The sequence below is a fragment of the Labrus bergylta genome, chromosome 4 (genome assembly GCF_963930695.1).
Source record: "Labrus bergylta chromosome 4, fLabBer1.1, whole genome shotgun sequence".
NCBI classification, from domain to species: domain Eukaryota; kingdom Metazoa; phylum Chordata; class Actinopteri; order Labriformes; family Labridae; genus Labrus; species Labrus bergylta.
In genome coordinates, this window is record NC_089198.1 from 23,360,108 (window position 1) to 23,647,721 (window position 287,614).

At 39.3% G+C, this 287,614-nt stretch overlaps 15 protein-coding genes and 1 long non-coding RNA gene across 45 annotated transcripts; 8 read left to right on the plus strand and 8 right to left on the minus strand.

Moving 5' to 3' along the window:
• Window positions 1–16,887: 16,887 nt before the first annotated feature.
• On the plus strand, window positions 16,888–25,540 carry efcab14 (EF-hand calcium binding domain 14). Its single transcript, XM_020652188.3, has 9 exons — window positions 16,888–17,612; window positions 18,895–19,043; window positions 19,198–19,343; window positions 20,309–20,407; window positions 20,511–20,612; window positions 22,739–22,891; window positions 23,222–23,324; window positions 23,417–23,548; window positions 23,956–25,540. The coding sequence occupies exons 1-9, from the start codon at window positions 17,437–17,439 to the stop codon at window positions 24,132–24,134; spliced, it is 1,239 nt and encodes a 412-aa protein (XP_020507844.1). The 5' UTR covers window positions 16,888–17,436; the 3' UTR covers window positions 24,135–25,540.
• On the minus strand, window positions 25,540–26,827 carry znf830 (zinc finger protein 830). Its single transcript, XM_020652189.3, has one exon. The coding sequence runs from the start codon at window positions 26,744–26,746 to the stop codon at window positions 25,742–25,744; it is 1,005 nt and encodes a 334-aa protein (XP_020507845.2). The 5' UTR covers window positions 26,747–26,827; the 3' UTR covers window positions 25,540–25,741.
• Window positions 26,828–26,938: 111 nt separating this feature from the next.
• Window positions 26,939–38,405, plus strand: LOC109997645 (ankyrin repeat domain-containing protein 13C). Its single transcript, XM_020652194.3, has 13 exons — window positions 26,939–27,747; window positions 27,880–27,921; window positions 28,954–29,058; window positions 31,740–31,825; window positions 32,021–32,066; window positions 32,276–32,342; window positions 32,499–32,643; window positions 32,742–32,873; window positions 33,772–33,933; window positions 34,022–34,101; window positions 34,249–34,347; window positions 36,356–36,456; window positions 36,548–38,405. The coding sequence occupies exons 1-13, from the start codon at window positions 27,369–27,371 to the stop codon at window positions 36,676–36,678; spliced, it is 1,575 nt and encodes a 524-aa protein (XP_020507850.2). The 5' UTR covers window positions 26,939–27,368; the 3' UTR covers window positions 36,679–38,405.
• A 1,124-nt stretch (window positions 38,406–39,529) lies between these two features.
• On the minus strand, window positions 39,530–45,968 carry LOC109997644 (serine/arginine-rich splicing factor 11-like). 2 transcript variants are annotated; one of them, XM_065954123.1, is made up of 12 exons: window positions 45,662–45,968; window positions 44,750–44,883; window positions 42,368–42,483; window positions 41,819–41,899; window positions 41,683–41,720; window positions 41,460–41,593; window positions 41,197–41,275; window positions 40,990–41,109; window positions 40,818–40,907; window positions 40,617–40,688; window positions 40,285–40,480; window positions 39,530–40,178 (listed from the first exon to the last, which is right to left on the minus strand). In XM_065954123.1, exons 1-12 carry the CDS (start codon window positions 45,781–45,783, stop codon window positions 39,987–39,989), a joined length of 1,374 nt encoding a protein of 457 aa, XP_065810195.1. In that variant the 5' UTR covers window positions 45,784–45,968; the 3' UTR covers window positions 39,530–39,986. The 2 variants fall into 2 exon arrangements, with proteins under 2 accessions (XP_065810195.1, XP_065810196.1); XM_065954124.1 differs by lacking the exons at window positions 44,750–44,883; window positions 45,662–45,968 and adding an exon at window positions 42,709–44,220.
• Window positions 45,969–48,248: 2,280 nt separating this feature from the next.
• rpe65a (retinoid isomerohydrolase RPE65 a) lies at window positions 48,249–53,334 on the plus strand. Its single transcript, XM_020652183.2, has 14 exons — window positions 48,249–48,398; window positions 48,807–48,889; window positions 49,099–49,249; window positions 49,645–49,752; window positions 49,887–50,028; window positions 50,107–50,254; window positions 50,622–50,703; window positions 51,189–51,321; window positions 51,439–51,578; window positions 51,665–51,794; window positions 51,887–52,001; window positions 52,540–52,634; window positions 52,716–52,827; window positions 52,921–53,334. Exons 1-14 carry the CDS (start codon window positions 48,388–48,390, stop codon window positions 53,064–53,066), a joined length of 1,596 nt encoding a protein of 531 aa, XP_020507839.1. The 5' UTR covers window positions 48,249–48,387; the 3' UTR covers window positions 53,067–53,334.
• A 1,091-nt stretch (window positions 53,335–54,425) lies between these two features.
• On the minus strand, window positions 54,426–58,250 carry LOC109997637 (RING finger protein 11). Its single transcript, XM_020652184.3, has 3 exons — window positions 57,583–58,250; window positions 57,091–57,260; window positions 54,426–56,832 (listed from the first exon to the last, which is right to left on the minus strand). The coding sequence occupies exons 1-3, from the start codon at window positions 57,703–57,705 to the stop codon at window positions 56,661–56,663; spliced, it is 465 nt and encodes a 154-aa protein (XP_020507840.1). The 5' UTR covers window positions 57,706–58,250; the 3' UTR covers window positions 54,426–56,660.
• A 1,158-nt stretch (window positions 58,251–59,408) lies between these two features.
• Window positions 59,409–116,919, minus strand: LOC109997651 (voltage-dependent R-type calcium channel subunit alpha-1E). 8 transcript variants are annotated; one of them, XM_065954129.1, is made up of 48 exons: window positions 116,302–116,919; window positions 115,936–116,200; window positions 109,559–109,663; window positions 108,387–108,526; window positions 97,094–97,197; window positions 96,250–96,408; window positions 93,675–93,865; window positions 93,492–93,595; window positions 93,284–93,399; window positions 91,367–91,420; window positions 89,709–89,789; window positions 89,339–89,548; window positions 89,078–89,190; window positions 87,902–88,014; window positions 87,660–87,791; window positions 87,305–87,374; window positions 86,774–86,891; window positions 85,519–85,586; window positions 85,278–85,345; window positions 82,555–83,307; window positions 80,858–81,138; window positions 80,456–80,609; window positions 80,230–80,359; window positions 77,203–77,262; window positions 76,960–77,066; window positions 75,197–75,293; window positions 74,929–75,089; window positions 73,358–73,495; window positions 72,950–73,151; window positions 72,687–72,851; window positions 70,359–70,469; window positions 70,161–70,241; window positions 69,754–69,873; window positions 69,561–69,626; window positions 68,366–68,457; window positions 68,068–68,242; window positions 67,845–67,972; window positions 67,392–67,488; window positions 67,133–67,238; window positions 66,482–66,589; window positions 66,294–66,394; window positions 65,400–65,506; window positions 65,206–65,305; window positions 64,134–64,181; window positions 63,455–63,559; window positions 62,887–63,019; window positions 61,705–61,868; window positions 59,409–61,249 (listed from the first exon to the last, which is right to left on the minus strand). In XM_065954129.1, the coding sequence occupies exons 2-48, from the start codon at window positions 116,197–116,199 to the stop codon at window positions 60,725–60,727; spliced, it is 6,825 nt and encodes a 2,274-aa protein (XP_065810201.1). In that variant the 5' UTR covers window position 116,200; window positions 116,302–116,919; the 3' UTR covers window positions 59,409–60,724. The 8 variants fall into 8 exon arrangements, with proteins under 8 accessions (XP_065810201.1, XP_065810198.1, XP_065810199.1 ...); XM_065954126.1 differs by having other exon boundaries at window positions 64,119–64,181; XM_065954127.1 differs by having other exon boundaries at window positions 62,887–63,022; window positions 116,302–116,918.
• Window positions 116,920–128,489: 11,570 nt separating this feature from the next.
• On the minus strand, window positions 128,490–144,175 carry klhl14 (kelch-like family member 14). Of its 2 annotated transcripts, XM_020652167.3 has the most exons (9): window positions 142,993–144,175; window positions 141,236–142,136; window positions 139,171–139,292; window positions 133,678–133,767; window positions 132,849–132,927; window positions 132,262–132,452; window positions 131,240–131,398; window positions 130,112–130,269; window positions 128,490–129,499 (listed from the first exon to the last, which is right to left on the minus strand). In XM_020652167.3, the coding sequence occupies exons 2-9, from the start codon at window positions 142,111–142,113 to the stop codon at window positions 129,359–129,361; spliced, it is 1,818 nt and encodes a 605-aa protein (XP_020507823.1). In that variant the 5' UTR covers window positions 142,114–142,136; window positions 142,993–144,175; the 3' UTR covers window positions 128,490–129,358. The 2 variants fall into 2 exon arrangements, with proteins under 2 accessions (XP_020507823.1, XP_065810206.1); XM_065954134.1 differs by lacking the exon at window positions 142,993–144,175 and having other exon boundaries at window positions 141,236–142,944.
• A 6,659-nt stretch (window positions 144,176–150,834) lies between these two features.
• LOC109997656 (coiled-coil domain-containing protein 178) lies at window positions 150,835–167,335 on the minus strand. The gene is made up of 20 exons (XM_020652217.3): window positions 167,204–167,335; window positions 166,831–166,901; window positions 164,969–165,105; window positions 164,820–164,878; window positions 164,657–164,724; window positions 164,082–164,285; window positions 163,733–163,953; window positions 162,811–162,953; window positions 162,214–162,367; window positions 162,024–162,119; window positions 161,658–161,794; window positions 161,350–161,533; window positions 161,167–161,229; window positions 160,676–160,804; window positions 160,442–160,555; window positions 160,104–160,249; window positions 159,649–159,808; window positions 156,876–157,025; window positions 153,823–153,957; window positions 150,835–151,511 (listed from the first exon to the last, which is right to left on the minus strand). The coding sequence occupies exons 2-20, from the start codon at window positions 166,886–166,888 to the stop codon at window positions 151,383–151,385; spliced, it is 2,487 nt and encodes an 828-aa protein (XP_020507873.2). The 5' UTR covers window positions 166,889–166,901; window positions 167,204–167,335; the 3' UTR covers window positions 150,835–151,382.
• Window positions 167,336–168,617: 1,282 nt separating this feature from the next.
• On the plus strand, window positions 168,618–189,758 carry dtna (dystrobrevin, alpha). 18 transcript variants are annotated; one of them, XM_065954138.1, is made up of 24 exons: window positions 168,618–168,859; window positions 173,107–173,174; window positions 173,575–173,601; window positions 173,727–173,807; window positions 173,931–174,144; window positions 174,462–174,547; window positions 175,058–175,212; window positions 175,313–175,418; window positions 175,859–176,025; window positions 176,261–176,385; window positions 177,893–177,976; window positions 178,229–178,309; window positions 180,301–180,396; window positions 182,138–182,219; window positions 182,564–182,658; window positions 183,877–183,990; window positions 184,191–184,287; window positions 185,315–185,338; window positions 185,836–185,995; window positions 186,133–186,222; window positions 186,304–186,403; window positions 187,077–187,191; window positions 187,326–187,364; window positions 188,550–189,758. In XM_065954138.1, the coding sequence occupies exons 2-23, from the start codon at window positions 173,108–173,110 to the stop codon at window positions 187,341–187,343; spliced, it is 2,184 nt and encodes a 727-aa protein (XP_065810210.1). In that variant the 5' UTR covers window positions 168,618–168,859; window position 173,107; the 3' UTR covers window positions 187,344–187,364; window positions 188,550–189,758. The 18 variants fall into 18 exon arrangements, with proteins under 18 accessions (XP_065810210.1, XP_065810213.1, XP_065810208.1 ...); XM_065954136.1 differs by lacking the exon at window positions 168,618–168,859 and adding an exon at window positions 170,252–170,463; XM_065954137.1 differs by lacking the exon at window positions 168,618–168,859 and adding an exon at window positions 170,252–170,463 and having other exon boundaries at window positions 178,241–178,309.
• A 1,233-nt stretch (window positions 189,759–190,991) lies between these two features.
• Window positions 190,992–207,450, plus strand: mapre2 (microtubule-associated protein, RP/EB family, member 2). 3 transcript variants are annotated; one of them, XM_020652214.3, is made up of 7 exons: window positions 190,992–191,093; window positions 200,418–200,545; window positions 201,208–201,353; window positions 201,489–201,705; window positions 201,861–202,003; window positions 205,600–205,758; window positions 206,008–207,450. In XM_020652214.3, exons 2-7 carry the CDS (start codon window positions 200,425–200,427, stop codon window positions 206,104–206,106), a joined length of 885 nt encoding a protein of 294 aa, XP_020507870.1. In that variant the 5' UTR covers window positions 190,992–191,093; window positions 200,418–200,424; the 3' UTR covers window positions 206,107–207,450. The 3 variants fall into 3 exon arrangements, with proteins under 3 accessions (XP_020507870.1, XP_020507869.2, XP_020507868.1); XM_020652213.3 differs by lacking the exon at window positions 190,992–191,093 and adding an exon at window positions 191,133–191,340; XM_020652212.3 differs by lacking the exon at window positions 190,992–191,093 and adding an exon at window positions 197,198–197,485.
• Window positions 207,451–208,445: 995 nt separating this feature from the next.
• On the plus strand, window positions 208,446–240,193 carry spidr (scaffold protein involved in DNA repair). The gene is made up of 20 exons (XM_020652211.3): window positions 208,446–208,654; window positions 208,787–208,948; window positions 209,081–209,144; window positions 210,117–210,290; window positions 210,667–210,815; window positions 214,256–214,491; window positions 215,039–215,139; window positions 216,525–216,744; window positions 222,330–222,534; window positions 223,747–223,982; window positions 230,169–230,327; window positions 232,757–232,844; window positions 234,403–234,543; window positions 234,640–234,702; window positions 235,205–235,403; window positions 236,408–236,605; window positions 237,789–237,882; window positions 237,970–238,081; window positions 239,113–239,169; window positions 239,660–240,193. Exons 1-20 carry the CDS (start codon window positions 208,631–208,633, stop codon window positions 239,777–239,779), a joined length of 2,802 nt encoding a protein of 933 aa, XP_020507867.2. The 5' UTR covers window positions 208,446–208,630; the 3' UTR covers window positions 239,780–240,193.
• LOC136179069 (uncharacterized) lies at window positions 229,381–232,145 on the minus strand. The gene is made up of 3 exons (XR_010666348.1): window positions 232,055–232,145; window positions 230,090–230,286; window positions 229,381–229,603 (listed from the first exon to the last, which is right to left on the minus strand). It is a non-coding gene; the product is annotated as an uncharacterized lncRNA (long non-coding RNA).
• Window positions 240,194–240,296: 103 nt separating the features above from the next.
• cebpd (CCAAT enhancer binding protein delta) lies at window positions 240,297–241,714 on the minus strand. The gene has a single exon (XM_020652216.3). It carries the CDS (start codon window positions 241,529–241,531, stop codon window positions 240,620–240,622), a length of 912 nt encoding a protein of 303 aa, XP_020507872.1. The 5' UTR covers window positions 241,532–241,714; the 3' UTR covers window positions 240,297–240,619.
• Window positions 241,715–244,104: 2,390 nt separating this feature from the next.
• mcm4 (minichromosome maintenance complex component 4) lies at window positions 244,105–253,517 on the plus strand. Of its 2 annotated transcripts, none has more exons than XM_065954154.1 (17): window positions 244,105–244,176; window positions 244,976–245,049; window positions 245,191–245,349; window positions 245,451–245,614; window positions 245,750–245,851; window positions 245,934–246,029; window positions 246,755–246,850; window positions 247,471–247,609; window positions 247,793–248,013; window positions 248,162–248,282; window positions 248,439–248,698; window positions 249,559–249,924; window positions 250,028–250,155; window positions 251,452–251,659; window positions 251,755–251,983; window positions 252,348–252,481; window positions 252,876–253,517. In XM_065954154.1, exons 2-17 carry the CDS (start codon window positions 244,989–244,991, stop codon window positions 252,969–252,971), a joined length of 2,580 nt encoding a protein of 859 aa, XP_065810226.1. In that variant the 5' UTR covers window positions 244,105–244,176; window positions 244,976–244,988; the 3' UTR covers window positions 252,972–253,517. The 2 variants fall into 2 exon arrangements, with proteins under 2 accessions (XP_065810226.1, XP_065810227.1); XM_065954155.1 differs by having other exon boundaries at window positions 244,128–244,171; window positions 244,974–245,049.
• A 1,351-nt stretch (window positions 253,518–254,868) lies between these two features.
• ube2v2 (ubiquitin-conjugating enzyme E2 variant 2) lies at window positions 254,869–261,113 on the plus strand. Its single transcript, XM_020649542.3, has 4 exons — window positions 254,869–255,001; window positions 259,720–259,868; window positions 259,952–260,077; window positions 260,262–261,113. Exons 1-4 carry the CDS (start codon window positions 254,989–254,991, stop codon window positions 260,406–260,408), a joined length of 435 nt encoding a protein of 144 aa, XP_020505198.1. The 5' UTR covers window positions 254,869–254,988; the 3' UTR covers window positions 260,409–261,113.
• Window positions 261,114–287,614: the final 26,501 nt, after the last annotated feature.

Below are 287,614 nucleotides of genomic sequence, written 5' to 3' on the forward strand. Positions count from 1 at the left end.
CAACATGCTGTTTTTTCCCGTGCAACAAAGTCAAGTCCCCTCAAACAAATTGACTTTCTGAATTTGTGCGGTGGAGGATACTTGACTGGCCCTGCAGACAGCCTGACCTCCACCCCATTCACCACCTTTGGGATGAATTGAAACACCAACTGCGAGCGAGCCATGCCTTATTGTCCAACACCAATGCCTGACCTCGCTAATGCTTTTGTGGCTGAATGAAAGCAAATCCCTGCAGCCTGCATTCAAAATGTTGTGGAAAGTCTTCCCAGAAAAGTTGAGACTGATATAGCAACAGATCAATGGAATAAGATACTTTTTACGAGGCATAATATGATTAAATTTTTATTCATCTAAAAAAAACATTATTGTTGAACCATTACAACTGGTCTATTAGCGTTATATATCATAAAAAACAAAGCAGTGCTTCTAAGTGCAACAAAAACACCAGATGAGGTGTGAAAACGAGAGAACTGATCCCATCAAAAAGGCCCTGTTCAAGAGATTGTAGAAAAATGAATGCTGCGTGGTCTAGAACATCACGTTCATTAAACGGAGAGGCTAGTGTTGCATAATTCAAAATTAAACAACAACCTGTTGCATTACTATTTCAAATACAAAATCATGTGAGTACTAGAGGTAGACAGTAGTGGTAAATTTGCCATTGATGCTGTGTAAAGGTTCTCACAGCATACAAAGGGGAAAGTTGTTAGTGTTCATTGGCCCGGCAGCTCTGCAGAAGCCTGAGGATAAGCCTTAAGCCAGAGCACAGTAGATAGCCAGGGGTTAGGTGAAAGCTCAGACAATATGGTTAGGCTCTGAGGCAAGTATCCTGCTGCAAAGGGAGACTACAGCAGATAATGTGTCACACAGTAGTATGTTGGGTGTCGCAAACAACGAGACCCTTATTCCCAGTGTCGGGGGGGGCGGCTTCGTGGAAAGAAAGAGGAAACAACAGAGGGAAGAGCTGGAGGGGGACAAGAAAGCAAAAAAGGGAGGAATGAAAATCTCTTGAGTGGGAACTTAAGAATAGGTTAGTAAAGGTGTGATGCTGCTGCCGTGGAGAATAGATCTAGATTTCTTTCTGTCCCTGCCTCTGTAGGAATTGAAAGGGCTGGCCGGATAATATAATTGGTTCCAGGAGCGGTGAATGATGCTGGGAGGGACTTAAACATACCCCAAGAAACCTGACAGTACATGCCGGAGAGAGAAAAGAAAAAAGGAAAACAAAATAAATGCAAGTTGACAGGCAAAATGGGGGACAGTTAGGCTTAGTGTTATTACCATGACAAAGAGAAAAGAGCACAGTGTCTACTCCCTGCATGGAGGGTGAAGAGGTTTAAGGACAGAGCAGCAGGAGATGAGGAAGTGGCACACTGAGCCGTGTGTGTGTGTGTGTGTGTGTGTGTGTGTGTGTGTGTGTGTGTGTGTGTGTGTGTGTGTGTGTGTGTGTGTGTCTCTGTGTGCTGGTATCAGCCTGCGGGTGTGTGCGTGCTCCCTGTCGCTCTCGTCTCTCTCTGTCATGTGTATATATGTAATCAAACCTCTTGCACTTGGTAGCACTTTGTCTGCTCTGATATTAATACTCTGCAGCTAGAACATAACTAGGAAGGCTCGCGGAGGATTTCCCCGACTTCCAACAACAGCAATGATTAAGTATGTTTGGTATATGCTCACACAGGGCCCAGAGTGGTGTTACAGATTGAATCAGCTGCAATAGAGACAACTATCAAAGACTGATAACTCCTAAGGGGCCCTTTAGGCATGCAGGAGACTGATTACTCCTCTGCAGGGCAAGAAGTGACATCATCTTTGGCTGGAAGCTGTAAGCAAGAAGGCTAGCAGAATGCATGCTTCATGTAACATCTTCACGTGCCTCAAACACAACTCGCAGCATTTGCACGGAGATCGGCTGGTGCATCTCTACGCAGTTGACGCTGCAGCTTTACATCAGCCAACCACATGAAACAGCAGAGGACAGGGTAAATCTCTCCCAATGGTAATGCCCAGAGGTTTCTACAGAGATAAAACTTTTACAGTCTGCAAGCAACTCCTCACAGCCAGATCTAATGACATGAGCAGATGGAGAACATGTTCACATTTGCTTCGTACAATATTGACAAGAGCTTAATTTATAAGTAAACAGGGAAAAAAATAATTGGATAAATCTGTATCAAGTGAAGGGTTTCATTTCAAAATTAGATTTTCATAGAGCACAGAACACAACTGTTGCAGAGATTACTTTTTTTTAAACTGCACAAGGATCAGGCATTTATTGTGTTTATCAGGGTTTGGGGGGTTTGAACTTCTTTGGAAATGAATGCAAAACAAATTCCATTTAATTACAAATTCTGTTCCTGTACAAGATAGGATAATCCTTTATTCAAGGAATTTGACCCAAAAAAAGACTAAATAGTTGTATGCGCACTATAGTAGCTTCATTAAAACGTACAGTATGTTCTGTGACACAAAATGTCATACATGCCAGTTCTTCCAAGTAGCACAAGAGTTCTATTTTTTTATAGCAATTACTTATCAGCTAAAATGCTTCAGCCACTGGAGGAGAGTACACAGTGATGCAAAACATGGAGGTTACTGAACAATTCTGAAACTGGATAAAAATGCTTGATCGTTACACACACACACACACACACACACACACACACACACACAGGATTTATACGTGTGTATGCTGTGGTGAGCAATCGTGGATACACCCTGCTCATTAACATATAAGCTTTAGATAAACTGGAATGTAGCGAGGAGAAAAAGGAAATTCGGCATCTGGTAAAACAGGGAATAGGTCAATTATTAAACGTGAAAAAATACATACTGAAGAAGTGGGAAGGCAAAACAAGCTAGGTGAATATAAACCCCCCCCCAAAAAAATTGGTGGTGTGTAAAAACTGGCTTTTTTATTTGAATGCCGGTTAAAAACAAAAATAATAATTTAAAAATCAGTTCAATTTTATGGCTCTAAATATCTTATTCAATTAAATTCAAATTCATGAATTCTTTCTTCATTCTAAATAATAGCAACAGATTGGCCACTTGTTTACAGATTAACTTCTCCCTCGGTTATCAATTATGTTTCATAACGTGCTGCATTTTTGAGGCTTGCATGCCCCATCTGTTAGGTTTCATCCCACCCTTGTAAAAAATATTGTGATGTTTTTTTTAAAAATCAAAATTGCACGGTTGACACCAGCTGTGACTGAAACAGGAGAAAAGATAATTTGGCCAACTTCTGGACCCAATTATCTGATTAGGCATCATGTTTTCTTGCTCGACTCCATTGACTGCACTATATGGAATTAGACCACCAACGTGTGTCATTTTCTCTCACGGGCACATAGTTATTTTCTCCTTGTTTGTTTTCTTGCACTGGGAATTAAGGAAAGCAGCAGGACCTTCCACAACAAATTGCCCCAGATAGGCAGGTTATGTTTTCTTAACCTTTTGTGTTTTAAGCCCCATATGATGTGACAAAATTCACTCTTCAACTCCAGAAATCCACCGTTAGTGAAAAGCAAACAGTGACAGAGTTCTGCAGCATTGCAGCTTCATACTTTTAAAATACTGCACAGTTGTACTTTTTAGAGACTGAACTATCAGTTTTAATATCATTTTAGACACAAAAGCAGCACCTAGGAGTGTTTCTACATTGATTATACAGTGGATACCAAGAGTAAGCAGACACCTATTATAGAAATTATGTTACTGTGAAGACGACATGTGGTGACAACATGCAGCGATGTGAGTTTTTACATAGGGTCTGCGCTTATAGCAGTTAATAGACCACCACAGTCGTGTTAACAACAGAACCTGACACTAATATCAGTCAATTGGACAGTGTTTTTGTGTTACACCATCATGTTCCAGCTCCTTGTGGCCACCTCTTCGACTTGCTAAACAATCCTAAGTGGCGTTGTGGACATTGCTGTTGAATATCCCTTCACAGTTTACAGTGGGGACAGTTGTGTTTCTAAGTGACCAAATGTTTATCCAAACACAGAATGATGGGAGCGACAAACTAGATGCTGTGAACTGACAAATAAGTTATGTCATTACCAGCATGACACGGAACACAGCAGTGGCAAGGCGCGCTGTGATTTATACAGCAGCGAGACATTTAAAAACATAAGCAGAGCACGGATGGAGGCACTGGAATCCCTAGGTCGCCCCAAAATGTGAGTGTCAAAAATTATTTCAATCACAATTATTGTGTTTTTATAACCGCTGGTAAAAGTCCAAGTTTTTAATAACTCTCTGGGTTTATATCATGTCAATCACCGGGAACTGGTGCACGAAATCCTTCAATTCATCATTAAAAAAACTGCTAATTTCTAGGATATTTGCCTGAAGAAATTAGCAATTATTTTTTTCACACAACTATAAGGACAAAATCTATATTGTAATATTTTTGACATAACACCTTGACATCAATGATGTGACAAACTGTGGATATTTATAACACATGTATTAGTGAACTTTAATATCTAATTCTGAAGTATTGTTATAATGTGTAAGAACAAAAGGAGGAGAATATGTCCAACTGTTGTGTGGTTACATTAATCATATTTAACCCCTCATTATAATTCAACACACACTACAGCAACACAAACTACAGCATTTAATATAATGATTTAGTTTAATCAGCCCATGTTTTTTTATTTTATGTATATATATTTATTTTATTATCTTTTAATTTTTATTTGTTTTCCTCTTCCGGGGGAAGACATGCAGCAAATGGCCCAGTCGGACTCGAACCCACAGAAGCTGAGGACTGAAGCCTCTGTACATCGGGCACGGGACATAACCGCTAGGCTACCATTGGGGCGCCCCAATCAGCCCATGTCTTAAGAGGACTCAGAAAAAGCTGAGCATTCAAATCTTGAAGAAGATCAAATTTATTGAAGTGCTGTTCCATTCAATTGCATCATCTTAATGTAACAAATAGAATTATTTACAGAATGGGGTACATTATTGTCCATTACTATATATAAATGTGTAATTCTGGACTTTTGCTATTTTTGTTATCTTATTTGATTGTATTTCCCCAATTGCTTTTTTTTTGTGCGGAAACACATTATGTCACTGCTCTAATTCAAACATTTGCAGATGACCACATTCATTTCTATTAATATAGCAGCTTTATTTTTAAGAACAGTGTAACACAGTAGGAGCTAAAGTAGGTGTTGAACCTAATGAAGTGTTGGGAAAAAAAAAAGAAGCAACTCCAGACAAAATAAAAGTCAATCATGAGGGCAAGAAAATAAGTTTGTCTTGTCTATTTTTGGGAGTTTGTCTTATATTAGAAATGTTAACGAGGAGGCATGCAGAGAAGTAAAAAAAAGTGTCACATATTTTTTCTCCCATTAAGCAAAGGTTAACCTTCATCTGTGTCTAAAAAGGAGGTTAAAGCAGAAATATGCACCATCACTAATTATCTAAGAACAGACATTTAGATTTAGATGTAAAAAATTATGAAATGTAAAAATGTGACACTGAGGGTGAAAAAAAAAAGGTTTGACATTGTTTTGGCTTTCCTGTCAGTTTGCATTAGCTGCGATCTGTGCTCGGTGTCTAACTTTGAACACAGGCGGGGAAGCAGCTTGTAACCCTGAGTGACAGGGAGCAGTCTCACTGTAGCCCAAATAAAGGAAGAGACAACTCAGATCTCACTTGTGAAAGCGTTCCAAATTTAGGAACCTTCCCCCTGTAATCAATCTAATATAGTCGAGCTTGCTCAATGCTCTGACCACCACCTGCACGGTTAGTGGCTATTGGCGAAGCTTCTACATTTTTCAGCAAGAAAAAAAGTCTTCACTTGCTCTGCCAATTTTTACTTAAGAGCCACATGGCAACCCTATAGACACAGCGACAGCATCAGTAGCAGCAGTGGCCACCACTCTGAAACACAAATTATTACTTAACAGTGCACCCGCCATTCACTGAGTTGTATTTTTTTTACACTCCTGCAGCAGTGTTAAATTGAATCAGCATGACCTGATATTTCTGACCAGAAAGGAATGAACAATATTTTTAATGTCCCCTCTTGAGAAGAAAAGGCACTTTCTCTTTATGCTAGGTTTCTCTGTATTGTTGCCAATGAATGGGATTTCCATGGAGTCCAAGGTTTCTTGTATTTGATTCTTGGGTATTGTGCCAGCATCAGGGATACAGGCGGTGGAAAAAATGGAAGAAATTCAGGCACGTCAGAGCCTTTAGTTCAGGTAACAAAAGAGCGAAGGTGTTTTCACATGTGCAGCTATACTGTACAAATACTTTCTGTAGCTACTGCAGACCATTCAAATCAAATTAACTCACATCATTTATAGATTGTCCTCTTTATAATACAAGGCCCACATGTGAATAGCTGTGCATTTTCCTGAGAATTCTCTTCAATCAGTGCACTCAGATAATATTCTATATAATAAGAGCTTTGTTGGGCGTCAGCTATGCCTACAGCTGCATCTTAGCTTACAAAATAAATCCAGCATTTTACTCTAACTCATCAATGACTCATGACTAAGCTTTCATTCAAGCCTGTACAACCACAGCTCCCTAAACTGTAATACTAGATACTATATGTGTTATAATGCTTACTAATCAAGTCAATAAAAAAAACAACTTTTACCCAGCACGATTGCTTATTAACTGCCAGTTTATGGAATTATAAGTGAAAATTATTTAAAACTATTCCTGCAGATATTTTTTGATCTACATTAAGTCATAATTAAATCATTGTTTAAATAATTTGATTTTATAGATGTGTGATAACCATTCCATTCAGTGCACGGCTTGATTCCGTTTCACCTCTGATTTCATGAAATATCGCCAGACCTGCGGACTTTTGCAATCCCAGTAACAGGATGTTAGAAGTTGGGTTGCCAGCAGGAGAATTGGCAGGAGAATTTCTATTTCTACTTGAAAAATAGACGAATTAGATGCGCCGCAGGCTCCTCTTCCCCCCTATGGAAACGACCCGCATAGTGTAATTTAGGAAACATGCAGAGAACAGCATAAATGCTCCTCCTTCTCTCATAATCCCTCGTGCAGAAGATTTTCAGTGCAAACTGTCTGCAATCAGACATTGGCGATGAGGATTCTATTCAGAACAGCAGAGGCTGTGTTTTTTATTGTTTTAAGGAGATTTGTCCTTTAATCTAATGAAGAAGACACTTTAGCTGGTCAGCTGTTATGAGGCTGGCTTTGTACACTTTTAATTCCAGTTCCAGTGAAATCACTCCAGTCCCCTTATGAGATATATTACCTCTTATATGAGCGACAATTTCACCTGTCAATTCGAATGGAGGGAGTTTTATTTAAAGGAAGGGAAGTTGTGAATAGACAGGGAACAGATATGACACTAAGCATAGCTCATTATTGTGTGGCTCTCTATTCAGCAGGAAGATAAATCCAGCAGGGTGGGTGCTCAGGCTAATAACTATTTCAAGTCCCAATAAAGCCCAAACATCTGATATGACTTAGGAAGGCTGATAGAGGGCTTGGCGAGGGGGAGCTCATACAAAATGTTGGAACCATTTTTGTCGGAGCCTTCCTGCCTCTACATCCTCAGAGACATTTATAATCACCTTCCCTTATTTTATTTATTTATGTCTTATTAATGTTTGCGGATGGGCACAAATGCCAAATCATTCACTCTGCAGGCAGTGATTCAACGGATGTAAATATAGCGAGGGAGCGTTTTTTCACTGCTCTGCCAATGACTTCATCAATCAAACCTTTTATTACCTGAATTTGATAACAGCGCAAATGAGGGAATGGTTTCAGGTTTTTTTTTTGGCATTTTTCCATCACACTTGGCTACTCTGCCTGCTCCTTTTAAGCAAATAAACATGTGTTCCCCTCAGTTTACTAATTACTACAATTGCTGAAAATTTGGACCGGGTTAACCTTGAGCACAACACAGATATTTTTTTGTGTGTTTGGAAAGTATTCCAAACACTAGATTGCAAATAAATCATTTGCATGTGTGGTGCAACACAGGCCAGTGATTTACAACTACACAAAATCCTCTTTGACAGCGCCATTTCTGGGATCATTTTTTACACTTGTAGAATCTCTTGGTCAATAAATTCACTTTTTAAATGTTTTCAAGACACTTTCAAGCCCATCTAGTGCCTAGCTGGTTGGCCACATTCTCTTGTGATTTATAATAAATTACAACAAATTGGGAGGTAACATTAAAAGTTTTTTCCATTCAGATGCAGTGACAGAGGGATTTAAAAAGTCTGTTTTACAAGAATATGTGATTTAGGAAAAGATTAAAGGATTAATTAGTCCTTTCAGCAATGTCTGGCATGCATCTACAAGAAATTTATAACCGCCAGCACCCAAGTATTTCATTCGGTAAAGATTAAGCATCACATTTTCCAAAAACACAACCTCCAGCCAATCCAAACGCTCCGTCTTTGTCCTTTTGAATGTCTATGAATCTGTTGTAAACAGGCCCTTATGTCAGCCACAGGTATTCTGCAACAGGGCACAAATGTCTTAAGGGGAGGTGGCACACACACATTAGCAGCCCTAATCCTCTTATTTCCTTTCTCCTTTCAAAAATGTGTCTTTCCTCTCGACCTCATCAGAGGAGGTAGTATTTCTATACAACATGTCGTCTGGCAGCTGCTGCAAGCTCTCACTTCATTTTGCGTGGGGCTCCTGAACCTCAAGGTCCAGAGAAACACAAATAACACATGCTCCCGAAAATATAGAATATCCTTTTCCATGAATCTCTACTATAGACACACTCAAAAAAAAAAAAGAAAAAAAAAAAAAAAAAAAAACTGGCAGAGGGAGAGAATGCTTTGAAGGTTTTAGTCATACCCAAATGTGCTGGTTTTCTTCTCATGCGCCTCTTCAAGGTTTTTCTCCCCCGTGCGTCTGGATCGTAGATGCTCGGAGAGGATCTGGCACAAAGAGAATTGCAGATCAACTTGACAGTAGATGAATACAGCCAAGCACAGAGAGATTTAACAATGTTGCATTCACCTCAACAGAAGTAAATGAACATTTCATTCAGCATGAGATGTGCAGAGACGAAATCAAACGTAACACCGGTTTGCAAATTTACATTTTGTTTTTTTGACAACATCTTTCAAAACAGTAATATCTTATTTATTTTGATAAATAGGACACATCCTTGTTAGGCACTTAAACATCTATGAGGAATATAACTTGCTATATTACACCACCCATGAAAAGTGAACGTCTTCTACTGCAAGAGCATCAGAGGCACATGGCTGCGGTTTGCAGTACAAAGCAGAGCCGATAAGCTCTGCAGAATTAAGCAACACCGAGAGTGCTGCTGTGATTGTCCTTGCCAGGCATGATGGTTCCAGTATCTCATGAACGGTAACCCCTTCTGCGCTTCTTTCGTGCAATGGAAAACCCACTAGCTACTGAAGCAGCCAGCTGAAGCTCATGGGGCAACAAAAGCAGCCCTTTAAATGGCAGAGGGAGGCTAGCAGAAAATGAGCAAGTGAAAGGGTTGACCACAAACAGGCAAATACCAGCACAGAGCAGCATTCAGATAGAGGGAGCGCGTGATGACGGAGCTTAAAATGTGTGCGTGATTATTTATTTATTCCCCAAACACAGCTGTGTCAGTTTCTACGAATAAGATGACGTTCAAGAAAGAAAAAAGACATCTATTTTTGACACTTCATGTTTGTTTACACGGAAAGAAACGCAGCCTGGACAGCTTTCTCTCTGCTCCAACTATCCTGAAAAATATCTACAATTAGAGATTAAACATTATTTCATACTTTTCTATCTACTTAAAATTCTTCAAAATAAAAAAAAATCTTAATATAATTGGGTTAGATGCTGATATTGGGATTTTTGTTGTTGTTTTAATTGAAGGCTTAACGAACACTAAATGAAAAGTAAATAGTGCATTAGGGCTGAAATTATACCATGACCATGTGTACGGATGTGATTAGACCATTAGCTCGGTGTACTTGTTACACTCGCACTCGATCCAATCAGGTGCAGCCAGCGTTAACACTGAGCAGATGTTCCTGTTAGTCCAAACCCCACATGTGTGAGTCTTTGTGAATGAAACGTGCAATCTAGCAGCCAGCGAACAGGTTTAATGATTAATGAGTGTAATGCTTCATATTCTCACCCTCACACTTTCTGTGTTTCAGATCGCAGAATTACTGAAGTTAGTTTAACATATTAAGACAACACAGTTCACAGTTCAAGGCAAACTATTCAATTCACATAATCATAATTTGTCATTCTTTTGGTAAAGTAACATGAACATATATGCTGAAGTTAATGTTAAACAGTACACAGGAGAGGAAAAAAACATTTACAAATACTATTTTACGGAACAATTTTGATGTACTTTTCTAACTACTTGATCCTATTCAATTCACAGTGTTGGATTATTTTACTTTGTAATCCAATATATTCATTTGACAGATTGAAATACTCTTTTCTACTCATGTCGTTGACATAATCTATACAAAAACGTAGTTTAAAAAATCTATATGTAAGGGCACTGGTTATGTTGAGCCCCCCATGTACAGAGTCTGTAGTCATCAAAGCCCATGGTGCCTTGCTGGTCCCCTCTCTCTCTCTCTCTCTCTCTCTCTCTCTCTCTCTCTCTCTCTCCAAATGTTCTACTCTATCCCGTGTCCTGTCTCAAATAAAGGCATCAAAAATAATCAATATAACTCTATAGATTTTATCATAGGATAAGCAATGCAGCCACATTGAAGTAGCCACAATTACAAGATGCATTATTACAGTAGTGCTTTCTATTTGAATGCATTCATAACTACAACGAAAAAATAATGTATAACAATGTTAACGTGTGAGATTATGCATGTTATGCATTTTTGTTGCTCTAGTTATAGTTGGATGTTAATACACAGCAATTCTACTGAAGTTAGATTTTAAATCCAGGATCTTAACTGAGAGGGGTGGTGGAGAGGGATTCAAATTTTTATTTTATTTTTTTAAATACTGTCGTTCTTTTCTTTTCTAAAATTAATAATACTCTGGGTGTGACAAAGGAAAAAACAACGACAGTCAGGAAGAACTCTGCTACACACACACACACACACACACACACACACACACACACACACACACACACACACACACACACACACAACACACACACCATTTTATGCAACTGCCAATACAACTTACAAATTACAGTGCATGGGATAGGATGTCACATTTCACTCCCTGTCTTCAAGGGAAAAAAATAACTCCTTCTGTATTTGCCTTGGAGATGTTCTTTTTTAAACCTCTCAGTGTGAAACAGACAGGACAGATGTAAGCTGTCAATTGCAGATTTTGAGGAAAGAACTTTAGAAGGAGGTCTTAAATAAGCAAGGAGATACTGGCAGACACATGAAAGGTGATATAACCATCGCATGTCTTAACAATAAAATAAAACCAAAGGAAGCAACTTCCATCTCAGACAAGAAAAAGTATAGAAAACACATCCCTGCAGCACAAAAAACTCATCAGCCCTTGTTACAGACTAGATGCAGTAAAGGGAGTCTGGTCTGCTGCAAGCTGGATGTTCTTAATAAAATAGCTGCTGTGTGGGGGAAATCTAGGCCAAAGCAGTATTTCTGTTTACAACAATTTACCCCCACCATACACTGTGAGGGGCTCCTTGGAAGAGCAGTAACAATATCCTGTTCCACCTTATTAAAACGGTGGTGGAAAATTAGCATTGTTGTTGCCTTCGCTGAGCGTCAGTATGTGGAAATGCTGCCGTCAATGAAATCAATTCCCTCTCTGTCATGCTGTAATCACACATGTAAACATTTTAATGAAATCTACGAGACTTCAATCAATTACTCCCCTTCTGCAGCTCTCCACTCTCTCACCACCACACTCTGGGTTTTGATTCCCTCTCCCTGTCCGCCCTTTTTTCTTCTTCTACCCTCTTCAGGCGGTGCTGCAACTGCGTTAGCTTCCTTGAAACCATTTCCAAAAACAACCGAGAAATGTGGACTTGATTTTCTCCTACCCCCTCCCCCCCCCCCACCTTCTCCTCAGGAAACAAGGAGATACCTAGTGCATTGAAGACATTACCAGGAAAATGAAGGGGTTATTTCACAGACATGGATTAAACTAATCCCGGTCTAATACAGTGAAAAGGAGAACTTTGGCTGTCTGTCTGAGAAACCAATCCCTAAATCTCATTGAATTTTGACATGTCTGATATTTCTGCTCTCTCCTCTGGCGTATGACGCAATGTGGGTGACCTATTAGTGCTTTATTAACGGCATCCGCATTCATTTCACATAACAAGTTTACAAGTCATAAGATTGGGAAATATTTTTTTGTTAAACAATAAACTCAAACTGCTTTTGAATTTAGTGCGCATTCAGTTTGAACTCTCCCAAAATTAAATCAAAGAACTCCTCTCGGCCTGCCTGTTTTCCCCCTCTCTTTCTCTCTCTCTCTCTCTCTCTCTCTGTCTCTCTCCTTTCATTAGCTTAATATATTAATCTATTCCCTTTTATCCATTTTAGATTATATCAGACCTTTTCTGTTCCACTGCAGTAGCGGCCTCTACAGATAAGTGTCGCCACAGTGTGATTTCTTGGCAGAGAATGAATCGGTAAATCATGATGTTGCCGTTTGATACATGTTCTTTTACTTTCCAGGCTTTTAACGGACACTTCTGCACTGAGGGAGTTACAATTTAGGCTGCTAGTAGTCATCAAACTGTCATCTTCCTCACTCTGCCTTTGCTTTCACACTGAAAATACTTCTAGGCAACCCACAATGGCGAAGGTTACAATTGCATTAATTATTCATGATTACATGCTCTCAAATGCATTTTTGCTTCCCAAACATTGTCGACTTTGTACATGTGTGGCTAATGTTGAGTCTGGCAGTGCGTGAAATATTCAGGTGTACAAGCCGGTAACAATGATAAGACCTCTGCACAGGATACAATACAGTCAGTTATCGAAAAAGACTGCTGTGCTGGATATGAAAGATGTTTGCATGGCTGCCATTATGCCGAGCCCGGCCAGTGATTCTGAGCTCATCCGTCCTTGACTCAAGTGTTGCCTTCTTGCTGCATGTCTGGGATTCTTTGATGTGAGAACATTGCCCCCTGCTGATTCCCTGCTGAACACTATCAGAGCCCTCCGCAAGCAGAGCTGACTGACACTAGACATGTGGGATGGGGTCACACAAATGTTACTGAGCCATCACTCTTAGATTTGACAGCTTCTTCTTCTCTATGAGGTTTGCACTTCTGTCATGACACAACGCGTCCATGTGAGTTTCACCTGCAAAACTTAATGTATCATGTTCTGAATATGCTGTTGATATATATGATATGATATACTTCCCGATACTGACGCTTTGGGAGAAACACACAAAGTTGGAGTGGTCTAAATAATTAAATTATAATCCAAATAAATATTTGTTGCATAAGAAGAAATTACTTATTCAGGCAACGCATCCTATTCTCTCTGCAGCCTTTAAGGCGCAGAAACTCCACTTCAAAAACTTTAAAAACATTTCTCCATTACATTAAACTTTAATGACTCAATATACAAAATTATTCAAGTTCAGGTTTAAAAAAGAAAACATACTGAAGCATAAAAACTCATCTAATCTGCTCCATCAGGACAGTGTGGGTGTTGTTTGGTCAAATCTGATAGACAGTAACCACGGCAACTAAACCAAAAAACCTCCAAAACTAACGTCTTGGATCATAGCCTTTCTCAACAGTAGGCACACTGCACATGTTAAGATAAATATGTTTTTTTTTAAAGAATTATCTCATATTATTTAATCATGGTAAATTATGTTTTAAGATGCCTTTATCGAAGATCATTCCCCATCAGCCCTTAATGGGGGTTAAATGTCATGACTCATCAAAAAAAGGCTAGACAATGAGATGCAAGAACCGAAGTAGCAGCTAGGTCACTTTTAGATTGTTAACAGTGTCAGAAATGATAAAGGTTTGAATTCCATTATGGCAACTTTTGTGATGAATGAAGAGTTGCTTCAACGTTCAAAAAGTAACCCCTTGGAGCAGGTTTCATTTCTTTCTTTCTTTTTAGACAACCGATGACATCATGACTTTGGTTCTCTTAAGGACCAATTCAGCTCTCTAAACAAATCAAAGAGCTGCTATCAACAGGTTTGGACCAAGACACCAAACAGAACTGCACAGACAAGAACCTTTTGATTCAAAATGGATAAAAAAAAACAGAACAGTTCCAACATTAAGAAACGTGTTTATGTAGGTTCCCGTTACTTAAAATAAGAAGGGGATTAAAGTTGTGTTCTGATGGCCTCATAACACAAAAAAAGAGATAAAGAGTAAACAATACAAGGCTGAGGAGAAAGAAAAAAATGCTTGTGCTTTCCTGTTTGCTTCCCAGTCAAGCATCAGACAGCAGCTGTCACAGATAAAAGTTCAGAAGTTCAGAAGCATTGTGACACACTTCTAAATACCATGGGGTATTTCTCATTTAATCCGTCAACCAGCACATTTTTATGTAAGAATTGAGTCATCCAACAAAATAGTAGAACGACTCTAAATAAATGGTTTTTAAAAAAAAAAGAAGCCTGGTGAGAGAAATTAGTATTCAAACAGCATCCCTGCTTCCAACTGATGATAATCTGTATTCACACAGTCTGCCATGTCAAGATGAAAGCCTTCAATTAGCAGTCAAATCTATTCACTGTTTCCTATCATGCCACCATTATTTACATTCTCTGTCAGCACCCGAGGCAGCTCCCTGCCCCACGGCTGCAGGAATCACTCCTGGTGAGAATATGAGAAACCCTGCTGTGAACAAAGTGAGAAAACAAGTGTTTTGTAGGTAATCAGAGTCGTGGGCTTCCAGTGCCTGATGCTCCCTACCTGGTGGTTGCAGATGTAAGGAGCCATAAGTTGAAGTGTCATCTTCTCAGTCTTAACCCCAGATGAAATACTGAGACTCCAGCGAAGAGATGAAACACCTCTGATGCTTTGATTTGCAACCTCATGCTAGCGGGGGTCGGCACAGGCCCTCAGCATGATGCTTGTCCCCTCGCCGGGTGTTCCGAGTGGAGTCGAGACACTGATTGAATTTTAGTCTGCTACCTACATAACACTGCTGGATGCACAGGTAGTGCATTCAAAATAATACAGTAGCCTCCGAGTTGAAGGCACTTATGAAATAGCCACAAATTAGTCTAACTAATCTGTAATAATATCAGCTGTGTATATGTGTGGGTGGCATCATACCATTATTGTGGACTGACAAGCACTGCCTTGAGAGAATCTTTCTGAGGACAATAAAGCAACAGCAGTGGGCCTCATCGCTTGCAATTCAATAACCAATCTCATACTGAGATGCTGAGGAACATCTCAGGTCTTTTGTGTGTTTGTAAATTGGTCCAGTGTGTAGAGTCTCATTCAGTTTCATTATTATCTCATTGTACTGTGGTAGTATGGGGGTCCAGGGACATAAAGAAACATATTTTCAAAGCCAGAAGCAGACCAGTGGGAGACTGTATTCAATGAAAAAGAGCTAAAGGCCAGTCTGCAGCGACCCTGCCTCCACACAGTCCATGTGTCTTGCTGGGTCTGCCCAATAGCGCTCCGGGTCAGCTGGATTTTCTGGCAGGACCCCTGCTGGAAGAGTGGTGCATTCCTAATTATATTGTCAACACCGGTGAAAAAAAAAAAAAAAAAGAAGAAGACAAAAACTATAGATATGACAGAATAAAGCTATACAAGTGAAAATTAGAGCAGCAACTATAATTCCATGAGGCTTTGTCAATGACAGACAATGAGTGGAATCAGGGTAAAATGAAACGGGTATTTTGGTATTGACTTCATTGTTGGGGTTGTGCTTTTGACATGCAAGATGAGGATCTCATCATTGACAAAAAGCTCTCCTTTTTTATGCTCAACTGACAATAAACTCACAAGTTGACCATAAATAATTATGAATTGCATTTTCATATTATATGAATCACCAAAACATAATATGAACCTCTATGTAACATGGAGAGTCATATGATATTTCAAATGATTTTTCCCATACTTATCTGCATCAAAATAAGACAAATAACTGCTAAATCCCATATAAAATATATAATAAATGTTCAGCTACATTAACTCTAAACTTCCACAATTAAAAATATTTTTTTTGTTTTGGTGAAAAACCTCAAAGTGAAAGTTTGCAGTATAATAACATGATACAAGCTTGTTATCCAACAGTGTTCCGAAAGCTGTAATAAATACCCCCCCCCCCCCCAAAAAAAAAACAAACAAACAAACAAACAAACATTTTTCCAAACTAAAAACGAAAATGAGGTGTGAAAACTATGACCTTCTTTTTGGATTATTGCTAGACCTCAAAAATGATATTTCCCATGGCTTATTCAAGGAGCAATAAAAAGCTTAATGTAAAAAAAACCCAACTAAACTAACACAGTTAATAGATGCCTAATACAAAAAGTTGCATGTGAATTTCTTAGAAAAAGTGGGGGAAAGGAGACATGTGGCGTGATGTCTTGTCTGGAATTTGTAATTGGGCAACTTGTTAGACTTTTCTATCTTTAGCGCTTTAGAATAGTACCAATACATTTGAGGAGTTTCGCATTGCTTTGTGTTAGTTCCTTTGAGAACTGGTTGTACGACCAGAGCCCTTCTCGTTGTCTTTATCTAGATATGTTTTACATGTTTTAATTCACGTATCTTTCCAATTTTTGCTCATTTTACTTACGTTCATCGCTCTCGGCTTTGCGTTACGGCGTTGTAAACTGGCAAATGAGTGTGCGGGTGGTGTTATGCACAGAATCGCTCCCTGGCAGAACAGAGCACAGGAAGTTGTAGCTGCTTCATTTGCACCAATCAGCTGCGAGATTACCGGGCCGCCCTGCCGGAACAACACAGGCAGCAGGACAGATCGCTGGAAACACAGTATTGCATGTTTTGATTTTATGAAAGGATTATTTAACCGTACATCTATTAAAACCAGTGTTGGAATAGTTTACACACAGAGCGACATTGTTAGTTTAAAACGCGTGTTAGACGATGTGACAGTAATGATTACGAGTCCTTGTTAGCAACAGTTAGCAAGGTGTCAGACGCTAGCTCTTGTAAGCGTTAGCCAAACATAAGAGGAAACCCGGCAGACAATAACAAAACAAGTTTAAGATAAGCTGTTTGGTTGACTACCCTCATAACGATCAACAATTTCAACATATATGTGGGAAAAGTGTTAGTCAACAAGGCGAAGTCCAATGTTTTTTTATCCGTCAGCGACATTGTGTGGTTGAAATTGAAGCGAGCGTCCAGTTAGCTTAGCTGCTCCGTGAAAAACGTCAACATCCTCCAAACTGGACAAAACTTTGGATTTAGTCGGTTATAAATCGGGCTCGGCGGGTTCGCTGACCCCTCAGAAGAAGATGAAGAAGAGGAAGGAGTTGAATGCCTTGATCGGACTCGGGGACAGCAAGAGAAAGAAGACCAAAAAGGGGTCGGGTCACCGGCTCCTGCGAACCGAGCCCCCGGACTCTGAGTCCGACTCGAGCTCGGACGACGACGAGTTCAACAATCTGAGCAGCGGAGCTAACTTTGGGAAGTGAGTAAACACGTTTCACTCAGTGTCAGATATGTTTTATGTGTGTAATTCCTTACCTTTTTTTTATGTTCATTTTCATTTTCATTTTCGGGCATGAGACTCTTGGAAATTATATCAGCAAGGATACAGTTCCCCCCACCCCAAAAAAGCTACTTCTCTTTATTATTTATTCGTGCCTTTCTTGTAATGTTTGTTTTTAATGAATATATCAGTACTGCCATATCAATTCACTTCCGTGCTCAAATGTAAGCAAAGCAAGACACATTGTGCAAGCTGAGAAGATGAAGAGGTTATTATTCTGCCCTGCAAAGGCAAAAGACCTTAACAAGCCTGAGTGTAGAACTGAGATAAATTACTTTAAAGTCTTTTTTGTTGTCCAGCCAAATGAGTTGCAGGCAGAATATTGGAAATGTGGCAATTCTTTGTCTTTTTAATGAGGTTATTAATGTACATAAAAATCTTGAGGTCAAACATGACCTTTGACCCTTAATTGGAAGTTAAGGTACTCTGCCGTTGCATTGCGTGTACAATAATAAGGGGTCATGCCAAGGCAAAAGGCAATAACTTCTATTTGTTAGCTCCCTTGGTTGCTGATCACTGTATTAAATCAGTATATGATAATAATGATAACATATACATGAAATCTAGTGATCATGGCACAATTAAGTGCTTGATGACAGATATTAAAACAAAAGCATAACACCTTAACTCCACTGCAGTAAAACAGTAACTTCACTTTGATCCGCAGCAAAACAAAGGCAGAAGACCTTAACTCAGTTTGAGCGTTCCTGAATGCTGCAGTTCAAAGGCAAAGACCCTGATGAGTGAAGTTACTGGACTCTGCCTTGGTTTCTTGAGGGCTTTTGGAAGTTAAGGCAAATACAACCTACTATTTTCTCAAAAAAAAAAAAAACACAATTGACTCAAGATATTTGTCCTCATAATAAAGCACATCTGTAATGTTCCAAAAATGACAAAAACTCATTTTCTAAAAAATTGGAAGTTACTGCCTTTTGCCTTTGTAGGGCAGTATTCTGAACCGTCATATCAGTCAAATAAGAAATAACCAATACTACTAACAATACAATACAATACAATAATCTTGGGTATAATATGACCATGCAGTATATAGTAGCCCATATGGTGAAGCTCCAGAGTTTGATAGTAATCCTCACAATTCCCATGACACAGCATGTAGTCCTCTGAAAATAACCTCTTCATTAATAATGTAAGACGCTTTGAAGTCGAAATGTCTAACATTACCATGTTTCTTCTCTTACAGGAGAAGTTACACGCAGTGCTGCAATGTGTGCTACCCGTTGTTTCTGTTCATCATCCTAGCTGCCTGTGTTATGGCCTGTGCTGGGCTCATTTGGATGCAGATTGCTCTGAAAGAAGATCTAGATGCACTAAAGGAAAAGCTGCATAGCAGTAAGACTAACTGTCACGCACACAGTTACCTTGTGGTGATCATTTAATAGCCTACTGAAGTTTAAACCTGTTGTAAACCTGTCCTAGTTATTCACTTATCTATTCTTTTGCATCCAGCACTGTAATTAACAGAGTGTTAATGTTGTTGTTACAGTGGAGTCAAGCCAAAAGGTGTCATCAAGTGAAATACCAAAACTAAGTGAAGACCTGAAAAACAAGGAGAGAAAGCTCGATGACATGGAGACTGGGGACAAGGGGTTGAACAAGCTCTGGTCCAACCTAACAGAAATGAACAGAAAGGTGAGTGTTTATCATTGCTTATAGCGGCTAGAGCCACCATAACCTTCTCCCCGTCACACTTTAACTAGATCTTATGACAAAGAGTACAATGAAGAATGATAAGCTGATTGCAGGACTCTGATTTGTGAGACTTTGCAGACAAGTCTCCTTGTTAATTTTATATTACTAAGCAGTAGTAACACAAACACAACAATAATAGTAAATACAGATTTCGACATCAGCTGGAAAGTAGTGTGCACTGCAAGTTTTACTGTTCAGTTTGTTCAAGCTATGATTCAGCAGCAACATTCAAAATGTTTTCCACCTGCTGTAACAACACTGTAATAAAAAGGCAGTAAATCAGTTGACCTAAGCCGCCTAGCTTAGTGCAAGCTCAGAGAGACTATATTTTCAATATGTGTCTGGTGTCTCCTTATCTGTCATTTTCATTTCACTATGTTTACGCAGCCTCGTAAACCATTTTTGTGTTTCTTCAAAAATTGTGACTTGAGTAGAGGGGTTAATGATGGAAATATGTATCACTGTTTTAAAATGTAAGAGCTTGTAAAACATCAACTTTAATATAGTATTTAAGGAAATGTTCAAACAGGTTTTTAGTCTGCCCACACTGGAATAATAAATAACACGTTTTATTGGACTACCTCTTCTGAATTTTAGTTTATAATAGATTTATTTTGGGGGCTTTTGTGCCTTTATTGGAGAGACAGGACAGTGGATAGAGTAGGAAACTGGGGAGAGAGAGTGGGTACAGTAATGACATGCGGGAAAGGAGCCACATGTCGGATTCAAACCTGAGCCGCACGCTTCAATGACTGTAGCCTCAGTACATGGGCTGTGCAAACTAACCACTCATCCACCGGTGCCCTGAATTTTGGGTTTATTAAATCAAATGAAAATAACATAAATACATCATCATCCTGTCTTAGATGTGTATCAAAGGATTTTGTGTCCATTTTATTTTGCAGATCAGTTTGCTGGACTCGGCTGTGAACCACTTAAAGGCCAACTTGAAATCAGCTGCTGATTTAATCAGCCTTCCTAATACAGTGGAAGAGCTTCAAAAGGTAGGGGCAAATCAAATTGGAATCAAAAGAGACATTTTGTTGAAAAGAAAGAATATTTTTTGCAATGATTCTGGTAACTTACTGAAGAGTTCTCTTTTTCCAGAGTGTTGCTACAATTGGCAGCACACTAACAAGTGTACAGCATGATGTGAAGACCATGCAGGCTGCTCTGGAAAAGAAAGACGAAGACTTGAAGAAGACAATGGTAAATTCAAGCAAGTTGTATTTCTTTCTAGTATTGCCTTATTTTGTCATCGAATAACTGAGGCACAAATGGTATGATACCATTCTTAGATAAACAAACATTGATCTCTTTTCCAAAGCTCTAAATATGCAGTTCAATGTTGGATTTCAGATTTCTGTATAGGCTTTCAATGGAGCAAGTATAATCTGTCATTCTGTTTTTTATTGCTTGTATTTTTATTTCTGATGGCTTCATTTTTAAAGTACTTCTTCTCGCCTTGCAGACTCTTTGTGATAACATAGTATTAGTAAGAGAGAAGTAGCTAAGTCTGTGGGGAGTTTGGTAAGAAACCAGAGGGTCACCGGTTCAAGTCCCGGTACCGACCATGGAATTGGGACTTTTTTTCTGCAGAAGTGCCTGAGCACATCAGAAATGCCCTTGAGCAAGGCACTGAACCTCCAACTACTCTGGGCGCCAGTCCTCGTGCAGGGAGCTGCACATGTATCTTTTAAAAAAAATGACATGTCATCCATTTAATCTCAGAATGAATCAAGAGTTCCCACAACTTTAATTAGTATTGACAACAGGAACAGCAACAGGAGGCAGAGTAGTCAACAATAATAGTCTCAACAGTCAAAATGATTATTTTATGACGTCGCAGTGTTATGGCCAGCAGCAGCTGAGAAACATCACAGTGGAATCTGAAGCTGAACCTTTGTAAATATGTAATGTTAATGTATAGGGCTGCAGGCTCTAGGTTTTCACTTGAGCAATGGCGATGTATTTTTCATGAGTCAAGTTAAAATTTGATTTCACTGACTTTGTGTGACAGCATGTCTTTTTTAACAACCTGCCTAAGCTTACTGCAAATACTGCTGAAGGCTGCATTGTTATTAAAATATGGATGAATTGAGTGTTTTTATAAAACCACTAAACAGTGCATTATGCTTAACTGTGTGAGATGGATCACTTGGTGGGTCAGGGTCTAATGTTCTATATATCGCAGTTCCTTGCCACAGTGGGGTTTCTGTGGAATTTTTCTCTCTCAGCTTTGAGGGCAAATCTTCTTGCATACGGCCAAGATGGTTCTGTTGATGAAATGTCAGTTGATCTGCTAAACTGTGGCATGAATCCAAACCAGAAGCTGTGGCAAACTTTGCCTTTGCAAGATTAATTTGGTTTTGTTTTTCTTTGCTCACTCACCCACACACATTTTTTTTTTGCAGCTCTTGTCAGGCCTGCATTGAAAGAGTTGGGGGTTAAGAAGGTCCTGTCATTTTCTTGGATCCATGCATTGGGTTGTCATTCATAATACATGAAACAAGTGCCAATCTATTTCGGGAGCTTAGATGCTTTCGTATTTCTGGGAGAAAGTAGGTCACATATCTGAGACAACTGCAGAACTTTACTTTATTTTTTGAAGCGTAGAGGAATGGAAAAGGAGGATAATCACACTCTTTCCCTTTTTTAAAAAAAAAGGGAAAGGGAATTTTTAACTGGCTAAGATCTCCGTAGTCTTGCACCTTTTAATATTGAGGTACACCTGTTGAAGAAATTATCAAGACTTGACTTCATACAATAAGACTCAGTTGACATCAGATGGCTTACGTTGATGAAAGTTTCTACATAAGATGAATACTCGAGGAGACATGATTCAACGTCACACTTCTGTACTCGTGTCTTGCTCAATCACATCTGCAGAACTTTTCGAAAGGCATCGCATATATCCTAAAAGACATTACCATTATCAGGGTCGTGTCACATTGTCCCACCTAGACTAAACTGTGACGTCAATTACACTGGAACTGACAACAAGTCTACCAAACGTCCTTGCAGATATCAGGAAAAACAGTTGACACTCTCTAAGCTGTACTTGGTGTTCGAATAACAATTGACCTCTGTCAGGTCTGACTGACATTAGAGAACAGTGAATAAACCTAATGACGTCTGTATATTATAATCTAAATAACTACAGAAATTCCACCACACACCCTTAATGTCTCCCTAATACCTCCCAAAGCACTAAACCTGATCACATGTGTAAATCTATCTATAAAAACATGCCTGATCTGCCTTCATGTTCTTTCCTTTGCTCCAAACTGGTTACTAAAGCAGAATGCAAATGGATTTCTTGTTTGTCTTTATAGGACATTTCCAATCTTAAAACTGCAGTAAGTGAGGCAAATAAGACGGAGGAGCTACACCACACACAGACTAATGAGCAGATCCAAACCCTCCTCACTACGGTTGCAGAACTCCGCCAGAGAGTGTCGTCATTAGAGAATGGGTCAAAGCAAAGCGTGAGTAATTTGAACTCTTGCACTTGATTTTTTAAAAAAAAAATTTAATGTTAAGCCCTCACTGCATCATGGTCAGCCATCAGAGTTATTTCAACATTGATCATAGCTGTACGATCTAGCATACGGTGTCAACATCCATTTATGCAATATTCAAGTGTTGCTGGCAATAAATGTGTTATTTGTAAAAGCTATTCCAGGATCTTTCTACATACCACTGTGCAATAGCAGATGAACCCCCTCAAGGAACAAGGACTGAAAAGCATGTCCATGGAAGTAAAAGACAAATTCATGCAGTTTAAATGTCATCTTCCATCTGCTTAACACTCACAGGACCTTAAAGCAGCAGCCAAATTGGCAATCAACAATGGAAGTCCAGGAATCCAGCAGGTGAATGAAGCTACAACAACCAAAGCAACTCCTGGGAACATACAAGGTACAGTGTAGGCTCAAGTGGCTAACTGGTTTAGTAGATTTCTTTTCCTAATTAGACATGATGACATTTATTTTTCTCCTTTATTTTCACAGAGAATTCCACACCACTTGCAGGGCCTCAGACGAGCAGACTTCCACGCTTCTTAACTCCACAGCGGTATAAGATCAATACTGAGACCGCATGCCCGGAGAGAGTGCTCCTGCCTGGTGTCAGTTCTATGAAAGGTGCACTCAGGGATTTCATGTGTTGTTGTTTTTGTTCTCAATTGAAGCCAGTCTCATGGCTGTCCAGTTAATATTAGACATTGATAAACAAGGTTTCCTTTTTAACCTCAATGGGATGGCAAGAATCGACTTACCTAAAACATCCCGTAAAACCTTTACCTGTCATTTGTGCCTTCATTTGTATGAACAAGCATATAATTCTTAATTAGTAAAAAGATAGCTGTTCAGACAACATTGATTTGATGTAAGTGCATTACAATCTGTAATTACTGTTTTCAGTATTACAGAATACAGATTGTGTTTTAATTAATACTAATATTTTCAGTTTTGCCATTTTTAGAGGACAGTGCCCTCACAGACACATCTGTTTTTATTCATGTTTCTGATAAATCTTATTACTTTCACAGAATTGGAAGAAAAACTCCGGCAGGCTGGCGTTGAAGAAAACTCGCCTGGATTGACCCACCAAGACTTGAGGAAAGTATTTGGAACATCGACTCCCAGTGCTCGCACCATGCAGTGTTTTGACAATGACACGGACCAGAGATACTCCCTGAAGGAGCTGAGAGCTGCCGTAGGTTTGTGAGCACATTATCACTGACAGCAGTGAACAGTATTGAAAAACCCAGCCGGGTTTGTGGGCTTGGAGATCCCGACCCTTTTCTGTAATTGCTGCACTTTTGTGAACTGAATATATTTATCATACTGATTGCGGAACAGTGGCGCTGGCATGCCCCCCCATTCACTTCTTCTCCCCAATCCTTTTCAGTTCAACCTTTTATGCTTTAATTGAGAAATTAACCCATATAAGTATCTGTATGCAAAAATCCATCTCTTATTTTAGCAAAGGTTCCATGGTTAGCAACTACTAAAAGCATGCTAATTAGTCTTGTGAGTACTTTGAACCCTGATTTCTGCCTTTATTTCCTGGACTTGTTTTTGTGAACCTTTTTTTGTTTGTGTTTATATTTTCCCAACCAGTTTCTCATCCTCATGTAGCATTTCTGTTCCTCCGCTTTCTTAGGGTTGTTTTCTGTCTGTTCTTCTGCAGATTGCCCTAACCATCAACTCACCTGAACTTAATGTATAGAAACCTAGATTACATTTTATGAATGTTAACAGATGACTTCTAGAAGCAGACATTTTGTGAGTCTTTCATGTTGTTTTTTAGACAGATTCCTACATAACTGAAAAACTATGGAGCCTAAATATGGACTTGTGTGCTCTTTTCTTAGCTAACAATAATTGAGATTTATTTCTGTGTAGTGTTTCTTTATTTTATTTCCGTATCTCTTCAGTTAGTTGCTACTTTTGGATTTGGATTGTGTGTTTGTTCAACTGTACATTTGTCTTGTTTGTTTTTCCTTTTCTTGCAGTTTTACAAGTTTTGAAGGGCTATGAACACTTATCAATCATTCAGAAAGATTTTTGAAGTGGTCACTCATGAGGCATATGTAGCAATAACAACATTTCATTGCTATCGCGTGTTCAAAGTTGCAGTAGATAGAAAGTGCACCCAGCTCACCAAGTGTAACAGGTAGTATAAAACGCACTGACCGTCTCTCCTTACTGGATTCTTTTTATTCTGTTTGTGGGCCTAATAAAGGTGTACTTCCTTTCAATAAAATATTCTCAACCATTGTTGTAATCTGTAAAAAGTTTAAACGTATTCTCAAGACACGATCTTGTGCAGAGCATCAGGTTAGTAAACCTTCCTTTGCGGTCTTAATCTTAACATTGTACTTTTTTTTTGTTTTTTTAAGTGATTATGTTGTGCTTTGCATGTTGCTCATAATGTAACATGAACAAATTATTTATGAACTTAATATAGTCAACTACTCCTTTTTGCAGGACAATGGTTAGTTGAGCTGAAAATGTAACCGCTTTGGCCATCGAGGTGTAGGTCTTTGGATCCATGCTGCTACTAGAACATGGGAGGTTTTATGAATGTGTTATTGTGTGAGCACCAATAAATAAACACAGTTAAAAGGTTTCATTTGTGGTATGTCTGGTGTATTAAATCATCATATAAACAATATTCTTTTTTTACAAGCCTGTTTAACATCACAACACAGAAATGAATCCAGTCTGAAGCATACAAAAAGAGTTCCGCTGAAGTTCTCCTTACAAACATTCACAGTTTTTGCATTGTGGGAGTCATTATTTGCATTCTGGACCAAATTGACAAAACCTTCAGGCCAGTGCTCCTTTAGCCCTCCAGTCTCCGGACAAAAGTCCCAGCAGCTCCTCCTCATCATCCTCCTCATTGCCGGCATCTACTTCCATGTGTTCCTCTTTCCTGTGCAGGGACTTGCTCTTCGCCACATCCCTCTTGTCTCTCAGTATTTCAACTCTCTTGTAACACTGAATTTGCTCATCGATTTCGTCGATCTGACGTTCAAGGCGACCTTCCTCGTCGTCCTCCGCCACGATGGCGTCCGATTTTGTGTTCACCTGCCGAATCTCCTTTTGAAACTCTTCCCACTCCTTGTCCATTTGGTCTTTGGGTGCGTCGACTTTGCGCACTTTGGCGTCTCTCACGGGGTCGTCGAAGAAGCCCTCTGGCAGTGCCTCGGCGGTGTTGTCTTTCTTCTCTGCGCTTTTCTCCTGCTCGTCTGCTTTGAGGATGGATCCTGAATGGGAAACGCTGGGTGTGGATGGGACGGAGCTGTCAAAGAAATCGCTCGGTAATCCCACTGGCGGGGGATCTGCGACTCCCGCCTCTTGTGCATCTTCATCCTCTTCATCATTATAAACTCCGGCTAAAAGGCTCAGACCAGCAGACTTCTTTACAGTGGATGCCTCCTTTTCGCTGGGTTTCTCAAAAAAGTCTCCAGGCAGCTCTGACGACGATTGGCCTGCACTAGACGAAGGTTTCGCCTTTTTCCCCTGAGTGTTTTCACTCTCCTGTGTTTTCCTCTTCAATGGTTGACCCTGTGGTGCCCCGGGCTGAGACTTTGCGCCCTTCAGCTCGGCCACCTTCTCCTTATGTTGCTTTCCCAGCACATGAGCCGGCCACACAAGCTCGGACTTGACCTGCACATTGCACAGGACGCAGCTGAGGTGGTCGAGACTGTTGTATTTAGCGAAAGGAGACTCCACTCGCTTCTTGTCCGTCGTCTGCCTTTGTTTTGCCCTCATGAGGCGCCGAAGCTCCTCTTGATTCACGACTTTCTTCCCCTTCTTAGAGGCTGCCATTCTTAAATGAAAACAACAACAACACAGCTCGCAGGGGGTAGGAAACTATGTGGCCTCTCCGACGGCGCGAACGAAAGAAGCAAGGGGGGGGGCGTCTCGCGAAGATGACGTTCACTTGCATAAATCGCGTTCAAAATAATAATCTCGCGAGATTTGTTTCTCGCAGTAGTTGCTAGCAGTAACGTTAGCTCCGTCTGGCTTCTGTGTACCTTGCGTCCGCCTGAATTTTGCGGCAAAGCAAAAGTGATTCGATAATATTTTTAAAAAAGCAAGTCGAAGGAGCGGTAGAAGATACGATGATGTAGTCGTTTGATTTTCGTTCTTATTTATAGATGTGTGTTGATTTAGTGCGTACACGTTGTGTTATGTTTAGCATTATTTTTGGTTTTCATCGCCGCACCCTCCATAGTCAGTTTTATTGGGGAGCGAGATAGCGAGATAGCTAATGTTTTGCTGGGAGCTAACGTGCTAAAAAGCAGGTGTAAACTACGGGACACAGTGCTGTTCGCTTTAAAGTACTAAGAAGCCCTTTTCTTTTTTTAAAATCTGTTTTCTCGCAGATTTATGCCACATCTTACTGTATAGCCCGGTAATAACACGGTAAGGCATCACCGTTATCATCATGACAGGTGAGAAGATACGCACCATGCGAAAGGATAACAACAAACCCAACAAAAATGACGAGATAATGGACACGTACGAGGAGACTTCAAACGGGACTATTCCGAACGGCACCGGTAACCATTTTAAATCCAACAAGGCTTTTCAGAGATCAGTGAAAACCTCGGCGCTGCAGCAACAACAACAACAGCTTAATGACAATAACATTAATGGCAACTCGTCGTCAATCGGCACCGTCGTCAATGATGACAACAAGAATCCGATAATCCTGACAAGTGAGGACTTGGAGTTCCCTGTTCACGAGTGTGTGTTCAAGGGAGATGTACGTCGGCTCTCCTCCCTCATCAGGACCCACAGCATCCTTCAGAAAGACGTGCATGGTAAACCTCATGCAAAAGAGATATCTCAGCTTTCTCTGCTCACATGTTTTTGTTTATATATATATTCAAATATATATATATATATTTTTTTTGAATGATTAAAGGACAGATAATGAAATGCCTCTCTTTCAGGGAACACACCTCTTCACCTGGCTGTGATGTTGGGTCACAAAGGTAAGGCTGACAGAAGAATAAAATATATACTTTTTTCTCTCAACAGCCCTTTGTAATACACTGAATAAACCAAAAGAAACAAAAGGTTATCTCTCAGACACTTATCTTTGCACCTGTCATTGTGTGGCTTTTTTTTTTTTGTGCCTCTGTTAAAGCACTTCAGGTCTCCCTCCAGTTATTGGGAGCAGCCTCCATACTCCTGCTGCACTCAGCATGTCTTACCTGACCTCAGCAGTGTCCGTATAACACGCTGTTGGTACAGCACAGTTGTTAGATTTATTGCATGCAATGCATCTAATTTGTAAGGACAGGGATTCTTGTTTTAGTCTTTTTTTTTGCGCAGTAGTCAATTCAGTTGTATTTTAAATGTGCCCCTGAAAGCTTAATGATCTGTGACAGATGACACCCACTGTGATTAGACCCTTAGGCAACAGCAAAAAAAAAAAAAAGTATGTAACAGAGTATGTAGCCCTCTTGTAGTAGAGAAGTAGAGTTTGCTCGACTGTTATTGACGTTGATGTAATGGATATGTGCACAGAGGCAGCTGTGGCTCAGTTGGTAGAGTGGTTGCCTTTCAAACAGAAGGTTGAGTGTTCAATCCCCAGCTTGGCAACATGGCCAAGACACTTGATCCAGAATTGCTCCCGCTGTTTCGGTGTATGAATGGGATTAGTTACTAAAGATGGATGATATTACATCACTACTATCAGGGTGTGAATGGGTGGGTGTGACATGTGGTGTAAAAGCACTTTGAGTAGGTGGAAGACTAGAAAAGTGCTATATAAGCTCAAGTCCATTTACCACTTACCATGTAAAGTTCCTTATTTTTCTTCATTTAAAGATTCATTGTTAGTCAAAGCGTTACTATGAAGCGTTATATATTTTATCTAGACTCTGTTGCAACGGTTATGTAAAATAAAATCTAGCTCCTATACTTGGCATGGCCAAGTAACATGGACAACACAAAGTATTGACAATAATAAAGAATTTATCACTATTGTTTCTGTAATCATTTCTTGTGTTTTTCTTCAGAGTGTGCCCTCCTACTATTGGCCCATAATGCTCCTGTAAAGATCAAGAACGCACAGGGATGGAGCCCTCTCGCAGAAGCCATCAGCTACGGTGACAGACAGATGAGTAAGTTATGTCATCAACCCTGCCCTAATAGAGCAGTCTTCTGTCAAAGGGGATTTGTATTTGAATGTGTTCATTATAATCTCAGTATCACTTCTGCAATCATACATTCACTGTAAAAAAAACAAAAAAAAACAGCAGGTTTGAGCCTGTGTGATGGGTCTACAGTTTTATGATTGGCTTTATGATGTCAGTCTAAGTTAGTCACTGTTTGTTGGTAAGATAGCCATGCTGGCATCTGGAGTTGATTTCTGTATGAATGCTAATGTTGTGGCCATTTGGGTAAATGTCACCTTAATTGTCGTCTGTTCAGGAATTATAAGTGGTTGGATTGCTCCTTCTTGTGTTACATGGAAGGATAGAACAAATGCTCTTTGTGTAAAATGAAATTCAGAGATTATTCTTTGTCATTGTTAATATGTTATACAAAATTTCATTCTATATTCAGTCTCCTGTGGTTTGCAAAAATGATTCCTGGGAGGGAAGACAGTAAAGTCTTTTCAGATACGACTGTACAAGCTTGGCATCTCCTGTTAGACAGATTATATTTTTTGCTTTATTCCCAAAGTTTCTGCTTTCATATGGGGCACTAAATCAGTTGTAGAGTTGAAAACAGTGTCACAAAGAACATGTTAAGATAGCAAAAGAAAGAATTCCACCTTGTTAACCCTAAATGTAACCACTTTGTTACAATGTTTTACAACATATACACATTATTATATTATATACAAGTCTAAATTCACTATCTTTTATTTAAATATGGAGGGGAAGTGGAAACAAACACTTTTGGACCTCACAGCATGTATGTGAGTGTTTTACGAGTAGTTAAATTGTTTGAAAACTGCTGTCTGGTCGGTGCAGCTGAAAAGCTGATGTTGGAGATTTTCTCTGAGTGCTGGTTATCCAGATGGGCTGGAACGCAGCCGGAATGTTGGCTTAGTGTGAGGAAGCACTGAGCTTACAGCCTGGTCAATCCACTGCTTAATGATTCCTCTGCTGCTCTCACATCTAACGTCCAGTGCAACAGAGTCAAACAGATAATATGTGTGAAAGGAACCAGCTAATGTCTGTGGGCTGGAATTCTATGATCTTGTCTTTGTTTTTGTTATTTAAGCAAAGATAAAAGAAAGTATAAAGGCCAGGCTAAGTGTCTAGTAAATGGTCTGTTTTTGTGACATAGCTGAGTTAAATTAAATTCCCATGTTGCTATTTGGCTTTATTGATAACCTAACCATGAATTATATGCATCCCTTTCTTATACGTGATGAAGGACATGAGGCCCAGTTTATAGAGAAATGACCCTCAACCTTGTTAGTATGCATCCCAGCTCTCTGTGGCTGCAGTGGCAGACTGGCTGGGGACTGGGACCAGGAGTTTAGCTTGAGAGAAGGTCACATAATTCACAAGGGGGAAGGGGAGGCTGGAGCGGGGCTGGAGCGGGGCTGGAGCGGGGCTGGAGGGGGGCTGGAGGGGGGCTGGGAGCATTCACACATTAGCAAGGGCATGCAATGATAAAGATCTGGCAATAGTTTTTACATAAGGATCTTCGGTTGACTAACATGCAGCAGCAATCACACAGGGATGACTTGTGTGATGTGCTTGTTATCTCAATGGGGGGTTTACAGTTTAATATCTTTTCATAAAACACTGCAGTCTTGTCATCCGCCATCACCTTTCGCTTTAACACGTGTACACGTTGTGTCAGCAGCTCGCTCACTGGTCGTCTCTGTGTGCAATGACGAGCTGCTCGAGTACAGGAAGAGCCTCGTCAGCACTTCTCTACTTAGTCCAGATTTCCCCTCTGGTCAAGAGCACCAGGACACATCTGAGGTGTGCAGCTTTTTAGTGGTCCATCCAGTATTACTAAGTGGAGGGCGCATCGTGTTAGTGTTGTAATGTATCAGCTGATCTAATCTCATATTCTGATGCTTGTAATATGAACAGTGACACCTCTGTATAGGAATAGGTTGAAGTAGAGAAATGATGCTTCCCCATAGCCCCAGCTCTGACTAAACACTAAACCAGAGCTGCAACATTAAATCAGTTCATTTAGAATTCTGTCGCCAAAAATCATAAGCAACTCATTTGTTTGAGTTATTGATTTGGGCATATTTGTCGTGGGGGAGGAGGCCTAATAATCTCTGGTTCCAAGTTTTTCAATGTGAGAATTTTCACACAGATGCCTGTGTGAAATGGTCTTACTATCAGCTAATCTCTGATAAGTGCCAATTTAGTGGAGAGGTTTTTTTTTAAATTTGGATTTAGAAGGGACATATTGCAAACAGGTGTTCTGTGTAACCTGAAGAACAGCAGAAAGACATATGAACTGAGTTAAAGCTAATGTGCACTCTTTATTTTTCTTTATTTATCGTCATTCTTATCATTAGCACAATGTTTTGAATTGCACATATTGCATATTTTTCTCATATCGTGCAGCCGTAGTAAACATTAAACTGTGCTCTCTGACAAATTCTTTGATGCAAAAACTGATTCCAATGAATTTGGGATTTGCCTATAATACCTCTTAGCCATAAGTGTATGTTGTATCCTTTGTTATTCAAAGGTGGTGCATGAAACTTAACTTTTTACTCCAATTCAGCAGCTTTACCAGCTGTTGTCCAGGTTTTCATTTGTAAAAAAAAAATTGAGGTCCTTTTTTTTCTTTCTTCCTCTTCTTTCCTCAGTCACGGCAATACTGCGGAAGCTAAAGCAGCAATCCAGGGAGAGTGTGGAGGATAAGAGGCCAAAGTTACTGAAAGCTCTGAAGGAGGTAAGAGTCACACTGGCTTCATCAAACTTTGACTGTAATCTCTGCAGACTTTGATTTGCATATATAATTAACGCCTGCCCTTGAGGATGTATTTATCTCTTAAGTATATGATGGAAAATCTTCAGTTAACTACACTTAAATGTATAATGAATAAGCTGAATCCTATGGTGAGACATGCTCATGTCTTTTCTGTAGCTTGGTGACTTTTATCTGGAGCTGCATTGGGACTTTCAGAGCTGGGGTGAGTTTCATAGTGTTGACAAAAAGTTGTTGACATTCCGCATTCTCAAACTTTATTCCAGGAAGACACGATTTAGTTTGAAAGTACTTCACTAGTTCTTTAGAGTAGCTGCATGTTTCAACTGTTGCCTAAAGATAAAACAAAGATACTTGTTTATCATCCACAGTTTATAAAGCCAGACTTGATTCAAACTCTCCTGTGCATTTCAGTGCCTTTGCTATCCAGGATGCTGCCATCTGATGCTTGTAAAATCTACAAGCAGGGAATTAATATCAGGTAAAAGTCTTCGTTTGATGAAGCTGTTCTATAAGAGAATCTAATTCACTGAGTTTAAAGCAGCAACCGGTCCATATCCAGGTCAACGACTTCTTTTAGATCCTAAAAGTAGGACATCAAAGCTTCACACACTCCTTCTCCTCCCTCTTGATTTAGACTTGACACAACTCTCATAGACTTCAATGATATGAAGTGTCAGCGCGGAGATCTAAGCTTCATATTCAACGGCGATGCAGCGCCCTCCCAGTCCTTTGTGGTTCTCGACAATGAAGCTAAAGTGTACCAAAGAATACACCACGAGGTGAATGAACCGTGTGACCATGCCTCTGCTTTCACAGTGAGTCATCGGCTGTTTAATATGAATGTGTTCTGCCTAACTATTGTTGTCCTGCCCTCAAGGAGTCTGAGATGGAGACTGAAGAGGAGGTTGATATTCTGATGAGCAGTGACGTCTACTCTGCAACTCTGTCCACCAAGTCCATCAGTTTTTCTCGCAGCCAGATCGGCTGGCTGTTCAGAGAGGATAAAACAGTAAGCTTTATTGGTCCAAACAAATTTACCATACAGGGATAATAAAGTGTGTAACTTATCAAAACTGAGACTTTACAGAGCTGAATGTGAAGTCACACGAGTCGACATTTCAAAGATGTTAAAAGGAGAAAAATCAAAGCATTACAAGACTGCATGTTTAAAAGATGTCCTTGGCCAGCCCATTTTTAGGACATTGGACTATTTTTTGGTATTTTTTATTTTTTTCCCAGAAACAGTTTTAAATGAGTACAGCAACATCCACAGTCTGTTTTATTGTTGAAAATATGTCTATCAATCAAACAAACTAGCTTTTCAGATTTTAGGATTAGATCTACGATGAGTTCCAGAGTGATTTTTACCTCTCAGAATGTTTTCTTTAAATCACTTCAATACTGAAACACAATGTAATTATCCAGTGACGTGTTAGAAATTCAGATAACTAAGACAGAATAGTGGGGCCCATGTGTGGAGGCTTTAGTCCTCCCAAGCGGGCGGCCTGGGCTTGATTCTGACCTATGGCTCTTTCCCTACATGTCATTCCCCACTCTCTCTTTCCCTGATTTCTGACTCTACCCACTGTCCAGCACCCCTGCAAACTCCATATAGTGCTTGGTGGAACTAAAAGAGTGACACAGCTGTCAAACACAATAGAAATTGTCTCGCAAGAAGACATTTTAAACTCTCTGAGAGACCTTCTCATTAGAGTGCATCTTATATACTGGTGTGACTTATAACCGTATTTTACGGTACTTTAGTCCTCTTTTATTTATCTTATCAGAGCTGCTCTTAATATAAGAGAAGATGTTTTGTTTTTGTTTGTCTTCTGAAAAGTTGGTTCAGTCCCACAGGCCTCAGGCTGCAGGTTTGACCAGCTAAGATGTGATTGTTGTCCACACAGGAGCGGGTTGGGAACTTCCTGGCAGACTTCTATTCTGTGAACGGGCTGATGCTAGAGTCCCGGAAACGACGAGAACACCTGAGCGAGGAGGACATCTTGAGGAACAAAGCCATCATGGAGAGCCTGAGTAAAGGAGGCGGCATCAGTGAACAAAATTTTGAAGTAGGAGAGACAACATTGATATACACATGATTGATGGTGTGCTCAGGACTGTGAATGTGCCCCTAACTGACATTTGTCTTCTCCTCAGCCTGTGAGGAGGCAGTCACTCACAGCTCCAGCACCCAACACAATTTCTTGGGAAGAGTACATCACTGCAGAGCAGGGAAAGTACGCATCTTCTCAAAGCTTTCATCAGTCTTTGTCTAGCTTAAGAAAAGTAATCAGGTCAAGATGGGTTTGAAGCACATGTGAACCATCATGGCTAGTAAAAAAAAAAGGAACATCTTTGGTTTTTTTTTCTTTTTCTGCCTTCAGGCCTCCTCATCTTGGTAGAGAGCTCGTGTGTAAGGAGAGCAAGAAGAACTTCAAAGCTACCGTAGCCATGAGCCAGGATTTCCCCCTAGGCATCGAGTCGTAAGTACATCCATTTCTCCTCAGATCTATTTACAAAGCTCTCTGTGCAGATTGATCCCAGGTGAGTACGCCTGGATAGATGTGGGATTTCAGAAAAGAGTAGAGTAGAGATGAAATAATTCAGAGAAGATAATTGGGCTAGGTAAAGGTTTCACTGTCGGTAGGATTAGAGAGTCAACTGCTCCACCATGTGATTACTTTTTTAACTCAACTAGGGCACCTTGTTAGCTGTGCTTGGGGCGTTTGAAGGAATAAGCCTGCATATTTCTCTCTTATTCCTCTATCCTTTTGTGTCTCACATCATGCCTCTGGCAGCTTGTGGCATTTATTTCAGGCTAAATTAGTAAATGTAGACGTTAGAGCATATACAGGGTAATTAAGGCTAATGGAGGAAGCTAAACGTTCGCTTTTATTTTAAAGAAATGAACTACTATTGAATTACCTTGAAATCTGACAAAGAATTAAAGACTGAAGCCATGTTACACTAAGTAGGCAGGAGGAGGCAGGCATAAAGGATGTGGTTTTGTTTTTGCCTGCTATGTTTTAGTAATGTAGTTAATTGCCTTATCTCCTGCACTGAATGGTCCTTAATGGATCCAGCAAGGAAACTCCACCCTTTAATAATAGCTAATATTGTTATTGCCCCTCCCCCCACCCCTCTGTAAATGTTCAGTATGAGTTCATTAATCAGAGAAGGGACGAGTGATTGTAGAGAAATCATTTTGCATAGAAGCATTTGGCTAAAGAAACAAACTGACTGCACTAAAGCCTAGTTGTTTTAAGTGTCTCAATCTGTCTCTCAATCTGTATACACCTCGACACAGTTCAATCATAACAGCGACCAACCTGAAAGTAAGAACCTACAACAGGGTCCCAAGATAAATCTGTGAGGGGACCTCATTTATATTTCTAACACAGTTAAAGGACCAAAGTAATTATGGTCTATACGTCTGTTTATTGTTGTCAAGGCTGAAATTCACACAAACGACTAATTAGATTTCCATTGCATTGTGCTCTTCAAATCATGCTTCACTTAAGAGACATTATGTCTCCAGCAGGTCACAGTTTCCTCTAGAATCATTGATGGATTGGCAGAAATGTCACTAACCGTACATTTGTGATTTCCAGTCAACTGTTTCCACAAATATTCAATTGGTTGATTGATTGCTGTGAAATCAGGTGCAGACTTTCATCTTCTGCTCAGGTTGAACACTAATGAAGGCATTTCAATACCTTGATGAAGTAATGACACCACCAAAGGCCTTTTGTGTCCTTAGAGTGAAATGGGTTGTCAGGGTTTACTGTTTACCATTAGTCGTGTCGACTCATTTCTCTCAAATCATTAAGTTTTTAAATTGTAAAACGCTTAAATCTGTTCAAGCGTCACAATGATATCACAATACAGCGATTATGGGATAATCAATCAATTGCGAGACAATCCTATAATGATGCATCACGATACCTAAGCAATTGAAGAATACAAAATGTTCCTAACAAGGTGAAGTGAAGGGCTAATGTGTTCATGCACTGCAGTTTGGTGTCTGTTTCCCCTCTTTTCATGCTTCAGCCTTTCATATCTTTAGTTCAGTGGTCTGACTTTATCCCGCTGTCTTCTTCTGCTTTGTCCATTCAACTAGTAGTGATGTATGGAGTCAAATTGGCAGGGATATCAGTTTAGAGCGCTGTTGTTGTTTATTCAATTAAAATATCGATATTTTGCAAAAAGCAGTTTGATAATTGTATCACATGAGTCAGGACAGTGATTGGCGTATCTCTGGTTTGTGCCACCCCTTCTCTTTGGTTGAACTGCATGTGACTCTAGGACCTACTCAAAAGGTGGGAGCCGGCTTAAGCCAGTGCAAATATTCCTTATACACTCAGATTGCAGTTTTTTTGTTGTTGTTGTTTCACAAGTTCAGATTTCAGGAGGTGGTCCTCACCTTGCAGGAAATGTTTGCAGGGAAACGATGTGAAAGAAAACAGCACACTCATTTTCTTCTGGCCTCAGGTTACTCAACGTTTTGGAGGTCATAGCCCCGTTCAAGCACTTCAACAAACTCCGGGAGTTTGTACAGATGAAACTTCCTCCGGGATTTCCAGTCAAACTCGGTATGTGTCGATTTACCTCTGTGTTCCTGAGAAGTGAGCGAGCTTGAGGGGAACTATCACAAAAATAATGCTGTTGTTTTCTCCCCTGTAGACATCCCCGTCTTCCCCACCATCACAGCAACCGTCACCTTTCAGGAGTTTCGCTACGACGAATTTGAAGACTCTATGTTCGTGATCCCCGCTGAATACAAAGAAGACCCCAGCCGCTTCCCTGACCTCTGACCTGCTGACACAAACAGGAAATGACCACTGAGCTTAGATGTTTGGGAGGAGGGAAACAAAATGAGGAATCTTCTTATTCGTATATGTATTATCCTATCCATTTCTGGTCAGATCAATCAGTTGTCGCTCATTTCGCTGATGGATCCAAAGCAAATCAATGCAAACAGGTTTTTTTTAGAGCGCTATCTCATTTGTATGCCTCGTTTCCACTGCATGGTAAGGCTCTGTTGGACTTTTTAATGGAAAAGGTGAAACAAGTTGTTGCTAGTACCCGGTACTCCTCTTGGTATCACCTCAGCTGTGGTTCCATGCAATCTGAGCCTATAAAGAACTAAAAGAGTTCACATGACCGATGGGTAAAAGAATAGTCACTTGCATGTACATGACGGCGTCCGCCCTAAGTAGGAGGTTGGAAGGTCAGCGGCAGTGACTTCAGCACGTTCACAGCGTACACATTTTAATACATCACTTAAGTATGTAGCATATTAAACATGCCTATCTAAAGTTCATTGAATAACGTCTGTTGCATTAAATCTGTGCTTGTGTACTTGAAGTGGAGACACGACCACATGCCACACCTGGGTAAGAAAAAAAATGAAGTACTAGAACCAGTTCCATGCAGGTCGAGTCAAAAAGGGCCGATACCTTGCTGGTAGGAAAAGCGGCATTAGATGCATATCTGCATTATTTTTGTGAAATAAGTGATAGTTTTTATTGTTCTTGCTGTTCACCAACTGAGCGGTTAAACTGCTGCTCTGAGCTGCTCTTCTCTCCTGTAAACGCTCTTATAAGAAACCATTCTGAACTCCTCATTTTTACTGCGTTGTTAGGAACTCGTTCTGGTCCTTTCCAAGGACAGAATTCTCGTTCTTTAAAGCACTGACATCATCATCTGTAAATGATTCACATCTCATCTGCAATTCATAACAAAGAGAACTTAAAAGTAAAACTTTATCCTCAAACGGAGCTTAATATTCATTTATAAATGATGTACTATATATATATATATATACTCAAAAGGAGTAACACTGTGTAGCAATACATTTCCAGTCCTTAAGAATGTTTTTAACCAGCTGGGAGAAGATTTAGCATAAGAACACATTGTTAACCGTTCAATACCTGAGCCTTTTCCCCCTATGCAGGACACGGTCTCCTGTGTTTTCAGGTTCACTCATGTTACCTCTCTGCTGTCTCCATGTTTGTCGTGCCAGTATGGACTCTGTGCTCAGTGCGAGTGAGTCATTGTCATGTATAAAGGATTGTTGTATGTACGTCTGTCTGTGGGAGAACCCGGTGGGATATCAGGTAAACTGTGATAAGTTTAACACTGCACTGATATTAAGTATATTTAAGGCATGCTATGGCTGCAATGGCCAACTGGATCACATGCATTGTTAAGATATATTCGCTGAACGTTTGTTATATTACCTGAAGACTTGTTATTTAGATTTAAGGAGAAACTGAAACTTGTAACACTACCACTTTGAAACACCTTTCAGTGCTTATTAAATCTCTCCTTGATGGTAGTCCAAGCATACTTTACTTTTTTTTTATTATTCAAGAAGAGTGAACTAAGCTGTGAAGTTATATTGCTGGAATTTTCCAAAACTGTCCAGAAGGGAAATGATCTGATGGTCCATTGATTTGTCTTTGGCTTCAGCTAATGTGTACTGCAACCATACCTACTTCACATCCCTTTAAATAAAGCACCAGCATCATGTTTCAAATGACTTTCTGTGTGTTTGATTTAAACACTGTGTTCTATATGAGACTCTAAATGCAGGACGGGGATAAGTACATGTCAACAAACAACAGTTGGATGTGCTCTGATATCTGCTGTTTTAATACAGATACTTAAGTACATGTTTCTAGATCCTTATGTTGAGGTACTTTCAGTCAAGAAGGTAAGAGGGGAAACAGACATTTATGTATGGTTTGACTGATGCAGCTGCTGTTTGTCATTTTAAGTTTTTCTGCCGATAACTTTTTTTTGGTCAAAAACTCTTCACTTTCCTGTCGTCTCTTAATTTTTCCAAGTAGTCTGAAAACCCAGAGGTTTAAAATAGAACTTAAATAGAAAGTTGTAAAAAAATAAATAAAAAAAGTTGTTTATTTTAGCCAGGAAGCAGAAACAATCACATTTTTCAAATATATATTTGGATATTAACAGACTGATGTCATTAAAATAAATGGTAAATGGACTTGTGCTTGTAAAGTCCTTTTATACCACAGGTCACAGCTACCCATTCACACTGATGGTAGAGGCTGCTGCTGTGTGTAAAGTGGCCAGAAGTAACTAAACCCATTCATACTTTGAATTTCCCTCTGGGTCATTAAGTATCTTATCTATACATCACTGACGAAGCAGCGGGAGCAACTTGGGGTTACGTGTCTTGCCCAAGGACACATCGGACATGTTGGGGATCGAACCCCCAACCCTCCAGTTAACAGGCAACTAACTCTACCAACTTAGCCACATAGAAAATAATACGCAATTCTATCTTATTTGCTACTCAAATCAAAATCACGTCTGACCTAAAATTAATTTTGTACCTATTTACTTTTTGTTCACCTTGAACATTACTGTGACTGTAAATTAAGTATACTACAATGTTGTCCATCCCCTCCCCTCACTCTAAATGTGGCTTTTCATGTATCCTTTTTCATCTTTGGGTGCATTAGGAACTAGCAGCCATGTTATAGTGTTTTCTTTAGTTAAGTTGTGTTTTGAGGCTTTTGTATTCACCACACAGTAGCTGAACAGAAATTCTCCATACATGTACAATGATGGAGGGCTGCCTGGCCCTCTCTGCAGTGAAGACATCCATCCATGCAAAATAAATAACTCCAATCACAGTTCTCCAAATAGGCTTTATTATAAAAAGAAACCCTTGATAAAACAACATGTCCAAATAAAAAATAAACACATTAACTGTTTCAAAGAGGTGAAGAAGAGGCCTGAGCAACACACCACAAAACTTAACAAATATGTAAAAGCTACAGTATGTGGAAAAAGAAAAACAACAACACAAGTGTGAGAAAGCAAAGCCAGCCTCCTTCCAGTTTTAACTGATTACAACGAATGAGGCAACAAGCATACGGGAGCTTTCAAGCGATGTGACGTCTTTGGGAATCATCGAAGCAAACACAACACTTCTGCATTGAACTTTTGCAACAACAGAAAAAAGAAAAAAAAAGAATTCATGTAACACTCACTTTAGATTTGTAGCATTACCCCGGATTGGAAAAAGTCGAGCATGTTCAAATAGAAATGGAGGGATTAAGAAGGTAAAAGCAGGACAGACAACTTAATCGCTTACATCCATGTCTTCTTCATGGTGATCACTGGCTCCGTTAACTTTGGCCGTCTTCACAAGCCGCGCTGTGCCGTTATCTTCTTCAGACTGAGGAGACAAAGCCGAATCATCCGAATCCTTCCTTTCCTCGCGCTCTTTCTCACTATCGTAGCCTTGTTCTTCTTCATCATAATCCCTGGTAACCTGTATAAAACAATAGAATAGACATCATAAAACACACAAAAACACATCATATCAGAACTGCAAAGGTGAAGTCATTTTGTGAAGATTGTCAGATGTGCACACTAACCTTGACATCTGCTTTATCTCCTTCTGATTTTCTCTCCCTCTCCCTCTCTCTCTCCCTCTCCTTCTCTCTCTCTTTGTCTTTGTCTTTACTTTTCTTTTTCTTGCTGGTGGAGCGTTCACGTTCATCGTTGCTGCGGTCTTTGTCACTCCTGCGGTCCCTGTCCCTTTCCTTATCCCTTTTCTTGTCCTTCTTGTGCCTGGACAGGGAGAGACAGGTGTCAATGTATCATCTTAATGCACCCACAAAAAGATCATTGAGCTTATTAGGTGGAAAAGGAAAATACACCTTGCAGTGTTAACCTATTGGTAAACATTTCACATCAGTGCACTGACCTTCGTGGAGATGGAGACTTGGTGATCTTCTTTTTGGGAGATGGACTGACGCTTCGACTTTTCTTGCGTCTCCTGTGAAGCATGACAGGACAAAAAGGTAAGAAATTCGTACTAGGACTTGAGAAGATATTGTGCCCAAGGGGGGGAAAAAGTTCATTTTCAGTTGCCTTGTGAGAGCATAAAAACCTTTGATGTACTTGCCTGCTCCCGCTGCGTGACCTCCTAGCTGTGCTGTAGCTCTTAGGTGGCGTTTTGGATCTTCTTCTCCCAGAATCATCTTTCTTTCTGTCTCTGTGGATACATTTAATGCAAGATGTTAGATTCAATTCCTTTCATCTTTTTTTGTAATAAAGCAAGCTGGCTGTTAACTGACCTGGATCTGCTTGGAGATCCCCTGCCTCGGTCTCTGGAGTGGGTGCGTTTCCTGCGTGGGCTTTTTGAGCGCCGCCTGCCTTTGGAAATTGACCGTCGTCGTGATCTGCTCCCGGATCGCCTGTAACCAGACATTAAAACCATTTTTATTTTATTCTCAAAATATAAAAAGGCTTGTGCATCTAAGGATTATAGTATAAGGCGTTACCTGTGTCGTGAATGTGAGCTGGATCTCTTTCTTCTGGACCTGGACCTGGAGCGAGAGCGCCTCTTTTTGCTGTCCTTACCTGCAAGAGAAAAAGAAATGGAAAAAAAAAAAAAACACAAATTGCTGAGTATAGTCGATGTCAAATTTTCTGGGAACATTTAAATCAGCAAGAAAAAAGAAGAAACAAACTATTGCAATGCATGCACAACAGTCAGTCCAACAGACAGCAGAGTCAGAGTCCTGCTAAAGGTTGGCGTACTCACTTCCAGGTTCAATAGCAGCAGAAATTAGCGACTGGGCCTCTCGGACTCTCTTCATGGCCTCTTCGATTTCTTTGTTAGATGCATCAGCCTTCAGGCTTGCACTCAGGTTCAAGCCTGCAGCCAGAGGATTCAGTCTAAAGGAAAGAATATTCGTTATTTGACTCATCATTTCTACAATAACACCAACTTCAGGAGACAGCAGAGCAACTTTATAATGACTTACTTTGGATCTGTCATGAGCTTCAATAGCTGATCAGTAGCCTGTAAGAGAAGGGAACAAGTTTGTCTAGTGTGTCAAAATAAAATACACAGCAAATAAAGTTCTTGGGGAAAAAATGCTATTAAAGTAAAGCTCTCACCTGAGGATTCATATTCGGTCCACCAAATCCAAATAGAGCCATCATATCCATGTTTGGAGCACCGAATGGGTTCCCTCCCATCTGTATTGATAGACACACACAAGGAGATTCAGCAACCGTGTTCGAGCACTCAAGCTACTACTGACATCACTAAGTCCACATTTTGACATATGGTCCTGTTTGATTGTTTCCAGTTACAGCTATCGCAAATTACTGATGGCAATTTTCAAATGAGAACTGAAATATACCACTCTTAAGCAGACTCATTTCAACTGCCTACCGGAATAATGCTATAACTGTTTTTAAATGGGAAACTTTAAAAAATGGGTTTTACTGGAGACCATTTTCTTAAATTCAATTCCATGGTTAACAAAAAGTCAACTTCTAAGCCAACATGGTAAAGTCAGAAAAGTTCTCGCATTTTGGAATTCATCTGGAGCAGTATTTGCTTGCAAACATTTGGCAAACCAATCATCATATTTTCCTCAATTATTTTTAAAGTCATGCAGTACATCGTTCCGATCAGAGACAATGAACTTGAAGCCTTACAGTTGGATTGGGCATGGGATTGGGTGTGGGAAGAAGCCCTCCTCCTGGAAGCATTCCAGCAACAGCGTTAGCTGGCGCCATCAGTGACAAAGCTTTGGCCTCATCTGGAATAGATCCTACAGGAAAACAAACACTGCCATTAGAAAGACATCTTCATACACATTCAATACAAAGAAGACATGTTGAAAAGACAAAGAAAATCTTCAAACTTTATTTCTCCAAATAAGGTTACCTTACAGATCAGAGTAGTCTTCCCTTAATTCAACATTATCATTGCAGTGACTTTACAATTGCTTGAATACATCACACTACTCCAATAAACACTGCCAAGAATATATCACCTGCACGTGTTTTTTAAGTCATGAACCAAACGTTAGCAAGCACAGCTGCTTCTCCAGTTGGATGTGACCTCAATTTTCATTTAGATGTTTACTGAAACAAGCGACTCACGTTGGCGGCTTCACTACTAAAAGCACACAGAGAAAAATCGAGATACAAACAACAGAGAGAATTTTAGGGATTTAGCAAGAACACTATACAAGCTATCAGTGTCTGCTTACCAAAAACACACGTTTCAGACATATTTAATGACAATAGCAGATTAAAGGGTGGGTAGTGTTCCTGTTATGTATCATTATTCTGGTGTTCTTACCTGCCACTGCATCAATTGAACACACTAAGGCAGATTAAATTGTTTGATCACTCTGTTAACACAATCCAATTTAAAAATAAGTAATGGCAACATCTGTAATAGCAGTAGGCCACAGACTGTTTCAAAATAATCACCCCACAGTAATGAAAGTCCCAAACAGGTTTTTTTTATAAAAGAACAAGACCTAAATACAGACATACAACAAAGAAAACACTGAAATAAAAGAGCACACAGAAGAGAGAAAATGCAGCAGGAGACAAAACTGTTGATGGTATTTTCAGCAGGGCCTGGTATACAGGACTGGCTGAGCCAGGAAAAAGAACTGTAAAACACAACAACAAAAGAAGACCACTGTTAAAGAGAATTTATTCAACCAACATGTCGAACGGGCATCCTAGATAACTCAAAGATAGGAAAGGATTAGCAAGAACACTAGAGTTCCTTTTGTTGAGTTAGCTTCTTAGACATTGTTAAGAGTAAGTACATGTGCAGTGTCTGCTTCTTGGCCTTTGTATCAGATATTTGTATACCCATTACTTTTTGTAAGTTCACTTACCCATTTCTTTAAACAATGTTGTTCATGTTCATTTTTTGCTACTGGTGTCAAATCCTTTGAAAAGACCAAAACCAGCAATATGGAAGTCCATTTCTCAATTCTTTCTGACTTTGATACCCTCATTTGTGGCTTTCAGAAGCCATGTCATTTATTACTACTTTATTACAGCTTCAAAAAAAATAAAGTCATAAATATCCTTTTTATTTTTGTAAAAAGATCATAAAAAACTGGGAACTGTTGTTCTTTTAGCAACACAACAGTTTTGTTGCAGTACAGTTAGCTATCAAAACATTGAACAAACAAGTCACCAAGTGTAGCATTATTGCTCACTGGTGTGCTTTTAACAGCTTTGAACAGAAGTGCTCTGTCGGTCTTTTCATGGGATTTGATGGCCTCTCTAAATCAGGAAGATTACGAGCTTTCTCCAATAAGGACTAATATTTCAGCCTTAAAAAGAAATCAAACGCAGCATCTGAACGTGTTACAGTGTTTGAAAGTATGTCCCTGAAATCGGACAATTACACTCTCAAATGAACCTCCTAGAAGAAATTAATTAGACACAAAGAGAAAGAGAAAGCAGAGAAAGAGAAGGGGACACAAAAAAGTGGGGTGGGGCTTGAATGCTTGCTGGCCTTTGCAAATGTCTACAATCCCCTGATGGCAGGCAGAGGACCGCTTTCAGCCATCAAGAAGGGGGCTGCTTTAGCCTTCTCCACTACAAAAGTCATACACACACATACACACACACATATACACAGACAAATAACAGAGAGAAGTTTAACAGAGGGTAGTCCAAAATGGGGAAAAATTAAATGTAAATGGTTAAAAGTTGAAATAACTTTACTTTTCAATTTGGAGTTGTGATGCCACAGCTTGGGATTGTTTACCTCCTTGTCTCTGCTGTAGATATTGGTAAACTGCACTTTTTACATACAGAACATATTGTTATTTTAGGCACGATCAAAAATAGACAGTGGGAGTGAATGGCAATGCCTGTATCATTCAAATATCATTCAAATAAGTACATGAAAAAAGCACTGACGTGAGATGACTTGAGCAGTCCACAAATGAGATGGATGATATCCTTTCAATATTTTAACATTTTCACTATTTCATAGTCATGCCATTCAGTCAATAAGGCCCATTCATCCCAGGGAAAAGTAACAGAACAAACCTTCTGCAAACGGCACCACGATCAATGCTCTGTCCACAAACACGGTGTTAGTCAGATGTTGAGACACTCCGACAGACTCCGGCTCATGGAACTTCACAAAGCACACCCGCGACGTCACAGGCATTTGAGAATCACTATTGAGGAAGGACAAAAAAAAAAAAGTCAATAACAAAAAAAAAAAAAATTCTGCACAATTGACTGAACAATTCTGTTTTTGTCCCGTCACAAAATGTGGGTTTTATATATCCTTGTGCTTTAAGAATCAACCTGCAGATGAAGATATCCACAAAAAATACTGCCTGAGTATAACAACTGTATATCTGTGACACTGGGCAGGGTTGTGACATTGCCCCCATGAAAAAAAAAAAAAACAGGTTTTAACTACTTAAGACCTCATTGTGGTCTCTTTTAAATTGTAAGAGTGATCATATTGCATATTATTCTGACGTGTCCCATAATGGTGATATATCATGCGAGTCTTAAACCACATATAAATAATATATATATACTTCATTAGGTTTGATATAGATAACTAGGAGCCTTTCCTGGACTTTCTTAAGAAAGATTTCACAATTGCATAACAAAAACACCTCGTGTTCTTTGCAAATCAAGTCTACTCATGTATTTGGCTTCCATTTAACAAAGTCCATTTGATTTTAATCAAGCCTTCCGTATATTTCTTTAATTAAAAAGATTTTTTTAAACCCTCCCCTGAAACATTACTCGTCTTTGAACGCAGCATGTTGTTGTTGGTCTTGTTAGTAGTGTTCAGTCACTGTTAGCGAGTGAAGGCCTACGTTTCCTTTCCTACTAAAGTCTGCCAGATTAGTTTAAGAAACAATGCAGTGAATCTGCAAAAAAACATAACCATTAAAGTGAATTCGAAAACACCAAACGTAAAAGTCAACTCACTCTGGTGGAAATAACTTTAGCTCCTCGATGGTTCCCAGAAAGCCGAACAGTGTTCTCATCTGCTCTGATGTTGTGCTAGGAGACACATTCGTCACCTGGACCACCTTCGTGGTGTAACTCATTGTCCCGGATTCAAGCTCGTTTACACAGCAACCGTACCGTTAATAAATCAACTTTAAAGTAAAAGTAACGTTTTTCTGCTGGGTTTTAACACGCGTGTTTACGAGTAATTTGCAAACTATAAGTTAGCTTAGGATACATCTACATTGTAACGAGACGCCGCCATATTGTAGTACCCCCTCTACAAGTTGCGCATGCGTAGAGTCGGGCTGTGTTTTGTGCCACTAACGTGAACTTAGTTAAAAATGTTTGCCACGGTTTGGCATCGTTTATATATTCCACACATCGACGCAGTCAGACGTCACATGAAGACAGAATAAAACAAAACTATAGAAGTCTTGTTTAAAGCTGACTTTAGACAAACGTGTCGTCACATGTCAGGGGAACAAAAAGACGGTCAGTTTAATGTTAAATAGACACAAACAAACGGGAACCCGATACTTTTCTAATCGATCGGTATTATATTATTATCAATGGAGTCACACACACACACACACACACACACACACCAGCTCCTGAGAAACATGAGACGCGAAAAGTTCCAAAAAGCGAAAAGTTGAACCACCAGGTGGCTCCCCTCCACTTTGATAGGTGATGTAAAATGCAGCAGAACCTCAGAAAGGCAGAGAAATCAGAATCAGAATCGGGGTTTATTGCCAAGTACATTTACACGTGTGTGTATTGGTGCTAAACAATTAACAAGGAAATAACGCAGAACTAGCAGCAACTTAAATAATACAGTATAAGAAGCTATTACAATATATACAATAGAATTTAAAAAAATAAAATATAAAAAATAAAGATAAATAACACAAAATGTGCAAAAGGTGCAATGTAGGAGCTGTACAGTGGACTAATAGAAAAAAATCTTAATGTGTGTAACTACTCACAGAGTGCATGTAAGGAAGATACATTTATTAATAAAATAAATAAATTCTTATTTTAAAATATTATCTTTGCCTATCTAACATTAGTAGGCTGCACTCACATGATGATCATCATCTGTGGGCATCATTTCTCTCCTCATATTACACTGCTTTATGCATCGTTTGGCTTTCTTTTCAAGTGGGATAAAACAGTCAAAACTCATATCTTTACGTCTAATCTTCCTTTTGATTTTTTTAAGTAGCATGACTATAATTGTCAGCTAGTCGTGTTTAAGACTCGGCTCATACCTGCCAACCTGTTTTTTTTTCCTCTTTGAAGCTTTGATTTCCATCGTTCAGTTGACTGAATATGCACAATTAGTCTATCACTAGCTCCAAAAATCACTTCGAAAAAGTGGTAAAAGTTGTCCACTGGTGATGTGCTTGGGATATTGTCTTGAATCAGCTAGATGACTTGCAGAGATTGAATTGTTTTTGTTATTACATCATTGTAGAAGGACAGGAAGTGATTACAGTTTGTTTAATACATGTGCAAATATTTTTAGGTAAACATTTGACAGTCTGATGCAGAACCAAAATGAAAATCCACCCCCCAATAAATGATATTTTAATTCCTAATTAATAGATATCACATCAACTGTTGTATAATGCTTATTAAAGTTGGTTAGTCCACATGTGTTGGCTGGCTGGTGGCGCCACATCACAACCCTGCCTCTGACAAAACCACGTCTGGTGAAACTCTCCCTTCTAATTGTGTTTTTTCCCATAAGAAACAATGCAGTGGTTGTCTTAAGGCTACGCAGAGCTTAATCCCTCCAGCTAGATTATAGTTGCACTGAGACAAGCAAGTTAAGGCTTTTTGTAATCACACCAAAGAACAGGCCACTTTCCCTCCAATAGCAGTGTGTGCATGTTGTACAAGAATGCTTAAAATAGCAGAGGCAGTGAAGGCTCTCTGATTTGTTTTTCATTTCACAATAGATTTTATACTTATTAGTAAAGACTTGATTTAATAATTGTGTTGGAATACAAACACATTTTGTCTCTGGCCAATTCAGTCATAATCCTCTTTACTAGATAAATGCTCACCTCTAAGAATCTAAAAGCAAAGTATGTAACTGCATAAAAGTTTAGTAATTGTGTTGTTTGAGACATGAATGTATTACAGCTTTTTTTAAACCCTGAGTTGTGGAATAATTCATATTAACCCTGACCCTTGTCATATAAACTGGCTCTACATGTGGAGCCCATATGATTACTGAATTTAAATCCACATTCACCTTTGTAGACTTGCTCAATGCAGATTTGCAGCCCTGCACATTGTATCTATACTGTTGAAAATACTGCACTTAGTATGACTCAGCTTAACTATATCTTTAAGTACAAACCTGAACAATTGACACAATTGAAAAAAAAATCACATGTACTGTTGCCACACATGGGCCAGATCTCTGCAATAAATATTTCCTTCGATAAATCCGGTTTCAGTGGGGTGGCTATGAGTCATCAAACAGAGGATAGAGGCACAAAGGGATTCTTGTTCATGGTGCGACATGATTGGCCAGGCGAAAGGTTTACAGGACAGATTGTTGCGAATTGGAGGGGGACGGGGTTGATAAATACCCCAAATCCTCCAGGAGGCCAGAAGCTTCAGGTTCTGAAGTGACCAGAGGTTTCTTTAAGAGTTGGTTTTGCACAGTGCCACAACTAGACTGCAAAATGGTCAGCCGGTGAGTTTCTGCTGAATTACAACTCTTCTACATTAAACCTTTTTATTTTTTTGATTTTCAAGATAGGTTACAAGTCAGACAGCTTTTTTTCATTTCTTAATCTTACTGAGTGATTGGCTTTGCTTTTATTTGGAAAGTGCTCTTTTTAATGATGTAAGATATATGTAACGTAGCATAGTTTTTCTTTAAGATGATCTTGTGACTTTTACATCCTTTTCAACAGTCAGTCAGTCTGCAGCTTATTGGAGGATTTTAAAGCTCATGATGAACAATGCACTGCATGACCTGGCACAAGTTTAGCTTTAAATGACTTGTACTAACAGAGACATTCGTTAAACTACCTAAGAAAATATATCATAAGGTCTGATTACTTGGCTGCAATTTTGAAGTCATCACTTTTGGCAACAGATTTGAACACCCGGCTGGTAGCTACAAGAAGATCTTTGAGACATGTGAGGAGCTGGCTGAGCCTATTCCTGCTACAGTCACAGGTTTGTTTGCATGTTTCAGACACAAATAGACTCAAGGCAATTAATTATTTGCCAGCCATGTATTGATTTCACTGTTAAACAAATGTACAAGTGGAAGGAGTATGTTATACTGGACACAGAATGAGCACACCATAATGCAGTTTAACAAACCCGTACAATACAATTCATAACTGTGTATAATTCATATTTATTGTGTTCTTGTTATACAGGTAGGATTCCTCCATTTATCAAGGGGAGTCTTCTGCGCTTGGGACCGGGCCTTTTTGAGGTTGGAGATGAACCTTTTTATCATCTCTTTGATGGCCAGGCCCTCATGCACAAATTTGACTTCAAGAACGGCCAAGTCACCTACTTCAGAAAGTAAGACCCGAATGACAACACGGGTGTTGTGTTTTTCATGATATTAGCAAAACTTACATTAACGGCATGCTGAAAAAAATCTATGCGCATACAATATCTTATTGAATATAAGTATTGCTGGGTAAAAAGCAGTGCTGAGAATTTCATAATCAGCATGATCATATTTATAAGTGGTAACAATGAATTGAATTGAATGTTAGAGGAATGACAGTTCTCTGCAAAATGATTTTCTCATGCTGGTGTAGACTCAGGGGTTTTCTGCTGAAACATGTCTGTATTTTATAAAAAAATTTTTTTTTAAGATTTAAGATACAAGTTAATCATTTTGGTTGTTAAATTTGATGAAAAATATTTTTATGTGATACCTTCTTTTTTTTACCTGCTCCTCGATTTAGGTTTGTCAGAACAGACGCCTATGTGAGAGCCATCACTGAGAAGCGTGTGGTGATCACTGAGTTTGGCACCTTTGGGTACCCTGATCCCTGCAAAAACATTTTCTCCAGGTTGGTGGTGCTCTATATGTAAAGACACAAATCTTCTCCAAATCATCCCTACCATCATTTTGATGCTTTTTTACTATCATGTGAAGGTTTGAACAACATCTTAACATCATCTACCGTTGTTTGTTTGTTTGCAGGTTCTTCTCTTACTTCAAGGGTGTTGAAGTGACAGACAACTGCCTGGTGAATGTTTACCCTATTGGTGAGGATTATTATGCAGTAACAGAAACCAACTACATAACTAAGGTTGACACTGACTCCTTGGAGACACTGAAGAAGGTACATCAATAGAAATTGATCATAGAATATGAGATGTAAAACCTGATCTTTTCTCAAGTGTCTTTATTTTATTTTCAGGTTGACCTGTGCAACTATGTCAACATCAATGGAGTGACAGCCCACCCTCACATTGAGAAAGATGGTACTGTGTACAACATTGGCAACTGCATGGGAAAAGGAGCATCATTGGCCTATAACATTGTCAGGACTCCCCCCACACAGAAAGGTTAGATCAGTGTCAGAATCACGACTAATATCAGCAAAACATGCACAAGACATAGAGCAGTGACCACACATAAAAGTTGTATTTTTCAAAACACGTCATTAGTGGTTATTTGGGGTTAAATTAATCACTGTTTAACCCCTTCAAAACCTAACAAAATGTTTAATAACACATATTTCTTGCTCAGGGTTCAGTTATCTTGAGTTAACAATGTTTCAATGACATCGTTAAAATTTGGCACAATGACTTTCTAGATTTTAAGAATTACTGAACCAAACTTCAAGCAATTTTCACCAATGTTGTTTATTATCTGTAGTAATGACAGTATGATACAACTTTAAAACATCATGACCTTTGCCTCTTTTCTAAGACAAGTCGGATCCCATTGAGAAGTCCAAGGTGGTGGTGCAGTTCCCCAGTGCTGAGCGGTTCAAGCCATCCTATGTGCACAGGTGCGAATACACAGGGTCACATTTATATTCACTTACAGTAAGAGATAGAGGATGGCTATCATTGCAGTTTGAATTACAAAAGAACAAAGCAAGACAGATGTTTTTCACATGTATATTGAAAGGTAAAAAGCCATTTAGCCGTTGTGGAGACATTCTGATATCCTAAGTGATGAAAACCTGTATTGCCAGCATATCTGAATATATGAGTTTCAGTGAGTATGACATCAGTAGGCTTAAAGGTGTTTCATCTACACATATTAACCCTATGAAACATGCATTGTGCATTTGATCTAGGACAAAAAGCATTTCAGAGAATATTCAACGCTTTAAAAAGTCTACTAAACGTAGCCTATTAAGAGGATTTTAAGCTGAATAACATAGCATCATTGGACCATTGATATGCTCCAGTTTAGACTCGAGGCCAGTAATCCATTTAAGCTGTCACAGAGAGTCAAATTTTACAATTCGCACTTCTTCATTCTCAGCTTTGGCATGTCAGAAAACTACTTTGTCTTTGTGGAGACCCCTGTGAAAATCAACCTGCTGAAGTTCCTGAGTGCTTGGAGCATCAGAGGCTCCAACTACATGGATTGTTTCGAGTCCAACGAGGCCCAAGGAGTAAGAAGAACTTGGAGTAGATTCATGTCTTCATGATTTGAAGTGTTTTAACTTTAATGCTATCCTATCATCTACTCATTCAATCTTGTGATATCTCCTTCAATGTATTTCTTCAAGACTTTGTTTCACATTGCCAAGAAAGATCCAGGAGAGTACATTGATCTCAAATTCAAAGGAGCAGCCATTGGCATGTTCCACCACATCAACACCTATGAGGACCAGGGCTTCATTGTTGTTGACCTCTGTGGCTGGAAAGGGTAACAGAACAGCTAAATGTTTTAGATTTGAACCTTCCTATAGCTTTCTGCAGATTTGTCTCATATTGCTGTGTTTTTCTGTACAGCTTTGAGTTTGTCTACAACTACCTATGGTTGGCAAACTTGAGAGCCAACTGGGAAGAGGTGAAGAAGGCAGCCATGATGGCGCCACAGCCAGAGGTCCGCAGATATGTTATTCCCTTGGACGTCCACAAGGTCAGTCACCTGTTATACTCATCCAGAGGACACAAATTGCATTGTACAGTTATTAAATCTTGTGTTATTTTCTCTGAACTCATTCGATGTAGGAGGAGCAGGGGAAGAACTTGGTCAGTTTGCCGTACACCACAGCCACAGCTACCATGCACGCTGATGGGACGATCTGGTTGGAGCCTGAGGTGCTATTCTCCGGTCCTCGACAAGGTGCAAACACACGAAGCAAATTCAATGAATTCATGGTGCTATTCTGGAATTAAGACTGGCATGATCAGTCCAAGGCCCTAAATGCAAATAAGCCTGCGACTTCTCATTTTAGACAGCTGATTCCAACATCCCATTCATATGACTTCTCTTTTAAAATAATAGAGTTTTGGTATTAAGACAATTAGCATCCAATCTTAGCAATGTGTATGTAACAGTCGTAGTACCATCCAGTTTGTTTAATTCTAATGCAATAGAAGATTAAGAAAATTACAAATCAGCGGCAGCCATCTTGGTTGTTTAAAGAAAAGCCACAGTGGTTCTTTGTCCGGCCCCAGTCAAGATAAACAGTTGTGACTGGCCTCCCCTTAATTAGGTCTGATGGGAATCTGTCTAAACTGGAGAAGAACTGCACACATATCCTAGAGAAAATCTTATTTTGACTCACAGATTTGTCTGGTTGAGAGGCCATATGGACACATTACTTCTTAGAACATAGCCGATTTATTTTCATGTAACCATTCTGATTTTGTGTTTGTAGCCTTTGAGTTCCCTCAGATCAACTACGCCAGGTACCAGGGGAAGAATTACACATACGCCTATGCCTTGGGTCTCAACCATTTCATTCCAGACAGGGTAATGTGACCTTCTATTATAGTTATAATTATAGAGCATGTAAAATAGTCTGATGTTGAATTTCTTTTGTCTTGGGATTAGATCTGCAAATTGAACGTGAAGACCAAGGAGACCTGGGTGTGGCAAGAACCAGATTCCTACCCCTCAGAGCCCCTCTTTGTTCAGACTCCTGATGCGTTAGATGAGGATGATGGTGTGTAAACAGCGACATAGAGACTATATATATTCACCAGCTCACTATCTGTGTGAGGATTTGTTTTCTGATTATGTGCTGCTGTGCCCTCAGGTGTGCTGCTGACCATCGTTGCAGCTCCTGGATCTCAGAGACCAGCATACCTCCTAATCCTCAACGCCAAGGATCTGTCTGAGGTCGCCCGGGCAGAGGTGGATTGTGGAATCCCTGTCACCTTTCACGGGATGTACAAACCCTAATAATGCTTATTCTCAGAGTGAAAAAGAAGTTGTCCATGTTAGGGCTAATAATTACGACTCAATAAATAAGCTTGATAAATATTGACTTAATGTACCAATATGTCAAGAGAAATAAAGCTTGGTTGTATGTGAAATGAAACAAAGTATGAGAAGTTGAGTAATTCTAACCATGAATTTCTCAGCAATGGTGAAATAAATAATGATGTGTGCACATGCTTTGTTAACAGACTATTTCATGGTTTAACAAATAAAAATGATCAAAATCAAACATGTTGTTGTGTTCTTTACTTCTGTGGTATCTTCATTAACTATTTACGAGAAAGAGGCAGACTGAGCAAAGAGTTAGGTGGGGATAAATGAAACCTGATATATTAAAACAAACAAGATACTCACTAAAGTATCCCATGACCTTTTCCAAAGAGCACCTTAAACTAGCAGCTTTGAGTCCTGCAAGCACACTTTTCTTGGAATATTTTACAAATGATTGGAAACTGGATATCAACTGGCTTACATACATTTTAGATGACCCCTTCCTTGTTGAGTGTGTCCAAACCATGTTTTATGGGTTTCAAATTGTCTATTTCTGATGATTTATTCAAGCTAAATTGACCCTTATAACATACAGACCGAGTGCTGATAATCCATCAGCCTGCATTTTTTTCACATATTTCAAGAGATTTAGCATGTTGCCACACAGAGTCCCATTTGAACTATACCTTTCCATGTGTGTCTTAAGTGTATTACTCAAAGTGTTCTGAACGTGAACATCTTGTAGCACTGCAAAGCTGATTAACAGACTCAGTGCTTTATCTGAAAATAAAGAAAAAGGGCATCTTTCAATCAGTTATTCTTCATACATCCATGTTGAGAGTATTAAACATAGATGTAGAGCCTCCCTATACATAATGCCATAAGCCAACATGAAACATTTTCACTGCACATGACATTTGTATGTATAAAAAGGCATGTGCGTGGTAGAAAGGCATCTTGTGTGGCCATATTCAGATGAGGGTTTACTTCTATTTTAGTAGTAACAATTCAACTGTTTGTGCGTCACGTATAAAACACTTAATGTGATTCACATGTTTCCTCCACAGCTGATGTAAGCAGAGGAAACAAAGCATCACACATTATTAATATGGCTTGGGCTCGATTGTTACGTACTGCTGTCACGTTTCCATTCCAGTGCCAGGTTTTGGGATTGCATTAATGAAAGGTTTTAGAGGAAAATATCGCAATGGTGTGTTCAGTAATCTCTCACACATGCATTTAGACTAATTGCTCTGACGGATTCCAACAGATTTTCTAGATGGGTGTTTAGAGACTGCCTGTTCTTAATTAATCAATTAAAAAAGAGAGTTGTTTTTTTCCTGTTTATTTTTTTTTTATGACAGCTTTCTAGCCTTCCAAAAAGAAAGAGACAAGGTTACACAAAATATTAATTTTCAGAATCAACATAAGCCAAAAAACACAGCAAAGGAAAAGCTCAATGGAAAATCTCAGTGGTAACTATCACACCAGAAAAAAAGAAGTCTCTCACAATGTGAAATTCATCTGGGACAGAGGTTTGCAAAGTAAACCAGTGTAGGAGTTATATAGTTACGGTACTATATACACACATTATTGGATTTGGAATAATGTAAATGAAAAATGAGAAGGTCGACATTAAAGCACATGTAACAGGAAAAAAAAAAGGGCAGACAAACTTTCTCCAAAGAATGCCACAAATTAAAATTAAACCAATTATTGCAACTACTGCTACAGTGAATGTGAATAAAACAAAACAAAAAAATATAGTACAATTAAAAATATGACATATATTAAACAAAGTGACGTTGTACTCGTAGATTTAAAATAAAAAAATGTTTTAAGTTCACCTCAAACGAAGCCTCTCAGGAGGAACGGTTGGATATTGTGAGAAATACGCTCGTTTACTTTCTTGTATATATATGGGAAGATTGATTCTGCTTTCATGCGGGTATGCTTTCATTTAAGCTAAAGTAGGAGGAAGATTAGCTTAGCTTAGCACAAAACTAGAAGCAGGGGAAACATCCAGAGGGCCCTGTCCAGTTTTTTTTTTAATTCACCTACCAGCACCTCTAAGGTTCATTCATGTATATTTTACTTGTTTAACATTTACATAAATTGTTGTCAAATACCATATAAGTCCCTGTAAAACATAAAAATCATTACACTTTAGAGGCAGAGTGCTAGTAGGCAAAGTTAGCTATGCATGCTAGCTATTTCCCCACTGATAACAGTATTTATGCTTAGCTAAGCTAATCACGGGACATAAAAGTGAATGCAATCAAAAATCAATATTTCCATATAAGTCATCACACTAAAGTTGATTTAAATTATCTGTCAATCTGGAGCAAGCCTCTGTCCCTTCACTCACGCACAACAATCCAAAATTAAGCAGAACGAAGCGGAGGCTCACACTACTGAATCACAGAGTTCACGAAGTACATTTTCAGGTTTACCTCGACGTGATAAGTGACTACTGACAGCTTCAAAAATGTCTTTATCAGCTATATAACTTTTAAATCTCAGAAAACAAAGTAGGATGAAGTATTGATAGTGCAAGGTTATAAGGTACATATATTAATATATTGTTTAGATACTGTCCTATAAGTAAAGTGCAAATCTCGGGATCAGATGAAAAGTGTGTGCAAGCGTTTCTAATTTTTGTCTGACTGATCCACCTGCCCATGCGCAAATGAGCCCTTTTACATCGGCTGCCAGCTACTTTACACAGTTGAGACATTCTCGGTACACATCGTTTTCCCTTCAACTCAAAGCGCTTTCTTTAGAGTCTGGCCTTTTTTGAGCAGCCAAATATCATGTAGACCTGATCTCCATCACGTGATATTGTGTACTTTTCAATTTTGGGTGATTTATGTTCAGTTTGTGCATAATTGTCTTTTTTATCTTTACTACCTAGAGAGCAATGTTATGCTTATTGTCTGACACCCATAGTGTAAACATCAACCGCTGAAACTCCAAAGTGTTGGGCCATTTTAAGAAGAGAGCACGTGCAGGTGATCAATATGCCAAAGAGGACTTTGTGAAATGTTGCCACGGGATACCTCTAATTGAAACTTTTTCTCGTAGCAACACTTTGTGAAATTTCGGTCATTAATCTGTTAGCCTGATTATCCAGTTTGATAACAAGGACAAACTGATAATGACGTGAAATGAGGCCCGTTGGGGAGAAAAACCCACTGAGACCGGCTCAAGTGGAAATGCACAGTCATCAAACAGCTCACATACACATCCTTATGCTCACCGTGAGCAGCAACAATGGACGCTGCTCCAGCACAACTAACACACACAAATGCAGTCATGCAGAGTTGTCTGGGTTTGTGTAACTACATTTAAAACTGGCTCATTTAGACCTAGGAGTTGGAAAGCCAATATGAGCTGACTAAGTTTTGGTTGTTTAAAAGTGCAAGAAAACAGCCAACACATTTTTAAGCTCCTCTCTCTATAAGAGGGCGTTTGTTTGGTTGGGCTTATGTGTGTGTGTTTTTTGGGGGAAGGGGGAGCTGGAGCCTTGTTTGATCGAAGCCAGCAAGTGGAAGGATCCAAAAATCAGTTGGTCTCGTAGGTGGAAAGCAGGGCAGCATCAACAGGCTCCATGCAGGACGGGCAGGTGAAGGATCTCATCAGCCAGTCGTCTATACAGTCCATGTGGTAGATGTGCATACATGGAAGGAATCGGATGGGGTCGCCGTATACAAAGTCCAGCATACAGATCACACATCTGAAAGAGAGTAAATAACAGGCTGAAATAGACATACAGCTTAGTTAACAGCACGACCTTTAAATCAACTTTTTTTATACATACATTTAAAAATGACTTTAAGGGAGAAGTAAATATCTGCTCGATAACCGGCTTTAAGCCAAGTCAACTTAAATCAAATAAATCAATTGGGTAAAAAAAAACTGTCCGATTGTGTTGATAATGTTGAGCTGCAATGGCATTCAACCATCCTAACAACAAAAAAAGCAAAACACTCACTCTCTGATCTTTTTCTCCGAGCCATCTTGCCCTCCATCATAAACACCCTTAGGGAGGTGCTGGATGAGACCAATGCGCTGAGCTATGCGGATCTGCTCCTCCTCGGTCAGCTGGGTGGCCAGACGGGCCTGGCTAGGCGTGGGATGGTACATGGGCATGCGAGCCTGCTCCTGGGTAAAAGGACAAAGAAACACCTAAATTAAAATACTAGAAGTCATCCTCTCTGGGAGCAGCTCAGTCCAAACAAAGTGGTCTGACAGCCCAGGCTCTCTGGGAGGGGGGGTCAAAGTGGGAGGGGGAAAAAAAGCTGGTTTGGGGACTTAGTGAATCCAAAACCAGTTTGTTTACTCAGGTATAATTTGGCCAAACTGGAACAGAGGCCACACAGATTAAACCCTTCTTAAAACAGAAGTTACACAGTTATATATCCACCTGTGTGATGTAAGATTCATGTTTTTATTATCATAACAACATTAAGTCAGCTCTTCTAACCTGATATGGAGGAGGAGGCTCCAGGTCCTGGTCTGTCCCATCACCGAAACTCGCCCTGTCTGACTGGGATTCATGAAGCAGAGAAATGTCGTCTGATGTCGGAGACTTGAGACAGTTGCCCATTTCTTCCGGTGGGGGAAAATTTTTAAAAAAAACCCCAAAAAACCTTTTGCTGCTCAGATTGATCTCGATGAGCTAATGTTTTAGTGTTCTCTCTTTTTTTTAATCGCCCGTAAGAAACTATTAATTTACAGTTCGACTACCTGCTACAAGAAAAAGCATGTACATGATTTTTAAAACACCAACATGCTCACACGGCAAAGCAAATGTCAACAATAGTTTCTCTTCATGATGACACCTGAAAAACAAAACAAAGAACTCCCTTGCTAACGACAGCTAGCAGTCTCGGTAGCTACTTTTTTTTTTTTTTTAACTAGCCAGCTGGGCGACTTCCTTGATGAGTATCGCTCATTCCTGCCTAAGAATAAACATTTAAACAAATTATCTACTTCAGGAGCGACGATGTCTGTTACACTGAGCGATACGAGTGTTAGACTGCAGCGACATTTCCGCCTTTTAAACTTCGTGAGTAAGATTTCACAGTTCGCTTTCCAGGCTAGCTCTTTCTTCGACCGGAGGACATGTTATCGGTCCGTTGGATATGACGTAAGGAGGGGGATTCTACGCGCTGATTGGTTGATGTCGTTTACGTGGTTCCAGTGACAGGCAGGGTCCTCCCTCCTTCAATGACAACAACAACAACACAAAAATGTAAAATAATCATGCACAATAATGACGTTTTCTCAATAATTCTGATTATTAATGCTGACTGCAAACAAAAAAAAAAGTCAATTTGTCAGTAAAAGCTGTAATAATGTGATTTCAGTGCTATTCCCAGAACACAGCTTTCTTTGGTACACTAAACACTAAACAGGATGCATTCAGGATTGGATTAAGTCTATCATGTTAAACTATTTTTTTTAAATTATTATTATTATACAAAATACATGTATTTATTCAACACCACATGCTGTGTTTTAAATTAAATCTTAAATCTAAATTACCCTCTAATAATTTATATGTTTACTTTGTAACTTTGGTGGACTGTTTATCTCCAATCATTTATTTATTTCAATTAAATAAATTTAATTTATTTATGTTAATTGACAGCAGTTGTACTTCTTAAAATTTTTTAAATCAGGATGTCTCACTCATATAGCCTATTCTTTTAATATTTATCCTCCATAACATTGTTTGGTTGAAATTTATCTTCTCTGTTTAACAGATCAAATGGAAGGTCAAAATCATTGAGAGCATAGCCCTCATTTACAATGACGTCGACGTCCTGTTCTTAAACGTCTGTTTAAGAACAGGATCAACTTTATAGAGAACAAATATTAAGATTAGGATTTCATATGTAATAAACTTTAAGGTCTATCCAAACAATCCTGGTGCGCGTTGGATTACTCTGATCTTGAAAGCTGTCTGTTCCTGCTCTAGCTGCAACCCAGATGAGTAGCACGGCATCGATCCTCAAAAAATATGAAGATATTAGAGAATGAGGCCCATACTCTATTAAGCACCACATTACAAAAAAAACAGTCAGGACCACTCCTCCATTGAGCCCGAGTAGTCAGTCAACCCCCCCCCCCCCCCCCCCCCCAGAGAGAGACTATTGAGGTGAAATCTTTTGACAGTATGCATGTGTATGTCTGTTTGTGTGCTTTCTGTAGGAGTTTTTACTAGGTTTAAAGTCTCCCCCTCAAAGTTTCTGATGTTTTCAAAAGCTAAATATGAAATAAAATAAAGGACATTCCATAACAATGGCAACTTGAGGACACCTTTATTTTTATATACAGCTATTGTACACATAAAAACCCACAAAGTATTTGCATTCCAGGAACTTATCATACACATCTGCATGGTTTTTTTTTTGGTTAAGTGAGTTTCACAGAGTTGTCCTTGTTCAGGCAAATAAAACAAAAACACATTAAATGAACATTTCCAAAGATTCCTTTACCTTTAAAGCTCATCAGCTGATACTGTTGATTTTTTTTCTTCTAAAAGTTACAAACAGCATAAATTCTCTGTACATTATTAGTAAGTAATAGAGTAATGTTAATTTGTTAATGAAGCAAAACGGGTCATGATGTGTCTACAGTGTTTCTACAGTCATCGTCTGCAGTGATGCATTATATTCACAAGGAAGAATAAAGGTGAAAATAGATGAGAGATCTTTTACTTTTCATATCAGTTAATGGTGAATTTACACACCGACTATTTCTCAAAACCAAATGTTAAATATGTTTGTTTAAAAATTCAGATTTAAAAGGAGTAGACTGCAAAAAATAGACCGAGTGTACTGAAGAATAATTCAAAAATGTTAAAGGTTTGCAGGAGGAATGATTTAACAATAATATAGGGTGAAGTAACAAATAAGCATCTTTTCTATGTTGTTCTATAACTGTATTCATATCTCACAACTTATTATGTTCAATACCAAAAGGAAAAAAAATGACGGGGAAAATCAGGCAGTTTATTCCCGTGCACATTCATTCATACTGTAAAAAAATCCAGCATTATTGAGTGTTACTTATTAGTATCCACATTGTCTGGTAAAATATCAGATTGCCTCTTCAAGATGGCTTGTTGTATTGATCTGGTTTTATCAACGGCAATGGTTAGATGATCACAATGTATTTACAGAACAATCATTTTTGAGAAAATGTAGTTACATATTCACACACCCCACAGATAAATACTGATAGAGCCACACTGAATCATCTAGAAACATGTTCAGAAATGAAAATATCTATTGACACAAATGACAATTTCATCCATTCGCTAATTTTCTGCATCTCATGATTATTTGAGATGTGTTATTACTCTCTATCATCAAGTACAAGTCAGGAACTAGACCTTCTTCAATGTCAGTGTTCAGTGTGAATTGGCAACTACAGTTTCAGGAAGTATTGATCTTTCCTCTTTGTTTTGGGTTCACATTTTACCAAACATCCAGAGGGATCATGCCCTCGAAGCATGGGTGCAAAATGAGTCACAATAACTTTGACTCTGTACTCTGTTGTACAGGTTCCTCTCACACAACTCTCCGGGATTTTCCGACATGCTGAGCCCCCTGTCCCTAGCACCTGTCGTCCTCCTCTGTGTCGCTGAGAGGATCGCAGCCAGCCACAGAGGCTGTCTGCCCCAAACGCTTTCGGAAATGTCCATTGGGGACCTGCCAGCCGGTCCGCAAGCGCGGGCGGGCTGAGCTGACAGTGTTTGATCGCCCCAGGCTGCAGGCCACGGCAGCCTCGAAGGTCAATGTCTCCATGTGACCAGAGGGGTCAGGGCTGTGGTCGTCATCCTGAGACGCCAGGAACGGCTCAGAGGGGTAGCGTCGAGGTGGGGAAGGGTGGTGGCCTTCATCGCTTCGGATCTCATCAGCAACCCCCTCTTCGGTCTCCCAGGTGAGCTTGCCCCGCCTCGTGGTCTCTGGGCTGCCTTGTCCATCCTCGTCCTCGCCGACGGAGGGGTGCTTGCGACTCACGAGCGGAGAGTAGGTAATGTGAGGGCGAGAGCGAGTTGGGGTCTGTGATAAAGGTCTTCGGCCGCTGGGAGTGCTGGACTCTGAGGTGGAGGGCACCGGACTGTCCGAGCTGTTGCCCTACAGATGAGAATAAACAGAAATGGGAAAACAATCAGTCGATAAATCTGGTGACTTACAGACGGCAAAGTTTAGGGGGCGTCCCGAAGCTATGCTTTAATTTCCTATCTAATCTAGAGTGCCCTATTAATTTGTTATCTGATATCACAATTTTTGTGTCTAATTCAAATTTTTAGTTTAACTGGAGCATGCAGCTGGAACTGGAACTCGTGACATTACTCCTGAGACGCCTTTTCCCATAATTCTCACAAGCCAGTCAATCTTAAATCCTGCAAATGCTGTTTGTTTTCATCTTAATTTGATTTTTTTTTAGCACTATTTAAACCTTCTATGATAGCAAATAGAGACAATATTTTTGCTGCTGCTTATTTTTTAACTAACAAAGTTAATTAAAAATCAGTTCACAAAATACTTAGATCGATATCCTGGGTGTTGGCTGAAGTTTTCTGACCAACCTGTTTATTTCGAGGCTGTGCTCTCTCCACACTAGAGGATCTCGAGGGCTGCAAGTTCCTTTCCTCTGAGTTACAGCGAGAGGCACCAGGAGAGAGGAGATGGCAGCGCTCCTTAGACCTGCCACGCTCCCTGTCTCCCTTCTGCCAGTGCTCAGAACGAGAAACTGGAGGGGAGATTTTCAGAAGGGGAAACAAGTAAAAGATGTCAAGAAAAAAATCAAGAAACTTAAGTATAAATGTCTCTGTTTTTTGTTATTTGTAACCACCACAATATGTGCAACCTGACAGTCATTAAACATTTCTTCACAGGAAAAACATCCCATGCAGAGACACCAAACCATCCCAAAAACATGTAATTTCAGATTGTTTAATGTTGCTGCTGGGGCATGCTGGACTGCATATTTATGGCAAAAATCAACTTGAACTTGAACTTTATTATGATCCCAAGGAAGTAAGCTCTGTAGCAGGCAACAAGACATGGCAGGAACACAAAAGACAACATCAAGAAATACAGACAAACAGAAAATCCACAGCTCAAGTGAAAAAACAGGAACTTCAAGCACACTGAGCCAGAGGCTTAAACAGTTCAGACACACAGCTGAGTGTAAAATAAATACTTTTGAATAATCATGCTAAAATATGTAGGAGAAGTCAATTAAATAATCAGAAGAAAAAAACAGACTGAAATTGTAATCTAAAAAAAGCTGTCTTACCCACATAAATACACGTAAGAAAACAGCAAAGTTAGGCCAGCAAATTAAGCTTTTCAACAACAACAGGGATAAAAGAATGTCTGGCACGTCTTGTTTTTGGTTCGAGGCATTCTGTAACGACGACCAGAAGCAAGGAGATCAAATTCAACAAGGAGAGGGTGGTCAGGACTCAGGACATTTCATGAGTAGTTGAGCCTTACTGATGACACGCTTACTATAAATGTCCTGCAGCTGAGCTTGCTGCACACCGATCACTTGGCTTGCCACTCTGACCCGCTTTGCTAGCCTGTTTTTACTGGACATTGTGAGACAACCAAACCACAGCCTCCACACATGGGGCACGCGCACCAACCACTGTCCCACCAACACCCCAACATGTACATTTCTAAGTCAAATCAAACATACATTTCCCCACATGTATGTACGTATGCAAACTAATAGGATAATAACAACACATGACAGGACTCACCAGCAGCCTTGTAGCTTTTGTGGCGAGGTCGATAAATTCGCTCCGGACTCTTCTCGTCTTGCCAAAGACCGTTCACCCGCTGATCGGCAACAGTGGAGACTGAACGCTTCATGGAGCCGCCTGCAACCTCTGTCTGCTTTCGTATGTGGAAACACACACATACGAAAACAACCATGCAAAAACAAGGCACATGCACAAAGAAAACATTAACATGCTGGTAAATTCAGAAAAGAGTGGACCATTGCAGAGAAGTTTTGAGATCAAAAATCATGCTTGAGTGCAAACAAATAATGCATCCAAATTGTTAGGTTTAGTTTCTTCTATTCTGGAGACGAAAGAGATCAAGGTAAGAGAGCAAGGCATCAGCATTCAAACATTAAACGTCATCAACATTTCTTTAAATCTTAAGACGACTCCCAACAAAGAAAAGACAAGCCAAAACTCTACTCATATAAACTTCTCATCATCTCGTGCATGTAAGAAACAGGCACTTTGGCGTTAGAGCCCATGCAGCCACTGTCGTCCGCAAGATCCAGCACAGAGGCCGTGTCATGGAAAATATGTGTACCTGCAAATCTATAGCCAGACGGGGCATGGAAGAGGCCCGCACACACAGGCCCCTTCCTAGCGGAACCTCCAGTTGGGATTCAATCCCCAAACTGCACTCGCCCACCTAGGTGAGTACAGACACAAGTGAGGAGGGCAAGGAGAGACAGCGCACCAATCAGGCTCGCCCCTGCCAGGACTGCCTCTATACCAAGGTCCATTTCAGGTGAGACGAGGGCAGACAAGCCATTTCATCACTGAGGGTCACTTATCATAGCCATCACCATCGCCATCCAATCAAAACCATTCAGCCAAAAAAAAAAAAGACAAATTAACCACTAGCAACAGATAACTGACTTAGAGGAGGAATAGAAACAGTGTGAGTTGCGTTAAAAAAGGAGCAAACAGTGGACAAGAGGAGTGAGAAAGGACAAGAAACAAAACAGTTCACAGGGAAATCCAGATTTCAGCCTGATAGTTCATTCCATCATGCAGGTTCAGGTCCTAACAACTACACAAAGAGTCACGCCACATCTGTCAAGGGGTCGAACACATTCCTGTGCAAGAACAGACACTAATACGTGGATAGTTCAGAAGAAGTTCATGTCATTGATCTAGCAGGCAACATAAACCAGTTAAACCAGACGGTGTAGACACAGTAAAACAACAACTGTTTGACAATCTGCCTTTGATAATCCGACCTCCACAGGAATAAAAGACGGGAGCACAGACAGCAGCAATGCCGAGCTCTGCAAGGCAGTGAGAAAAGTCACAGCAATGTCATCCATTGAGAATTTATTGATTTAAAAATAAAGCAACATATTGCAGTTGTGACGTTGTTTGAATTTGTAAATATTGAGTGTGTATGGTCTTTGTTTTAGGACAGTGGTTCCATACCTCTGGCCAGGACCCCCCCATAGGGATCACAAGCTTTATCTGAAGGGCAACACATATCAGCGACTTGACACGCACATCCATTGATTTTACCTACAGGCCCCACACGTCCCATATACTGTGCCACTGCCGCACCCCACCTTTTAAAATAATTTAGGGTAATGCGTAAGTTATTTGCTTTTTCATGCATTTGTGGGTGTTGATGATTACTCTAACTGTGGCATGCTGTGTTACATCAGGGGGCAGAGTTTATTCTTTTGAGTGTGTGACGCAGTCTAACTAATGCCTGGTGCGATCTGCACTTCACATCTGAAGTAGATTCACTCAACTAAGCCCTCGTACAAATATAAGCTCCCGTTGTCCTTGATCAGGATTGTCCTTGTTTTAATGGGCTGGATGTAGATTTATACTAATGGTCTATCTAACACTACATTTATGTCGCATGTATGTGTTTGTGTAGCACTAAGAAAGAGACAGGGATCATTTTGATACTAAGTCATGACTTTGGCTTTGCTGTCAGGCAGTTTTTACATCCACAGCTAGCTTTATTAAATACAGAAATGGGTCAGACGGTGCTATAACTGAAGCAAAGTTCGACTACTTTCTCTGTGTTAGTGGGGTGAATGGCCAAGATACCCTTGCTGCAGATGTGTTGCACTTTATACAAAAAAATAATTCAGTTTAAGAACATAAGATGTCTACTATTAAAAACTGTCTTTTGTATTCGACCTGTGAATTTATTCAAAAAACAGCCCAAGTATGAAATCCTTATTCAGAGACAGCCTGTGACAAGTCAACAGTAATTTAAAGGTGAAGAACCACTGCTCTAAGACGTGTTTGTGGGATTTATGATCATATCACGTCATTCCTGTTTCTTACCAGATTCTGCTGTTGACTAACATCCACGTCTGAGCTAATGGGCTGCATGAAAAGTTCCTGTGGTGAGATAGGGCTCAAAGCAACAAAACCTCCTCTGGTCCTGCATTAAGACAGAGGGAAACATTACTTTAAACAAACACATTAACAGAGCCAGGAGTTCAAAATGACACATCTGCAGGTGTGCACAGTCTCACAGGGCTGAGCCGGCACTGTGGGCCATCATCGGCAGCGTCTGGCTGTTGGACAGAATGTCCTCCGGGAGGGTGGACGCATCCAGACGCTTGAACATTAAGCTACTCTTCTGAAATAAGAAACACAGAAACTTCTGTCACATACTGCTCTGATTCAAGGGTTGTGTTTTTATTTGTTTATTGTTGTCCTTTTATTGATTCCTAATTTACTTTGATTTATTAACTTTTTTGTTTCTCTGTTGTACCTTCTATCTGTAACAGTTTGTTTTTGTATGCTTTGCTCAACGACCCAGCTCTTTCCTCGTGTTGTCTTGGTGTTTTGGGATCTTTGCTTTGATTTCTAGGCTCGATGACTGTTTCTCTGCCTATTTGGACTGCCTGTCCTGGTTTTAACCATTACCTGCCTCACCTTACCCTAAGCAATTATCTCAAAGCATGTTTTTAAATATAACTATTGAATTGCACTTGTTTCAACTCTGTTATATGCATTTGGGTCCTATCCACTCTATTCACGTTTCCATACTTTTGAAACCATAAGAATGAAAAAAGAAATACATCTAAGACTTTCGGCTTCAGACAATTTCTTTGTTCAAGCTGCATTAAAGAATATGAAGGAGTGGATTTTTCTATTTCAATATTTAGGCTAAGCAAACAAAAACACACTTTGAAGCTGTTGTCGTTATCATATAATTAATCAAATTGTGCCTCAAACATGGGTTCAAGAGCTTTAAGAGGAAATAAAAAACGATCCTATGTGAGGATGTGTATTTTTTTGTTCCCCTTTTCTGTAAAATGTTCTTACAATATGCGTGTCTTGCCCCATGTATAATTATTTATAAAACATGGTGAGAAGTACAATGAGGTTGAGGAACAGGCCTATCAGCCTGCACGGCTGACCTGAGCTTCGAGTTGTTGCCTGAGCTTCTTGGCTTTGTTCTGTTTGAAGTAGTCCATTATCATCATCGAAGCGTAGATCTTCCCCACCGTCATGTCTGTATCTGTGAGGGCCGATACACTACACATTAACTTTCACTGCTCGTCTCTAAACATTACAATCAGTTAAACTTCCATAGTTAGAACCAGACCTTTGTTGATAGGTACCAGTAGATCCAAATTCTTCTGGGGCAGATAAGGCCAAATGATACTGATCTCTTTTTGGAGTTCGGCATCCAGAGCGAGACGGTCCTCTCCACCTTTGGCAGTTCAGTTACAGTACAGTTAGTAGATCATTTAATGCGATTCATCTGAATGAAGTATTTAGTCAAAAGACACAACAAGAAAGAAAATAAATATATTTTTCAGTGTGCCTGGACTAAATGAATGAATTGATAGATAGATAGAATCTTTATTATCATTGTCTACAAGGACACAACGAAACTTCATTAGCAGCAATACTAAACAGCAGCGTTTACAAAAACAGTTCACCTATGTGAAAATATATTTGTGGTGATATGAAAGACAAATATGTTTGTGAAAAGTGGCCAGAGTAATTGCTGTTCAGTGAATGAATAATAATAATAATAAATAAATAGACAGTTGTGGTGACTGCAAGAATATATACAGTTATTATTGTGCAGTGACTGATTAAGTAAACAAATATATATAGAGAGAGAATGACATCACGCTTAACATTTTATACATGAAATGATTAAGTGACTGTAAAATGAACTTTAATGAAAATAGTTGTTTATGGTAGCCATGATGCCATATCATACACACTCCTTAGTGACCCTGACCTCGAGCTATTTTGACCTCCAAAGCCGTGCGGATGAGTGACATCAGGGTGGAGGTGAAGTGGACCGTCATGTCCTCATCCACAGGCATGTTCATCAACACCAACCTCTGAGAAACAAACAGGAGACAGAGAGAAGAAGAAGAAAGTAGATGAACGTAGTTACAGATTGTTGGTGTGTTCCTTTCAATCCAGTAAATAAATGTACTGCATAAAATGAATTCATTATATATTCTAAATGTCTTTAAACTTGGCTCATGTACCTTATAGGCAATCTTTGCTGGACACTTCTTGCCCAAGCCCAGGGGTGGCGACATGTGTGTTAACATCTCGTACATGGCTGTGTAGTGGATACGACCACTTCAGAGGCAACACAGGTGTGATGAGTAAGACAAGGCACAGAGTAACAGAAGCAGAGGGTGGAGAAGTTCATAAAGAATGAAAAAAAAACTCAAGCAAATCTTTGGCAAGGTCTTTTTCTTCAAGTATGACATTTTGTTTGAACAATGTTTGTTTTCTAAAAAAAATCAATCACAGTGTACTCTAGCTGCTCTTGAAGGCTTTTTAGGACTACTATCAGCCTGTGGCACATTGACCTGAAATATGCAACATTTCACATTATTTGGTGGCCCTCTGCTGGATAAAAATAGAACATGAGTGTTCATCAGGTCAAAATAAACTACCTGTTAAAAAATACAGCAGTGATAAGATCTCACCATGCCAGACGATCATACTCCCCCCAGATGCGGACAAACTCATCCAGGTGATGTGGACCCAGGATTGAAGAATCTCTTGTGAGGTACTCAAAGTTATCCATGATCACAGCCACAAACAGATTCAACATCTAGACAAGAACATAACAAAGAAAAAAGTAGTGTTCAGGAGTGCAGAATAACTACCCAACATATCAACAGAATGTAGTTTCGCTGGAGCCCTGACCAGGAAAGAGCTGAAGAAGATGAATGAGACAAAGTAGCAGTAAGCAAAGTCTGTCCCACAGCCTCCCTCGTGGTCTGGAGACATGGTGAGGGGGGCAATGGAGGAGTCCGGTTCACACTCCTGACCCGACAGACATGAAAGCATGATTTCCTGCCAGGATTCCCCTGTTGCACTCCTGATGGTTTTAAACACAAACAAACACCTGGCTTACATCAAACTGAAACCCATTTTCCCTGAGGAATTCACTTAAAATGAAACTGAACCGTGAAGCTTGGAGGATATTTTCTTGTAAGCCCACCTGAAGAGCAGCATCAGTGCACTGAAAAAGGTCTTAAAGTTGTTGTGTTGGTTGATGTGACTTTCATCATTGAGCTTGATGTTTCCAAACACCTGCAGAAAACACGAGAATCATTCAATATGTGTATTTCATTGGATTCCGGTTAGCTTCTGCTTTAGCAGCTGTTTTATTCCATGGGTCAATTCAATTAAAATGTAGAAATGAAAAATGTATCACATTTTCACAAAATCACATTGGGTCTGTCGCTATGGAAATGATGGAGCAGTTTAAAAGTGAGCAGCTTTACACAAGTATATCCACATGAGTACTGAATTCAAAGTGTAAGATATAAATGTTGACTGCCTTAATCTATAAAAATGTATATATATACATATATATATATATTTTGTGTGTGTGTGTGTTACTTTATAAACATATATATGTATATATATATATATATATATATATATATATATATATATATATATATATATATATATATATATATACTGCTTATATATACACATAATATAAACAAAATATAAGGAATACATTTGGCCAAACAAGGTTCGACAGGGTAGTCTCATTGAAGCACACATTCATCTGTCCAGTGTTGTTAAAACAGTAAAATAGAATAATATAAGTAAAATAATTGGCACACAGCAGCTTTCCTTGTCAGAAATATGGAACAGACAAATTGTGAGAAAAGCAAAGTCAATCATGACCATTTCTGACCCTCCTCTCATGGAGGATTTTGTTCTTCTCCTCTTTAGTCGAAGCTACAGGCTGTCCAGGGCTAAGAGCAACAGATACTACTTCTCGTATGTTCCTCGTGTAATTATTGCACTTAATCTTCTGTGCACTATAGCACTTTTTCATATTGCTACCATTCAAGTGGGATTTCTAACAAACAGTTACATTTTCCTTTTCTTGGTTGTATTTAATGAGGTTGTGTTGCACTGTCCTGTGTCTTTTTTCATGTGTGTTTTTGTCCACTGCTGTAAATCAAATTTCCCTTCCAGGGCCAATAAAGGTCTGAACTGAGCTGAATCCTTAAATTTTAAGAGACTAAGTTGATGTTTTCATATATTTTCTTAACTACAAGTTCCTTAAGTTGGCTCAAAGAATAACTAGACACTTTCTCACTGAAATAAATGTTACTGTGAGCCGTGACAGTCTGTAATATCAACCATAATGTATCTTAGTGAAAGAATACCTGCATTCCAATGATGGCGTATATAAAGAAAAGCATTGCAATGAGAAGACAGACATAAGGCAGAGCCTGTTGAAAGAGAGAAAGCAAAATATTTGATTAAAACTTGTCATAAGAATTTTAATTAACTTTACTTCCAGATATGTATCATCATTGAAGTGACATGAACCAATGAGTTGATTAAAACATAGCCAACCTTGAAAGATTGTACAAAAGTCCAGAGCAGAATCCGAATGGTGTACCCCTGTCTCAGCAGCTTGATCAACCTGGCTGCCCGGAAAAGCTTCAGAAAACTCATGTTGATGGTGTTCACCGACTAGGAAAGATACACGGATGGTTTGAGAGAGGGTGACACCAGAAGGAGGGAGAGAGTGAGCGAGTGAGAGAGAGAGTGGCAGACAGACGGGGGAGACAGGATGTAAAAACACAGATGGCGAAATTCATCACAACATGACTTAAGTTGTGTCTGGAGGCAGGGATCACAGCACACCAGGATACTTGGAATGAAAAAAAAAATGCTGCTTGCAAAGCTGGCTATTTCCGACGTTTTTCTTTGGGTTCACCACAGTGTGAAAATGAAACGGTGTCTTGGCAGGAACTTACCTGTAAATCCACAATTATCTCAGTGATGCTGCCAAGCACAGTGATGAAATCGAAAATATTCCAAGTATCTCGGAAGTAGTTCTGCGGAAAAAGAAAAAAACAATTTCAGTTGTTTGACCAAACATAGACAAATTAATCATCAGCAGCATAAGATGTGATTAACATCTCCTTTGTCCGTCTTCTTTTGAAAACACTCACCACTAAACCAAATGCCATGATTTTTAGGATGCACTCCAAGGAGAACAGGACAGTGAAGGCCGTGTTGAGGTGTTTGAGCACCATGTCGTAGGCTGTTGGAGCCGAGTGGTACTGAGGAGAAAAAAGGGACAACATTTAAAATAACATTCATACATTTTGATGCCACTATCTACAGTGATCACTTTCACTAGTTATAAAGATGGATACGCACATTTGAACCAATACGTTTTGCATATATCTCAACACTGGCTGTTTGAAGATTTACTTACGCCTTCCATTCAGCAGTTTGTTCCAGTTCAAGTCAGCAAAGTGTAAATAACGCCTAAAAACTTGCTTTAGATAAACAATCAAAGTGAACATTTTATTGCTTTTGGTATCTAAAGTTAATGCACATCCACGTGGCACCCTTCAGCCAATCAGATTTTTGGCAACATTCCCAAATTTGGCAACATTCTTCTATTTGTTGTCGATGTCCCACCCAGCGGCAAAGCATGCCGCGCTGCCGCCTCGATAGCACAACAATTCCCCAATACCCCCGCCATTGTTCTTGGAGACCTAAATTCCTGCAACCTAGAGAAAACTCTGGTTTGTAAAATGTGGAACAAGGAAGGAAAACACAGTGGATAAACGTTTCATAAACATCGGGCAATGCCTATCAATCCAGAAGCAAACCACCAATATCTAACTCTGCCCATAATGTGGGGTATCTGGGAGGTGCTAAGAGAGGGCACTTAGTACTGTCACAACAGACTACATACATACACGCAGAGTCCATCATACCCACAAAAATAGTTAAACGAAACAACAAAACCTACATAACAAAAGACATTAAACATGTAATGAACCAGAGGAAATTCGTTTTTAAAAATAAGGACTCATTAGAGCTACAGAGGAGAGACAAGGAATTGAGGGGTAAAATCAGGAAGGCAAAAGACGCACACAAGAGACACAGAGGCTTTTAATGATGGTAACCCGAGAAAAATGTGGGAGGACATGAAAAATAAGGCAGGTATGCCAAGAAAACAACATAAGTCATTTGTAACAAATGAGGAGCTGGCCTCTGCTGTAGAGCTGAACACTTTTTCCAGTCTGAGGACTCTAAAATTGGAGAGAGCGGCAGTGATGTGTTGAGGTCAGAACATGCTGACTGATTACAGGGTAGAAATCTCAGTGGGTCAGGTGGCCAATGCCTTTCGATGCCTTGACGCACTTAAGTCCACCTGCCCCGGACAACATCAGTGCCTCTGTGTTGAAAAACCAACCCTAACCCTTTAACCACGATTTTAATGAAGTCACTGGAAAAAGATCATCACATACATGGTCTCTCAGTCTGTACAGGACAGATTGGACCCCTATCAGTTTGCCTACAAGGGTAGCATTGAAGATGCTGTAGCTCCTGCATGTACCTTGTCTCAAAGCATCTGGATACTCAAACAAGCAAACCTTATGCTACAGTAATATTCACTGACTTCTCATCCGCATTCAATACAATTAAACCATACATGTTGCTCTCCACAATGCACCAGTTGGAGATAAATCATTATTTCATTCATTGGTACCACTCCTTCCTCATCAAGAGACAGCAGCGGGTGATGGTAAATGACACATTGGTCACAATGAGAAGCGGCGCTCCACAAGGATGTGTCATCTCACCATTGTTATTCACCATCTACATCAATGACTGTGTTACCAGTGTGCCAAATCACCATCTTGTCAAAATGATACTGCACTAGTAGCACTGATGACAGAGGAGGAGCAGCCAGAACTCTAGCAGGACAGTGAGGACAGAGTGCCCATGTGGTGTGACCAGAATGCCCTCATTTTAAATCCCATCAAAACAGAGGAGGGTATCTTTGGTTACACGCAGTATAGTCCTCCAGTCATCATTCACAATAGAAATATAAAAAAATGCACATCATTTAAATATCTGGGAGTGGACACAGACAGTGCTCTTTCAGTCTGGTTCTGCGGCCTCTCAATCCAGCTAAAGTCTAGGATACTAAGACTCCTGGGTATATGCTAAAAGATGGTGGGTCACTGTATTGAGCGCTCTTTCCTTGTGAGCTGCACTCAGCACACCCTCAGACTGGCCGGGAAGATTGCCTGACCTGACCTGGGCTTCACATGGACTGTGAGCACTTTAACTTTTTCATGGACAATCTCCTAACATTATTTATATATGTATGTCACTCCTGAACTGTGATTTTAAATGTAAATGTGATGTGATTTGATTGGGATGCGAGGATTTCTGAGCTTGTAATGCAAGACAAATTTCCGTGCAAACAGACAATAAACTGTTATCTTATCTTATTACTGTTGTTGTTTTACCTTCATCATGAGGACCACAGTGTTGAGAGCAATCATGACGAGCACTGTGTACTCGAAAGAAGGCGAAGCCACAAAGTGCCACAGCCTGTACTGAAAGGTCTGTCTGTTCTGAGGCATGTAGCGGGTCATCGGCTTGGCGCTGATGGCAAAGTCAATGCAAGCCCTCTGATGGAGACAAATTTGAAAAGAAAAAATAGAGCAGATGAAAATGTGTGAATTTACATATCTCTTTGTCTTGGTTCTTATATTTCAACGCTCCGTACCTCGTTCTTCTCCAGGCTGCACTCCTGAATCATCTTATCGCCCTGCTCCTGGAAGGTGATGATGATTAAAGCAACGAAGATGTTGACAAAGAAGAAAGGGAAGACCACAAAGTAGACCACGTAGAAAACTGACATCTCCATTCGGTTTCCTCGACTCGGCCCCATGTTCTCCTCTGTAACATCAGTGGAGTGCTGCAGGACCCTGGAAGGAGATGGGAGAAAGAAGATATGTCAGTCATCTATTTTAGGGGAGGAAAAAAGTAACGAGATATTAATGTATGTACTTATTACGCAATAAAAGCATGGTTTTTTTTGTAGTTCTTATGTTGCAACTAACCAAAACGACAGTTTGAACATTAAACTTAAAAGAACTACCTGGACTGCCCTCCTGGGTGAAAATCTACTTACTGAGGCCATCCCTCTCCGGTCGAGACAGTGAAAAGTGTGAGGAGCGCCCAGCAGACATTGTCATAGTGAAACTCATGTCTCCTCCACTCTCGTCTCTTCACCTCCTTCTTGTCTCGGGTGTAGTCGATGTAGTAGCCTCTGTAGGGAACACAGCGGCCCACAGGTCATTGATTCTCATCATTCACTCATCCAACCAGCAGTTGTAATGAAGAGAGAGATATCAGTCTATGTAGTATTTACAGGTTAATCTTTCTTCTTTATGTATATATTTTGCCTTTATTTAGATAGGATAGTGGATAGAGTTGGAAATCATGAGCGAGAGAGAGCGTGGGGAATGACATGAGGGAAAGAAGCCACAGGTCGGACTTGAACCCGGGCCGCCCACTTGGAGGACTATAGCCTCCGTACATGGGGAGCGACCTAACCGTTAGGCCATCTTTCTGTGCTCCATTGGAAGCTTCCTTTCTTTGCTTTGCTTGTTTATTTTCTTTTTGTACATTGACTAGTTGTAAGAAAATAACTTATTTTGTTTCTTCTCTCCAGTTTTTTGGCCAGTAAGAGAGACAGGATTAGTCGGCTGGTTTACATTTTTGTCTGGTTTGCCAGAAACAACCCGACCCAGAGTTCCTGTTTTTGATTGTGTTCAGATTGAACAGATAAGATACAAAATTAGTGAACTTTTAAAGAGGCCAGTGTGTAAACAAAGTCACTTTTTACATGTTCTCATCTTGCTCTTAGCAAATAAATAAGCATCATCCCTACAATGTAAAACTTTACAGTTTCCATTTTGACAACAAGTTATTGAAACTCTACTCTTAAAATTATAGTTGTTACTCTTCTCCCTACCAGAAAAAGACTCACTGGCTGTGGCAATAACAATTACAAGTTTGTATGAAAGAGAGGACTTAGCCATTGATGCGAAAGTGAAGCCAATGCAGAAAGACCTCCTGCATTCTTTCTGAAACCCAGCAGGGGGCGATTGAACCAGCTGCCAAAAGAAGTCCAATTGTATAGAAAAAGATTCTACTTCCCTTCTTGATCCATTACCTCAGGAATCATTTTGCTGGTGAGCTCATGGTTTCAAGTATTCTTTATTAAAGCAAAATGTTCACTTTGTAACTTATGGTAACAATTAGCTTAAGGTAGATATTAAGGTATATGTTTTGTTTTTTTTTCAAACAGTGATGTAGACGTTGAATGAGTGGTTTGGATCAGTTGAGGAAAGTAAACATGTAGGATTTTTTAAAAGTAAAGTACCAACACTTTTATTTGGGTATTTCACTTTTCTGCTTCTTTCTACTTTCTTTAAACAGTAAAGAGAGAAATATTGTGCTTTTAACAATACTGGGTGTATTAGTGACATGTTCTTGTTATTAAAAGCACACACAAAAATCACTACAATGACACTATTTTATATTATGAGTTCTTTTACTTATGGTTATATAATTAAATTTAAAGTCAAATACCTTTTAATTTACTTTTAAGAAAAATATTTTAAATGTACTACTTCTCCTGAAATCTTTGAGTAATTCCTCCATGGCTGGTTAAGATACCACAACAGATCCACTTACTGGCACTCCTTCTCTGAGTTCATGGAGCTGTCGGTGCAGTAGAAGAATTTCCCTTTGAAGAGCTGCACAGCAATGACAGCAAAGATGAACATGAAGAGCTGGTACACGATGAGGATATTAAAGACGTTCTTCAGAGATGTGACCACACAGTCAAAGACCGCCTGTGGAGAAGAGGGATGGCAAAGCAAGAGCAACCTGTCAGGGATCTCTGAAAGAACACCAGAGAAACAAAATACAGGAGAATGTTTGCAGAGAGATTGCTTCATACCTTTAGTTTGGGAAGTCTCTTGATGGTTTTTAGAGGCCGCAGAACTCTCAAAACTCTGAGCGACTTGATAGTTTTGATGTCTCTGCCTTTGTTGTTTCTGTTGACATTGAAATACAGCACTTAGGAGAAAGGATGTGTGCTCAAACTTAGACACAAGGACATTTGGTATGGTTACATTCATAACAGTGAAAAGAAGACAGGGAAATCGAAATGGTAACACAAGTGCATATTAAAAAAACACATTGACACAGGACTTCATTTTGAGTGTGTTTGTACCAAGCCCAGCAGGTGTCAATGGCAACAATGAGTACTGTTTGTGCTATGATTTACTTTGCATGACGTTTTTATGAAACATAAGTCAGATTGTGTTTTGTAAAGATAAAGTCAAAGTTAAAAGATTGTCAAGAACATAACCCTCTTTTTGAAATTGTATGTACTCTATGTATCTCACAATCATAATTAAGGCTTGTTTTGATTTCAATACACCACTAAACCATTAATGAAACCACTAAATCACTTTCTCAAAAATTCGGTGAGACAATTGCTTTTTTTACTATGAATTTTTGGTGTTGTTATCTTTGTTGAGCTAGGACAGTGGGTAGAGTCAGCTAGGGTGGGAGAGAGAGTGGGGAATAAATGATATGCTGCAAAGGAGCAGCAGGCTGGAGTCAAACCTGGACCGTCCACTTCATGGACAACAGCCTCTGTACACAGGGCGCATGAACTAACAGCGAGGCAAACTGTTGTCCCCTAAGTTGTGTCTTTAAGTGCCACGCTCACCTCATTGGCTAATTCTCGCTTATCAAGGTCATAACATTAAATCATAGAATTGTATTTATTTGTTTCTGTCCTTGAAACCCAATCTCAACTGTGTGGGTTTTGGGCATTGTGTAATATTCCACTTTATACATTCCACAGCACATAAAAAATGTAAACCCATTATACTCAAATGGACTCATTTTAAGTGCACCCTTGGGAAGAATGTGCCAATTCAACTTTATAAAATGAACTTACATGTTAATTTTTAATTTCTAAGAGGGTCAAACTAAAATGGCAAAAGGGTTTTATTAAAGTGACTACATGTTAATACATTTAACCCCTGATACCTGCTGGTGAGGTTTAGAAGACGCAACAACAAAAACACAATCCAAACACAATAAATACAAAAATATATACAAATGAAATGAAAGATATATATTTAAAGCTTATGGAAGACATTCACATAAAGTGTGACAGAAATTTTTACCCCATCACATTCCTGGTAGCCCCAACAGTGATAAAATCCACAGGAACAACATAGAAAAAAATTGAGGCATAAAAAGAGATACACTGTGAGCAAAGCTCAGAGGATCACAGTTATAATCACAACAGAGAAATCCACAGCACAGTCCTGTACAGTACAACAGAAGGCGGAAAAAGGTTTAGTCAGTTATCTGTCACACTCAGTTGGGAACGACAACAGAAGCAAATACAGTAGAGGTTTTTCACAGCAGTCATGACACACCTCACTCATGTGTAAACCCTGAAATTACAGAGACATCCATACAAACACTTAAATCTGAGTTACACACTTCACAGAACCAGGCATGCCTCCATATCTGCAGTTTTCTGAGCTGCTCCTTTGTCATTGAAGCAGACTGCATTTTTGTAAAAAAGTGTCTTTGAGGGAAGGTCGTTTATAACAATACTGTATGCTCAGAAAACGATTTGCTGCAGTGAGTCAGTCATTACTCATCAACAGGCGGCACTATACAGTGACTCACGTTAGAGCAAAGGCAATGAGAGCTCCCACCACCACGATGAAGTCCAGGATGTTCCACATGTCTCGGAAATAAGAGCCGTCGTGCAGAATGAGACCCTGGTCTATCATCTGGGGGACAAATATGCATAAACAAGGACACGCAGAGTCGATGGATCAAACAATACTGAACAGGGAACACCTCTGAGTGAATCTAGAGTCAGTTACATTTCTGTAAAGAGTGTTTTCTGTATGAAAATATACTCACCTTGATGATCATTTCAAAGGTAAAAACTCCAGTGAAGACATAATCAAAATAACGAAGGACCTGATCATTAACACACACAAAAAGAAACACCAATAAAAATTATTGCTGTGCATGTTTTATGGCGGAAATCCATTCTACATTCTTATTCTATATATTATGCACAGCACACTTAGTGTCATAGCACACTATAACCCCTTCAACCTGTAATCCTCTTGTTGGCATATTTTTCAAACCTTGAACAGTTTCTATTTAAAAGAAGCTGTACCTTTAAACAGAGGCTGCATGAGTGTGTTTGTTAGAAAAACTATAGCTTTAGAAATAGATCGAAATATTCAATTTGGATTTCTCTCTTGAGCTCTGGATCCCTTTCAGATATCTGACAAATTAAGTGCTGTAATAAATTCCCATCAAACAGAATTTAAAAAAAGTGTACTCATTCAACCGGTGTTCCCGGTTCAGTATTGTTTTACTCATTACTTTTAAAGCACGGACGGGGCTGGCTCCAAGCTATATAACAGAGCTACTGACACCATATGAGCCAGCCCGCAGTCTTAGATCCTCAGGTGGGGGCCTCCTGATCGTTCCAAAGTCGAGACTTAAAACTAAAGGTGACCGGGCCTTTTCAGTCAGGGCCCCTCGACTTTGGAACGACCTCCCTAATGAGATAAGACTCGCAGACTCCCTCAATTCTTTTAAATCTCTTCTTAAAACGCACTTTTACAGACTTCCTTTTATGTGATGTCGTCTTCTTAATGTCTTTTCTTAATGGTTTTACTATTTTTATCTTCTTTTACTTCTTACTGTCCTTTTATTTATGCTCTTATCTCGTATTTATGCTCATATCTTAATCTCCTCTTGTGTTTTAACTTGGTAATTTCTTATCTTACTTACTTTGTCTATTTATGTTTCATATTTATATTCTTTTTATTTTTATTAATATTACAGTTTTGGGTTTTTTGATCCTTTAACCACTTGTTTCTATTTCTTTTACTGCTCTTACCTTCTTATTGCTGTTATCTTTTTATTTGCTTTTAGCTCTTTTAGTTTCCAACATATTTTAAAATCTTTGGTCCTCTTGGCCTCAGCTCTTGTTGTTGGGTTCTTGTGTTGCCTGGGTTCTTATAATGGTTCTTGTGATGGTCGGGTTATATATGTCTGTAGGGTATCGTGCAGTTTGGGTTCTTTTCTGGTGAATTGTATTTAATTATTTTTAGTATTTTGTATCTGTTATATTCTTGCTGTTGTTTATGTTCTTCTGTGTTTGGTTTAGTTTGCTTTGTTTTTGTTTTTGCTGTTTGTCAAAGCACTTTGTAAAGCTGTGTTTTTAAAAGGTGCTATATAAATAAAGTTATTATTATTATTATTATTATTATTATAATTGCAGGACTAACAAAAGCTTCCTGTAGGTATCCCGACTTTTTGACCCTAATATCTGTATCAGGCCCTGAAACCATTGTAGTCCGGTAGACACTATCTTACTTATAGGAATGCTTTCTGAGATACATTTCCTATCTGCTACTACATGATAAAATCAAAGGATACATATTTTACTGCCAATGTGGGTCCCTGGCCAGAAAGACGTCCTCAGTTCACTATTCTCACCCCCTCCTTCCACCATACAACCTGCAGCCAAGCTCCTGTCTGAAACCCTTACATCAGCTGGTAACCCCTCATCCTCATCCTCAACCCCACCCATCTCCTACAACTATCACCTTTTACACAACTACATGCACACACACTAAGCCATCCATAGAATATGTATACACCCCCTCTCTTTCCTACTAGCCCCCCTCTTGAAGGCATTCAAAGAAATGTTCTGTCTTTGTTCCTTTCTTTTCTTTGTCTTTCGTATTTTCAACAAATGTGTTAAATGTATCTTAAAATAATTTTATAGCTAATTTTGTGCTGATGTGTAAATGATTGAAATTGCCCTTTAAAGAATAACTTTACAAAAGGCTGCACATATGTTATGCTGCCTTCTTCTTCAGGGCCACCCAGGAGCACTGAAAGGTCTGGTTACATGTGTTAAAAAGGTTCACCACACCAAACAGGGATGCAGAAAGGTGAGTTATGTAACCTCTGAATTAAGGTTAAAGATTTTGAGGGGGTATTTAAGTTTCTCTTTAAGCTGTACTGTTACTCTACAAATGAGATGCTTTAATTTGTATCATTTAGTTCAGACAAGAAGACATGTCTATACAGTCAGTGGGAATGCCATGCAATGATAGAACTGACTGAAGTGGAGATCATTTCTGTCACTCTCTCTCACATTGAAGCTAGCTACAATGTAGATTTACTTGTTTGTGCTGACTTGGTCACGCTTGACACGTTTCATGATGCTGAGTTGTCAAAACAAGACAAAAAAAACAACAACTGTGAAAAGCAATTTGCACAGCTACGTCCCAGTCAAAGCTGCTGATTGTCACCTTTGATGTGCATGAAACCAAATGTGTCACGACACATTGTTACTGAGAGAGTGTTACATCAACTAGGGATCAAACAGTAAACCTGAGGCTAAAATTTCAAGAATTATATTTCTTAGAAGGTTTGTCTTTAGAATTATCTTATTGTATCTTTTGAACATATTTTCTTGTTTTCTTTTTTAAAAGCTATTAAGATTTTATTTGTCAGTTGTAACGTAACTTGTACTGTTTTTTTTGTTATGAACATTGTATGTAAAAAATAACTTGGAAAAAACCCTACTTCCGATTTTGGACACAACACAAGTGAGCTCAGTTGTTCACATTTAAAAAATGAGCAAATTCCGCCTTACAATTGAGGATTAATTTTCACGCTGCCTTAGACTGTTGCTGTTGGGAACAGCTATAAACCACTTTGCCTGCAGACGTAGTCAACATGTTGTATTACCTTTTTTATTTTGAGCTGCCCCTGCCCGTAATTTATCATCCATCTTTACCATACCGTCATAGCCTCATATCATTTATAAGCTGGTAAATGGATACTTTAAACGCATTCATCCTACATTTCCAAATGCAACCAAAATACAAATATGTGCTGTGATCTCACCTTGTTTCTGTCTGAATTGGTGCACACAGGGTCCTCAGCAGCCAGTGCGATGCTGCTCGCCACAATCACAAGTAGGATGGTCATCTCAAAGTAACGCATCGTGACCACATAGTGACATATCCTCCTGATACTGCAGATCAACACAGAGACAGATGTTAACAGAGATGCAAATACCTCTGTATGTTCCTTGACATTGAATCGTTGAGCAGATTTTGCAGCATCTTACGGGTTGGAGGCTTTGAAGATGAACATGCTGTCTGGCGCTACATGTTTGGGAGGAAGTGGAGGTTCCTCCTCCTCCTCTTCGTCTGTTTCGTCGTCGTCGTCGTCGTCGTCGTCATCCTGGTCGGAGTTGTATGCCTCCAACTCTTTATTGTTCACTGAAACACAGACATTGATTGGAGTAAGGAGAAGTAAATGTTTTAGCAGTGCAGGGACTGCTATGACAAAGAGAGAACAATGTGATTCACCAGTACAATGGAATAATCAAAATAATTCTTCAAGTGTGGCACTCCTATCAGATGTCAGAAACACCTACACATGTTGAAAGAGTGATACTGGTGCTTAATCCCACTTGATGATGCTTAGTAGAACAGTGTGACTGCATTCAGAGTGATTTCAGTGCTACCTGTCATGGGGGTGAGTTCCAGCAGAGGCTGTGCAGACATTTCAATGGCCACACTTCCCTCCAGGTTAGACTTGTTTCGTTTGATGGAGACGGGGCGGCTCCCTGACTCGGTGGTCCTCACAGTGTACTCTGTAGCCTCCAAGGCAGACTCCACGGGCATGTTCTGGCAAAGGGACTGGTACTGGTCTGGGTGTCTGCCTTCGCCCTGCTCAGACCAGGAACAGTCTAGCAGCTGTTCACACTGAGGAGGGTCGGGGATGTCGCCACCAGGTACAACAGATCTGAAACAGGGAAGAAAAGCATTAATCAGTTGCGATAGAAAGTGCTTTATGTCTGACATGTCAATGGATGTCCCCTTGAGAGAGGATCCTACCTTATAATCTAATATAATAAATTGTTGGTTTTCCACTTTAGCCCACTTTTGAATGAAATGTCTCAACAGCCATTAGATGAACTGAAAACATTTTGGACAGATTTTCATGTCCTCCTAATAATTATTAACTATAACTTTTATGACCTCTTACTTGCATCATTGTCAGGTCACAATTCAATTCTGAAATAAATGGCATTCTCTAAATCCTTTGCTTAACTTCGCAGTTAATAGTAATTAGCACATGATAGCATGCTAACACACTGAAATGATGTGGTGAACAAGCCCTACTATCATCAAAGTGTTAGCATTGCCACTAGCATAAGCAAGAACCCTGATGTATAGCCTATTAGGTTTATGCTGTAGCTTACTGTCAGCATTGAACTGTTAGCATTGAACTGTTAGCATTGAACTCTATGTATGCAACTTTACTTCGCATTTAGTGTCAGCTAGCACGTGAAAGTGACACTGAACATTTGAGAAATATAAACACTTCTGCATATCTGTGTGTTTGTTACAAGAATGTTAGCACTGTATTGTTAGCAATGAGCAGCCTGACTTTGAACTTAGTGCCAAACACCTGTTGGCAAGCTAGCATACTTAAATCGCATGGTGAACACATGGGAACTTATTAAACTGCCGCACATCTACTGGTCTGCATGTTCACAAGCACGTTAGCCTTTTGTTAGCGCTGAGCTCTATGTGACACCGTTTATCCTAGTAGAGACTAAGGCATGGTTATGGATGATTTTAGTCTCGCTTTTTATTCTTAGAAATTGCTCGATTATTTTAGAACAGCAGTTAGACAAAGGGAAGGTAGGCTACATGTTTTCAAAAAGAACGTATTCTTTTTTGGTAATTTCCCTCTCTCTAACATTTACATGTGTAAAATAAAAAACAGGTGAGGGTGTGTCTACTATTGATTCGGTAATTTGTCTAAATTTCTAAAGCCTTATGTAATGCAGTTGTAGGGTTGGATTTTGCATGACAGTAGACTTTGGTTTTTATCTCCCTTACCGAAATAGAGGGGATTTCATCTCATTCAGGATAGACAGGTTAAATGATAACGGCAGCTATTAATGACTTCTGTGTGAATGTGGACAATGCATTAAATGAACGTTTAAAACAAGTGAATATGTGCTATAAAAAAGAAGAGAGAAGGTGCTCTCTCATGGACAATAAAATAGAGACATTTCTAGAGACATTTCATTTAAAATGGTCTCCACTATATAATTACATACAAGAAAAAGGACTTGATATATAATAAAAAGGAAAAATATGCTTTGGTTCACGAGAACCTTATAATCTGAAATGAAAACAGACTTGCCTCATATCTTCTCCAACTTCTGCGTACGGGTTGATGATAGTTGTTCCACAGTCATCTTGGGCCAACCCTCCTTCTGCCTCCACCTTTTCCTCCTTCTCCTCCGTCTCATCCAGTATCTTCCTCTCCTGGCTGAGCGACCGTCTCACTTGAAGCACCTCATGTGGCGTCTGAGAACAGTCCAGACTCTTTGCTTCTGGTCGAGCTTCTCTGTGACGGTGTCGTCTGTGTCGCGCCCCTTCCTCTGGACCCTGACTGGGTCTGAACTTGCGGCCCATCCTGTGTCTGCCCCCGCCAGCAGCTCGGTGGTTTCCTCCTCCTGTTTTCTCCTCGCTCAGGTTGACCAGAGGCTCAGCTGTTGGAGGCTCCGGCATGGGGATGGAGATGGACATGGGGGGCTCCGGGAGGGGCATCCCCACAGACATGGGGGATTCAGGCAGGTGAGCAGGGCTGGCCTCATCGGAGATGGTGTTGGTGTTGTGGGCGATGGTAGGGGTTTCAGCGGTTTCCTCTGTAGGGCTGCTAAACAGCTCCTCTCTGCTCGCCATCTGGCGACGTTTGCGTAGCTGGTTGGCTCTCTGCTCCCACACAGACATGTTGACCTTCCTCCTCCTATCACGGCGGTTGGAAAAAGGTTTTGCTCCATTGAGGGGCTGTTCATCGGCGGCTCCTGGAGGACCATCAGCCTCCTCTGGGAAGTTTGGCCGGCCTCGATGGATAGCTCGTTTCCTGTATAGGTAGGGTCTTCTCCTCCCACTAAGGACCATAATTTATCTCACGTCATCATAGAACAGAAACAGGGCCAAATTTATGGAAATGGTCACAAGAAACATCAAGACTGTGTGAATTTAGCATACCAGTTAAATAGTATAAAGTATAAAGAAAAAAGAAAAAGTTGCAAGAAAAGGAAAAAACCTTTTCTGTGAATTTTTAATGTTAGTTAATTAGTAACATAAATAAAATTCCCATGGAAAAATGTGCAAAATATTCCAAGCTAAAAAAAAACATCCAAAAACTGAAAAAAAATAAGTTACCTGAAAGGTGAGGACAGATCAAAAGCAAAGAGAAAAACAAAAAAAACCCACAAAAACAAAAAGGCCAAGGTGCAGGGGATCAAAGTACAAACATAGTGTAACATCTAGAAAATAATCTTGATAATCTAGTGAGAGAATTAAAGGGGGGAGTTCTGTGAGACAGGGATGCATACAATTATACTTACTGGTGTTCAGATTCTTTTGTCGTCCATGTAATCAATGAGTGATTATTTGAAAACAAGACATTAGTGTTGTACAACATACACAGAACATTTGCTGTGACACAGAACAAAATATGTGAAGGGGACCAAAACTGAAGTCATCCAGAGTTTCATGGAACTGTAACAATTGCTTGAGGATGAATACTGCAGATATTCTTATTAAAATAAGTTTTCAGTTTTATGGACATTCATATTATTTCTTGTTCTATATTCAATGTCAAAGGTTGCGGATCAAATTGATTCCAAATCGACAGTAATTCACATTACATTTTGTTCAACGTCACTAAACAGTCATAAAAACAAGACAATGTGATGGAACCAGCAAACACAATTAAACACATTTAAATCTGCATCTTAAAAGCTGCAACACACACAAGACTAACATTCAAATATGTAACAGACAAATGATACACTCAGTGTCACCTCAACAGAGACACAGTGTGTGCAGTTGCCTCTCATTGATTATTCCCCTGTTTATGCACTACCTGAAAGTGTGTCTGTTTTTACTATTACTGATAATACAGCACAGCCATTTCACTGTTCATGTTTTGATCTGTAGCTACTGCATAGAGAATATATAATATAATGTGGGAAATCTCACTGTTGATGGTATTACCTAAATAAGTTTGTAGTAAATGGTGTAAAAACATGCATAAAAATGAATGTAGTCCTAATCAAGTCAAGCTGGTGCTCTAAATGAGAAACTCCATGTGTCCCTGCAGTATACTACATGTCTCTTTAGTGATAGCTGTTTTAGAAATCTGGTAAATTAGTATTTCCCCTGATGGGTCATGTACTTCAGTAGTTGTATACTCTCAACTGTAACTCTATTGTCACAGGGATTAAATAGATTGGTAAAAAAGAAAAGAAAAGAATGGAAACTTGGTCACAATCTGCATGCTCAAAATATCCCTCCCCCTTGGTAGAGTGAAACTTCCTGCTGTTCACAACAATCTTTGAAAAATACCATCTGCCCTCATCCTCATTTTATTGAGAGACAAGCAGTTATATAAATAGCTTTAAAGTAAGGGGTCATGCTTTTAAATCAGGCACATCCAATTAACATTCAATCATAAATGCCTTTAACATGCCTGTGTAACTTGGCATTCCCCATGCAACAGAAGAAACTGGTTCTCAGAGAGTTCATTATCAACACCTTTCTTTTGGAAATATTGATCTTGGGAGCTAGACCCTCTTGATTTTTAACATATCATCGTCAATAAAAAGTAGCATTAGGTTTACCACCTGTCATCCAAAAGCATCCTTACTAAATCTTAAGAAGGGCGACCAGTAACTGCTGCGAGAGACAAAACTCTTCAAAGAATCGTGACACTATTCAGCTTTGCTTAAGATGAGATCTTATCTGAGAATCAGTCGTACGCTGATGATTTAGAGCTTCGGACTAAGAGCCGTGAGTGCTAATCACATACTAGAACAGAAGTTTTGTTTGCTGTTGGCGGCAATGACTTACTCAGATATCAGGCCGTCTCTGCCTCTGGCATATCTCTGGTTGAAAAACGCTTCCTCCTCCTCTTCATCCTGATAAAAAAAATATAAAATAATACACATTAAATGTATATTGATTGTAACACCAAGAAATGAACCTAAATCTGCTATATTTTACACTTGTGATATACATCCCTAAAGGTGTGTACTATATTTATAAAAACCATTGGTTCACTGCCAATACGGAGGTAAAAAATAGTACAAACCTTTGTCAGTTCCTGTGCGTTGGCGAGGTTATCCACAGCGATGGCCAAGAAGACGTTCAGCAGAGTGTCTGTCATGAAGACGGTTAAAAACAAACACACCTGTAGGAACCTATCAGTGTTTGTACTCCCAGCTCCCTTAAAGAAATCCATATTGTGTGTAGATGTATGAAAAAAAATCATCTAAATTAAATCTTCCCTCTTATTATTTTATGAGGCTTCAACCAGAAACTCCGGGTGTAGTGTAGTGTAAGTGTAGTCACATAATCCAAGTGTGGAGGACCCTATTTTGTGTTTCAGAGTTGCTCATTAAAACATTCATTTGGTTTATTTGACGTTAACTGAATATCCTCCTATTACAATTTTTATTGCTTATCTATTTCAGTAAATGTCCATTTCACTTTGCATCTGACCTGTATTATAATCGATGGAAATATAGTGGTAGATATAAGTATGGTCTGTAAAATAATTACATTTGCAGCTTATAAATATCCAACTTCAGTTACTTTCATTTTATACCCCACTACATGTATTGTATAGTTATGCAAGTGTATGTCAAATTCATGGAAAAGATAGTGAAAACAGGTAAACACTATTGTATGTATTTTAAACTAATGCCGAGAGGAGGTTAAAAAGTGTGATGACCTGCTTTCAATTTGTGGAAGATGAAGGCAGAAACTGCATTAATGACGGAGAAATATTTACAGTTAAATTGCCAAAAGTACAGCATTTCATTTGGCATATATTTGTACATATCTCTGGAAGGTGATTCCTTCTGCTTTACTGCAATTTTCTGCCAATTGGAAGCTACAACTTTAATATCTGGCTGGCTTTTATAAGAAGCAAGCAACTGGAAAGCTTAGATTAGAACATAGGCTTAATAATTTTGAATGAAAGATTAAACATTACTTTTAAATTAAAGTAAAAAAATTAGCCTTAAATTAAATGTATGCAACAACAAAAGTCCACCAATACTGGATTATCAAGTTTTTATGGAAAGGCCATTCTGCTGACATTCTGCGGACTTCTATTTTAACAGAGCCTTTTTCTGTAAGGGGCTCTACACTTTCAATTAGGTAAACATTTCTATACACCACTCTTTCTTATCATGTAGTGTTCCTCCACTGTAAAACCACTGCAGTTAGGCAGTTAGGCCAATACCTTTTCAGTTCTTCTTCTACCACTGATTTTTGTACAGGTGAAGAGAAGAAGCCATATTAGAGCTTTCTAACAACTATTACAAAGTCAATAAGGATACAGTTTCCAAACAGGGTGAGCACTATGAAGTAGATGGACGACCACATGCCATACTGCACTCCACCCTGGGATCGGATCCCATTATACATCACCTCATTCCAGTCCTCGCCGGTCAAAATCTGCAAGCAAACAAGGAGAATATTAAGTATAGATAATTACAGTGCATGTACATGATTTGAGAAAAGTGCCTTTATATCACATGGAAGAGAAGACATATTCCCTGCATGCAAACCAGTTATAGATAGGCTTTAAAAATGGCAGCAGGATAAGTCATTACTATGTCTGCTGATCAAAACAGTCCTTCACAGTGGGGCTGGTTTTGTAGCAGATCTGATGTGGATTTGTTCACGTTTCACTTGTCTGATATTCATGTGCCCATATGTGTGCACGGATGTGTGGGATGATAGCAGAGGCAGGGGGGGTAGAGAGCGAGTGAGCAGAGTTGTTTAATCTGTGCCTGGGGTGAGAAATATCCCAGGGTGCAATGTGTCATGGAGAGCAGGCAGAACGAGGGGATCTGTGGGAGCCAAACCTGAAACACTGTCATGATGGCAGCTGGAAATGTGTCAAAGTTGGTGGGAGTGTAATCTTCAAAGATGAACCTAGAGGGGAGGCAGATAGAAAGCAGGGTCAGATATGACCATGGAAGAATAGGAAGAGGAGGAGGAAGCAGAGGAGGAGGAGGATGCAGATCTATTTTCATCCGGACATATCATTTCCTCTCCTCTTCATCATACACACCGTTGCAGTTCCGTTTGTAGGGTGTTGTAGGCAATTCAAAGACTGGTTTGATCATATGTAGGTTACAATAATATATGAATGACAAAAGAAAGCTGTCCCTTGAGAATTGAAGATTTCAGTATTTACATCCTGAGGGTTACACTCACCTTCCACCAAAAAGCTGCATCCCGAGTAGAGCGAACACAACGATGAAGAGGAAGAGAAGAAACAGCAGGCTGATGATGGACTTCATGGAGCTCATAAGGGACACAACCAAGTTCCTGAGAGATGCCCAGTATCTGATGGAGAGAAATCACAGACTTTTTATCTTTTTCTTTTAAACACAGCTGGAAAATATATACCCACAGATATGCAGACAAAGAGGGCCTTTTTTCATTGACCGACTCACTTTGTGATCTTGAAAATTCTCAGGAGTCTCAGCGCCCTCAGTACACTGATCCCAAACGACATGCCAGGCCTGAAGAAACCCCAAACTACCTCAAAGATGCTGCCTACAATGACCTGTAACCAAAAAAGAAAAACAAATATTAACTTCCCAATGGGTCCATTTGACAGTCTTCTTCTTCTGCATCTCACGCTATCCCACTTTCCAAGCACAACACAGTTTGGGTAGATGGTTGTTCAACATGAGTCTGGTTTTCCTCAAGGTGTCTACCTCTTAAAGGATGTTTATCTTTTTCACTGTAACTTTGCTAAATGTCGCTTAGCGCTCATGATGGATTAAAGTTGGGTCTTAGTAAATAAGATAACAAAGAGCAAGGTCTTTGACCTGCTCTTTTGCAAAATGTCTTGCGATAAAACTTGTTATGAATTGGAACTATACAAACAAAGATTGCCAAAGATTGTCTGATTGATAAGCAGCCCAACCTATTTTTATCTGAAGTGAATGAGGCACGGTACACTTCCTTGGCTTTGGCACACTTCGGAGCGGTGTGCTTCGGCACAGTACACTTCATGCACGCAGGTACATGCAGGACAGCCTTCATTATGGAGAAATCCGGAGTTTCATGGCTGTATCTGACTAAAATGACTCAATGTAAGCCACAAAGTAGCTGCCATGTTCTCTGTGTTGTTCTCCGATGTGCGGCCGCAGAGGTAATCATGCTTAAGCATGGATAGTCCTGTGTAGTGTGCCCACGGGCCGTGTCGGCCAGCGTGGGAATGGCGCAGCGGGGGGCAAATCGTGCTTGAGTACGGCACGATACAGATGGCCAGTGTGACCGCGCCCTAAGATACGCTTTTTTATTTTCTGTTAACTTGTATCAGTCGCATTGACAAAAATTATACTATAGTATAAAGGTAGTACGTACAATGTAACAACATGTTGAAACTCAATTTTTCCTTCCACTTGATAGAATTGGATACAGTATTTGTGTATCTTGTAGTGACATGTTGAAATGAATGTGTCTATGTTTTGGTTTACCAATGGATTAATATGTACATACATGCTGTTGAACCAAAGCATCATTTTGCACCAGGATTTGACCATTTTCCTTTTGTTATATTAAACACAGGGGTTTTGAGTGTGTAATATAAAGTCAGAATAGGAGATAAAGGACCTCACCCCACAGTCGAAGCAGTTAAAAGATGAGTGAAAGTAGAGCCGAAAACCCAGACCATACATTTTCAAAAACATCTCAGCCAAAAACAGCCCCAGGAAAACAAACTCTGCATAGTCTGGAGATGAGAAAACAAAGAAAAACCAATTAAACAAAAGTCTAAGAAGGCAGCTGTCTACACATAAAACTGTGACTTCATCAGATGTGACCTGAAATGTTCTCAAACTGAAGTACTTAATCATAGAATATTCAAAAGTGAAACCCACAGAGGAAGATGGTCAGCCAGTTGGGCTGGTTGTGGTGGACAATGGCCACACAGATGGTGTTGAGAGCCACAAGACTGAGCACCATCAGGTAGAAAGTGTCGGTCTTCACCATGCGGCGGATGGAGATGCGTAACATTCGCTCTTTACGCCGCAGGTAGGCGGCGGGGCCGCGTCGGCCGCTGCGGAAGTTCATCCTGGATCGAGACATACCTGAGAGAGAAAATGTGAGAATCAGTGCAGAGAGAAAGAAGGCCGGAGGGAGAGGAAGAGGTGAAATAAAGGTGAGATACACACAAAGTGAGTTACTGTAAAGCCTTCTTAAAAAGGCTCAATACCTGAGCAGACAGAAAATGTAAAGATCTTCACTCACTGGCAGTAGACGCGTCTGTAACCTTTGGGTCCCCGGGGGCTCCTCTCCGTGCTCCCGTCTTCTTACTCGCTCTCTTCAGCACTGAAATGTTTCACAAAAATGCTCAGGCCATTCAAACTTAGAATTTCTTTATAACTGAAATACTTACAGCACAGAAAGTGATCACTCTTGTGAAATGAAGGTCTGGTTAATTAAAGCTGTTTTGTCAACAGTGATTATATTTAGCTTATGATATGATATAAGCCTTTTTTAATCATCTGTTCTTTAGACTCTGTCTGCTCATGCTGATGTTTAACTGTGTTGCGTTTTTTTTAATGGAGTATGTGTTTAACTGCTGTGCACATCCGTTATTATCTTAAACATAGCATCTGGTAAAGGGACTGATGATAAAAACTACTTAATTCAACACTATTTACATCTGTTTGAATGTTGACTCACCACGTGTACCGACCTCATCATCAAAAATAACCTTATCTGCCTTCTGCTTGTATTATTTCACTTTATTCTTTGAATTTATTCTGTTATATTCTGTTCCTCATTGCACTACCCACCATTGCACTAGTGTCTCATTTAGTCTTCCACATATTATTCTCAGCTTATTTTGTGTTTATTGTTGATATTTAATGTCATACTTTTTGTACATAGAGAGAGCACAGTTAGCCGAAGTCAAACTGTGTGTGTAAGCAGACCTGGCCAATAAAGCTAATACTGATGATCATTTACTAAGTCAGTATTTGTTAACTTCCATACAGCTTTGTTTACATATTTATTCCTGTTTGTACCGTTGTTCTACATTGCACTATCATCACTTTACTCACTCAGTATTGTTTACTTGCACTTATGGCTATTTACACATTTGTTTACACAAGATCATTATATTGTGGGCATCATTTAAAAAAAATTGAAACTTTGGGACTTCTGGGGCTCCATAGTCTTTGCTGTTCCAGTTTAATTTTTCATGATACTGCTCTATGGGCCTTTTGAATTGCCCCCAGGGACAAATCAAGTTTTTTTTTAATTGAATGGTGTTTAATATGCTTTGTCCATTTCATTCATTCATTTACACAGAGCATACATGATACATTCACATTTGATTCACAATGCCAGGATTTAGCATGCTACCACCACAGCCAGTGTAGCATAGAGAGGCTGAGTCTGTGGTTAGTCAAACTCTTAAATTTGTCATTTGATTATACAAGCTTGTATCTCAAACTTCACACTATCAACTAAAAATAGGCTGATTTGAATTCTTATGAAGCCAATTCCATCGCCTGCAAAGATATGTGGCTATTTAACTGAAGAATGTACCTCAGTGCTATTTATATGACAAAACACGGTGTGAATCCATCCTTGTCAGATTGATGATGTGATTTTTTTATGTAAAAGTGACTCATGAGACCAACATGTTAAACTGCAAACATGTTTATGTAACATCGCTCTTGTCTTATTTTTCCAAGTGAGACTGAATTGGTAATATTAAATCAAGCATTGGTATTGTTGCTATGGTTACCTGCAGCTTGCAAAATCACTCAGAGAACAGAGGTGGTTAAACGGATGACCTGAACAAGGTTAGACATGTTTCCACATTTGATATATTATGTGATAATCACTGATCAATGTGTCATTTGGGGGACTAGGTGTAGAGTCAGTGAACTCACCATCTAACGGCGATCTCCCTGAGCTTTTATTCTCCTCTGCCAGCATCACCTCCTCTGTAATACAACAAAACTGGAGGTTATATATACTTATTTGCTTTCAGTTTCAACCATCCGACATGCAAATATTACGTATGGAAGGCTTGAATTCTTTAGGATGTCTGCAAACATTCACAGGAACTGAGGCCAAGCCGATGTAAACGAGTGCTTTAAACGACCGGTGTGACCTTCGTTAGAGAGAGCTCTTATTCTCTCTTACGCTCGCCCAATATCCCACTATCGCTCTTTTTTCTCTCTTCCTCTTCCCACACTCACCCACATCCATGCACACAGAAATATGCACTGCAGCTCTCTCACATACACAAGTACCTACCTACAAACACACACATACATAGACACACACGCGTGTGCAAATATGAACAGGCACACAAATTTAAAAGTCAGTGAGTCAGTATCACCTTTTCCTTACCCTCTATTGCGTGGGAGACAAGCGATGTAGATTGCCATTACAGCACCGTGTGTATGTGTGTGTGTGTGTGTGTGTGTGTGTGTGTGTGTGTGTGTGTGTGTGTGTTTGTGTGTGTGCCACTCTTCTGTAGGTCCAAAAAAACTCAGAAAGTGTCTGCAGCAGAGCGATCACTTCAGAAAATCATCTGTAAAAAAAGACTGCGCATTTAGCTGCTAAATGATTGTAATATTACGGCACTGAAACGCTGAAAACATGTCAAACTTTAAAGGAATAGTTGAACCTGTTTGGAAATACACTATTTTTTTGTCTTTTGAAAGGACTGTTTTAACTCATTCAACAGGTAGTTATATTAGTTCTCTTCCGTTGGGCCAAATCATACAAAATGGAGCGGCTGTAGCTCAGTCCGTAGTGTCCTTTATCTCTCAACTGGAAGGTCGGGGGTTAGAGTCCAAGCACCTGCAGCAACATGTCCGATATGTCATTGGGAAAGACACTTAACCCCGATTGCTCCTGCTGCTTTCGTCGTCGCCGTATGAATGTGTATGAATGAGGCTAGTTACTAGTAATGGTCACTTTGCATAGCAACCTCTGCCATCAGTGTGTGAATGGATGTGAATGGATGTGAAAAGGTAGGCGTGACATGCGGTGTACAACTACTTTGAGTAGTCTGAAGACAAGCTCAAGTCCATTTACCATTTACCATTTAACAAAATAGCCTTCCATTATTACTCAGATGATAAGAAAATATACATGTCACATACACCAGGAGATCATGGACCTGTATAATCTCTGTCACTGTATTGAGCAAATCAATGACAGGACACTGCAAGATCTGCTCCAACTTAACAGAGACAAGACTGACATTATTGTCTTAGGGCCAACAAAAGACAGACAGAGTGTCAGTTCTTAGTGAGTCTCTCTCTCTTATAGCTATGAGTCAAGCAAGAAATCTGAGTGTAATCCTAAGCATTCTATTTTCTACAGCCACATCAAATCAATAACTTCTTCTGCTTTTTACCATTTACAAAATAGCTGCTAAAGTCAGTGAAAAATGACAAAGCAAACCACATACTGTAAGCTTATACATGTTTGTATTTCAGTTGCATTAATAATCCAAATTGCTTTTTGATTATTTCAGCATGACCTCAACATTATTATGCTTGTCAGACAGCTTTGATTCAACAGGTAAGTCAATAAGTAACCAATCACATGAATTCCAAAGCATCAAAGCAAACTAACAGATCTGCTCATGAGGTTCATTTAGATGTAGTTTAGGTGACTAGAAAAGTTGTAAGAGCAACTCTCCTGTATCACTGAATCAGCACTTTTAAGTGTTAAACAAAAAAACGCTGCTCAATGTCTCACTCTCAGTCTCTACGCAGCTGTCTATTCATACACAACTGAACCAAAGTGTGTGTCTGCAGAGGTGAAGTTGTTGTGCTGCTCAGTACCTGCCCTGTCTATCCAGGCTCTGTAGCCGTTCAGTTCTCGCTCCACCTGTTGCTGGCGGCGAAGCTTCATGAAGGCGCGCCTGTTCTCCACCCGCTCCCTCTCCTTAGCAAACTCTCTGAAGAGGGGAAGCGTTACAAACTGTTGTCATGATGCATTATACAGACAGACGCATCGATGTTACAAACACACAGGAAGAGTCAGACTCACCCAGACAGCACACCCAAAACCAAGTTCAACACAAAGAACGAGCCGATAATGATGAGAGGGATGAAGTAAATCCAGTTCCATGTGGGACCCAAGGCATCGTTTGTCTGAAAAGCCACAACAATCAGTCATTATTACACAAATAACGGGTCCCTTGTGACGTTTTTGCCGTTTCACAGAGCTCACATTGTACAGAACAGCCGTCCATCCCTCCATGGTTATACACTGGAAAACGGTGAGTACAGCAAACAAGATGTTGTCGAACTGCGTGATGCCATCGTTGGGTCCGATCCAGGTGTCGTTGCAGTCATAATTCTCTGGACATTTCCTCACCCCACAGGCAAACGCCAACTCGGACGAGTCCACAGTCTCATTGTCTATTAAAAAAAAAGAAGCATATGGTTACCCTTATGGTCCTCACTAATAGACATTGATTGTTTAGTCTGGGCAGAAGGGAAGAAAGCAGCCTTAATATAGTTAATTTAATACACAAAATCTGTACAACAAGCTGTGAATTGCATTTGGTTTAAATGCAAATACTATACAACATCTCAAATTCTTTTTGTGTCCTTTTTCCTCAAAACCATCTGTGATATTTTGCCCATTTATCACCATAACCTGTGTTCTTACCCCTGTGTTTTTTGGCAAACCACAAATGAATGTGTCAATCACATCAATTCTGCACCACATTTTAGTCTCTGATTATTTATTTTATTGTTGTCACATCATGCTTTCTGTGCAGATGGCTACCATATTTTACAGTCATTCATATATCGCTGATTATTAGCTGCACTGTGCAGATTGATTTATGTGCAGAGTTTGTAAGGGCTTTACAGGTCACTGTGTTGACTTTAATCTGCTCAAGAGGGAAAATATTCTCTGTTTTTGAATTAATGCTGAAAACAGAATGTGATGATTCCTATAATTGATTGTAAATAGCACTAAGACACCTTAATAAACTCATGAAACTAAGACATTTCAGTGTTTTAGGAAAGTATGTGTACTTTGAAAATCTTGCGTGCAAAACCTTTTCAAAAAGTTGGGACAGTGGCAACAAGAGACTGAAAAAGGTGAGAAATGCTGAAAGAAAACAACTGATTGAACAACGTCCAGTTAGTTAGGTTGACTAAAAACAGGTTAGTAACATAATAAGAGCACCCGAGAGAGTGTAACTGAAGTAAGGGTGTGGAGGGGTTAACCACTCAATGAAATACTGTGCCGGCAAATAGTGCGACAATTCAAGAAAATGTTGATCAATGTCAAATTATAAAGAATCTGTGTATTCAATGGTCTACACAAAATGTCATTCATAGATTCAGATCATCTAAATAAACCAACAACCAATATAGAGGGGCCGTGATCTTCGGGGCCATCAGATGGCAGAGACAATTCTTTTGTGGACATCACTGCATGGGCACAAGAACACTTCTAAAAGCTGATTTCTGTGAACACAGTGTGTTAAACTGAAACTCTACCATTTACAGAGATGGAATAAATAAATAAATAAAAATGGACTGAGTTGGAGAGAAAAAAACTGTCCCGTGGTCACATGAGTGAAAATTTGACATCCTGTTCAGAAATAATGCCAGGCATGATGGCATGGGGATGCATTAATGCACACGTCATGGGTAACCTTCAAATTTGTGAAAGCTTTATTATTGCTGAACCACGCATACAGGGTTTGAAGGGAAATGTGCTGGCAAATAAGCAATTTCTTTGTAAGGCAAGGTCTTTCTTAAAAGAGTAGTAAAAGAGTCCAGATAATAAACTGGCCTTCTGCAGTCCTGACTTGTCACACATTGGGAATGTTTGAAGCATTGCAAAGCATAAAATACATCAAAGGAGACCCTAAACTATTGAGCAGCTGAAATCATACATCAAGCATGAAAGGTAAAACATTGAATTTGTCAAAATTTCAGGAACTGGCCCTTTTAGTTCCCAAACTGGTATAAAATGTTGTTAAAAGAAGAGGTGATGCAACAGGGTGGTAAAAAAGATCATGTCCCAACACTTGATTTGTTGTCTGAGCTATTTTAAGTTAAATATGGGGTTCAAATGATTTCAAAGTCACTGCATTCTGCTTTTATTGTAGTTTTTTCAAGCCCTCTTCAGTTGGTGGAAATCGTCTGGGGGATGACAGTAAGTGCCGTGGCGTGGTTTGTGATTACAGAGTAGTTGGTTCCTAATTAAGCAGCAAAATCTCTAATAATACGTATTAGCTTGGTGTTACTGTAATCTACCAAAAGCCTCAAGTTCTCATAAAAAAGCAGCTGCTGTTGAGAACATTGAGTATTACACACATACCTGATAGTGAAACGAAAACAAAAACGTGACAATAACCAGGTCAAGGCCCTGGTGGTTAGATGAAAGCAGGTGGACCTGAAGACAGGAGGTGCCCACAGATGGCGAGTTAATCAAGCCAAAATACATCCGCATATTCTCAAGCAGTTGAAGAGGCTGAAAGAGGCTTTAATATACCAATAAACCAACACAGCAATAAAGTATTTCAGAAGGTGTTTTCGGTCACGTGCCTTTAGCGCTGAAACCTTCACGCTAACTCAGGAACCAATCCAAAATGTTTCTATTGTGTCTCTTTCACACTTTAAAAAAACAAATTAATCTAAAACAATAACACTTGTGATGTCTGGACCGCCCACTTTGCTTCACAACAGATAGAGACTGTTAGCCATGTGTTTGTTTGTTTGTGTGTGTGTGCGTGTGTGTGTGTGTGTGTGTGTGTGTGTGTTTGCATGGACTGTACCGAGGATGTCATAAGATGGCAAGCAGGTATGATGAAGTTTCCCGCTGTAGAACTCCAGGCCAATGATGGCGAACATGAGGATGGCGAAGAACAAAAGGAGGCCGATCTGGAGCAGTGGGATCATGGCCTTCATGATGGACTTCAGCACAATCTGCAGGCCTTAGAGAAGTCACAAAGTGAAGAAAAACAACATCTCATTATGTATATAAAAAAGTAGAAATCTACCAATGTGTTTGTAATGGCCACTTTATTTTCTGCTGGTTTTGCCTTTGGAAAAGCCAAGAAAGCTTTTCGGACATTAAAAAGATCTTGTTACCGAGCCTCGATCTCTGCCAAAACTTTTGCTTTTACAATTCACTGCCTGAAAATGAACACAACATAATGCAGTTACTATACTAGTTACTATAAAGTGCAGAGATTAGGTATCAACATCTTTTCAAATGTGTTATTAAACAAAGATGTCAGGACTTGCAGGGCAAAGCAGAATCTATATGCTATAAATACAATACTTAATGGTAAAATGTATCTGCTAGTATTGCAATAATACATATGCTTAAATCTCCAAAGGGAAGTAAAAAAAATATTTGTATTCTAATCATATACATTGGAGCGATAGAACATTTTAATTATAAGAGTTAATGCTTTTTGTATCACTTCAGTGTTTTGAGGAGTGTATTTCAGCGAGTATACAGATTTTGTAAATACAAATATACAAATTAAAATGATTGGATTTGTAAAAACAAAATGCCCTAGTAAACCCAGAGAATTAGCACTTGTCGTATATAGCATTATACCAGTATATTTAAAGTCACAGAGCAGGACTGGAAGTTAGTATTTGACTCACTGGGGATCCCAGATACAAGTTTGAGAGGTCTCAGCACTCGCACCGCCCTTAGAGTACGAAGGTCAACTGGGATGTTCATGTGCGCACCAGCAGTGGCCAAGATCCTGATGAACAACACACACAACACGAAGGCTTGGTATTGTTATTGTGTTATTTTTTCAGACAGGTAAATGAATAGCTTTTACCTATGACGGCCTGAAAATGAAAAATATATCTGAGTTACAAATAGACAACAATGCACCAACATGTTCAGAAAAACATCCATTAGCAGCTAAATCGGGTACAAAATCTTCATCTCCTCTCATGAGATAAATGTTTTTTTGTCAGTGGTGTCAGACTGATTTAGCAAAAAAAAATAAGTAAAGGTAACAAATGGAGGTAACTCAAGGACAGTTTTTTTTAAGATGAGTCACTTCAAAAGAAAATTGCAAATAATAAGCTGATTTGATGACATGCAGGAGTACAGTAAATTCATTTAGGGTGCCAGACTCGTGTGGTGAGAGACAAAGAATGCACAGCCACATACACCTGGCAGGCATCTCTACTCACATCTGCCCACGCACACATTGATGTTCCTCCTCCTACACACAAACACTGAAAAACAGCATCAGGAGCAACCAAAAGGCAACCTTTTACCAAAATGCACCAGAAATCGCATGTGAAAGTATCTTTGCAAAGCAGCATTTTTGTTTTTTATGTAATTAGGAAAAGGTAACGCTATAACATCGAAACGCTAGTGCTGCAAAAAACCCTCCCAGAATATCCAGCATTTTCATTTTGGCTACACTTTACAGCCAAGCTAATGGATAGTGGCCTGTAATGCTTTACAGATCAGAGGGTCAGTAACCACTGCTATTTTCCAAAGTGATATTTTAACAGGGTTTGATTTTCCTGATTTCTCCCTCTGTTTCACACACAAACCAATATACAAACTCATAAAATCTTTGGACAGTGTTAGGAAGTGTGGGGGAGGGGATATGTGTGTGCGTACAGGGGGTAGAAAGCACATGGCAGAAACTCAAGTGTAAGCCCACGCAGAATCTCTCCTGAAAAGCAGTGGGAGGGGAGAGAGGCCCAATGAGCGTGTGAATGAGCGATGCCATGTACACACTAATGCGGATAAATATGAAAATGTTGATCAAAGTGGACTCACTGTTGGTAATAAAATGTTCAGGACCTGTTTCTAAAAGTTGAGAACATGTGCAGAACAACTTAGTGAACAACTCTGTCTCTGCTGTGGTTTCAAGTAGAAACAGTTTAAAACATTACAGGATTTTAGGATGTATTATTTCCTTCCTTCCTCCCTTCCACTCTTAAATTGTGACCTACAGTGGGATCTTCATCTTCAAATGTGAGCAAATACTTTTGAGAACAACTCCAAAAAAATATATTTTTGGTGGCTCACTCAAACTCTCTGTGTCAAGAAAATTTCTTAGCGCCTTACTGCGTAGAAAACACCACAAATTATGTATTAGGGTAGATTATGTTAGTTTCTCTTTATTTCTGTTTTTATTGCTAACCTCGTTATGCCAACATGTTTAACTAAGACAGCTAACATTAAGGGCTGTCTTTGCTGTTAAAAATTGCCAAGAAATATGGCAAAAATCTGTTCAGCCCCTGTGGATATTTTAACATATACAACAGAACTGTCTTGCTTAAAATATATGGGTGCAGGCCTTCAGACAGAAAAAGACAGTGAGCTGTGGGCTATCAACAACACCCATGAAAAAAATAATTGAACATTTGAAACAGGGGAAAAACCTATTATGAACATAATATCTAACATATGTGTCATTTTAAGGTATATTGACATGGGGAACAAAGGAAGAACGGGAAATTAAAATGTTCACACTTATTATGCCTGCTAAACATTTGCCTTTGGAAGTGTATTAGCATGCTGGACTTACAGTATGTTGTAAGTGTCCTCTGTCTAACTGTGTTCACAGGCTGAGTTTGCTGAACTTTATATGTTACCTGAAATGAAAGCACCCTCATTTATGCTTCATACAAGAAATCCTTTGGCCCAAATTAAACCAGCATTAATACAAAAGCACTTTTGCTGACTTTGTTACAGCACAAAAAGTAATCCTTTTTGCCTTTCTCTTATTCTGTGTAGCCGTTTAGGCTACAAAAAGTTGTACTTCACTGTGGTTATTAGCAGTAATTTGGTTTTACCGTGCGTGTAAACATACAGAGTGAGTGAGCGAATGAGCAAATGAGTGAGCGAGTGAGTCAGACAAAGAGTTGACACAGCGAGAGACATTGAGACAGAAAGCGGGAGCAGAGGAGTGGGAGTCTGTAGAAATAGCCTTCAAACCAAACACCCTCAACAAAGGCGGGCAGCAGCACAGCTCCTTCAAGGATGCACTTTGAGCACAACAATTCAGTGGAGGCTCCCTCAAAATTAAAGCAAATATTCTGTCTGCTTGTGGTAGCTTATGAATCATCCCTACACACGGAAAGGCCATTTTCCTTTGTTGAGTTTTTAAATTGTTTGACAGCAGAAAGAATACCAGTACATAATCAGTAGTTGTGCAAACCAACATTTTTGTAGCCTTCCAGCTTTCAATATCAAACCTAACACTTTAAGAAGCAGAGTGGAACAAGTTGTATCTGAACTCATTGAATCATACAATGTTGTTGGATAAATATGGATATTGGGTTAGACAAGGGAGTAAAGTCCTAAAAACTTTTTTTAAGGATTTCATATGGGATTCCACAGGGCATACATCTTGGTTCTGTTTTATTTCATACAATCTTCCACTATTTATTAAAATTAATTACATGATAATTATTATATAGAAGATAATCATCTATTCATTTCAGTCTTATTTGAAAACTTCAAATGCCAATGGATTGTCCTGATTAATGAAAGTTATATCCAAGAATTTTCTCAAACTCAGAAGTTAAAAAGTTGAAGCAGTTTTGCAGTTTTCAATCACACGTCCAAAAGATGATATTTTAACTTTCTGTCAATTAAATATACAATTTAATTCAATAAAAAGCATTAATCGTTATTATAGTGTATTGTATTATAGTTGTGCTTGATTTAGGAGTGCTAAATAGCAAATGTTGAAATTCTTACAATCAAACTGGTAAACAGGGTAAGAATAGTTACTGCAAAACTTCAGCATGTAAGCATTGTCACCATTTTGAGCATGTTAGCAGGATTATTAGCCATTAGCTCAAGGTGCCACTGCTCTAATACATTACTTGCACTTCTACAGGCTTTCACATGGATGTACAGGGAGGGTTATCTGATCCATGTACGTAGCTGTCCCTTTTAAAAACTTTTAGGTTGTTTTTGTGTGTGTTTGTGTCTCCAATTTGAATCAGACAAATGTGTTCATGTGCAGTATCTTTAGATGGCCTGCTGAGCCACTAGCATGTACATCAGAGCTATTTTCTTTTTTAAATCAAGATAGCCTCTAAATGTATTATCTTTTTAAAATTTTCCTTTGCTTTTTAAGATATCTATTGGGCCATTTTGCCTTTGTTGGGTAGAACAGCTGACGAGAGGAAAGAATTGTGGGGAGGAGAGAGTAGGGGATGACATACAGCAAAGGGCCGTTGTCGGAATCAAACCCACAGCTGCTGCAATGATGACTGTAGCCTCTGCACATGCGGTGCGTGACAAAAACCAAGAGGCTATCCAGCGCCCCTTTTGAATTTTTCTCATATTCAGCACTGATATATTTTTCTGATTAAACATTTAATTGATTGTGAAGCAGTCCTCTGTTTTGCAGAAATCAAAAGTACTAGGTGCTAAGAATTAGTTGGGAAATTACTGCTGAGAAAATCTCAAATCCAACTTTTCACTCAATATCATCACTTTGTCAGGGAATATTCAGTCAAAATGCACGAAAACACACCTAAAAACACACGTGCCTCCACTGTTACATTTCAGCAGAGAGTTAATGTTCATAGCGAGAGGCTAATCTCTTCCTCATTTGCTCTTTATGTGAAACACTGCAGCACAGTATTATACCAATCTGGCTCTGGAGAGGATGAATTCATTACATGCACAAAATGCAGCCTCTCCCACACACCTCCACCTACACTAAGAACACCACAAAAAACTACAGTAATCAGCAGTATCACATTGTTCACCATTTAAGCACAGATCTGCATATGTAATGTGCAATTGAGTCCACATCAACATAATGCACAAACAAATTAATACCTTTGAATTAATATGTAAATGGCAACATTAATATGGCTGTGTTGAATTGAGATTACATTGAAAAAAATGTAACTTATTCAACATTAGTCATAGAATAAATGTCTGAGTGTATGTTTTCCCAAAGAAACCCCACGTGGGACTGTAAACTATTGTTTGTTCAGTTCAATTATGAGAGAAAAATTAGAGCTCAGACCCTTGTACCTGTCCTTAACCTCCTGGCTATAACCAATTTGTTAATGAGATCTATTGCAGTTCAACTCTATTGATGAATTCGTTTTCACTACTCACTGTTGTGATAGGACACCTGTATGGCTAGAATTTGACTCTCAAGTTTTTAAGTTACAAGGGGTTGGTTTTCAATGCAATGTCAATGTGTAAATGTGTATTTTAAGACACAAACCTTAAAATCAGCTAGTTAGTTAATTCACCTTCACCATTAAAACTCCAGTAATACTGTAATAAATAAACGTATGTGTTACAACTTCCACAGGTTCAACAAAAAAATGTGTATCTTCGGCTAGTACTCATACAGTTGAAAAGGGGCTAAACATCTCTGAATGCTCACCTAACTGGTTGTCACTTGGCCTGTCTTGTTTAGATTTATAAACATGTGTTCAGGCTATATCAGTTAGCTTTGCTGTTCAGTTTAGCTAGTTAAACAATAATTACACCTATTAGTTAGTGTACTAGATATAATAAATCTTTACTAAAATATTTGTTGAGGTTTCAAACTATCACTAGGACATACTGCTTAGCTAAACGTACATGTGTCTTTTGGCGTAGTTGAACTGCACCGAAACTATAGCACAGATTAAGTGTTTGATGCTAGTTTTATGCTAACTGCTAAACTCAGCTGTGCTCCATTTGAAGGCAACGCCTGAATGGTGACTGTGAATCTTACTTTCTCTAGGTGTATTCTGCGTACTTGTATTTTTGGTGATTGCAGAGCTTGCAGAAGTAACTATAGTTTCAGTCACCATTGTTTAAAGTGCACAAAGAAGCCAAAGAAATCTCAACAAAGAGGAAATCCAACAGCCAACAAGCATGTTAGCAAGGTAACTACTGTACGAAGCAATTTAGACAAAACAAGTATAAATGCTTAAAACTGCTCAGGCCAATTGTGTAAGCTGCAGTGTAAGCTCTGGGTAGATTCAATGCCGATCAAAATCTAGCTGTTGTATTTTACTGTACTGATGTGTTTACTCTTGTCAGCAATTTGGAGACAACTGTAACTTTGCTAAATGTTGCTTAGTGCTCATGATGGATTAATGTTGGGTCTTTGTAGATAATGTAACATTGGTAAGGTCTTCTACCTGCTCTTTTTGTAACATAATATAACAATGGTAAGGTCTTTTACCTGCTCTTTTGTATGTAAGTGTCTTGAAATAAGATTTGTTATGAATTGGCCCTATAGAAATCAAGATTAATTGATGATTGAACAGTAGGCTATAGGAATAAAGCCGTATGATGAGTGCTCGAGTTAAGTTTGTACATTTTTGCCAGAGCCCCCCCTCTTCGGCTGATCCGTTCATCATCCACACCAAATGATATAAATGCAAACAGCAAAGCAAAGACGGATTCACAAGAGAAAGACTTTTCTCACCGCTCCTGTGTGTCTGTCGTTGTGCCAGATGGCTAATGAATCACTCCCAACTCCCACCCAGCTGTATTATTCATCCTGTCTAAAGAGCATCAATTTTAGCTAAGTGTCAAACTGAAAACAGGGACTAGGGCAACAGGGAAAACTGATATCCTTCGTGCAACATGATGGAATGCTGACAGTGATACACACACACACACACACACACACACACACACACACACACACACACACACACACACACAAACACACACACCACACACACCACACACACAGGGGTGTGCAGGCACAGATGTGGAAAATTATATTTTAATGTGAAGAGGGAGTATTCAGAACTAATATAACATCATGAGGGCAACAGGTTTGACAGCAAAAAATTATACTTTTAGCCTTTCCATTGAAGTACACACACACACACGCGCACAGACACACACACACACACACACACACACACACACACACACACACAGTAATCTGGGACACATTTTATTTCTAATCAAAGCATCAAATCCACCTGTGTCTATCTGTCTGCCCTAGGATATAATTGACTAATTGACCATTTTCGGAATCCCACTGAATTAAATTGGTTTGTGGGTAAGTTGTTCTAGCTGTGGTCCTTTTTGCTACACACTCCTAGCTCAGATTAGGGATTTTAATTGAGCTTGGTGTCCCAGCAGATTCGCTTCTGGCAATTCATTAAAATTAAATGGAATGAATGCCGCCAGCACTGGCCCAGTGGCCTCGTTTTTATTCCCAACTGGCCTCTATGACACATGTGTGTTTTCTTTTAAGTCTGACTTACTTGTGCTTTGCCACAAGTGTGCAAGAGAGACACAGTCTGTCCTTTTGTGTGTGTGTGTGTGTGTGTGTGTGTGTGTGTGTGTGTGTGTGTGTGTGTGTGTGTGTGTGTGTGTGTCTGAGAGAGAGAGATAGAGAGAGAGGGCGAGGGGAGCGCAGCATATGTGCTACCAGAAAATGTGTCAGATAGGTGGCAGGAAACCAGGTCGTCAGTTACAAACCAGCTGTGGCTGGAATGAAGCAAGATGATCTGTGAGCTACAGCACACTGACCACTTTGTATATTTTATAGTGTAAGTCAGTCTGGGCTTAGGACCCACCACCATCACCTTACAGAGAAATTGCAACCCACATTTCAGATATTTTTCAACTTGTTCAATAATAAAAAAGTGCAGGTTGGACCTCCAAGAGTAACAAAACATATTACATGTTGAAAAAGCGCCTCATGGACTTTTTGACAATAATTTTTCCAGGCACACATCCGTGACCCACTGAAAATAGATTTTCAATCCACTTTTGGATCCTGACCCACCAGTTGACAACCACTGGTGAAAGTGGTCATTAAAAAAGGTAAACATATATAATATAAACATAAGAATATAAGGTCTTTAAATTAAATTTCCCATTTTAACTAATCACTTCAATGTAAGGTGTGGCTTCATGTTACAGGTGCTATAAACCCGCAGTTACTTTTTGACATCTGCAGCAGAAGGAAGACAGCATTGTTATTCATTCGTAGTGCTTTTTAGGCTCTTGACCATTTTAAATCCAGTAGTCACCTCTTTTTGTTTATATGTATGGTTTCTACCAACTCCAATGGGAAAATATCTGGCCCTTCATCTGCTGCTCTTTGTTCACTAGCTAGTTGCTTACTGTGCCTACCTGCTGTCTGTTTGTTGCTGAGCAGGTAGAGTACATTTGGTTTTCAGGCTTTTTACAGCATGCCTACTGGGGCCAAAAAAACAACTGTGAGGGCGGCGAGAGCAAACTAAGACAAAACAAAGTACCGGTAACGGATAAAAAATGAGTTAAAATCTGCAATATATCCATGATACTGAAAGGAGCTGAGAATCTGGTTGATGATTGAAGTTAATTATTTCAACAGCCTCTCTCACAATTGTTCACTGTTATTATTAAAAACATGATTTAAGCTGCTAAGGGGTACGTTTATCTTATTTATGAAGACATTTCAAACTGTTCAACCATAACCTCAAGCTCCTTGTGTCCAATAATTTGCTGCATAACGACTCCATATGAAATATTTGTGCTCTGTCTGCTTAATTGAAATAATCAGCCCTTTAATTGATTTGTTGACCCAGAGAGATCGCATCAATGATTATTTTGGTAACTGTTGCTAAAATTTAGCTAAATTTGAATGCTCAAATGTAAACATTTCCTGATTTTCTGAATCTTTTATTACATATTTCAGAATACTTCACTTTGGGGCTTGATGACTGATACATAAACAATGAAAACGTAGGTGGACACTGTTCTTGCAGGGACGTTGCTTCACAAAATCAATTAACACTGAAAAACCTAAATATGTCAACTTGGGCTTTGGGAATTTCTTTGACACTTTTTGGCTAATTTTATAGATCACTGATTAAAAATTGATTGAGAGGATGATCATTAAAAATGAATATGGTTTGGGTCCACTCCACAGCCCACTCATATCAACATCAAACTGTTACACAACTTGCACTACTGGCCTTCAAGTGACATCCTACGCCAACTCTCTATTTTTGGTAACACTCAGTGTTTTGAGGCTTGATGGTTTCCCGTTAAAAGAATAAAGTCCCCCATTTAAAAAAAAGTAATGGGGTGAAAAAAGTGGATTTTGTTGCAGGGTAGTTTTGTTTTCTTGTGTTTCTTCTAGATGCTTGAATTTTTTGAAAATCATTTTTTTAAGGTTTCTCCAGCCATGCCTGCCTGTTGCATATTCCTGTCAAAATAGAAGTACTATATCCACAACTAGTCAAAGCCTTGTGAATAATGAGCTGTCCCTTGTACCAAACTGTGCTTCTCTTCTTTTTCTTTTTCTTTTCTGTTCCTTCCTTTTGGAAAACTAGGCATTTATTGAGAAACTCAAAGCAAAAATGTTCAGATATAAAACTCAGACTGATGTCAAGTGAGAGAATTTAGTCTCCAACTACAGCAACCAGCACAGCTAAGGTTCTGAACAGATTATTAAACCCACTGAATGCTTTGTACAGGTAAGTTCTGTGCAAATGCTTCAACAACACAGCTGCTCAGCATTCAGATGGTCTGCAAACGTGATGCTGATATGTGCCTTTTATGTAAGAGGCAGAGGGACTGCGAGATAGAAAGACAGACAGAGAAATAAGAAATACTGGGAAAAAAAGAAGGATGTGGGTGTAGGGTTGAAATGAGATGTCAACACGCCAACAGCAATCTTCCCTGAATGCTGAATACTGTTCACTTAGCCACAAACAACAGCACAGCAGTGGTAACAATGTTAAACTCCTGCGCAAATTAATTTGCTGACTCCGAGGCTTAAAGAGAACAAATGAAGTCTCTCATTTTGTTTGTTTCTTGGGTCTAACGCTCCATCCTTCCTCCTCCCCTTTCTTCTCCTCTCCTTTCTTCTCTCTTTCTTTCCACCATCATGCATTCTTTCCACATTTTTGCATAACATGTTCAGTGATGCATTCACATTTAATTCACAGAGGTCCTGGGGGCGAACCAAAGCAGGTTTTAGACACAACTGCCAATCTACTTATCCACCCACCTATTGCTGGCTGCAGAGCCAGAGTGTACCATGGAAACACACATTTGCTGCATTTATGTGTTGTGCTTCCTGTGGATGTATGTGGTGAGTAAATGTATATGCTCATAGAGGAAAATCCCATCCACAAATCAACAAACAATTAAAAAACAGCCTTTAGCGTCAATCTTCAAAAATCACGTGTCAGACAAGAGGTGTGGCATCTAAGGATATGAAGCCTTTAAAATGCATCAACAACACTGATAGATGTTGCCTCAAGCAGCTTCAACATGCATGAATGTACCTACTCTACCTGACAATCAATGTCTTGAAATTAATCTAATGGTTCACCAGCAACAGCCTAGTGGAGTAAAAAATTAATTCCATCAAAATACATGCAGAATCAGATGCTGAGAATGATCATAGAAACCCTTTATCAATGTCTCCAACACAAACAAGCACAAACATAATGATCATAGGAATAACTGAATTACATTAACGATCTTGTATTTTTAATGTTGGCAGTGTAGATTTGGAAGAATAAGGCTGGAGATATTCTATATTTTCAAACAAATCCCATGAAATGCCATGATTCAGTAGCCTTACTTATTGCCAATGCGCAATGTATCATTTTCCCTCTGTGTCACAGAGCTCCATTGTGTTCAAAATGTAAAAAAAAACGGACCCACATCGTTGCATGGGGTAACATTTTCCTACATTATAAATGATGAAAATGGGCATGCTAGTTTATTAGGGCTGACCACACAAACACCATCCATCTGCTGGAACTGTTCACCAGAGCACTAAATGCATTATCGTATAACTGAAAATAGTCTCAATAAAAAGCTCCCTTCTTAGTGCCAGGTTTTTTTGTCCGTGGTGGCCAAACTGGGCCACTGACTTCTGACTCTTCACACACACACACGCTAATTGGAAATGAAAGGAAGCTACAAGAGCGAAGAAACTTTTGCTAGATTTAAGCCAAAAGAATGGCTTTCCTGAAATGAAGTTGCTGACAATAATTTATTTTACAACGTAAAATCTTCAAGGACACAGTCATCAAATGAACCTCTACAAATGCATCACCGCTTGCTGGCTGCTGTTTTAAGACAGAGACACACACAATCTACACATATAGCCATACCACACCATATGGCAATAGATTACTGTTCATATGGAAAAACATACATGCAATACATTAGAGAAACACTTACTCACTAGTCATCTGCTCTAGTACTAAATGCCAAACTCCACATCAGTGCTATGTTTAGGTTCTGTTCCAATAACAGCGTTTGGAGAGATAATAGGGTTTAGACCTATAGCAAAATAGGCAAATCAGATATATATACTGTATATACCGGTATATAGCAGCCGGGTGCTGTATTCAATCATGCTAAAAAGTAGTTATGCATCAAACTGTTGGTGTAGCTGAGAATGTAGTAAGCAGTAATGGGCAAGGCAAAACTTGTGTACTGAATACCAGATTGTGTCCATGTAACTGTAGACCTGCTACTTAGTAATATGTACATGTTTTCTTGATGTTTCAAATTATTATGCAAGCAGTGAAATAATAGTCTGAGGAAATAAAATAAATCCACAATATCTTCAATCATAGCAATGTAACACTTGAATCCACATTACACAGTGATCCAGTATAGCTTTTCATACAGCAGACATGATATAATAAGAAACGTACAGGTGTAATTAATAATCCTAACGATGGCTATGCTCCATTTAGGTGAGCCAGCTCTGAGGTCCTGGTATTGTGTGCCCTGGCATGCTGTGAGCCATCATTAATGTTATTAGTCACACCTGCACTTTTTTCTCAGCTGACACTGCTTTGAGAAAATATCTATTAGGTAGATAAAGAGACAAACAGGAAGAAAGCTTTGTAAGACGTTTAGACACTACGGCCAAATCAAAAGGTTGTGTCCAAAATCACACACTCACTCCCTGCTCCCAACATCAGGAGTTCTGATGTCACTTACCCGCTGAGAACGACTATGAAGTCCATGACATTCCAGCCGTTCCTCAGGTATGAGCCTTTATGGAAAACAAAACCAAGAGCCACAAGCTTGATCCCCGCCTCAAAGCAGAAGATCCCAATGAAGTAAGGCTCTGTCTTCTCCTGTGGAGGTAATATACAAGAGATGGGTCAGTAAAAACGAATGTTTCGCTCACACTGAAGAATGTCAGATTATAGCTGGTTGGGTTTATGGTAAAAGGTAAATAGACTTAAACTTGTAAAACTTTATTTGAGTGCTCTGACCACTCAAAGTGCTTTTTACACTACATGTCAAATCCACCCATTCACGACACCACATTTACACACTGATGTCAGCAGCTGCTATGTATGGTGATCAACAATTCTGTTCCATTCACATACTGCTGGTGTAGCAGCTGGAGCACGTTGGGGTTCAGTGTATCACCCAATGGACTCCACCATACAATGAAAATACTCAAATACTGAAAGTTTTACTTCTTAGTGACATTTTTGGAGACCCCTCTCCCCCAAATACAGTCTGGAAAAGACAGACTTTATTTGGGAGAGAGGGGTGTGACTTGCAACAAAGCTCCCCGGGCAAGCTCAAAATGCTGACATGGCTATTATCTGGCTCTGTAGCTGTTCGGCTGTTCTCCTTCTTCTTCAAACTGATATTTTAGGGCTTTTTAAGGTAACAAAAAGTGAAGTATGTTGCATAAATGTTTGATATTTGCATTTTGATTTCTGCTTTGAATTTTGTAGAAATGTTTGTTCTCGGTTTAAAATTTAATGACAGTGTTGCAACTGTTTTGTTTTTTCACTTTATCATAAGCACACCATGAAGCCCGATGCATGAAATGTGCTACATTTATTAAAAACGTACTTTACTTTACTTTACATGACCCGGTCACTCTGTGTATATAAAGGGCTAAAACTAAGTTAATGATAGAAAGCCTGTTTTTCTTCAGAAAAATAAAGTTTAAGCTAATATCCCACTCATTTCTATCAAAAAGGCTTATAGCAAAATATGCTTGCAGAAGCAGATTTTCCTACTTCAGTTTAAAGTCCAACAACTTGTAAAGTCTCTGTCATTCTGGTTGTCTTTTGTAATTCAATACCAGCTCACTCACATCCCCTGTCAATGTGTTGAATATGTGAGAACACAGTAGGTCTCACCAGTCTCTTTGCCATGGGGGTCTTATCCTCTCCAGGGAGGTGCTGCTCCAAGGCCAGGACGACACAGTTGGCGGTGATGGTGGCAAGGATCATGTACTCAAATGGTGTAAAGGCGCCATAGTTAAGGAAAGTACGTTTTTCACTTAAAGGACAAAACTAACACATAGAAAGAAAAGAATAACGCGCAAACATCAATAAAAAAAGAATCCCCGTAATAATTTTTCTGAAACGTACAACACTGGAGCAGGAGTTCAAGTAACCTTATTACACAAAGAGGTTGCATTTTATGTAACAAAAGAAATCAGTAACCATAAGCCTGATCGTTATGCATACATCATTATTTCTCAAAAATCTATCATGTATGCATGGTGCATTAGAAAGGGGAAAAAAAGTATAGATGGATGGATGATTAAATGACAGATGAATTATTGCATGGTTCACATTCTCTGGGACTGGAAGCAATCTGTTAGAGATTGCAGTATCCATGGCAACCTGCTTTTAAAAGTGCTTTTCATGAAGAGAAAAAGAGCAAATCAGGGAAAGATAGAGAGAGAGAGAGAGACCGCTGTGAAATCACCTTGGCCTGGCTGGATTAACCGCACAAAGTACAGCAAACAGTTCTTATAAATCCTTTCCGCTGATTTAACACAACACTCTACAGTTCACCACAAACTCACATCTTAGGACTCTTTGTTACTTAAAAAAAAGCAGCCATGGTTTAATCTTCAACTGTTTTATCTTGAGTTGATTCGTTTTTAAAGTAAAGTCTCAAAAACTTGCAGGAGCTAGTAATCGAGCTTCAATAGTAATAACGGTTTTGGCTTCCCACGATCATGAAAACAAGATCATCTGGATTAAACCATTACTATGAAACATGCCATGTTGGGCTTGTTTTATCGGAGATGGACTAATACAAAATAACTTGCAGAATTTGTAACTTGGTCGTGGCTGCCCTTTAAGGCATCACAACATATACGGTATGTATCTAAATATTTGAAGTTTACTCAAAGTGTTATATGACCAAACAATAAAGGATCAAAAAATGCTCAAAGGTAAAAGCTCCTTGACTCCTGCCACCACAACATACTTGGCTTTTCAGGACAAACTTTCCAACGCAACCGCCTATCCAACCAGCCCCCAGAGACAAAAAGTAATAATAGAGTCCAACACATTCATGCTATCAAAGGACACGCACCCAAAAACAGTGTTAGAAAGAAAATGGTCAACACTTTGGACAAGCGTTACTTGTGCAATATTAGTGGCACTGCCTGCAGTATATGATGAATGTCATGGGGATGTCGTTACAACAGAGTATTTTGCCATCACAACAGATCTGTGGTCAAGGCGCACCATGGGGCCATATAAATGTCTCCAAACTGCCTTTTCCCTTAAGAACAAAAGGGGCACAACATCACTGAAGGCCTGAGGAAGGGTGATTGGTTTTGTCCCTGGTTCCATGTTTCAAAGTGTTATTGCTTATTTTTGTTCAGTATATTCAAGTTTTTGGGGTGATTAACCCTCTGGTATCTTTTGCTTTTACGACCCTCTTGAGCCATGCGTGGACAAAAATGTCCACTTCCAAAAACATTTATAAAGATATTATAAGTCTATACTGTTCCCCCACTTTTTGGATTTGATCCTTGTAATCAACTTCAGATCTTATCAAAACTACCAAATATTCAATTATTATCAGGATTTTAATCCCTTTAAATGCCAGTTTAATTACATGATGTTACTGTTTTTTTTCTTTTTTCTATATAATGGGTTTTTCTTTTTCTTTTATTTAACCAGGAAAGAAAACTCATTGAAAATCTCTTTTTCAAGAGTGTCCTGGCCAAGACAGGCAGCAGCACAATTAACAGAGTTTCACACAAACAACGAGCAGTCAAACATACCAAAAAATATATATACATCATTGGACATTAAAAGACAGAAATAACAAATCTGAATAGCAAATGTTTGTCAATATCCTCCAATGTGATGGAGGGCTAGCGGATTTTTTTTTCAAATACAGTCTTGGATAATTCAAAGATAAGTTACAACATTGATGTAAATGCACAATTGTTTTTTGTGCAGTGTCAGATTTTAAATGTATAACCCTCTTGAGCCACTCATGGACAAAAATGTCCACTTCCCAAACCTGCTATAAAAATAATAAAGAATAATATGTTTTAAAGTCCACGAGTAATCATGTTTAATAATCTTGATCTAAATATCAATCAAAATAATTGTTATCATGATTCTTAATCAAGCAGCTCTAACAAGAGCATTAAAAATTCAACTAAAGTTCAACTATAGACAACAGGTAGTAGGCTGTGAAAGTGTATTTAACCTAAAACAATAGAACATTTTTCCAATGCGCTGCTTATCATTTAGTTGTTCGGCTCATTTTCTTGAAAGCCTTTTGTATCCTGCGTCTTTGTGCTTTAAATTGATGTAAATCCGTTTTGAATTGTTGGTCCAACAGAGAGACAGTAAGGTGTCCACGTAGCTCTCAGTAATGCACTATTTCAACAATGCTAAAGCTTGTCAAAATAGAGAGAACTGAAAATGGACAATTTCCCACTTTATCTGAGTTTGTTGAATCAAAATAAAAAGATTAAAATATATATATAATCAAGTCTCAACTTCTCACTACTTGTGATCTGCTGCTTGTCCTTGTTTCATGTTATCAAAAACTGCACATCGTTGGGTTTTGGTCTGTAGGTCGCATAAAGCAGGCGATTGGATCATGTTTGCTTTGGTTGTGGGACAGATTTTCACTAATTTCATTTATGAATTGATTCATAAGAACTTTTAAGATTAATCAGGAAAATGTAAATCTGCCAACAACTTCTGTGTCTGATTGTTTATGCTGGGAAAAATCAGGCTTGACATAAAATCATTTCTCCTAATCTGTCTTCACTCTCTGCATTGGTACAGAACATGTGTATGTCTGGACAAAGATGCATCAAGTCTGACTATGTGCTTGAACACTTGTATGTGCTTGTGGCTTTCAGTGGTCCCAGTTCCCATGAGGCAGCTGCTTCTTGTTATTAATTTTCCTGCCATGACAGAAATGGGGTCACTGACTCACAGAGGAGAGCGGTGATGGGGGCCTTAGGGAGCCACACTGACTCACATTGACAAGTCCACATTGTTGCCAGTGAAAGCAGTTGAAAATAGCTAAAGTGGGAAATACTTAATAAATCTCGCCCACTCTGTCACTACCAGTTACCTGTTACAATGGAAGCCAGAGTGCATGTTTTATACCATTACATCAGTTCATCATTTTGAAACCTCTGCATATTTTTAGATACTTTTAATTTTTTCTAAGTACCTATTAACTTGTTTCTTTTTATTTTTTTACATTTGAATCAGCTCTTAAAACATGGGATTGGGTAACAGAGTGGTTTTATCTAGGCAACTTTACACCAGGGTTAAGGGGAGATATAGCCTCGTCACTAAACTGCACAGCGCCTGTTAAAGTCTCTCTGCACTGTAGGAGGGCAGTTTTGAGAGATCAAATCGAAATAATCGGATGAATAAGCAGGGTTTTTACAGCCCATTCATTGTGTATGCAGTCGATGAGAACTTTCTGCACATGTGCACTTCAATTCTGTATTCTACAAAAAGTATGTCTGGAAGCATGGATCTCATGTGGCTTTCTATATAAAATGGGAAACATGTAATGACAGCATTCGCTTTTCATTCTTCTTTAGCGAAGTTGGATTTGAAACGGAAACTTCAGAGCCCATGTCCTTGTAGCCAGATAATATCATTGTCATGGCGATGGATGCAGACACCTCAGAACCATAGACAGAACTTATTTATAATGATACATTTGATTCTAAGAGGTGGGGGGGGGTTAATAAGAATAAGAAAGAGGATAACCCCAGAGTTAACCAACTAGCTTTAATAACAGGACAGAAAACTGTGTTCTGTGTTTTCAAATGGACTGATTGAAGAAAAAAGACTAGCAATGCTACGATGCTGTGCTAACAGTCAATAACTGTACTGCTAATCCTGCCAGTGTTTTGTTGAAGAGCCACTCTGAAGATGAATGATAATGCTGGAATCCAAAGTAAACTGAAGGTCTATAAGGAAGAGCTTTGTAAAATGGTGTTTACAAGGTGATATCAATGAGTGGCTTTTTATTTACAAGTAGCCTCTCAAATATGTGCTATTCTGAATGTCAATGTTTTGCATATTAACTTTTAAACTAAACTGCAACTGACATTAATTGTCAGCTTAAATCGCTTCATCGGCTTCTATATCATCTAGCATTTAATACATTAATGTTGTGGCACAAATGTGTTGGAAATAGCTCACTAAATGTCCTAAGGTCAAGCCTGGCATCTTCAAGATGCATGTTTAGTCGGACCAACAGCCCAAACCAGTAAAGATTCACTTTATAATGAAGACAAAAAAATCACCACAAACAAGAAGCTGGAATCTTGAACAATTCAGAGATAACCACTTGCAGATTCATTCACTTTCGCTGAGTGATCTTTTCTAATTACGTCTACGTTTGAAGTAAGCTGCAGCACGACTTAAGTATTTGAAGTTTCCAGAAATGTGCAATCCTCAGCAAACACCAAGCCTACATTAATGTCTTCAAAGTGATGTTCTTACTGCAACTCTGACAGTTGTTAATGGACTGTGATGGATGACATAACTACAGAAGGCTACAGGTGGTCTCCATTTTGTATGGAAAAAAACCAAAACACTGGCTCTCTGGTAATCAAACTCTGTACAGCTCACCTTTACAAATACTGATGTGAAGTAACACTAAGGCTAGGATTCTTTTAAAGTCCCTTAATTTGTCACTTGCTTACAAGATAAATCTAATCCTCAAATCGGCTGAAAACATCCATCCTTGTTTACAGAGTCCATAAATGCATCTTCAGATGTATTGTGTTCCTCTTGCTAACACTTTTAAACAAAGAGATGCAGCAGATCCTCAGAAAATGTGGCCCTTTCACCCTGAATAATTACTCAAAGCTGCTATTGGATAGTCAAAGAGGTTGCACTTTCTGTCAATCAAGTCAATGATTTAACATATTACTATAGCACACTTTCATAAACCATAGCTTCTTTAACATTGCTCTATTGTGCAGAGACTTTGGCCTACAGTGTGAAATAAAAGTCCCAGTAAACTTTTGATAGATGTCCCACTGTAACACTCCCAATGTTTTCATGCAGCAACATACCATCAAAGAAAAAAAAAACACTGCTGTGAATCCATATGAATCTATTTTCACTTGGACACTATTCGCAAATATCTGGGTCTCATCCAGTCAATATTCTGACATGTGCTGCTTTTACAGCCCACGATACACCAACAGTACTACTGGCCAGCTCTCTCCCACATACCTCTGCCTCTGTGATACCGACAGTCACATTACAGAGCTGCCGGTGGCCAGCTAGTCTTGACCACTAGACCCACTCCCACACAGCACACAGAGCCTGTGGTTAGATAACAGAGGGAGACTGGCATGCTGCACTGAAGGGGGTGTAAGACAGGAGGAGCAGTAGGCAGATATGGCAACTGAGTAATGTTTTTTCAATTGTTATGATATTGAAATGTACTCATTTTTCAGGAAAATCCCTCCTAACATGATTATGGTGAATAAAACTAGATTAGAGTATTGGATTGTTATGTTTGTCCTGTATATAATCAACATATATATTGCCGGCACTCTTTGTTCACATCATGAGTTCGCTGCAGAAAAGATAACGTCCCTCCTAGTCTTTGTTAGATCTGCAGAAGTTTGGGAAGAACAAAGTGTTGGCCAATGCAGCAGCAGGAAGCAGTGAAACGCTGCCTGCTTGATTTGAACCGACACCTACTCATGGCCAGGTTCATATTCCAATGAGCACTAAGGCAAGCAAGAGATGTGCCTACATGCCACCCCCACAGTGAGCAGAGCCGCTTCTAATGATCACCACATGCTAACTTTGTGTTTGCTGCCAGCACATGGAGCCCACAGATGACTCTAATCAGGGCAGGTTACAGTTAGCAGAGTTATGAGAAGGTTAGGTGCAGCTGTAGGAATTTAAGAGCTTCGTTTTCAATATGACTCAACACACAGTTAGTGTGAATGGAGTTTGTTCTGCAGTCAAACACTAGACATAAATGATGCCAGACACCTCCCTTTAAAATCTTGCAAAACACACCGACCCCATTGAGACTGAAGTTTACAGACAGCACTTTAAAATGCACTTTTCAGTCATTCAGGGGTGGATGGGAATTGTATTCTTATGCTGCAGCTGTTCTCGTGCTGCTTATCGCTCTCCATGGTGCTGAACTTACATCGACCTACCATGCATTTTCTGTCAAGCAAACAGCAGAAAACCACTTTAAACTTAACTCTCGTGTTGCGTATGGAAGGATATGGCCACTCAATGATTCTCCGTGCGTATTTCCTAATGATGTTGTCCTCTGCGAATATGAACAGCGACCTGTTGATGGTGAGGCAGTTCTGCCGGTGGGGGACGGGGTTGTACAGAGCCATGGTCCGGGCCCGCTGCGCCTTCGCTTGTTTCATAGAGGCAGTCAGTCCCGCCGCAACCGCGTCCTGCGAGTCCCCGCCGTGCTCCACATCCCCATCCCCGGAGTCCACCGTGGTGGGAGCGGACTCGTCTCCAAACCGAGCCATTCTACAAAAAAGATAAGGAGACCCAGGCTTAGACTTTTCAATACAGAACGAATTCTACTAAAGAAAAATGTGAAACGGAGCTGTAAGTAAAAGAGAAGACACCTTCAATCCTATGACAGCTTTTTGAGCGCCAAAAATCTCCTCGAAGGCTGCAGATTATTTCACTTCATATCCGAAAGAAAACTGGATTTTATCATTCGAATGGCTCTTATGTTAGGGCAAAAACATCCATTAATTTAACGACGACTGCAAAACCACAACATCTCCGTTATCCCATCTGTTTTACAGTGCGTTGCAAACAGCTCTAAACAACTTTTAATGTGCCCGCGTCTCTAAAGTCAAGCAGAAGAGGGGAGGAAAGGATCCACCAAGTTTAAATCTTGCAGTTTTCAATCAACATCCAAGCACGATTTGATCTGAAAAGTCGAAGATCACTCTGCGAAAACCAGCTGGAGACATCCGAGATAAGTCTTGGCAAACTTTACGCATCTTCTTCGAGCCGAAAAAAACTTGACAAAAAAAAAGGGAAAATCTCGTGCGAAAAAGAAGCCCATGTAACGCGTTTAAACCAGATTTTAAAAATCTACTCTCGGGGTTATTGTCTAAATCCGTCTTAAACGTTGCTATAGATCATCTCGAATCGCTAGATCAGAGGGATCTCTCCATCCTTTCACCTGCTGGGAAACTATCACGCTGCCAGGAGCGCATGAGTCCCCTCCTCCTACAGTTACATTTCATGATGGCGATCTCCAAATCCATCTGAATGAAAGCCGGCGGAGAGGAGGTACATGTATTTTGTTACCATAGCAATTAGAGTTTGCGAACAAAAAAATATTTGCCTAACAAAAACGGGAGCCTATATACAGCAGGATGTGTGGGTATGTGGCTCCAAAACAATTATGTAAAGATGTTAGTGGGTGCAGCAGCAAGAGGAATAGGTGTGAAAACACATTTAACACCAATACTAGGAGGACAATGCACAGAAAAAAAGGCAACAAGTGGGCAGATGAGGATAATTGAACATTAAAGTTGATTTATAGAACAGGAGTTTGACTCATTTCCCCCCCTCATTGAAATGCTTCCAATACCAGACAATCAGACAGCATTGTCATATTTTCATTAATGGAGACAGACTATTAAAACATTTAAAAGTAGGCCACTGTGCTAATATTGGAGTAAAAATAGAGCATGAAATAGATCTTAGGGCTGCTCCCTTTTTGAGGGAGAGGAGAAGAGAAGCAGGGTCTTTTTCGCACTCAGTGCCATAAGTGAGACCTCATTAGGCAACTGGGCTCTCTCGCTCCATCTGCTGCTCTACTCCCTTCCCCATGGTTTCTTCAAGATACCACTTCAGCTCCCACACACATCAGATTATTCAATCGGGGGGCTTATTTGATGCTGCCTCAATTATGGCAATTAAAACCAAAAGCAGACTCTTTCCACTTGAAATCCTGACATGAAATATAACAATGCCGGTATCAAAGTGTGCAGACAGGAGGTCGGGTGGTAGGGGGGTGAAGAGCAAGCCAAGAGAGACTGACAAATGTATGCTTGGCAAACAAGGCAAGATCTAGGGGGGGAGAAGAGGGGACAGAACATTGATTTAACAGGATCTATGAATAAGTCCCTAATTGAGCTCCAAAAACTCAGACGTGTCTCTGTTCCCTCCTCTCCCTCATCTGCATGAAGCAGGCGGGCGTCATGCAAAGCAGGTGAGCAACAAAAAGGTGACACTGAACTATCGAGTGCAGAGCATAAAAAAGGCAGAATGAGCGCCAGCACATACAGTTTGATGACTGTAAATGCACATAAAGTATCTGCTAAAATATCTTTAAGTATGTAAGTTGATTAGAAAATAATAAAACTTTGTATACTGTATGTCAACCAACTACAATATTTGTCTATCTCTGCAAACAGCGAATATCTCCCTCTTTCTATCTCTGTCTGCAGTGCTCTCTTTGCTGTTGTTTCCATAGCGACATAGCTCTCTTGAATTCCTGCTCCGTTCTTTTCATTTCTGCCAACAAAAGCCATGTTGCACAATACAGCAACCTCTTCCTACAGAAACCTGGTTCTCCCAGCACACAGCAACACAAGCACAAATAGAGACGCACGCTTTCGATCAAGGTCATTGGACGTCTTCCGGAGGCTGACACACTACAGCACAGCCCCGTCTCTACACCTGATGATCAACTACACTGTATAGATTGACCACATGGAGTCTGCTTTTTGTTCGGCTCTTGAGCACAGCCTACTCAAAGGCTCCTAAAAATAGCCGTCTAAACTGCAGAAAAGCTTGTATCTATTTGCTCGGGCCTAACAAAACAAACAAAACAAAAAAATCATGGAAAAGAAGAAATGATTAGACTTTGCAGATTGAAGGGTAGTCTACTTTAATGTCTTCCCACAAGAGAAGAACATTTACAGTTTTATGTCCATAGTCTTGAGAAATATGGGCGAAGACAGCTGAAGCGATACTGCAGGTGACAAGCACTGAGCGTTTCAACGCTAATGGACTTACTTTGTGGCAGAACTCTGAAGAGCATTTATATAATTGCAGACAGGTTTTCATCCAACACTGACAAGAGCTAGCATTTTATTTTTCACTCTGTTTCCTAGCAACAGACACTTCTAGTACTGAATTATGTCAGTTTGATTCAGCCAATCAGCCAATAAATGCTGCTTAGTGTATATCACAACAGATTGGTGTGAGTCTACCTTAAATCATATTTACAGTGTGGTGGTTGTTTTAGAGCAGTTTAACATAAATTCAGATTGAGAAATTATAATGTAAACATGATGCAAATCTATCAGTGGAGCCCCAAAAGTTCTGAGAATTAAGTGTCTATCTCTAAAAAGTCATATTACTCTTAATTTTGATATCACTCATTAGTTTGGAAGTGGTCTTAAATGTAATACTATGATTTTAGAAAGTATCATTAGTGTCTTTGTTATGTATCTGGGCTGGAAAAGCCAACAATGTCGGTAAAGCTGTACAATTTAGCTCCTATTAGATCCTGCACTGCCTCCCTGCTGCTCTTCTACTTTGATTCCCTAGCATCCCCTAATGGACAAATAACCACAATGCATTTAGAGAAGGGCTGTATCAGCTTTTGTTTTACATTTCCTCATTTAACATTTTATATGTTTATGTTAGAGGTACCAATGCAGTCAACACTCTAAATATGAAATATGAAGAAAAACAGACGCACTTCCTGTGTTCTTATTGTACCAATAAATGTTAGAAAAGCTGTAATCAATGATGGAGCAGGAAAGAGAAAGACAGTACAAAGTGGATGTGGAGTGGGTGGTGGAGGTAAGTAACGAGAAATCAGAGGATGAAGAAGGAGGAGAGATGGAGTTTGTTAGTGGGTTGGGGTTAGGCTGATCGAGTACCACTCCATGCTTGAGTGGTGGGAGGCTGATAATCAGAGCAATGTGGCTCCATGAGTTTAAAAGTTCACCAGCAAGCACCCTCAGCTACACCGTTAATAACGCTATGTAGGATCTGATTACATTATACTGCGGACGATACTGTTACACAGACCTTAAAAGAACAAAAAAACATCACGTCAGCTGATGAAAGCAGATGGGAACCAATTTTTTTATTCATTGGTGGAACAATAATAATGCTGAAAACAAAGAATTCAGCATATGTGTTGCCACTATGGGGCACCTTTTGTAATAAGAGCTTTGCAGCTAAGCAACAACACAACAATGACAAGTGTTGTACTTTTTACAACAATGGTTAATGATTTTAAACTCTTCCATGTTTTCAGTATTGTAGAGTCCTTTGACCATGAGCAGAACAATGTTTTTAAGAGGGGTTTGGAGTGGGTCCCATGAACAAGGATGCACATGCACACTGTTCCTCCAATAGTTACACATTATTCTGTTAATGACAATAGATGCCAGTGGAAAAGTGTGAAGTATGAGAGCTTGAAAAGTAGAAATGTGAAATGTAGCAGTCTGAAACATGGATGTAAACAGGGCGTGTTTCACATTCACTTTTGACATTTGTCACTGCAGATGCTTTGTGAGGAAGGGAAATACATTGAACAATTTTAGCAACCCCAAGGACACAAACAATGTTTTGGGTTAGAAGTGAAAGAAACTTAACTACCTCTATTTTTTTCCATCAAACTCCTTAGGTTACCTTGCATTTCCCCTTGAAGATGCTTTACATGGTTTGACCAATAGGGGGCTCAAAGACTTCAAGCCTGACATTCTTTAACTTTAATTTTAACACCTTTTGAGAATGGAAGGCTATTTACACTTTCAGCAGAAGCCGAACAACTTAAGCAATCATTTTGAAGTCATTTTCTGGCCACATAAAGAATGCAAATCTAATATTCACTCTCCCTTGGGCTCTGCGTTTTTCTCCACTAGCTTCTGAGGAAAGTATTTGAACTGAATCTTTTCTCTACTTCATGTAAGTACAATTTATTTAACCCTTTTTGCTTTAATTTAAAAAAATCACGGCGTTCTGTGGCTTAAACAAGGTGGATACGAATCGAAAGATGGAATAAAACAGTGAAGTTATGGGCCATATCCCCATCACTACCTCAAATAAATAAATATCTCCACATCCTTTTCTCAGATTTCACTGAAGTCAGCCAAAAATCATTTAGATCACTCTAAAGCCGTGCGACTTGATTAACTTTAAAAATAAAACACGAATGGATGTTCACTGTTTCTTTGCATTGACATCCCACCAAAGAGGATCAACAGGTTATAGTGGTTAGAAGTTATAGTGCATAAAAACGATGTGTGCCCATATCAGTGACACTTTATCCTCCTCCATGGAGATTTATCATCTTTACACCTATATTTAAAGAGGGCTTAGACTTTCTTTCATACTTACTCCCACTCCTTCCTGCGGGCTTGCGGTGTGCTCTGGATTTTGTGAGCCTGGTGAGCCATGATGATGTCCTTCTGCTCCACCAATCCCCCTCTCCGCCGCAGCCCACCATGCGGGCTCAGAGACTCTGAACCCTGTTCTGACGAGACCTCATCCTGACAACAAGGCACGTCAAAGCTGGCTGCTCGAGGGGGCAGCCCCAGGTACTCCGAGGTGGCGTTAGGGACCTGCAGTGAGCAGGAGCGGGCTCCTTGTGCCAGGCCATGACGGGCAGCGGGGCTGGGCTTCCTCCAGGCCTCAGGCTCGGGGAGGGACAGGGAGGACTGGACATGCGCCTGTCCACTTGGACCACAGCTGGATGGAAAGTGGAGGTTTGGTGTGAGGGAGCGGGTTAGGGACTGGTTTGAACTGGTGTGCATCTTTACAGAGGGGTGGAGTTGGAGGTTTCACCATAATGCTGTGAAAAACAGAAGAGACTCAGAAAAATTAGGAAAGACGGTACGTGTAACATGCATTCATGAAACACTGCTTGGAGAAATTGTACATCTTTCACATCTTGCCTGTCGATCTGTTTGTCTATTTTTAGCAACAAAGGCATCATGGCTCGAGGGAGCACAATGGAGGTAGTTTACCACTTTGAACCACAATGAAATGTCTCAACAAATAGTTCATATATTTTCAAGAACATGGTAAGTGTATTCATGGTCCCTGTAGGGATGAATCCTCAGTTAAAAATATATCACATCTATGAAATATCTTAACATCTTCTGGACTGATAAGAATAACGTTTAGTTCAGTCTTTCATGGCATCCAAGATAGTATATTCCTACAACTTTGGTGATCCATTTGCTTTTTAACAAACTCCATTGACATGTCAAAATACTTTGGACACCTGAATAACAAATTACATTTACATGAGTGTAGACACAGCATTTTCTATGCCAGAGAGAGTCTGTTAATTATGGATCAGTAATATATACTAGCGTGAATTGATGTATTTAAACAATAACTGTATTTTACTTCTGAGCAGTTCAGCAGACAATCTAAATAAATGCCACCATTTATCAGTACTTTTTCTACATGATCACCTGAAATTCAGTTGGATCTTAATTGCTAGCTGTGCATAAGGCTGGGAGAACAAAAGCTCTGAACCAGCATTGTACTGGTGAGCAGGATAAGACTGCACAGAAAGTGGTTCTCGTAAAAAAAAGCAGTGATGACACATTCAGAGAGGTGAGATTTTTCTGTTTCTAAAAAGCACTGACCACAGCCTGGACGTTCTTGCTTTTGTCTTGCCTCATGAGTCGTTTCCAGAAAACTACTATGTTAAACCATTGCACTGTTGTCATTGCTTGCCCAGCTAAGCGTGTACGTGTGTACGCTGAAACAGACAAATATGTGATGAGATGAGGTGTCAAGGCTGAAAAACAGCAAGTTTGAAGTGAGCCAGTCGGAGAGACAGACGAAACAAGGCTGATTCCACTAAGCTGGAGCTAAAAGGACGATGACTGAGTGTGGGAGAGCTGAAGCAAAAGGCAAAGTGACTCACTCATCAGCAGCAGGGCTCCTCAGACATGAACTGGACACGCTTTGAGTTGAGCTCTGGCCTCAAACCCAGCACAGCGTTTGTCTGAAAGCCTGGAGAGGCTACAAGGTCAGCGCACACATTTACACTGCTGATGGCTGGGATGCCTCTGATTTTAACCACAGCCATTGCAAGTTCTAAAAGATATGTGATATATCTTGTGTTTTTTCTCTGTCTGCCACTTTTGCACACTGTGTGGGAAATTAAATGTCAAGGCACATGTATCAAGGAGATGCAAGAAAAAGAGTGGGGGGGGTGATATGCAGGGTGAATGCATGACATAAGGTTAGCAAGTAAATCATTAAAGGCAGCATTGATAAGGTTGCATAGCAGAGAAGCGCAGCATTAAGCTCACAGCATTTAAACTACAGACCACACTTACCAAGGGGTGTCTATACTGTAGGCTATCTGCATAATCCGTTAAAGTTGAGACACTTATGATGCTCCCCCATTTTAAATGAGAATATAAGCTCATTTAATTAATTTAGCCATTGTAAATCCTGCGGGAACAACAAGCATTAGCAGTAGGTCTGCCATCGTTCAGGAAATATAAATATATAAACTAGCCTTTCAGCAGGTAACTCTCATTAGGATGCTGTTTCCTCCCTTTTGCAGAGTTAAAGTATTTATCGCACAAACAGATAAAACATGGGGTGGGGAAAAGCCAAGGGGCAGCAGTCACAAGTACAACTAGATTAATAAAATGCTGAAAATGTTCACCACAGATTGTGGATTATTGCAGCGAGCGCGTCAGGAAAGAGACAAAGATTTCAATTAGCTGATGGAAGGATGAATACATTTGACAGCTTTACCTTGAGGTTCCGTGCGCTCCTTCATCGTCACTGAGTCTCGTTCAGGTGTGGATCCTTAAACCAGCCCCTCTCTCCCTCTCACTCAGTCCAAGTTTAGAGGTTCGAGGAGAAATTCGCGAGGATTCCTTGGGTGCTGGTTGCCGCTGTTTGGCTATAAATACTGCGGGGTGGCTTGCAGCCAGGGGAGTGTGGCTCACATGAACGTAAACAGGCATGGGGACAAGAGCGAGCAGGCATGGAAATAATCCCAATCATATTCCATGGCAGGCTGCGGTGATATGAGTCACTTTTAAGTAGGTCACCATGAATGGCTGATGTCTTTCAAACTTCATCGGAAGAGTTCATTGAATCCTCAACGGCTGCTGCTGCTGATTTACCTGTGCAGAAATATAAAGGCTTTTGAAATGCAACAGGTTTGTTCATTTGTTACGGTGGTGTGCTGTGATTTGAACTAATGGAGTCCAGTGTATTTACCACTAGATGGTGGACTAAAGCCACATACCTGACACTCGGCAGGTTCAGTGAATCAGCCACTGTGACGACATCAGAGAATTATAAGTAGTAATAGTCATTATAAATTATAGGCTAAGTAGCCAATTTCTGCCGATTAAAGAAAAAAGATTAAACTTTGATATTAAAATATCCGTATGCTAAGTCATGATAATGAGATAAATACAATTAGAGAAAAATTCAGAATTATAATTAAAGTTCAAATTGTGCGCTTAAAGACCAATGTATGACTTTGAAACATGATATAGGTCATGATTAAAAGATACAAAGGCCCATTTATGATATTAAATATGTAAAACAATAAGATATAAGGCCGATCTTGTGAGTAATTATAAGACACAAACTCAAAATTTGAACATATGAGATAAAAAGTCACATGAGAATTATCTCATAGTTTTAACTTTCTCCTAATTCTGAATTTTAGTCTCTTTATTGGGATAAGCATGAGGATTTTTTTATTATCTCAAAGACTAACTTCTCATCTTTCCTTTACTTCAACTATCAGGAATTAACTTCCACAGAAAGTGCAGAAGTTGACAAACACTTTAATAGTTAAATTTCTACCTCATATCTAACTCACAGTCACAGTATAAGTTGTGTTTGCAACAATATTTAAAATGTATAAAAAAGACAAACCTGGCCATGTGGAATGCCTCCTCTTAGTTTTGCAATAGCTTATATATGTGTTGTTAGATTTAAATACTTTTGCATAGGCTGTACATCATGTTGGAGGTCATGCGATCTTAAAATGTTTGTAATATGAAAACAATATTCTGATTTAACTGGAGAACAAGGACAAAGGAACAAAACTTAATATAGATATAAAGTACAAATACTGAAATCATTTTTAAGTTACATACCTGAGCTATTTTGTTGAATTCTGTCAATATAAAAAGCACCTGTTCAGCAATGTTATCTATTGAAGGAAAGTGGGAAGGGTAAAAGTTAAATGTGGATTTCTTTGAATGATTTCATAAATTATCAAAAGATCTTTTTTTATCTCAGTTTTGCATGTTGACCCAAATGCTATAAGAAGCACCCTCATGAAGCTCTAGGTCAAAGGAAGTTTATTATGAGAGGAAAGAGTATAGAGGAAGGATAGTAAAAAAAAAAAACAAAGGCTGGAATAGAAAGAGGATGAGACAAGCTGCAAAGTGGTCTGGAAGCTGAAGAATAAAGGGCCAAACAGGCGCTGAACAGGATACCTGAGGTGGTACTCTGAAGGTCAATCCAGTCTCTATACACAGGTACACAGGTGGGTGGCTCTGGAGGCCAATAAGGCCAATAAGGGGCTGCTCATGAGGTTCGCATTGTGTTTCTACTGATGATTTAGCCATGGTCAACAAGAACAGGAAACGCACGCAGCATCACAGGAAAAAAAAGCCCCCTGACTGAGTGGCAGATGGGGGATGGCTGGGAGAATAGGGCAGAAATGGTGGATGGCTGTAATGGCACAAGGACAAGTAGGCAGGTGGGTTAGTAGGCAGGTGAACAACAATGCAGGCAGATGACTTGTACATGTACTCATCAACTGCTGGGTTGATGAGTACATGTACAGCAGGGGAGCAGGTTCAGTAGGTGTGCATGATTAGAAGGGATGCAGGAGCCAGGAGAGTGAGGGAGGGATCCCCCCACCCACACCACAGATACAGAGGGGGATGGGTGCTGCATACATGTACAGTATATGGAGGAAACAAACGTACAAATTAATTCCTAAAATAAGATGCTGGAACAGGTTAAGAATAGATAACTTTATAAGTTGCTCATTAGCACTTACTGTTGAAACAGTAATAGGACATTTATGCTAGCCAATAAAAAAAAAAGATATATTAAAGAAGTATCAAACGTGTATATACTTAATACATGTAAGAAATGTTCCTCCAGGACTATGGTGCTACATAGAACAACAAAGACAAATATGAGACAACACAGACAAAACTAACACTACATACACCTCCATAAGACAACAAAGAGTGCACATGGACATGGGGCCGTGTAAAACTACTAGGACAATGAGAGTTGGACAATTTGTTATATTTTAGCCAAAAGATGGATCCATTAAATAGATAAAAACTGCTGTCAATAGGCTGCTGTAGACAGAGAGCTGAAGAGCCAAGGAGAGAAAAAAAAGTGTTCTCTGTGATTAATACAGAGCCACGATGTTCCATGTACTTAATTAAAAGGTCGGCCGTGTTCATCTTAAGCAATCCCGTTATTCCCTTAGCTCAATACAAGCAGAGGGACTGAGCACAGTGCAGAAACCATCTGTAGCCACCTACACTGAGAAGTCAATTAAGACTTCAAATCCACGCACGTTTCGCGCTCAGTATTTCTGTCTAAATGTCCGTATCTTAGTCTTACTTAGATGTCATCACACAAAGTCCCCTGAACTTTGTCTGTTTTGTGGACAGATACAGTCTAGTTACTGCTGACCTGAGGAAACGTTTAGTTATCTCTGCAGTATCTCAGCTGTTAGTGTCCGACATGTCTCTGAACATTTTATAACAAAGAGAACACTGATTATTTTTTTCTAATGCACTGTTCCCATATTGTTTGAATTCAATATGGATTTATGTAATCTAGCAGAATCATCTCAGTGCAGAAATAATTGCCATTTTATCCTCTAGGCACATGGCCAAGTGGATGCATGACGAGGAGATGCAAAGCAGAGAAACGGCTGCCATGAAAAGACAAAAACGGGCATTAAACCACCAGGTGAATGTGTATGTGTAGGAGGATGAGCATGCTGTTTGGGGTATGAGACAGTTGGTAGTAAATGGTTGGAAAATCAAATGTGGTCTGGCATGAGAGATTCCCCTGAGGGCAAACATCAGGCTCGCTTTGTATGCTTGCTGGTTCACATTTTACAGACTCCTGCTTGCTGTTATGCTGTGGCTTCTATTTCAATCTAAAGGTGTTCCAAGGTCAGATTTATTAATAATCTGTAGACTCAAGAGTACTGAGACAAGTCTTTATCCATCTATGAGAGGTATTAACGGCTGCAGAGGTGAGGTGCAAGTTAAATTAATCTCTCTTTAACTCATATTGACGTTAATTATTCTGCAGAACAGCCAAGGCAACTTAAGTGGAGTCTTTAGATGAGTATGGAGAGCTAGCTTTACCTTGACACCAGACAACAGGAGAAATACTACGCTAACAGAAAGAGAAAGGGAAAAGTATTTTCAATGGACTTTGGAGTTGTTGACTTTTACCTTTAGTTTGTCTGAGTGTCTTTCTGACTAAGTGTGAAGTTTTCAGTTCTACGTCAATGGATAACACTACAACTTAAAACAGGATTTAGCTTTTTTGGTCATTTCTGGTATAAATATTTAACAAAATGATGAAAAATCATGAATTATTTTAGTTTTATGGCGGTTGACACAATGTACGTTGTCCTACAGAATGTGATAGGCCCAACTCTAAGTCAATTTAAGGGCTACATATGTAAATGAAAAAGAGTGGACAACTTTGTCTCCATGATCGCTCTGTCTAAAATGTCAAACATCTGCAAAAAGACATTTTAATCACCAAGAGTCAATTTATTTTCATTTTCTAAAATGCAAAGGACATAACAGGATTTGAGAATAAATCCAAAATTGAGTGCACAAAAATGTTTCACTGCAAGCGACTATGTACAAGAATGAAATCAACAAATCTTTACAGAATTCAACAGGTACTGCATCAATATTTAGAGTCAACTCCTTGAACCTAATAATGTAGACTAGACTGGACTTAGAGTCATTTGTATTGTAGCTCATTTTGTAACACAGCAGGTGAATTATTTTACATTTTTAGTGAATTAAAAGTGCTGAATTAAAAGTTTGCATTAGTGCATAAAGGACCACTGTATGCTTTTTGTTATTTATTCATTCATGGTTAAAATCTCTTTGAAGGAATGCTATTTGACCCCCAAACAGGCATTCTAGCATGAACGTGTCCCCTCTATTTATTAACCAAAGCCAGCTAACCACAAATACATTGGCTAGCAATTACAGTTTGATTGTACCATCATTATTAAATTCATATGAACATCAGTGCTAGTAAGAATATCAGGTATCAATAGTAAGCCTTGCATTATATTCTTGCAGCACAAGGAATAGTGGCCACAAACAGTTGGTATTTTTGGTAAGCAGGTTACCTGTAAGGAACTCTCTGTTCAACAACTTATACAGAAACACCACTTCAGTCTGGCTGTAAAATGTTCAGATAAAACATTCAAATTAGGGCTGGGTGTAATGGACACATCCTCATAAAGATTGTTGTGTTACTGTGTTTTTTTTACAGTGTTTGGGCCATGGTATACCTGCCTTATTAAACAGGGTGGGTTGTTTCTAACATGACAGTTCAATAATGACAACAGCAGTTAAGAAAACCTTTTCTAAAAAAAATCACATTTCGGAAAACACGCAGCATACATAGAAACGCTGCACATTCAAAAGCAAATGCAAACTACCACAACAAATGCAAAGACACAAACGCGCTGCAAAAGAGGCCTCCAGGCCTGGAGAACTTCCGTTTAAGGCTGAACTTGCAGCGTTTCTGTGTTTGCTGTTGTTTTCTGGTTGTGTATTTTTTTACTTGTTTTTTGTTTTCTGTACTTGCAGCGCGTTTGATGCTTATGCAGTTGTTTTGCCTATTTGCAGCGCGTTTGTTTCTTTTGCAGCGCGTTTCAGCCTTTGCATTGGTTGTGGTAGTTTGCATTTGCTTTTGAATGTGCAGCGTTTCTATATATGCTGCGCGTTTTTCTAAATGTATGTCGTTTCATCAGTTGCTGAGCGTTTGACCCCTACCTGCCACCATAAATATGTTCTAAGAAATTCACTTTTAAAACAATTTGCCCAAGTGATGCGGCAGGATAAAGAGAAATTGTGAGTGATGAAGGATATTTACACACCTTGATCATCACTGTTAATGCAATATTCACCCAGCCCTACTTTAACTCCATGAAGATTTGGGACTGACCCCCCTCTTCGCCCAGCATCAGTCCATGAAACAACACTGCATTTTGGAGGAATTATGCCTCTACTGAATACAAGATACAATGGATTTGAAAGCTATAATTCAGGTCAACACTATGCGTGCTATAGAAGAGAAGCCAAAAACACTTACTATCAGTTTAAAGTAAATCAAGTATGAAACTGACCATTTCTCAGAACACAGATGAAATTAAATACATGACTTACATAGTTTTTATTCTTTTTTTCAAACCTTCAGTAGGGAATAACGAAAGTGCTCTGGTCAATCCTGTAAAAAAATAATTTATACACACCCCTGTCATCTGACAGGCGGGTTTGTCACAAAATTGTTGACAGCTGTTGCTTATTGATGGTCCTCCACCCATTCACTGCGCTGCTCCTCACCCTCATCGCCGTCTGTTGGAAGTATTAGTTGTCATTTGTTAAAGGGGAGGCAGGCAGGCAGTACGACTGTGGAACAGGCTGGGCCTGCTAAAGGCTCTGCCACCTCTCCCTCCAACTCTGTCCATGTTCCTTTCTCTGGGCTGTAGCAGATGGTTGAAGACTTATAGGCCCCCTGAGGAAAACAGAAAATCAAGTCATTCTCTTTTTTACTCTTAGGGATGTTTGAATGTCTTACTGTGAAATGGAAAATCTCCTTTTTTTAGATCAATGGAAATGATCAAAAACAGTCGGGACCACTTTAAGAAGTAAGTTTGGGTATTTTCTTAAATATTTTATGTATTCAGTTGAAGAATTCCATTAAACAACCAACCAGGAATGAAATGATTCACTAAAAAGTAAAGCTGGGTACAGCTTATTCCTCTGTGCAATGGAGCTCCACCGTTCTCCAAAAACACAGCGAAGAGCCAAGATGTCGCAACGGATGACACATTCCCTTATTCCAATGAACTGCAATTTATTTTGAGTCAGTCTCAGTCCCACACATACCTGTATCCTGGTGCCAGAAATACTGTCAATAGTGTTTAAATCTGCAGCTGAGAAAGTCCTACACGAACCTTCCATTTTTTCCTTAACAACTTCAGAGCCCAGTAGAGCCCTTCGACCACTGGCTTCAGTATTAAAATGATAATTGACCGTTTAACTATCAGATTGTTGTTGTTCATAAAAATATAGAACTGTCCCAGCATTATCATTTACTTTCACATTGTATCAAGAAAGACCATACCATGCTCCAGCTGTAGCCTCCGACGAGGAAGATGCTGTCATCCAGAACAGCACAGCCCGGGCCGCTGCGACCCTCCAGGATGGGCGTCTGTAGTATGTTCCACTGGTCGGCTTTCGGATCATAACACTCTACCAACATTACGTCAAGATGGGAGAAACCTTTAAAAGAGGAAGAAAAAATATCTTTAAAGGTTTCTCCCAAAACCTGTGTGAACTACTTTGGAAAGGGATTGTTTTATTGCATGTAGTCTCGCACTCCAACTTTAATGTTATGAATGTAGTGTATATTTTTGAAGCTAATAGGCCTTCTCTTTGTTTTTAGCATGTCCTGTGTTATACAGCCAGTTTGTCTTTAATTGTGATAAATCAGTAGTGGTATGGTAGTCACTGTATAAAGTATGTGGCTGTAGAAACTTCAACAACTTGATGATACAGAGACTGTTTTTTCTTTCCCTTTTCCTCTCAGGACCTCAGAAGCCTGTTTCATTTTATCTACTAGTGTTTGCTTTTCCCTGTTACCTCAACACTTCTTAAATCTGAGGGCAAAGAGTTTTATTGACATAACATATTTGTTTATCAGTAATCAATGTGCATTTTTCAAAAGTGAATGTACACCCAACCAGCAGTAGAGTAGTGAAGAAACATTCCAAAATAAATCAATTAGCAAACACTTATGCACACACACACACTAATTAAAAGCTTGGAGAAAAAAAGGAAAAAATACCTTTGAAGGTAGCTATATAGTTAACACCAAGCAAAGGCTGTGGCCGTGAAAAGCCAACTAGAGTTAGCAAATGATACACACACCACGTTCAGTAAATAAACGTAAACTTGAATTCAAACTAAAATAAATTAAATATTCTGGTGGTTTCTTTTCAAATGCCAGCATGTATTATTGGAGATTAAACATAAATTCCCCTCATGTAACGGCAATTCTATTGTTTGTTCTTGTCTTTGTTCTGTTTTCTACCTTTCATAATGAAGCGTGACCATGGTTCTTTTGTGTACAAAAAAAAGGGTCATTGACACTTAATGGCAGCATTTCTTTACATACAGTTTTGAAAATGTATATGAATGATCAATCTTGACCAGTTTTCTGTGCATTTCGCTGAATTGCTCGAGTACTAACCTTTCAAATGGTTTCCACCAATAGCATACAGGCGGTCATTCATTCCAGCAAGAGCATGAATGGCACGCTTTGTGTTCATATCCTGTTTCCTCGCCCACACATCCATTACAGGGTCATAACAGTAGAGCCAGGACACATACTCGCCATTGTGCACTCCTCCTGCAACATGTTTACACAGAACTAGGCCTCAATATACTGTATCAAACTTTATATAATCTGTAGGCAGACACACACGCATGGAGATATATATTACCAACATATTACTCATTTCACTTATTAATAATAAGCTTACTGATTTTACAGAGACATTTGTTGGCTCTTTCTTTGTATTTCTGATGTTTTTTTTTTTTTAAACAATTAAATGCAGTGCATGAAAATGAATGTCTACGTCCCAAAGACTTCTATTAAACACAGGTTCTATTCAGGGCTCCATGCCTTTGTTTGCCTTCCTTTGGTTTTAAATTGTGATGACTGGCACATTATAATAGTTACGTCATTAAGATCACCGATGATTCAGTGAAATCAGATTTTCAAAGAGGAGGATTTTACTTAATGCTGTGTTGGTGTGATGAGTCTTTGATTTACATGTTAATAAAATAAAATAATTAATTTACAAAATAATTGTACCTCTAGTCATCTGCTCCTGGTTTTGCTTTAAGTACATGTATAGCCAATGCTAAAGGCAATGTTAGCTCCATAGCACACTCAGAATGTGTGTGTGTGTGTGTGTGTGTGTGTGTGTGTGTGTGTGTGTGTGTGTGTGTGTGTGTGTGTGTGTGTGTGTGTGTGTGTGTGTGTGTGTGTGTGTGTGCGTGTGTGCGTGTGTGTGGGGGGAGGGGGGGTATTGAGCTTCTGCTGCTTAAATTTGTATTTCTTACAATCGATACTAAATCTGAAAAGACTATGAAAGTCATTTTTAAGGAAGAATTTAACTCTAGCAGGAGCCCCAGATAAATACAAACCGTCTGCATATTTCATGACAAAGAAGTGGAGAACAGAAGTGAGAAAGGTTCTCTCCTAACCTGATATGTAGATCTTGCCATTGTGCACTGCTCCTGCATGTGCTGCCAGAGGCTGTGGCAGAGACGACACGTAGTTCCACTCGTTAGTCTCCAGGTTGTAGGACTCCACGCTGGAGAGGTAGCCACTCTCGTTCCTACCACCAATCACATACAGGTGCTTTTCCAGGCGGCAGGCAAAGAAACTGGCTCTCCTGAGGAAGCAAGTGTCAACCAGACAACATCATTAAACCAGCAAAGACAAGATGTATTTGGTGATTTTCCACAGTTTGTGTGAAAAGAGGAAAGGATTTATATGAATTTGTTAACTGATTATGTCAAGTTGATGTCTTGAGCACTTGTTTCATGCTAATTTATTTGATGCTGGAATGCGTGTACCGACTTACTAAAAGAAGGAAGAGCATTATACAATGTTTTTTATGCAAACAAATGAAACAAATTTTTATTTAAATGTGTTACCAACTAAAAGTCAAGAAAGAAATGCAGTTCTATGGGTGTAATAAAGTCCTACAGTGTTTTTGTGGTATGTTCATATTTCCTTTTCACAACCCTAAACACACAATTCTGCACTGAACCACAAACAGACTTACCTCTCCTGCATAGGAGGCAGCTGTATCCAACTGTTGAATCTGGGATCATAGCGGCTGACAAAATTAGTGCTGTGTTTTCCTGCAAATCAGATCAAAAACAAAGACATGGATGATTCAGATTATTAAATTTTGGGGTTTTGGAGTCTTTATGGTGTGATTCAATTTAGGCGGATTAAGGCAGTACTCAGTTCTTATTGTACTATCTGCCAAAAGTTGTGTAACATAGAGTGCAAAGGAATTTCACTGATGTGATTCTGCAGGTCTCCCTCTAATGTAAAACTTCACAACCAACATGGGATGATTTGCGTTGTTATTATTTTCTGGTTTCCACCACCCTACGGGCAAAAAGATGAGCGCTTTTATCATGTAGGATAATCTATTAAACCAATCATTAATGATCCATCATAAGATGTTTTGGTGTTTGCTCAGAGAAAATATGATGAATATAATGTTTGTTTTGTAGGAACAAAAGGACAGCATCAGATTCTTGCTCGTTTACAGTCTTTGTTTCTTACTACTGCTGTGTGTGTTGCCACTATTTTGCCAAAAGCGCTCTTAACTCTTCTACAAATGTTTCAGTGTTAATAACAGTTATTTTTCTGGGCCAATTATGGATAAGTGTTGATTGAAGTGTTGTTTGTCCACTCGAAGCTGATCTGGCTCTGTTATGAGTGTTTAAAACTATCTGAAAGTGTTACATTATCTCTGATGGGTTTGAACCTACATCAACTCTGGCTCAGAGCATTCTCTCAGCCATGTAAATGTGACAAATGTGCCGTTTAAAATCACTGGGAAGACGGACTTTCAGTCTGTGGAGGTGCTACTGTACCGTTGGGGTTCCACTGGTCCTCTCCGCCCATTAGCAGCAGGAAGTTCTCCACCTCCACCACGCAGTGATGAGCGCTGTTGTAAGGCATTACTGATAGAGACACAAAAATTAAAGGTGTCACTCTAACACTAAAACATGTGAATGAAACATTAGAAATACATGGCTACCGTAATTCCCATTAAATTTAACCTTGTATCACCACACGTTGGAGTGGGCAACGGGCAGCCCGGGGGCCACATGCGGCCCCCATCAACCCTCAACGTGGCCCTCAGGTAATTTTTTACATATCAATTAATTGGAAAACATGACAAAATCTGCCATGAAATCATGAAAACCAGAAATATGTCCATAATAATATTCGATCACTGGTATATGTTGAGTTAAATTTGAGACATAATTGACTGTAATCATTTTTGTATCCTACAATTTGGCCCCCTGGCAGTGAGAATTAAACAAATATGGCCCTTGCTGTGACCAAAGTTGCCCAGTCCTGCGTTAGTGTGTTTGTTAAAACCATACTAGCAGATTAATAATACTTTACTGAAGTGCAACAAGTACAACATGAACTTTTCAGCCATGAAACTTATTTTTCATGGCTTTAGACCATTTCACCATTACAGAATGTCACAATTAAAAAACACAATTCAAAAATGTATTAATTTGTCCATAAATTCATAAAGCCATTGTCTTTCACCTGTGGATTAACAATCAATTACATCTTCAGTCTTTTCTTGCAACAAATAAACAGAAAAAACAACAATATACAGTATATGGGTTGGGATTGTTTTGCCAATAGATCAGTAAAAAACACTTCTGCTGCCTCTCTATGTTGCATACAAATTATGGTAGTTTTTTTCACCGTACTACTGTCTATACTAACCATTAGCAGATCAATAATACTTTACTTAAGTGCAACATGAACTGTTTCTATTTCATGGCTTTAGATCATTTCACCATTACAGGATGTCCTCTTCCAATAGATCATTAAAATGCACTTCTGCTGCCTCTCTATGTGGCATACAAATGGTAGTTGTAGTTGTTTTTTTGTCCTTTCATGTATTGTGTCGAACAAGAAGCCATTTGAAGTAGCATCACACATTTTAGCTGCACATTTTGGTATTAGCATCCAGAGGAATTATGGTCTGTTTAAGTTGTTTAGACCCCTGGGAACTCAGAAGGCACTTAAGAGGTTCCAGACTCATTCTCATTTGGTCTGGTGATGTCAGGCCCTGAGCGAACTTTATAGTACATACCACAACCTGAACCTGAACCTGATACTGGAAAATTCTGGTTGTAAAATATAAACATAAATGCTGTTCTTAAATGAACTTTAAGGATACACAAACTTCTCAACTACACCTGCAGAAATACAATACTGTTAAGGTTATACAGATACACGTCCTCTGGACAATTATTATTAGTAATATTAAAATCAGGTTTTTATTTAATAAAAATCCAAAAAATATGAGCTTAACATTCTAATAAGCAATGTTTGTACTAGCAGGGATTATCATGTAGTGACTAATTTCATTCTGCCGTGCTGAGTATCCTATTGAATAACACAGTGCTTCTCCTACTACATGTTAATGTCAAGATTGATTTAATTGTACCATGTGCTCATCACTACACAACATGCTTGATACAGTGACAAACATCTTTTTCACAGTTGTCAATGTGAGCCAGTTTTATAGAATATAGTTCTACTGCTGATCACGTTGGTGACTCTCAAAGTGGAGCAAATGAAAATGCAAGGCAGAGGAAAAACGTTTCTCTATGTTAGTCTCAATACTACCATCTATCTATCTATCTATCTACCTGTCTATCTGTGTCTATCCTGCTTTGACAGAGAAAGATAATGCAGAGACAAAAAGGAAAATAACATAATAAACATCAACAGTCAGGCCAAACAGAGAGTAGTCTATAAAATTCAAACAAAAACGCAAGAACAGGATGCCAACACAAAGAAGAAGAAAAAATGTAAATAAAAAAAAAAACATTAGGCAGGTGTCAAAGGCAGTAAAAGTAAAACAGCAATACAATTACATAAATAAATAAAATAATAAAATCAATAAAAATTAGGATAAGATTATGAGAGAAAGATGACATTCACAGGAAAAAATAAAGAAAAAGAAAGATAATAAGGGATGGATAAAAGATAGATCATTAATATCTCTTTTAGATTTGAGTCTCAACACCCAGAAGGACCCCACCTGAGGATCTAAGGTCACGAGATGGCTCATAAGGGAATCAGCATTTCCCAAATGTAATTCAAGCTTTAAATGTAATCAGCAAAAACTTAAAATCAATTCTAAAACGCACAGTGAGCCAGTGAAGGGAATCATGGATAGGACAGGAGTGATGTTATCTCTTAGAAACCAGTAAAGAAGCCGTTGTGCTTCATTCTGGACCAGCCAGAGGCAAGAGAGGGATTTCTTAGAGACACATGAAAGGAGGGTGTTGTGTAGTCCAATCAAGAAAAGATCCATCAATGAATAATGAATAACTAGATGTTTAGCACAAGTTAGCATAAACAGCTACGAGCCCAGACCTGCAGAGGGGACGCTTGTAGAGGATTTTCCTCTTGTGTATGTTTTTGTGCTCCCCTCCACTCCTCCATCTTCTCTTGCTGAAGTGACCCCATTGAGATGTAGAGAAATGGTCTTAGGTGACAGTCATAATGAACATGATCGTGTTCACTCAATAAATCTCAGGCCCGGTGCTTTTTGAGCACAAATCAGTGGAATGTTAAAGCCCACCTGTCTGTCTCCATCAGTCATTTCCACTGTCACCTCCCCAACGCCTGATGGATCGCAGTTGCTGCAAAATTAGACAGCCTTGAATCTCATTTCTTTCCAATTGGCCTCTCCCTGCAATCTCACTCTGGCTGGCTGACATGTGCCGGTCCTCCATGGGAGGGGAGTTTCAGATAGGAACTAATACTACATACCCTAAACACAGCTTTATCTCAAACGAGGGGATTAGGTTGCCTGCCTCCAGTGCACCTCAAAGACGAGTGCCATATGACTGCCAAATTCCCTTACATGCTATTTACATTATCATTCAGTCAGCAGTATATAGGACATGGATGGGCGGCTTTTTATTTGATGACTACTGACTTGTACTCGTACTAAGAATCATCTTATACACATGTGAAAAGGAGATTATTGCTTTACAGCATGTCACAGGCGGAGTGCTGTGGGAGGATTTGGAACACTTGGCCTACCTCTACAGGTGTTACAGTTACACTGGTAAAAAGTGGGATAAGTGGCAGTTTATAATGACTGAAACTACTGAAAATTATTAAAAAATATCAATTATTTTTTTCCTTCTACAATGTGTAAGACGACTCACCCAACCCCCTCATCTAAATCTCCCAAAAACCCCAGGAGTGAACAGCCGTAGGAGGTCTGAATGAATACGTCCTCTGCGAGATGGACACCATCACTCCAGTCTACAGTGAGCTCTAGGGCTCACTAGAGGGAGTCAGAAACCTCTGCATAGAGGCAGAGTCAGGGTTGGTTGAATGACTCCACAGCTAATGCACCACTGCTGCTCTATCTCTGACGTGCCTTTAACAACCATTACAATTGCATCCCGCTGAGCAGAATTCCTTTGTTCTATGCCATGCTGCGTAGATGATGTCCATTTACGATAGGGAGAGTGTAATATCAGGATGGTTTACAGAAGAAAAGGAGGAGTAGAGTGAAGCATTGTGGCTGAGCCTGTGCCTGCCTTTGTCTTGTGTTCGTCCACGCTGCTGTGGGTACACTAGATGGCAAACTTTACACTGGAATCACCGAGCAGCAGATATATCTGACACAGCCAGAGAGGGATCAGATTCTCCCCAAATTGTGTTGATGAATGTCTTAATCAAAGGCTGTCCCTCTCAGGTTTCGCCTCATTGAAAAGTTATGATTGAATGTTAATAATCTTCATTCCACATCCATTGTGTGGAGGCTACATCAGATGGTCACTGATGTGTTAAGGGGATGATTTTGCAGTTTTGTCCTTCCACTTGGACACGGACCATTTGAGTGTTAACTTTTTAGTTTTGAGCGATGGAAATCCCTGTTGACCTTTTGCTTGTCGCAGTTTATACCCATGAGAGCGAGTTAAATGAGAAACTGACAATACAGACTCCAGGGTCTCAGGCTGTCGTGTAAGCATGGTTCCTTTAGTAACATGCAACTAAACATAAGCTAAAAAATGACTACCATGAAATATTGTTACTCAAACAGAGATAGATACAAGGTCCACACATTTTGCTGAGTGTATGACTCCTTAAATCCGAAATAAAAAAATACAGAGAGTTGACTGATAAACTCATGCCATCAAGTGAGAATTTAACCTGCACAGTGGCACTGACAAAAAAAGGGACCTATGGCTAAGATGTATGAATGAAGGGACCCAGCTGAGATATGGCTACAACCGAAATAAAGGGACAAAAAACTCAATATATCCGGCGATGATGATGCAAGGCACAAAAAAGGTCTTCCATTAGCTCTTGTTTGACCTTTGCAATATGGCAACAATATAGTGGTGAGCCTCAAAAGGTCAGGGAAGACAGAGAGAAAAGAGAGCATAGTGCATAGAGGAGAGTGCTGGGATGTCTGTGTCCTTCAATTATTTTGTCTTATAACCAATAGAAATAGATAGAAAAGAAAAACTATGACAATGTCCATTCAATATGACATCATGGAATCAATATTGTGACTGAAGCCCTCGTAGAAATCCCTACAGTAAATAGCGTCTTTATGGTTTATATTTCTATCCTCAGTCATTCAAAACACAATATATTTGATTTGTAATTTTTCTATCAGCATTTCAGTTTTCTATCAGTATCTATTCTAATTGCAGTTGCTGTGTTCATCAACCCAATCAATCTCTTTTTTTTTTGTCATCCATCCATCCATCCATCCATTATCTATATTGCTTTTCCTGTTCGGGGTCAGGGGGGGCTGGCGCCAATCCCAGCTGTCATTGGGCGAGAGTCAGGATACACCCTGAACTGGTCGCCAGTCAATCACAGGGCTTTATTCAACACAATCTATTTTAATGCTTATATTCAATATGTATTTTTTGTCTGTATGGGGTATTTCAATGTCATGTACTGATAAAACGAGTGAAATAATCAAGCTACATTTAAAAACTATTGAGGAAACATTGTATTCATCATTGTTCCATCTCTGCCACAATAGATCATTAGATTCCAGTAAATCTCATCATGCATCCTGCCAGCATATTTCAGCAAAAACAAGGGAAACCGGGCATGAAGCTCCACAGTGCTGTGAAGTCACGCTCTGATTAAAAACTTATATTAAAAGTGATAGTGATACATTATTACCTAAAGGATTTAGGGAACTCCTTCCCCTCATTTTCTGTGGAAATTAACCTGTGTTAAAGTCATCCATAGGAACAACTTTGTCTCATCATAAAAAGCCACTAACATAAGATGCCCCAGGAAAAAAAAGAAGCAGAGCTTTTGCTACTCACTTGTGAGGATCTTCCATGTCTTTTTCTCGTCGTCATAGTACTGGACTAAATTGCTTGGAAGACGATCAGGTCCAGGAGGCAAACCACCCACCAGTAACAGCAATCTCTTATTGGAACGAATTCTGTAATGTCAAAAGTGTGGGTGTATGGACAAGTGTTAGGAAACAGAGAACAAAACAGGTATTAAAACTTGAAGTAAAACAGCAAAGGCAAAAATAAGCACAACCCAAACTTATACCATTAATTTCTTAATTGACATAATAGCTTAGAAATTACAAGCATCCCTAGCACAGCATATTTTTTTCACTGTGGAATACTAAATTTGTTAATTAAATAACCTGTGAATTAAACAATAGAAACAATATCAGCTTATGTCTGGGTACAACTTCTTAACTTTAGACTACTGATTCTGCAATTTGTGGCTTTGTATGTCATGATTAACAAAAAAATAGCTAAACTGCGTACTTATGCCTTTGATGTGTTACTGAACGGTTATGATACTCCAAAGACATCTTTTCAATTAGCTGTTAAACGATGAGGGTCATGCATTGTGCCATGCTGGAGGCCAAAAGCACAATTGAGTAGATAAACCTGCCTATACAATGTCTCTATTTCATTGGCCGCAGTGATTCATGTGACATGAATAGAAATTCCCAGAGATATATCCTGCTGTTTGTATTTGATATGCAAGCCAAAAGCTGAACACTTTACTGTACATTAATGACCATTATCTGGCTCCTAATGGATTGCAGAGCAAATCCACCAATTAATCACAATATGCAGTCGAAAAAATATTAAGAGTAGCTGGCCTTTATATTCAGCCACTTCCACCTTTTATCCTTTTTCACTTTTTTATGCTTGAAAAAATCCCCGTCGTCTCGGTACATTCTCCCTGCTACTGGCCCACTGTGAAGTGTTTTGGGGTTATTCATATGCAAATGAGCCCCTGGACATAGATAATGGTGATTAATTGAGAGAGGAGAGAAACTGTGGCATGTGAAACTAATTATGAGGATTCCTTATTCTTTGCTCATTTAGGACAGCATGTAGGAATAGATATGTAATTGGGATGATGTAGGAATAGTTACAAGTAAAAAGACAATCACTTAAAGATCTTTTTGTATGACTTTCAATTTGAAATGATCTGCTCTTAATATTAAAATGTTAAATTCCCTGCATAAATCTATTAATGCCATCACTGCTCAGAAGAAATTTCAGGCTTGACTGCACAGTCAACCCTGTAAACAAAACCTGACAACATCCCCGTCAATCAATCAACACACTAACAACGCCCGACTATTCACCAGCTCCTTAAAGTGCTGATCAGGACAAACATGGAAGTAGCCTACATGCAGCTTGGCCTATTTTTGTGAGTAGAACTTGCTTAATAAACCTGAATGCTGACAGCATTGCCACATTGAATCTTATTTGATAAGCTACATCTTATCAAATATATACACACACGCCCAGATGTGTTAAAATCCTTCCATTGCTATAGTTTATTTTCATTATAACATGAATTGCTTGTGTATCATTAAACTTAATCCAGGATTGTAATGTAAGTACCATGTCATTCTGGGAACAAATGAATTACAGCATTTCAAATTCTATTCATCAGAGTTGCCACACATCAAAAGCATAACCTTTTGATCTAATTTGCTGCATCTTGTCTACACTGATTAGAGAGCAATTACACAGATGTGTGAGGAAATAAAGATAGCATTTCCCTCCACTAAAACATAAGGTACCTTGTAATTATGGATACAGTGTAGCATAGAGTGGATCAAGCCCCTTGACATCTGGCATTCTATAAAAGGGAAACCCCAAAAATCCTCATTAAGTGGACCTCTAACCTCACAGCTCTGATTGACCACCTACATGGTCCAGATTACACAGGCGGTGGGACCAGTACTTGAGCGAGTGGGCAATACTTAAGTCGGCGATTTGTTTAAATTTAACAAGTGGGAGGCATTTAATCGCCCTCTATCCACACTCTAGTAGCTCATTACTGTTTGCATGTGTGTGAACTTGTTTTTGTATCTGTGTGTGTTTGTCTCATCCTTACCTGCTGGCCGTAGTCTGCCTGCAGTGCTGCCTGAAGGGCATGAGGTGGTAGTTCATGGCATCCAGGAGTAGTTTCTGGCACACAGGGTCACTCCTCATGAAGTCAACGGACTGCACCCTCTCGACCAGCTCTGGAGCAGGTATGAGGGCGAAGCGCAGCCTCTTCATAAGGTCCGGGGCATAGTGCATGCGAGTCTCCCTGTCATGCTCTAGCCACAGGACTGACATCTGGAACAGAGCCAGTTCTGACTCCACTGGAGGTGGCAGAGCATCCAGCATAGCACACATCTCCTCAAAGTTCAGCAGCAGCACGTCCTCCACAAGATACTTGTTGGCCAGCTTCTTGGTCTCATCCAGTCCATGGAGTGCGGCAATCTTGCAGATCTGCTTGTAGTTCTGAACAGAGATCTGGTCATTGAGGAACTGCACACTGAGCTTGGTAATCTGAGGGATGTTGAGGATCTTGCTGACTGACAGCACCTCTTCCACTGTGTCTAGGGAAAGAGTCACGTTGGCAGTGTACAGGTACTCCAGCACTAGCCTTAGTCCAATGGAGGAGCAACCCTGGAGTACTAGGTTATTGATGGGCCTGGCGCTGGGGGTCACCAGCTTGTCATCAGGAGAGGATGAGGGGGTTCCACTGCTGCCCTGGTCCCCTTTGCTCCCCTCGTTGTTGATGACATTATGGGAAGAGAAGAGAGATCTGAAATACTGGGAGCAGGATGCCAGCACAGCTTTGTGGCAGTGGAACTGCTGTCCCTGGGCAGTGAGAGTCACATCACAGAACAGCTGTTTTCTCCATAAGAGGTTGAGCCCGTGCAGCAGGGTGTCACTGTGTGTTGGGTCAAAGGTGGATGTTCTATCACCCGATCTGGACATGACTTCCTGACTGTGAACGCCACCTAGGTAACAAATAAACCATGCAAGCCATTTACCTCAGGTCATTTATTTGCACAACACACGCAGCCTATAGTTGATTTCGGTCTGCTATTAGAACGAAAAACGATTTCTCGAGTAAGTTATTGAACAGCTCTCCAGTCCGTCCAGCGGGGGGGGAAAAAAACCATCATGCCATGCCTGCCGGCGTACATCTACATCCAACACGGCTTCAGTCGCTTTCAACTTTGAGCTCTGGTCGTACAGCAACAAACAAAAACGCAGTAGTTCCCACAGCGTGCCACTCTTACTCATTCTTCACCCGACAGCGAGATGATTTGAATGGAGGCTGGCTGAGAGGGGTTTTTCAGGGGCGCTGTGAAAACAAAAACGCGGACACTTGGGAGATGCTGCAGCGCTTTCTCTCCTCGCTAAACGCGGCTGAAGTTGTCGGATGAGGGGGAAAAAGAAAACAGCCGCTACGTTGGACGGAGAACATGCAGCATTCAGACAACACTTCTCCCTTCTCCTTATCGCGCTGCACTCCCCCACAACGAGGACATTGCACATCACACAGATTTACGGAGTCATACAAAAGCAATTAGTTTGTCTCCAGCAGCACTACGGATGCGTTTCGCTTTTTCAGCCTAACCTGAGTTAAGCGGACGTGAGTATCGACATACAGCTTAATAACTGAAATGTAGCTTTCGGTAAAGTTAAATGTAAACTGCATATCTATTGTTTTCTTAAGCAGTGCAAAAGCTATTTCTACGAGTGTAAACTTGATACAAAGCGTGCTGTAACGTTGTCGCCAGATTCACGAAAAGCGCCTGTCACAACTAAATGATGTGAGCAGCTCGCCTGAGAAGGAGCCAAACTTACCTGACTTCAGCTCTTGACAAAAAAAGAAAAGTAAAGCTTCAGGTTCCCAATAATCTCACTTGATTTGTCCTTTGTTCTTCCTTTTTTAAGAAGTGTCCTTTTCCTTTAAAGTCTATGGTCGGTGATGTCTCAAAATAACCATTGATTCCAACTCAGAAAGTCACTATTTCAGGTTATTTGTTGACGTTGATCATTTGTTCTTCTGAATTAACAAGAAGTGTGTGAGTGTGAGAGGGAGCTGTGCTTTCTGCAAGAGAAGAAGAAGAAGAAATATACGTGTGACAAATTATGCTACCAAGAAACAACACATCATTATCCTTGGGCCTGGGGCTCAGTGAGTCGTAACGAGAGTAATAGGAAATCCACGGTTGGGGAGAGAAACGGTCGTGCATGGCCGGTGGAGAGAGACCATGCAGGGGTATGGATGCTGGAGAGACTCGCAAAATTATGGCTCAAGGCTATTGTAAAAACTGTCGAGCGTAAATGACTGCGATTTCAAACATCTATGGAAGAAAGAAAAGAGAAAGGGGGAGAAAAACCGAGTCTTTCCCTCGCTGTTATAGAGAGAACCGTCAAGTTTTAGTGCGCATTGCTAATTAGTCAATTTCTCTCTGCCTTCACAGCCCGACGACTTTGCTGCTGAGCTGAAACTGCTAATTTCTGGGACCAGCCTTTTTTTGGCTGTGAACTGGATGGATGAATGGCTTGTCTCGCACAAATGACAAAAAGCCCCTGCCTTAATCTCCATCGCCAAAATAACCCCTCATCTCATTCTGCTCCTGCTAGTCCTTCAAAAGAAGGTGCTTTACACAACACACACAAGTTTTGCATCTGTATCAATAATAAAATACACACTTTAGTGTCCCTGCATTGTCTATTATGTTGAATTAAAACATTATCAAAATCTTATGTGACAAAAGGATCCTGCTACATACACAATGAAGCACATCACAAGCACAAAGGTGATGTGAAGTTACAGAGGAACAAGCAGAAAAATAAAGTCTGACATAACATGCAGTGTTTCATGTGCTATTACCTGATAAGTGCATTGTATCACAACCTGGGGTCTAGCTGCAGGCCGGAAAACACAAAGGGGAGAAACCTAATACAACATCCATCAGTGCACATAGTGTGTTGTTTGTCTAAGTCCTATTTAGATATTCAGAATTCATACACACTTTCACCTCCACAGACCCAAGGCACATAAGGCTGGCCTTAACCCATTAAAACAAGGTGATCGGTGCATCACACAATGAAAATAAGACTCCTTGTTGTCTTGTATGATTTCCTGTCATAATACAATAAGGGACATTTAAATTAAACCCCCTTAGCTATGCCCAGCTCCTGCTTGATCCTAGAGGTGTGGATATCCTCCACGTACATTTAAAAACCTGTTAACTGAGGCTTCTAATCTTGTTATCTTAATTAGGGGGAGCATCCTTCCTGTGACCCTGTACATAAGTAATCATGGATTGTAATCCTAATCATTAACAGGTTGACACCGAACATTTGCAGGTTAAGAATAAAGAAAAACAAAGTTATTGCAAATCCAATCAAAGCTGATATAAACTACATATTAGGACAGAATAAACTGTCAATTAAATAAAGAGCTCAATTAGAGTTTAAAAAAAGACTTGCATATAGGACTCCCATGGGACGAGAAGTGACAGATACCTCACAAGTTGTGAAATGACAGATAGGGATAAATGGGTTTGTTCATGTACTATGAAAAAGAGCAACACCATGCTACCGTCAAGCAATAACAGGCCACCTATAGGTAGCATTTATTATAGATAGAACCAGAACAGAGTTTGATGTTTGAGTGTTTGACAAGCACGCAGCCTGCATATCCCCCACTTGTAGTTAAACTGAGCAAATACTTTCTACATGAACTCTGGAAAATGACTGATGAGAATTTTAAATATTAACTGCCAGAAAACTATAACGGTGTGTTCTTAAAATGCTTTTTGAATCCACTAAGAAAACAGTTTGCATTGTTGGATACTACTCTCCTTGTGTTGCCTCACTTTCAAAGCACTTGACACTGCAAAGCATTCCAGTAAACCGCTGTATTTCACTTCAGAGTCGCATACTGTTATCTGGACTAGCGCTCAGTTAGCACTACATTGCCCAGGTCTCGAGCGTGCTGTTCTAATGCAATAAAATGACCATTTCCAACTCTTTCAGCTCTTTGTAGCAACTCAGTCTCCTGAGGCCATTGGTCTTCAGATTGCAGGGCGTTTATGGTTGTAAGTTGTTGCAGTGTGCAGAGGGAGGGAGGAAGGGTGGAGGGAGGAAGGGTGGAGGGGAGGGAGGGAGGGGGGAGGGGTCATCAGATAAGAGAAGAATTTCTAGACTAATTAAACCCTTTGAGACAAAGAATCACACCACAGTGATTTACAACTCTCTGTACCAGTTAACTCAACTCATATTTATCTGTCATATTACCCTGATATCATTTCTACCTCTATTAGTAAAAACTCAAAATTAGCAGGCATAGTAGAGTAATTAACAACAGGTACACAAGATTTCAACGTTTCAGTTATGAGTTACGGAGTTTTCAAAAAGAAAGCGGACAAAAATGTACAGATAAATGGATTTATTTTAATCAGTTATATGGTATAAGAGTCTCCTTTTTACTACGTTTTTAATGCTAACCGTATAGCATGGATCTCCATGTTTAAATGCATAAAACAAATCTGAACATGACAAACTGTAGGCATTTCTGTGGCTTTAGATGTCTGTTTAAAGAGGGAACATTTAATCTAGTCAGTGCAACGGAACAAAACAAAATGAGAAGCTCCAAACTTGTGAATAGCAAAAGTCTACCAGGCATAATTCCTTTTGCTGGCTGCTGCAGAGGGGTATGCTAAGATAGAAAGTATTATTTTCCTAAATGGAAGGTGTCAGATGGTCACGGAAATGTGATCGGCTGTTCAAGATCACTGCTTCCCATCTGCAATTTGTGACGTGTGAAAGATTCAGCCCAAATGTGCTCACCAAGCGTAAATCCTCAGCACTTTCTCTTATCGTGGAAAAGCAAGATAACCAGCTGTTTACAGATCAGAGAACATATCATATTAATATCATGGAGAGGGTGATATCATCTTGTTTGTAAAATATTTTGTTAACTAAGTGTGCTGTGGTATGGCAACCTATAAAGTTAAAGTTGTAATTTATGTCTTATTGAAATTGTTATGATTTAAAGGTTTTTGTCTGATTAAAAAAATAGTAAAAGGTTGAAACATAACATGCTGCAGATTAATTAAAGCTCACTGCAGGTAACAATAAATACCAAATTATAAAGCTTTTAGCCTGTATGTTTAAAATTAAAGACCCCCTCTCAATCCCAGTTAACTATATGTCAGAGATCCTTTCTTTCAACATGTTTCTTATGTTTTATATGATCTTTTAAGAGTTAACAGGTTTGTGTAATATTATGTGATATGACTGGAAACACTCTATAAACAAACAGTATTTTGAGTAGCCTTGATTAGGAGTTTCAATTTGAGTACGGGGAAACTTGAAGTTTCTCTGTTAGGGGCACTGACTGAAGCAGTTTGTGACCTCTTGAAAGAAGCTTACTTATTAAAGGAACAAATGATTTAATATAAAGCTTAGGAGAGGGGGCCACTTTAAGACAAACAGCTTTGGTTTATGTCATAACATTTTGAAAATGACAAAATTAGTGACATGTTTGCCTAACTAAATATTTATTTATTTTATATCAAGTCTGATTCCCTAATTAGCGCATGTCATCATAGTTGAAAGTTAGTCAGAGATGATTCATGAAACGTCCACTGTGTAATAAAATTGGAAACACTTATATTTGCCATTCAGGGAGTATGGGAGACCTGCTGTTTTAAACCCCTAGATCCCCACACATGGTGTAGCCACCACAGACACGGCTCAGAGAGTCAGCCAGCAGCCGGGAGGTGATCAGAAAAGAACAGGCGGTGTCCCCTTTAGAGTGAGCACAGGAGCGTGTGTGTGTGTGTGGCATTTCTCAAATGACAAAAGGATGCCAGTTGTGCAGTACAGGTGGGAGGAAGACATGGAGATGTTGAGGAGACTCACCTGAGGGAGAGTCTGGGCAGAAGGGACCAGGGCTGTAGTGGATACCTAGAGATGTGTAGGGGCCGCAGGAGGCCATGGTGCCGGGGAGGAGGTTTAAGGGCTGGAGGGAGAGGGGGCTGCTGTTGCGCAGTCTCCCCAGCGTGATGCATCTACCTTCAGGGTGGCAGCAGGCGTGGAGTGGGGTGCGATGGAGCGAGCACGGGCTCAGTGGCGCGGTCACCTAGGGACGCTGAAGCTGCTGTAGCAGGACTGATAGTTATTCCTTGGGAGAATTGCAAGATGAGCCCCATTGTATTAGCAAACCCCCTCTACTAAAACTGTATCAATGTTCTCAAGCCTTGAGAGAAGGATGCTGGGGTGCAAAATATCTGACACTCACCTGAGAAGCAATGTAACTTTTAACTTTTATGTTGAACAGAACTATGATGTTGAGTATGTAATCTTTTTTTCTTCTAGTTTGGTATAATATCCTAAACTGCATGTTTCACTGTGAATCAGAATTACTGTTGTCAAAGTTAAACTTCAGTGAATTCCTTTGGCAAAGGGAAGCCAGCAAATTATTCCATACTGATTCGAAATTCTCAGACATTAAGCTTTTTAATTTGCCTGCCATACTTTTGTGTTGCAACAGTTTGAGTCGTATGTTTTAGAAATTCTCTGTGTCTAATATGGTCAGCACTCCCAATTATTCACTCCACTGACAAGTGAAACAAATGGGACCAACCAGTGCATTCTGTATTATCTACACCCCTTGGATTCCCTGACAATAATTAATACAATGGCAAGCTGCTGTTAGCAGCCACGACGACATGAGCTCAACAACATAAGCTCTCTCTTTCCAAGAGCTCTTTAGGGGAAATTTCATCCAGCAGCAGTGAGGTCATATACATTATGACCACAAGCAGCTGGGTCATATCCAAGCATAGATAAAGGTCTTATAGTAGGGTGCTGTTAACATCACCAGGTTATTACTCACATCATTACTCCATGAATGTAAGGTGCACGGAATATGTCAAGACTAATATGAATGTAGCCCTGACTATAGAGATACAGTATACACAGCCTTAAACAGCAAAGAAGTTTCTGTATATATCATACCAGTTTATTAATAAGCCACATAATCTTACTGAAGCGGCAGTGTTGACCACCTCGCTCATGTGGTCACACATCATTATCTACTCTTACTTCATTTTCTCCTAATACGCATAAACAGGAAAACAGGTTTGCTAATATATCATATGTTATACAATCTACCATATGTGGGCATTATTAGGTTATTTAGCAGTATGTTTTCCCCCAATAAAAATGAAATAAAAAATGGGTCCTATGATAAAGTAAAAATAAATGCATTTTCTTGGTTAAACAGTAAACTGGCCAATATGTCCATTTGAAGAGTTGTCATGTTATCATACTAGCCCCCTCTTATTTTAGCCTGCACGGATATTAACAGGTTTTTTAATTATAGGGGAGCACATTCCCCCAAACATCCATTAAAGGAATGCCATGCTAATTTTAAATCCTCGCAGCAGGCACTGGCATCAACAGAAGAAAAGTGGATGAGTTTCTCTTTAACAGCTGTAATTTGTGTTTTCCAATCACCATGCTGATTTCTGCTCATTATACTCCGGTTTCACACCGGTAAGTGAGCAAAGTTTGGATTGATTGACTCTAATTAACTAAAAAATGTTCCAAGCCATGGATTTATTATCATGCTAGCTAGCCACAAATGTCAGAGACTTTCACAAATTATTATCCTGTTAAGATAAATATCTTTGAAATCAAACGAGTGTGGAAACACAAGGAACACGTATTGTTATACTGATGAGTTTGTTTGGCATGTTTTCGGCAGAGTTCCACATTAAGGACTCACCTGGGCAAACACTCGGCGTTCCAGTGTATTGTTAAGCTGTATAGTATGACTGAATGACAGATGATGTGGTCACCTAAACTTTAAAGGAACACACTCCCTAATAGCCTTCTGCAGTGTGTGTGTGTTTGTGTGTGTATACTGAGGTGAATGAACAAAACAAACACTCTACTAAAGAACTAAAGATTTTAGTTCAAATTAAATCACATCTTTTGTATAATGTTACAGATAATAAAAGTTACACTGAGGCAGAGCAGTCTGGTCAACTCTTTGTTAACAGTGGACCTGTTCCCTCCTGTGTTCTCCAAAACTTGGCAGCATCTCCCTCATTGATATTTTAGACACAGTAGCACCTCTCTCCACTCACATTCTTTCCTTGACTCCATCAGCTCCATGGCTCAACTCTCCACTTTCTTCTGAACAAAGACAGGACAGCTTGAGAGGACACCTCCATTTTCCTGTTTTTTTTTTTAAAAAGATCTCAAAACAGAATTTTGTTTAGCTTCAGAATACAGAACGCTGCTCTGATTCACTTGGCTTCACGTCAACGATCAGAAGTAACCGCTGAAGTGAATCCAAACGAAACGGACCCATCGTCTGCATGGTGGCGCCAGGCGGAAATTGAGAATCATGCTGCCTGTAAATCAGATTTTACCAACATGTCTCTTGAAAAAATCTGCCTTTATCCAAAGTACAACAAAAAAATTTTCTTAAGTAGCTTAGATGTATCACAAAATATAACCCGACAATAAGACTTGTGCTGTGAATTGAATCCTCATCATACTGAAACTAATATCTAACATAGAAGAAAATACATCTCAGCTTTCAAGTGACCCCATTAGTATTTTCACAGTCCATCCTCTTTAGTGAAGCAGCATCTAGGTGTATACACATTGATGCCTATCTGTTGATAAATGTTTTGACATCTATCCATGTCTCACTTTCATATTCTTAGGGGACAAATTAGATGCAAAGACAGGAGATACATTTATCGGGGAGGCACCTTGGCTTTGCATGTAGTCAGTATAAAGTAATGTGTTGTTTCCATTAGCATGTTTTTAAATGTAAATTATGATATGGTTTATAGAGTTGAAAGCTACCAAAGAATAGCCTTAATAAAACTTTGAAAATGTATGTTTTTGGGAGACAAGACTATAAAACTTTGAATTTTTTTTTTTTTTTAGACCAGAATTACTTCTAATACGCAAATTGGCTTAACATTAAAATGTCTGTATTTAAGATAATATACTATGGCCAAGTTTAAGGTACTAGACTGGACCATAATGTCTTTTTTAGTTTGTTGCGTTTACACTGCCCCCTTCTGTCTCCATGTGTAGGTGATGCATCTGGTGTATTGACAAACAACAGCATCTTCATCAACCACACCGAAAGAAGGAGAGGAACATCTATTTCTATGGAGCAGCCTCAAAGCATCCATCTGAAATAATGAGAATTGCAAGACACAAAAAAATCAAAACTATTTGCAAACAAAACAAAAACTAAAGAAACATAATTGACTTGTCTGTTCTTTCATGTATATTAAAATATGTAACAAGTCTGATTAAAATTATATTAATATATTTTTTATCCAGAAATCTTTTGAGTTCACTGAGAAAGTCTATATGGAACAGGCATTAGTGTCTACCATTAGTATGACATTGTTGAAACATGATGAAACAAAAATCAATTTTCTACAAGTACTAAATGTGATTCAGTTAAGATTCCAAATTGAAAACAGTTTCCCCAGGGTTCTTTAGAAAGCCAGTGGATAGTGCACACACAACATCCTTTTGTGCACACTATTTACCCCTGGATTGCTTCAGGCTAATGTCTCAATAATTTCACTCCTTTCTCAGGTCCTTCCCACAAAGGACTTAACTAATGATCCATGGACAAAATGAAGCATTTAAATTTATTCATTAATCATTCATCTCCAGCTCATTGAAAATGCTAAACTTCCACAAAATTAAGATTGAATATTGAAAAGTGATTGAGGGAGACAGCTTTCACAGAGTGAGGCGAGTGAAAGGAGTGCGGAGGGGAGGGGGGGTAAGAAAAACAGGGTCTTTCATGACACAGTGGTCTTAACATGGGCATGGTCAAGGTGGCCAAGGTGTACTAAGTGCTAGTTAAGGTCACAGGGTTTCACTAGTTGTAATTAGATCTTGGAATCTGGAGAAGCGTAGAATTTCTGTCAACACTGCCTGTAATTATTCTCTTTTCCAATTAATGGTGACATAGATTAATTATCTGATGAGGCAAAGCCAATTGCAATCATTCACCCAGCTAAAATTAGATCAGTCCTGACAGCAGCATGAAAGTCACCTGTTTCATTGTTATGGATTTGCTGCAAGTAAAGAGGGGGGAATAGTGAAGCGTGCTAGGGTAAGTAAGTTGTCTGGTACAGGTGAATGTCCAATTACTCTGCTGTTTGAACTGAAGGCATCTACTCATTCAATCCAGCGGCATCTGGACGGGCTTGTTTGTTCACCCCAGCTTCATCAGTGGTAGTAGAGTCATCCGTCAAGGTTTGCAGGAATGCACAGATGAGATGAATATCTTCCGACAACCCATCCTGTTTGAAAAAGGCACAAATAATAACAGCTAATTAAGAAAATGCTGCTTTTGCAAAAATGCAGTTATACAAACTTGTGCATCCTACACACAGCTGGTGGTGGATCTGAAAGTGTGAGAGTAAAGTTACCATCTTGTTCTTATTTTTGTGAAGAAGGAGAACAAGAGGCTCCTGGTGAACCGCGTCCAGGTTCAGTGCTCTTCTGTTTTAAAAACCTCAGCATCCAGTTTTTCTATTAAACTGCCTGGCACTGTCAACCAGCTTGGGAATCTGAACCGGCCTAGCCATGCAGAAATTCTCTGACTAACAATTATATCAGCAACAGGATCTTGGATTACTTTCCCCTGGGACTGGGGCAGTGGGCGTCTGCTCCAATCATTACTGGCCATTCAACAAGGCTCTGCACTGCTCTCCGCTGTTAGCCATTGTCAATTATGCCATCCCTAGTGTAAACTGCAGAACACAAAGCTGAACTGCCAGTTCTGGCAGGAGTGTAACAGGATGACAGCCCGCCGCCCCCCACTCCCACCGCCACCCACTCCTATCCACCCACTCACCCACCCTAGGGTTCCCCAGTCTTCCTCCCCCTCGAGCTACTTTTGAGAAAGATGCCTTTTTACTTCTGAATCAAGCACGCCATAGCCGTGAAAGCGCTAACCTGACCTCTCGTATGTTCTGCTTGTGAGGTTAAGTGGACATGATGGATTACTATAGGCCTCATCTGGATCCAGCCTGGTAAAACTCCATTTACAGCTGGTATCAGTTATCTGTTGTGATATCTTCTGTTCTCTCCTCTAAAGCTTTAACAGTTGTGAGAATCTGTTTAAGATGTGCTGCTTATCATTGTAGTATGTGTGTAAACTGCTTCATTAATGAAATACCCACAACACTATCATTATCTGCATACTGTTATTACAATTTTTTTTGTGGATCGCGACACTGCATACATTTGTAGGTAATTTTTTTCCTTTTTTTAAAAAAGGTTTTTCGACATGTGTACTTTTTGGAGGAGAGACCCTGAGCTGGACTGTTCACGAGGAGCCTGTTTAAAGTGAGTGCTGCTTGCTCTGATGGACCCTGTGCTGAGCTGTGACGGGTGACGGTGTGGTGCGCTTGAATACACCAGCTCTTTTGTCCTTCACACTCTGCGGCTCTCTGATAGCTCCTCCCCCTGTGCCCTACTCCTCCCTGCCTTGAGCTGTGATCTGCTGGGGCCTTTTCAGGATGGGCCAGTGAGACATGGCTGCTCCCTGTAATGTCTGAAGCAGACCCATCAGAAAAAAACATGTCAGCAGTCAGAGGAGGAGGAACTGCGAAGGAAACCACTTAATAGTATAGTATTTTCACTCAGTTCTCCTGTGGAAAAAAGATCTAATCTAATCTGAGCATATTTTACATTACCTGTGATTAGGATTAATTAGCTTTTGGAAGACAAAACATTTACCAACAATAACAAAATAGGTGTTGTATACAGAAGCACAGACTGCGACTGACAAACACTTATGTAGTGTATGAAAAAAACAAGTAAAAAATAGTGAGAAAGTGGTTCATAGCATGGTTGCATGCCACCTGGCTCTGCGCTAATGCTGGACAGGATATTTCATAAAGATTCATCACTGTCTCTCTGTCCGCTTTGACCTCATCTCACATCACAGCACAGATTAGACACCGATTATCCTCTAAATGAAGATCCTTACTTCTCAACCTTGCAGAACATGCTGCTACTCTTCTGCAAGACAGACAGCGGGTTACTGTGCTCATAAAGAAAAGTCTGTAACAAGGATATCTTCCATGTGACTGATAACCTCACTCTGAAACAGCTGTAAAAGTCACAAATGCCCCTGCTAAACAGGTTCAAATGTTGATGCAATGTAAGCAGGCACAGGGTGTTGTGTATAGAGTGTAAAGAGTTATCTAGAGAGGCAGAGCTAGCCTCAGACATGGAGTCATTGCATCGGCACTGTAGCAGACACATCATCCATCACACGAGTCTGTGATCTGATGAGTGAATGTATAGACTGTAATGTAAGAGTGGTGTCTTTAACTTCGCCATAGCAGTGAGGCACAAAGCCTTGGTGGGTGTTTGCCTGGCTGCCCTTGCTTGGCAAAGAAGACACAAGGCAACCGACTAGCCGGGTGAGGCTCAAACAATGCCAAGCATAACATGGAGTTACTGTAGTATGGAAAAGAATACGCTTTCATCCGGTAGAATACCTAGACTGGGATAAAAGTTGTATAAAGGATTTACCATTTAAACGGATGGGGACAGTTGTGAAGTTTCCCCATGTTTTACATTTATTTGTACAAATACCTGGGCTGTTTTTATTTTCTGGTCGGTCTCTTGAGAAAGAGCCTGGCACCGGTCCAGTTCAGCCTGGTCGTAGAGGCTGCGTTGTTTGAAGTATTTCACCAAAGCTTTGTGCATCCTCTTCTGCAACAAAGAGAGCTAGAGGGAGAGAAGGCAGAGAAAAGGAATTGGTAAGGCAGGAGAGGAAATTAATGGCAGTGTTCAAGAAGAATGATGGAGGGGAATAGAGAAAGCAGTCAATAGCCCATTCTGCAGTACACGGGCCTGACAGGAATTTCACAGTCTCTTGGTTTCTCTGCCCACTCGTGTGCACTCATCAGAATCCAGTCACATCTGGCTGCCAGGATGGGGGGTTAATTTTCTCTAAATGCTTCAGCAGTTTTGTTCTAGCCGAGGCAAACTCTGTGACTGCAAAGCTGATGAGTAAAATATTTCTACTTCACCCAGTTTAACTTTATACCAATCCCCTCAAGACATATTTTACACATACACACAGAGTCATGAACCCCCCACTGAAACCAGAAATTATTCCTAGTCTCTTGGAAAGACATGCTGCTTGCTTTATTATTTGAACACAGTTTCAAGCAAAGAGGTTTAAATTCTGATAGATGCCATTGCTTTTCTTCCCCCCTCCATCTCTCTACTCTTCCTACAAAGCTTATCATTGCTTGGCAATGTGTTCCCCAGTGCATTGAAAACTAAAGCGAATTAGCTCAGTCATCAGCTCCTGAAGGAAAGACAATAACAAGAATGCTCTTTATGGTGTACCCTGTTAAAACTAAGAGCTGAAAGCCTCCACATAAACAAGGCAATGCTTTCATGTACAGTAGAATATAGAGGCTTTTTTACAAGAGGCGAGTGCAATCAGATGCCAATTAATTTTGTTTTTCATTTTCAGAAGAGAGATGTACATATTTGAATATATTTCTACTTGTTGAGTTTTAATGTTGAAATATCCGGTGTTAAAAACATTACTGCATCTCTATTTTAAAAGAAGATATACTTCTCTGATATTAAATATTGTGTCTTCACTGAATTATTAAAAACAACAAACATAAGAAGCATGTGTTTACAATAAAATAAGCATCACTTCACTAGAGGAAACTGTTTAGTTGAAGAAAAAAGTATTTTAAAGCTGCAATGTTCACATATTTAAGCAATGACCCATTTAAAAGAAGAGAAGAGAATGATAAAAGACTTAAAACTAGCACAGGTTTGTGCCTGATGATCTCCAAACTCTGTAGGAAATGTTAATGATGTTCTGGAGAAAAGAAGTCACAAATAATACACTAAAATCAGTCCGAGCATAGGAGTACTCAAGTTCACAAAAAGTACTAGTCTAGAAAAACATAGAATGTGTGTTTATTTTATAATAAAATCTTAAATAAATTATTATTACTGATCTATCAGAATATTTATGGACATGTTTTTTTTTAAGTATTTTATTGATTTTCTGCCACATATTAATGAATACTTCGTATACAAAGTACAACGTATGCAGTTGGTTGCTGGATGATAGTTATTAGATGTTTCGGGTTTCCATGTTTTTGATTCGATTTGTTCAGATTTAAAAAAAAAACAGGATGCAAGTAAATGTGTTTGTGATAGAATAATCTTTTTGTACTTCATTCCAGTTTTATATTTAAGGCATTTGTGTAGTGGTTGTTATGAAAGCATAATAAGGGTTCTATTAAACCTGTCACTTAAACTATATAGCATGAATGCCTGCTGTCAGGATTATATTTCTATATAAGGATACTTAAGAGATGGTTCTCATTGTGTCCCTCAGTGGAATCTAATTAAATAAATTATAGGCTTTGTACACACAAATGACTGGTGTGAGGCGTCTCATAAACATGCACTTATGTTATGATCTCTCACATGATCCTGTCAATGTTCAATGTCTTTACCTTGTTGCCTCTAGTTAGAAACTATGAGCAATCACATTGTGACACATGTATAGTAACTAGGACATTAAATGCAAACATTCTAAAGATAATGATAAATTTGAAACATGAAAGAAGAGGGATTCAGCGTTCCTGTTTAAATCAGATTAAATATAAAAGGCCTACATTTCAGAAACATGTTTGATCATAAGCTTGTTAAAAAAAACAACAACTAAATTCAGGCATAAGACACTAGCCGAGAGGCTGCTGTTGTAAGAGTGTAGAGTTGAAACAAACAAAAATGGTGAAGGCTGAATCCAGAGTAAAAGAAAATCAGGCTTTGATCATGAGCGTGGAAAATCCTGTCCACAGGATTTTATTTTTGCATGCATTTTTCACTTGATAACATTCATGCAGTTAGATGAGGAATTGCTCAAGTAAAGGTATTAGTCATTTTTTGGAACAAATAATATGCTTTTTTTTTATTGCAGGAGCAGTGTGGCTTCTTCCTGGTGTTATGCCTGTCATGTGTAATTCTTTTCCAGTTAAATAGTGTCAAAAACTATACAGATTAAACATTAAAATGCTGCTGTGTTGTCTGCCTCAACTAATCGAGATCTCTGCTGATATTTTAGAACTGAAAGCACATGCGTTGTCTGATTCTAACCTGTGTTTTCTGCTGATCCCTAACAAATGGTGTGTGAGCTGTCTTGAGCAGAGGCATGTTTGTAACACTGTCGCTAATAAAACGATTCACCTCTGACCATCTTTAAAAAAAAAAAAAAAAAACTATAATCAAGAAAATATAGTCGGTATAGTATTTACATGTACCATCAACCTCCCTCTTGACTCCCCTTGGTGGCAAAACCACATAGCTATCATTACATGATGTCACATCCATCATCCTCCTCCACTCAAGTTATCTCATCATTATTGGATTGCTGCAGTAACCTCCTCACTGCCTTGCAAAACTAAAACCTTATTTAAAAGACTGAACACATAAGGAGGAGCTTTCTAGTGCATCTAGTGATAGAACATGAGGAAAGACAACATAAGATAGCAGAGGACATGATCTACTATATGTCATAAAACTTCATAGAAAAGGGAGAGCGTGATGATAGTCATGTAATAAATATAATAATATGTGACAAAAGGTTATAAGAACTGTACCTGTATGAAATAATGAACTGATTTATGTGCATGGTTTTTCTCGCTGAGTGCGAACACAGCTTCCTGTTTGGCCTCCATGAGGATCTTCTTAAGACTTTCATACTCGCTTGCCAGCTGTTTGTTCTCCTTCAGTGCATTTATTAGGGCTTCCTGTACATACACAAGAGCAGATAGTTTCATTAAAGGAAAATATTATGTTTACAGTAGCTGTAAAATAACCATCAAGACAAAATCCGCAAGAGGTCGGCTGAAGACCAATATTGTTATTACTTTGATCGTACATCGTCCCCTTACTGGTGATGCACTGATGCAGCTTTTTTCTTTTCCTCACAGTCTTTATTCTAATAACCCTTTTTGGAACACCTGACCAATCAATCATATCGATTTTCTTTTTTCCTCAAAATAAATCTTTAGTAAATCTTGCTTTGCCAATTTCAGTCAAATCAATATGTCAGGTAACATGAGGTCAGTGATCCCTGTTTTGCTAGTTAAACAAAGCTGATCATCTTATGTAACTTATTTAACGTAACTGACAAAGGTAACAAACAGTATTCAATGTAGATCAATCACTTCATGGCCAATTCCCCATTGGATTAATAGAGTTAGCATGGGCCCTGACACCGATCTGGTGTATCTGATTAGTGTATGCCTTGCTGTCACAGATATACTGAGCAAGTTTAAAAATGATTTCAACCTCTAAATCAAAAATGTGAACTTTACAATTAGAGCAATCAGCATTAGTTGGATGGCAAATTTACCAATGTTTGCAGACCAAAGCCTCACTGGCAAAAGGAAGAACAGCTGACGCAGCATCAAGTACAGTACAGATTTAAAATACACATTGAATGATCGCATCAATGTTTTCATGACTCACAATCAATCATGTAGAGATACCCGCCTAAAGATTTTCATAGTGAAGAGAACTGGACAGTCAATACACAGATATTTACATACTTAATAAAAACACCACATAGACCAGTGAGAAGACACTTCAGTCGTATCACTACTCTACGGTGTGTACATAACAATATGTCCTTTCTGTATAGGTACTGTAAATGAACATAAAATAAATAGTAGGCATACAACACTGGACACTTTTCCTGGGGAATCAAGCAAATAAATCAAATTGAATATGTGTCTCTCTGCATGTCCTCTTTTTATCTGAACAGTGTTTCCCGAGTGCTGGATATGTGGCTGGTGAATATCTCAACTCTACCTGCAGACATAATGAAGTGTGTCTCTGCAGTAAAACAGAACAGCACTAAAGTGATGAGTTTAACCCAGCAGAAAGAGGGGCTGTAAACATGACAAATGCCTGCTATTGATTTCAGGTTTAATTACTCCATGCAGCACTGACAAAGCCCATCTGATGCTGTTGTGAAGTGTAAATGGAACAAATTACACTTCATTGCCCATAAGAAACTGATAGCGTCGGCAGTTTGCATTGTTTACTTTGTGCTCACCATACGACAGGCACTGATCAAATGAATAAAAAAAACAGGTGCATGTGTGAAAGATGAAATACTTTTAAGGTATGTACGGGTTGAATAGAGAACGCCTCAGATGAAACATGTCAACCTTTTTTAACTTGATACACCCTGTGTTCATATATTTGAGAATAAGTGTAGGCTTTTCTCCATACAGCCTCATACACGTTATGACTAGATTTTTATATTGGCCAGTATAAGTCCCTAATATAAAAGAGGAGCTGCAGCTCACAGGAGCTCATGAAAGTATAGTATTAGGTCGGCATTTTTAGAAGAAATCTCTTCTATAAGATTATTTGGAAGTGTCTAACATTCTGCTTCATGCACTGTGATCTCTGAATGCACACTGTGCTTATTATGTTATGCTAATGCAGACATTATGCGTGCTATGTATTGGTCGCAACAATTAAAGTGACCAATTTCCTCACAACTTCACTCTCTGTGATCTTTTTATTTGGTGAGGAGTATTGTTGTTATATCATCTTATTCCGTCGAGTGAAAAGACTAAACCCTTCTTTGCATGAATAACTTTTATCTGGCTAATGGGAGTTGTGTCTATGAGGAAGACTTCTAATTCTTAAATTGTCTCACGCCAACAACTTCTTTAAAGTTGCTGCACTTGGATGCATGGCGGCTTAAGCTCCATTGCCTTTTCTTGTTTTGAACTAATGCATTCTTGATCACCGTTTAATGAAACTATATACCACATGGCGATTTCACATTAGATAAGCCATGTGAAACCCCCATCAGCAAAGAGGCTCTGGCTGGGGCTGATAATCCTGCAGATGAAAACCTTACAATAAATAGGGGTTTCTCTTACAAAAGAGGGTTCAAATACATGCCATTTTGTGCACAGTAGGCTCATGCTTTTACAAGAGCATATTTCTGAGATTGTTATAAAAAAATGAAGACATTAAATGCTTATTTGATATTCTGAACTGTGTGCTTACAGTGTAATTGCTATGTAAAATGTTGGCCTACAGGTAACAGAATGTGCACTGCATCTCACCATGACACGCATCATCAAATTCGTCCAGACAAAAAGACTACAACAACAGTGAGTTGTCATTTGTGGGAAAAGCACTTAAACAAGATTGACCATGGCTTGTAATTTTAATTGCACGCAGCTCTTTTCTCTGCATCTTAAGGGAAGTATTGTGACAAGCAATGTGCTGACACTAATCCACACACATATAAACAATGAGATGTTTTTTTTTTTTTTTTTTTTGCAGCATGTCTGAAAGTATTTCAAACAACAAGAGTTATACTGAATAACATTATGTTACCTTGGAATCCTCCCTTTCTTGTTTCCTTGCTGTAACATGAGCCGAGTGTGTCTCTATGGATCGCTGTGTTCGTTGTTGGCAGTTATTAATATCAGACTGCAAAGTGCTCATTATGAGAGCAGCTGATTTGTTTTTGAATTCCACCACATCAAAAACACTTCTGCAGGGAGAAATCAAACACATATATTTTATATAATTATATTTTAATTTTTGAAGTAAGAAAGATGTACATGATGCATGAAATTCATACTCAAACCAAGACTTACATGTAAGTTATGTTAGTTATACTCTACATTTCAAATGTTTTTCAAATATAAGACTGAAGAAATAGTTTAAAAAGGTCAAATTTTTTAGATTATTTATTCCAGGGAAAGGTTAAATATTCTGCGATAATGATATCCCTTTCCTTTTCATGCGCTGTAATATTGGGTGTTCCTTATCTATAACTAACTTACTGAAGTTCTGCTATGACTTCTGGCATGCCTTCAACTATTTTTTCCATCTTATCTGAAGCATCTTGGTATTCTTTGCACTTCTTCGTAAGGTCACTGATCCTGTTCAGGGTATTGTCATATCTCTTTATAGTAGCAGTTTGTAAATCCTGTGAAAAAAATAGCAGCATTTGTGTTGAAAAGAAATCCAATGGAACAACATTTGAAGTTTAAAGTGCTTTTAACAATGGATGTTTTTGTTCTATAGTTGTGCCTTGCTGAATGTAACACAAACCTGACTTCACGACTGTCCTCTAACACACAGAGTTACTTCACTCAACCTTTGAGTTTTCTTTTCTTACCTGGGCAGATTTCAGTTGGTCACATTTGAGTTTCCTTTCCTTGTCAAGGCTGAATAGTATTTTCCTGTGTTCACACGCAATCCTTTCAAACGTTTCTGTCAATTTCTTAATTTTCTACATAAACAAAAGATTACAAAAAAATGTCATTAAAATTTATTTTATATATTTTTTAATTTTTTTTTTTTTTTTAATTTTTTAATTATCTTTCATATTTTTACAAAATGTTACTGGTACCTTAATCTTTGTTTCCAGAGTCTTTGTTGCTGAGGAAGCATCATCCAAATCTTTTTGAAGCTTTTTGTTTGTTATCGCTGATCTCCTTTGTTGTCGATTCAATTCTTCATTTAAATTTGAACACTGGCTCTGATGCAAAAGTAAATAAAAGCTAAATATATTGTTTCTTTCCAACACGTCCAGGGGTTAAAAAAAGTGTAATACAACTGAAGTGGGAATGTTCAAATCATGAAATTGAATACAGCCATGCATTGAGAGTACCTTACGAAAACGTATGATTATTCTTAATTATTCATCTCTTTATGAATTGAAACATAGGAATACCCTTATACAATTAAAAAGTTAAACAAAAGGGGAAAAACACTTTGCAACATTACAGTGGTCCATAGGTCTGAATTTAAACTGTTTTTGTTGCTCTCCTTTTTCTGCCATTCAAACAGAATGAAATGAAGTCAGTCACAGTGAAACACAGAGACGTCTCGTGTATTTACCTTCAGTAGCTCCAGGGAAGTCATCTGACCTGTCAGATCTTTCCTCAGGTTTTCTATCTCTTTCTGCAGAGCATAAAACGAGAACTCAAAAAACACTGAAGGGAGCATCAGGCATCTCACATTTTCCTTACAGACTGTGACCCATGCAGTATACACAGAACGTGTACATATGTTGTCATTTACCCTGGCCCGCTGTTCTTCCATGAAGGTGAGCTGCTCCTGCTCTTCCAGTTTAGCCTGGGTGACACTGTGCTGGGCTACAACTTGGGTCACTTCCTCCTTGGCCTTTTCCCACTGCTCGTCATTGTCAATGATTTTCTGGAGCATCTGCTTCCTCTCCTCACGCATCTGCCTCACTGCCTTCTCACTTGAAAAACAAAACAAAACACAGAGATGTGATATTCAACCCACATAAGATGAATACTACTGTATATATTCATACCAAATATGAAACTTATTATGTTCCTTGAAAATTGACTCTGACATGATACCTCTCAGCAAGTTTCCTCTTGTAGTCTTCTACATCCTGTTCAACCTCCATGTTTTCTTTACAAAGAGCTGTGAAGGTGTTACGTTTTGAAAGGAGCTGCTCTTCTATGCAGGAAACCTCTGCTTCCCCACTGAGTCTCTGTGGATAACGTAACATATAGTGTGTGACTGCGTGAATGCACACGCAAAACACCTTTCAGTGCCATGAATTCAAACATTATTAGCATGCATAGCTTCAGTGAAAGTCCAATCATAGTCTAGCAGTTATGTGCAATGCACTACTCAATGAACTATCTAGACACACTTCAATAGCCAAAAGCAGCAGCAACATTATAAAGTCAGTTTAACACTTCGGTGACAAGACATACCGTTTTCTCAATCTGTTCTTGTAGGGATATTAGCTTCTCTTTTAATTTCTTATTCCTCTGCATTTCTTGTTCAATTTGAAGTTGTAATTCCAAAATCTGTTAAAAAAAGAAAGAAAACATTGATACGACCACCTTTAAGTTACTGTTAAAAAGATATATATTTTAAATCACATGTATAAGATATAATAACCTTGTCTTTATCAGTTTTCTCGAGCTCAATCATTTCAGGAATACGTTGTTTGATGGCTGCACACTTTTCATCAGTCAGAGCAACCCTCTTTTCAGCAACCACTATTTCAGCACAAAGTCCCATCTCAAGCCCATTCAGCGAGTTTAAATCTTCCCTGGAGAGAAAACAACATTACCTGTGAAAATTAAACTGAAATTATAATTTTAGATAAGCTTAACTATTTGTTTTTTTTTTTTGCACATACCACCTTGTATTCAAATTCTAGAGTGATTAAAGAGAGTTTTATTAAATATAGTCATCGTGAAGCATTGTCAAGCTTGACCTGGTGCTTGTGTTGTCAGCATCAAATAAAAATGATATGCAAATATTAACATTGTGAAAAGTGCTTTGTTTTTATATATCAGGAGATCTGTATTCAACCCACATTCAAGGTTTGTTTGTAAAGAACATTAACAACAGATGAGAAGCCAAAGAAATGAAGAACAGAAGCCGCAACAGTTCAGGTCAAAGCCAGCGATACTAAATGTCCCCTCTGTCAGTTGAACTCCCTTGGTGCTGAACCTGTTTATTTTTAGTGCATATAGGAGAAATACTCACAATCTGTTAGCAAGCTGATTCTTCATCGACAGCAGTGAATAATCTAGTGCTCTCTTTTCATTGTTGGCTTCCAGATTCATCTTTTTCAACTCCTTCTTCACCAGCAAGAGATCACTTTGTGTTTTTGAGCAAACTTCATCAGCCTAACAAAAGAAGGAGGTGAAAGGATTTCCACTGATGTAGTTTGTGAAGCGCTTTATAAAATAATTGATATTTACAAAGAAGATGTGACTGATGTCAAACGATACTCTGTCAAAGGAGGTATTCTGAATCCTATACCTACAGGAGGCCACTTAACAACAATTGTTTCAATTATGCTTCAGTTAGCAACAAGCGGCATCTGGAATCAAAGGTGACCTGTTGCAAGTGACAAATCTGTCCCTCACACATAACTCGTAACAGCACAAGTTCATGTTGTATTTTTATGATGACATAAAACTCAAAGTACAACTGAGGCTGTATTGGGTCATTAGATTTGGATGCATTTTGACTTGAACAGAAGAAATTAACTAGGAGAAAAGCTAAATGAAAAGTCAGTGAATTAAACAAAGTTATTAGGATTCATCCTCTGGGGACTGTGAAAGTCTGGACCAAATTTCACGGCAATTCAGTCAATTGTTAAAATGATTTTACTCTGGACCAAAGTGTTGGATGAACACTAGACCAATAGACCGACAAACATTGCAATCCCTGGTGCCATGCTACTTGTGGATTAAAAACAGAGGTAGAGAAGAGCAAGTGTGCAGGAGAGAAAGAGCAAATGTGCTTATGTCATCACGGTAACTATCTAGAGTACAAAATGTACAGGAATGTGGTTTAGCGCTTATCTGTGTCGGACTACAGAGGCAAACCTAAGTGCCAAGTACAAGATAATAAACATCAATAGACTCTTTGAAACAGAAAACATCGAATTCAAGGTTACCTCAGGTTGTGAAGTGTTGATTTCATGAATGATGCCTCTCTGAACTTCCATGTTTTCCTTCACGATAGGAAGTTGTTTTTTAGCAAAACTAATGTCCTCCTGTAATCGCTGGTTCAATACCTCAGTGTAAGACAGTTTCTCCTGGGCTTGAAAAAGTTTCTCTCGTTCCATTTTCAGCTGCCACTTAAGTTCAGTGATGTCTCTTATGCAAGCTTCATGCTCTAGAAAAACATTCAAGAAAGATTTAATTAATAAAAAAAGGTATTTTAGAACTTCAAGAGCCTTACAAAACTTCTGAAGATTCAAATACGTCTTTGAGGAGAAGATGACTCTCCTTTTGAGCACTGACCTTTTTGGACTACAAAAGAGTGCTCTTTTTGCTTCCACAGTGAGATGCTGTCCACCTTGTTCTCCAAAAAGCGTTTTCTCCTCTTCTCTTTGCGAAGAGCTTCCTCTGCATACTGCCTATCAGCTTCCAGTCGCTCAATCAGATACACAACCTCTCTGAGGACATCATTTATTTTCTTCAATTGAGGCGATAATGGACAACTTTCTGGAAAATGAAAAACTTCACAGGATTGGTTCATTGTAATTTACTGTATCATCGCTTTTACTTACATAAACAATCAAAGAAATGTTTTTGCAAAGCTATTTTGGCACAATTAAAATGCAAATACATTTTAACATGGTCTATGGTTCACTACTAGTGGAAGATAGGATGTAAACATCATCTATGGAAAGTGAAACATGGGACTCAATTATTGTCCCACTAACTAGCCTCTTCTGTGCACACTAGACACTTATATGTTGATCTTTCATCAGCATGTGTAGTAGGGATTTGTTTGCTTTGCAACTGCATGAAACAAGTTGAGCAAGAATATTTAAAAAATGAATATATGTGATTTTTTAACAAAAGGTGTTCACCTCTTGCACTGATTGCGAAGCCTTCAACAAACAACTCTGTAGACATTGCTGATTCGGTATCTGGATCTCTGGATTGAAATTTATCAAGAAAAAAGGAAAACAAATTCCAGATGTTTTACTGCAATTACATTTTGTTGAACATTGTGAAAAGAAAAAAAATCACCTTAAAGTTTTTTTGTATTGGTTCTTGCCCTGGTGGACCTGTGGTTGATCTTTTCCAGACTAACATAGGGCAAACATAATTCAAAATAAATGTTTCATATTTGAGATCTGTGATACATTTATGTCAAAAGTCGTATCCCTTGATTTTACCTGCTGACACCAATTTTCCACTGTCATCTTCAGCTCCTGGATATGGTAAATGACACTGTTGACATACGGTGAGGGACTGTTGAGCAAAGCACAAGTGCGATGTCTGCCAGAGCACACGGCTTGAAGATCTGCTTGGTCTTGGGAAACACACAATATTGAGAACTATGTAATGAATCTTTCAGAGGACCAATGAAAGCCAATTCCTTCCTCAATTTCCTTTGCATAATGGCACTAAATCCTGAAATGTTTAAGAAATTACACACTGATGAATTTACCCTCATTGGAAAAACTCAGCAAACAACAGACTTTAGTTTGAACACTATAGTTTGAAAGATTGTGACAAAAAAAAACAGTTTGTCTGCGAAAGATGCTTTTGTGATTCTTCACTTTTTGTTAGATTCTGCCTGTAGATTCTGAAATATACTGAAACCATCAGTGAAAGAGCAAGGCAAGTCGCTTGAACATCCCCACCAAAAGAAACATCAAGGGCGTAATTCTTGGTGGTGAAAGGATGCCATCTGGCTGACAAAAGGTAAAAAAACAGCAGTGGTGCAGATCACAATCTTTCATATGAACATTGCTTAAATATATTATATATTGCAGACTATGCTATTGCACAAAGTCATTTTTAATCACAAGTAAAACTAACCTGGGTGAATTTATAATGTTAATATAATAAAGTCTAATTAATCAAATTAATCTTGGTAGCAAAACCTTGTCTGTCTAATATCTATCATCCATACACAGTATGTGACTGCTACTTTCAATTCAGTGCCTACCTGACTAAAAAGCTTAATTTAATTATTGTTTTAGAAAAAAGTAGACAGAGTCTTTAAAACTTTAAATCAAAATAAGTTGAACTGAAACTCTAGACCTTGTGCCCTATTTTATGATTGGTGTACGATTTGTAAGAACTGGTATCATATGTTCATTCATGCCTGTGGTCAGCCACCTGTCCTCCGGTTGTGTTGACATTAGTTGTACCCTCTTTCATCTTTTTAAAAAGACAGCGTCATATATTCGGGGTAATTGATGGACCCCGGTGGAGAAAGGGGCACTCAAATCAGTAAGAAAAAGCTAGGTTGCAATCTGCCTCACACTAGGAAACCTTTACCACCTGTGATAACAGTTATTCTACTGTGATGTCAGATAAATCAGTAGAATGGCTTAATACTGAGCTGACTCAGACCAAAAGAACCATCCAAGAAAAAACTGCAGGCAGACCCGAAATATAAGCCATCTGTTGCTGAGCAGTTTAGATGAATAATACACTGTGAAAAAACCAAGTGGGGTAGGAAGGTGGTAAGGTAATATGTCATCAGTGGGCTGAATAAGCTCTAAATCATAAAGGCTGGGTGTATTATTGTCACAGAGCCTGGCCATATGAAACTGAGAGCCAGTCATCTTCACTTGATATTATTTTACTGTTATTAAATAGTTAATGTATCAAACTGTTTTTACAAGTATTTCCTGCTTTATTGCAATTTCTGGTGAGTAGTCCAGCTTAAGTGCTGACTTGACAACAGAAGGTAAGAAATTCCTACTGAACCAGGAAAGAGGTGGAGATTTGTGACATTTTGTCATGATGTTCAGACATAAAGTGGTCAAGATGAACAATGAATGCTGAACCGTCACTCACAATTGTCTGTTCAATATTTTAAAGATAGGTATTGAGTGTGTGTTTGTTGTGAGTAACTGAGTATAACCATCGGATTTGAACTGAAGCATCAGTGTAGCCTGCCGTACATCAGAGTCCCAGCGGGGACTAAATACATCACAGCGCCAACAGTAAGAGTGGTTCATTTAAATAATTTAATTAAATCTTTATTTGGAAGAAGTAAATCGACTTGAAAACGTCTCACCTTGCTGACTTGGTCTCCCTTCCCTTGATGGGAATCTGAGCGGTTCGACGTCTGGCATCACTGAAACTGGTCTGTGAGGATAAAATAAAATAAACACTTCCTTGATCTCTACCGTCGTTTAAACTTTCAGGTTCCACAATAACTTACAAATACAATCGTAAAAACGATGTTTTGTTAACACATTTTCGATGGATAGCATAATTTTAAAACGTGCATTTAATTTTTCAAACAAGTGAGTCAAAGTTGCGTCTGAAACCTTCACTCACGTCCGGATGTTGTTAATTAACTTAGCTAATAATATATTAATGAGCAGGTGGGGGCCGTTGTCATGGCAGAAAGTGAAAGCCAAAAAAATGGCTTGCAATCAACTTACTTGTATTAACACAACAATGGCTGGCAGCTATCTGTTGGTTATCTTGAAGTTTGTCATTGTTCTTCTGCGCCGCAGTCGGTCTAACCCGCCTTTCATAAAAGTTTTCTACAAATGGGTAAACTCAAGTCGCTGCTGTCAATCTTCCGCGGACGTTGCTAAGCAACAAGGGGCTGCGCGCGGAGACAGTGAGTTATGTTCAAGAGCGGCAATTACGGTTCGTGTTTTCGTTTAGCAACACCTAAGTGGTGTTTTCCCGACTACTTTATAGGAAGTTTGAGACATTTGATATATAAGATAAGAATACAAGTAGAATAGTATAATACAATCAAACATGGCTGTATCTAATGTTTAATATGATTAATTATTTTATGCAATTACAGTAGCCTACGGCCCTCTGTCGGGTGTTTGTAAACAAGCATAACAATAAGCCAATGTTATAATGTAAACATGCTGCATCATCCTATACTCATATACAGCTAGCCTATTTGTTATTGTACAAACAAAATGTAATATAAATATTTATCATTGGCTAAAATGCAAGTTATGCGTTAGGCTACATCATTACAGGTGTTTTAAAAACTCGCATAATCCATAAATCCTTGAAATATATGACCCAATAGTCAACAGGATACCTTTCCCTCTCTTTAGTGGTTTCAAAACTTCAGTTTTTGATGACTGCATTTACAGCTGGGGTAACAGCTAGTCTACATTAAAATGTAGCTTAAAATGGGGATGCGTTCGGTGTTTAGAAGACAGTGGACTACAAGCTATAAGATTAGTTGTTTGAGGTGGGTTTAGGTATACAGCAAATGCATTCCAATAGGAAATAGCCTAACATTGTATGATTCTATTTTTTTTAATAGAAATAGTGAAAGTGTTCACAACTACATTTTGCAAACCTTTATTGTAAAACGACAAGTAAAAGGAAATTGAGTCCTATGGATTCATTGGATTACAATTAAAGTGCATTTAAAAGTATTTATATGATAACATTGTTTCACATTGTGCAATTCTTAAATAAGGGCACTCACAAATTACTGTAAATCAAAGCTTTTTAACTAGGTTGTTTATTGACAACTAAAGAACCTTGTCAAAGTTGAACCAATCTATCTATTTACATATCTTCTACCCATAAACAAGAACGTGTATTGTAGTCTAAACGTAATTATTTTGATGAATATTCTTTTCATTGACAAAGATTTTCTAAAATCTGGATGACGTCATCTTCATAGAGCTACAACAAAAATGAAACCAGTGAATGAGCACATCTTCCCATGATCACCTCGAATAAAATAACTTAGAGAATATTCTTCTTTGGTATTTTTTTGTTTTTTTTCTACTCTTCGAATCAACCTTAACATTTTGCAGCAAGGCACACTGACGCATGTGAAGAGATTCCGCATTACGTCATCGCGAAGGCCACATACAGGAGGCAAGTGCTGCCTTGCGTGCACCTCCGCCAGTACGCTACCCGAAAATTTCCACTACACGAACAAGCGTTTGTGGGAGAGCGGCACCAGAAACGGCCGCTTCATGCAGTGATGCAGCCCCTAACACCAAAGAAATCCTGATCGAACCGCACAGGACACAACCGGCTGTCGGCTTGCCTGGACGGAAAACAATGATGTTGCACGACTTGCCTCGAAATACATTCTGGTAAGTCCTGTGCAAGTGCGCTGCAGCTGCAGCTGCTGGAGGCTGGCAAGCGGTGGAGCAGCGACCTTAACCTACTTTGCTACTCTGGGTGAAATGAGTTTTACGATCTAGTTGCAGTGATAAAAAAAAAAAAAAAAAACGGGGTTGTGCCGTGATAAAATTAAAAAAAAAAACACGAGAAAGGGAGTCGTGTTTTGAATGAGATGTTTCTGTAACAATGACATCTTTGTCTCTCGTAAACACAGGTGTCTCTGACGTGACAGGTGATGCCTGAGCTGAGTATGTAGCTTAAGGTGCCTGTTGCCTTTCTTGCTGCCCTTTTGATTTGCTGTTGAGGAATTGTCATGTGTTTAATGCTGTTCAGAGAGGGTAAAGGGACATTGGCTATTCCCATGAGTATATCTCTATTCAGGCTTGTAATTGAAATGGAAATGCAATTCTGTTTTTGTTATCACAGGCAGCACTGTATTTCTTCCATTATTATTTCCTATGTTTGTATGATGTGTTCAACATTTACCCCTTAAAGTGTGTGCTAAGAACTCATCATGAGTGTTGCAAACAAAAAACCACAGCACCAGCAACGGCACATTTGCAGCCACACTCTCTTAAAGTTTTGGCCTTTTTGCAGCTGAAACCATGGTGATCATCAGCAGGGGACACATAGAGCACAGAGCCTAGCAGACATCCCCAGCTGGTACCAGACAGGAAGAGAAAACTGTCTCACTTATACCTACCCTAAAGCACAGCATCACTGGCTCAGCTGAACTCTATCTGATTAACCTTAAGTCAATGGCACAGCCTTTTTCATTCCTGTCCGGAGATGGGATCGGGATGCCAGTGTAGTTAATAGTCTCGTGATGTTAAAAATAACTCCAGCCAATCAGTGCTAACAGCTGCGATGTACTGTATCGAGCCGGCCAAACACATGATTGAGCTGTAACTCGAGTAAGTGTTTGTGTTTGGAAATGTTGCAATCCGTTTACGGAGGAGAATAAACTAACACTACTGTCCACTATGTTCTATTCAGCTGCTACAGAAATAGACTCATAATGTAAACAACTGACTAATATGGCTTTTTTTATTTTGCTGCTGGGCTAAAATTAAGTTGAATATTCAGCCAACAGAAGTCAGTACAAAATTAAAAATGACAAAATTCTATGAGAACCTTGGTTTGCTTTTGGCATCCCTACAAGTCTCAGCTCGAATGTTAAAGTTTTATGATGACTTGTTCTTTTAAGGGCAGTTATTTTCTAATGCTGCCAGTGTGACAGTGCCCCAGGGAGAGAGTAATGTTTGCTGGGTACATGCCAGAAAGGAGGTTTGGGGTCTGCAACTAGAGAGCCAGTAAAGCTGTTCAAGAATGTGGAGCCTTCTCATTTGTAGTTAAAGATAGAGGCAGCACAGGCTGTGTGTCCTAGCTGACAGTTTCTAATTTCAGATATCTTCAGGCAGCCTCATGTGTTTGGGATGCTTTTGTTGTAATGCTTCCTTTTTTAGGAGGGAGTTTGTGTAGTGTACCTGTGGCTCTATAGAAGGACAACGTGGTGTGGTTTTAACTTAACTAAGGCACAGAGAAGGAATATGACCATGGTGCTCTATGAGAGGTATGTTGATCAGCTTGTTCCCTTTACCATCGTACATTGTATCGGCTGTGCTGGTTTAATATCTGCTCTTGCAATAGATTGTATCTATCTCAGTCATTTCCGACACTGAAAAACAGAGCGCAGAAGGTCACGTAGCTCAGGATGTTTGCTTGCGATGAGGAAAGGATATCAACGTGAATCTATGAAACAGTGTGTCTTTACTCCTTTATACTCACGCTCTGCTTAAATGATGAATGGGCTTGCATTTCCATTACTTTCAAGATGACATTGGACTTCTTGCTGCCAGTAAGGCACTTCCTGATGTCGGTGTATTCATCATTGCCTTAGAACTGAAGCAGCGTGTATTTTTTTTCCAAAGGGAATTCAATTGAAGCTGTAAATGCAGCTAAATGTTATGGTTAAGTGAATCTTGTGTCGTGCTTTATCATGATCATTTAGCGTTTATAATTATTTATTGTTCTTTTTTCTGTAGTAGTGTACTGCTAGTGTCATTGCACTGATTCAGTCATTCCAAGTTGACCTATTAGCCTAATCGTTTCACTCTTTAACTGGATTTGGAAGAGTCCTAAAGCTCCATAATTGACTGGCTTTACTTCCTGGAATCAGAGGAAGGATCACAAAGAGTAAAAAAAGAAAAAAAGGATGCTGTTGTTTGCTTTTTAACACTAGGCAAATTCTCATTTCCACACCATTGGTCTCTGCAGCATAATATTTGGGTCTACCAATTACTGTCAAAGTAATTTGAAATACAGTACCATGCCTGAATGATTGTCTCACAGAAAAAATTGCCAGAATGCTTCATCCTACCAAGCGTTAAAATATAAAAGATATTAATAAGTGAAAAAACTTTTTCTCCAAACTTGTCTGCAGTGGGAGGTGTGGTGTGTGCGTGTGTATGTGTGTGTTTTAGGGGGGGCTAACACTATGTTTTTATGAACGGAGCGGCTGGGATCTTTGCTGCCATGGCAACAAACCACATGACTAGGTATATTAGATTGCCTTGGACAGAGTGCAGCGAGGCATGGTGTGAGCACTCCCTCTCTTTGCTGCTCTGCCCCTTCCAAAGTCTTCTCCTTGTCTTACTTTAGTTTTTTGCGCCCCCCACCACCCACACACACATTTCTGATAAGCACTGTAGTGTTACACATTCAATTTGCAAATGTACTTAAAAAAAATATGTGTGAGGTCAGAATGTAGCTACCAGGGCTGGATTAACTTCAGGACCCAGGGGTAAAGTCAGCTATGGGACCCTGTTCTACCACCCATTATTATATGTGATTGGTGTTGCACCAGATCACATTGATCTCTGATCCGTTCAGATCTATCGATTCTATCAATTTAAAATAAATGCAATGCCGCTAAATCCCTGCACAGAGTTTCAGTGGTTACGTAGTGCATGTAGGTGGACTTTCATACAGAAACGGGTCATAAAGTGTTGATATTTCATTGTGTATTGTTTCTTTGCATCAAATAGTGCTTAGACTTTCCTACTATTCATTTCACACTGTTGACTCCATAATATCAATCAGAAACTTGACATTTGCAATGTTACAGCCTGTTGTAGTCTGGAGCTGTAAACTTAGACAAACAAACTCTGTTTACAGCACTCTCTTCAACCCAAAAACTGAAAATATAGTCCTTGAACTTGCACCCAGTTTTTGTTGTTTTGTCTTACTCACACACCAAGTCCTGCAGGTGCAGCCTGTGAGCGGATACACACACATTCACTAAATCACTGGTTCCCAAACTCTTTTTTCCTCAGAGACCCCCCCCCCTCCCCCAACACACACACACACTTGTATCTCAGAAAAGCTGAACCCCCTCTATTTTATAATCAGTATGCCATTATGCTGTTATTCTGAAGTCTCTTTATGATCAGATTAACTCTTTGTAGGGGACAAGTTCAAAATGTGATGAGACATCTTTTACAGGGGGTTTTCTCATTTTCAGATGTGCTGGCTGGAACTTTAGCTTTACTTTATAAATGTTTAGTTGCTGTTTGCACCAACCTATGTAGGTAGCATACATTTAGTTATCTAGCTAGCCTCAACTGACAAAATCTCCCAGAGACCCCCGACGTACAGAAAACTGAGACGCTGTTTTTGTCAACTTCATGGCCCTTTTTTACTAAATAAAAAGTATTTCTTATTTTACTTTCTTAACCCTTTATCACCATAAACTGCATTTGAGCTGAGCGAGAACAAAAAGCTTAACAGGCATAGCAACAGTAACTAAGAGAGGCAGCGCTACGGGGCCACATCACTGCCAGACATTGAACATGGAGCCTGTTAAAATCTGTGGCTGCAGGAAGCTGCCTGTTTAGCCTGGTTGGTCATCTATGTAGTCGCATCAAAAGCATTATGAAAGGGTCAGTTCTTGATAATCCAGAACTAATGTAAAGTCAAATGATATAGTTATATTGTGAGTAATAAAAATGGATGTCTTATAGTTGTTTGACATTTATTTTACAAATAACTTTAAGACACTCTGCTATGCTTCTAAAGATTAAATTCTGTTATTCATGTTTCATAAGGGTAAAAACAGTTTACTCAGCGATTAAACAATGCTATATTTTGAACCAACTGTCTTTTTTGAAAGCAGGTGTACACAGACTCTGACATGACTTTCTCTCCTCTTCATCAGAATGATTGAAGACTACAGTGGGAGCGGTGACAACATGGCAGATAGACGGCAACTGTTAGTGGAGATGAGTAAGTGCTCAGGGCCACAGCTTTCCAGGACTGTTTTACTCGCTTAACATAAAAATGGCAAAAATTTGACGGCAAACAGATATTATGAGGACCATGTACACCACGTTTCCCGTTATTTCACTTCCTAATACTATGTCTTAAAGTAGGCCTATTCCATACTATACAATTCTTTAAAGCTAGATTAAGTATGCCTTGTTTTCACTTGTCTGCTTGTTGACATACTACCTCTGCATCAGATAATAAAATCCTCCTTTACAGACTTTTATTATTTTTATAAGAAATGACAATTTGACTGTTTTATTCAGTTTCTTTATCTATTTATTTCATTACATATTTTAGCTGATATGTATCATTTATTGTTGTCTGTGCATCATTGTTTTTTCATTTCTTTTATGTTCAGGCTGCTCCAAACCATTTGCTCCTAGAGGTATTAATAAAGTTGTTTGAATTGAATTGTATGTGCATCAAAACCCTCTCCCTCCAGAGTAACATTATCCATGAACCAGTCTTGACGTTTTTGATGTTATTAAATAATCAGTAATTCCTCCTCAGGGGCTCAAGATTTGGATTCCATACGATTATCGACGTATAGAACAGCCTGCAAACTTAGATTTGTGCAGAAGAAATGCAATCGTGAGTATGACGTACATTCAACTAAACCACTATCCTTATAATAATTATTATATATATATATATAATTATAATATATAACATATAATAGAACATCAAGATGTTTATATTTTGTTTGCGTTTCAGTGCATTTAGTCGACATCTGGAATGTCATCGAGGCTTTCCGAGAGAACGGCATCAACACCATGGACCTCAACGCCGAGCTCTCTGTGGCTCGTCTAGAAGTGGTACTGTCCACCCTTTTTTACCAGCTGAACAAGCGCATGCCCACCACTCACCAGATTAACTTAGATCACTCAATCAACCTGCTGCTCAACGTCCTGCTGGCATCGTATGACCCGTGAGTTCTCAACACGTGACAGTCTGCTGCTGGTTATGTACTTTCACACATGAGGTTGTGACATTAGACAAAGTCGTGCAAATTATGACTCTGACTCATCAAAAATAGAGTGAAAATATTAACTATTTACTTCAGAACTGTCACAACATACTGTTTGTATAAGTGTATTTTTAAGAGATGCTAAAAGCTAAGCTAAACACTTATAAGATGATTGGGTGTTTCCTTTTAATGTCGGGCCTTTTAGAAAGAGTTCATCGCGTTGACAGCTGCATTTTCATTTATATGACCTTAATGTATTATTTATTGACTCGCTTTAGGGAGAGCCATGGCAAGATATCTGTCTTTGTTGTGAAGATGGCCCTCGCAACCATCTGTGGCGGGAAAATTCTGGATAAATTAAGATGTAAGCAACACAACAAAATCTTTTCATTTCTTTAATTGTGAAAAATGGAATCAAACGTACCCATTTTACCTGTAATAAATCAGCATATTGTCTTTGTAAAGGTCATTCGGTTTGTAGTGTAAGTAATGTAATGCTTTGGAATTTCTTTTTATATAAAACGTATTACTGTTTGTATCATCTGTATCTCTGTCTGCTTAGCTTATTGTTCTAAAAAAAGAAGCAGTGCTGGTCTTGCTCATAATGGCAGGGACAACTCATTATTCATTATGTGAAGTTTATTACATAATGTAAAAAAAAAAAAAAGAATCCGTGGGAGCATTTGAATTGGCTCATGGAGAGAAAAAAAGAGGGGCTGTGCTGCTGGTGTATTATTATAACAATTGATTAGAATAACTGCTTTCCTTTGATTTGTTTTCTCTAATAAGTGGGATAATTGTGTTGTGTAATGCTGTAATTAGCCGACTGTGGTGGCAACTGATAATTACTTTGATTCATTTGCATTGTTCCCAGATATTTTTTCACAGCTCTCAGATTCTGCTGGATTAATGGTGCATTCACAGTTTGACCAGTTTCTGAGGGAGGTTCTGAAATTACCCATGGCGGTTTTCGAGGGACCTTCTTTTGGTTATACCGAACAAGCTGCGAGAGCATGCTTTACCCAGCAGGTGAGTGTGTTATTAGTGGTTCATAGGTTGTTTTGGCAATGACGTTGTTGATGACTCTTTCCTGTTAAATCTACCTCTCCTCTGCACTGAACGTCAACAGAAAAAGGTCTCCCTCAATACATTCCTCGATACGTTGATGTCAGACCCACCCCCTCAGTGTCTGGTGTGGTTACCGCTCATGCATCGACTCGCCAACGTAGAGAATGGTAAGACACCACGCAGAATATTTATAATCTGCTGAAAAGCTAGCAGGGCTGGGAGGATGTAAAGTTCAGCTTTGCATCATAATCTTGAATCACCACACACACAATCAGTCGAGCAGAGAGAGACAAGGAAACACACCTCCACTGAAACGATGACCCATAGGCACCTCACGCCCTTATGTATGAGGAAGTGTGTTTGTGATGCAGTTATCACTTACATGTCATATGCTTACACATAGTCAGCATGCTGATGTCGCACTGCCCTGTGCGTATGTCGTCAAAAATGTGAAATGATTACACATCTGTCGCTGAACTAATGGAAATTAATTCTCCACTCTATGCAATGTGCTCAATATCTGGGTTTTACAATAACAGCTGTTTGTGTGCCTGTGTTTGTCCATCTGTGTGTGTGTGTGTGTCTGACCCCTCCTCTCCTCCCGCAGTCTTTCACCCGGTCGAGTGCTCCTACTGCCATACTGAGAGTATGATGGGCTTCCGCTACCGCTGCCAGCAATGTCATAATTACCAGCTCTGTCAGGACTGCTTCTGGAGGGGGCATGCCAGTGGTCCCCATAGCAACCAGCACCAAATGAAGGAGTATACGTCATGGGTAAGGAGAGGAGAAGAGAGAGGGAGAGGGAGGAGGGGGGTAGGCTAAGGGAGGTGTGTCTCCTGTGGACCACTCGTTGTGGCTATTTTTGCTCTGATACAAATCAGTGTACAGAATGATGCAGCCTGTTTAATGCAGGTGAGAGTATTGATGTAATGTTGTCATGCGTTTCAAAAATAAATTAGTGTCATTATGTACGCAGAATTGGCTCCTCATTGTTGTGTTTGTTTCCCAGAAATCCCCTGCTAAGAAGTTATCCCATGCCCTCAGTAAGTCACTGAGCTGTGCTTCCAGCAGAGAGCCTCTTCACCCCATGTTTCCTGAAATCCCAGAGAAACCTCTCAATCTAGCTCACATTGTGTAAGTTAGCTTTATTATCTTTTGCAATAATATAACAGAGCAATCCAATAATGCATTCCTCCTTTGACTCCTTCAAATGTTTGATTATGTCCCTCAGCTGATAATTATCTTGTTGCTGCCTCTGTGTCTGAAGTGATTCTAGTCAATCTCATAGGTCAACTGATCAATGAGGCTTAATTGTAGCCTTGGGAATGACTGTATCCTGCAACACAGCTGCTACCTTTTCCCAGACCTGACTGATGTCATTATTTCATAAATAATAAAACAAAAGCCTACACGAGCATTCACTCTGTGGGACTCTGGTGTGGTTCATTCAAAATGTATAGAAATAGTATTTAAATCAAGTATAGGTACTAAAACCTACTTATGGTACAAAAAAACGCCCTCATATTGACAAAAAAATTCTCTTATAAAATATATCTTCTTTAATAACCTTCATAAGCCGAGGAAGTCAATTTATTGCAGACAGTTTTGTAGAGCTGAATGTGGACTGACCAATCATGGAGTTTTGAATGTTGACCACACTTACGTCTATGTCAGGGTAATTTAATTTGTGGGATGTAATTAATACAGATCTGAATGTATTTGATCAAAGTTGATAGCATATTTATTTTCCTTCTTTTGTTACTTTAAATCTTTTGATTTTTTTAAAATATATTTAGTGTAGTTGTTGCAATGTCGGATAAATTATAATACATTTTCATTCCCTTTCTTGTTCTGTACTTTCCTCAGAGATACGTGGTGAGTTTGTTTGATTTTTTAACACATGATAAAATGTGTCCTTGTGCATTTCTGTTAATGTAGATTTAAAAAGTTTATAATCTACTAATCGTTTACAGTGTAGTCAAGTCCCACCCTACCTAGTGTACTGACATATATTATGATTATATTATATATTTTTTTACAGCTTGTGTAAATACTGCAAAACTCTACCTCATGTAAATGAATCATGTTACACAATTACATATTTATTATCATGTTCATCTCAGCATTTTTTGCAGTACTCACCACTGCACTATTATCTTATTTAGTCTTGTATATATTAGTCTTTTTGCTTATATTATATTTATATTTAATGTTATACTTGTTGTACATTGAGAGCACAGTACTGAAGACACATTCCTTGTGTGTAAGCATACATGGCCAATAATCTACTAATCATTTACAGTGTCGTCAAGTCCCGTCCTCCTTAGTGTAATGACAGTCATTCTTTTTTATTTTACAATCTCACTGTTTTGTGTCAGTTCATGGATTCATCCCTGTTCATATTGCATGTTCTCATTGTTTACCCCACCCTGCATACTGTAGCTAAATCTGACTTTTTTTTTCCCCACGTCCTGATAAATGCAGAAAAATCAGTGAAAATAATGTTGCAGTAAATCCATAACATTAAAGGAATAATTGACAAAAGGAGAAGGCAGGGCCATTTTCTGTCTCGTTAACATAATAAATAATTGTAAGTTCTTCGTTTTTTAACTGAGAAAGAAAACGTTTGTTTCCTCTCCAGGCCACCAAGACCAATGAATTTCACCAATGACTACGCACTCTCCCACTCCATGCCAACATCAGGGAACCCTTACTCCACCAAAAAGTGAGTGAACATCCGTAACAATGGATGCCCTGGATTTTAAAGCAGATCCTTTCAATTTGCCAAACTCCCGCAAGGACTTATGTCCCGCAGGGTCTGTGACCCACACTGTCTTTGAACTTCCTTGCCTTTACTTTCAAGAGTGTGTGCCGACTGTGTGTGTGAACGTGTATGTGTGTGTAAACATTTATGCATCGCTGTGCTGTTTGTCTTTTCTCTCTGTTTTTTTTTTTTCTTGTGCTGAATGTAAAAAAGTTTGCCTTACAGCAGGAATAATGATGTTGAAATAAGAAAGCCCCTGACTGGGGCAGCTCCTCATCTGTTGAAAGGTAAAGGGTAAGTGCCGTAGGTGTGCACATGATTATGCCTCTGTAGTTGAAATGCATGTGTGAACTAATATGGATAATAATCATAGGGCATTGACTAGAAATGCTAATCATCCTCTTGAAACTATTAGAAAACCACATTTCTTCTGGAGGGTTTACACTGTTGTGCTCAAGGGGCCATTATAAAGACACTAAATTAGTAAGAGCCAAAATGATCATTTGCAAATATGCTTCAGCGTCTATAACAACCTCCTCGTGTAGGTGTGATGAGACTCTTTGGCCCTCAATCCCTTCAAGGCTGTAGCAGTTAAACACTTAAGTTTTCACAGATCTTTGTTTATTATGTCAATACATTTTCTTTGCGGTGATTAGTGCTAAAGAAAAACAAGTTGCTCGTTATGTTGAAGATAGCAGTCATTTTTATCTTGACCTCTCTATAAAGGGCCCCTTTGGTCCCCTGCACTTGTTGAAGAAAGTGTTTCTTTAGGGAACACTAGTCTCTTTCATAACTCTACCTTATAGGACAACATACGAGTGTGATGACTGAGTGATGTTCTTTACAGTATTATCTAGGTGCACTGATACTGTTTGTAGAGGCTGAGATCATATCAAGTAACACATGGGGCATTCAGGTGGTGTGTGTTTTCTGAGTGAACCTGACTACATTTCTAAACTTATGAGTTGTTATAATAGGATTGTTCATTTCGGCTAGGGCAGTTGCAGTCAATATAGACACACTTGAAAACAGCTATCCAATGCAACGGTTTATGGTGGCTGCAAAGTTACAACAACACTTATCCAGTAAGGCTTTTCCTTAAGTCAGACAATTCAAAAAAGTCGAGAGCATTTTGGTTATTTCTTATGGCAGCTCAGACAAATTTTGGCTTGAGAGTGTTAAGTACTACTAATACTACAGAAATATCCTTATCTTTAGTCTCTTACTCCTGATGAAATTCAAATAACCTTTCATTTGTCATAATGCAAACAAAATCCCTCAAGTAAATGTCTGTGTCATAAGCGTAAGCGTTTCTGCTAATGCTTCACCAGTGATTTTTAGCTTGACAGTGGGCGTAATGATTAAGTTGGGAAAGAGTTAGTCATACACTGGTCGCAAACCCACAGATTATTTTTGGCTCAGCATAAGAAAAGGATTTGAACATCTTTATGCTAACAGATTTGTTTATTCTATATTGTTATTTATTTATTAGTCACTCTTTCATTTTAGGATGTTTTTTCAGGCTTTTCTTTAGGCCTTTATTGGAGAGTGGCCACAGGTTGGATTTGAGCCCGAGCTACAACCTCTGTACATGGGGTGTGCAAGCTTACCACTTGGCCCTTTTATTTACTTTTGCCAGGGGAGTATCTGTCTGGCACCAAATACATGTAGCTAATAGACAAAATAAAGGACTAGCTAGCTGGTGAACATCGCAGATAATTTAGCAAAAGCCAAATTAAATCCCTAGAGTTGGTCGAGGATGCAAAACCAAGCCAAAAAAAAAAAAAAAGCAGTGGTCATTCCAGATGGACAGAAATACAAAGGATGGGTCAGCTAATGTTGCTCTGTATCTCTGCTGGATGTGTTATGAGCCACAGTTGGACTAACATCAAAAAAAGATTGGTGTGCTTCTGTAGACTTGTCGAGGGCTGGATTGTTTGAATAGTAAAATGACTTTCTATTATTTTTGACTTTTTATTACTTTCATTATTTTTAATAACAGAGAACAGAGTGCTTGATGCGTGTAGAGTGTAAACAGTGCATGAAGCTAGCAGACTTTCTTTCCGGGCATGTCCTTAATCGTGCTCTTAGCCTTCATCTGCAGTGTCTCTCCCTAACATAATAAGGCCTTGTTTCTCTCTAGTCAGCCATGAATGGCAGCTTTTCAGGCACTCTCCTCCTCCTCTCTTTTGTTGCCCTCTCTCCTTTTGTCTCTCTCTTTGTCCCTCTATTGTCACCTGTGTAATGTCATGTTTTATGTCTTGTGAAACCCTGCACTGTTCCAGGTTGAACTACAACCTCGATGTTGCTGATAGACTTTCTGATGAACATGCTCTGATTGGCTTCTATGTGAATCTACTCCAAAACAACCCCAACACATGGTTAGTTGGTGTGGTGCTGTGTTTGCCAAACACCAGTGGAAACTATGTGCTCTGCTGAACTGCCACTTTAAAATCCTTCCTCCTAACCCAACTTTATTCTGAGCCCCAACACTTCATGCTCTGTTTTATTGGGAAAAAAGGCTAAAATAGATTCCCCCCCCCCCCAAAAAAAAAAAAGTAAGCTTGTTTCTTTTTTAGCCATTAAAACAGCTTTTAAGTACCTGTATATGAAATGCACAGATTCAGTTCAAGGAAATGTTTCCAGTGTGACATGTACTGTACTTGTGGTATTATTCATAAAATATATATAAAAGAAGAAAAGCAAGTAGATTGCTATTTGTCACATTAAACTTATATATATAAAAATGCTTTGGGTAATTAATTTGTTTATTTAGCGTTTTGATGGAGACCGTATTTTGAAGACAGGATGGAACAGCTTTAAAGTGAGGGATGGTCCCCAATACTCAGGTATCAGCTAACAGTAGTGTAGCTTGGTGAGCAAGGCGCTGTGTCATAGAAACATCAATATTAACGTGATACTTATTAAAGTTAAGAAAAAGGCTTAAAACAATATTTACTGACTGAAAAAATTTCACATTCTAAAGTTGAATCTGCTGTATCGTTCATTTCATGTTTTGTGTTGTTGTTTGTTTTACTATAAACCAGACAATAATTTATAAAATGAACATCATGATTTAGTGAAAAAGGCTAGTAAACAGCGAATGATAAGACATTTATGAACAATATATATTATGACAATCATAGGAGTCTCCCTGCTGGCCATTAGGAAAAAAAAGTCAGTTTTGAGGCATTTCCACATAAACTACACTTTCCACACCACGGAGGCACTTTCCAGTCTTTTATACAATATATGAACAACACTGATATGTATTCTGGAATATTTATCACTAGATTTGTCAGCATATTTTCTCCTCTTTCTAAACATTGTTGCTTATTACCTCACCTTAAAGCATCAGAAAAATGATGATGCCTGCTTTTTTGTGTGTTTGCTCTAATATGCTTGAGTGTGTGGTATAATGTGTGTTTAATTTTTATATATCCGATTGTCATCCTCGAGTCTATAAGAGACCCTGTGGAACCTGACCATGTCTGTCTACGTTTGAGTGCTTTATGATATGTGTTTTTGCAAAAATGAAACCGTATTTTTTGGTGATCAAAGTGTACAGGCCATTGGTTCCCAACCTGAGGGGGGCCGAAAATCATGATAATAAACCTACTGGACAAGTTGAACAAATATATTTTGGTAAGAAAAACAGTGTGCGTAGGCCTATTCTGTTGGGATCCATGAAAACAATTAAAATGTAGCTTAATTTTAAACTATATATTAATGTATCATCATTTTTTCATGTGGGTCCTGGGGTGGGGTGGGGGGGGCTCAGCTTTTCATTTATACAAGGGGCTCCATGGGAAAAAAAAAGGTTGGGAAACAGTGGTGTAGGCTTCCCTCCTGGCTGTTAAATACAAAGCAAATGAAATGAACTTCCCCCTTTACATAATAACTAATCTGCATTCTTGCTTTTGAGGTTTTTCCACAAGTAGCTTACCGTAATTAGTCGGCCTCAAGTGTAAAACTTTCAAAGCTTTTCTGGCAAAGAACTAATTTGACTTTTGAACACACTAAACTTTGATGGAATTTTTACTGCATTCTTTCCTTTATCTGCGTTGCTGTATAGCTACTGTTTCATGTTCTGATTCCCATCTTTGTTTTCCTCCTGATCAGTTTGCTGGAGAGCAGTAACCATCAGGATGAAGAGCACAGTCTCATCGCCCGCTATGCCGCTAGACTGGCTGCTGATGCTGCGGTGAGATTTACTGTAAATAAAGAATGTATTGCACATGATAAAAATGATAAAGTGGCACTTTTCGCTGCAAAAAAACTGTCATTGATGAGAAGGTTTGAAATATGTGACTTGTCTTGCTTTGGGGGATTCAGTCCTTTCTATATCGAAGATGATGGATATATGTACAGGTAGAGATCATTTCTAAAACAACTAACACATAAGCTCATATTTGGATCAGGTCTTGATGGATGGCTGGTTACTTGTCTGTTATTTCCCCCAAGTGAGATCTGAGATAAAGTAGTGGATGACATCATCCTGAGGTTCATCCGAGTCACGTGATGTCTCTTGCTTGGTTTCACCGGCAGGCTCAGCAGCAGAGGATCCCCACAGACCTCCCATTCTCTCTTGATGCCAACAAACAGCAGAGGCAGCTCATCGCTGAGCTCGAGAGCAAAAACAGGTTAGGGACCACTGATTTGATGATATTCTTTAGTTGTTGTTTTTTGTCGGTCTCTACTTTTCTTGTCAAACTCCACAAGAAGAAATTCAGCTTGACAGAAAACAGAGTCCTGGGGGCTCATTTATCAACAGTGCGTAAGCACGGTTCTGTGCGTAATATGTGCGTAAGAACATTCCCAGGCAAAGAGTGGGATTTATCAACTTGTACTTTTACTTATAAATGTGTGTAAATATAAGCACAGCTCTGAGCATGCTTACGCACAGAATCTAACGGTAGAACATTGAAAGAACTACGAGTGTCACAGCACGCCAGAATCAATCTCAATGTAGATGCATGTTCCGAGTTTTCTTTAATTAAAAACCCCAAATAAGTGACTTTATCTTGTTTGAAACAGACGTGTTGCCTTAATTTGTTCCAAAACCTCAAAAAGACCGATGTGACGGACGTTTGAAATGTTACATTATGGCTCGTTTTGCCTTCAGATGATTTGGCGAACCGTGCGCTCCGCAGTAAGGGTTTTTCAAAAGAGCGCACTGATCTGTTTGGTCCAGCCTGTCCTCTTGTGAGAGCGTCACTGAGCGTCAGTGATTTTTTTTCCCAGAGAGAGCTTTGCCCCCTATGACGCTGTAAATGCACCATTCTTGTGTGAAATTTTGGAGTATTCTATTATCTTTCATCTGCAAGTGCTTCTCGCTTTTGTGCCGCAATGCGTTTTATTTTTTGCACTGAGCTTAATCTGAAACTTTATCCTCATGTTTTCTCCTCTGACCTGTCACCTTCTCTCATGCAGCATCATGCTCTCATACTAAGTGAAAACACTAATACCCTAATTTAATTGGGTCACTTAGCGCAAGAGTTACTAACCTTACTTTATTTATTTATTACCATTTTTCACTCAACCTCATCCACTTCCATTTCTGTTATGAAGCTCCCTTTCTTTGCTCTCGTATTATTCCGCCGAGGAAAATATGTTCACGTTTGCAGAAATGAATATTTAAAAGTAGGTTTTCAATGATGTTAAGTATTTGTTAGCTTTGAATGAGCTCTACATATCTACAGAATGCGTGGGTCTTGTCACTGAGATGGAAATATTTCTTATATAAAGTAGCCCAGAATGGTTAACACACCCATATCTTCCATTGACCCTGGGCCATGTGGACAAACTATATCTATAATATAGCCTGGTATTGTAGTTATGTATATTTGTCTCTGTTCCAGAGAAATCTTGCAGGAAATCCAGCGGTTGCGCCTTCAGCATGAAGAGGCTTCCCAGCCACCTCCTGACAAGGGCCAACATAACCCCACCCTGCTGGCTGAGCTACGACTTCTCAGGTAGCTCTGCCTACTCTAACCCCCCTGTGTGTTTATAATGGACAATTTTGCTTACGCTGCATTAAAACGTAGTATAATCGCCCACCTTTTTTTTGGGTCAGATGTACAACTTGTGTTAGAGTCTAAAGACGCCTATCCACTTTTCTTGTGGCACTATAGACCGGACCTGATGGTTTCATCACACTTGTTTCCTTTGTTAGGCAACGCAAAGATGAGCTTGAACAAAGAATGTCTACTCTGCAGGAGAGTCGCAGGGAACTCATGGTGCAGCTGGAGCAGCTAATGATGCTTCTCAAGGTACTGCAGGCATGCCTTTTATCTCTTTGACTTCACAGTGCTCAAAGACAGTACGCCTTCTATAATTACAAAAGAAACGCACTGTTTGTTTCCTGTTGGTAACAGTGAGGTTCAGGATCATTTTGTGTACGCTACATTACAGTTTTTACTTCTTTATTCTAAACAAGCGGTAAACAAAACAGATGAAGGATTTACGTCACCTTTTTTCCTACAATGTTTGTACCAGGATTTTTTTTTTTCTAGCAGTAGGTGATAACTCAGCTATGATTAAGAAAAAGCTACACTTTACAGATCAGGAAACATGTTAGAAATTACACAACATGTCCATTAGAGGGCACACAGCTGTTCAAGTAATGCCCTGTTGAGGCTTATATGTCGTACTTTGAGGGGTCAAACCAATATAATTGATCATTTTGACCTTCGGATAAAATATCTGATTATGTGTGTTTGTCAACTGATTAAAAACAAAATACATTATCCTGTTTAACTCCAGCATTTAAAAAATATAATAATGTATACAAACCTTACACAGCTTTTGGGAAAATCTCATTATTAAGTTGGTGACGAGTGTAAGTCCTGTTTAAAGATGTAACTGTTTCAGTTTTTTGTGACATGTTTTTTTTGCATAATTTAAATTAAGAATAGTCCCCTCTAATATTTTTGCAAATGATATTATATATACTCCAAATTAGATGTGTTATGCCAAGGTTTCTCCCCCTGCCATACAGTCGATTATGCTCCATTGTACCTTGTAAAACAACATGTCTATTCTACTGTGAGAAGGATAACCTTTGGTGCGAGAATATCTTCTGCATTGAACAAGACAGGAGTTTCTTAAAGCCTACATAAACTGATTACCATACTGGCTTAAGTGTAGAGGATATCAATCTAATTAGACTGAAAGGATCAATGTTAATCCATTAAACTTGCATGAGGAGGCCACATGCTTGTCACGTCCTGAAGGAAACACTGATTGGATTCTTCCTAGAAATGCTTAAAAGCCATGAAAATATTGCTTTTTTTTCAGCTGGAGGAAGAACGGAGAGAAGCTGTAAGTGTGAAACTGTGGAGAACAAAGACACTAACACTTGAATTGCACGTTTGAAGACAGCTAGACAGCTATTTCTTCAGTTTTGGTTTGTGATGGTAATAGGAACAGTTTTTTGGGTGAAATCTCTGCATGTTAGGTACTGAAAAAGTTCTAACAAGACTGTAATCGCATCTTAATGACTCCATATGCCATACATTTCTAGCATGTTTCCAGTGTTTGTTACACACAAGGCTATTATGGCGTCCTTTTGGGACAAATTAGTTTCTCTGTTGAGGAAGAAAAATATTGAACTGGATTGTTTGTGGCTGTTTTTTGGGGTTTGAGTTCTCTGCTGTGATTTAAGCTTAAAATGAAAAGACATACTTGTTGCTCTGCTCTTGGAAGGTTTTGATGGGAAACCCTTTTATCCAGAATATATTTTATGCTTCAGCTTTCTCTGTTAACAATGCCAGCACAGTGGCACTTGTTAACACTAAAACTGTCTGTATGTGTTGCAGACTCAGGGTCCAGGCTCTCCACGCTCTTCCCCTAGCCACACCATCAGCCGACCGATCCCCACACCAATTCAATCCAACTCTACTGTCACAACCCCAACGCACACACCTCAGGATTCACTGATGGGCGTGGGAGGGGATGTTCAGGAGGCCTTCGCTCAGGGTAACGCAGTCACATTCAGAAGCATGCAATGGCTTATGTATATGGCGTCCAAAATATAATTGGAAGTTGTTTTTAATTCACATTTTAAAACTAGCTTTTTTTTTCTTTTTTTTTTTTTTTTTTGCATTTTTCCAAAGGTCCAAGGAGAAATTTGAGAAACGACTTACTCATTGCAGCTGACTCCATCACCAACACAATGTCATCACTGGTCAAAGAACTCAACTCAGGTAAAAAATAAAAAATAAACTTTTACTTTAATATCTTTATATTTACAAAAGAGCTGTTTTAAATTGTGTTTTGTTTTACAGAAGGTGGAAGCGAGACTGACAGCAATGTGGATTCAGACTATGGACGCGGCGACCTTTTGGCCACTAACTTCTCAGATCCTCTATTCACATTTAAACCAAGGTACTTATCACAATCATTGTAGAAGTGAACTAGAACAGCAGCCCGGGTTCAAATTGGACCTGTGGCTACTTTCCTGCATGTCATTCCCCGCTCTGTCTCTCTCTCCGGTTTTTAACTCTATCAACTGTCCTATCTCTAAATATAGGCATTAAAAGCCCAAAAATAAACCTTAAAAAAAGAAGTGAACTAAAACAGTTTCAAATGACTGTCACCCTTTAACATTAAAAACACTTTTACACTTTAAAGGCTCCTTCATTCTTACCACTTATTCTAATATATTTATGGTACATTTGTTTGATACGTTAAAAAAAATTTAAGTGGAGAAAGAGAAAATATTTTTTGTTATCTATCTTGTATCTTGTGATAAATTCCTCTACCTTTAGGGCACAAGTATTTTTGTGTTTTCTTATTTATTCTCTTTTTTTATTCATGCAGTCTGGGGATTTAAATGAATAAATGCTGACATGAAACTATTTCTTTTATAAGCGCAGATATATGTGGCAAAGATACTCATATCAGTTATTTTCCTACATTTCCGTGAACTCCTTATTTAAAAACATGTGTAAGATGTGGTTGCAAGAGGTTAAATGTCACTGTTGGTTACAGTAGCTCTACTTTGCAGTAACACCTCAGATCCTGTGTCTTGATTTACACTGCCATCTGTCTGTCATAGGAGTCACAGTGTTACACAGGAGAGCTTTGAGAACGACCTGGAGCAGCAGCTGGAGGACGAGCTCACGCTGGAGGAGATGATGGAGCACAGGCAGGAACCGGACAAAACTTGCATGGTGAGTTCAAGCTTTCCAAGACTTTAATGCAGGAAGAAGGAGACATATTGTGTATTTCAATAAGTACAACTTCTGCTTATTCTAACATGTTGTCTGCATGTGTGTTTGTTTGTTGTATTCCAACTGTGATACAGGTGACTCTGCAGCAGTAACCGTGTGAGTCCATGTCACTGGTAAGTGTCTGAGACTTGGATAGACTCTTTATGATCCACACTCACAGTGGATTTATAAATGTAAACAAAATAACTGAGTGCTAAACCTAGCTTCAAAATAAAATATCAGTTGACTATGCACAATCCATTGGTTTCCAGCATGCATGCAACCAGAAAACAGTGAATAATAAGCCTTTTCCTCCTTGACAGTAAAATGTAAATGTAGTCATGGAGAACAAACCAGAGTCATAAGGAAAATGTTTACGGAGGTGACAAATCAAATGATCTCATCTGCCTTCCTTCAACATGATTTTTTGAGTCAACAGTGGAGCCTTGAGGTCCATCAGAAACGATACAGGTTTCAATCACGACCACACAAGTTTAATTTTTACACACCATGTCCCCTTATTACGCAGTCTATGGTCAGTACAGAGTCATACTTTTAATTAATTAATTATACACAGTGAAGCTAAACCATGACCTGTAGGCTGTAGCTTCCTTACACAAACTACCAGAACTACTTCGAGCTGTCATATCATATCCTACACCACTGTATGTGTTAGCCACTGCCCGGTACATGCTCACAAACAACATACAAAAATTTGCACTACGTTTACCATTTTATTACATCTATTCTTGTGCACGGAAGACTCCTCACCTGGGGCTGGCAGGTCAGATGTAAGACCATGGGTCAGATCCATACATCGTAATTATAGGCTATGGTCAGACCCCAGACCTTTTGGCTAACTCCCCAGTTGCCCCCCAACTTTTCCAGCAAAGCTAGCAGTGTTCACGCGCACTGACGCGAGTAGCAGTGGTGGGCGGGGCCAAGGCCTGATGGTGAGAAATTGGATGTGCTTTTATATAGTAAAACAGTGTTAAGCTATTTTTACATGTTGCAAAAACGTGCTTGGAGGAGAGCTTTCATCATGTCAGCAAAACTTTTAACAGGATCAAGCTACTGCACATATAAATAAATAATTACTTTCATTGCACAAAAAACACATTTGGGTTTCTGGCTAATGAGGCTCATCTAAGTGTTCAACATAAAAATATGATGTCTACATGTATAAGCGTGATTGTTGGAATATGCTTTGGCTATTTGAACTCAATGATGAAAGCAGATTACTGTCCTAACCTAATTTTAAGTGTTGACTTTTTTTTTTTACACTAAGATGTTAGTAATATGTTCTGTATTATCAACAGGTGAGCAATATAAAAAGCAACAATAGTAGAAGACACTGGAAGAGACAACACTGGGCCTACAGTACAGAGCACTGACGATATGAAGAGTTTAATAAATGGCTGAATCCAACCATAGAATACATTTATGTAAAGATATATTTTTTAACCAACCACATATTGAAGGTAATACTGTGAGCTGATGTAAAGAGATTCATTAGTGAGCTGTCTATTATACCACTGGTGCCATAAAAACCACATGACTTTGGGGAATTACTTCTTGATCATTAGCCTTTTTATATGAGTTGTCAAGCAAATGTTAGTACTTCAGTGTAAGTACAGGGTGGCAAACATGATTCAAATCACATTTTAAAATTATTTTGTTTTATGACAGTGAAACAATGCAGGTTTAAATATTAATTTAGGTCATCTGATACAAGTTGGGATTGAAGAGTTAGATTATAAAACTGCAATATTTTGTAAATGTCTAACTCAGACTGATTTTACCACTGTTCCATATATATTTCTTACTGTTGCTGTTGTGTGGCTTTTGTATTGTTTTTGACTTGTTTTTTTGGAGCAGGCCATCAGACATATTTGTTTTAGGCCATTTGATACACTAATATTAAAAATGCACACTGCCTTATAGCTGTCTGAATGACCTCGTAAGAGAGCTCATTCAAGCTGCAATGCAGCATGTAGCTCAACAAAACAACTGTTCAGAAGCATCGCTCATTGAATTCATTGGAAAAGTGAAGTTTAACTCATTAAATCTGATGCTATGAAGTTATCATGTCTGAGAGGGATTTCATTAACATACATGTACACTGTCTATGTATAACATGAATTCAATACCAATTACAGATGGATTTGTTCTATATGTTACACAGAATTCCAAATGTATCAAATTCAAGAGTTTACAATGGTAAGAGCATTGTGTTTTACCATGGGTTGTTGATCAATTAAGGTTTGACCACAGGTTATCGGCTATTTTTCATTTGTTAGCACCAACGCTCTCACACAGAAACTCCTGTGTGTATTGCACACCATCACACACTCTTGATGTACTTTCTGAGAGTGCGTGAACCTTAACTCAGTCACTTTGAGAAAAGTGGCAAGCCAATCTAAAAAGTATAAATGTGTGAAATATATCTAGTTTGATTTTTGAGCAAGTTCATAGCAGTGATTTTGCATGGTGGTGATGCATAATAAAGTGGTGACACAATATTACAATTTTGCCTATGAACTCCTTTTCTTTTTTTTATCCCATTCCAGAACGGCACACTTCAATTGGCTGGGTTTAGAAGAGCACATTTATTACCTGTCATAAATGCACTGTTGGCTGCCCTCAACCTATTGTCTATAATTCATCACATACACTCAACATCTGAGGTAACATAAAAACAGCCTCAGGCATTATTATCAGCATATATCTAACTGAATAAAAAAATGTTTTTAACATTGTAATTACAAGGATACTGCATTTTAACAGATACAAGCCTTTAAAAACTTGACCTACAGCATCCATCACCACATTCAAAAGTTATTATTTCCACAACATCTATTTTTATCTGTTCTATTTTTGGTCTGCTCTATCAACAGAGTGAAAAGAGCAGCTATAATACTGATGATTTTTTTCACAAATCTTCACTGCACCCTAGTGTCGAAATATAAGTGGTGCAGTTGTGTCAGCTGCTGAACAACGACGTTTTCAATGTAAAATTCAAACGTTTTCCCCCTCAGTACTGAAATAATTTGCTCTTTATGTTGAGTTAAAATCTATTGAATTCGAAAAGTATTTATTCAAATGAATCTTGCTGTCTTGGCAAGACCCATTGTCATTCTAAGAGGCATGTTTAGGCTATTTCATCTGATCTCAATTACACCGCTGTTTAATGGGGTACAATCGTAATATTTACAGTCTATGGGTACAATTGAAGAAATTAACATTTTCCAGCAGTCAATGGTTGTCAATGTATGTAGCCTACTTGATTAACTATTTAGTCTATATGTAATGTCAATTATAAGTCAGTGCTGATAAAATAAATCATTAACAGCCTTAAAAAAAAAAAAGGGGGCAACTCAAATAATGTTTTTGCAACAACAACAAAAATGTTAAATTTGTCATTTTTCAATGAGGCCATAAAATTAGAAAGCAGGAAATGTCCACTTGATATTCATGTACGAGTTCCTCTAATTTAATATAGCCTACAAATAAATCCATTCTTAAAAAAAAATAAAAATTGGAAATAGGCGGAAGGTGTGTTTTCGCACTTGAACGAAGTGTATTTCGCTTTTTTTTAAAATAAAATATATGTTTTAAAGATCGACAAAGGGGATCGCTGTCAGATGTTCGGAATGATCAACGCATCAACACCTAATTGGACAAAATAGCGACAGATGTCAGAAACCGACCAATCAGCTTCAACACCGATGAAGCATTGTCCAATGAGCTGCGGGCTGTCTTCTCATCGTCTTGTGAGAATGGGCGTTTGAGGGTGGGGTGACTCAGCCGGAAAACAGCAAAAAATTTTAACACCTTGTAACCCTGCGGATCGAAGTTCACTGGTGAGTCCCATTTTTTCTTCGCTGAACTATTACAGCGTGTCATTTGAATTGAACTGCACAATGTGGTATTTAGCTGCGAAAAAAGCGGAGCGTAATGAACGTACGTGTTGGTGGCTCGTACGGTGATGATGGTGAACCCAGGGTCAGAGCATATGTCGGCTGTCACTATTCTGACAATGTCGACGGGAGCGAAATTAGCTAACTGGAAACTTGGCGGTCAGCTGAACAACGTGTACCACCGGTACTTGTAAGTATCGTCAATTTTGGTAAAAACAGTCTTTTCATTTGGTTCTGGGACTGTTTCCCTGTGTATTAGCTTGCACTCACTCACGTGTATTGTTCTCCATTGAAACTGTCAATCCTTAGAGACGAAGCGGAATTAGCTGTATTTACTTGCAGCTGACTGCCCCGTTAGTGAGTGAAATCTCAGAAACTAGGCTGAGACTCTTGTACGAGCTGATTGTGAACAGTGGCGTGGACCAGGCACCAGGGGACAGAAGAGGAGGTGACCGGGGGGAACTCCTCGCTCTTTTTGTAGTGGATGCAAAATTGCCCTCTTTTAAAACAGGAAACTTCACTTGCGACTGTTATTATATGGAACCTATAAGGAATTGCATTAAGGATGCCATTTAAAGTTATATATCCACTTTTGAGTTCTGCATGATCTCCCTTCCCTAATTGGTTTCAGATTTTAGGTTCCCTCTTCTTACCCTGACTCCTTCTGGACACTTTTCTCTGCAAGTAAATGGCAAAAGTGTTATCCCGTCCAACTTGGACCTGGGCAAAGGGTGTCCTCCTTTTGGTTTTTGTTATTCTGTGTTTTTTTTTTTGGGTGGATCTGTTGGGTTGAGCTGCCACAGCCAACCCCCACCCAATCACCAACCCTTTGATTACCCAGACTAAAAGGAAAGCTGCATTTCCTGTCATGTAGTTTTATGTGCAGCAGCCCAGTAATTTGTAATAGCCTATGCCTAAAAGCATTATGTAAAGACTAAACTATCGTCATCATCCAGCTGTGCATTGCCAACATGGCACCCACCACCTTCACACAGCTAAAAAAGCAAGCTTATTAACAGTTAAGCTAGTCTGAGCATCTGTTTAAGCTAATCTTGCTTGCACGCTTCATTTCTAGAGTGATGCAGGCAAGATATTCACATGAACCCAACTTGAACACAACAAATTGCATAATTTAAAAATATACAAAAAACAAATCATCTGTCCCTGAAAGAAGCCTAACCTGGATCTTTTCTAAATCTCAACAGTCAGACCTTGTTCAAGCAGAAAGCCCTTAAATCATTCCAGACAGTCCAGTAAAACTAAATTCCTTTGACTTAATTACTGCTGAACCTCAGGGCAGCTTTATCCTGCAATGTACTGTATGTTCAAAATGTCTACGCACACGGGCCTCACTTTTCATAGTTGTACAATTCTGCGTCATTGTATAATGTGTTTTGTTCATTTTTTCTGAAACAACACTGCTGTGCTCAGCTCAAATATATGTTTAAAAAAATATTCTGAAGGAGATGTTTAAAGCTCTCATGCCTTTGAAATAACTTAAGATATGTTGGCCTATTTTGTTTTGTATCATTGCACATAAATGCTGCCTGTCTTTTTTGTTAAGAATGCAAAGACGGACCACCCCTCTACGGGTTTCTTTGTCTCTCTAGTTTTGGCATCATTTCTACCTATTTCATTCATATGCTTCTCTTAGTCTCATTTCTTTTCTTTTTTTTAAAGATCTATTTTTGGGCATTTTGTGTCTTTATTGGAGAGATAGGACAGTGGACAGAGTCAGAGAGCAGGGAACGACAGGCAGTAAAGGAGTCACAGGTCGGACCACAGCCTCCATACATGGGGCGCGCACTCTAACCACTGCACCACAAGCACCCCCTTAGTCTCATTTTTAATGTTGGCAGGACATGCATGCCTCACCTCTGTGATGAAACTTTGCAGCCTGTCAGACTGGAAAATGACATCTCTTTGGTACCCAGTCTAGCAGCAGCATAGAATGAGGAATGCAGCTGCTGCCCATATCTCTGGGTTTGTACAAAGTGTTAAAACTCTGCATGATACCTCGTTTAATTATCTTGTTTTAAGGTCTGGCTGAATTCAAGTTTCCTCCTTGAAAAAATGCTTGATTCTCAACATCATTTGTAGTAGGGTCTGGAAAACCCCACATGTAAACCACAAATCTTTAAGTATTTGAATGAAAAGATTCGGTTCACACTTGTGTTCACTCCTGGTTTCGACTCACGATACCAAGAGGCGCTAAATATACCGTACGGACATGGGTGAAAGGGGAATGATTTTGTGTTCTGCATCGCGTCTGAAGTAAATCCATCTTCATGTAGGACACATTTTTTGTAACATAAAATGTTTTCGTGATTGCATTTATAGCTAGAATCAAGATGTGACTAAGTGTTTGAGGGTCTGAAATTTCTGATTTGTACCTTTTAACTTTGAGCTTCACTCAGCCAACCCCCATGATTGTGTGAACAAGCACAGAGTTTCTCAAATTCCTACTGCCTCTGAAGTTTGACCATGATATACTTTGCCTGGAGATACAAAACAGTCCTCAGTGCTTGCAGTTGTTCGTGAGGAAACCAAAATGATGCAGTTGTCACTTTCCAGTCTGAAACTTCCTTTAGCATTGCTATTGTATAAATGTGGTGTTGCATGCATTTTATTCTAGGCAGAGACATGTGTGTGTCCACACTTTGGTCATTTAATAAGATTAGTGCTTGGTTATGCCTTGTGCTTGGGCTTTGCAGGATTTGTGTGAAGAAAACTTTTGACCCTGTTTAGAAGGGCATTCCTGATTATCTTTCCCTCCAGAGAAAAACACACGAAAGATTGATTTTTATACCACTGCCTTGGTTTATTTCTGGTATTATATTAAAACACCTAAAACATGAGCTTGATTAGCATGATTTTAGTCTGTCAGTGAATTATTGGGATCAAGTTTCAATCTGTGGCACATATATCCGCTTTACTCACATGTGAGTATGATAAGCTCCTGTGTGGTTGGTTTAAGGATAATAATTAAGATAATATTTTTCCAACACTTTAAAGTGAAAAACTGTTGGAATTTGAAACATGTTTGGCAGTTTCTCCAAAGCAAAAGCGTTCCAAGAAAGCCTACATTATTAAGTCAAAGAAAGCAACTTCATCTTTTGTTTTATGGAGAACCAGGTCCTGTTGATGAACCATGATGCTGCTGTCGTGGATAAAGTATTGACTGAAAATGGAGGAAATACTACTTTTCTTCCTTCACTTATACTCAAGTCCTCAAGTTGTTTGCAATAAAAAGCTTTGGCCTGATGGTGGCACCAGAGGAACAATTTTAAGTAGTGAAGTTGTGTGAGTATTTTATATCCTACTATATGCCCATTTTTCTTTAAAGCATTAATGGCATTTGCCCTCTTGACAGCAATAGTTGCTGATGATGCAGCTGGAAGTGGAGGTGTAATAGGCTCTGTGACGGTTTTCTACAAGATGGCACAACGGTAGGGCTTTGATGAAACGGAAAAAGTTGTGTTGCAAAACATTTGCCAAGTGACAAAACCAACAGGATGACTCTTTAGACCCATCTGTTAATTAATTTGTTGTTTTGTCCATAAAATAAAAGATGTCCTCAAATGTCTTGTACTTGACCCCAACAAGATGACTGACTGTCAGTAATAACCGATTATCAATATAGCTTGAAACTGATTTATTAATTAACAGCTGACCAGTCTATCAACTTATCGTTGCAGCACTAGTCTCATTATGACCAGGAAAAAATGTTTTCACACAAAATAAGTTAAGGCATCTCGAGCCGCATGTGATTTGACCTTTAACTGAAAGTGAATAGATGCATTGCTGTGAAGACTTCAAAACCTGTCCATTCTTTGAGTGTCAACAAAACAATATAACTCCTAGGTATGTCAATGTGGTACTGTCAAAAAAAAGAAAAAAACGTTTTTAAATAATGCAACACAATGATTAATAAAACAGTGTTGGGGGCGGGGGGGTAAACCAAGGCAGTAAAATAATAGTACAGTGTCATGGTAAATGCGGTATTATTGGCCTTAGACCTTTGCTGATAGGCCCTTTACATGACTTTGCATATTTTTGCATGAGACATCACAGCTATGGTGTATTTTCCTTGTGGTGTGATCCAGTGCTGTTTTAAAGCTGTGTCAGTTTTACTCATGCAGATTAGATACTGTACAGTAGCTTCTTCTTATTGATTACTAACCATGTCACTAAGGGATAGATTTGATATTAGGTGTGTGGTAAGTCATGGGACTTTCAGATACATTGTCATGTCACAATTTAACATGATTGCATTTGCACACATTTTCATTTTAATTAGGGATGCACTAATCTCACTTCATCAGAACCAACTAGAATTTTTGGTTGAACGTGTTCCGTTTATTAGCATGTTGCTTCAGGATGTGGTCTTTCATTGGCAGTGTTGCCACAGCGTCACCCATGGAAACACTAACTTTGAAACGATTGCAAGCAGCACTAGAACTTGTTGGTGTTGTAGGCATGGTGAAAACACCTTAGCTCCCTAAATGTTGCCAGTATAGCTTCCTCCATCTTCCCTCATCAGTGTTTCTCCTACCATTATATTAGGGGGGGCGGCCCAATTATCCCCAGTTCAGCTATTTCAGTACGTATTGGACCAATATCTGATATCAGTGTCAGATTGAAGCATCCCTTCCAGTACAGCTAAATTAAGTTTTGGTTGAAAAATGTGTCAACAAGCTTCAAATGAGCCATTTTAGTCAGGACTGACACATTGAGAACAGTTCCACAGTGCAACACAAAGCAAAGCTGTGGTTTATAGTCTAAAAACATCAGATGTGAATACGCATACAGAAGATTCCAAGAAACCACAGGACTGTATTGTTCATATTTCAAACACCAATGTGTATTGAATTAGGTCTTTGAATGAACAGATGATGTACAGACAACACCCAGACAGGATGTATAAGTAAAAAATAATAATAATAAAAAAAAGGAAAATAAAGATTAGTTCATCACTTGATTTGTTGGTGCACATAAACAAACCAGCAACCTATTTGATCATTTATAAATTATTTACAAAAAACTACATGGTCTAGATTCTCAGGTACAAGTGTGCTGGTTATAGTTATATATATATATATATATATATATATATATATATATATTACTTGTAATATATCTGAGTTTTCTACTGTTGCTCTGACAAAACAAAACATTTGAAGACTTTACCCTGGGCTTTGGAGAATGCTTATTGGCAATTTCCAAATCTTCATTACTGTTTTTTTAATCCAGCACAATAGTGAGAAGATGGATTAATAATAATAATTATTGTTAGTATGGTTATTAATTATTTATGATGATTATTGTATTATTATTTATTAATTACTATACTCTATCTTCTTGATTGACAGATTCATTTTTGTTCTCAGCAAATAGTGAAACAATGCCCATCACAAATTCCTATAACCAGTTAATAAACTTCTTTTGTCTCACAAACATGCATACCCAAAGACATTGAGTCATTGACCATATAAACTATTTACATTTTCAGTTTTTGCACCACAAATTGTGTTTAAAATTAAACACTCATTTAATACATAAACTACCTATAACTAATACATAGATCAATTAATTGACAAATGATTGCAGCCCTGAAACATTTTAAATGAGCATACAGCTGGAGCAGTCGACGAGATGTGTTTTTGTTGGGAAATTTAAATTGATAGTTAGTAAGCAAAATCATTTTTACGACACCATATTACCCAAACACATCCATCCATTAGGATCTGCCTGCTTCTTCTGTTTTTAGATTGTTTTTGTAGTGCCTATAAACGATCTAATAATCATTGAAACATTTGAAGGTGAAACTGGGTGGTTGCTGCATTTTCCTTTTTTTTTTTTTTTGATAAATGCCACACCGTCTACAAATACTTCTGTATTATCAGCGAGTATTGATAGATCTGGCCGGTGATGATAATGATGATTCCTTTTTAGCAAACAAGTGATCAATGTATTTTGTTGTACTGAAATAGCCCACCTTAAGGAACAGGCAGCCAGTCCCATCAGTCACGTGGTACAGGGTGCAGCGACGTCATTAGGGCAGAGATTTGTGAAGAATAAGCAGACAGAAGCAAAGAGCCCCGGAGGTGCGGCACTTTCTTACCACTTGCATCGTTCCTGTTGTTATTTTTTCTGCTGTTTTCCCGGCCAGACAGAGAACAGAGTATCTGTTCCACATTTTTAGAGACCCAAATGCCCGGTCCCACCCAAGCCCTTTCCCCAAATGGAGAGAATAACAACGACATCGTCCCGGACAACGGATCCAACATCATTCCTTACAGGAAAAATACAGTGCGGGGAGAGCGCGCATACAGGTAAAATCAGTGAAACGTCCTATTTGACTTTTATGATGTGAAATCATTTTTTAAAAAAAGGACAAGACACTCCTGCAACAACTCCGCATTCTGGCCTGGTCCTCCTCCACGTCGTGTGTTGGTTTTGCTTTGCACCCATCTGCTATTTTTTCTCCCCCCCCCCCCTGTTGTCTCTCCTGTCATCTTAGCTCTCTCTGAATGGCGTAAATCGCTCTCAAGATAGCATAAAACCCTTCTTCATCTTAATCTGGTTTATAAGCCTCGTCTTCGTAAAGGTTATTGCAGGCAGAAGTTGAATGTGAAATGGTTTCTGCGCAGTGGCTCAGGCAGATTTTTTTTTTTTTTTCTTTTGGAGGACTGGTTTGTTCAAATGACAGGAATACACCGACAGACGCCCCTGCGTGTTGGGGCTAAATCACTCCCAATCCTGACACCGAAAATCAAACTTTATGTGTATTTATACGACAGTATTACAGCTTGGAAAACCTTCACGAGTTGCTACATAAAACTGATCCCTCCTCCTCTCTTTGAATTGAGGCATCAGCCCAGCCCTGGTGTCGGCTGTGCTATCACTGCCCGGCTAACAAAGCATGCTAGCAGCAGCAACATTACATCCGCTTTGTTGACATGGGGATCGGCTGGCCCACTTTTCTTCCTCCCTGTCCTTGCCGGAGAATCAGTGAACCGAGGCTCTGCTCGTACAGTGCAGTGCTGTGATAGCCCAACTTTACTGCTGAAGGGTTATTACCCTGCGTAGACTGGTGTTAGCTAGACATGATGATGACGATTTGAAGCATGGTTTAAATGGCATATCAGGCGCTGCCACAAGCTACAAAAGAAGAAGGGTGTTTTAATAGAGCCTGTCAGTGAAGGAGGCAGACGTGGTTGTGCTACAGCCTTTATTTCTGTACAGGAACATTTCTGCATGTGAAATAAAGCAGAAGGCTTACTTTTGATGGTCATTTGATTATAACTTAGTAATACTATGTTGTTTTGTTCAGTGTCTTGCACATGTTTTGTGAAGTCTGACATCCAAACTGCACAATCTTCCATCCCAAAAAAATCTGATCAGAAGAGGGAAACTGCATACTTTATGATGTTATATGAGTAACTGGTTAGGTTTCAAATCTTGAACATACCCTTTTGCTTGCATTGCAGTTGAACATTGCAAACTTAAATGCTGTGTTAGTAAGACTTAACAGTCCACATTTCTGAGCATGATCAATGACATTGATGTTTTTGTGTTTGGTTGGAGTAGGTACAAGAAATGAGACACATTTCTGTTTACTATGGTTGAGACAATTGAGTAAGCTGTTACTCACATTGTTGTGGCCTAGCTGTGTGACTTCTTAATCCGTGGTTTAGGTATCAAAGTTTGAGTTCCCTGATTTAATTTTTGGTACATGGAAATTCTCACACCTAAGTAGGGCAAATTGGAGAGAACCCTGGGTGATGCAGGTGGAAATTGCAACATCCTTGCTCCATCCATCTTGACGTAAAAGTAAAATCTAATTATTGCATCCAAGGTACAAATTCAAAGAGGGCCTACGTGGTCGGCTGCAACCAATATATGAAAATGTTACCTTCTGTTTTTCCATAAGCAAAGGAGATGTGTGGTCTGATGTGTGACTCCGCTTCCGTTAGATTAAAAACGCGAGCAACACAACACGATTATCGACAAATCTTTTTTCATTCATGCACTTTTCGTCTAGTGCAGTGGTTCTCAACTCATCTAGCCTCAGGTCCCACCAGCAACACCCCCATGAGAAAACCGACCTAAATTTCTGACATTTTTAAACCGATCAGATTTTTTTGGGATGGAAAATTGTGCAGATTGGATCTCAGACTGTACGAAACATGTGCAAGACACTGAACGAAACAAACACGTTTATAGAGCGCTTCAAAGACTTCTTGACACTTTCGTGACCCACTGAAAACAGCTCCCCGACCCACTTTTGGGTGCCAACCCACTAGTTGAGTACCACAGGTCTAGTGTATTATTGTAGCATTAACATGTTTTTAAACTGTGTCACTGTGTACATATCTTTTGAAATACAAGAATTGGCTGATTCACCATGCTGCATGAACACAACATTAAAACCATTTTATTATTTTAATGCAAAAAAGACAAAAAGGACATTCTCTGGTTCCATAGAAAGTTCCATTTTAAATGTTTATTATTTAAAATAAATGTACTTAGATCCACACTTTCAAGTATAAATGCAGGACTTAATCTTGGAACATTTATGATTGTAAAGTGAATATATTTGGTTATTGGACTCTTGGTCATTAGACAGATGTCATATTGGGAACTAAGAAATCATGATGGCTGTTTTTAACCGTTTTCTGACATCACCTAATCCTTTATGACAGCGTCTGCATTGTACTCAGTGGGCACCTTAGATAACTGTCAATAGATGTTAGTACTGGCGACCTGCTTAGGTGGGAGTTGTTGTGTCATTAAGAGGCTTAGTTGACATTCATCTGTGTTCCTCTATTTGTGTCGGTCTGGCCACCTGAATAAATGTTAAAGATCATATCTTGATGTAAATCTTAATTCTGTGTTGCTGTTGGGCTTTCAGTGAAATCTGATGCATGATAACTGAATGTAGTATGAGCCGATTGGTTTGTTTTGAATAAAGATAAGTATATTGCAGTTAGTCCTGTTGTATTGTGTTTATCTTTACTGGTCAGTCTTAGAATGGATACAGAAACTCATCACTGTCTTCTATTGTGGTTAATGTCGTAGGTTGAAGGTACCAGGAAATGTTAGCCATATTTAAAAATTTTTTTTTTTTACATAATTAAATAAAACAATTTAAAGACCTGAAGGTTTCTTTGTGAAGGAGGAGCAAACCTGAGGATGAGCTTCAACAACGTCCTTCCAAATGCATTGCCCTTGTTATGATGTGCTGTCTTTCTTCTGTTGCAGTTGGGGGATGGCGGTCAACGTATATTCTACCTCAATAACCCAGGAGACTATGAGCAGGCATGACATCACTGCCTGGGTTAACGATATTCTCTGCCTAAACTACACGAAAGTGGAGCAGCTCTCCTCAGGTGAGAACAGAGTGAAAGAAATATGGCTCTTTATCACGTCCTCTTCCCTTCCCTTCCCTTCCCTTAGCTTGCACTTCATGGGGCAAAGAATGCTTGCTTCATAGATTACATCTTCACCAGTAGAGGATTCCAATACAATTTAATGTAAGCTGGCAGTTATAACAACCTGTGGCAACAAGCTCACCTCTCCCTGGCAGAGAGTTGTCTATAAATAAACTTGTAGCCTGCCATGTACTTCTGCTGTGACCAAGTAATCCAATTTCAGTCACTACAGAAACACACACAGCCCCCCTGCTTGTCTTAAGGTGTAATCTACTTCTTTGATTACTTCTTGTGTGCCCTCTATTTGTTGGTGACCGCTATCAGATACAAGTCACATAAACCCAAGTTGAGGTCCTGTCCTCTTTTTCAATTGGATTAAGGTCTAACAAGGCTTCAGTTAACGTTGGTAATGTTACTGAGAATGTGTTTAAAAGTTTCCTTCTTCAAGAAACAAGGTCAATAATGTGGATTTAAAAAAAACACATTTTTCTCTTGTTTGTGTTGGGCCTTGGTGGGTGTGATATATCCTTGACTGTATCTTGACAAAGTCTTCCATATTTTTTTGTATCATTTTAGAGCAAAGTCTTATGTACTAAATTAACATTTTGCCACATCTTTAGGCGCTGCATATTGCCAGTTCATGGATCTGCTCTTCCCTGGTTGCATCAGTCTTAAGAAGGTCAAATTTCAAGCTAAGCTGGAGCATGAGTACATTCATAATTTCAAACTGTTGCAGGCATCCTTCAAAAGGATGAATGTGGACAAGGTGAGTGTCTTAACCTTACATTAATCTTGATCAGCATATTAAGTTTTGTTATTTTGGTTCCACACTGTATGAGCTCTGCATGAACTGCTTGCATTTATGGTTTTTTTTTGTTCTCTTTTCTTCTCCTCTATTCAGATTATTCCTGTAGAGAAACTGGTTAAAGGCAGATTTCAGGACAATCTCGATTTCATCCAATGGTTTAAGAAGTTCTTTGATGCTAATTACGATGGTAAAGATTATGACCCAGTTGCAGCCAGACAGGGTCAGGATGCCATCCCCCCACCTGACCCTGGTGAGCAGATCTTCAACCTGCCAAAGAAGTCCCAGCATGCAGCTAGCTCCCCGACCGCAGGTAATCTTCTTCTGCCACAGTGATGTTGCTAGGTACGCGTCCTAGCAACATGATGAAAAAAGGAAGCAGTTTTTCTGCTATCAAAGTATATGAGAAATGTTTGCAGACATTTTTATCATGCCATCATTCATCCAACACATTTTTGTCTGCTGTAGGAGCATCAAGGTCGAGCTCAACAACTCCTAAGTCCTCAACACCAACATCCAGACCCTCGTCAGCCAAAAAGATCCCTGCAATAGCAACTCCTGCCAAAGGAGAGAAAGAACTGGACGCACAGGTCACACATCTAACAGAAGAGGTGGGTTTATGAACAGCTAAATTATTTTGGTTGTACGTCAGAAAAGCTAAGTTCCGACTTCATTTCGCTCACATTCTGCGGCCAGTTTTTTGCATCTCTCATTCTCATAATACCAAAGATTTGGTCTGCTTTTTTACACAACTCTTAACCATAACGAAGTCCAAGTACAACAGTATTCAGTAAACAAATGTGCTACAAATTTGCTTTGTTGAGGGGGTCAGTAATATGTAGTTTGGTCTTAAACTGATATGGTATGGTGCCCACATTAAAAGTATCTATAAGTCTATTATCCTGTCCTTTTCGTGTATGTGCTGCAGTTTTTTGTCTTTAAAGCACTCCACCAGACAATCAGCAGAACATCTGGTGCAAAGCTGGACAACAAGTTACATTTATTAACTAATTATTTCACTGTTTTGTGTTTTCTGTGGCTACTGTTCTTCCAAATGTGGAATTTAAACAATGAAATAAATGGAATGAAAATTAGAAGACCGCTTATTTTTGCCTATTTAGCTATTTAATCTACTGAATTAAGAATTTGTAGCAAGACTAGAAACTGAGTTCAATACTTATTGAACTAAGTATGTGCAACGTGCAGCTCAGAAAAACCTTGGGCCATTGTATACATAATAAGTATTGACTTTAAACATGTGAGAGAGCGAGGCTGTAACTGGCAGATGTATTGACAAATGATTAATAGATCAATAGATTATATAAACAACGATAAGAAAAACTGAGTTACAATCCATAGACAAAACCAATAAAGCAGCTTACTCTGGACCCTTGTCACACGGGATTGGTGCAATTTATTCAACATGTTTAGTATTAAAGTTGCTGTAATTTTAACTTTATGTAAATGATATCGCAGATGACGTGACTTTTTGTGATGTGACCTACAGAAAATGATCAGCCTAATCTGAAGTACTATCTGTACTTTGTTTGGTTCTTAGTTTTCCAGCCTTTAACCTCACTTTTTTTTCAACTCTCATTGTTCTCATGGTGTTGATTTTTGGGGTGTTGAAACTCTTACCAGCTTCACAATATTTGCACAGCAGCAAAAGCCTAACAGTGTTGTAAACATAATACTTCTTCTCCACTGAATCTACAGCATCAATTCACTTGGTTTTCTTGAAATTGTTGCCTTCGGCCATTAGTTATGGATTGCACCTGTTGTTTATTGCTAGCTTAGCTAAGGTTCTAAACAGCTGAGCAGAAGAGGGGGAAAATAAAACATTAGGGACCACTGATTAGCTGAGTAAAGATCACTTACTTGGACGTACATTCTCCAGGTGAACACAAACAAAATGATGTTTCATCTTAAGTGCTGTATGTGTAGGTACGCAACTGTTGGTTGGCAAGGTCACTCTATCATCCTAAAATTGATGTGTTAGCAACTTGTTTCTCCAGACAACAGCTGAAGGAAAACAGTCAGTTAATGCAGTAAACATTGAATGAGCTTTATTTCTGCTTAAAATTGATTTATCTAAGTCTTCAACAGTTTCTGATAATGAAGCTCACATCTGTTTAATATGAAGCAGTGTGTGCGTGACTCATTTGGTTGTTGATCTTGTGACTGCATATCCGTTGCTTTTTTGTCTGTTACCAAAGTCCACATTGTTATATCTGTTTCATATCTATCAGGGATGTGATTTATTTGGATTTATACAGATTTCCGTATTTCTGAATCTGAATCTGAATAGTTGACCCACAAGACTGAAATTATCCATGAGGATGTTAGTTGGTGTTGAACTGGAAAACGACAACTGATTTTAACAGGACAGTGGTGAGCCATCTTGGCTACATGTCTTAACTTGCTTCAAGTACTCCAAAGTAAAGTAACAAGTGTCGGTTGACCTACAACTTATGACACATGTGTTGAAGGGTAAAAATATGAAGACATTTTAATGGGCACGGTTTCTTTGTATGTTCTGTGACAAAGGTGGCTATGACATTTTCAAGGTCTTCCCTCCTGTTATTATTTCTCTCTAATAAACTACAGAATCAGATACATCTAAGTTAGGAAACTGTCAGTAATGTTGACAGGTTTTCAATGAAGTGACTCCCCTGGATCCACGTGTGGTTTTTTGAGTGGGACCCTGGGAAATTGATTGGGTCCCAAATACAAGTTTTGTTTCTTGAGAAATTCTATTGTCAAAGTCATGTTTTATGTTGGTATGGTGGCTCAACTAGCATGTTGTGTTACTTTGCACACAGGATCGTGTCTGTGCTCTGACAGAGAGGTTTCTTTTGCTGATTACTGTGATGTTAACACAAGTTCAGGGCTTCACCCTGGTCATGGTGAGGCCGTAAGCAGAATTTGTGTAGTTATGCTAATCAAAACAAACAAAACCAGCATGGTAACATTACTGAATGACTTTTCAGCACAGGGTGTGGGAGAGCAGACTGTGTGCACTTACTCATGGGTAGGTCATCTCTACAAAAGAAAAATCAAGAATATAAAGGAAAAAACTAGAAAACATGAGACCCCCTCGTCTGTCTCTCAATTTGTCATTTTCATGCCATATAGTATGATTTAAAGAAATACAGAGCAGTGTGCATTCAAGCAGCTGAGCACAGCCGACACTACACGCACGCGCACGCACAGCACAGCTGAAATACATCATCATGGCAGCAACAGTTATAACCATGACAGTTTGCTCTTTAAAACCTGTACAGAATTATTTGGCTACAGGATATGCCTAAATAACGGTAGACTGAGTACTTAGTAAATGAGAAAACGCACAACTCAGTAAAGTCCTTGTAGCAGTGTGCATGCTCTCTCGCCCTTTCTCTCTCTCTCGTATATAGTTTGTTGTCAAATCATACTGTACAGATTTTTAAAAAACGAACTGTCGTGCGCTTTTTCGTAGTCAAAAGGCTTAAGAGGAGGTGATTCTGGTCATACCTGTTGCTGCTGTGACAGTGCTTCACTTCAGCACCAGGCGCTGTCTACTGTCTGCAGCGCTGCTCTGTTCTGTGGCGGGAGTGTTGGTCTCTGTCACTTATTATCACAGCGTTATTGTTAAGAAAATGATCAAATAAGTAAAAGTCCCATCTAAATAACCTTATGGGCCATATATCATTGCTGGCAGGCCAGTTTCTGACCCCTGATTCACAAACAAATGTGCTTAATATATAAATGAAAGAGGTGAGGGGTGGACATGCGATAATGCCGCTCACTGCGCTATTGAGCCACCTTGGATCACCGCGGTGAAAATTCCTTCAGCGCGACAGCCCTAATTGATATGTAAAGAAAGATAATCAGCTTTTCCAAAAAAAGATATTGGTATATTTGGTATTAATAAAAGTCTAGCTTCTGACAGTGCAAATAGCCAATCAGAGTTTAGGGGGTGGCATCTGGGTTGGCCAATCAGATTTCAAGGGGGGGTCCCATGCCACCCATCTGGACACGCCCCTGTGACTGTAGGTTCCATATTTGTGGAGTTAAAATGTTGATATGTGCTGTGCTCTATTCTGTGCTCTGTATATTTTCCTGCTTGTTTTTCCTTGGCTATCACATAGTTATAATCAAAACAACTGTATTTATAAAAATGGCTGAGCAATGCAAAAACGAGTCTCTATGGATGTTCTTCATGTAGGTCAGCACGTTAAAATTGGCACTGGAAGGCGTGGAGAAGGAGAGGGACTACTACTTCAGCAAGCTGCGAGAGGTGGAGCTGCTGTGCCAGGAACAGGGTGAAGAAAACGGCCCGTTTGTCGAGCGGCTAATGGAGGTCCTTTACGCCTCAGACGAACAGGTAGGTCTGTGACCTCTAGGCTGAGCTCAACAGGATGCCGTTCAGTTGGAGGTTGTTTGTCAGCCTTAGTTATGTTTTTGCAGCGGCTCGTTCACCAGTAAAATATGTGTGTACCCTTTTGTGGTTAAATCATGTGTAAACTAAACTGCTTAAAGAGATAAGAAGTCATTCTTTGTGTGTAATCAAGTGTGTTTGCCTTGGAGAATAATTCAGTAGCACTCTTTTAAACTGTCTGTGCTCGGTTTCAAGGAGGGAGCAGAGCTGGCTGAGGGTGACGGACAAGAAGTGGAACAGCAAGCTCAAGAGGAGGCAACAGATGATCAACAGGAGGAGCAGGATGAATACTGACTGCCATCATCATCACCCCTCACCACAGTTACCCCCTTCTTTTTAATATGTGAGAACTGTTCAACGGATTTTAATTTTTCCTCATTGTTCCTTTTTTTGTTCTCTTTGAGACTGAGCACATGAAGCAACCTCCTGAATGCAAGCACCATCACAGTTTTTATTTTTTTGTATCTCTCCACTGCTCACTGTTGATGTTTTTTTTGTGACTATTGGTGAACTGCTGTGGTGGGTTTGTGGAGATGACCTCCAATCTCAGACCATCACAGAAGTTTCCGAGGATTGTGTGGGTGGACAGTCTGTTCAAAATCTACAGTAGATGTGATGAAATGCTGAAGTTTAGACAGGTAACTGTTATCTGTCGGTGCAAGTGTTAACTTCCCAGCCTCTGTCCTTTTTTTTTTTTTTTTTTTTTTCATTTTATTTTGTTTTGTAATTTGCATTTAAAAAAAATATTAATCACCATAATGCAATAAGCAAAGCCCTGTAAGGGCTCGTAGTGGCTCTTATTTAACCTCCTTCCACAAGTTGCACTGACATTTGACTCTGTACTGGACAATCTGTCCATAGACTCACCATATTTATTATTATTATTGTTAAGCCTTAGAAATAGTGCAAGCTTCTGCATTGCATCCTCGTGAAGGAGGACAATACAGTCAATGACTTGTGAATGCAATGTAGTAAAATGCCAACTTATGACTGTTTGACAGCTATCCACACACAAATTTCAAGATTTCAGATAATCAGTGTGTCCAATGTGTTCTTCACACCATACAATGTGGTATGATAGTTTACTTTTTATATCATAAACATAGGGCAGGAAGAAACACTATTGTGGACTCGTCTTATAATGGTGCAACATTTTATATTTTAACCTTAGCTGGAACTTGTGGTCTGTTCAGATTTCAGCTGTTTGTTTCGGAGTATTTCTTTTTTAAACCCCAGGTCTCTGGGTGTTGGTTCACTGAGTCATTTGCCATGCTATATTCCAGTAAGTACATTGTATACCCTTTCTTAATATTGCATTTACTAATATTGAACTGGGCAGTGCACCATAATGCTTTAGTCATATATAATTGTGTAAAGGAAAAGGAATGTAAACATGTTCTGTCAATAATTAATGAATGGTAAATGTTTTTTTTTTCATGTCCCACTCATTATGCATTCCCCCCAAAAAACGTGTTGCATGTATGCATTTTATTTGTGAATAACTTGACCTGCTTTTTACATATTTAATAAAAAAAAAAACAAGTATGTTAAGTGAGCTTTTTGTATGTTTAACCTGCTATTTGAAAGTTGTGGAGATTCGGATGGATTTGCTGTAATAAAAATTACATTTTAAGTTCACAGGGGTGTTGTGATGTCACAAACACAATGGTATATGGAATGGACTTAAAATTGGAAGAACTTAATTAAGTAAGTTACATGTAGAGTTATTTTTTTTTATTAGATTGCACTTTGAAATTAGTTTTCTGCTTAGTATGCTTTCTATAAACACACTGGACAAATTGAATTCATATAAATACCTGGGCAAAATAAGCAATACCACAATTTTGTTTTTTTGTTCAAGTAAAGACACAAAACTGACATTGACAAAAATTAACGTTAATTTAAAGTTCCCTGTATTCAGCGTTATTTAACTTGATCATTATTTTTAGAATATGCAAACGATTAATCTGATAAGTAATGTAATGACTAGTGGAACTCCTGCTGCATTTTCTCAAGTAGTGCACTCTAGTGGAAGTTTGTGGAACTTCTTGAGTATTTTACTTTAACACTGTACTCCTCCACATCTCAATGGAAACTATAATGCCACGGTTGAAAAGTATAGTTTATGTTTACTCCTAATACCCAAAGTAAAAGTACTTGTGCAGATTTGCAAACTTAAAATTAGTATTTGTCATATTTGTGGAAATGTGATTATAAGTGTGTACATCAATTTAGTGAGGCAGCTGGTAGGTCAGGTTTAACCACTTCCTCAAAAGCTAAATGGCTTAACCCTTAAAATGTGGCATAATGTATCTGCTGATATATATTTTATTTACTTATCTATTTGTTAGGGACAGTGCATATTAATGAACAGCTGTATAAATGCCAGATTACAGCAGAAGTGCTAGTTTCCATCTGTTGTCTCTAGGCAGGTAAGAGAAAGACAAATTACAAATAAAATACAAATACTAATGTTTAGTCTGACTGCAAAGTAGCTGGTTGCTAAAAATGTCAAAAATAAGTGAATAGTGTAATATTCCTTCAGACAGTAGTATATAGTAGCAGTGTTCATGACTTTTAAAGAGGTGCTCTCACACACACAAACAAACACTCGCGAGATTTCTCCGGTCCACGCGGTTCAAAAATCAAACACACCCCTCAGGTTGAGCAACAGCAAGTCAGCTTTGACTATTATTAAGTTATGTAGCAACTACCGGCAAACCGTAAATATATTAAAATGGGTTAAAGAAAACATTTAATTAGATCCCGTCGTGTTGACCCCAATATAAACTACAACAGTGGCTTGTATGTATTTTAAATGTTTGCCATGTCTGCCAGAAAGGTAAGAAACCGCTAACACTTAGCTATCCTGTTAGCCTGTTTACACTTACTTTAAGCTACAGGCTAGTTAGCAGTTATCCAGCCCTGGCCACAGATAAAGTGTTTTAAGATAAGTGTTGCTCTGTTTCCGCAGCGTAAACGATACTCCAAGGATATAAAGTGTGTCTTCTTCCCGGATGATGTGGAGAATGGTTTCCGAAAAGCGGCACGGGAATCGTCGTCGCTTTCATGTGTGTCCTCTGCAAAGAGCTGGGAGAAGTGTGGAGACAGCTTTCTTGAGTCTCCAGGGATTAAGGTTGTGGTGGTTTTCTGAGGAGCATCACGACATGACTGAATGTTCATCACTTACATTACCCCCCCCCCCCCCCCCCCCTCACTCTTATTCATCATTACAGTGTTGACAGTGTCACTTCTTTTGTTGTTGCAGGACCTCAAGTCGTCAGGAAGAAAACTGTCTGTCTTTAGAAAGTTGACTCAGTCCACTACGGCAGGTAATTTGTTGTGTGGTTTAAATGTATTTATACATTAAGAGCTGTGCAGTAAATCAGTAAAAAAAAATCTTAAATGTTAACATACTTACATCATGGAGCAATTCGGGGTCAATTGATTTAGTTAGTGTGGATAGTATGTCATATATATTTCGACTTAACCATCGATTTCTTTTACTGCAAAAGTGGCATTTCTGTACTTCAGTTTTTCAAGGTTGTAAATGGTAAATGGACTTGAGCTTACATAGCGCTTTTCTAGTCTTCGGACTACTCAAAGCGCTTTTACACTGCATGTCACACCCACCCATTCACACACTGATGGTAGTGATGATCGCTATGTAGTATCATCCATCAGAAGTAACTAATGCCATTCATACACTGCCGCCGAAGCAGCGGGAGAGCAATTCGGGGTTAAGTGTCTTGCCCAAGGACACATCGGACATGTTGCCCAGCTGGGGATCGAACCCTCGACCTTCCGGTTGAGAGGCGGTGACTCTACCAACTGAGCGACAGCCGCCCGGCGTTGTCCTGGCCAAGACAGACATTTTACAACATAAACTACTAAATAAATAATAAAAATGAGGCAACAAAATAATGCATCACCATTTTAAAAGTGATTTAGAATTACATAAAATACAATGAATGAAACCAGCTCCTTTAAGGCTTTAAGTTATTTGTTGCTCTTTCCAACAAAGAGGAAATCCTTGCATGAAAGTTTGATCAGATATCTCCCTATTTAAACACACAATTCACAATTTTATACAATTTTATGAAGGAAACGATTTTCATATTTTCTTCATTTCTTAAGACTGTAATTCATTCCTATAAGAGACAGTTGAAAGAAAGGATTTGGGATTGAATATTGTGGCAGTATAGCCATTCAGCTCTATGGACGTGTTGGAAGATTTGAATTGTCAAAAATTAAAAGGTACGTCACCTTCTCTTGATAGCTCCTGTACTTCTGTGTTTTCCCAGTGCAGACCAGTGCTGATCACTGTAATGAGGATGCAGTGAACATTGCGTGGAGCTCCAGTGATTGTGAGCAGTCGGATAATGAGACCCATGAGCAACGCGTTACGAGACAAGCGAGACCCACAGCTCTCAGTCAGTCTTACACTAGAGCACTGCACACACTGAGAACTGAGAAAGGTAACCTAGCAAGTTAATTGATCAAGAAAGATATGCACATAATTCTGTGTTAAACTAGGAATGATGATCTTCAAAACGGATCCAGTATAGTTGTTGGTCTCCCCTTTTATTTCAGTCATTGTGCTAAGCAAAGCTAAATTGCTGCAGGCTGTGGCTTCATATTTACCCCCACAGAATGGGGCTTGTGGGGTGTGTCTATGTGTGTTAAAAAAGTTACTCGTTTTATCTTGATTTTTCTCATTTGTCATGAGCTTCCTCACAGCACAGCTATCTCTATTCACAGAGATCCTTGAAAAACTTGTTAGCAGTAAGCTTGTTAAACTTGAACGTCTTGTTTTTCTTTTTAAAATGAAGTTCATGTCTTTTCTTTCTGTAGATGACCTCCCTGTTATTGACACAGAGAGTGATCTGAATGAGTCTGAGGAAGATGATGAAAAGGACAGTGGGCAACAAATCTCTGACTGTGAGTCAGAGCCCTTTGATGTAAAAAACCCTGAAGATATACCGCTAAATAAACCTGAAAATGTGAGTGAACTATTCCTATCCTGGCATATTCTGTTGTTCAAGTTTTCCAAACACCTATGAGCATGTGGACTGAGAGTGAGTGAGTGAGTTAGTTTAGATTTTCTGATGTGGGGTAGTATGAGGTTGTATGCCAGTCAGCTTGGGTCCTATTTGGAAAAACCGGTTGGAGTTTCGACATGGACAGGGCCATTTGCACCACGTAATTTAGCTAATTTAACATTTCTGGCTCTGTAAGAGGGGGAGACGGAGATAAGTAGTTGCTCATTCAGTCATTCCTGTGAGGTCTGCTCACAAAGTGTCTACTCTAGTCATTTTGTGGACCGGATCAATTGTTGGTTAAGACAGCAACTGTAGGGGCGCTGATAGCCTAGCAGTTAGGTCACAACCCAGGTGTGGAAACTTTGGTCCTTCAAGCGGGTGTCCTGGGTTCGAGTCCGACCTGTGGCTCCTTTAGTGCGTCTCATTCTCCACTCTTTACCCCAATTATTTTCTTTATGTCATTGAGTGAACACTAGATGGGGCCACACATCCTCTTAAACTTTATGTGGCTGCTCGAGCCCAGAGTATGTTTCTAATTAGAAGTGTTCAGTTGACTGTCAATGAATGCAGATTCACTCGAAGTAGTGACTCAAGTGTTTGTACTTTTTCTCGAGTCCAGTGACTAACACTAGGTATAATTCTGTATGCTGTGTTTATCACATCTAAAGAGCTTCAGATTCAGTTTCTTACTCAAAATCAATTGACATGTCTAAGTATGTTGTTAAATAATAATGGCTTTTTCCTTATTAAGACTTAACTTGAGTGATATTTTGATTTAATAGTGCGATTAGCATTTATACCAGCAGGGGGAGTGTTGCAGTCTTCTTCTCATGTCCTGAAAGGGCCTCACAGGCTCAAACTAGTGTTCTAGTGTTCACTCATGTTCCAAAAAGCCAAAGTTCACAAGCTGAGGTAGCAATAAAACACTGAGTGAATGTGCTGCTAATTATTCACCAGTGCGAAGCAGTTCTTTAAATAGTTTGTAAAGTAGTCTCTCAAACTGAGATGTGTGAAGGATTAAACCTTTTACAGCAGTGTTATTTATGGAAGTAAAAACACTGTTGAGCTGTAGCACATGTTAAGGACATAAATGAAGTATTATTAACTCCTGGATCAGTTTCAAGCCAAAACGCCAAATATGTAATGATTTCTGCACCCTAGATGTAGAAGAAGATAGCCTCTAATGTGTTAAATAACAGTAAATGTAATGTTTTTGAGGTTATCGAAAGCAGCTTGGGCTCACTGTTTTCTTCTCTTTTTTTTAGCCAAAGCTAGGACTGGAACATATCATCATTTTCATAGATTAATTAGCATTTCATTTTCAAGACTAATCACTTCACTGCTTCGCGGTGAAAAATGTTTGGTTTAAAAGCACAAGATTAGATCTCTTGTTTTGTCAGTTCACGCCCCAGATATATTCAGTTAACAAGATTTAAAAAAAATGAAACAGGTAATTAGTATAGCTGAGTGAAAATGTCGTTTATGGAATGAGAATTCTTATTGCACTGTTAGCGAGTTTTAATAATACCTGACCAATCAATGAGTTAATGAATTTTCACAGCTCAAGACAACACTATTAATTGATAAAATGTTCAGTGTCAAATATTAGGATGCAAATAATAAAATGCAATAAGATGCATACACAACTAGGTTCACATGAATGCATTTATCTAAATAATAAACCGGTAGTTGTTATAGTTATAGCCAGACTTTTGTAGGCCGTGCCGTTCTATACACTGCGTAGACTTTGATTGCACTGTTGGTTTTAAGAGGTTGTTCAGACTCGGTGTTTGTTAAAGGTAGGGCTGGCATGGAGAGAATGTACAAGGAGTGGTGCTGAAGGTGTTGTGCTCAGGTTGAAGCGGCACACAATTCTTGATCGTTTTGCAGCACACTTAACGTGTTGTTGATCGGTTCGATATGGTAAAATTACTGAGGTGATGTGGCGTTATAGAAAGGGGATTATGCAAATATCCTTAAGCAGGATAGTGTTGGTTTATGTCAGTAATATCTGAATAATCTAGTTACTGTACAAAACTTTAAAACACTCGTTAAATTCATGTTTTTCTTAATCGAAATTCAAGGGAAACTTGTAACCAGTGTCTTCTTGTGAGACTGAACGCTGTATGTGGAGAGGAAGCCTGAAGACAGATTCTCATCTCTCCCGCAGACCCAGCTACTTCCTCTTGTCACACTTTATTTGCTGCTATCAGCTCTCTGGGGTCAAAGATCACCGAACAGGAGGCTTGTGGTCAGAGGCTTGCTAAAGACGCACTCTTCGGGGTCCTACTTTGTCAGTGACGGTTTTTCTAAAATGTATGCATGTGGTATTTTGTTTGTCAGTTTTTTTTCCCCCACTAGTCAGCATATTCAGTAATGGGAACAGCACTTGAATATCCTGAGTTTATTATAAAGTGATTTTTTTAGTATACAAGTAAGTTTTGATTGAATTAGAATAGCAGAATGTAACAGCCTAGTTTCTGTGCTGCCTGGAAAGCTTGCTAAACACACTGCCAGTTTTAAATCGAACCGGACCTGACAGGATACAGGGGAAGATATCCCAGTCCAAGTTAACGTTTATTACTCCAGATAAATGTTCATCTGAGTCACTTGATGTATGGCTGCCAGATTTCAGTATTATGGTACCAGTGCTTAAAGTGGACAGGCGGAGCTACATGGAGGACTTTGCATTTCAAGGCCAAAGAGGATGGCCTCTTACCAGATGAAGCTCTGTAACATCAAGGTCACCAACCTCCCACCACATCAGGGCTGAAGCTAGATCAGGGCCATGTCAACAGAGCAGGGCTATAAACATCATTTTACTACTGTTTGTTCAGGAAAACGTGTGAGTGGATGAGGCTGCAAAGAGCCATGTGTACTTACAATGCTTTCAGTGCAGGGTGAAAACATTTTTGAGCTGAAGCCAGGAACATAGTGTTCCTTATTCTCTGTAGCTGTTTAGAGTGTGACGTCTGCTGGCAGAGCGCCTAGCAGGGTCAAGTTGATTCAAATAAGAACGCACGTTGGCTGACAGAGCCTGGTATGTTGGTCATGTCTGCACATGACACGGACTCAGGTTACTTGTTGATTTTTTTCATGAGAGCTGAATCCCTCAGGTGAAGTGAGCAGTCAGACAGCAAAAAAAGAATTGTCTTACAATTTCTTGTGACATGGAATCAGTGTACCATATCAACTCAACATTATATGTTTATTTAATGTTATTTAAATGACTTCAGTTACTTGTTATTAATTGACTCTAAACTGAGACAATTTGATCATTTAACTGCCATCCGGGATAAAACTGAATTTTCTCTGTTGTTTCACAAAAATGAAAAAAAAAAAAAAAAAAAAACTGGGTCAATGAATAATTGTCAATATAATAAATGTAACTTTATCCCTAGATCAAAGAACTAGAGATCTCAGGCTACATGTCCGATGGCGAGGCTGCCAGCGGCACTGTGGGCTCCAGCAGACTGGACTCTGAGAGCTTTCTCCTCCAAACTGGTGAGAGCAGCAAAAGGTCAGTCAGTGACTGGATCAGAACTGCTCAGGTGATGCTGCAGACGCCTCCGAAACAGCTCAACAGGCAGTCCAAGACTCCTGAAGACTCCGCCAAAAAGAGAAGGAAATTTAAAAGGTTTGAATGTTCCAGTTGATTCACCATCCCTCTTATAATTTAAACACATTTTTATTAGGACATAAATCAAGACACTAATGTGGATAGTGGGGTGAAGCTGATCCCAAACGTACATTACTGTACGGATCAAGATCATTGCCTCACAAGTAGAAGCAAACAAAGTAAAACTTCATATTGCTTGTTGCCAGATGACAGTCAAACTCTGGCTGCGATGTTTCCACGGCAGAACTGATGATAAAAGGGACACCTGCTGTCATGATGTGGGTGCTAAATGTCGTTGCCATTTCCAAGGTCCCCAAATCTGACAGATGGCTATCTGTAGTCTTCAACAGCTTGATTTTTCTTTTTGCATCAGAAAATGTCTCTTTTGAGTGTGTATACAGTGTATACAGTGCATGTATGTGCCTACAGTATATATGTGTGTGTGTAGCAAGTCTCAAGTGATAAACGACTTTGCATATTCATTGGTTAAAGATATGCGAGTTTATCAAGTAGAATCATCTATTGTTCCTACAACCGTGCATGTATATGTGTGTTTGTTTCACAGTGGGGGTCTTGCTGAGAGGCTGAGTCGACTCGAGTGCAGACAGAGGTCAGCCGTAAGTTTCTGGAGGCACCAGTTCATCTCTGACACCTCAACAGCAACAGGTGATCCTCACAGTAAACCCACCGTATGAACCACAACACTCCTCTGTATTCACCTCTGAATCACTGTTTGTAATAAATGATGAACTTTGATTTGGGTGTGGGATGGAGACAGTGCCTTTGTTTTTTTTTTATTCATTTAGAGGCTGTGCAGAGGAAGTGCTGGCTGTAGGTTGAGCCCCTGAACTGTGAACTCAGTATGTAGGTGACAGGAAACTGCTTGCCTAGGTCTTATTTTCTTTTCCGTGGTGAACCAAACCACTAAGTTTTGTTGTTACGTATCTTCCTATAATAGGACACAACAGTGGCTTAAAATCGGCAGTTGATTGTGGAAAAAGAAAACACCCAACTGATATACTTAAGAGTTTGTGGCCAATCAATGGTTTGGTAAATGTGATATACTTTGTATAAACCGTATATAAACTTCTAATTCTGTCTTTGTTTTAGATTAAAACAAATTAGACAAAACATGTAATGAGCAATTGAATCTTGAAACTTTATAGGGTAAAGCTCATTTGTATGTGCCCAAAGTCTCTGGTGAATGATTATAATAACATCTCAGTTGCGACACACCTGTTTATCTCGGTTGTAGTAATTTTAGGCTGTGTGATGTAAGTGCACTTGCACGTGTAGGAGGCCTTGAATTATTTCCTGACATAAAGCTCTTCCTGATATTTATCAGATCATTATAGATCAAAAAGGAGGATTTCAGCTCTGCCTTGAATTTGTTCTGATGATTTTGTGATCTGTGACGTGAATGCACAGAGTGCCAACAAAACACTTAACTCTCATGTTTGGGCAAAATGCATGTTGTAACTCTGCAGCTCTCAAGCGATCCCTTTGAAATGATTTACTCATTTTTTTATTAAACTTTCCCCTCTGGCCACTTATAGAGTTCGCTAACGTGCACAAACACTGAAATGTACTGACTGTGTGTTCTCTCATGCTGCATTTTTATTTGTTTTGCATTTAACTGTACACCAAAACTGAACATGCAGCCAAGTTTCTCTTATTATCTGGGTTTGAGTCACAGCTTCAGGACATTGTTTTGATTTGCCCTCCGTAATTATTCATGATGACTTTGATGAATTGTTCAGGACAAAAGCGGAGTCAGCCCCATGGTGAAATTCCAAACATTTACACACTCACCCAGTGGGATTCACTGCATCTCATATCCAACACAGCCTGAGTCAGAAACTGTTACAGTTATGCAGTGCAAATTGTTCTCATGCTAAAACTGAAATACTCATATAACGCATAATAAGGCCCACAGAGAGCAAGAGTCCGTGAGAGCATCAGTACAATCTGTACGCACACACACACACAGTCACACACTGAAATGGACAAACACTTAACATCTGTGTTGTTGTTTTTGCTCTGCTCTCCAGTGGACAGGCCTGGCAAACTGGTGCTTGAGGTGCTGAAGGTTCAGGAGGAGTGTAGCATGCAACTGGCCCTGTGTGAGCACCAGCAGCCCCCCGGAGAGGGCCACCAGCATAGTGACCCGGTCCCTGAGGAGAGGGCTTGTATGCTGGTGCTGTTCAACAGAGAGACTGCAGCCCAGCTGAATCCTTCACCCAGAGATGTCATCCACATATACCCACCATGGTGAGAGCATGCAATGCACCAAATGTGTTTTCTTCAATGTTTCCTCACCTGAATGTGTTGCCGTCACCGTGCACACTTGCATACATACAAACGTTGACAACGTTTTCACAGTCACCCCCTTAAGATCTCAGTTTAACACTTAAACATACAAGTATGATTTTTTTGACATCACATCAGAACGTGAGACCAAAGTTGTGAAACAGAAACTTCAAGCCTCTATTGCACACACAAAGAAACTGGACCTGAAAGTGACACACAAGCCATGTTATGTGCCGCATGTCTTAAAAAAATGTCATCTTCTTTGATTTAGATGTATGTACTACAGTGCATTTAGTACAATTAATATGTGCCAACAACTATAATAATCTGTCAATTGATCCTTTGATGATAAGTTAGATTATGCATAGATATGTTTCAAAAGAAAACATGTTACCTATCTAAAAAGAGTACATGTAAAAAAAAATGTTTGCTCATGTTTTCTTAGTCAGTCCTTTTCTTTTATTTCTCTGTATTTATTGGTGTGGTGAATTATATTTCCAAAAGCAAACAAAGCCACACGTAAAAGACTCACAGGAATTTAATCAGTGCAACACTGGATCTCTACATGCAAAACAAAGAGTATCAGGGTCTTAAAAATGAATGCTGAGGAGGCAAACTGGAAGACAAAATACTAGAGTTAGAAATATACATTAAACATAAAAACATGGTGACGTAAAATGATTTCTGTATTTTTAAATGAATGACTCTACGATTAGTTATTAAATACAAAAAGCTTCTCAGCTCAAAAAAAATAAGGAGCAAAGTCCCAGATGTGAGGAACACATACAGGGCAGGGAGGATGGGAGGTGGGAGCATGTGTGTGCTTTCTGGGATTGTTTTGGAGTCAGAGCAAGGCAGCAGTTGACTCCAGCTGTTGGGAGTTTGGGTTGAGTATGCTCTGGAATATCCAAGCTGGCGGAAGAGCAGGGGCCTCCTCAGCGCTCCGACGTCACAAACAGCTCCAGGGAATGCTTCACATTCCTCTTACTGGCAGTAGTTAGGTCATTTCCAGCAAGCCGGGGGAAAAAACAGAGTGAGATTATTTTCTGGAGCATTTGGGAGCAGAGAGAGGAGGGAGCCAAAGGGCTGAGATTGAAAACACATGGCGGGTTTGAGAGTATCTCTGGCTTTAGCACCTCAACAACGTCCCTGTTGTATTGTGTTCCTGAATTCACAAGATAGAGTAGAGCTCTCAGCAAACACACCCCTTCACTATTTCGAAGAATTATTTTTCATCTGCACAGGCATCAATAAATAAACTGTGTTATTGAGTAACTTCGAGCACTTACAGCATTTGTTCTACAATTTAGATCAATCATATTGTTACTCAATAAAAAGTCACAGAATCCAAAACAAAAGTCCTGACAAGTTTAATTTCCCCGAAGCAAAGGACACAGCAAAGAGTGGAAAAACACAGACATTTAGAGAATCATTACCGTATCATAAAATTCCTCTCATCTATCAGTTTCCGGTGTGACCCCTGAAGGGTTAACCTCCTCCATAATTCCGGCAGTGAGTAGGTCGGCTCCTCCCACCTCCCACGCCGCACTGTGAGTGGGCCGAGGCCTGTGCGGAAATACCTGCAGGGATGATTCACCCATGAGCTGTGACGGCAGCAGCCCGAGCCACTCCTTAACCCGGCTACCTGTCTGATGATGAAAGCGGCCTACTCACCTGTACACAATAGGGTCACACTTCCTGTACGGCTCATGTACAGTACGTTCTGCTCTGCTAACATAAGAGTCAGGCTCATTGATTACTGATCTCTGTTCTGATCTTTGACTGATTAAAAAGTGCGATCAGGCTTAATCATAACATGTGTGCCTTTTTTTCAAGTCAGTGTTATGTGGGGTTAATAAGACAGAATGGATAAAGCACTCGCACTCTCTATTGGTACCTCTTACTGTATTCATGCTTTTTCACTTTACTTCATAAAATAAATAACTACCATACAGTAAATACTACAACAGTATACAGTAAATACAATGAGAAAAAAAATACAAAGCACAATATTCTATTAAAAGCATTTCATCCAAAATACTGACGTAAAGGTAAAAAGTATAGACAACAGAAAGTGTTCTAAGTTGAGTACTCATGCAGAGATGTCCCTCTGTCAGTGTTTAATGTAGAAATCCGAATTAGACAAACATGTACGATCATCTAGTGCATGTCTAGAAGATTTAGTTTCATGGCAGGTGTGAGCACAAAAAAAGTAGAGTTAAATAAATCAAATAAAATAATAAATAAACAAAGAATGTTGCTATAAAAATGTCATTTGTTTCCTTTGAAATCAATGCATTACCATTTTAACAATAAAAATGGGAGCTTATAGTTTTTGTCTTATTCATCCCTCTAGGTTATCTATTGTATGAAGTTTCATCCTGTTAAATGAACCTATCAAAAGTGAAATCTTGATCTGAAAATGAGTTAATAATTAAAGCTTTAATGTCACTGTGGCCTGTAGAGGAGCAGAAAGTACAGTAATTCACTCTGAAATGTTGATCAGTAGAAGGATTAAAGTGGCTTGAAAAGGAAATACTCAAATAAATACCTCAAATGAAGAGGCACTGGTTTAGCTCAGTGGTTTCATTGTACAAAGGCTATTGCCCTGGAAGCGAAGGACCGGGTTTTGACACCCACCCTCAGCCAATTACCACAACTAATCACCCGCAATCTCATCCCTGTTTCCAACTCTTTCCACTTTCCAATCCTATCAATGAAAGCATGAAAAGCCCAGCAAATAATCTTTAATTTTTAAAAAAAAAAACTCAAAAAGCGCTTCCATACAATACACGACTTGATGCAATGTACTGATGACACTTTCCACAACTGACTTTATTAAATGTCCTTTGTAACATACAATTAGTAGTTATACGTTCATAAAAATATATGTTGCATCCTCGTCGAAATGCCCAACCTTTAAGAACTTTTCAAAGTGTATGGAGTGAATGTTCTTGGAAAATGTCTGGGCTTATTGATGGTCCCTACGACAGTGAATCAAATCTTCTTTGATTGACTGGATGAGTCATGTAAGTGTCTGCAGCAGCATGGTAAAGCATACAGTGCGTGAGTACAATTAAACACAGCCCGAGACAATCACCCTGCAATAAACAATGAAGCAATAAACACTGTCATTTTAAAGATAACCTCATGACATTTTTATTTGGACTGTCCTGGATGTTGATTGACTCTTCTGGGTGTGTGTATTGTGTCAAATCCACTTTTAGTTATTACCCTTATATTATCTATCAATAAATGACAGTTATCTAGAATGTTCTTTGTTTGATCTGTAGGACAAAGTTTTCGCAGTAACCCATTAAAGTCAATGAGTGAAGACTTAATATTCACAACTGCCAATAAAACTCAATCATTCAAAAGTTCAGCCTCCAAAATGACTCAAGCATTCAATGAACACCCAAAAAAATGTCCGAAGGTTGCAATAGACTCCATTGTGTTATAGCTACGGGTACCTAAACATAGCATTGATTACAAGTGACTAGATTTGTAAAAAGTTGTATTCTTCCTGTTATCGTAGCACATGCAAACAAGGTTTTTCCCCACTTGATGTGTGTGTTTGATTTCTCAGGTTGAATTATCACCTGACGTCTCAGACGAGTATTGACACGCTCAGCAGTTCCAGTCACAGAGTGCTCTTGGCTCTGAGTCAGTGATGATAAGTAATCATCACACTTTTATCCGTGTCTGTTGTGGATAGTATTAAGCCGTAATTCAAATTTACCACAAACAAGCTGCCTTACAATTACCTGGTTATTATTCAGGTTTTTCTGTTCTCAGGCTCAGCTCCCTTGAGGTGTGTGTCATGTTCCTGAATGTGGAAAAAGAAACATTGACACTTCTTCCGCCCTAGCTTGCCAAGTGGTATCGTTGCCAAAAAAGACAACTGTATAGATTTCTGTTTAGCCTTCATTCAAATCCCAAATGTCAGTCAATGTTGTCAATTAGATATTATAATGATTCTGTGGACTATCATATGAACTTAGATGATATCACAAAGTCAACCAAGATATGATTTTCATGCTATTCAATTCAGTCGCCTACACACAACGTGAAATAATATATGTTCATCTAAGTTGCTCAGGACGTGATAAAAACATTGACACAGATTAGACATTAACATTTTAAAGTAAAGTTCTGTCATGGAGGATATGTCTTCACTTTGCATCTTGTATATTACATCAACGATCATTTAATTGATCTATTAATCTTTACACTCCTAGAACCAACGCTAAGACTGCAAATTAGAACTAGAGATCCTGACCTCAGTGTCATTATGAGGGCAGGTCAAATGTGTTTCATGAATGAAAGCCAACCTAATGTTACTTTGATCGCTTTGAAAGTTTTGAAGCACTCTCCATTCACTAAATGTCTCTCTTAGGTTTTTTTCCACAATTGTACAATTCACTTAGCAGACGCTTTTATCCAAAGCGACGTACATCAGAGAGTAAGTACAACACAAGCAAGGATCTAGAAAAAAGGGAACAATGTCAGTAAGAGCAAACGATCAGCTTTGAGTCCGATTGGACACACAGGTGCTGACAGGAAGTGACCAGAGGCAAAGCACAACAGTGACGGCAGTTCTTGAGAGCTCTAATCAGTATAGAAACCATCTTATAAGTTTGTATTTTAGATAAAGCTCAGTTTTCTCTTTCTTTCCTCCATCAACAGGGCTTTTTTTTCCCTGTTCCTGGTGACAGGCAGAATTGAACCTGAAAAGTAATTCTTCAATGGAAACAATCTAAACCTAGATGCTGTCATTTTTCTATACCCTTAACATAATGAAATGAAGAATCAAAAAGGTGTTTATTCCTCTTTTGTAGCTGAATCTCTTTAGAATCTCCCTCGTGGTAGAAACAGACCAGTGACCTCTAAACCAATAGGGTAACTGGTAAAAATGAAATACTGGTTCAAGGTTACTCCAGGCAACTCCACAAATACTTTATGATTTTGTGTTTTTGTGTTTTTTTCTCGTTAGCGGTCTCTCAGCCTGTTTGATCGATACAGACGTTGAAGTGTTTTTCCACACATGATGTCACCTTTGGAAAGTGTTTTAATTGAGCTGTGCAGCGCTGTGTGGTCTTGTCTTTTAAGAACCACAGTAACATGGAAAATATACTTGTTACCTCAGTAAAAGATATCAAATGCATTGGTTGTGTATTTTCAGCTTAACACACGCAACAAGCTCGTACCCCGAGCTGGGTTTGAACAGAGACCTGTGGAGGTGTTTGGTACCTTATCTGAGATTGACATTCAAACTGTCTGGAGTTCTCGCCCCCTTATGTTTGTGCAATAATCTATTTTCAATGTGCCGTATAATGTGAAATGTTGCTTTCTTTAACCTGATTGCAAAACAAAAATGTCTTTCATTGCCTAACACCCTTACACATGTTTCACTTTTGATCAGTTCACAAACTCAGCTATTTGCATCATGCAATAAGAGAGTGTCGAGTTTACGTATAATATTTTGTTAATGGCAGTGAGCTGCTCTACTCTTAATCTAAAACTTTGTGAACATTATGTCTTTGCAGGCAAAGTCTCTCTATAGACGGATTCAGCTGTGATATTATTCTAAACACACACTTCAGCCAGAAAGTCTTCTCTGCATCCAAACTAGGAAACATGTCCTCTCCAGGAAGCCTGCTCTCAGCCCGAAGGTGCAGTCCGTATCCTCTGTGTAAAACCTTTGGACTCCTGGAGATGGGCAGGACCTCAGAGGAGAATAATGCTAAGCAGGTTAGCACGCTTTAATATCATTAGAGTCAAGTGCATTACATGTATCTAGAATTATAAATTAAATAGCACTTTAAGATTATATTAGATGTTATACTAGCCGTTTTAAACCCCTCAGTTTTATGACAGAAAATAAGTTGAACATAAACACTCAGAACAGATAGAGTATGTTGTGTTGGCCTTTAACCATGACGTTTTACTCATGCTAATGTTGAATAATCCTACAAGGAGGTTTGTATCAAAATGAATTTAATAAGGAATGTATACTATTAGAGTCATTTTCATGAATCTGTAGTAAAACACAGGTCAACTATTCAAACAAGACTTTATTTCCCTCAGGGATTGACAGTTTCTATTTACTCTATTTTTGTAGAGAAAAATAAAAAGTCTCATTGGACTGTTCAACCCAAAGCGGTCACTGACAGGTTGTCTGATTTAGGAGTGTGATATCAGTGGGGTTAGTTTATGTCTTTCCTTGATGTCCTAAATTTGAAGTTCAATTTGCTTTGAGTCAATACCAATGAATTATCCAAGAAGCACATCTGACAGGTATTTAGTAACTTCAGCTTCAGCCGTGCCCATATTTCTTCTTTTTGATTATTCTCTCTCTCTTTTTTTTCTTCTTCTTTCAGGACTTTTTACTAGACAACGGAAGTAATTTGGATATTTCACCTTGGCTTTGTAAAAATGTATAGTAGAATTATCATCGAATTAAAATAACATTTTACAAGAGCAGCTCCGTTATGAATTGTACACACAACAGCCACACAAACCTAAGCTCTTTGAGAAGAAAGGAGTCTACCCGAACAGTTTGTCTCTAAATCAAAATAGAGCTCAGAACTGCAGCTCAAAATGATCTTTATGAACAACCTTTCTTAGTTTCTTTGTTTATGTTTCAATTGTTTGGTGTAGTAGCTAGTTTTTGCCATCACTATTTTCCAAATCCAAGTTTAATGTAGAAATCAGAAATGCTTAATTAATCCCAGAGGGAAATTTGGTCTAATGAAACCAGAAACAGTTCATGTTTAAGATGCCAACACTACATTTAAAAAAAAAAAAAAAAAATCCCATTACCAGAATATTACTTTCTAAAACTCTTGCAGATGAATATTCTTCTAGTTAACTCATTGATAAATTGGATAATCGTTAAACCTCTTTGGTGAAATGCATCATTTCATTGAGTAAAGTCTTCTTGATTCTGTTTCCGACATTCAGGTTTCTACCTCTGATGCTCTGTGTGGCTTCGGGGGCTCAGGAGTTTTGACGAGACACTGCCTTTCTCTCCTGGAAGCAATTGAGGGGCTGGGTCAGGCCGGCTCTGTGGGGCAGGACGTGGAGGTGGTGGTCCAGAGAATTTATTCTACCCCCGTGCCAGACTCCTCCATCCTGAAGCCCAGAGTTCCCTTCAGGTCGTCCTCAGCTGCTCCCTCTTCAGAAAAAGGCAAAACGAGGTACTGTTGGACCAGCTGATAAAAGCCTTCAGTTTGTCATTTGATGCCAGAAGAGTCTTTGGGGGGATAAAAATCACATTTTATCTGCTGTTTGTGCGTCTCTCCCACAGTATGAATTGCTCTTTTTGTGAAAATTGCATGCTGGTCTGAGGCCTTGCATGCTCCCCCTCCGTGGTACAATGTGTCTCAGTGGTCGAGCTATTGTTCACAACGCAGCAGGCCCCACAAAGTGCTCATACTGTCTCCAGCCATATGGCATTGTTTGACAAAGGACACAAACATTTCTAATTGAATCCAGCTCCTCTGTGTGTGATTCTGGCCAATTCTCTGGAAAGACAACATGAGGTTTTGAGAATGTTTTGCACCAGCAACCCAGAGATGAATTAGTGTCCCCTCGTAATCCACTGTGTAGAAGAGGTTTGCCTCTTCTTTCATTACCTTAAAGCAGTGGTTCCCAAACCCTTTTCTGCTGGGCCCCCCCTTTTGGCTGTATTCTGTGTTGATTGAGTTAACTGCAGAAAACCCTCTCACATAGGTAGGCTGTGGCAAAAGAAAGGAGAGTGGCTCTCTCTATTAACCACTGCTGTACAGGTGAAGCTGTGGGCGAGATACGACCGGTCATATTTTTAGTCTTTGTTTTAGTCTTTGTGATGTCTGGTCAATCAATCAATCAGTCCATCTTTATTTGTATACTCATTGCTATATTACAAAGACCCAGCGTTAATCCATCATGAGTGTAGCACTTTAGCAACATCTTAGCAAAAGTTACGGTGGCAAGAAAAGAGACAGAAATGTTGGGAAAATTCAGTGTCATGACAAAAAGCCATCTACCGAGATTGCGTCGGGCGTGAAAGGGGAGATGGGATAAGATGCAGGAAGAGGGATAGGGGAACAAGGGGGGGGGGGGGGGGGGCTTGTAGATTCATTGTCAGCCTTACATTTATCTGGAAGTCCTCTCTCAAAATTTGTCATGCTTTGCTGATAGTGCAAAACAGTGTGCATTGTTTTTTTGTTTTTTTTTATGCCTAGCAACGCCCTTCCCATTGTAGTAACCTTGAAACCCCCTTGGACACGAGCCCCACATGGGAATTATGACCAGTCATATTTTTTTTGTCTTTGTTTTAGTAGTTGTGATGTCTGGTATAGATTCATTGTCAGCCTTGCTGTACATTTACCGGTACCTGTTTTGGAATAACTGCTTTAAAGAAACTGACGGTCTGTTTAACTAGGGTGTCAAAATCTAGAGCATGTCAGTCTTAACTTAAAGATAAAAATGCAGTAATAAGGTCAGGTTTGTTTTGGTATTGGTTTCTTCGGGACATTGCATTAATATTCACTGGAACAGAACACATTTGTTGGTTCTGAAATGAAAAGGCTATTCTGTTCTATTTGAAGAATAAATGTCCATTTCTTTGTCATACATTAGAGTAAACTATGTTTCATATTGTTTTTGTAGAGATAGAAACATTGATTCCCCCATCAACAAAACTACAGCAATAGTTAACGTCTTGTTAAAAGACTCTGTTTGAGCTGTTTAAAACTTCCTGTGTTATTGAAAGGACTCGGAGGTTTAGTCAAGTGGTCTTGTTTTTGTTAATGACTCATTGAATGTTCTACTTGAAGCAAATCCAGCGAATATGACCTGTGGTTCCCTGGCCCTCTGCAGGCATGTTGTTTTTGTCCTTTGCTGAGTAATAAAAGAAAAGCATGGGTTTCTGCGAGTCAAGCGGCGATGGAGGGGTACTCTGTGGTGGAGAGAGGAGAGCCCCGGTCAGCTGACTAAACCGACTAAATGAGCATCGTTGTAATATGACACTCACTCCTGCCATGCTGCTTTCGGTGCTGGTAAACAAACGCCGCCCTCTGACCGGAAACTCGCCTACTTTTTCTTCCGTTTCAAACTAAACCAGATTAAACAGGTTTGTTTTTTAGTGAAGGACCACAGGCAGGGCAGGGTTTAAGAGGTTATCTCAAGGACTTGAGTTCAAAACATCAGAGTGACCCCACATGTGTATTTTGACAGATCTAAACTGGGCGTTGTTTTATTTTTTTAATCTCTAATTTTGTATGATTTACCAGCCTTTCTCTACATTTTATTTTATATATCAACACGTTTTTTTAAATATGGTGCTTAAATGACTTATGTGCCTTACACACTTAACAGTTTGAATGTTTTTTATGAGTTGGTTTGGTCTGAATATCTGAGCAGAAATAACAACATTCAGCACATTGTGTTGTTATAGTACTTTTCCAGGATGCATGTCTGCTCTGTGGAGAGGAGAGGGTAGTTTACTTGGCAGCTCGCTGGCCCCATTCTGTATAAAGACAAGGACAGTGTGTACCTCTAATGTTGTGTCCCCACTCCCCAGCCTCTATGACTCACTCCCCTGGTCAGCGTGCTTATTTGATCCTTTTGTTGTTTAGCCACTGCGTTAACACACACAGGGGAGAGAGACGCCAGCATGATATTTATGCCTGAAGAAGATGTTAAATTCCCGTAAATCCACAATAGAATAAACAAGAAGATTAACTGCTTGCAGGAAGTAAGGAGAGTTGTGTTTTTTTCTCTGCGGAGAGGGAACACAATGTGCTGCAGGGATCCTGTTACAACCATGTTTATCACTCTGCGCGCACTGATTGGTGGACAACACATAGTAAGGAGTCCTGCCTGTCCACCCCCAACCAATGAGGCCTCTCTGCTGTATTCTTAATGTGTGGGTCACTTACTCCCTGCGTTGCCAAGAAATGTGCGTGGGCTTGCATGTGCACACGGTGTGCGCGTGCGTTCGTGTGTGTGTGTGTGTGTGTGTTTGCACAGGCTCAGCGGATCGTAGTTCCTGGAAGAAAACCTGAGTTGCTCAGAATTTTGTGGTGGTTCACAAAAACAAATTCCTCCAAACTGTCTGTGACTGAAACTGGCCAATAGCAGAGGATTTTTTGGGGAGTGAGGGGTCACTTTTTGAGGAAGTAGGGACTTAAACTGCTAAAAGAAGGAACTGGATTTTTAATTTTTTTTTTTTTTTTTTTTTTGGGGGGGGGAGTGGAGGGGAGGGGGGGGTGTTGTTATCAAGATGGTACCACCACAAGTCTGATCTTGTTTTTATTGTCTATCTGTCAAAAAGTCATACCAGATTTCTCACTATAATTCTTTCAAGTTCAGACAAGCTTCACTAAAAGAGAAAGTGTTTTTAAATTCTCACCAAACACAACTTAGGCAGCTGTATTCTTGCTGTAGGCAAAGTCGTGTGTTGACTGATTGACTGGTTTAGGACAGTTTCATAAGAATGGCTGTAGTATACTTCTTTCACATTAAGGATTAAATACAAAATACAGTGTATTTAATTTAGTTTATTATTTAGCAGATAAAATGTGTGATTTATTTAATGGACTAGATCTAGAACTAGATCTTTACGCTCATTTTCTTCTGTAGTCCACCCAACATGCCCAAGTTACAAATAGAAAAGTAAATCAGTTGTAGAAAATGAAAGATGTGCATACGATAACATTTAAAAAACTAGAAAAAAAAATCAACAAAGCAAACTACATTAACAACCATCCTGAAGCAACCAACAGGCAAAACATAGAATTAAGATGCTATATCGTTCTAATTATTAACAATATACAGTCAAATATTTTCATTAAAATGTCCAAAAAGACAATATATATATGTCCAAGACTACATAGCATATGCACAATGATGTGTAAGATATTAAAAAGGGAAATTTGTCAGATATTCTGATTTGTAAGTATTTAGTGGAATAAATGACAACGACTGTATTATCATTAATATTCTTGCTTCATACACTTCGACTCCAAAGAAGTTATTAAGCCGAATAAGAGTTTCCACCACAACACATCAGTCAAAAATGTAAAAAAAGATGTTATAAAGTAGCACCTTCATGACTCCTTTTATTTAAGAGGGGTTTATTTTAGGACATCTGTCTATCACTCCCCTTAAGTAAGCATCATTATTTCTTCTTGGAAGTATCTGAGCCTGTCCCCCTTTCAGGAATGAGATTCTTCCTGAGGCATTTTCTTTTCTGACTTGGACAAACAAAGAGTCCTGAGTTGATAAAAACCATCCGTGTTTCAGGTTTGCTCACTTTGCTTGACATCTTGAACTCGTACGCTTGTGTTTACAGATCTATAAACGAAAAATCTACAGAAACCAGTCGAGCATGTTCAAAATGTGTTGTTGTTGTAATGAGGTGTCAAGGTCTGATTTTAGATTTGGAAGAAAGCGGAGAACTGAGAATAATCTTGGTTAAAAGTTTGACCTGTGCCATAAAAAGTCATTTCAGGAATGTTATTTGGACATCTATTTCCAGGTCTCCCAGAACAAACACAGACAGACACAGTGTTTACCAACAGAGGACATTTATAGGCCCAATCAGGTGGTGGCAAACAGTCTCAAAACTTTCCCAATGTCTGGGATATGCGCATGCATGCACATGCATGATGGGCACGCTGACAATCCTCCTCCCTACTCCTTTTTTTTTTTTTACTTCATATCTCGCCTCCTCTTCTTTCCTGGCCGTTGCTTGTCTAACCATGGGATATGAACTGTACTGTTTACTCTCAGGGCTGGTGCAGGGCCGTGTCTGGGCTTGACTGGCTCAGATACTGGATCCTGTAGCATTTCCAGCTCCGAGCTTGCTGGGAGTAGCAGAGAGCAGGACTACACAGCAGTTCACTCCCTCACAACTTTGTAGGCTAAAGGTCTTCTCTGTCAGCAGCAGCCTGTCAAACCGGCCACCAGCAGTATCACTTCTAAATGTCAGTGCTAAGTTCTTCACTGTGTACATTAGTGTGTCTCTGGGAGCAGTTATTGATCAATTGTATAACTTAGTTTTTGAATATTTGAATTAAAAAAAGCTTGTAGTCCAGCCATTTTGAATGTATTATTGTTGATGTGTATTGTTAATTGTCTAGTTACTCTTGCACATCCAGCTGCAACAGAGTACTAAACAAACCAAGACAAAGTCATACAGAGGAGAGTGTTGCAGGTTCTGAGAATCCTGATGAATTCACTCAAACATCCATCTCAGCTAGCTCGTTTCTTTTGAAAGACTACTTAGCTGCTATAAAACTTTAGACCACCTATCATTTTTTTTTAAAGATTTCTTTTTTGGCTTTTTGTGCCTTTTTTAATGGAGAGATAGGATAGTGGATAGAGTTGGAAATCAGGGAGAGAGAGAGTGGGGAACGACATGCGGGAAAAGGAGCCGCAGGTGGGATTCAAACCTGGGCTGTCCGCTTGGAGGGCCACAGCCTCTTTTGCACATAGATGTGCCTAAACATGCACAGGATACATGAAAAACACACAATATGGGACCTTTTTAAAAGTCACAGGAAAAGAAGTTGTCGCTTGCAAATAATAATAATTTATTGTTCTAGTGACATGAGAACCGCAAATATTGAGTGTGTCCGTCATTAAGGTCAGTAGTGTGACTGTGCATGTGTGGGGTGTTGTGAAGCAAACTGTAACAATGTCTGAAATGTGGAGGATGTGAGTCCATGTGGCATGAGAGAGAGAGAGAGAGAGATCCACCCCTGGGGCTGGGCTTTAATTCCCTGAGAGCAACAGGCCCAGGTGCTCTACATTGGACCAGCCAAATCCTCTAGGAACAGGGAGACAGAACCGATTAGTAATAGCCTGTTTATACACTAAGGCAGTGACTGTCACATGTATTTTTATGGGATGTGGAACAGAATATGTTTGTGAGGGCCTGAGATGGTTTCAGCTCACTCAAAGTGTTTGACTTAGTAAATACAACGCTGTGCACAGCTAAAGATGACCCTTACAGTGTTGTTCTTTTAACAGGAGGTGAATAATGGAGTAACTAAGATATCTTTATGATATATTAAGAAAACACCTGATACTATGAATTTATTTGCTTGCTATTACCACTTGCTCTCACTACCACTGTGGCTTACAGTCCAGTCTCTGTTTATGTGATATGGCAGGTTCATTACTTATTGGATACACTTTTAAAAAAAAAAGACGAGTGATCAAAAATAATGAATATAACAATAAATAACTAAAAACATAAAGACATGTAGACAAGATTTACATTTGGAGAGTGCAGCCTTTTAATTCACTTTACCATGATTAAAATGTTAGCTTCAAATCAGCCTGATTTGGTTTCTGCATATGATCTGATGTTGTTATTTGTTTCTCCTCAGGCTCTGTGTGCTTGTCCAAGACAGCTTCGGGATGTTTAGCGAGATCCAGCTCCACCTCCTGCCCTGCAAGGAAGACCTCCACCAGTACATCCACATGTGGCAGGGGAGGACCTGTGTGCTGAAAGGCATTAAAGTGGTGCAGCGGGTCACTCGAGAAAGGTGAGACCTGCACAGTCGTCCTCCATCCCTCTAAGCCTTTGTAGCTTTTCACCTGTATTTCAGTTCACAGCCATGGCCGCGTTTGTTTTTCCATTTTATTTTGCCCATCGCATACAGTACAACAAGTTTCAGGTTACATAATTTACATATTAAGCAATACTACAGGTCTGTTGGGCAGTGGGCCCACAAGAGAATAAACCTTCATAGAGGCAAATAAGGTGGTTCAAACACACTTCAGTAAGGTTATCTTTCCTTTTAGCCCCGGGTGAATTCAGGTGATAGATGGGTGCTGATATGAAATGCTGGTGCTGAAGAGGCACAGGGCCTCAAGCTGAATCATCCAGCATATGTGGAATGATGGCTTTAGTGCCTAATGTGTGGATCTCCAGTTTCGCAAACCACAACAAATTACCCGTTTTTATCCTTGAGTGTCCTTTTCAAACATCAACACACACACTGACAATACAATGTGATTTTAATGTGAGCTGATACGAACTTGATTATGCTGCTCAGCCAGCAATGCAACAGTGTTTACATGTAAGGTGATACCAAAGTGAACACTCGGTGTCCCTCGTGAGTTTCCATAGTCAGGATCCCAGATTAGAAGCAGTTAGATGAACTGACATGGGAACGTTTAGAGACGGGGTTGGGGGGTATGTTTACATCTCTGGTGTTTTCAATGCCACCACAGCCTATAATGTCAAAGGAGGTTGTCTGCGGTCACACTGTGATGCGCTGTCTTCAGTGCTTGCACATGGGCTGTCATATGTGCTCATGTGGGAAAACATGTGGGTCCAGCTGGTGTAAATAAGGCATTCATTTTTAGCCACTCAGTTTCTTAGAGTTAGTAAATATTGGACATTTTATCACACCATTAAAAACCTTAGCCACTGATACCTTAGTGATTTGAGTGGTTAGCGTTATTTGAATGGTTAATATAGAATACAAAAAGGCAACTGTTAGCTTAGCTTAGCATGATGACTGAAAGTAACGGAAAGAGATACCATGGCTCCGTCCAAAGTGGACAAAACATACATTTAAGCTTACTGATTAACCTGCTTTTAAAAAACACTCCATGGAGTCAAACAGTTTGACAATCACTAGTTTAACCTCAGGTTGTCATTTTCACGACTTTGTTTGACACAGCGTAAACTAGCTGGATGTTGTATGTTAATACATATTTAAAGGTGCTGGTGGGTGGATTGAAACATTTTATGAGCCAGTTGTTCCCCCCTGATTACGGTCAAGCTACATTTTGCACAACTTGAACTTTTTACTTAGCGTACACATGCTAGCTGGTGTCAGTCTTCTCTTTTTTCACAAAGTGTTTATCTCAGTGTTTAACAATAACAGTGTAGTTTATGAGAGAAGATGGGTTTTAAAACTAATAATCAAAGACCACTCTGCCACAGTTATGATTAGTGTCCAATCAATATTGTCCTTATTGTAAGCGCTGCAGCTCTTTAAAGAAAGAGACATTTGACAATTGCTTTCTAAATGTACTGCTGTTTAGTAGCCTTTATTTTTTCATTCTTCTTCTGTGTTTATTGTTCAAATAAAAAAAACCAATACAGGTTCTTTTGTTAGTATGAACCTGCTTGGCAATAAACCCGATTCTGGTACTGATTCTGATCTTTTAAAGCATAAAAAGTTTCACTAACATTTGCACTTATGTTGAGGCTCAGTGTCACACTAGGTTGAATGGGTCCTGTTTTGTCGTTACTCACCCTCGAGTAGGCGTCACTGGACTTGAACGGGCTGCAGAACCAGTTCCACACAAAGAAACCCTGTGATTACAGGCTGACTAACAGGTTGTTAACCAGTGACTGATATGGCAGCAAACATGGATGAACGAGTACCACTGACCGCGCCCCCCCCCCCCCCCACCCCCCACCCCACCCCCCCTTAACTCAACAAGTACTTCTTAGAAAAGAGACATGAGACCAGCACGTCTCCTCCTGCTGGAATTACTGCTTGTGACTTCCAGTACCAAAAGCAAATCATGTATGATCTGATTTAAATCTTTCGCCCTGAGATTAAGAAAGTGATAAAAGAAGTTAAGTATCATTTTATAAACATGCTCGATCAAATCCCTTGTAATTGGCCTTTTAAACCTTGTTATTTTAGCTCCACAATGAGATTTTGTTTTACAAAGGGTGTGAGCACTGTTCCCACCCACAACCGTCGGTGTCCCAGAACCCGCTTGTAAAAACAGTTTTTGTGTATATCTGCTCTGCCAGCCCGAGCATGCTGTCTGTTAATACTTAGTGACAAAGATTACATTTGAAAATTCATCTTCGAATGGAAGTGAAACTGGCTCTCAGAGCTTTCCCTCAGAGTCCCTTATTCATAAGTTTCTCCTCCTATCTTCTCACCCTCTGCAGTGACTCCTCTTTACTCTTTTTTTTTTTTTTTGTGTCTCACTTCAGGCGCTCAAGGCTTTTCAGCTTGATAGACAGCATGTGGTCCCCAGTGATGCCCCTTAAAGATCATGGAAACACCCCCAGTACGTCCACTGTAAGTCCTTACTTGGTTTGGGATATATATATATATATTGTTATTTTAATTATATAATAAGTTATGAAGCTGCAACTTATGATTATGTTATTTTTAAGTGAATCTTCAGAAAATTGTCCTTATTGATTTGTTGTCAGAAAATTTGAAAAAAAAATGCCCTTGATGATTTCCTGAAACCCCTCATGAATAATGACATCAGATCGCTTGCCTTTCCAAGGAAAATCCCCAGAGCCTCATTCAGAAGTCATTCAGATTTATAATCACATGAAAGAATGAAAAGCAACAAATCCCTCCTTTTTTAACTTGAATACCTTTAATTCTCGCCTCTACTGAGATTACAACGGAAATGTCCACCCGCTAAACAAACTACAATCTGAGGTGAATGTGAAACCAGTTATGCTAACATGCAGAACACTGTGATTGTCCCGAGAGGCGCAACACGCTGCAAAATACAACAACGATCACAAAGATAGAAGTCCTTTAAATGTAGGAAACACGTTCAACCCGTTTTACAACTGAGAATCTTGAAAAGAAATAAAACGTGCAAAACTGACAAATTCACTAAGTTGACCACAAAATTTAGCAGAATACACTGTGCTGCAAAAACAGAAAACACATTCAACGCAGGAACACATGGGTTTGTCTTTTTTTCTTTTTTTCTTGTAAAAATATGGTGAGAAAAATGGCAATGTGGGGCACATGGGCTCTTGAGAATACAACTCAGTTGAAATATGTCTAAATAAATAGTTCTGGGGAAAACTGGGTGTTGACAAGCTGCCATTATTGCGTTGGTGTCTCCGTACAACATCTGTGAGTCGGATTTCAAGCTGTACTGAGCAGTGAACAATTTTCTACTTTTTACATAATGTGCTTAAAAACATGATGAAGAAGAACCTGTGGAGTGCTCAGCTGCTTTTACAGTTGTGACAAACTGGGGGGGGGGCTTCACTATGAGCCCCCCTTGTTTGAGATCAGACCCTTGACATAGACAGAATTAAGATTTTCTATAGACTATAATAGTATAACTATTGGTCGATTAATTAAATGATGTCTAAATTAAAGTTCCTGTACCAGCCATGATACCATGTAATAGCTATCAACCAGTAGCATTAGCATAAAAAAAAGAAAGAAAATATGTGCTTGCTGAATATCTAGTGAAACGTAATTCACATTGCAACTAGTGTTTGATGACAACATGCAGCTGTTAATTGATTTTTACTAACTAGCTAGTTGAGATGTTCAATTACACAGCACTTCATTACAAACATGTAGCGGATGGTCAAGTTTGATCTCTATGTCTCCAAACCATGTCTTATATTTCTAATTGAATCAAGTTAAGATGGCCTGATTAAGGTACCTTCATCAGCAGCTGTCAGCTGTTTTTAACCCAACTAGCTATGCTGCTGTAACAGCCAGCAGGACTGTAGGCAGCAGGAGATGCTGAAATGCCCCCACTTTTATGGCGGCTATCACAAAATGGTGGTGCCCACAAAAACCATCAGATTCATTGTATTTTCCTCTAACAGGCAGATTTAATCCACACATCTTGTCTTTATAGGAATGTAAGCCCGCAGGTTCAGCTCCCAGTTTCTGCTACCTGCTGTCTGGAGAGGAGAGCTCAGTTGAACCCTCTGAAGAGCAGAATGTGTCCCCGCTTTACCTTCCCAGCACATGTCAAACACTGCAAGACATACTGCAGGTCAACAGTTTCTCTCTTTTTGTTGTAATTTGCAGCAGATCTTGATAACTTATCTTGAGTAGATTTATCTCAAAGCTGTTTTTTTTTTCTTTTCAGAGCAAGAATAAAACCTGTCGCTGCAGTTTTGTTGCAACTGTCATATACAAGAGAATAAAAGAGGTACTTCTCTCTCTTTTTTATTTTAGGGGAAATACTGATTTATTATGAGTACAGTCTTAATTACATAATAAAATATGTCCTGTAGAGCTTCCTAGTCATCTTTCTCAGATCATTTGAACCAACTAACAGATAAGATTGAGCTCTGACGCAGAGAGCGGCTTTCATATCGCCGTGTGTATGACAATCTGGGCTTAAGAGTTCTTTAGCATTGGTTGATGGGACCTTTAAACTTTGACCACGGTGAGATAGCAGCTCTCAACAGAGTGATGGACTTTGCCACATGCTCACACCACCTCTCCATGTTGTTGTACTAGTAACCAGCATAGTGTGTAGCACTAGCTTGTTTAATGAATAATCTAAAACCAAAAGTCCTGTCCATGGTTCTTTGACACATAATTTTGTCCTTTGTGCGGTTTTCTTCTAAGCTGTTTGTTTCTAGGTTATTCTATGTGACATGTTCTCATTATCCTCCTCTTTGTGTGCTTTTCTGTTTCTGGAGCAGAGCTGTGATGTAGGCCACGGTGAGGTTTGGTTGGTGCTGACAGACCCCAGTCTTCAGGAGGAGCAGCCCGAGAGGCCGTGCAGGCGAACAGTGGCCCTGTGTGTGAGCGCTTCTTGTGTGCTCACTTCCTCTGTCGTCAAAGCCCTTAGTTCCCCCGGCGCCTGTCGCATGTCATTTAGAGATGCCATCAAAGAACATGGTAGAGTTTTATTCACACCTGAAATACCATCCGACACTTGTCTTATCTGGGGGTCTTATCCCATTCTTTGTGTACACGTCACTTTAACAATGGTGGAAAGAAGTTAGTCCAAGCTGAAGTACTTGAGTATTCACATATTTTTACTACTTTATAGATGTACTTAAATAGAGGAAAATATTAGACTTTCTATTCCACTTATTTATGTGACAACTGTTCTTACCAAATACTCTAAAAGTGCCAATACACAAATGTTAATTCAAGTCATGCATTTCTAATTGTACCTCAGTAAAAGCAGTTTCAAAGTGTAACAGTAGGCGTACAAATAACTGCCCCTAACTGATTTTCTTTTTAATGCATCAAATTATTAGATTGTTAAAGCTGCATATGTTTGCAATGGTTCAATGAAGGAGGGTATGATCATAAAAGCAGTACCTAGACAACAATGTGAAAACAATGTAACAATATCTCAAAGAGATGCTCATACTCATGACAGAAGGTAAACAACCTCTCAACACCACCGGCAGGTCGGCATAGTTCCAACTAGCTGGTTAACATTGTGGAGATTAAAAGCCAGATGGTTCACTCAGAAGCAGGATGTTGTTGCTCTCCAGCTAGTGTAATTAAGTATCCGTTTGCTAATAAGTTGCTACAACAAAGTCAAAGGTACAAATATGTCAAATTGTTATGGTTGATTCAGTACAGATCTGTGGATAAGCAGCACTCTACAGTTGTAGCAGCTTTGTTGTTCAGTCCTTTTAGTGTAATGCTGTCTAGTCCTGTGGTTCCCAACCTATGGTGTTTATGTTTGAGTCCAGTGCTAAATTGTTGACGTACTCTTTTCAGTAGTATTTAAATTCAGGAGTTTTACCTAAATTCAGTATTTTTCAATTGTTGTAGTAGTACTTTAAGATAAGAGTACTTGATAAAGAATCGGCAAAAATTAGGGCTCAAGTTTTTTATGCATTTTGCCTTTTCAATCAAATTTTCCTTTTATACAAATGTAGGTGTTCTCCTGTGTGTGGAGCAGTCAGTGGTCAAGATCTACTCTGAGGATCCTGATTGCAACCTTGAGTCGTCCTCAGCCGGGCCAGAGTCACTTTCACAGTCGCTGACAGCGCCCCAGGCAAAGACCCTGCCCAAACCTGTGAGACTGGATCCTCTAAGTCCTGAGATCACACCCAACTCTCTTTGCTCTCTCACAGGTCAGTTTCCCTCCATTTCATTGAGCCCTGTGGTTTCACTATAACTTGCCTAATCTGAACAATCTGAACAATTCCTGAAGAACATGCCCGATGTGGTGTTTTTCTCAGGGGAAGAAAACCACTTGTTTGTTTTTGTTTCATCTACGAGTTTACAGCTCAGCAGGAGGCATTGATGTGGCTTTAAAGCATTTCTTTCTGCTGTTTGTTATTTAGTGTCCTTAGGCTGTCATTGTTCAGAAATGTATGAAATAAAAACACATGAAATTTTGTTGGATTCTTCCCCATTCCCAGGGAAATTTACACGCCTGCTCCACATAAGGCTTTAATTGTCAGAGGAAGGTTCAGCAGTTTTAAATTGCAGGCCTCATATCATTGTTCAACCCAAATCTCATAGGCTGTGCACATTCTAATCATTATGATTTCCCTATTGTGAGATATGATCAGTACCGCTTAGCTGGGGAGTGAAGTTTGGGTGAAGTTTTTGCAACTAAATTAAAATATAGAACTGTTTCTTTTACATCAGCTGCATCAGTCCAATATCTTCGATTGAATCACTGTTTCTTTCTGCTTATGACATTTTGTTGCAGTATAGAGCGACACAAAATCAGATAACAATCTGCATCTGTCGACTTCATGTCACACCGGAGGGCAGAGATCACACTGTGAACCCTCTTGTTTCAGCCCCCTCTGGCCCAACAAGTTTGGTCAGGTGGCTGAAAATAAATAAAACAATCTTATTATCTTTTGGACTTGTGCACAAATGTTATCTTCTGGAAATAACCGGTGGAAAAAACGAAAGAAGCTCAGACCGGAAAATACGAGAGAGATTTATCTGTGTTAAATTCAGTATCATAGTTCTGGTCTGATGTTTTTGTTTGAGGAAGGAACTGTGGTTTCTTACTTGAGATGGTGTGAAGGCAGGGCGCACTCTGCTGCATTTATCACCCCAATCGCAGATACAAATTAATGGGGTGTGCTTTTCTCTTCCACCTTTTCAAAAACATATGTTTTGAAACCTACAATTTTTATTCCCCTCCAGTGTTTTTTGCAGTTTGGCATCATTTTTTTATTTTAGACATCCACCAGTTAAAACAATTCTGAAAGATATGAAGAACTTTATGTTGGCGTATATGTTTTTCAAAGATGTTTTGTGTGTGAATTTTTATTTATGATTATCCTGCAGGGGTGATCGTTGGTGTGGACGAGAGCACTGCTTACTCCTGGCCAGCCTGCAACCACTGTGGGAGTGACAACCTCGAGACGTACTCTGAAACAAAGTAAGTTCTCATGTTAAAGCAAAACAGCTTAATGTGAGATATGCTGATGAAACATCACTTTTTATTTTCTGTATTATCTCTCCACAGTCAAAACTTGCACTGTGGTTCCTGCAAGACAGTTGTAGAAACGCCTGACATGAAGATTCAACTGGAAGTGTCTCTGAGCACTTCAATAAGTAACTGCACTTTAAAGGTTAAGGTGAGAACAGCATTTCAAGGTTCTAAGTGAGCGCCATATCCAGCCGAAGTGTAAAAGTGATGATTTATACTGGACTCTTTATACTGAACCTAATGTGATGAAGTATTTCTTTGTTGGGACTGATAATTTCCTGGAATGTTCTCAGGTTTTCTCCCAACATGGCTTTAAAGATGTCACCTGGCTGATTTTGTGTGCTTTCCAAGACTCAAAGTCCCCTACCATTTATTAAATCTGAAAAAGATTCAAATGTCCCAATGCATGTAAAAGAACTGAACTACAGTATGCAAAGAAAATCTACATCTGGTCACATTTTGCTCTATGCAAGCTAGCATGCTGTTTTGAGTCTATTTTGACCGATAATACTTACTGTGTGTACATTATTTAACAAAACTTAAGATGCAATATTATGTTGAAGTAATATATCAATATGTATGTTTACTGTAGGAAAAGTACATACAGTATGTCTAATGTGGAATGCATACTGTACTAGAAAGACACAGAGGGGGATTTGGCATGCATGAGTGGTTTCCTTTGGAGAGAGTCAGTCTTTCCACAAAGCTAAGATAAGCTATCAGCTGCAGGTTGAAGCTTCATATGAAGGGATTGAAGCAAAATAACGTTTAAGAAATACATTTTAAAAAATCAATCAGTTGCCTTAATAAGTAAAGAAAATAAGCAAAAGGAGGTTCAATGTATAGACACATAGTCTTCTAATTCACCAAGGTGCCTTAGTAACTTGAGATTCATAAAGATTACATAATTTTTCCAGGCATTAATGAAATGAATAAATAAACCTTTGAAGCATTTTGATAGTTACAATAGATTTATTATTGGATACCTGCTGCTGCTATCAAGACACGTAGTATTGGACATAGATAAAACTATCAGTTGCACCTATCAGCTAACTGATGTTATTTACCCCGTCTATTGGTCTATTAGTCATCAGTGAGCACACTGTGTCAGTGTAACATGTTGGTTGATCATTAAAAAAAATGTATTGATGGCTCTGAACCCTTCCGTATCTCCGACAGCTGCAGCAAAAGACAATCATGTCCATCTTAAACACCACAGCACTGGAGGGTAATGAGGTAGGTCTGCTTTTACAAACATTTACATAACTCTGGGCTGGACTGGTGCATCGATCTTCTGTCAATAAGTCCTGAAAGCGCAGTCATCTGTTCATGTCAGTCTGTTCTGTACAGAACACTAAAATCTCTGAGTCATCAATACAGCTAAAGCAATTCGCTGCCAAAATACTGATGTAATCTTCCTCCACCTCCTAGCAGTTTTACTCTGTGGATTAATGTCCTTAACAACCTGTAGGTGGGGAAGTTTTTCATAATCTTTGCACACAGTTTTGCTTTTTTAGGTAGTTCATAAGTGCAGAATCATTTGTTAGATAAACAGAAATACTGCTGAGCAATGTGCAAAGGTCAGGGCCTTAAGTCCACTCGGACATAATCAGATAAAAAAAAAAAAAAGTGCAAGTAATGCCCGAAAAGATCAGCCTCAAGAGGTTTAAAGTTCTAAATAAAGTGTGCAAAGTGTGAGTTTTTTGATGGACCATTACTGTTCCAGTTCCTAGGTTACGATGTGGAGAATGTCCTGGGAAAAGAGGTGGGCCCCATCCCTGCTTATGTCCGAGTGGTCACCAGGAAACCCGCCATCTGGATCGGCTTGGAAGAAATCTGCCTCTGAGGAGACCGTCAGGACAAGTAACTAATGGATATCAATCCTCAGGCTTCAGCTGGCTCTACAGATCTGCACACTAGGCTTTGGTCTGAGCCTGTGCAGCCTCTTCTACCCTCAGCCCCCCTCTGAAGGCCTCCCTGACAGCTTGAGGCTGTGCTGGAATGAACTGAACTGCAAGAAGACAAGGTCTTGTTTGTGTTAATGATATGTGATCCTGTGGAGCGGGAGTTGACAGCCCAAGGGTAGACCAGTCGCATGCAGTCTGTCAAAGCAGCCCACGTGGTTCATCAATGCGTTGTGACTCTTTGAACAGGACTTCTGGCTGTGAACCCAAGTGGCTTTCCACACCTTTTGTTCCAACTAATCTACCTCTGTGTGTAAGATCTCTGACACTGTCAATAAAAGTTGTATTATTGCTGACTTTGCTCTCTATTTCCTGTTGCAGTTCTTTTTTTTTTTTTTTTAAACAACACCCTTCCTCAACTTAACCCTCATTTGCAAAGACTACTCACAAACCAGGATGTTTCTTCACATTTTCAGTGATTTTATTATAGATTCCATAAACAAAATGTTTTCAAGGTTTTATACAAACTATATAAAAGATCATGCTCTGGCTCTTATACAAAGTTTGGAATTATAAAACATGTACCATATCAGGTATAATATGTAAATGCAGTGGTAAAATAATTTAATACAGAAAAAATCCCACAAAAATATGGCAGCAACATCATATATTTTCCAGTGCCATTATGGTAAGCTTAAAATACATCTGGTACAGATGGTAAGAAAAATTGTCTGCTGAGGTATGTCTTCTGGAACTCAGTTCATAGAGTAATTATTCATCTGTCACCGGCTCTCTGCACTCGAGGGCCCCACAAAGGACGAATTGGGCATCTGCTTGAAGAAATCTCTGAGCCCAGTGAGCTCTTTGGTTAGCTGCTCGATAGTTTTATGAAGCCTGTCGTTATCAGAGCTCAGTTCAAGCAGCTTCTGCTGCATGTCCAAGTTACGCAGCTTGGCTTTGTCCCTGCTTTTCCTCACTGCAATGTTATTCCTCTCTCGTCTCTGTCGATACTCCATGCTGTACCTATCCACCGACTTCTTGCCCTTTTCCCTCCCCATCTTCCTCGGGGAGGACTTAGCAGAGCTGACATTGGAGACAGGCTCCGGGGTGGTGGGAGGAGTGGGCTGCCCTGTAGGGAGGCTGACGGAGGTCTGAGCGCAGTTTTCGATCTGGGAAGGCAAGGATGAGGAAACGTCACTGTCACTCCAGTCAGACTCCTGTTTGATAGGAGCGCTGAACAACCCTTTAGACAGCCCGCTGTCAGTCTTCCTCTCGGCAGTGAATGCGGCTGACAGCTGCTGCTGATGTTGCTGATGTTGCTGATGTTGCTGCATGCTGCTGGGCAGCACGGAGCTCTGCAGGTTGTAGAAATCCGCCTTCTCCTGCTTCACAGTGTTGAACAGGTCAAGGAAAAGCTCATCGTTGCACAGCTCCAGGTTGGGCACGGCTGTCATGGACTCAATGTACTGGCTGAAGTCGATGGCGCTCTCGTCGTCGTACATGGCAGCGGCGGTGCTGAGCTCCACCATGGTGCCGACCTCGCCCGCAGCGTCGCTCCTGCTGCCCGGCTTGCAGAGCCCCTGCTGCGGGCCGCCCAGCTTGGTGCTCTCGTAGAAGTTAGCAGGCTCCATCGCCCAACTCATGTTGCATTGTGGAGACACGCAGTGAGAGTCCAGGCTGTATATGTCACACATGAACCCTGGTGACTTTTTCCCACGTGGTTTAGAAAGGAAAGAAACTTAGTGAAGTGTTACCCACAGATGTGACAGCTCTCTGCATAAAATGACTCTACAGCGGCTTCACTTGCTTTTTCTGCAGGTGCGCTTAAAAAAATAAAAAATCGACTGATTCACCTCTAAACACTTGTCTGAGGCAGCTGTACTTTCGCGGAGTGTTTTGTATCGGCTCCCCGCTGACGTCACACGCACCGCCCTCTCACGAGCCAGTCAACTCAAAACGGGGGTCACGTGGTGTCCGTCAATTTCCCATTTGAGGAGAGAGGGGCGTGTTGCCTGTGCCACCCACTCTTTACTACGATTGTATGAATGGTTCAGAGTTGTTTACATACTGAAGGTGCACTTCAATTTGTTCCGTGTCACAAGTCCCATGAATGTATTCAAAGAGCCATTACAGAAGTTAAAGTGACGAAACCACACTTTGGAAGTGCTAACTGAACATATTATAGAATTAGAAGAAATGAGTGTTTAATGAACTTCAATTATTGACCACAAAATGTGTCAAATATACAGAAAATATTATGATGAAGGTAGTTTGTGGGGAAAATAAAGTACTTCTTTTCAATTGTAAAAACTGTCTATATAATCTATTGTCTATAATGTCTATAAAATATATTATTGTGCATTATTCGCCTTATACTATAATTAACTGCACTAAGTGTTTAGCCAATACTTTTAGATTGCTTTTAAATTAAGATTTAGTTATTTTAGTGACTGGATTTTTTTTCTGTTACTCTACCGCATGTTGACATTTATTTTTTTGGTATACCAATGTTTATGTGTGAGGTTAAAGTCATCATCTGTCTACCTAAAGAGCTCTGTCCAAAACAGGTCTAATTTACAAAATAACACGTTTTGAAGAAAGCAACACATGCTTTTTAAAACCTTGCCACATGTGTAACTTCAAATGGTTAGCACTCTTATGCTTCTGGACTTGATGTTGACCTCTGAGTGTTCAGTTGAGAGGAAATGCACAGGTTTGAATGTAGGCCTATTTAAAGATACCAGCTTTATCGGACAAATATGTTTACAATGGAGCAATTTATTTACCCATAAAAGGACAGGTGTTTGAAATGACAAATGGAACAATATATTAGCTTTTTTTGTTTTGACAAACATCAATGCTTTGTTTAGTTATTTCAATTGTACAAAACCAGCGTTAACAAGATGTCATCTTCTGTTCTGAGTTAATCTCATTTACACAGAGGCAGAACATATTTACAGAAGAAAACACAACAGGACACAAACAAAGATGCTTTAGAATAAATTAATGTAAACCTTCTGTATGGCTGCTATACACAGGTGACATAAAAAAAAAGTCAAACTGTGACTGCATATCCTCATAAATGTTGGAACAAACATTTTATCGATATCAAGCTGCTTTATGCTGTTAAACGAATATGTTTGGCATGACAATGACATTTCAGTATATAAAAAGCTTTATTCATTAAAAGGCACTTATTTGAAATTCACATTAAAGCAAAAAAAAAAATTTGAGTAGGCCTACATATAGAAATATACACCGATTCATTAACTGAATATGGCTGATGATTTTTTAAGGTAAACACAAAAGATGTTGCTGACTATCTTATCTTAAAACACTTATTATTTAACAGCCCTCTTTGGGAACACATGTCCTGACACTTCTCGGAAACACTCCCATGTTTTCCTGTTAGGAAGTCTGCTGTACTTTTCCGCTGTAAAAGCCTCTATTTGAAATGGAAAGTTTGCCACCTGGTGGTCAATCAACGCACCTGCAGGGAAAGATGCAGATCTGATGGAAAAATACTTCCGGTTGCTCCCATACAGTTACCAGAAATTTCTAACATTTCTTAACCATCTGGAAAGCTGATTCATTGATAGACTGTAAATATTCAGGTTTTATTGAATTAAGGTGACACCTATTCAAACTTCCCATTTGTAGATTTAGTCCAGTTACTCTATTAAAAATTGAAAGTTTATTTTTTAATTTAAATCTATTTTCCAATACTTTTCCTAATAGCATATATGGCCTCGTATTCGAGACCATATATCCCATTACGCAACAAATAAACGACTTAAAATGAAAATTGTCTTCCTTAAAAACATCTTTTAGTATTCTTTAATTATTGTATTTTGGATTCAACCCATTGCATACACTTACTGCTATGAGACTAGTATGAGACATTTTATAACAATTTAGGCCACTGGTTGATTGTGTTTAGAAGTTTTTAAATAAAGAAAGTTAGGGGGATAAAAAAAAAAATTAGGAAAATTACTGTCGGACCGAACCAAATACGCTTAAGGGTAAGTACCAGAACAAGACTACGAGTAGGAAGCGCAGATTGTATTTGAATGATCATAGACAGGTAGTGTGTAGTTTCTGTTTCATTTTATAAAACACTTTTTAACGCCTTTAACGAGTCACTCTGTTAAATTCAAGTCACAACGAGTGAAATCCAATATGAAGCCCCCCCCATCTGAAGTGAAGGCATACGCCGGAAAGAGAACGTGTACTCTCTCCTGCTATTGGTCCAAAGTTCCCCGCGAAAACTACGTCATCCGCAGTTTCGCGCCAGATCTGCAGGACTCGGACGTACACAGAAGAAGAAGAAGAAGAAGAGGTAAATCGTTCTTATTCTTCAGTATAACTTCATAAACGTATCGATTATTTCAACTGATTGAAAGTTCATGTTGTTTTGCTCGTTTTGTGGTTGCGTGTGCCCTTTGTGATGTTAACATGCTCATTGTAAGAGTTCAATAAAGTCAAACATTGCAGGCAAGTCTCCGCTCATTGTTTCTAATGCACCCACATGTCAAATGGTGGTTGTGGGTTATTTTCGACTGAATCAGTGCCTCCAATAAAGTTTAGCGTAAGATATATTTGTGAATTAAAACGCACGTTGTTACGGTAAAGTTCAAGTTCTTAATTCAAGAAAAATAGACTTTTAAGTTTTAGTTTTTTTTCCCCATTGTGGGTTATTGAAAAGTTCAGACACACTGGCTAAACAATGCTACCCTTCAACTTTACAGGTGGATTAACTGAAACATAATCACACTTTGGATCTTTGTGTCTTAAAGAGTCACATTGAACATCATTTTTAGTCTGGGGGAACCAAATTCCCACTTTTCCTTAGCACATGCATGATACAAAGAAGAGATATATTTGGGATGTTTGTACAATTTTATAAGAATTCAGCAGGTCCACCTGCAAAAATCAGCATTGTGCAATTTTTTGGCTGCTCAGACTCATTCATAGAGATGCATCTTTCCATCCTGGCCTTTTACTGTTCCTGAGGTCTGGTGAATAGATGTGTTCCCCCTTGAGTCAGAGTTTGTTTTGACTTTTTTTTTAGCAGAGGTCACAAATTACTATGCTACCTTTTTATTTTGGTTTTGTATAACTTTATTTCTGCGCTTTAGATATCCTGAAACCATGTCTTCTCCAACATCGACTCCTGGCCGCAAACGTGGAAGGAACACAAACCCATCCACACGTATGCATCTTCTTTTAATTCTTTTAAGACATTTCCTGTGTCCTAAATGAAAAGTAACGGCTCTGATGACTGTGTCACATGACTGTGTTTGTGTATACAGTTGTCAATCTAAGTAATAACTTTCGTCATTTGTACCTACAGCTAGCAGTGAGGGTCCCACCTCCCCTCCCTCTCAGAGGCGCAGAGACCATGACTCCTCCACTGGAGACCTCATGCCGATGCCGACCTCTCCTGCCACAGACGTGCTGAGTCCAGCAGCCCCTCAGGACACCTCTCTGTTCTCTAGCCCACGTCCCTCAGGTACCTACCACCCAACAAGTCCTGGGTTAAAGTTATTTTGGTTTATTTCAGTCTCATTTATTTATTATTATTTTCATTTTCTTGGTCTCTCTTTTAAACAGTCCTACCCAATGAAGTGGACATGAGCTCTCCTCTGATGTATGGGACCCCCAGCTCCAGGGTTGAAGGGACCCCACGCAGTGTAGTGCGAGGCACCCCAGCTCGACAGCGCCCTGATCTGGGGTCAGTCAGGAAGGCTCCACAAGTTGATCTTCAGTCTGAGCCGGTCAGTGGAGTCATCAGGAAGAAATGTATTGTCCAGATTGTGCCACTTGTTTTAATGATTGAGTAAGGCCAGGGCTATTAGCACAAAGACAAACTTGAAACCACAGTAGCTTAAAATGTTCTTGTTATTTTGCAGCCCAGTACTGAGGGTGCCGTAGCCAGTGAGCCGAACTCGGGTCAGAGACTGGTGATTTGGGGGACTGACGTTAATGTCGGGAATTGCAAGGAGAAATTTCAGGTACATTTCAGCCTAATTTGAAAGTCCACATTCTTAGTACTGAAGAGTTATTGTTGACATTTTTGCTTCACTTTTCCTCCAGAGGTTTCTGCTGAGGTTCATCGACCCAACATCCACTGAAGACGAGAATGCTGGTCTGGACCTGAACGAGCCTTTATACATGCAGAAGCTGGAGGAGGTAGGGAATTCAGTGAATTTGATTGAGTTATGTCTGAAACCGTTTTCACATATGCACTCCGGATAATATCTAGATATTTACAGGAGGACTTCTCCGGAGATTCTCCCGAACTAGCCGTTCACATATGCTCCTCACAGCGGGGGGGATTTCCCGACGTAAGACGTGACGTAAATAAACAATGTGGAAGTAGCGGCCGAAGCAACAGAGTCCACCACACGACGCTATAATGAGAATATTTGCCTTTTTATCAATGCTACGTGTAATCCAATGGAATGACAACATCCACAAAAGAGAGGAGAACAACAAACTGACGAACAGAAAACATTATGCAGCCGTTTAATTACGTGCACGGAGATCGTAGTGGTCGCGGGCAGACACTTTAGCCGGTCACTGTATATAAACGTCATTCTCTTCTTATTGGCTCAAATTGAAATCTCCAGAGTATATTCGGCCGCGTTCAGACATCAGCTCACTCGGATATTCTGCGGATAAAACACTAGGGGTCTGGCCGGAGAAACTCCGTGTAAAGTCCGTGCAGAAAAATGCGGCTGTTTGCGTTCACACATAGCTTAAAGAACCTCCGGGTAGCCAAATCTCCGGAGTTTTTCAGGAGATTTCCTTATGTGTGAAAAGGTTTTGAGTGGGACTAACTGAGAACCTGAACAATACCTCAGCTAGACCATTAATTAATGTAAACTTACTCATTCTTCTGTTGTGTTTCACAGATCAGTGTTGTCGGAGATCCAGTGCTGAGCGTGAACTGTCGGCATGTGCAGTCCTTTGATGCAGAACTATACAGGCAGCTCATCTGCTACCCACAGGTAATATCCTGTAATTATTCAGAACTTAATTGCAGACCTTGTGCACGAATAACAGACTGATTGAACAAATGATTTGACCTATTTTTCTTCAGAAGGATCTCTATTTTTGGCTTCATATTTTGTTTTTTAAAAGGATTTAATTGAAATGTTCTTTAAAAAGCATCACAATAACACTTATGTTTAGAAAGGTGGAGGTTGATGTCATTATGACTTCCCTTCCCTCATTACAGAAATGAGAGGATTCATTAAAAAGCTTCCAAGATTTTCAAGGTTTTTGTCTCTTAAAAGGACGTTTTTTTTCTTGCCACTAACTTTTGCTAAATGATGTGCTCGTGATGGATTAATGTTGGGTATTTGTAATATTAAATAACAAAGAGTAAGGTCTTTTATCTGCTGTTTGTAAAGTGTCTCGAGGTAACACTTGTTATGAGTCGGCGCTACACAAATAAAGATTGACGATGAACTCTTAGGTCAAGTTAATTGGTTTATTTTTGTCACTCTTATGTCTTCTGGAAGTTTAAAACTTCTTTGTCTTGTTGTTGAAATGAATAATACTTTACACCTTGTCGTCTTAAATAGTGCATCTGTACTTATCGTGAGTATTATTTATATCTTTACAGGAAGTCATCCCAACCTTCGACATGGCAGTCAATGAGCTTTTCTTTGAGCGTTTTCCAGACTCTGTCCTGGAGTTCCAGATCCAAGTCCGCCCCTACAACGCCCTGAAAACCAGGAACATGAGGAGCCTTAACCCAGAAGGTGTGTGAACTCGGCACGCTCATGTCACTGGATGTATACAAAGTGAAATCACACTTATTAGGACTGACATACCCAGACATATTTAGTGTGGGCTTTTTGTGAATATTGTCTGATACTTGGGTAAAATGTGAGACATCAGCTCGAGTCTTAAGCATCTGTGTGCCTTCTGTGTTTCCCCTACAGACATCGATCAGCTGATCACTATCAGTGGCATGGTGATCCGCACCTCGCAGCTGATCCCGGAGATGCAGGAGGCGTTTTTCCAGTGCCAAGTGTGCGCCTACAGCACCCGTGTGGAGGTGGATCGCGGTCGCATCGCTGAGCCGGCTGTGTGTCGCCACTGCAACACCACCCACAGCCTGGCCCTTGTTCACAATCGCTCAGTCTTTTCAGACAAACAGATGGTGAGAGTCAGAGGGGTTAGAGCGTGGGTAACGGGGGCGTGTTGCTTACATTCAATGACACCTAACCCTCAGAATTGTGAAGGAGTAATTTGTATGTGTTTTTCCTGGTCAGGACATCTGTTCAGTTATCGATCTTGTTTCATTACAGGTTAAAATTCAGGAGTCTCCTGAAGACATGCCGGCAGGTCAGACGCCTCACACAACTATTGTCTATGCTCATAATGACCTGGTTGATAAAGTGCAGCCCGGAGACCGCATTAACATCACGGGTAAGATTTCCACAATCTCAGCAATGTAGGATGACCAAATACATAACCAGTGTCCCGCCAATAACCTGACTAGAGCTCTAACAAGGACAGTCAACTAATCCTCGTTTGCACCCGTAGACATCCTGACCTAACATCTTTTTCGAAATGTCCCTGCAGGTGTCTACAGAGCTGTCCCCATGCGCATGAACCCACGCCAGAACAGCGTGAAGTCGGTGTACAAAACCCACATCGACGCCATCCACTTCCGCAAGACAGACGAGAAGCGTCTGCACGGTTTGGACGAGGATGCCGATCAGAAGCTCTTCACTGAGGACCGAGTTCAGACTTTGAAGGAGCTGGCAGCGAAGCCAGACGTTTATGAACGCCTCTCCTCTGCCCTCGCGCCGAGCATCTATGAGCACGAGGACATCAAAAAGGTGTGTGTGACTAGCGCAAGACTTGGAAGAACTTTGGAGTAAGCAAACACAAACTGTCAGTCACACTGAGCTTCATGAATTGACGATAACATACAAGTGTTTGCATTTTAAATGAACTCCCATTTAAAGGCAGTTATGAGTTTAAATTGGCATTTTGTCATATTACAACAGGAAAAATACTTACTAACAGTAACAATAATGACTAATTTCATTCATTTATTTACGTGTGCTAGGTCCAGGGCCTTGTAATAATACTCACTGGCTTCCTGTATTAGCAGATCTCTTTATAGCAGACATAGTGCTTTAAACCCTTACATAGCAGTCTGATGTGCAAACTCTTAGGCTTAATACGATGTATGATGTGATAATAACAGTTTCTCATTTCATGAGTTTTAAACTGCATCTTGTCTATAATTTGACATGGAAGATATAGACAGTTTTTTTAATCTTCAAGACAAAGTCCAAGAGAAGTGGTATTGTCACATATTCATATATTTATTTTTTAAGTGAAAAAAAATGACCTAATTTCTCGCAACACAGCTTCTGGCTTGTTCATCAAAATATTTAACTACTGTAAGCTCTTCCTCTTACCATGTGAGAATATCCACAAGACCAAAGGAAGGAAAAGAAAAGCTTCATCATGGAAATAGAAAATTAAGGCAGAGAGAGTGATCAGTCCTGCGATCAATGTCGGCACTTTCCACCACACTTTCCATCCTCGAAATCTGAGTCTAAAGATGCCCGATTGTTATTAAAATTTAAGATGACCCTTCATTATCAGTCATCATGTGTGCTGTATTTTTGAGATAAACTGATACTTGTTGTTTTGTGGTATTTATCCCCTCTTCTGTTGGTTCCAGGGAATTCTGCTGCAGCTGTTTGGCGGCACCCGTAAGGACTTCAGTAAGACCGGTCGGGGAAACTTCCGAGCAGAGGTGAACATCCTGCTCTGCGGAGACCCCGGCACCAGCAAGTCCCAGCTGCTGCAGTACGTCTACAACCTGGTGCCCCGCGGCCAGTACACGTCAGGGAAGGGCTCCAGCGCTGTGGGTCTCACCGCATACGTGATGAAGGACCCAGAGACCCGGCAGCTGGTCCTGCAGACTGGAGCGCTGGTGCTGAGCGACAACGGCATCTGCTGCATCGACGAGTTCGACAAGATGAGCGACAGCACCCGCTCGGTGCTGCATGAGGTCATGGAGCAGCAGACCCTCTCTATTGCAAAGGTATGTCTGAAATGTTTTCAACATGAAAGACAAACTAGGGGACAGAACTTGGCTCTGGAAGAAAATGTGTTGATGATTCTGACTCTTGTGTTTCTGTCTGTAGGCTGGAATTATTTGCCAGCTGAACGCCCGTACTGCTGTGTTGGCCGCTGCCAATCCCATTGAATCTCAGTGGAACCCCAAAAAGACCACGATTGAGAACATTCAGCTGCCTCACACACTTTTGTCCAGGTGAGCACAACTACAAGAGCTTTGACACTGAGACGCCTGATGGGAAAACGTTCACTTTCATTCAACACATACATTTTAGAGGTTGGTTTCACTTATTGGCAGCCTTAAGAAAGCCTCACTTTGACAGTCCTTGAAGCAGCAAACGCCCCACAGAGGACAAGTTTACTGTGTCTGAAGTGAAGGTGAAACTCTTGGAACATGGCAAGTCCTAAAGCACAAAAAGAACAATCTTATCACAGCTGACCAAACTGTGGCAGGTTTATTACCTTACATTCAAAGGAGAGTGAGTGTTCTTAAAAAGTTGACCTCTTGGTTTGTGACAAGCATTTAACATTTTGATTATCATAGTCATAGAAGAGATACATGAACAGCGTATTTTTGGCAGGTTATGGTGACAATGCGGTGTTTTCCTGACACATTTGTTAGCCTCTTTCAATCTTATTTGCGCAACTGATTACCGTAAAATCCGGTGTATCCTATTTTTTCGTCTTAAAAGTTGGCTGCGTCTTATACATCGGTGCGACCAATATACCGGTATAAAATACTGAAACACGCACCGTCATTACCGCGGGAGCAGTAGCCACTAACTGTGATTAAAAACCCATCCCCGTGTATTGAAAGCTGAGTGCACGCTGTGCTGGAAAAGACGGCGACACACTTTTTTTTTTTTCAAATTTTTTCTCCCTCACGAGGTCATAATCCTGCATTTACAGAAAACAGTGGTATATTGTTCCGTAAATAAACCTTGTGGAGTGTTCTTTTGATTTAAAGAGTCCTATATTAAAGTTAAAGAGTGACCGGCGGAATCGTGCAGCGCGACTCGCAAGCTAGGAGTCTGTGCCTCACAACTTTCCCAGCAGCAGGCTGAGAGGTCAACTACCGTACTGTAGCTAGTAGGAGCGCAAACTCCCCAAAGTGAAAACAGACGGAACTACAAGAGCGACACAGCTGCACAGAAAATGCACATTGTAGACATCGGTGAACACAACATAAATCGTCATGCAGGAAAACGGTTCAAACATTTTTTTCTCTCTGAGACCTTCAAAACAGGGTGCGACTTATATTCTGGATTTTACGGTACATGTCACACATGTACTTGTACTACACATCCTGACATTTATTTGTATCATTGTTAATATGAGCAACTTGTGAATTTTAATGTTTCAGGCAAACTGCTGAATAAAAACTTGTCAGACAACATTTGACTAAAAATAAACATTGATCTGAATGTTTGTCATTGTGTCTTTCAGTTGTCATGTCAGTTTGTGTTTAACACTGCATTGCATCCTCCATCAGGTTTGACCTCATATTCCTGATGCTGGATCCTCAAGATGAAGCCTACGACCGCAGGCTGGCCCACCACCTGGTGTCCCTGTACTACCAAAGCGAGGAGCAGATTGAGGAGGAGTTCCTCGACATGGCGGTGCTGAAGGACTACATCGCATACGCACGGACATACATCAATCCAAGGCTGAGCGAGGAGGCCAGCCAGTTCCTCATTGAGGTTTGATGTTCCACAACGTTTACTGTAAGAGCTTTCTTTGGCCTTTTTTGGGGTTTTGAGGAACACAATATTAATTTGTGTATGTTGTTCATCAGGCCTACGTGGACATGAGGAAGATAGGCAGCGGTCGCGGGATGGTGTCCGCCTACCCCAGACAGCTGGAGTCCCTGATCCGCCTGGCAGAGGCCCACGCCAAGGTGCGCTTCTCTGAGAAGGTGGAGACCATCGATGTGGAGGAGGCCAAGAGGCTGCACCGAGAGGCCCTTAAACAGTCCGCAACTGACCCCAGAACAGGATTTGTTGACATCTCTATACTCACAACGGGTATGAGCCTTTTGGATATTAACCCTGTGGGATGATTTTAGACTATTAATGCAGGTGATATGTGATTTGAGACCGGGTGGGAACTATATATATAAACTTAACTAAAACATCAAAAGAAGCTGAAAACAAGATCTTTATGTTTGGACTGTTGGTTTACTTTAACAAGCAAACAAAGAAACTTTAAATGATTTTGGTTCTCAGTGTGTTGAAGCAGGGCTCTGAGATGATCTGACAGAATAGCTCCAGCAGCATGTTGTCGTTGGTGCTCTGCATGTCTGTCTGATAGTAGATCTCAATGCCACAGCTGTTGTGCACTGGTTGCTATCCCTGCAGTGCATTTGAGTGTATTGATGTGTAATTTCAGGTATGAGCGCGACTGCTCGCAAGCGCAAGGAGGAGGTGGCCCAGGCCCTGAAGAAACTGATCCAGGCCAAGGGGAAGACACCGGCCATGAAATACCAGCAGCTGCTTGAAGACCTCAGAGGACAGTCTGAAACTGTAAATATTTATTTTTTAACTTTTAACTTTTCTCCCTTAAGACACGAGAAAATGTGATGTTATTTCAAGTGCATATCCTGAGGTGTTATAATTATAATAAGAGTTCTTCGGTAGTACATGACATTTGTGTAAGCTTAAGTTATGCCTCATTAGATATTTGGTCAGCCTGCTGCAGCCACCAAAGTGCAGAAGGACATGCAACCTTTAAGTCATGGTAATTTATGGTGACAACACTTTTGGCCCTTCCATTATAGTCAGCCACAGTAAAGAGAAGCTACCAATGCATTTCTGATTCACTTTCCTACCAAGTAAAATGTAAAGTTCTACATTATATTTGTCTATAAACACAATCACGACTTTCCGTAATGATTTGGTTCTATCACTTTGTTTTCAGGCGATCACTAAAGAGCTGTTCGACGAGGCTCTCCGGGCGCTGGCTGACGAGGATTATTTGACTGTTACTGGAAAGACTGTTCGTCTTCTTGCTTAAAGCACACCCTGCAATTATGTACAGACTGTAATTTTACATCCTATCCCGTATTGACCTTTTTTTTTTTTCTTTTTTTTTCTTGTGCTGTAGAGAAAATATTTGTATAAATGAATCACCATATGTTTTTCTGGGGGTAAAAGAGAATTCACTTGGGTACAAGGACATAAGTCAGAGTAACCACGTCTCATCCTTTGGTGTCCTGGTATGGTTAAAAAAATAAATAAAAATAAAACATCTATACCAGTTATTATTAAAGATAATATTTAAAAGTGCTTGTTTTTCATTTGTTTACCTTCATTGTTTTTGTGCTCTGTGATATGCTAACAGCTATGTCCCTTTATGTTATGACTTCAACATTGTTATGATGACCAAGAGTTTTTTGTCTTGTTCTGTGTGGGGAGAGGTTAAAGCAAAGTCGAATAAGTTCCTTTTTTATAAGATCTTTGCAATGTCTGGTAATGGAGTACTTATTTCCCATGAGTGAATTATTCATTGTAGCTTTCATTGACAGCTTGTTATGAGAAAATAAAATGTTGCTCCCTAAAACTTCTTGGACATTTTCTTTTTTTTTTCCGTCAGTGGTTTAATTGGATAACAATTTTCCTACAAGTGTCTTGAAAGTTTGTGACTCTGAAACTCTGATTGTGTTTCAGCTAGTGGTGACAAATGCAACGATGGCAGTCTGCACTAATGAACCGTCTGGTGGGTTGTAAGGATTGAGAGCTGAGGGATGGGGATAAGAGGCTTAATTTTTTACATATCCTACAGGTTTGCCTCCAGTGATTTTTGACAGATCCATAGATGGACTGTAAGAGATAACATCAACCGTAGGAAACCTGAACTGAACTTTTCTTCAACTCTGCCTGACCTGACCCTCACATTATTTCCAAACTGAAGTTCTATCCTAAAGGTATGTGGTGGCTCTTATTTGAACACTTCAACCTTGACTCATATCAATTTGTCATATTAACAACATTGTGAAGTCTTTCAGCTGGTCAGTCTTGTAACACCTAATGGGCACAAGGTGTGGAAAAGTGTTTTACAACATTTTCCCTAAATACTGTTTATTATGCTCTCATCTTTTTCTGATAACTTGTACGTAGATCTTGTTCTCAATGTTTCATAGAATTCCTTCTTTTTTTTCACTAGCCTGCTCCAGACCATTTAATCCACCAGCTCCACTGATAGACTGATAAAAACAGAGTGTAATAGAGACACTGTTATCATGCTGGATTTTCGTTTCTCTAACCTTTTCGGAAGTGATGTACTGAAGCTGTTGGGGCCACATATAACAAGGACATGTTGGATTCAGTGAGGAACCAGTGTCCAGGCCTTTTTCTATCATTGGGTATCCAATAGGGCACACTATATGGCCCTTCATCACATTTTCTTTAATGTATGTACACACTCCACTTATGGGAACTGTCATGTTTTCTCCTCCTAAAGGAGACAAGACAAAAAATAGTTCCCACTGGAAGGGCATCCTGGCTGGAGGGCACTATGTCATGCTTTCTCCACTGAAGGCCACTTAATCACATTTTCGCAACAACAACAAAAAGTGCATGTCAAGATGATTCTCAATGTTTTCTCTGACAGACGCACACAGGTGAGTGAGTTCCATCAGTGCCTTTTATTTATTTTTTTCCCCCAATCTGAATCCATAGTGCTTACATTTGTCAACCCTGAAATGTCCATTTAAAAACAAGGAGAGATGAAGTTCATAAAGGGATGTGAGAAGCAGACAGTGGATGGGATGAAACCTGCCTACTTTAACTTTAAAGTTCCTGCGTGTAAAGAAAAGAGTAACCATAGGGGGATTCACTGGGCTTTAAGGCAACTTCATGTTACCACTGGTGCCTTTTAGTTGAGGCGTGAACCGAACCAGCTTGCAGTGGGTTTTTTTTTTAACCACTGTGACGTCACAACTCTGTGCGTGTGTGCGTGTGTGTGTGTGCCATAGACTGTGTGTGCGCGCGTGTGTGTGTGTGTGTGTGTTTCTGGACTCGGCTGGAGGAAGATGGCGGTCTCAGGTTAGTGGGCTTTAAAAACTTAACATGTACGGCGATGCAAAAGTGTGGGCGAGGCTGGCGACTGGTTTATTTATCCACAGGCAAAACGTGGCAAAAAAGTTACCCACTTTAAAATTGTTTTACATAACCCGCCGGCCGAGCTGCAGTGTGTGTGCGTGTGTGTATGTGTGTGTGTGTTTTCTCTCTTTAATGTCTCCTCGACTGAAAACAGAGGTCCATCTGTGTCATGGAGCTAATGTGACTGTGTGGGGCTAACCTAGCTGAAGCTACCGAATAACGGGGAAGCTGCCTGAAATACATCTCGCTTTTTTTTTTTTCCAGTTGCGGACTTTAATCTGTATTATAGTGCAGCTATAAAGCTATAAAGCTTTGTCGGCTGTTTAAGTTTCCCCTTTAATATGGGGATTGTAAACAACAGTAGCTAGCGTGGCTAAGCACTAGAATATTCCAGCACCGCGTTGTGTCCGCCTGCTCATAAATTATTTATTTTAAGGCTTGACTGCCTCGACACACCATCTTTTTTAGTTCGTTATAATATATTATAGATAAATACTATGCAGAAATGTAACGATATTGTTTTAATTTAGTGACTATTGCTCCATCTTGTCTTATTTCAATAGGGTCGCTGCACCTTTAACTCTAAATACAGGATGCGGGAAATAAAATGATCTTCACCTAAAGCTCAGTGTTTGATACTGTAGTGTGAGGCGAGAGGAAAAGTGTGCAGGACAAATAAAACATTGTAGTTGACACGCTGTGTTTCAGCAAATAGTCGGAACCGATAGCTGTGTTAGTGCACAGCAGGAAGCATGGTCCCCAAACTAACAATCAACAAACAGATTTTCAGACTGTTGCACAAAAAATAAAGTATTGATAAGGGTGTGATTACCTCGTGAATAGCCTGCATATTGTTTCCCCTTTGCATACATTTAAACATACACTACGGGGGATAAGATAGATTTACTTTATTGATCCCAAACTGGGAAATTGTGGCGTTACAGCAGCAGGTTATCCAAACACACAATATGAGTAAAAAAAAAAAACAAACACAGTGTTAGTAAATCTAAACATAATATAATATTAAATGCAAAGTAAATAAGTACTAAAAATATCAAAACTAAGAATGTGAATATATACAACCAGGATTTAACTAAGCATTACTAGTCTTAAATAGGAAGATTAAATATGGAAGATTGAATGTAAATGTGCAAAATCAGAGTCAGAGTCGTAAATGGTAGTAAATTAAATATGAAACATTAAATGTAAATGTGCAAAAACAGAGTTGCAAATGGCCAGTATTGACATAAGTTAAAGTGCATGAGTGCAGACATATAATAAGCAGAAACTATACAACATAACGGCGAATAGACAGCCGAATGAAGTGAACATGAGTGCAGAACAGATTACAGTATGGAGAGACAGACATTATCATGATGACAGTTCTCTGCTCGCATGAGGTGAGCTCCTGTACAGAGTTATGGCCTTTTGGTAAGAAAGATTTCTTGTATCTGTCCTTGTGACAGCGGAGTTGGTATTTCAGGATTGTATTTCAATGTACATAACTGATAAGAATCTTTGTTATCATTTGTATACAAGGACACAACGAAACTTTGTTAGCAGCAGTCCTAAACAGCGGCGTTTACAAAAACAACAACGAAAACATATTTGTGGTGATATGAAAGAGAAATATGCAAAAAGTGGCCACAGCAATTGCTGTTCAGTGAATGAATGATAATAATGAATAGTCAGTTATGGTGACTGAAAGAATATATACAGTTATTATTTTGCAGTGACTGATTAATTAAACAAATATAAATATAGAGATATATAGTCCAAATAAGTGAAGTTATGGTGCAGTGACAGAGTATATACAATTATTATTGTGCAGTGACTGGATGAATAAATTAACAGTTTTAGTGCAATGAATAAATAAATACACCGTTAAAGTTAAAGTGCTGTGACTGAGTAAATAGATAGACAATTGTAAAGCAATAAATATGGGGGTGTAATATTAACGTCATAGATGGAGCGACCTGGTGGTCTTTTTTAACCTTGCAAGTTTCAAGTAACAAGTGCCATAGATAACACGAGCTGAAAACGACTGCCTGACAACAGGTGCTGTGCTGCTCTTGAATTCCCCTGATGTAGCCAGCTAATACCAAGACTGTTTTGTGTATTATCATTGCCATGAGATAACTAAAGTAGATACGTTTATTATTTATTGGGGAAAACAGCCATGCATTTTTTTGTAACAGTAACAATACTGAGGAACCAGAAATAACGGGCATAGTTAGGACGGCCACTAACAAAAATACTGGGGAAAACATAAAGCATTGAAATGAGAGGCAGACACTGAACATATTGACATACTCTTTCCCTCTTCATGCATAATTGGGATCTTAACCATATTTGCACAGATATTAACTTAAGCTTGCATGAGGTTTTCACTTCTGCAAAATTGACGAATGAATACACTTTTTGGGTCATTAAAAGAAACTATCAAAGCTCTTTTAGGATCACTTAAATATGATATCTAAACAAGGTATACAACCAAGACCATGTATCAAGCAGGTTATTCCCCACTCTCTCTCTCCCTGATTTCCAAATCTATCCACTGTCCTATCTCTCAATTAAAGGCACAAAAAGCCCAAAAATAAATCTTAAAAAAATAAAAATGTGAGGCTTTGCGATAATCAGACATCTTATTTTGGTCTGATGGTTAGACCAAAATAAAGATTTTATTGTTATTCTGGACGAAAGGAAAATGTTCACTGTTTTCTAACCTTTTGTAGGCGTATAACTGGATTGATTCGAGGTGAAGATTAGGAGATGACAAAATCATTGCTGATTTAATTTATAATAGGAATGCAAGTTGCTGACGTAGCATCTTGCACATTTTTTCTTGCATGTATTGTAACTTGGCATCTGAATAATGCTCCCTGATTCCACAAACTACAGCTAGCTAAAATTAGTGAGTTTATTTGCACCTCACCATGTTTGCATGCTGATTGAGATATTTAATTCTAACGTGCAGTCCAGATGTGGAGTTTTCATATTAGAGGGTTTTGATTGATTGTTGTGATAAATGTCAGCTGAGATTTAATGAGGTGCGACACCATGACAAACACGTTTCAATGTTTTTCACAGTATGTCTTCTGTCTCAACTTCAGGGCTTTTCTAAAAATGACTTTTCACTTCCTCTACTGTACATTTGTCTTCAGGACAAATTGAAGACTAGCAGTAGTTTAACTAACCTAACTGCTGTCCCCTCAACCTTCAGCACTCCGCGTGTCATGAGCTGTCAGTGGTTACTACACTCATAAGATGTTTGAATGTTACCCTGAACTGTTTGCTGTAAATCAGCAGTATTGGCCCACGTGCTGAAAAATCTCATGACTGTTTCCAAACATTTATGGACTTCAGCAGTGTCAGATTTCTTAAGTGTCTTTAGAACAAGATATCAACTTGGATTCAGTTTCACATAAACCTGGAAAGGGCTGTGGCTCCATGCAGCATGCATACAGAGCCAGAGTACCGAGTTGCACCTGTTTAACACTTTTAAGTGTGTCTATATAAGTTTTGATCATGTTAAAAAAGTTTATGTTTTAGCAGTTTTATTTCACAGGAAAACTGTCATTTTAGAACTATTTAGGTACATAAGTTAACAATTATTTATAATTAGAGCCAGAACTTACCATTATTTCCTCACTGGTAAATCATTAAAACAATATCAGTCATAATTGCTTAATTGCTCACAATCGTTTTTTTGTTTTTCAAGACAGTCAAACTTTCTGAGGATGAATATGTAAAAAAACAAAAAAAAATCAGTCTTGAGTAAAATAAGCTACAAATATTTTTTTTCAATCAATAACTTATTAAAGCTGTTTTTACTATATTTATTAATATGGCAGTATTTTTTTGCTCACTCAATAAAGCCTTTGGTTTGGATTCACAGGTAACAGAGCCCCCTATAGATTTAAAATAGAAATATGAATTGCTTGTTCTGTCTAAGCAAGTTTATTACCAGAAGCAAATAACCTCATTATAATTTTAAAAAAGTATTCTTATTATTCTTGCATTTATTCGACAAATAAAATTGTTGATTTTTAAAATGTGATATTGAAACTGAATGTTTATTTGTTTTGATAGTTATCTTTCAAACTATGACCCTCTTTCAGATTCTCTACCTTCTAAACTTAACAAATCCCGACAACATCAAAACCTACAATAAGAAAAGTTTTTTTGTCTTCCAGAGCTGTCTTAATTCTCTGCACTGGCTGTGACTCCTCGCCACGAGTCCGTGATTGATCCTTTCCAAAGAAGTTTATTTTGAAATGCTGACCATAGATATTTAAGCTCCTTTTAACTGAAGGCGTAGTGATTTTTACAAAACTTTTTGATTTGAGCAATAATTCTTAAAATAAGGGACAACTTATCATGGAACTATAATCAGCTGATTTGTAGCTATTATCAATTGTGGTGCTGAAGTAGTCATTCCTTCAGGATGGTGAAGGATTCATTGAAACATTAGTAGTTATAGTTGTAGTTATATTGAAGAATCATGTCAGCCAGAAAAGTGTTGCTTATTGTTTTGTTTAAAGTTATTGGACCAATTCATATTGATGTATTTTGTATTGGTGAACAGGAGGAAAACAATACAACGTCAGTGGTATCTTCATAAACTCTGTGTAATTCATATTGTGATATTGTTATTTTAGGAGTTAGAGTTCCACGCAATTTTCGCTTGTTGGAGGAGCTTGAAGAGGGGCAGAAGGGTGAAGGCGACGGCACAGTCAGCTGGGGCCTTGAGGATGACGAAGACATGACTCTCACACGGTGGACAGGCATGATCATTGGACCAGGGAGAGTAAGCACAGACAACTTAGCACTGATGTGTGTGTAGGAATGTTTTTCTCCTGTTTTCCTAATTCTCTGTTAATCTTTTTCCAGACCAATTATGAGAACAGGATATACAGTCTGAAAGTGGAATGTGGACCCAAATACCCCGAGTCAGCCCCAACTGTTAGATTTGTAACAAAAATTAGCATGAATGGGATAAATAATTCCAACGGCATGGTGAGTGTCATGAAAAATTTGACAACTTTATGTATGAGTGTTGCTCTATCTCAAATCATTTGTAGAGCTCAGAAATTGTCCTGCAGTTGTGAGATGCTCTGACGTGATGCATGCAATACATCACTGTCAGCAGGCCTGTCACTATGATTGATTTGGTGTCCTTTTTTTTTGTTTTCTCTCACAGGTGGATTCACGTAGCATACCAATATTAGCAAAATGGCAGAATTCTTATAGCATTAAAATTGTTCTTCAAGAGTTAAGGCGTCTAATGCTGTCCAAAGAAAATATGAAGCTTCCACAACCACCAGAAGGACAAACCTACAGCAATTAATCGTAATGGTTTTATTTGACCCTCTGTCTTAATACCTTACTCTCTTAGAAATATTGTGTAAAATCATCAAGAAGCTCACTCCGCACATCAACAGTATCATCTGCAAGAGCAAGATTGGACTTGATTACTTAGCTCATTGAAAAAGAAAGTATCCCTGCAGTTAGGCACTGAGAAGATAGTCAAGACTACAAGACCACATATATATGCCTTTTAAAAAAAGTTACTCTGACAATGACTTTTGTGTTCAACGTGTTCAAGCTTGAGTGGGCTTGAAGAGGGAAGCATGATGCCACACAGAGGCTGTACCAGAGTCCCAGTAGTTTCATGTTCAAATGTTTAATCACTGAAGTAAACAGCAAGATGTGTGTAAGAAGGCATGTTCTGTAACTAATACTAGTCAAACAGAGGCCACATTTTTGAGTTGTTAGTCAAAACTTAGCAGGTTCATTGAATTATCATGCAGTTTGCTAAATATTGAACTGTGGCTGTAGTCTAAAAGTAGTGTCACAAGGTAAGCAACTTTTTATTTTATTTTTAATATTTGACACGATACCAATATGATTCTGTTCTGCAGCTCTTTGACATGTAACCGACGTTGAAGCCTGTTCTGTTCTGAAACCCTCGCATTTAACTTCTGGTGAAAATGGCAGGTGTATGAACTTGTGATTTCCTGAAATTAAAATCACTGTCTGCGAAAAAAAAAAACCAAGACTCAAGTTTTTTTTTTTACTCCCCCAGCTACACTTGCAGCTACCACTTGTGCCCACATGGGGGCCTCAGCTGACTTCTGTTGGTAGCTGAAAGCACGAGTCATGCGTTATGTTGTGAGTAAGCTCGCTGTCCCCTTTGGGCCTTGTAATAGAAACCAGGTTAATGAAACTGCTGGATGACACCACTGCAGAAATTTGATATGCGACTTGTGCACTTGTCATCTCATTATAGCTAACCAAAATGCACCCTTATTACATTCCGCAGTTCTCTTATAAAGGCATATTTATTAGATTAAAAAAAAACATTTTCTTTACATTTTTACACGATCACTCAATTGCCTTGTGCACAAATTCGAGAATGATAGTCTTTGAACACCTCACAGTGTTATGGTGAAGATATCCAGTGTGGCGGGGACACGCGAGGGTAATGTTCCCTCTGAGAATTTGACCTTTTGTTGCTTTTCAGCTGTTGGATTATTTATAAAGTTTAATTAACCAAATGGGCATTTTAAAAGAATTTGCTGCAGATGGTGTAAGCGTCTATATTTAGCACACTCGTTTAATTGGTGAAAATGTTATTGCTGATCTCTTGGTTGCTAAAGCATCTTTCAGCACACACCCTACACACTCTTCAAGTGATAGCCTCGAGAGTAGTTAGTAGTTGAGGAAACATTCATAGTGTACTCTGGGTAATTTGTGGCTAGTTATATTCCTATTATCCACCTGCACTAGACTGAACTTATTCCCAAATGATTGATATTTGATGATAACGGGGGGAAAAAAGGGCAAACAAACATTTTGTGAAATTGACCAAATATTGTGAAACATCCAGTGATTAATGTTTAAAGCTTCAGGACCTACTTTGTACGCAACTCTACCTTATGATTTATCTCTGTACTCAAAATCATTCAAGGCTTCTGTGTGTGACATCTAAAAATGACGAACTGCAGCGGCTTCCACATTTGACCTGAGTGACCTCCTGGCCGTGTTTTACCTCCATGTATCTCTCTGGCTGAATGCAAGCAAGAGAGATGTGCAAGCTGACTCCCGGCAGCTTGTCTGGTCTCTTGGCTTGGATGAGCACGCTTTGACCCGCCCTGAAAGACCGGCACTGCAGCATAGCAAGAACTCTTCACTGGTGGTGATTCAAAAGTGCCCCCTGAAGAAACATAAACTATATGTAATCTAAAAACAGCTGACTTAGAGATAAATAACCATAAAGGCATCTTGTGTCCCTACTTAATATGAATATAAATTAAACATTTGCATAAGTGCAAGTGATACAGTAACGTATATACAGAAAGAAAACATGCTTTGAATAGTATGAATTAACAATCTGCAGCATTTGCATATCAAAAGTCGCGATGTTATTCTTTTTTTTTTTTTTTTTTTTACTATTTCTATTTTCAAGCCACATTTGCATAGGGTGAGCTTTGATGTGCATTTGCTTGACTGCCTCTCATGCCCAACTAGCTCATCTCTGTCCCCTAGAGGGCGCTCTACTCTTAAGTATGTCCTTGGCAGGTCTCTGTGAAGTAGCATCTATTTAGAGGACATGACTTGTCTGAAAAGGCAGAGCCGCTGTGATGCTCTCAGGCTGCATTTGTTCACGCTGTCATTCTTCTTCAGAAAAGTGACATGTTTTTGCAGTTTGCTGTAGGGAAACGCAGCCCGGGCCCGGCAAGTTTTGTAGGCCACTGTCACAAAGGCTCTCTGCTGGTGTCCCAGTGTGTCCTTATGACGCTATTGTGGTTGTGCACATTGATAGATAACAAAGGCAGCGCTTGTACTATGATGCTATTAGATCTGTGAATGCAAGCAACATTTCTTATTCCAATGTGTGCATGTGGGTGTTGGAGATGAGTCAGTGTTTGCTGCGGAGGATGACCTCGCTCTTTCTCAGTCTGAGCAAGATGAGATTTGACTTTCTAGATGTGACAGTTAGTATGCAGCTCTAGCTTCCATCAGCCATACTCTCCTCTTTTTTACTTGTTGTTTTGTTTATCCTCCCCCCCCCCCTCTCCTCTCGGAAGTCATGAATATGAAATCAGAAGTGGCTTGTGTTGCAGCCAGTTCACTCAGCAGCACAGTCATCCTCAAATATAAAAGACACAGCCCCAGGTTACACAGGCTTAGTCCTTTTATTCGCCACATGTATTTCCACAGAAGACTTCTCTGAACCTCTGCTCAAGATGACTACTCTTCTTCTGAGAGTCTCATTTGAAAGGAAGTAGGAAATCCTTACTTGACTATTTAACCTCCAGCCCCATCAGACTAATCTGAATTTCAAACTCAGGCACCTGCACAAAGGCACCAGCTGAATTCACACTGGAGGCTCACTGAGCTTATTACACTTGTAGCACCCGGTTTATTTTGGTTTCTTTATAAGGTGCCACCCGGGCAAAAATAAAGAGTTATATTGCTTTGGGTTGGAGGGGACTGAAGCCACAGAGAACCGTTCAGTGATCTAAGAAGGGAAGGAATGCAGTGAGGAGGACATACGTCTCCGCTGCCGGCAGACTGCTGGAACCAGGCCTCCGCTCCCAGAGTGCTCACCTTTTGCCCCCAGGGGCCAAAGGGTCAGGTCTTGCGTCTGTTGATACTGTAAAAAGATTTGTCTCCTTTACGGCTACTGAGGGGAGAATGTGTCTGTCTTCCTGAGAAAGGCCATTTCTTACCGTTCTTCTTATCCTTGTCATAACTTAGCCTTGAAGTTTTAAAGAGCAGAGAGCTTGTATTATCTGAAAAAACAAATGTTGTGTAAGCTTTCGCTTACTTGAAAGGCAGGTTATTAAATCATGACAAATGCACAAAAAAGTCATGGAAAAGCCAATTATCCGCCTCTTTCAATTGTCATACTTAATGCTGGCGTTGCTGATAACATGCAAGGGTTGAGATATACCAACACAAGCAGTACCTGTACATAATTTTTAATAATGTAATCTAAGCCAAGCATCACAAAAACACATACAAGTAACTGCAAATAATAACCAGGATGATGTCAAATAACTGAAATTCTTCTTCTGAAATTCAGTGTGTTGGTTTCATTTTCTTTCTATTTTTTATGAGTAAAAGTAAATTAACCATTAATCCTTGCATCACAGGACCTTGAGAAAAAAACCCCACCAATATTGGTACAACACCTCACAAAATACTTTGAGATTCTCAGGAGCTGTGTTGTTTACAATATTTAGACTGCTGCTGCAATTTTTAAAGCTCTATCACTCATAGCCCTCTGTGTTGTGGGTAATGAGTGCAAACCTAACACATCAGTGCCTGAGTTGTTCTTTGTGAGCTGTTGTTTCTCTTTTAAACTGTGTGAACAGATTCTTTAGAGCCACTTAGTTATTGTGCATCGAGCTGTAATCAAAACAGAAACAATGTTATTACTTTACAAGGCTCATTTGGGGCATCGTTGTGTAGCGTTGTTAGCATTTATTCTGCTTTGAATTAGTTTCTTGTTTCTGGCTGTCTTGAGAATGTAAGTCAATAATAATCCTCTTTTTGCTCTGTTTTGGTATTTCCTAAGGGAAGGATGTCATTGATAATGCTCGGTGAGTATGAATTGTGTCTGTGTTGATTTGTACAGAGCAAACAGGAATACAGTGACTTTATTGGAGCCCACTGCTTCTAGTGTTTGACACAGGGATGAGAGTGGTAACAGTGAAACAGATCAGTGGAGTTTGTTGCCATAAGTATAAAAACAGAGCTGCTACAATTTGATGTTAAACTAGGTGGAAACTGTGAAGTTAAGAGTTGCTGATTGATCCTATTCTTATTACATTAAGTTCTTTGATATGTCAATTTAATATGTGATTGATTGGTGCAGCTTTCAGTGTTTCCCCTCTGTGGTTCACCACCCTTCAGGGTCTTTAATATTATACTCCCTTCTCTGTGAAACAAGCATTGATAAGAAGCAGAGCATTTGTTGCTCCTTCACTTTCTATCCATCAATAAAAACTAAAAAATCTGGTTCATTATATCACTATTTTCTTAAGCTAATTACCCACATAGAGTGATTTTAGAGGCTTGGAAGCCAGTGTGTCTGTTGAGTGTTAAACTGCTGTATTTACAGTGAGATAAATGAATGGCCTTGTGTGTCACTGTGAGAAAGGAGTCCGATTGAAACCACATGGCTCCTGCTCTGCCGGCTTTCTGGGCTATTGTCATGCTTTTCACAGACCCATCCACATTGGGATACGCTGCTGCAGCCAGTGCTTGAGGTCATGTTAGACCGTAACACTCGCTGATGTTAGACTATAAGACTCGCAGAGAGACAGCCTCAAGTTATAGGAAGGCTTTGATTTGAATCTGCTGTCGGCATGTGATGTATGGATCACGCTATCTGGAACAGGATTTTAAAAAAGTCAGCATGTTGCTTGTAAGTGCAAGACCTCGTCTGGGGTCGAAGTGACACAGAACAGGGCTTCTTGCAAAATGTTGCAAAAAAAGCAGGGGGATTTTTATTTTTTTTAAAGGAGCAAATCGTGTGTGTGTGTACTTACTACATTCCAGGTTATTTATACAGAGAGGGAAAAAAACTGTGTAGACTTCATGTCTCTACTTGGTGAGAACTATTAAATTACTGGTGGATGTTTTTAATTACTCCACATAAATGTTGGAACACAACACTTCTCCAGTGTTTGGAGAAGGAGCGGGGGGGTCTATAATGTCTCACATGTTTAGGGAAGCACTGGCTTGCACTTAATCATGGTGGTCCCTGTGTGATTCTGGTGTTGGAAATGTGGCTTTGTGAGAGAAAAGTGAGCATTCCTCCTGCTGGCGCAAGGGAGAGGAAATGGGTAATAAAACCAGGAGGAGAAAAAAAGAAAAGCCTCTGCAGCGTGCTGGAGCCAGTGATTCTGAGATCCACTTAATTGCTCTTAAATGAAAAAGATTTTTGGCTTCCCATTTGCTGTGTTTAAAGAAAAGTCAAGTCAAATCCCACATGTATACCAGCCAAGCGGTGACTTCTCATTCAGCAGTATGAGCACTAATCCCTCTTTTTCTGTGCTGCCATCGGTAATATTATTATTAATATTGAGAAAGCTGCTGTTCATAGTTAGCAAACGCCAGAGGAAGCAGAATTTCAGCCCTTTTGCTCACTCGCTAAAGCCAGAGAAGTCACTGGTTAAAGACAATTTAATACTAGTACTTTGTTTTTCTGACTATTAGGACGATAAATTACTATCTTTGCTCAAGAAATAATACTGATAATGCTGTCATTTTCTGCTATTTATTATAAATTCCCTCGGCTAGGCCCTTACATCAAATGTTGCAGAAATTCTCCTTCAATCCATAGCAAGTGTAATATAAATGTTGAGCTAATATTTACTAATAAACGTGTGTGGTTTGTGTGAAGACTGAATAGCTATAAAAAAAAGCAGTAGATCAAAAGTATACAGTACACAAAATACTCTAACTAGAGATGTTCTAATACCATTTGTGTCTTCTTGATACTGATTCTTAAACTAAGACATCGGTAATATCCCTTAAAGTGCTCAGGAGTAAAAAAAAAAATATATATATAATACTAGTAGAAATAAACTGACATTTGACATCTTTGACAAACAGACATTCTGCTAGAAAATGATCTTAAGAGTCTAATTGGTTCTGGTATTGGATTATTGCATGAAATCACGTTTCAACTATCACAGCTAATGTTAGCAGCTAGCCTCTTACCAGACTGTATTACCTTTGTCTAGGTCATGGCTAAAAGCTTATATTATTGTATTTTAATTTTATATCTAAAAAGATAATGAAATGTGATTATCTGGAAGTAAATTATGTCATATGCTTCAGGACAAAACATCATATTGGTTTAACCCAGTATCTGCACCAAACTCCTGAAAACGTCCTGAAATTTCCACACCTACTTTACCCAGAATTGTAAGTTGGGGTAGGCCGATGTGTGGACAAAGCAGGAAATATTCAAGAAAATGTATAATATTAATATATTTATAATATAAGAACTTTATATTCTGCAACAGGCACACAACCACAGACTGTATAGCGTGCGATTTCTGTACACAAAATAAAACCACTTCATTGTACAGTCTGTTCTTCTCCCCTCTTTTGTTGATATTATGAATATGTTATCACCTCATCAGGCTGTTGCTTCATTTGCCACTGGCACGCAACGTTTTTTTATGCCATGTCTTGCCCACTTGAGGCCCCCCCCCTCTTACAGGCATATTCGCCCTTTGTGGGTGATGTAAACAACCTGTTCAGAATGATTACACGGGCCACATTTTTCAGAAGGGCATTAGTGAAAACAGATATACAGTAGCTAATGTAAGCAACAAACCAGCCACTGAGCTTTACTAGAGAATATTACTATTTGCTAGGTCGTAGCTCAAAGCTAATAATACGGTATGTTAGTTTATCACGTCATAATAGGAAAGGCTGAAACTCCAAAACAAATACCATCCTTACTATCTCACTTAATGTTAGCATAATGTTATTTATGGTGTGCTTAAAGGTAAAGGAAGCTAGTGTGTCATCAAAGATGTTGTTTTAACTTGAAATATGGCCACATTTCCTCCTGTGTTTCTGTTCTCAATTGTCAGTTTGTCTGGCAACTGGTAATTCAGTAGCACATAGGCCTACTTATAACAGCATTTGAGGAGTCAAGGGAAGTACAACCCCCAATTTGTACAGTCCTAGATTAACTTTTAATAATTTCCACCACAGGGCATCAGTTCCTTCCCTCACATTCTCTTCCTATCACAGTGAATTTTCAAGATGATGACCTCCTGTTGAATCAAACATTCTAGCAAGTCTTCTCAGTGTTACCATCATTGGCCATTTTTGTTTCTGAGTGTTCGAGTCGGGTGTGAAGACGCCACTCAGCGAGCCATTAAGGCCTGAAGTGCCACACTAAGCTGTCATGTCGAGTCAGGCTGGCTCCTTTTGTACTCATTAATTGTTGAGAGAAGTGTGTCACATCCTGTCAGGCTGACTGCTGGTGTCCCTCTGGTCACCCCTCAGTGCCCGCTGCCCGCTGCTGCTATTGTGGCAGCGATCGCAGCGGAGGAGAGGAGAATCGGGCCCTGCAGGATGTGAGACAATACTGGGAAGGAAGAGGAGGGAATCCCGGAGCTGTGTGCAGAAGCCAGGACAGCAAAGTGTCTCTGAGAGCAGTCTCCTGTGACTTCTCCCCCCTCTTCCCCCGAGGATAGACTTTGTCATCCTCTCACCTTTCTGTGTGGATGGAATGAGGAAGAAGATGACATGCCTTGGCTTCTCTTTGGCTTTTTTCTTCCAACATTCATTTAAGGCGCCATATTTTTATTTTATTGGCTCTGGTTAGATCAAACAAGAAGATATCCTTACTCTTCTATTTGGCTTTTTTGATCCCATAACTGGGACTATCTGTTGTTTTCTTTTGTTATTTGTAGGCCATGATTTAGCACTAAAGTAGGATTTGAATGCCAAACCTGTGTGCTTGAGATTGGCTGTGCATTTCGTCATTGTCAGATTTTTTTTTTTGTATTAGACTTGCAAACATTGTCTTACTACTAGGCAAATAAGCGAACCAAGCAAGCACTGCTAGCTAAAAATGTTAGGTAACTACAATAAACCAGCCTTATTTCATGAAAATAGAAAAAAAAACTGCTTTTCCTTTAGTTATTTTACTACTTACATTTGCTAAAGCTCATCTTAGCTAGAAATGCTATAGTGTCTAAAGTTAAAATTAACAAAATATTAATATAAAACTGAAAAGGTTAAGAAACCTCAACCTTTAATGTAATGGCGATAATAAAATGCTTTTCCTTAGCATGAATGATGTTTTAGGTCACCATTTCAGTTGCGCTTATTGGAATGCTAACATTTCTTTAGAAAGCCCGAAACCAAAGAGTACAGCAGAGGCTGTTGGGATTCTTACTAGGCAGGTGTTTTGTGATGAACCGAAGTTAAGGACATTTTAAAACTCTGACCCAAAGAGAACCGTCCATCTTCAGTGGGATATGAAGGCATATAGCCTAGATTTTTAAAATAAATTATACAATAGTTTTTTTTGATTTCACTCAAACCCAGAAATGTCAACCTTAATCCATCAAGTAGATTTGAAAATTTTGATATGGAACAAACTGGTGGACCAATGCCATCCCTAGAGCTACACCAAATGTATGAGTAAAAATCTCCTCATAGCTGTTTATGACTATTTTATAACATTATTCACTAAATATCCTAAAACTCAACTTCAAAGCTCAGACTTTTATGTACCCAGTCTATGAAATGACCCTGCCTATATATGGGACAGGTGTCAATACGAGACAGGCCTTTAGTTATTTTCAAACACAATTCATGCACATCAAAGATGAGAAAATCTGTAAGCTTGTTAATTAATACCACCTGATCCGTTTACTATTTCAACACTAAGAGCATAGCTGCTGCTAATTGAGACCTGCCTCTATTTTGTAATAGTAAAAGGGACTAGGCCTTAAATTGGGATGGGTTTTTTTTTGTAATAAATTCAATGGGGGGTAATATAAAGTGTTATAATACACCTGTTGTGATGTTAAGGAAAGACCTGAACCTCTTCAGAGATGAAATATATATCACATGAAATATTTAAAGACACCTCTATGACCTCTGGAAGCTGCTTGACTGTGGAGACCTGGACCCTGGGTGCTCATGGTAAATCAAAAGCATTTACATAACATTTTCTCATGTTTCCGTAAGCACATATAACACTGCTTCAGGATGCCAGCCATGGCAATTTCTGTCTGACTGAAAAACAGGCCACCACAATGTCCATGCTGTAATGGACGACTGTGCATGAATCAATGCTTGAGTAGTGATAGTCTACACGGCACGGATTGAGAATTAATGAAGAAGAATCATGTGGTGTTGGGATGCGGTCGCAATTTGCTCCTGCTGAGTGGCTGAAAAGCAGTCGCACAATAAAAAAAATAAAAAAAATTGCAAGACCATCCTTTTAAGGTTCTGCCTCTGGCCACTTGAAAACGTGTCTCTGGACCACAAAAGATGATGCAGTGTATTGCTCTACAGACAAGTGGGGGAGCAAAATAGATGTCCAAATATTTCCATGGCTCCTGTGGCCTTCTGCTTGCATAGTCCTGGCATGAGCTCATCGCTGTGCGGCTAGTTTATGCTCCCTCAGCACTGTTCTTTCCCAGTCTGCAAGTATCAATGTCGAGGCTAACTAGGCATTGACAAAGTCCTCTGAGCTCCCTTTCCCACTACCCACTAGACTGTGGCTCCGCTTGGTATTGAGGCTAGAGGTTTTCATAAAAGCAGATTATATCCTTGTGTCACATAATACTGAAAAAGTGGAGGTCATGCTCTCAGATTTTACTTAATATCTGAAACACTTAACTCCATGCAGTGGTCATCCTGGGCCATGAGTGTGCATGAAAGCATCATCTATCATCAGATGCATTAATGGTATGGATTCCTTGAGGTCTATAATGTCTTTTTAAGTGAGCCTGTTGTTACGAAACTGTTATTTCTTTAATTTCCCCACAGTAGTTACTTTTGTAAGCTGGAATCCAAATGGAAAAAAAGCTGCCTGAAAATGTTAAGAGGACCCTCTTTAGGGGGATAAGCATTCTTTTCAACTGCAGTTCAAATCCCCCAAAGAGCGACTCTCTTGCGGTATTTAACCAAACGAATAAATTGACAAAAAATGTATTCCTGATAATGCAAACATTGGGAACAGAGGAGCCAGAAATAACTCTCTCAGGCAAAAAGATGTGGAAGAGATTAAGGCTTAACCCACGAAATAAGCGAGCGGAGGCGGGAGGTTTGGAAAATGAGAAGGGGGGAGAAGAGGTGAGGAGTTGGTGTCTGCAGGGGTGAGTGTGTATGTGTGTGGGAAGTCCACAGAGGGTTAGGAGAGTGAGAACTTAGCCGAGGGGGAGGGGGGCTCGGCCCTGTGAAAAGGAACTCATAAAAGTCACATTTGTTGGTGATGCATGAGGAAGTGAAGCCAGCTTTGGCACATGTGTCTGTGGTGCTAAATTAACTGTTAACACAAATAATCAAAGTGCAGGGCCCATTGAGCGCTGGCGCCAGTGAAATGAGGGGGAGAGGCTGGCTTGCTACTCTCTGAGAAGTTGCAGCAGACGAACTATAGCAGTGAGCTAGCAGGTGGAGGTCTACCAGGGGCTTTCACAGGATGGAAGTGCTTACAAAACAGGCTGACCAGCCCACTGACATAGGAAAGCACCGCCGCACTCCTGCTTCTTCCAGCTATTGTGTGGAAGCGTGCTTCTCTTTTTAGATCTTTCTTTGTAAAGCCTGACTTATCTGAAGGACATGGCACCAGCAATTACCTCCATGACTGGCTGATGGTAATTAAAATGCCACTCCTGTGACCTTGAGACTTTTTGTTTTTTCATCCAAAGCTTCTTGGCTGCAAACACAAGGTCCAAACAACTTAACTTCCACTTCTGAAGCCTTGTTGTGAAAGCAAAAACAAAACCATGTGGCCACAGAACCGCTTTTGGTTAAAAAAAACTCCCCCCTGCTGATACTGATGTGGTTTTATTAGAGTCGATGTCAATATCGATCCATGAAAATGAGATCAAATATCTACTTGGCATTTAAAATGTTAACTTTTAGGATGACTACACATTTTCCTAATGTCATTTTACTGGCATTGTGCACAGTCTATTGAGATAATGAACATTTCCCTGCACATACTCTGTACAGTTGTGTATATGACATATAAATCTTTCAATCATAAAAAATATAATTCTGAGCTAAAAATGTATTTAATGAAATTCAGCTGGCAAAACAGCAAAAGGAACAAAATTGATCTAAACTGATATTTATGCAATATATTATCCCAGTACCATGAACCAAATAAAAGTGAATTATGTTAACAAGTAAACAGATCAAGATGTTGCTGTGTTTGCAGAGCTCAAGTCACACATGATACCTTTGAAGCCTCTGTGCGGGATTAAACAAATGAGCTGCATTTGAATTTGTGATCATAGCAGTAATCTTTGTCTTTTTACAAGAACATTTCAGCTCTAGTTTCTCCCTGCCAAAAACAGTTGAGTCGTGAGGGGAAAATAAATACAACAATTTGGAAAAAGTAATACCCTGCAGCTTTGTGACATCAGCACAAAAGAAGCACGGCCCCTGATGCTCTCCACTTCCCATGCAGCCCACACTGGGCCATAGACCGAGGTTGCCTGGCGCCACAGTCATCATGTGTGTCAGTCACTTGCAAAACTCACTGTTTTCCTTAGAGGATGAGCTAAGCTCCTCCTTTAGCCCTAACGATTTATTTTAGACTCCAGCGTCCAGAGACCCCCTTTCTTGAAATCCCAGTTTATCTTGGCCATGTTGTTTCAATATGAACCAATCAGCTTAGCCTCCAGTGGAATGTCCCCTGAGACTCGCCTTGGTTTCCCAATAGGCCCATTCATTTTGAGGACACAAGTTTAACATCTGGTTTGCATTAGTGCTCCCTACAATACCTCTCATCTTGTGCCCGTCACACAAGAGGGACAAGAGGAAAATCAGTCCCTACAGAAATATTATTTCAAACTTAGATGTATGAAGAAATGATTTGCCAGCTTTTAACTAAAGTTAACTATGAGATATATTAACTTGATGAAATGTGTTTTCATCATTGGGAATGCATTCCTTTTCTCACTGAGAGTTAGATAAGAAGATACCACTCTTACATCTGTTTGGGTATTTATGAAGCATTGATGGTAAATGATGTGTCAGCCTAGCTCAGCAGAAAAATAGAACAGAGGGAAGAAGCTAGCTAGCTCCTTACTTGAAAAAAACCTCCATAAGAGCAGCTCTAAACCAATTAACATGTTCCTTAAAAAATACTGACGTAGAAAAATATTAGAAAAACAAGATATATTCTAAATACTGAGCTTCAGATAAACTGATAAATATATTGCTTGGCCAACAAGGCTACTTTTCACCCCCATGTTCAATTATTTATGCTGAGCTAAGCTAACAGGTACCTTGTGTGATTTCATATTTATGCTGACTGGGTGAGCATCAAAAAGGGATTCAAATGAATAATCTGGTGAAAAGGGAAACCAAACTAAACAATTGTATTATTGGTTTTTGGATCAGATGTTTAAAGAAAGTATAGTAGGCTTCAGAGGTGTTGGCCTGCTTTCTAGCTAAAATAAGCTAAATCTCTTTTTACATATTAAATGTACAGATTTGAGGGTGGTATTGATCTCTTTTCTAACTCTCTCTCTAAAAAAAAGGAATATGTGTATACCCTTATTTCAACTGAATGTTGAACCATTGCAACATTTTGCACTATCTGCTTTTTAAATATTGCTGTTCATAAACAACACAACTTCAGAAGGTCAACAGTTTTTTATTCTTATTTTTTATATTCAGGTCTAATTACAGATTTATTCCTCAACTGTTTATAGGTTCTTGTTTAAATTTCACATATATTTTTATCCCTGCACGGGCTATGTACATTTCTTGTATAAGTCTATTTTTAATTGCACAGTTTAAGTTTGTTTCATCTAGGGAATATTCTTTAAATCTTTTTTCAGGTTAATATATATGTATGGGAAGGGGGCGTCGGCTTTGTGGTTTAATTTGTAACAAATGTTTCATGTCATGTATGTCTTTGTAACCTGCTACTGGATGCTTTGAAGTATCTATCTATCTATCTATCTATATTTGAAATCAGATTTTCTCATGTAGCACAGCTTGAATGTATTTTACATATTTGGTGACTCCTGCTTGGTTTGTTTGCCCTCCAAATTTGTGATAAAATGATTCTTGCCACAGTATAGTGCTGTGCTTACAAATCTCTGTGATACCAGACAAGAACACTTTTATACTCTTATAATTAGCCTTCATGTTCAGAGTGTATCCAGATGTACCGTGGTGTCCTAGAGTGAGAACACTCTGAACCAGCAGGTGCATGTCTCAGGTAAAGGCTGCTGCTCCCAGCTCCTGATAATGCAGCCTCTTTTCCCTCCATCCCCAACTCCCTCCTCTTTTTCTGACTTCAAGTTTGTCCTTCTCTTTCTCTCTCTCTCTCGCTCTCTCTCTCTCTCTTTATCATCTAAACCACCCTGGAGTGCAATGCATCGAGGTGTCTGCCAAAAAGCATGCCAAATGAAGAGCAAGAAGGGGAAGCAGGCAAGGGTGCTCTAAGTCTCTTATCTGGGTGTTATTGAATTTTTCTTTCAAGAAATAATTCATTTGAAGTAACCCTCAATTAGACGGAGCACAGAAAAGTGTATTCGTCTGACCGCAGTGCAAGGTACTCACTATCTGCTTTATCATGTCAGTATTTCAGCTAATAATAGAAAAAAATGTGCTTGAATTAACACCGTCCTCTCTGCAGACTATTTCTCTGTCTGTTCTTGTTTGACTTAATGGAGCCTTTAGTTTTATGAAAATGAATTACAAGCTTGTTATCTGTTGTTATCACTGCCTAAATTGCCTTCTTCGGATATATAAAACAACTCAGGCATGTTGTTTGGTTGGTATTTACACTGCTGTTTCTGTCTATTATCCCTGTGAAGCTATATGAACCTTGTAGTAACTAGAAATTATTCTGTCAAAGTTTATAACCCATACAAATAATAACACCAAAAACCAACTAACCTCTTTTAAATTATAGTTACTCTGTAAGATTTCTTGGGTTCTTGCAAACAAAGATTGTTTTCCATCTCACTTTTCCTGAGCGCAACACAGTCACATCTTGCAGTGCAGCTTCATAGATCAGTATGACACACTCGCTCCAGTCTGTTTGAACAGGGTTAATCCTAACGCACACCTCACAGAGGAGACACATTTCCACATTACTGATGTGATATAATGTTCATTCATACAGTGTCACTCCTGACTGGCTTCTTACTCACTGGAGCAAATGTATCATCAGGCGTTCAGGGGGCAAAATTAGCCCTTTGTTTCTCATGTTGTCATAAGACATAAACATTTCACTGGATTATAAATACAATTGCATGCTTTAAGTGGCTAATCATATGTCATTAACTCTACCTCAGTTTATTTTTCTGTAAGGATTGTTTTATAGTAAAATAAAAGTAGCTGTCTTTATTTGTTCAAGATGTCTAACAGAGCTATGAAAAAGTTTACAAAACAAATTGTGCAAGGGAGATTTAAAACAGTAAAATAAATTTATGAAAGAATCACCCAATACTAAACGCAAAAAATACATTCACTACACGATTACAATGGCAGATTTCAGATGTGGAGAGGAGGAAAACTAGACTAATGCTTAATTTCCACTGCATGCAATGGCTCAAACCAACCTGCGGGGAACTGTTTTTTTTCAGTGTTTAATTTGCAAAAGTTGTAGATAGAACCTGGAGCCTGGAACTTTTTGGTATATCACCTTCGCCTACATTTCAAGCAAACTCAGCTGATAGTATCATGTAAAGGTAAAACATTGCAGACTACTGGGTGATTGTAGAAATTGTAATCCATGTGCCAATGAAACACAGCATTACCTAATCCTTGCTCTCAACTAGAAGGTTGGGGGTTTGATTCCCAGCTCCTGCAGTCATATGTCAAGTGACATCAAGTCAAGTCAAAGTGTCCTTGGGCAAGACGCTGAACCCCAAATTGCTCCTGCTGTGCTTCTCCAGCAGCGTCTGAATGGAATAGTAATGATGGACAATTTGGTGCTTTACGTAGAAGCATCTGCAATCAGCTCGTGAATGTGGTCTAAACTAGACTAGAAAGAATATACAAGTCCAAGTCTTTCTTGCCAATATCATCATTATATACATTTCATGTAACTTAGTTTATGAATGTGTAGTACATTTAGAATATTCTGTTACATAAAGTTCCTGCCTGTATTTATTTATTTTTTAAATATTTTATTTAATCTTTATTTAACCAGGAAAAAGTCTAATTTACAAGAGTGTCCTGGCCAAGACAGGCAGCAGCACAATCACAGGGTTTCAGACATAAAACACTTAACAACAATGAACATAAATACAGGAATCACAAAAAGAACCATTCATCAGAATCTGTCATAAGTCATCAGCAACAAAGCGATCAAAAAGGGCAACACGAGTTAGCTAAAACATCTGCAGTCAGATATTTCTGCCTCCAGATCATTAAGACGACCTTTAAAAACATTCAAGGAAACCAGCTCCCGAAGATTTGAAGTATCTTGCACACACACTTGTATGCCACACTGAAGACAAAAACAGTAGGTTCATGTCTGTTTCAACACGTGGCGCTACTGTGTGACACTCAGCTAAGGTCAGCAGGAACTATCTGTAGTGAAAAGGAAAGTAGACAAAGTACCAGCACTGTTTTCTAGCAAGGAAAAAGTTCTTGCTAGTTGCTGTTCAAGCAGTCCTTTGGGCTGAATGCTAAAATCAGCATGCTAACATGCCAACAATGTAATTGGAACATGCTAACATTTATCAGGTTTAATATTTATTATGTCTGCTGTCTTTATTTTTTCTTGTAAGCACACAAAGTACATATTTGGTTGAAATCAACATATACCAATTTTGATGCAGCAAGCGATAGTCATAAAAACGTATGACAGGTCATGACAATTCATCTAGTATTATCAAGACATTTTCCTAAATGCTAAAAATGTCCACATTATTTTGAAGGTATTCTTCTGCCTTTAAAGACCATAAATGTATGTACAAAAATGCATGGCCTACTCAGTCTTTCCGACTGACCTGCATTCATAGAGGCATACCACTAGCATGGCCATAAAACCATTTAATAGTAATGTAAGGCATTAGTTTAAAATACAACTAACAGACTAAACACAGTTCCCCTTAAATTAACCTGTGTATTATATCTGTATGATCTACATCTGGACAGAACACACAGTTGGATGTTAAGGTCACCCATTCACAGGCAGTAACTTTGTGTCAGACTTCATATTAAATCCTGACTATGCTCAGTCGATGGCGTCTCTCTGAAGCCCAAACATTTTGACCTCTGACCTCCTGGGAGGTTTGGTTTACAGCTGGAGTTAACAGTGCTGATAGCATGCTGAGAAACCTGCCCATTTGATCCAGCACACTGCCTGCTCTGCAGTGTTTTACAACCAGTGTCACAGAGTAACAAAGAAAAGTTTTTTTTTATTATTCAAGATAACAGTGTGCATGTTTATTCTCCAATTTCCTTGAATCCATATTGAAATCTAGACTTCAATAGAAAGCATGTCTGCTTAATGACCCTACAGTCTGTCTAAAATCCAAGTTTTAAGAATTGATAGATAAATGAAGCATTTAGTGGGCTGACTTTGTCCCATAGTAATGGTTGTAGTTAAGTGTGGTAGGTCATGTCATGTAGCAATTATAGAACACAGACATCCATCCTTGAATAGTCCCTGATGGATGAGAGAGGAACCATAAACAAGACAAGACATTTTCTGTGTTTAAAGTAGGGACAGATTCTGCTCTGTGACTGTAAAAGACTCTCTGGGACTTCTCAGTGGAGGAAGAACTGGTAGAAAGTTTGGGAGCGAGCATGGTATATGGGCGATGCTAAATAATCCTAAAGGTGCGTTAACTTTCTGTGATAGATAGTTATGTATAAAGTCAACTATGAAGCTCATTGTTGATCATGTAAATAATAGTTTGAAAAGTACAAAAAAAAACGATTATACGTAGTAACTATGGCTTTAATAATTGTAAATAAACGTATAGGTCAATACGTCCTCTTTATCACATACAGTTTGATGGGCATGGCCTTGTCTAGATGTTTACCTAAGAAATCAGAAAATCTTGCTCATGAGCACTTGCCAGTATGCCGTATGTTTCTCCTATGAAACCGAAAGTCAATGTTAATGTATTTTTTTAGACCAAACCCTGTTTTCTACCCAATCCATCGATACGTTTTGGTGCCTAAACATAACTAGTACAACTCTTCAGATTTGAATGGGCTGTAGTTGAGTAGGCACAACAACATTCACAGGAAACACCAGCATTAAATGACAAAACGTGATTAAATATGTGTAGACATAAAGTGATTAGGACTGGAGAAATTAACCTTCCGAGTCTTCATCATATCAGATTGATTTTATCTGCAGTGGAGGTTGTTTGGCAATAAAATGTAACAGTCCCAACATCATCTAATTGTTGTCTTGACTGAGAGTCCTCTGATGGAAGAATTTCCTCCTGAGTCGATATACTACATTTTAACTCTGACCCTCCAGGCAATCATTGATTTCTACTTATTTCAGCTCAAAATGATATTCAACTCAGGAAAAGCCCGAAAGCTCACAACATTAATTGGTAAGTTTTAGCGTATGTTCTTTTCATGTCATTGTGTAGTAATGCAGTCCAGATTCTTCCAATCACAGTAAGCCCTATGTTTGTTTAAATACATTTAGACAAACAATAGGAAAAGTTGGATGCAGTGAAAAGGGATAATATGTTATTGGAAGCTAAATCCACTTCAAATTTGGTTGTTTAGCAGTCGACTTAGACATCCAACAGCACATGAATGCACCACACTGGCTCACAAAATCCGCCCATGCTTACAATTGCATTGCCTTGAAACAATAACGTAACACAGACAGTACTGAGGGCAAACTGAATGCTCACTTGGTAGATTAAGTTTCAGGCGTCTTTGAGTTGATCTTCAAAAACAACATGAATGCACTCAAATCGTAGCTCCGGTTTGCTCTGGAAAATGGTCAGCAGAATTTAAATTACTTGTGACTTGTAGTCAATTTGCGAAATTATGCAAAAACCACCAGAGTGACCTTTTGGAGCTAAACTGAGACACCGCTTATTAGGAAAGTAAAAGGTCAGTAAAAGTTACATATGAAGAGATCTCCTGCTGTGAAAAATGGAGCAAAAGACAGAATTCAGAGTGCAGAATGAAGATATGAAGATATGAAGATATGTATGAAGATCTTATGAAATTAAGATTACAAAACTTTAATTACTTACAGAAGCTGATTTGTCTCTGTATCAGATATCGCGTTGACACGGTTTATCACCACAATCTAATCAGTGTTTCTAGAGTCCAGAATTATTTGAGCCACTGGTGCAATGGCTGATTTGTAACAGAGGTCATTTGTCATTTTGGCAGCCAAAAAGTCTTTTCAAACACACTTTGCAACCACGACTGCAACAACATGGCTCAACTTTCTGATGATGAATGAATACAAGTAAATAGTAATCCTCCTTATCAGCTACTGCAGCTACAACATATTCGGTCAAGGGTCAATTCTGTTATTGTTCTAACCCCACAAAGTTTTAGCTTCTTCCCATGACAGTTAACACTTGATTTAAATTTAGCTCTCAGGGTTTTCTTTCCATCTCCTGTATTGAGCTAGAAAACCATGATTATTGAGGTTGAGGGTGATACATTTTAAATATTGTGTATTATTTACATAATGGACAGCTATTTCTAGGTCAAGTTACATTCTGGCTCAGTCTAGAACTACAATATTTCCTTTAAAAGTTATACATCATTGGCAATGAAAAGGATTTACTGGACTGAAAGCAGTGACAATATCAATGTTTCAGTTTTTGATGCACACAATTAAATTGAATGTTGTAAGAGATGTTATTCTTTTAGAATTTAGAACATTTCCCCACAAAGAGCTAAATAGAATCTCAAATGTCATTTAAAGACTTGTTCCGGTTGTTCTCCCAGTATGATAGCCAGATTCAGTACCATTGCCTGTTTGAAATGAGCAAACCATTGACCATTTAGCTTCAGAGGAAGGCTCAAATACTGCTGCAAAGGTTACTGCAGGGAAGGTGCAAGACTGCTCAGTTCTATGAACTTGTTTCGGTTTTTTCTTCAACTCTGAGAGTGACCATGTTGTCTCTTAAAGTTCACCTGCAGGATACTGATAAACTGTGCAATATCATCTTTGAAGAGTTGTTTTTGTTGCTGTGAGAACCACATATACTGCTTTTTATTTCACTGATCAAAATCTTAAGATTATTCTAGATGATTTAGGAAACAATTTGTGATACCTTCAATGATGCAAAGTTCCGCCTTTTTAGTCAAAACTTCAGCCCTTTAAAAATGCACCCGATGTTTGATAATAGTCTTCTCATTTCTCAGCTGAAAAAAATATTTTCCAAAGTTTCTTTTATGTAATGATGTTCAACAGCACTTCTTTGAGATCTTCACAGACCATGATACAGAATGATTTGTTGTGGAGAGAATCTTCAGATAAGGGATCAGATAATGGGGCATGATTTAAAAAACACTTAATGGATTTCAGCTGGTATGCTACCACAGGGTCACTGCTGATACAATTTACAGCTGGCTAGCTTGTGATACTAGCAGACACAGAGAGTGTTGGTATATGGAGCTGAAGGAAATGCATCAGACAAAATTATACTTGATTGAAGGTAAATCATCAGAGAACACCAAATGGATCAATACCAAACAACTTTTTCCATAACAACTTTTTTTTCGCATTAATTCATGTTAAAAGTGTTGACAGAACCACCAGTCAAAGATTACTTTGGTATACGAGCTCAGACAAACTGTCTTTGAGTCCATAATGTCTGCTTTCAGTGAAGCAGCTCCACTAAAGATAAAAAAAATCCACCGCTGATAAGCTTCTATTCCACTTTGGTCTTTGGATATTTTATAAAGCGGCCTATGAACATAACAAAGATATGTTATATGTGTGCATGACATGATGTTAGCAGGATAATTAAAGTAATGTGTTATGTTTTTGAAGCAGAGTTCTGGTGGCGCCTAACTAATACAAAGAGTGCATTTTTAGAAAATCTACCACATTTAAACAACCACCATAAAGAGTAAATAAGTGAGCCTTTCTGATCAAACAATGCTTTGTGAGAATGAAGCTAATAAGCACTAAGTGTCCATTAAGAGGTTTCCACATTAACTACCTCATCCCAGACTATTTTACCACATGTTTATTTCCCAATTAGCAGTAATCCTGTGAATGGCTGGCAGAGCATCTTGCTAGCCTTTTTGAAATAGGCAACAATTAGATGCATTGTATTGAATTAGCATTGTGAAGCCTGAAGTCACGCTCCTGTGAGGGCTAGTGTTTTATTTGTCACCTGGGAGCACTGCTCTGAGGCCAGGTCACAGCGTTGCACAGCAGGGACCCTGTAAATCGCCTGTTGCTGCCGCCGAGGCTGACCTGCAACAGGGCCGCCATTCACCCATCCTGTGAGGAATGTCTCCTGCAGCAGTGGGGGGGGGGGGTTCAGCGGAAATAAGATGTGGTTTAAAGGGAACAGACAGATGAACCGTTCGCTGACAGTGTTTCCTTTGAAAAGCTGTTCAAAGAATCCTTTGACAGTGAGTGTCAGCTGATTACAAGTCCTTTAACTCTTTTTTCACTGCTGTCTTGTGTGCTGAAATCCTCCAACCATAACACCGAAACATCAAATGTTATAGTGTTGGACTGAAGTGTATCGACCATACTTAAGTACTTCTATTTCATGCTATACTTCATGCATACAGTTCAATATATTCATAACAAAAACACGATGTATCTCTAAAATTTGTTGATTCAACTTTAAAACAAGGCATGTATCTGTTGTAATATTTGAATAATATAACATGTATATCAAACAAACTTTAACAAAAAAAAAAGCAGCTTCTTCTGATAAAGTCTCTTTTGCTGATTCTATACTGTCGCTTGAAGGATATAAACACAGCATGATTTTAACACTTTGATGGTGCTATTATTTTTAAGGTCAACTGTGAAAAAAAAAGCAAAAGAAAAGTAATACAAAAATCAATTATTCTATTAAATTAGATATTTTCAAAAGATATACTAATATATCTTTAAACATGGTCATTTTTTTAAATGATGTAAAATGTGTAAAACATGCACAATATTAACAAAACAATGTTCAAATGACCACTGTCACGAAGAAGCATTTAAAGACTATGTGTAATGTGCAAAGATCAATTTATCCAAAAATGTTATCCAAAAAGTCAATCAACTGAAGGCTCTAAGCTCTCTTGTAAATTAATCTAATTCTAGCTAACATTTATAGTCAGTTAAAAGCAACAATAATGCTTCAAAACACGCAGCTACTGTTATCAGCACTTGGAGATAACTCGAAACCTCAAAAATGTAACACCCATTTATTTTATATTATATCACCCATGTATGTGGTTCCCTCTGTGTGATCGCATGCGCCTCACCTTGCACAGATTTAACGCAAAGCTTCTTATTTTTGTTTGACAAAATTAAATCAAATGGACAACAAATTAGAGGCAACGTTTTTTGGTCAGGTGTACTTAGACCCACTAGCCTCCTTTTTATCGCTCATGACTTTGTAGGGCCTAATAACATCACATACCAAAGTATTTCAAGTCCATCCACCTCTAGGTAAACATTTACCCCCTCTCTTAAATCAGGTTGAAGAATGACTTGTAATCAGAGAAAAACAATATTAATAAAATTATGTCTGCTCTGTTAAGGACCACAGATTACGCTTTATGTCGAATATCATTTAAATCATAAAGTTCATATCCTGCTAATGAAAGCATTATGTTGACACCTCATTAATGCTCTGTCTGATTTTCGTAGCATTTTTGCGAAAAAACAAATGTTAAGCTGCCCACAGAATAACAAGAAGGAAAATTCTGGTGTTATTAAACGGGTCAGTTGGGATTTCAGGCGAAATGAAGATGGAAATAAAAGCAAGAAACACTCAGACTCGCTCTCCGCAGCCAAAAGCACCACGACTTGTGCGTCATCAAATTACCAAGAGTGTTGCCAGTCTCAATTGTAGGGTAACATAATAAGTGTGCTTTGCTGTAATAACAAATAATTGCAATTCTAATGGCATAGCCTATTTATTTTCAGCTCTGTACAGATTCATCGTTAACCTCGAAATGTGTTCCTTTCTTTTGGTTCCATCTTATCAGTAACCTTTCAGGCTGCTCAGACATCTTTGTTAGCTCTATTCATGCATTAAGTGTTTCTTAACACCTCAGTGTTTGTATGAGCCTGTGATTACATGCACAACCACTATCATCAGTCCATTCGACATTATTCAAGCACAAATGATGAGGGAAACACTTGAGCAAGAGTTTCTCAGTCAGTCACTCGCCTGCAGCTATCTGTGACAGCGAACAGCCCATGACGGTAGCACAATTAGCTGCAGCGGTAGGGGGTCGATCTTAACAATGCCGTTGTTTTCCTCCTGCCATTGCGGTTCAGTTTTACGGCCTTTCTAAGCACACCTCACCTCTGTTTTACATTTACAAGGAACAGTCGAGGAGACGTGATGTAAGGAGCAAAGAAAGGTGATTAAATATTTATCACATTCATTATTTAGTTAAGGTCGGCTGGTGGCAGTCTGACACACTCAGGAAGACAAAGTATTCTCTTTGTCGTAGCCATTGTTAGGAAAAAAAACAAAACATTATTAAGCAATATCACATAAGGGGGAGTGCTGTTGTAGTATATATCATCACGGCTGTCATTCAGTCATTTTTTTGTTTCCAGAAAAATGCCATAACGAAGTTCCACCATCGGTACCCTTTTGAGCTTACACATTGTATCCGCAACAGCATCATATTGGTTTCCCAGTGTGTGATTTTAAATTGTGTAACAGTGTTGTGGAAGAGGAACGATGTGTAAACAAACAGCACGAGCTTCACATAAAACACACACACACACACACACACACACACACACACACACACACACACACACACACACACACACACACACACACACACACACCCACACACACACACACACACAGCGCTGTTTTGCCCTACCGGCTCCAAATTCTGTTACGCCGGCTCCTGTTACGCTTCTGCGTCTACCTCCGAAGTTGACTCAGCGGCGGAACGGTATTGTCCCACCAATATGCCTCAATGATATTTACATTAACTGCGAGTAGTAACAAAAGCGTAACAGTCCTGTCTTCAGCAGGTTATGTTAAAAGGGCTATAGAAGATAAGAACATTTTTTGTTATTCAGCACAATAACTAAACCTCGATAGTGATATTTATTTCATTCAACAGTTCTACAACCAGCATATAGTACTAATTTGGCTCCACACACACATCTAGTTCAGAACCTGACTGGAATCAGACAGTTGCCAAGCATCACATATGTACTTTGTATGAGTAAATTTATGTGTATGTCTTCATGTTTAATGCAACATACAAGTCTGTTGACAGTTTTTCAGGTTGCCTGTGATCTGAAGAACCAGCTTGATGAGTCTGGACAAAGGTCATATGCTGTAATGTTAATTAACAGTTTTCAGAACCTGAAGCAGAGTGATACATATACCTCAAAGTCCCAGTGCTGTTGTACTGTATATCAGCACTCACAGAATGCCTCTTGTCCAATCAGATTGCAGGGACAGCACTTACTGTTGTATAATAAACTTTATTATATATGTATATATATTTACAGACAGTCAGGTGTTATGGTTTATGAATGCATTGCTACAGCAACCTGCCATTAGCTGCCAGGGGACCTGTGCCAGCCTGTGGTTGAACCTGTGAGTGTGTGTGTTACCAGGTAGAATCGGCACAGTCAGGGCTGAGAGTTGAAAGGGCGAGGGAGGTGGTGGCGCGGGGCAGTCAAGGATAGACCTCCAGTGTTTGTGGAGGGAGGGAGGCCGGCCAGCTCGGGTTCTGGGGGAACTGTGGGGCTCGTGGGCTGTCTGGGGGAGGGGGTGGTGGTGGCTATGGTGGTGGCGGGTAGGAGGGTTTTCTAACCAGGAGACTGTAACTCATTGTAGCCTGACTCCACTGGCTTGGGTGGCAAAGATCGTGAAGTCCTGGACATTCATCAACCTGCCGAGGAGGGCCGACTGACTGGAGCCAGGGTCTGTTTTCTTCCCCCCTTCTTCTCCCTTGCACCGTGTCAATGGGATCCAGTGCGACTGTGCCGAGGCAGCCGCCCCGAGGAGACAGACCCGGGTCAGTGCAAATAATCAGGCCTCTGACGCCTCACCTCGTTACTGGGCGAGGTAAGGGGGGGGCCCAAAGTTGAGTGTGGGGGATCCCAGAGGAAACCAGGGACAGGGGGTCGGGCAGCGGGTCTTTCGAGGAGGAAAAGGTCATGATATGGGCATGCCGATGGATGGATTACAACACAGACTCCATTACAATATACATACATCCAGGATTGTTTTGGTTTTAGTTTTAGTTGTTTTTTGGACAGGAATAGTTTGAATATGAGGTTACCCTACTTTATGAGTGCCTGGTTAGCAAAAGACAATCAGATATTCAAGGTAATGTATGCCGTAAATTATTTTAGGGCTTTTTCTCACTTATTCACCTTATGTTATTTAATTATTGTATAATGAAATAGCTACAAGTGGCGTAAGAAAGCATATAGTTTGAAGTCATCCTTCATCACACTCGGATGTATCATCTGGACTTTTCTTGTTTAACCAAAATGACCGGCAACAAAACAAAACAAAGAACTGACTAGAATAGAATTACTGATTTGTTTGGGTTGAACCTTGTTCCTACATTTGAGAAAATGCAAATACACACAACAATCAGTATCATCACTTACAAAGTGTAAACTTGCCATGAAGTTTATTTTCTGAATCAATGACTATAATTCATCTTTATTTAGTTAACATGATTAACATGGAAACCTCATAACTAGGCTACTTGTGTATTTAGTCAATGAATATTCCATCTTTTTATGTCTAATGTCAAACATCTTAAACAACAGTTTTGATAGTTGATTTAATAGCACAATAACCTTCAATAGGTAGAATGCATCTCTCCCCTCTCCACTGAGCAGCTGAATCGCCTGTTACTGCAGTAACTATGGCAGCGGGCCAAGGTCATCTTGCAAGATGTACTTATGTATGTCTTTATGGCACTAGATCACACAAAAGCCTTCAGTTATAACAAGAAGCCTCTGTATGGTTTGATATGATGGCTGAGGCTAAGAAGAAGAGGACAGTGACGGATGAAGCTAAGGAGAGAAAAAGAGAGAGTGTACATCCCTGCTGATATTATTCACAACAGATTTGATGTAACATGGCTGTATGGTTATTGGTGTCATCGTAGTCTCAGGTTTTACAGCTTTACCGGGTGCAGAAAGACATTCAACCCAAGTCATGTCTCATGCTTTCATACAAATAAATAAATACATTTTACGCCAAAAAGCTTTCTCGTTCTTTGTCCATCTTCAAGCTTTATACTTCTAGAACCTTATCAACCTACCCCAACTAACATAATAAATAACCCTCTCCAATGTAGCCATTTAGCCACAGCCCATGGATCACGGCAACAGTTCAATACATAGACATACTCCTTATGTAAGCTGTCGCCTTCAGAAAACAAATAAGCAAAATATCGCCATATTGAAAATGTTTCAAACTGCCACAGCAACACTAAATAATGTGTAGGCCCAGGATGGCCCATAGTCATATTAATGGCCTATACGTAGGTACTGAATGATAGTAGTAACTTTAACTGTAACTGTAAGTAGTTATTTATTTGCTGTTACTTGCAATGCACATCACTGCTTACAACAGTGCAGTTAAACTCAGAGACTTTTGGTGGGCGCCACATTCCTACATAATGCTGATTTAAATAACAGTAATTCAATGGATATTTCAAAGATTTACCCATGTCTCTGTCTTAGTTGATAGCCTAAGAACACGGTGTGCATAAAGTCCAAACCGAGTCACCCATGTTCATGTGAAATCACACACTGTCGTAATAAAGCTGATATCCAGGTGACAGTTTAAATGAAAAAAGATCAGTCACCCCCTTAATTCCTCCGCTATTTGCAGCGTTCTCATGCTCGCTGTGACAGAAACATGGCTGACCTTTAATAACATCAGATGGGAGGAAACCACAGCAAGGAAGGAGCTCGAACATTAGTCTGGACATGAGGGCTTCTCTCTGTAAGTCATCAGCAGCTTTCCTATGACTGGGTCTCGGTGATAATGGCGCTGAGTCAGAGCCGGAGCTCTGAGCATGGGAAAATGTAAAGGGAGGAATGTGCGGGGGAAACACTGTCTGCCCTGATGGCACTCCACAGTCTGCTCTGCGTCCTCTCTGAAAAGAGCTTTATTATGACTGAGGCTTCATGTATTTATATTAACTGAATAACACTGAAGTATTGCTGAAGTATGAACCTTCATTTTCGTTATTCATATTCTGGTATTGGCTCTTCTGGTCACCGGCATGAGCTATTTGGACTGAGTAGCAGCTCTGTAAAAGCTTTATGTGTTGGCCTGTGTCATTCTAAGGCTTGTTGAATCATCTTTTCTCTCATTGTATAACCCTATTGTACCATTTTATCTACTTGGGGCCGGATGATTTGATTTAAAGCATGCTGAAAAATCCCGGCTGTGACCTGCTTCTACAATCATGTCTCCATTTTCAGCAGCAGATACATTTTCCAGCGAGCAAAATCATTTATTCTAAAGTCAACGTCATTCTTCTGCTCATTTATCGTCCCGCCGCCGCCGAGCCATCTGAGCTCATTATCCCTTTGGACAAGTGTATTCAGACATTTGCTGCACCTTTTGTGTGCATTAACAGTCTCTGTCCCTTGCTGCTCATCAGTTTCAGTTTTGAGTTCTC

Coding starts and splice junctions, on each gene's coding strand:
- efcab14 (XM_020652188.3), top strand. CDS start 17,437: ATGAAGAAGAGGAAGGAGTTGAATGCCTTGATCGGACTCGGGGACAGC. Junction 20,613..22,738: donor AAGACTTGAAGAAGACAATG/GTAAATTCAAGC, acceptor TTGTCTTTATAG/GACATTTCCAATCTTAAAAC. Junction 23,325..23,416: donor AACTCCTGGGAACATACAAG/GTACAGTGTAGG, acceptor TTATTTTCACAG/AGAATTCCACACCACTTGCA.
- znf830 (XM_020652189.3), bottom strand. CDS start 26,746: ATGGCAGCCTCTAAGAAGGGGAAGAAAGTCGTGAATCAAGAGGAGCTT.
- LOC109997645 (XM_020652194.3), top strand. CDS start 27,369: ATGACAGGTGAGAAGATACGCACCATGCGAAAGGATAACAACAAACCC. Junction 29,059..31,739: donor CTACGGTGACAGACAGATGA/GTAAGTTATGTC, acceptor TTCTTTCCTCAG/TCACGGCAATACTGCGGAAG. Junction 34,102..34,248: donor ATCACTGCAGAGCAGGGAAA/GTACGCATCTTC, acceptor TTCTGCCTTCAG/GCCTCCTCATCTTGGTAGAG.
- LOC109997644 (XM_065954123.1), bottom strand. CDS start 45,783: ATGAGTTACACCACGAAGGTGGTCCAGGTGACGAATGTGTCTCCTAGC. Junction 41,721..41,818: donor GACCGAATATGAATCCTCAG/GTGAGAGCTTTA, acceptor CTTCTCTTACAG/GCTACTGATCAGCTATTGAA. Junction 40,689..40,817: donor AGGTCACGCAGCGGGAGCAG/GCAAGTACATCA, acceptor CATGCTTCACAG/GAGACGCAAGAAAAGTCGAA.
- rpe65a (XM_020652183.2), top strand. Junction 50,255..50,621: donor GACTCCCCCCACACAGAAAG/GTTAGATCAGTG, acceptor CTCTTTTCTAAG/ACAAGTCGGATCCCATTGAG. Junction 52,635..52,715: donor ACCATTTCATTCCAGACAGG/GTAATGTGACCT, acceptor TCTTGGGATTAG/ATCTGCAAATTGAACGTGAA.
- LOC109997637 (XM_020652184.3), bottom strand. CDS start 57,705: ATGGGCAACTGTCTCAAGTCTCCGACATCAGACGACATTTCTCTGCTT. Junction 57,261..57,582: donor AGCCTCCTCCTCCATATCAG/GTTAGAAGAGCT, acceptor CCTTTTACCCAG/GAGCAGGCTCGCATGCCCAT. Junction 56,833..57,090: donor TCGGAGAAAAAGATCAGAGA/GTGAGTGTTTTG, acceptor ACTCTCTTTCAG/ATGTGTGATCTGTATGCTGG.
- LOC109997651 (XM_065954125.1), bottom strand. CDS start 116,199: ATGGCTCGGTTTGGAGACGAGTCCGCTCCCACCACGGTGGACTCCGGG. Junction 73,496..74,928: donor AACTCAGAGAAGGAGTGCCA/GTAAGTGGATCT, acceptor TGTTCCCTACAG/AGGCTACTACATCGACTACA. Junction 65,306..65,399: donor CACAGTGCCGGCTCAGCCCT/GTGAGACTGTGC, acceptor GTCTTAATGCAG/GACCAGAGGAGGTTTTGTTG.
- klhl14 (XM_020652167.3), bottom strand. CDS start 142,113: ATGTCCAGATCGGGTGATAGAACATCCACCTTTGACCCAACACACAGT. Junction 139,293..141,235: donor AGGCAGACTACGGCCAGCAG/GTAAGGATGAGA, acceptor TTGACATTACAG/AATTCGTTCCAATAAGAGAT. Junction 132,928..133,677: donor GGACCAGTGGAACCCCAACG/GTACAGTAGCAC, acceptor TCTGATTTGCAG/GAAAACACAGCACTAATTTT.
- LOC109997656 (XM_020652217.3), bottom strand. CDS start 166,888: ATGCCAGACGTCGAACCGCTCAGATTCCCATCAAGGGAAGGGAGACCA. Junction 164,879..164,968: donor TGGAAAATTGGTGTCAGCAG/GTAAAATCAAGG, acceptor GCCCTATGTTAG/TCTGGAAAAGATCAACCACA. Junction 161,795..162,023: donor AAGAACAGATTGAGAAAACG/GTATGTCTTGTC, acceptor CGTTATCCACAG/AGACTCAGTGGGGAAGCAGA.
- dtna (XM_065954136.1), top strand. CDS start 170,441: ATGACCATGGTGCTCTATGAGAG. Junction 173,602..173,726: donor CAAACCATTTGCTCCTAGAG/GTATTAATAAAG, acceptor ATTCCTCCTCAG/GGGCTCAAGATTTGGATTCC. Junction 177,977..178,228: donor AACCCTTACTCCACCAAAAA/GTGAGTGAACAT, acceptor AATGTAAAAAAG/TTTGCCTTACAGCAGGAATA.
- mapre2 (XM_020652213.3), top strand. CDS start 191,219: ATGATGGTGAACCCAGGGTCAGAGCATATGTCGGCTGTCACTATTCTG. Junction 200,546..201,207: donor AGTGGAGCAGCTCTCCTCAG/GTGAGAACAGAG, acceptor CCACATCTTTAG/GCGCTGCATATTGCCAGTTC. Junction 201,354..201,488: donor AAAGGATGAATGTGGACAAG/GTGAGTGTCTTA, acceptor TCCTCTATTCAG/ATTATTCCTGTAGAGAAACT.
- spidr (XM_020652211.3), top strand. CDS start 208,631: ATGTTTGCCATGTCTGCCAGAAAG. Junction 216,745..222,329: donor ATCCACATATACCCACCATG/GTGAGAGCATGC, acceptor ATGTCTTTGCAG/GCAAAGTCTCTCTATAGACG. Junction 223,983..230,168: donor TCAGAAAAAGGCAAAACGAG/GTACTGTTGGAC, acceptor GTTTCTCCTCAG/GCTCTGTGTGCTTGTCCAAG.
- cebpd (XM_020652216.3), bottom strand. CDS start 241,531: ATGTGTGACATATACAGCCTGGACTCTCACTGCGTGTCTCCACAATGC.
- mcm4 (XM_065954154.1), top strand. CDS start 244,989: ATGTCTTCTCCAACATCGACTCCTGGCCGCAAACGTGGAAGGAACACA. Junction 248,014..248,161: donor TCTTTTCAGACAAACAGATG/GTGAGAGTCAGA, acceptor GTTTCATTACAG/GTTAAAATTCAGGAGTCTCC. Junction 251,660..251,754: donor CCAGCCAGTTCCTCATTGAG/GTTTGATGTTCC, acceptor GTTGTTCATCAG/GCCTACGTGGACATGAGGAA.
- ube2v2 (XM_020649542.3), top strand. Junction 259,869..259,951: donor TGATCATTGGACCAGGGAGA/GTAAGCACAGAC, acceptor ATCTTTTTCCAG/ACCAATTATGAGAACAGGAT. Junction 260,078..260,261: donor TAAATAATTCCAACGGCATG/GTGAGTGTCATG, acceptor TTTCTCTCACAG/GTGGATTCACGTAGCATACC.